The 271,053-nt window shown below is 44.3% G+C and overlaps 8 protein-coding genes across 10 annotated transcripts; 6 read left to right on the top strand and 2 right to left on the bottom strand.

The window, feature by feature from the left end:
• Window positions 1–2,503: 2,503 nt before the first annotated feature.
• ints2 (integrator complex subunit 2) lies at window positions 2,504–14,448 on the top strand. The gene is made up of 25 exons (XM_066695657.1): window positions 2,504–2,830; window positions 3,686–3,993; window positions 4,086–4,224; window positions 4,473–4,575; window positions 4,906–5,019; window positions 5,677–5,807; window positions 6,100–6,273; window positions 6,357–6,580; window positions 6,752–6,877; window positions 7,070–7,141; window positions 7,807–7,921; window positions 8,483–8,551; window positions 8,756–8,890; window positions 9,102–9,278; window positions 9,400–9,508; window positions 9,724–9,828; window positions 9,971–10,135; window positions 10,449–10,650; window positions 11,235–11,360; window positions 11,448–11,649; window positions 12,063–12,332; window positions 12,440–12,547; window positions 12,717–12,822; window positions 13,030–13,206; window positions 13,382–14,448. The coding sequence occupies exons 2-25, from the start codon at window positions 3,701–3,703 to the stop codon at window positions 13,549–13,551; spliced, it is 3,612 nt and encodes a 1,203-aa protein (XP_066551754.1). The 5' UTR covers window positions 2,504–2,830; window positions 3,686–3,700; the 3' UTR covers window positions 13,552–14,448.
• A 615-nt stretch (window positions 14,449–15,063) lies between these two features.
• akap10 (A kinase (PRKA) anchor protein 10) lies at window positions 15,064–27,969 on the top strand. The gene is made up of 15 exons (XM_066695695.1): window positions 15,064–15,284; window positions 18,498–18,545; window positions 19,801–19,983; window positions 21,104–21,673; window positions 22,197–22,295; window positions 22,821–22,905; window positions 23,156–23,279; window positions 23,422–23,558; window positions 23,791–23,935; window positions 24,149–24,319; window positions 24,844–24,953; window positions 25,576–25,658; window positions 26,145–26,197; window positions 26,361–26,444; window positions 26,678–27,969. Exons 1-15 carry the CDS (start codon window positions 15,263–15,265, stop codon window positions 26,681–26,683), a joined length of 1,920 nt encoding a protein of 639 aa, XP_066551792.1. The 5' UTR covers window positions 15,064–15,262; the 3' UTR covers window positions 26,684–27,969.
• A 1,306-nt stretch (window positions 27,970–29,275) lies between these two features.
• Window positions 29,276–32,658, top strand: LOC136717928 (zona pellucida sperm-binding protein 4). Its single transcript, XM_066695508.1, has 11 exons — window positions 29,276–29,509; window positions 29,620–29,741; window positions 29,916–30,027; window positions 30,178–30,374; window positions 30,789–30,886; window positions 31,100–31,233; window positions 31,373–31,562; window positions 31,693–31,840; window positions 32,011–32,077; window positions 32,160–32,262; window positions 32,499–32,658. Exons 1-10 carry the CDS (start codon window positions 29,293–29,295, stop codon window positions 32,246–32,248), a joined length of 1,374 nt encoding a protein of 457 aa, XP_066551605.1. The 5' UTR covers window positions 29,276–29,292; the 3' UTR covers window positions 32,249–32,262; window positions 32,499–32,658.
• A 2,092-nt stretch (window positions 32,659–34,750) lies between these two features.
• lhfpl7 (LHFPL tetraspan subfamily member 7) lies at window positions 34,751–113,742 on the top strand. Its single transcript, XM_066695758.1, has 3 exons — window positions 34,751–35,509; window positions 53,809–53,947; window positions 111,150–113,742. Exons 1-3 carry the CDS (start codon window positions 35,195–35,197, stop codon window positions 111,374–111,376), a joined length of 681 nt encoding a protein of 226 aa, XP_066551855.1. The 5' UTR covers window positions 34,751–35,194; the 3' UTR covers window positions 111,377–113,742.
• A 202-nt stretch (window positions 113,743–113,944) lies between these two features.
• Window positions 113,945–116,315, bottom strand: spata22 (spermatogenesis associated 22). The gene is made up of 5 exons (XM_066695757.1): window positions 116,212–116,315; window positions 115,474–115,783; window positions 115,061–115,187; window positions 114,708–114,805; window positions 113,945–114,545 (listed from the first exon to the last, which is right to left on the bottom strand). Exons 1-5 carry the CDS (start codon window positions 116,241–116,243, stop codon window positions 114,354–114,356), a joined length of 759 nt encoding a protein of 252 aa, XP_066551854.1. The 5' UTR covers window positions 116,244–116,315; the 3' UTR covers window positions 113,945–114,353.
• Window positions 116,316–119,522: 3,207 nt separating this feature from the next.
• aspa (aspartoacylase) lies at window positions 119,523–127,609 on the top strand. Its single transcript, XM_066695773.1, has 6 exons — window positions 119,523–119,961; window positions 122,179–122,374; window positions 123,261–123,354; window positions 123,832–123,939; window positions 125,149–125,258; window positions 125,440–127,609. The coding sequence occupies exons 1-6, from the start codon at window positions 119,720–119,722 to the stop codon at window positions 125,635–125,637; spliced, it is 948 nt and encodes a 315-aa protein (XP_066551870.1). The 5' UTR covers window positions 119,523–119,719; the 3' UTR covers window positions 125,638–127,609.
• A 2,447-nt stretch (window positions 127,610–130,056) lies between these two features.
• On the top strand, window positions 130,057–263,502 carry abr (ABR activator of RhoGEF and GTPase). 3 transcript variants are annotated; one of them, XM_066696195.1, is made up of 23 exons: window positions 130,057–131,205; window positions 177,521–177,699; window positions 186,923–187,027; window positions 192,387–192,572; window positions 196,135–196,242; window positions 197,370–197,430; window positions 204,102–204,154; window positions 205,135–205,275; window positions 206,377–206,498; window positions 211,201–211,369; window positions 214,056–214,178; window positions 214,893–214,968; window positions 215,083–215,187; window positions 218,894–218,968; window positions 223,269–223,366; window positions 223,745–223,876; window positions 257,705–257,764; window positions 258,055–258,164; window positions 258,659–258,798; window positions 259,274–259,408; window positions 259,549–259,654; window positions 261,820–261,967; window positions 262,194–263,502. In XM_066696195.1, the coding sequence occupies exons 1-23, from the start codon at window positions 130,335–130,337 to the stop codon at window positions 262,281–262,283; spliced, it is 3,393 nt and encodes a 1,130-aa protein (XP_066552292.1). In that variant the 5' UTR covers window positions 130,057–130,334; the 3' UTR covers window positions 262,284–263,502. The 3 variants fall into 3 exon arrangements, with proteins under 3 accessions (XP_066552292.1, XP_066552293.1, XP_066552294.1); XM_066696196.1 differs by lacking the exon at window positions 130,057–131,205 and adding an exon at window positions 153,005–153,301; XM_066696197.1 differs by lacking the exon at window positions 130,057–131,205 and adding an exon at window positions 171,589–171,716.
• A 260-nt stretch (window positions 263,503–263,762) lies between these two features.
• timm22 (translocase of inner mitochondrial membrane 22 homolog (yeast)) lies at window positions 263,763–266,152 on the bottom strand. The gene is made up of 4 exons (XM_066696198.1): window positions 265,770–266,152; window positions 265,051–265,247; window positions 264,677–264,749; window positions 263,763–264,398 (listed from the first exon to the last, which is right to left on the bottom strand). Exons 1-4 carry the CDS (start codon window positions 266,104–266,106, stop codon window positions 264,322–264,324), a joined length of 684 nt encoding a protein of 227 aa, XP_066552295.1. The 5' UTR covers window positions 266,107–266,152; the 3' UTR covers window positions 263,763–264,321.
• Between the last annotated feature and the right edge of the window lie 4,901 nt (window positions 266,153–271,053).

Raw genomic sequence — 271,053 nt, 5'->3', positions numbered from 1 at the left:
GTTTCTCCAGAGTGCGTTGGGGTCATTTGCGGTAGGGATTTACATTAATTAGTGCATACAGACCATGAAAACATGATTTGGCATAAAGCACAGATTGTTTTTACAGTTTCAATGCTATTGATTTTGGTGTTTTGTTTTTAATTGTTCTGAGGTTCCTTGACATTTAAAATTCCATTTTAACAGTTACATCAGTTGAGGCTTCAAAAAGGTGTTTCACAGTCAGATTTTGCAGTTGAGCAAGATTGTTTTAATGGTGAAAATGAGATGCTGTAATTTATCCAGCACAAGTTGTGCAAAAATATATATTTTAAATGTCATAAATTTTGCCAGTGGCCTTCTCTACAAATAACTTTGTAATGGCATTTACGGTCTAAGCCTTCAACTTTCATACACTCCTAACACTGCTAATGAATTCGCTTTTTGATATTCCCATTTCTTAAAGTGACTTTAACCCTGATGTCGTTTTCAGTAGTGAATCCACGAGAGCCGGACTGCATTGTTCATCATTTCAAGAGCCTACAAACTACATTGTCCAAATTAAACGTGTATTTCAAATGCTTTTGAATTCCGAGTGGGAAGATCACATGTACCTGCTAAACATTGGGATCATGGTGTGACTGAATTTTTTTTTTATTTTTTTTGTATTTATTTTTTAATTGGAGTGTGCAGGATGCAGGAGGGTTTCTCTTCAATACAAAACACTGAGGTGGTCAAGTAGCTTTGCAGTGCGGCTGATTGACAAATATTTGAAGTAGGACGAATAGGACTTTGCAGTTCGCAATACCATGTTTGCTTTGTGTTCATTTCATCATCTGTTCACTTCCTGTGTGAGTGGAATTGTCAATATTAAGTCAGATTCGAAAGATTTATTGACCATTGGTTCTAACCAGACCTGTGTGAATTCCTTCTGGTTTCAGAAAATGAGAATCTGAAAGCCTCTCTGACGTTGAGGCTGCAATTTCAGATTTAAAAACTTTCAGTATTTTAAATGATCAACATGATTTACTGAACTACATTTGTCTGTAAGCACCCCAAAAGTTCAATTTGAACGTGTGCATTTGTCTTAAAGGTTTGACAGAGGACAGAAAAAGGTCCAAGTAATTGATTGCTCATTTAAAATAAACAAAACTGGTGTTTTTGTTTTTTGTAACAAGTCCATTTTCTATATGGGTTTATTGTATTTTTATTTTTAAATTAACAATTAAGTATTACATTTGTAGCATTTGTTAAGATGTGAAATTATCAACTTTTGCTGTTACAAACTAATGGATATGAAGTTACAGTGCTATGGTATCAAGTAGCAACTATCAGAGATGGTGTGAAACTAATTATATATATATATATATAATTTTTTATTTTTTTTTCAAAGGTGCAGATTTCACCCTTATTCTGAATGAGGCAGCATCACATTTGAAATGCTTGGATCCTCTGTATTTTTTTTTTCTCTACATCTCATTGTACCATCTGTGTGATGTTGATGTCTTACCGTTTGCTTTGATGACAAGTGCTTTCTCAAAAATTTCTACTTTGGTAATTTTATTTCCAGACATTTTTATGCTTTTATGACCACAATCAAATTGTAGTCTGGGGAGGGGATTTGAAGAAACACTAAAGCTACAGAGACCTGGAAGCTGAGAATTGTACAAATTGTGGTTAGAAATTGAAAAGATGATAAAAAAAAAAAAAAATTCATACTTTTTAAACTTTCGGATGAAAAATAAAATAATTTATTCATAATGTTTCCATTGTTTCAGTTATTTTTAAAAGCAGATTTTTAAGTTTAAGGTTTACACTGATGCCTTCTGAAAGTGTTAGTCCAGTAAATAGTTTCAAATGCCTTTTTTAAACTAATCCATAATGTTCTCTAGAAAACATTGTTCCGGTTTTTAACAGCAAGAGGAAATGGGCAAAGGCACTTGGAGCAAATTCATCTTTAATATGTGGATGGAGAGTGAAAATCTATATGAAACCATACAGACTATTTTTAGAAATCTATTTCAATTTATGATAAGATGAGCTACAAGCACTATGTTGTAGTAGGAATAAACCATTTACACAGACACTCTCCAGTGTCTCACAGATGCTCCAAATACACTTCTTCCCATCAAAGGTATTCATTCAGGTTCCTAAATTATTAATTTCTCATAAAATATAGATGATCGACTCCAGTCATCTGTAGCTATGCAGGTGAGGTTGATGCTTCCCTGAGATTTTAGCATGGATCCACCATCATCCACAAACACTTGGTTTACATTGATTTTCATTTGATGATATCTATATATATACATATGTAATCTAAACATCGAATACATTTGTCTTTTTAAATATTAATAATGCTATTTTTCATATCCATTATATTGCTTGAATCTATCATAAAGGTGTTATGTTACTACACTTGACACTAAACAAAGATATGGGCAGGTCTTTACGCCTTTTACGTACATTGCGCTCCTGTCAAACGCACTTGCGTGTTTGGCGCAGCGGCGGCGCTATCACACTCGTCCTCCGCGCAGAAAGGCAGCATCGGAGCCGGATGAATGAAAAGCGTGGATTCCTGTCCACTGTGTTAAAAGAAGCCATTGGACCCAATATCAGTCCTATAGGCACTTAATCGAAAGATCACCAACAATAAGTCATCTTTTCCGTTTCTGTTGTTGTGAATCACAAAGTAAGAAGAATGGCGCCGGTGCAGTCCTTCGAGATCAGCCGGCCGTGAAGGCTCGGAACCTCGGCGCCGGGAGTCACTCCAGTCCGAGGATCGCATCGGAAGGGAAGGCCGCTATAGTTTGGCTGGAACAAAAACAGAACCAAAAAAGTACTTTCAACTGAGGTAAGCGGCAGCAAACCACAATGCATTGCGAGCAGCTGTGACTCGATGGTAGTTTGGAGCTGAAATGCAATCTTAGAGCATTTTATATACCGGGAGAATGAATAACAGTAAAAAAAGAGGAGATAACGAGACCCGTCTGTATGTTTATACTCCGACCCACTGAAGGTGGCGACCAGCGTCCCCAGACCCCTCAGATGTAGGGGTCTGTCCTGATCAAATGATCTCTAGAGAGACAGTTCGTATCTGTTTGAGGTCGATATTGAATAAAACGTGAGTCTGTATAATGGAGGACGCATTTTTGCTCAGTAGATAATGTGATTTGTAGCTTTTCATCCTTTCCTCACCAGCGCGTCAGGTGCGGGTTCATCCGTATGAAGTTTGCGCACTTCCTGACACGGACCCACATTTCGTGCAATTTCGTGCCTCCACTGTGGCCCCTGCGGCCCCTGCAGCCCCTGCAGCGCTCACTTCACTTTCTGTCCAGTTTTACAAAGCAATCAATAGCTGCACTATATTATTAGTAGAATACAACAATAGTATGTTCAAATGTGCTTTATCAAAGCTTTTACATTATGTGCACAGGAAATAATCCTAACTAATTATGATGACTATAATAATAACACTGAAAATAATACCTGTGCTGCTAAATAATGATACAAATTATAATACTGAACACAAGCAGTAGTTCCCCAAATCACCAGTGGAGCTTTTCAGTGGAGTCCCCGAGGTCGGTGTGCCTATGGCTGCAGGGCGCTCCTCCTCTCCCAGCAGGACAGGGAGTTTACAGGCATATTCTCAGCTCAGGAGCTATCAATGGCTGTTTCTGTACCGTGTTTTCTGTTTCCTGTTGGCCAGACTGCCCCGTGCAGGATGTCGGAGTCCGCGGGCCTGCAGTTTGTGAGCCCCTACGCCTTCGAAGCCATGCAGAAGGTGGACGTGGTGCGGCTGGCGGCGCTGAGCGACCCGGAGCTGCGGCTGCTGCTGCCCTGCCTGGTCCGGATGGCGCTGTGCGCTCCCGCCGACCAGAGCCACACCTGGGCCCAGGACAAGAAACTCATCCTCCGCCTCCTCTCCGGCGTGGAGGCCGTCAACTCCATCGTGGCCCTCCTGTCCGTGGACTTCCACGCCCTGGAGCAGGACGCCAGGAAGGAGCAGCAGCTCAGGTAGGGCGCCGCGTTCGCTCGGACCCAAGTGTGACCCGTGTGTGGTGAGCTGTGCCGGTGCTGACCCGTGCTGTGTATCCACTCTCTCGCAGACACAAGCCAGGCGGCTCCAATGGAGAGAGCATCTTGGTGTCCCAGCTCCAGCATGGCCTGACGCTGGAGTTTGAGCACAGCGATCCTCTCCGCAGACTGAGGCTGGCGCTCAGCGAACTGCTGGCCATCATGAATAAGGTACGGCATGGATGGCTGTGGAACCCGGATCGGAACCAACAGGCCTGACATTGACGTCCGCTCGTCTCGCCTGAATATCTACTCTTATTAAACCCTAATAGTTTGGTGCTGTATATGGTTTGTACATTTGTAAGAGGGACAAGACTAATCCACCCACATTTTTAGTATTAACTGTGTTTGATTCACAATGCATGCATGTCTGTGCACTTTAGAGACAAAGTTTTGTGGGGTCTGTTTTTTTTTTTTAGGTCTCGGACTCAAATGGAGAGTTTTTCTTAAAGTCTTCTGAGCTTTTCAAAAGCCCTGTGTATCTGGAGGAAGTGGCCGATGTTCTGTGCATCTTGCAAGCAGGTAAGTCAGTCAGAGTTCTTCTCTTCTTTATGAATATCAGTCACTGTGTTGCTTTGTTTTAGGCACTGTTTTTGTTTCGTGAATAAGAATGTTAGAGGAAGAGGCAAGGACTCTTGAGTTTGGGAGAAATATACAATAAAAATACAGAGTGCAAATCACGGTGCAGGTATTGCAATTAGTTTACTTGATTATTGAAAAGTGGTTGGAGGTGTGCAGTGATACTGTCGGTCATCGCTTTAATAAACTATTCCCGTGTGGCGTGTCTGGATGTTTTCTTCACTGACCTGTGATCTGCGTGGATCGGCCCTGTTTCTCCCCTTGCTCTCGCAGAACTGCCCTCGCTGTTGCCCATGATAGTGGTGGCGGAGGCGCTGCTGCACGTCCGCAATGGAGAGTGGTTCCTCTGTCTTCTGGTGGCCAACGTCCCGGACAGCTTTAATGAGGGTACGTGTGGAGTTACTGTTTTTATGTTGGTTAGTTTAAATTCAGACCTGGGGACCAGCATTCTAGTGCTCTGATGCAGAATTACGACTTACGTTTAAAAATAAATAAATGTGGGTCTTTTTTTTTTTTTTTTTTTTTTTTTTTACGGTTGTGCAAACCTGTCTCTTTGGAATTTATACATGAGATTGGCTGAATTTGCTTGCTCCTGTACTTGACCAGATGTTTGTCTATTGAAACTGTATGCCCTTGTTGAATACTGTTCTGCTGTGTGGTAGACATGGCTGTTGCTGCAGCTTGGCTATGGTCTAACTGGAAGTAAATAATAATAATAATATAAAAAATAGCTTTCATTTCACACAGGCTCTTTGATGGGAATTGTAAGTGAATCTACACAGTGATGTCATATCTGTGACATGTATCTCTAAGATGAAACCTTCAGATGGATCCAAACTGAATAACCACCCACTTTCACTGCGGGTCACTTACAAGTCAATGGCTTATTTGTCTGACTTTAACGCATGAGGAATGGGGAACATTTGACATGTTTTCAATATAGTCTTATTTCTCTCCCTGTCTCCGGGTTTTGCCCTGGCGTATTGATCTGCGGCCTGATATTTCTTGCCCCTCTGTTCATGAGGTACATGTGTGTGTGTTCAGTGTGCAGGGGGCTGATCAAGAATGGGGAGCGACAGGACGAGGAGAGTGTGGGGGGGCGGCGGCGGACAGAGGCCCTCAGACAGCTGTGCCAGATGAACCCCTCCCAGGCGCTCAATATCCGAGCCATGGTGGTAAGTCCTTCCAACTCCCTCGGCGAGCCGGAGACTAAATCTGTGCCTTCGGGAGGGAGAACCTCTGGAGAATCACAAGAGACCCAGTGAAAATGGATCGAGTCCTGGTGGAAGAATCTCTGCATCCAAATGCCCGTCTTTACCACAGCTTCAGTCTCTCTCTCTCTCTCTCACTCTGTCCATCTATCTCTCGGTCTATTTCTCTCTCTGTCTCTGTGTCCACTTAGACTTCACTGCTTGACCTTGTGTCGTTGTTCTCTGGTTCTGACGAGGCTGGTTTGTCGTGTTGCAGGTGGAGGAGTGCCACCTGCCCGGGCTGGGCGTGGCACTGACCCTCGACCACACCAAGACGGACACCACGGACGACGCCGTCAGCCCCCTGGTGTCCTTCGTCAGTGGCCTGCTGCTGGGCACCAACGCCAAAGTGCGCACCTGGTTTGGCATGTTCATCCGCAATGGCCAACAGGTGGGCGGCGATCTCCTGCGTTTGAACTATGATGACCGTAGCTCCACTCGGGCCGCACCCACATGTTTCCCTTTCCTTCTCAGAGGAAGAGAGAGAGCAGCTCGGTCCTGTGGCAGATGAGGCGGCAGCTGCTGCTGGAGCTGGTGGCCATCCTGCCGCGGTCGAGGAGCACCCACGTGCCCAACGACAGCGACGGCGACACCGAGCAGGCCATGTCCGGATACTCGGGCCTGCGGGAGGAGTACGTGGTGAAGGCCAGCGCCCTGCTGCGACTCTACTGCGCTCTGATGGGCATCGCCGGGCTAAGGTAGGGGGTCCTTCCTTCTGGTACAGAGAGCAAAGGCCCCGATTAAGAGAGACGTGACTGTTAACAGCATGTCTTTCCTCGGTGTGTGCGGCTGTGATTTAAGGCTGTGAGACACGTTCGTTGCCCGTCTGTGAGGACCGCACACTGAGCGTGCTCGGTTGTCGTTGGCAGGCCCACAGACGAGGAGGCAGAGCAGCTCCTGCAGCTGATGACCAGCCGGCCGCCAGCCACCCCCGCCGGCGTGCGCTTCGTCTCGCTGTCCTTCTGCAAACTCCTGGCCTTCCCCACCCTCGTCAGGTAACGCACGCAGTGAAAAATGGCGTCTCGTCTCAAAACCGCACTACAGTGGCTGTCTGAGAAACCGGTGATGCGTCTTTTAGGACCTCCGAAGACCAGTCAGTCCAGCCGTGTGGAAAAAACAGTAGATGTCGGTGTTACTGCGTACCTGAGTTTGTGTGCACGACTCACTGATTGTTTCCAAATCCCCAGCACCCCCGAGCAGGAGCAGCTGATGGTGATGTGGCTGAGCTGGATGATTAAAGAAGAGGAGTATTTTGAGAGGTGATTTTATTTTATTTCTCATCCCCTGATCTGAGCTGAGGTCGTCAGCGGTGCATGAGTACTGGTTCATGTTTTATCTGTTGGATGAATCAATGCTCTGATCTTTTTTAGTATATATTTGTATTAGTATTGATTACAACCACTTTATGATCTTAAAGAGCCCAGAACACTATTCCAAAAAACTTTGCTGCCATGTTTGAAAGGGATGGCATGTGACGTATAAGTTTGTCTGTAAACGAGGAAAGAAAAATGGCTGAGGCAACAACTCTCTCCTAACGGCGTTACCTCCTGAGATTTTCCAGGAATCTGTGTCTGTTTGTGCCATTTATTCCCAGATACAAAGGCAGGCTGTTTGTTTTTAACTCGTGTGGCAAGATGGAGCTTCAGTCGGTACAGTGTTTACTATTTCATATCAGTGACATTCTCTATATAGATTAGGATTTCCCCCCCACCCATAATGCATCGTTGCCAAGCCTTTAATTAATCTATTCGTGTGCAGAAGGAAACGTACATCAATGTAAAGTGAATTAGGCCCAGGAAAGATTTAGGAGGGGCTATACGTGCTCCGACATAATCAGTTTATTAAAGCATGCTGTCTTCCTCCGAGCTCAGAAGATGTATTATTAGGGCCTGATGAATCCCCAGTCTTGTGTCTTGCCTTGCAGTGCCGCGGGGGTATCCGCCTCTTTCGGAGAGATGCTGTTATTGGTTGCCATGTACTTCCATAGCAACCAGCTGAGCGCCATTATCGAGTTGGTGTGCTCCACTCTAGGGATGAAGGTAATGTGGAAATCGACCGCCTGGCTCAGAGTGTCCCTCTCGAGGCGTGCGCCACGCATGGCACTCGGTCGCCAGCGGCTCCGATCGTCTCGGACAGCCCGCGCCTTTCCGACTGGGAGTTCGCCCCACTTGTGTGGCTTTTTTTGCTTTTATTTCTTACTTCTGGAGTGCTTTGCTTGGGATTTTTGTTGTCCAACTGAAGATATAGCAGAATACCTGAATGCAGGCGATCCTTTAGAAGTTTTAAAACTGTCTGTGAGCTCCTCTTTCTTTAAGCTTTAGGCATTGTGATATTTTCAGATTATTATTTTTCCCACTCTTTAAAAATGAATATTAAGGTTTTTCTTTCTCTATATATATCTGGATGTTTAAAATGGAAACACTTTGTTGCTGAGCAATCATTGAATTTGTGTACTGTATTTTGGGACTTTTGATTTCATGTCAGTTATTGAATATGTTTTTCGGCCCATTCAGATATAAATTCATGCACTTTTATTGATGATTGTGACTGAAATACATAATATATAATATAATATATAATGTTTTCTTTGTTTCTTCCAGATTGCTATTAAACCGAGCTCCCTAAGTAAGATGAAGACTATTTTTACACAGGAGATTTTCACCGAACAGGTAGTGTATAATAATACTGTCCCTGAACTCTGTCAACTGTAATGCTTTACTTATTAGCGCCACCTTTAAATCAAGAGGAAAATGTGACATTTATTGGACAAGATTACAAATAAATCCCAGAGAAATGGTATCCTTTATCCGCACCTGACTCTTTGATGGTCACGTGCTCCTTGGCTCCTCTGATGATGTCTGTCTGTGTCCCAGGTTGTCACGGCTCATGCGGTCAGAGTTCCTGTCACCAGCAACCTCAGTGCCAACATAACAGGTTTCCTGCCAATCCACTGCATTTATCAGTTGCTGAGAAGCCGAGCCTTCACAAAGTACAAAGTCTCTATCAAGGTGTGTGTGTGTGTGTGTGTGTGTGTGTGTGTGTGTGAGAAAGAGTCTCTCTCTCTATAAATGTCCACCCAGTGTTGATGATTACTCTACAGCACAAGCTTAGCAGTGTGTGTTTGTCTGGGGGTTCCTTCTTTTCATGCAGATTTGCATAGAGGCCAAAATAGACCTTTCTTTATTCCCCCGATTTCTCCCTCCCCGCTTCCCGTCATAGGACTGGATTTTCAAGCAGCTGTGCGAGACGTCCACCCCCCTCCACACGCAGCTGCTGCCCCTGATCGACGTCTACATCAACTCCGTCCTGACGCCCGCCTCCAAAGCCAGCCCGGAGGCCACCAACCAGCCAATCACAGAGCAGGAGATCCTCAACGTGTTCCAGGGGCTCAGCGGAGTAAGTCAGGGGTGTATGGGATTATATACACATGTAATAAAATCAGTTACATCTCTAAAGCGATGCAGGACCATACATACCGTAATTACAAGTATCATGTTAAGCATTGTTGTGTTTTCAGGGAGACAGCAGTCGTGTTCGCTCTCGGTACAGCATCACCACGCAGCTGCTGGTGCTGTATTACATCCTGTCATACGAGGAAGCGCTTCTGGTCAACACGAAATCGCTGGGTATGTACACTCTCCCTGTCCTCAGCTTTATACAGGCTTGAGTCATAGTCTGTGTTTATAAGTTGCTGTGCTGTGAAGAAAAAAACTACAGCTGATCGCAGCACGAGTTTCCTCCTCTGCTGAGTTGTTCTTTATTAGCGATGGTGTTGAGGAACTGATGCCCCTACGGTCCTGCTCTGAGAGTGAAGGGTTTCCCTCTTGCCCTCTCATTGCAGCTCTCATGCAGAAGAAGCCCAAGTCATACTCGGCCGCCCTGATGGACCAAATCCCCATCAAGTACCTGATCCGCCAGGCGCAGGGGCTGCAGCAGGAACTGGGCGGTGAGTGTCCAGGATAGAAACGCACCCAGATGTGCAGAGAGTGTTCAGAGGAAAAAATAACCTACATTTGCAGAGTACCATACAAAACCCCAGTAGGTGTTTTCGGCCCGACTGAGTAAACCAAACCTTGCTGTCTCCCCAGGGCTGCACTCGGCTCTCCTGCGCCTTCTGGCCACCAACTACCCCCACCTGTGCATGGTGGAGGACTGGATCTGTGAGGAGGAGATCACCGGCACGCTGCCCCTGCTCAGGAGAATGCTGCTCACCAGCTCGGCCCGCAAGTACTCCCAGCAGCAGCTCCAGGAAGGTAAAAAATATATTCTTATGTTGTAAACCCTTAGGACAGGGGTGTCAGATTCTGGTGGGGCGCAGTGTCTCCTGGGTTTCCTTCCACCCCAGCTTGTCTCCTTAATTGGTCCAATTAAATGATTAACTGGATGAATTGAACACTTCTTTTCAGACTCTGGAATGTTCTGTGGGATCACTGTTTTGAGTCAACAACCAATTGTCAGGTATTGGCTGGAGTCTGACACCCCTGGACTAGGAGTTGCACGTGTGGAGATTCTACTTTGGAAGCCTCACTCTTGATCGGAATCCTAATGTATCGGTTCTGTGCCCAGCATTCCAGATGGTCCCGTCCAGCAGCGCTCAGCTGATGCGGATCCTGGAGCACCTGACCCTGCTGTCGGCCAGCGACCTCATCCCCTACGCCGAGGTGCTGGTGTCCAACATTAGTCTGCTGCTCAACGAGGGCGTCTCCCGCAGAATCCTGCAGACCGTCAACAAGCTCTGGATGGTCCTCAACACAGTGATGCCCAGGAGGTAACCCAAACCCAGCCGATTCACGGTGGTTCAGAATAGAGGGTTTTAAAATCATACGAGCTCTTCCGTGGCGATCTGACTGCGATCGATGCCAAATTCCACCGACATACGATGAGGGGTGGATTTGAATCTGAGGACAGAAATCGTGGGATCAATATTGCGCTGTTTAACAAGACAGCCAGGCACAGGTGGACATTATTTCTAGGATTTAATGTATTTTCCCCTCATGGTATTGAGTGCTGTGGCAGCCTGGGGGGGAGATGGGTAATAAATCTCCAAGCAGGGCTGGTCTGTCAGCCTTTGAAGTTCCCCATTGATCCGCATCACGGATCCACGGCACAGAGAACCTCTCACCTCGGTGATGTTACTCTGCAGACAAATACATAGAACTGTCCTTGAAGCTCTAGTGGACATAAGAGAGGAGGGGCTTGCTTCGGGACGCAGTGATCGCAGGTTCCTTGGTGGCTTAATGACACCATGAATCGAATTACACTAACTTTAACTGGCTCTCTCCTTTAACTTTGTGTGCTTGTTTGCATCTTCACTTTGTTTTGCTAAACTTCCCCCTGGTTTGTGTGATCCAGGCTGTGGGTGATGACCGTGAACGCGCTGCAGCCCTCGGTGGAGTTGGTGCGGCAGCAGAAATACACCCAGAACGACCTGATGATCGACCCCCTGATTGTGCTGCGCTGCGATCAAAGGATATACAGGTCCATCTCCTGCTCCGGCCTTCCTCCTTGGCTCAGTTTCTTATCTATATACATGTATATATGTAAAAACTATTATTTCTACCCTAGATGCCCGCCCCTGATGGACATCACTCTGCACATGCTCAATGGCTATCTCCTGGCCTCCAAAGCCTACCTGAATTCCCACTTGAAGGAGACGTCGGACTTCGACCGGCAGACCCAGACCATCTCCAACCTGGGGCTTTCAGGGCAGCCCGACACCCCCGAGGTGACCCGAGAGGAGCTGAAGAACGCCCTGCTGGCGGCCCAGGTACCCCTTGCTGTCCTGTCCCTCGCCCACGCGACTCTCGCAGGATCCAGCCGTTTGTTCGGTCAGGCTGAGGGTTAGTTCCAGAGACCAGCGTGTCTCATAGGCAGCTGAACGTGTGTGAACTTTCAAGTCTTTAAAGCATGTTAGAAAATGGCCATGTCCTTGTGGGCGCGTTTCCGGTGCCTTCCTGTGAAGGTGTCGTGTACAGCAGGGCTACCCGACATCCCTCCTCGGGCCAGACGGTGAAACGAGGGCCTCTGCTCAGATCGCCTGTGGTTCTTCCTAATCGATGACAAATGGCCCGTCTGGCGGTGACTCCCTCTCAGATGAGGTGATCTATCAGGCTCTGGGCTCGGGGCCAGCAGGGTGACGGCCTCTCCGCTCTCATGCGCCGTGTCGTTGCCTTGTTCCAGGACAGCGCCGCAGTACAGATCCTGCTGGAGATCTGCCTGCCCACCAGTGAGGAGAGGGGCCCGGCCAGCGGCGCGGGGGGCCTCCTGAAGAGCATCCAGCACCCGGCCGCAAAGCAGGAGGAGCCGGGCGGCGGCCTGCCAGAGGGGGGCTCGGCGGACAAGCAGGGAGGGCTGCTGAGCAACCTGCGTGAGGTGCAGTGCCTAATCTGCTGCCTGCTGCACCAGATGTTCATCGCCGACCCCAACATCGCCAAACTGGTGCACTTCCAGGTGCGTTTCCACAGGCCTGATTGGAGCAGAGCCCAGGTCTACAAGTGCTGTTGATTTATTATTACGGAAACCTTAACAATCCATGCCCCATGCTGTTCCCTCCACAGGGTTACCCACAAGACCTCCTTCCCCTGACCGTGGCTGGAATCCCCTCGATGCACATCTGTCTGGACTTCATCCCTGAACTCCTGGCACAGCCACAGCTGGAGAAACAGGTGATGCGGTCGCTGCCTTTTCACCTGTCCCATCTGGGAAACTGCCCTTCTCCCCCCTGAATGTGAATCCAGACACTTCCTCAATCTTCCCTACGTGTGCATGCTCTGTCTACCTCTCTATCCAGTGTAAACTATGACTTCACTGGGTTTTTGTCTTTACATGCTGCAGATATTCGCCATCCAGCTCCTGTCACACCTCTGCACTCAGTACGCGCTGCCCAAATCCCTGAGCGTGGCCCGGCTGGCCGTCAGTGTCATGGGCACCCTGCTCACAGGTACCCACTGTCCTGTTACAATTCCCATCTTTAGCTTGTTAATACTGCCTCCTTGTGGAAGATTTGTATTGTGCAGTCTAGGCCATTTCCACCTATTTTAAATTCTGAGGTCAGCATTACTCCGAAACTAACCCCACTGTTTCTTTGGAAAATAATGTTTATTGTCATATTCCTGTCTGTCTGTGCCTGTGTGCTGCTCTTCTCAAGTCCTGACACAGGCGAAGCGCTTCTCGTTCTTCATGCCCACGCTGGCCTGCCTGGTGTCGTTCTGCCAGGCCTTCCCCCCCCTCTACGATGACGTGGCTGCGCTGCTGGTCCAGGTGGGGCAGGTCTGTGCCTCCGACGTGGCCACCAAGGCCCGGGATATCGACCCCCTCATCGCCAGTAAGTCTCACCATGGGAAGAAGAAAAAAAATAATAATAATAATAATAATTTTAAACCCTCCTTTTTGCCTCCCAGTCTTTTTGCCGCCTCTTGGTGTGTAAAGTGGCGACGCCGTGGTTTAGGGGGCCGGCAGACCCCATTATGTGTCCCTTAAAGTCTTGTTATCCGTATCAGGGCTGCAGCACTTGAAGCGGAAGCCGGAGGAAGTGGCGGGGATTTCGAAGGTCGCTCTCCATCAGAGGTTAGCCGGAGAGCTGGCATGCGCCGACCCCGACGTGCAGCTGTGTTACCGCATCGAAGCCACCTTCATGGACATCATTAACACCACGGTCCGGGCAGTGTGAGGGACGCAACTCGACTGGGACGGAGTGCTTTCACCTCGGGGGACGGGGAGGGCATCGCCCTGCAGGGTCCCCGTAATGAACCGCAAGATTTTGGTATGCGTGTCCGCGGGCTCGACAAAGCGGTGTCCTCCCGGGTGCCCCGGATTAGAGTGACTTTTAATACTGGCCCTGTTTTGAAGCATATTTTAACTAGCTACAAATAGCACAATCACAGGTTTTATTTTTTATTTTTGTTTGGTAAGCGTGTGTATGTTTGTTGTTGTGAGAGAACATGGGCCGCTTGTCTCACTGAGGGAGGAATCCTTGTGATGTCAGACAAGAGCAAGTGATGTATCTGTTCTCACTCAAAAGTCGCTGTACTTCAGAAAACACAAACTGGTGCAGATTGTGTCGTTACCCCGACACACAAAGCCAAACCAGTTCCTACATGGACTGTTGCTATTTTCTTTCGGATGAAAACGTGTGGGTGAAATAGTACGGACTCGGTACTTCTATAAACCTGTTCAGTGTCACATTTAAAATGTATATATTTATGTCTCTGCCATGTCTCAAAACGAGGTAACACATTTCAGGCACACTCTTTGAATGACGTTGTTTCTGGGGAAGCATAACACGTTTTGTATATATTCTAGAAATCTTAATTGGCTATTCAGGTTCTTTCAGACACCTACAGTACTCCTAGGTCATGGAAGCAGTTGTTACTATCGGTCTGTTTTCTAGACCACTTTACATACAAACTTTTAAAGTGTAAAATCCAATCGGGAAAAGTCTTGTATTCGTTTTCAATGCAGGTGGTTTCAGATATCCAGGTGACTTGAAATTCTGCTGTTTTGAACGTTCTTGTATTTTGTAGATTTAGTTTTTTCCAACGTTTGTAATAAAAGCTCTTACATCCTCTTCTTGTGTTCAGCATTCTTGTTTTGTTGTGATGTTGGGAGCCGCGACCACATTGTGAGTTTGAAAACTGTGTCAGATTGAGGCGTAAGTTAAAATGTTTACCGTCATGCAGTCAAACAAGATAATGCAGTCTGGGGAAAAACTGGGATCTTTTACACTTCATATGTGGAAAAGTAACCCTTTGAATAAAATGTAGCCTAACCCTGTAGTGTTCAAATCTACATTCACAGAATCATGCATTACTTTACAATTCAAGGAGATGAGTCAGTCATGTTTATGATTGTCAAGAAAATGATGCAAAACATACTGCAGTGGCATTTAACTAAGGTGCATGTTTTTATTTTAATGCAAACACCCGCATTACATTCAAAACCCATTCATTCATAATCAAGAAAGTCAATATCCAGTACAGCAGCAGCATATGTATTTTCTGAGTGAACCTAGAAAATGCACAGTAAACCTATAGTAACCACAACTTGTCATTCAGAAACGGGGGGATTGCAAACATCCTGTTAGAGGGGGGAAGGAAAACCTGCAAGTTGGAAACGAAACTGTCCGCCCGGGCCGGGGCAGCGCAAGCCTGGCTACCCATGATGCCTCAGCCGCGGCGATCCGGAAGTGAGCGGTGTATTGACAATATGGCTGCTGGCTCTGCAGAGGGGGGAAGGAGGAAGTCTTGGTTTTGACAGTCAGCCGCATCTCGAATAAGCCCCTCCAGACCGACCCGCAGCTCGATCTCCATGAATGAGGGGAGCCGGGCCGGCGCGGGATGCACTCTCTGAGCTGAGGCCACACTGCGCAAGCGAGAACCACCATGTCTTTTTTTAGGAGGAAAGGTGAGGATAGCGGGAGAGCCCGGGGTGGAGAAATGCATGGGAGCCTACGGGGGTGTTTGACAGCTCGGTTCCGGTGAGATCGCAGGCCTTGGCGTCGCTGTGGGGTGGAAATAAACGCGCCGTGATGGTTTATTTTGATGCACCTCAATGACAGGCCTTGATGAACTGTTCGTGTAAATGGGCAGGTCGGAAAGTGTGGGCAGAAAAAGCTCACGGATGCAAAACGGGCACGTCTCTATATCCGACACCACGGCAGCGGAATGCAGTAGAAATGCCTTTGAATGCAGCGGCTCTCCTGGGACTTTGCGCGTTTTTATTGTGCGTGAAAATACACCGTGGGAGCAAAATCTGACACCCACCGTGACGTCAGCAGCACGGCGTGATAGATGAGCGCCTCGTTGCTTTAATACCGGAGTTTAATACCGTGATCCCGGACAGACAGCGTGATTTGTATTTCCCACGATCACAACACGAGAAAAGCTTTTCTTTCCCCTTTTACTTGGGGACAGCAGTCAGCGATACTGTGTGTCTGTGTGTCTGTCTGTCTGTGACATCATCACACGCATGTATTTACATCTGTGCATGTCTTTACATAGATATGTGACCCTGCCGTATGCAAATGCATGCATATCTATTCATTCATTTATTCATTCATTCATTCATTCATCTGAACCTGAATAGTCCTAGATAACCTTCAGTGGTGTGCAAGACATACTGATACATTTGAACCAAGCTGATTAGTTTCAGAGTCACAAGACAAGGTGTAGGTGATACAGTGTTAATGGTATCTTATTTTGATTCCCGAATCCCAGCAGTTGTAGCCTCGGCTAAATTTAGTGCTCTTAATCTAGGTGAGCTCAATACTGCCTTGTCTCTAGACTGTCCTTGCTGAATAAAGTGGAAGTGTTGTAGCATCAGTTGCTATCCAGTGACTTAAATGCAAACAGCATTTCAGTTTAATTATTCACTGCGTAGGTCCACTGTTATCAATCCACCTCACCTCATATCTCCTTAGTTGCAGTATCTGTGTCAAAAAGGTATAATCAATACCTGCTCCAGTCTCCTAAATTATCTGAGTATTATCATTTTTTCCAGTCTGTTTCCTTTCCTCAAGTTCAGAAATGAAAGCAGCATCTATTTGTGCTGGTCTTTCGAAGGACAACAGGTGGACTAAATGACCAGACCCTAGAACGAGGCGCCGCGGGTTGTGCACGCTTCGCTCATAATCAGGCGCTGAAGGGGATCTTCAGAGACGCCGTGTGTTTCTATAATTTATTGTTTAGCCAGGTGTCCCCCTCTTTGAGGCCTCGCTTTCAAGCTTCAACTAGAAAGTAACTTCTCGCAGGTGTTTACACAAAAAGCACCCAATATCACCTGCATTTCGTCTTTTGAATCTCCTTCCATTATTTATTTCTAGTGCTATCTTTATCCATGGCACTGTCTGATTGTGTACCAGTTGGATTTGTCGCCCATATGGCCAGACAGCACTGGGATTGAATGAAAAGCTTGTGTTTACAAGGGGCTTTAAATTGTAGGAAAACCACACACTCGTGCTTATTGCAATTTTATTAATTCGTTACTCAAACCCAAAGGTACTGATCTCTGTGTATCAGAAAACAAACATCATAGACATTTCTCTCGGCATTGAGTAAGAAGTGCAATTAATGGCTTATATGCAGTTTCGCCGGGATGGTACTCGAAATCTCTGGCTGATGTCAGTGTGGTTTTGACGTTATGCCAACCAGAAATACTAACTGACAATCCCTCGGGAGACAATTGTAGTTCGTTGGAAGGTTTAAAATGTCATTGAGTTTCTGGGGATGAGGTTGATTCAGATTAACAGAGTCTCGCTGGCTTTGAAGTGCTGTGGGAACCAGTCATGGTTTGACACTGCTCTCTGCCAAGAAGAAATGCATTATGTGACATTGTGGCCGCATCAGAAAGTAAATAACAGGATGTGAATGTGTTAGCGCACTAGGCCATCACTAGGAATATCCTGGGAAGAAACTGCTGTCAAAACAGTGACCAGATAAGAATGAAAGTGATCAAACTCTGACACGCTTTGGATCTTGGTGGTGTTCAGTACTTCAAAACATCTTATTTTAAGTCTTATTATATCATGACTTTATCCTAAACATATAGGCCTCTCTAAATCATGGCAGGGCAAAAGGTAGCCTACATGGTGTACAGTTGTTGTACAAACATATCGCAGTAAGTTAATAAAGATGCTTTACGGGGGGTAAAAAAACAAACATGTTATGAATAGCAGGGCTCTCCTGTATACAGCTGGATGGGATGCTTTATTATGTCTGTATCCCTGACCCCCCAGCGCTTGATTTTAAACCTGCTGGGCATTTATCAGGAGGCTCCATTACACAATGGCAGGATCTGTTGTCCCGTTTGTTTTTCTTTCCCTGCATCGAGATGGGATTAAGTTTCTTGGCTGCATTCCATCCACAAAATACAGAGAACCTCGAGTGTACAGAAAGCCATTCATTTAAAGCTCCTCATGTCCACCATCGTGAGAATCTCGGACTATCGCTGAATGAAAGTTAACAGATGAGATGCAGTACTGTATGATACTTTTATTTTCTGGTGCTCAGGTTCTGCTTGGTTTATACGTGTGCAAAACCACTGTGGTGCTTCAGGGCTTGATCTGGGTGCATGTCAGGTGATGTCACTGTCAGTTCTTCCCACACTCTTGACTCCGACACTAAATTGCTATGTCTGATACCAAGCTGAGGCTCATAGTGTGTTGAACGGCATCCTGTTTTGAATTCTCTAAGATCACTGATAAGTTCGTGTTTAAAGCAGCCAGAGCTTTCAGGCGCTTGGGCAAAATATCCTGGGCTCTCAGAGTGTCACCTGCAACCCAGTGCAGTGTGTGTACTGGTCAAGGACATTCCCTCCCAGCCTCCCAGGTCCTCAGCCATCCAGGTGCCAGTGCAATCTGAACGTTTACTCTGCAGTGAATGTGTGGTAACAAAAAATAGCAGTGCAGTTGTCTCTGTGGCTGATCTTATCTCCCCTCTTCACTCGACGAGACGCACGCACAGAAGCCGCTCTCTTTCGCCTCGGTGTCGGTTTTCACTGCGTGGCCCCGGTGTTGCAGCCCCCGGCTCTCTCTCCACTCGCACGTTTCAGACGTTATCGCCGACCCGGTTGAGATAAGCCGTCCCCTCCAACTCCTTCTTTTGTTTTTTGACTTTGCAGCAAAAGGAAAGGAACCAGAGAAAGCCGCGGATGTTCGAGTCAGCAAAGGTAAGGTGCCACGTTTTCTTTTTCCTTCTTTGCAGAGGGGTGCAAACACAGTCCTGCTGCGTGCATCATTTTTATTGTTGGGCCATTCGGCCGTCACACAACAGAAACCCCAACAATAAAAATGACGCATGGAGCAGGACTGTGTTGCAGGGTGAGGTGAGACATCTTCCTCAGATTTTCCTCTCCTGGGGTGGCATAGATGACTCTTGAGTCCCTTGGCATCGTTGTGTTTAACTGTGACCACAGATCTGTGTTTATAAACAACACAACGGAGGGGAATCCCGGTCTGGAAACACAACTCGTTGCTTTGTAGATCAGATCAGACACAGCTCTGTACTCCGGCTTTGATCTCCTCCGTTGTGCTGTCCTCTTTGTGTGCATTATTAGAAAGTGAACAGAAGTCGATTGACGTGGAAACTTACGAAACCTTCTCACAGCACAATTTAGTCAATGAAGCTACTTTTAAAAAGCCCCGTAGTAAAACATTTTACATGGCAGCTGTTGGGAACGCAAAGAAAAGGCAGGGGGCGGGAGTGCTAAGGTGTAGCAGGGAGTCAAATTGGTTTATAAGGATTTTGACTCCATGAGAGATGAGCCTCAAGTTGGTAGGAATGTTAACGGACAGGAACGGCTCCCAGCCTGTTGGAGTGACTTGACAGGTGGGGGATTTGCCTAAACACAACAACAAATTGAACCAAAAGTGTAGGTGGTAGATAACGTATAGGAATCAAAATCTGAAGGTAAAACCTGCAAGTTTGGGCTCAGGCCGGCCACAGTGCGATCCTGTGCGGCTTTTTTGTGTTTCTAAAAACACGCTGCACCTTTCCACCCAGAAACCTTCGCCGCCCACACCCACGCACAAGCATAGCCAAGACCGAAAAGAAGGAATAGACAGATAATACCACTGAACTGCGAGACACAAAATGAGTGTAAAGATACTGGGTGGGGTGCTGGCTTTTATCTGTTATTATGCGCTGGCCGTTGACAGCTGTCGGACTGGTTAACATCATCTGGGAAAAGGAGCTGTGTAGTCCTGTTTGTCTGACTCTCGGTCTGGGTGAGCCCAGTATTTTCCCTCTCACTTCTGCTAGTGGGAAAACCTGTTTGACGCAGCAGCTGCATTTGCGGTTCTGTTTCCTAGAGGTTTGAGGTTATTCCTGGCTTCTGAAGTATAGTTCGGGCGTCCCACTTTCGTTAAAAGCCCCTTTTATTACTGTGTAAATCTGGGAATGCCCTCTGCCCCGGTGTGCCACAGCTCCGGTGCCAGTCCACTCCCCGTCTCTGGCCGCCCGCAACCATGCCCTCCTGGAAGCGGCGGGGCCCAGCCACATCGCCATCAACGCCATCTCCGCCAACATGGACTCCTTCGCCAGGGGCAGGACGGCCATCCTCAAGAAGCAGCTCAGCCACATGGAGGCAGCACACTTCGGTGACCTAGGTATGGCGCTGTCTGTGTAAACTTATTGTGCGATCAGGAAACACCTGCTTAACTAATCACAATTAGAAATCTAAACTAGTACAGATTAATAAGATGTAGAATTCATTTAAGGCAGTTGCTTACTCTCTTCCCCGTTATTGAATTCGCTGTGTGCTGCATATCATGTATTCTGTGTGGCTCTGAGATCATAGCAATATTGTGAGGAAGTGTGACACAAAGTTGGGAGTTTGAAAGCACCCCCTCTGTACCCTCCAGGTATCTTGGTGCCTTAAAGGCCCTGTAATCCATTAACGCCATCAGTGTTTGGCTGTGAAAGGTGCTTTTTGTGAAATGGTATGTAATCACTGACAGGCCAAGCTTGTTACACTGGAGACAACAGCCTTTAAGAAATGATGGCCTAATCTAATCTATAGCCCAGATCAAGCCCTTTCCTGACAAACCTCATTACTGTGTAGGTCTTCTGGTTTTCTCTCTCTCTCTCTCTCTCACTCTCTTGTTCTAGTAAAGCCCACCCCCCCTGGCTGCAGGCCCTGTTCTCATTTGGTTGGGGAGACGAACAACCTGATAATGATAAATAGATTTCGCGTTGCTTTTTTTTTTTTTTTTTTTTTTTTTTTTTTTTTAAATAAATCAATTGCAAATAAGTGGGGAGACCAATATGAAAGTTGTAGGCTTGCTTGCCATCATTAGCTTGAGAATACTGCAGCTCTGCACTTTGTGAATGAGCCCCCTTGGAGGGATGCTGTTGGGCCATCCTATCAGAAGGCTCAGAAGGCCTGGAAGCGGGTGTTGAACACATTGGCTCGTGCAGAGTGGCACCGGTTACCCAGGTATCTACATGGGCATGCTGGGAATGGAGGTGGCAACTTGCCTGATAGTCTGGTAGTAGTGGGGCGTGCAACAGACCAAACCTTTTATTTCACTTTCACTGATGTAGCAGCTTGCGCCAGGAACCCTGCACTGCACACGTGAAACAACTGAATGAAACTCGTACATGTCAGGTTACAGGGGTGTATTTTGAATGGGTTCGTAGCATCTCCAAACGCTGAATTATTCAGACAGTATTCTGTGTCGAGGCAGTGGCTGCTCTCAATGGATGAACTGTTTGCTCTGTTCACAGGGCGCTCTTGTGTGAACTACCAGGCCCAGGAGACCCGGTCCCAGCTCTCCAAGACGGTGGAGCAGATCCTGCGGGACAGCACTGCCATGCCCTACTTCATGCAGTTCATGGAGGTCCAAGGGGCCGAACACCTGGTCAAGTTCTGGCTGGAGGCCGAGAGCTTCCGCTCCACCAGCTGGTCGCGGATCCGAGCGCACAGCCTGAACTCCGTCAAGCACAGCTCCCTGGCCGAGCCCACCTCCCCGTCGACAGTCAAGAAACCCGATGGCACCGAGACCCTCCCCCTCGACGCGGAGGTGGGACGGCAGCCCCCACTGTCTTACGCCTCCAGCCCGGCCAAGGCCAACTCACACAGCCCCTCCAGGCCCCTGACCGGTAACCACTCCTGGCACTCAGACGACCGGGAGGCCCATGCACTCCGCAGGGGGCAGGGGGCGGAGACGCCCACAGGACAAGCTTCTTCCACGTCGTCTTCTTCCTCCTCCTCCTCCTCCTCTTCCAAGACTGGGACCCCCTTTAAAACCCAATCCACCAATGCACTCAAGGACCTGTCGGACAAACTGATGAAAAGTAAGTGTGAATCAGCCTTAATACTGGTATCTACTTATGTAACTGTTCCTTTCGGTTTTATTATAGACACTTATGGAAATACAACATTTTTTAATCCTAATAATAACCTTAATTTTGCATCTTCAGCTTTCCCTAACTCTCTCCCCCTGGCACGCTCTCTATTTCTCCCTGACGAAGGCCAAACGTCTTCACGATTCCCACTCTCTGCGAAGTGATAAATGCCCCCATTTCCCTAATTAAAGCCACCGTGGAAACTCTCCTTATTAAAACACTTGTACTTTGCCTGCAAAAGCAATTTCGCGCAGGAAAAACCAAGTCATTTCTAATTAAGGCCACTTACTGAGTCATCAAGCTGAGGCCTGCTGATCGCGCACAGCGGGAGTTTGACCAACCATAAAAATCCGTCAAGCGCTTTATTTTTTATTTTTTCCATTATCTTGATTTAGCCATTTATCTTGACTTAATATCCGTCCGGAAAGCAGCCTGCTCCTTTTCACACATTCTCTTCCTCGTCCTCTCTTAGGTATAGAGCGAGACGCAGTGAACCTCTTTACCAAATACATCTCTCCGGACGCGGCCCGGCCTGTCCCCATCACCGAATCCATGAGGAATGATATCGTGGGTAAGAGACTCCTGGCTGCTCCTTCTGTAATGAAATCGGCCGCCATTCATCCTGTTCTCTGCCCTCTTTAATTCAAGATTTCCTGTGCAGTTCTGAAACGCTGGAACCAGACATGGGAAATGTCTGGCTTTTGCTTAGCTGTCATCGGTCATTAGTGACAGATTTGATATCTGCGCACTTAGAGCGAGGGTCATCTTTGTTCTGTATCTAGAGTGGAGCAATGTTGTGTGATCCTTCCCTGTGTGTCTCTCTACAACGGTATGATATAAAATAGCGATTGTTGCAAGGATTGTCTTCCATACAGAAAGATATATATTTTAGTTTTTATTTTACTTTCTCTGGCACATTCATGCTGATTTTACTATGGCCGCTGCTGGACTTGTTTCACTGCGAACGGGAAGATCCATGTTTGCGATTTCCAAAAGCTGTTGCCAATGCTCGAGCTACAGTGAGGTGTTGGGGCTCTGGGGTCTCCCGTGGGCACCACCATACTAACACCCCATCTCTGTGCGCTTGTGTTCACAGCAAAGATCTGTGGCGAGGACGGGCAAGTGGACCCCAACTGCTTTGTCGTTGCACAGTCGGCTGTCTTTAACTATCTGGAGCAACAGTGAGTCCTCTTTTTCTCTTGCTTTCCGTCCAAATTAAATAAGGGCCTCGTCACACATTCCCCCCCGGCCCAGTTCTGCGTCAGTCAGGGGTCCGGGTCCTTGCGTGTGACTGCTGCTGCTTGGGTAATGTCCCGAGGGATTGATGGAGGTGCCGAGGGAAGTTAACGACCGGGCCTGTCTGCTCTGCGGTTCCCGGGCCGTGAAATATCACTTTCCATCATTGCCATCTCTGTGTTTCTCGTCTCGCAGGCACTTTAGCGAATTCTTGCGGAGTCATCATTTCTGTAAGTACCAGATCGAAGTGTTGACCAGCGGCACCGTGTTCCTGGCTGACATCCTGTTCTGCGAGTCGGCACTCTTCTACTTCTCAGAGGTACGTTTCTCTTCTGCCGGACCCTCACTGTGTCGCACACCGACTTTTTCTCTGTACTTTTGAGTCATGCAGACGTACGTGTGTGTTTATAAACATCTATACGTGTCTATATTGACTAACCCCCCCTGTGGTCCCTCGGCAGTATATGGAGAAGGAGGAGGCCGTGAACGTACTCCAGTTCTGGTTGGCCGCCGACAACTTCCAGGACCAGCTGGCTGCCAAGAGAGGCCAGTACGACGGGCAGGAGGCGCAGAACGATGCCATGATCCTATATGATAAGTAAGGAGGCCATTTTCAATGCTGTGTGGATTTTTTTGTTGTTATTCTGTCTCTCACTGTTAAAATACACCTACCATTAAAATGATAGACTGATCATTTCTTTGTCAGTGGGCAAACATACAAAATCAGCAGGGGATCAAATACTTTTTCCCTCACTGTACTTATGGTCTTAACTTAAAAGCACGGCAGATGTTTCGGATTGTGATTGTCGCTGCTCCGTGTCATCCCACAGGTACTTCTCCCTCCAAGCCACCAACCCCCTGGGCTTCGACGACTCGGTGCGTTTAGAGATCGAGTCCAATATCTGCCGGGAGGGCGGGCCTCTGCCGGACTGTTTCACTACTCCCCTACGCCAGGCGTGGACCACCATGGAGACGGTAACCCCCTGACCGTGCGGTGCCAGAGTGAGGGCAGGGCAGAGCGGACTTAATGATCAGAGATGTAGAGATTGAGAAATAACGTAGACCTAAAAGCCAGCCTTTAAAATCTGAGCCGAGGTGATTGTGAGTGTAGAGGTCTCCTGTAGACACTTCTGACGTGAAACCTCGTGACACCCTACTTGTTTTCACTAATCCTTCCTCCTTTCTCAGGTGTTCATGCCGGGCTTCCTGTCCAGCAACCTTTACTACAAGTACCTGAATGACTTGATCAACTCTGTGCGGAGCGATGAGTTCCTCAGCAGGGCAGCCGGTGTGCCGGGACACAGCCCCCCACAGGACAGCGATAGTGGCGCAGGCGGCTCCGACAGCAGCTCGGCCCAGGTACAGTACCAGCCTGTCTGCCGGTGTCCGCCGGTGTCCGTGACTGGACGCTCACTGGGCTACTGAGAGACCCTCAAAGACTCAAGACTCGAGACTCAAGAGAGACCCCACCCTGAGAGAACCTGTGGGTCTCTCTTGAGTCTTGAGTCTTGAGTCTTCCCAATTTTCTGTTCCTTAAAAAGCCAGTAATTTAGTATCGTGCCTTAGTTCTGGCTTTGTTGTCTAGAGTTGCAGCCCCCCGGTCTCAGATATCAGCCCACAACCGGTCTGTACTCGGGGCTTGGTAATGCAAGTAGTGTGATAATTTTTAAATGAGAGCTTAACAGTGATAAGCTCAGAAGAGAGAGACTGTGACCTACTGTTGCCAGCTCCTCTGATTTGCATCCTCCTCCATTTGCTTTCTGTGGAACTCATTCACTTCAGACACAATCCAGAATCTCTGCTGAGAGATGTTTTGGCAACAGATAAAAAAACCTTGCTGGGGTCATCTGACGTTTCTCTCTCGTTTGTTTTGATTTTCGCAGCAAGGTACCAAAAAAGCGGCGATTAAAATCCTAAAAAACTTCGACGAAGCAATAACTGTAGACATCGCCAGCTTGGACCCGGAGTCTCTGTATCAGCGTCCGTACGCTGGGTAAGCACTGGTTCATTCATTCATGTATTTATGTAGTGCAGTTAGATTATAGGACTGGATATTCATGATCAACAATTCAGAAGCTAATTCATTGTGACTATTGTGGTCTATAAATATAGGTATTTTTGTTTTCCTCATGTAGAAAATGAGCAAAGCTATTTTTGTTTTGTTTGATTTTTTTCTACTATAATCGAGACCAATCCATGCAGAAAAGCCGTTCATCTGTCATAAATCTGCTTGAGTGATTGAATATAAATCGAAAAGAATAGATATGACATTTTATCAGGACTGTATCCCTCTGATATGCATGAAAAACAAGCCTACCATGAAAGGCCCAGAGTCAGTAAATTAAAGCAACGTTCATGGCCAGACCTTCAGTCGGGTCTGAGTGGGAGCAGAAACTCGAGTCACGGACCGGGACAATCAAAGAGTTTTAAGTTGTTCCCACCGTGGTCCCGCACAAAAGGAACAGAGCGTCTTGTGTTCAGTCTGCTTTGATTCGCAGGAACATGAACTGCTGTCCAGAAGCCAACGGCAATTTCATCCCCCGTTAGCGTCCTACAGATGAACACATGTTGTTTGATTTCATTCATGAATTGATCGATTTGTTTTTCCTGTGCAGAAGAATGACATTCGGGAAAGTGAATGAACTCGGACAGTTCATCAGGGAGGCGGAGCCGGAGCCGGATGTGAAGAAATCAAAAGGTGACATACTTGTTGCATGGCCGTGTGTTTAGAGATGCTTCCTGTTTACGTTGGAACAGCAGCTAAATTATGGATTTTTAAGTACACTGAACCCAACCCAGTGCCGTTAAATGTGTATTCCATCAATTTGCTAAACAGATTTAGGAGGAATATACAAAGCTTGCAGGCTACGTTGTGTAAAAGGTCATAACTGTGGTGGTTGATGCATAGTTTTCCATGTTCCCACTTCCACTCCAATCCAAGCTTAAGTGCTGAGGTTTCAGGGAAGTCCATTATACTTTCACACAGGCAGATAAAGATATTTACTTTCATTATTGAGGAAGTAGATACAGTCGATTTGAGCTCCGCTCCAGCTCCTGGTGACACATTAGCCAGTACTTGATAAGCCTGAGCTGTTTTCACTTGTCTTCGGATCTGTCTCACTGACTTTCGAACCTGTTACTCAACGACTCTCTCTCTCATTGTCCTCGTTTCCTTCTGTCCCAGGCTCCATGTTCTCCCAGGCCATGAAGAAGTGGGTGCAGGGAAACACAGATGAGGTGGGTCAGCAACATGGGCCAGGGAATGATTTCAGCTCATTTCTGTCTCGCTGTAGTTCACATGGCACTGCCTCAGACTAGTGTGTGTGTGTGTGTGTGTGTGTACAATATCCGTCTGTGCTCGGAGGAGGAACCCTGACCGGCCTTGTGATCATGTTTTCAGGCGCAGGAGGAGATGGCGTGGAAGATCGCGAAGATGATCGTGAACGATGTCATGCACCAAGCTCAGTACGACAAGGCCACTAAGGTAACGACAAAATCCGCCCTTTTATAGCGCCTTTCTGAGCCCTTGGAATAAACCCTCTGCCTGCTCAAATGCTGTCTTGTCCTCCAGAATTCTGTCCCCAGTGTGTGTGGTTTTCTTCTCTCCTTTTCTCAAGTGTTGCCTGATTATTAATTCTCTCAGAACTGATCTCTACAGGAGTGTCCGTTCCTCCCCGTGCTTGCGTCCTCAAAGACTGTCTTCTCTCCCGTCCACAGCTATGACCCTCATGAAGACCCGGAAGCTACGTCTTTCCTCACGGCTACGGAGGGGCCCAGATTCCTGTGGGGGGAGCCAGCAACGACGACGACAACGACGAACTGCATATTGTATTTATAGGACGTTACTCCTTCATTTGTATGAAGACCGACAAGGCATTCCACGACCTCTGGCATCACGCTGTGTGTGAACTTTTAACTCTACTCCAGTCTAACACTATGAAGGCTTTTAATTGTGTGAAGAACAAGACCGAAACAAACCCAGCGAGACACAAAATAATGTTGCACAAAAGACGCACGCTGGAATGAAATTTAAAATAAGTAAAAAGCCAATGACGCGACAAAGAGGCTGCTTAAGCAAGCGGGGAGGGATGGTGACATGAATGCCTCGCCCAGAAGGAGCGTAAAGCACTTGCCCCCTTGAACACGCGTGCCCACTGTGTCCATTGACCACGCGTGTCCACTGTGTCCTCTGTGTCCACTCAAATCAAAGGACTGGATGAAGTTAGCAAAGCGACAGAGGACCCAGTCGGGGGTTTTTTTGGTTTTTTTTTCCTTCTTTTTTAATCAATAAAGTTTATTTTAATGGGACCGGTGGACCTTAACCAGATTTCCAAGTTATGCCAGATTACGGTTTTATCGACACATGCTTTTCTTGTTTTTGGTTTGTTTTGTTTCTTTTAGTTTCTTGTTATTGTGTTGTTTTTTTCGTGTGAAGAACAGTCTTGAAAATGCAAGTTGAACTGCTCCTTTCCCCGTGTTCAGGAGAGACCGGAGGGGAATGTTACTGGACACGATGCCGTTGACTGCCTGTCAACCCCCCCACCCCGCCATGTCATCATAGTGCACAATTGCAAGTTATTATACTTTGAAGAGTTGTAGAAACCTCCCTCTGACTCCAGCGCTGGAGGGGAAATGTACTCTCTGGCTTCCCTGTTACACAGCTGTAGTTTTATGGTTACCCTTGTGAGATTTCTACCCATATATAAATGTAAGCTCCTTTTTCTGGTGACCACAGTCCTTTAAAGAAAAAAGAAAACCTTTTTGTATAATATGTTGCAAATAATCTCAATAATGACTGTTTCATGGGAAAGTGTACTCAGTGAATATCTTATTCTTTTGAGACGAATTGAGTTATTGTTAAGAATAATAAGCAGAAAAAAGACTGTGCATATGGTTTTTTGGTACTATGTACCATTACTATGTTTTCTGATGCCTAAGTATATGTGTACTTAATCTATAATATATTTAAATTGTGTTTGATTTCAAAATACATATATTATTGAAATGTATTCTTGTCTTTTGTGATTATTTTTGTTTCCCCACCCAGTTTCTTCCAATTAGATCAGTGGTTCCCAACCCTGCTCCTGGAGGAACCACTACCCTGCTTGTCCCAGCTGCTCTCAATTATGAATCCTTAATTGATCTAATAATTGCCTAAATCAGAGCCTTTTAATTATTTAAAGAGTAGGGGTTATAAGTGAAGCATAGAATTGTATAAAGAACATATTAAAGAACCAACTCTTTTATTACACAATTTAAAAAGTCAAATCTAAGCAGATTGTTAATTCAATTAAGGATCAATTAAGTAATTGAGAGCTTGGTTGGAACAAAATCCAGCAGGGTAGGGGCCCCTTCAGGACCAGGGTTGAGAACCACTGAACTATAAAAATTAAAACATCCCAAACATGCGATGTGTTGTGTAGGTCCAAGTCTTTAACTGTTCATTGTGATACAGGAAGCTGTTTGGGGCTGGGGCTGTGGCTGGGGCTGGGGCTGGGGCTGGGGCTGGGGGGGGTGCATCTTATCAGGTTGTGATGGGGAGGTAGGAGGGCCAGTGGTACCGTGTGTTTTTTGGGAGGTTAACATTGTGAGGAAGAATGTTTTATCGAAGGGGAAGATGGCCCAGAGCTGGACACAGCAACTGAAGGAGGTGTGCAAGTACCTCTAAATCATCACAGCTGGAAACATGAATTTTATTTGAAATGTGTCCACCTAAGCAAAGTCAAATCATATATTCTTAGGGTCCAATTTTCCATTGAAATGAAGGCTGTGCTGAAACAGTCCTCTGTTTGGAGGCCATGCCCTGGGATCTTCCAGAGCCTTTGGGTAAAGAACCGAATTTCACAACCTCACTTTTCACAGGGAAGAAGTAGTGACTTCTTTAACTTAAGTAACCCTGAATAACTGAAATTGTAGTAAAAGTTTCGCTGATCGCTCATTTGCCCTTAATGTTTTTAGTAGTATATGTTTATAATCAAGCTAAAACAAGCGTGTCCTTGGATACTAATCAACACTGGTAACACTCATCTCAATGGGGGTATAATCCTATAATATTCACCTTTTTGTCACACCTGACTTCTCTCTAGTAACAAAACAACAAAGTGAAGCATAACCTAAATCTCATAGCATATACATTTAACAACCCCTTAAAGAATGTTAAACCATTATAATATGAATAAGCTTGTATTTTTTTAATTAAAAAAAATCATCTTCTGTGGCAAAGCAATTACAGGGGAAATTGGGGGCAGCTGACAGTCTCCGGCGGGTCTGATTTAACGCGTGTTTGGGCGGGGGCTCCCTCCTGTGTATTTCAGAGAAGGTGTGCGACACCAATGGAGATTTTGCAGATTGAATTTCTAATCCTAATCCTGTGCAGCCTGCGCGTCGGCCCCCTTCACGCCCAGCACAGGGGCCACACGTACCCGGAGATCCTGCGGGCGGCCGCCTACCGGGACCTGGGCGACCCGGTGCGCTGCAACCCGCACAACATGACGGTGACCATCTTCAAAGAGCAGTTCATCGACATGCCCTTCAGGCTGTTTGTCCTGGGTAAGCTCCGAAAGTCGCTGCATGTTATTTGGGAGTCTTGTAGAAATCCTGACCGCTCTTAATGCAATTGCTTATCCTACATTTAATAAATCAAAAACACTTTATTGTAGACAAAGACAACCGGAGCTACGACGCAGAGAAGATCGCCTCCTCCTGCAACTATGACCTCAAGCAAACCGCGCAGTTAATCCTGTTCACGACCCCCTACACCGGCTGCCATGTGCGCACACAGGTGGGGTTTGGCGCGGGTCCGAGTCAATGGGGTCCCGATGGTTTGTTTTACTGCTCCCTCGTTACTCTGCGGTCCTGGGCGTGGCTCCTGCCAGTAGCCCCCATGGAAATAATGTGTTCAAAGCCTGTTTCGGTGAAATGTATTTAATGTCTGTTTGACATTTTACACTGTCAGGGGGGTGTGGCGAGTCTGACGGTCATGGTCAGGGGGACGCTGGACGGGGGCCGCATTGACGTCACGGAGAGGGTCCCGCTGTCCTGCAGCGTCCAGCCCGTCCCAATACAGCGTGTGTATAATAGTAGTGTCTACAATATGCTGTAATAAGTGTCGAGTATGTTGCGTGGGTGTATTTTTACTTTGACAGCTTGCCTTTTCTCCGACATCTGCTGCTGTGAGTGACAGTGGTATACAGTGCTTTTTATTGCATGTTTTAAAGCGCTTGTAAGCCCCGAGCAGTGCGGTAAGGACGGCGTCTTCACCATCGTGGTTTTCCGAAACGCCACCGTGCCGGGGCTCGTCCTGGAGTCGCTGCGGGTGTCCCGGGGGCAGGACCCGGCCTGCGCGCCCCTCCTGACGACCCCCGAGTCCGTGACCTTCAGGTTTCCCATGGTGGCCTGCGGCGCTCAGGCTCGGGTGAGACACGGAGAGGCGGGTTTACAGCTTTAGATCGGTCAGTCAAATACGTAGGTTAGTGTCGGAAACAAGTGATTGATAAACACCCCAAGACTGACAGCTGGCTCTTGAGAAATGACATGTTAATATGGACACTGTATACCAATGACTAGTAACTTGCATGGCTCTCTGAGTTTGGGAAACTAATGGTGCCCAGATTACATTTCATATCAACACACCTGTTATTGAATCTGACTTCATTTAAAATTCCTAATCTAAAACCTTATATTGACTCAAAAGCTCACCTGTGAAATGTGTATTTATGCAAACCGTCTGTTACTAGAAAATCAATTGGACTTGACATCTCTTGCTATTGACACCTAATCTGATCATGGCAAAATGAAAGTGAGTTTTTTTTTTTTTTTTCCTGTGCAGTTTATGGATGGGGCAGTGGTGTACTCTGTCAATATCGAGGCTGACAAGACTATCCTGAAAGGAAGAAAGGGTTCAATAACTCGAGACCGCACTTTCAAGTAAGGACTTTCGCTTATCTCGGTTGACCTGGCCAGGGGGGACTCTCTCGGTGTGCACTTTGCCTTCTTACAGTTGCTTTTTAAGTGTAGTCCTCTAGATGGGATTGTCAAAGTCCAATTGAAGAACAACCACAACAGTCTATAGCTGAAGAGACATCCTCACTCGCTGTAGTCTGGGCGATATTCTGCTATCATTTATTTTTTTCCTTGCAGACTGACCGTGCAATGTAACTTTACATTAATGGGTTCAACCGAATTACACGTGAAGACCCAGAAGCAGCAGCCAGGAGAGCAAGCGGTATTGAAGGGAGAGGGGCCACTTCAGCTGGACCTGAGGTTGGCAAAAGGTGAGAGGTCTCCTTAAGGGTGTCCCCTTGGGGTTTCATCCCACTCGGGCTCCGTGAATGATGCCCTTGCCTCCACCACCGAGCCTGTGGACACCACCCTTTCCTCCTCCTCCTCCTCCCCCTCTCCTCATTCCTACAGACGCCGCCTACACCTCCTACTACGCCCCCCTGGATCACCCGGTGGTGCGTGTTCTGCAGCAGCCAGTGTTTGTGGAGGTCCGTGTTCTGAACCGGGAGGACCCAGACCTCGTGCTCCTGTTGGACAACTGCTGGGCGTCTACCAGTGACGACCCAGACGACGGCCTCCGCTGGGACCTCCTAGAGAAAGGGTTAGTGGAGGGAGGGAGCGTGAGATGCCACTTTCGGATAGGTTTGAGTATCTCTACAGCTTGTGAAATGAAGGCAGCACAGATGAGCAGTTGAAATCCTTATTACAATTCCTTTTATTTTTAAATGCAGGTGTCCCTTTTCTGGGGATGATTATCAGACCATACTCCAGGCTGTCTTGGCAGCTCCAGGAGTTTCCTTTCCCAACCACTACAAGAGGTTTCAAATCACAATGTTCACTTTTGTGGACTCCCCATCACCCCAGACCTTCCACGGCCTGGTAGGCAGCTCTTGTATTTTAGGTTGTGATTTTATTTTTGTCCCCAGCCCATTTTTTCGGTCTGATTCCTCAGTGTTTGAGTGAAGCCCATCTAAGCAACACAACTGGATGGAGCTGGGTTGTAAAGTGTGCTAGAAGCTGAAACTGTTTTTATTCCTGGCCTTGTCTAGGTCTACTTTCATTGTGATGTGGAAGTGTGTAAAGGGGTGAAGGAGTGCACGGTGTCCTGTGACAAAAGTAAGTTCTTAAATGCTTGTTTGCGTATTTCATATTGATCAGACTGTGCGCCATGGACACAAAATCAATCTTTATTTCCCAGGACAAAGGAGAAGTATCCTCCAAGATTGGACAATCCACTCTCTCCACACCTTTGTCTCCAAAGGTCCCTTCATGTTCTTCAAAGATTGAAACCTTGCTTTCTGGTAAGCCTTCAGTTAATTAGGAAGGAACCAGTGATTTCAACTTTTAAAACTGCATAAAAAAAAAAACGAAGGCAGTTGATCCAGCACCCTGAATGAAACTCTGGAATTAATTTAGTTCCGTGGACTTCTCTGTGGGCTTGCACACAATTTTAGGGAAGACCTAATACTTTGGGACTCTGAATATGAAAGTACCATTATTGCAGCCTAGTTAATCTCCTCTGTCTTCTTCCTCACAGAAACCCAACTCCGGATGAGAGCAGCGGTCTACATAGGGCCTGTGTTTTTGTTTTTGTTTTTTAAATGTTTGAAGAGATTCTGTTTTAATGACCGTATGCAAAGGGTGTGTATGTGTAAAGAAATTGTTGGGTTTCCAAATGAAATTTATTTTTAAACTTGGTCTTGTGTGTGTGTGTGTGTGACTGAGGGAGGCAGTGATTTCAGACCTGCTTTCATATTTCGTTACCTGTGAAGACAGACCAAGAACTGCAGGACAATGCTTGTGTGCAGGAATTCAATGGATTGCTGTGTTCTGCTTGTGGCTGGATCTATTACAGACCACCGGGGGTTGCTGTGAGCTCAATGAACTGAGGAGATGAGCGTTCATGGATTCAACAGAGTGAGGGAATGGCTTTATATGAAGCATTAACATGCAATAGGATGACAGTGTATTTACATTAAGTATGCATGCTTATGCTTTGCATTGTTTATTCAAGCCTTTATGTATGAATAATTTGATTTTGTTTTCTTTAATACAGAAAAGTTTGTGAAATTGGGTTCTTCTCACAGCTGGGATAACTTCCCCTGTTTCTAATGCCACCAGCGATTCCAGTTACCCTTACCATGTTGTAATTAAATCCCTCTATTCTAATTGAATGTCTGGGGCCTAAAAAACCCTAAAATGAAATGAATGAAAAAGCCATGAATCCAAACAACATTAGAAATCTGTGGAGTCATCAGTGTTCAAATATAAATATTCTCAGTGTGGGCTGTTGTCATGGTATAATATATAGTTCAATACACCCAGAAGAATTTGTTGGGCTACAGAAAGGTCTACAGGTGGTTTTGAAGTTGGCAAAATCTGTGACTTTGCCAAAGGGATGTAGTGGGAATTATATGTGAGTATATCAACTTATTTAAATGCTCTTAGAGGGTGTACTTGCTTTATATAATTATATATGTTTGTATAACCCCCTCATATTCTGAAATTGGACCTAACTAGAGAAGGAGCGTGTGGGATAAAAGTGCCGCCTTTTCTTTGGTCCAGATACCCAGTATAGGTGCTGGTTATTTTACACCCACTCCGCTGTGTCGGGACAATTAATGTGTCGTAGTGCGGTTCACTGTTCTGTGGCTGACCTTTAGGCTGTGCTTTACTGTTGCGCGGCTGGGTGTCAGCCATTTCATATCTGAATAAAGGGAGTTTGCGTCTTTTTGTGAAAGGTCATCCCTACACGAAGCCCAGATAACGAGCTGAACACAACAGGATCCTTACTTGTTCAGTACGAGTCTCATTCTTCCCTTCAGAAGTAAATAGTTTACCTCACCAAGCCACAGACATGGCTACGTGTCCGTACGCTGCATTTTCTTTCATATAAAATGGCGAAGGGAAGTTGCAGCTCAGCTGAATTTTTAGAAACATTACAGTAAACACACTAACAAGCCTTTCACCACAACCATTGAATAGAAACCTGTCCACCACTGCCTGCCTTCAACATGTGTGGGGTGGCCAAGACCGTGGCCTTGAATCCAGTGCTCTCTTTCAAGGTGGACACGTTAGGGGGTTGGACTTATACAAGAATATCAGGGCTGTGAGACGTCCACTATTTTATAATAAGCGAGATCATGTCAAAGTATAGGAGCCTGGCTACAGCCGTCAGTATTATAAAACCTCTATCGAGTCTAATTTTAACTCCAAAAGATCTAGATGCATAATAAGGGATTATATAACTGGAGGAGTCACAGGAACTTTATACTGAGTTTGCTTTGTCGTGCTGATAAAAACGATTTGTGTGGGGGAAAGTCTGATGTACTGCTATGCACAACTTTGCCACAACTACCTATAGCTGTGTGATCTGCTCTGACCGCCTGTGTAGGCTTTCCTTTACATGGGGTGCGTTTCTGAAGCGGAAAAGATCAACCTTATTTCAGTGCTTGTGGAGTTCAATCGCATAGGAGCGCGGGTGCCTTTTCTTCTTCTTCTTGGGATCCACCTGAGCGCCATTAGTAACAGATGCTGTAAAACTATAATAACCGACCATGACGATCAGCTGGGGCGCGGCACAGTAACGCCCATGGGACACATTACGGCCTGGGCTGGTTCGTTATGAAATCGTCTCACACATACTGGGACTTTGGTCTCATTTCCTTAGTGTACCTTTAAAAAAACGAACGAATGGAGGAGAGCAGCACGGAGACGCCTACTTTGTGAGTGTTTCCCAGGCGCAACACTAGACACACCTGTCCGCAGGCCGGGCGCCGCGTATTTACGCACAGCGCCACCAGGAGCGCACAAGCCGAGACCGGGAGGAGCTGCGGCTATCCGTACGGCTCAGTCAGGGTCTGGAGCCCGTCAGTGCACCGGGATGCCAGCTGTGGGGCTCCCTAAGTGTTTGGCGTGCTTTCTATCCGGTGGGACCTGTCCTTGTTCTATATAGATGCGTTTGAAACTTGCACCTCCCTCCTGCGACCTGCACCTCAGATACCAAAGAAGGGACGGGGGAAGAATGACACTGTGTGGATTGGCCAGGGCAGGCTTTATTTTGCCTTAAGTTGATTGCCAACTGATGCGTTTTTTGTTTCTTTCCCCTCCCTCCCCTCCAGTCTCTCTCTCTCTCTCTCTCTCTCTCTCTCTCTCTCTCGTGTAAATTGGGGGAGTCTGATGTAACGCCTGGGAGGTGTTTGTCTCCCTGCTTCCCGGGCGACTTCACTCCAGATGCATTCGCTGCTGGATCGGAAGAAGAAGGCAGCCGGGGTGGGCATTGATCTTTCTCCGGGCTTTGTGCCCTCAGTTCCGAGGATGTTCAGCTGCGTGGGGTGCTTCTGGGTCCTCCTGTCCTCGGCTCTGGTTGCCATCTGCAGTTTCAGTTTCATCTCCCCGGCGTGGATTGTCAAGGAGCACCTGAGAAATAAGGACTCCGTGAGCTTTGGGTTACTGTGGCACTGCTCCGAGTCCCTGGACCACATGTACAGCTGTTACACGTTTGGAGGGCTGGGGAAATTTGCGGAGATCCCATCCAGCTCCTGGCAGGTATGCGACCCCCATTCCATCCCCATCATTGTCCGAATCAATGCGACATTCTCCAACAGGACATATATGTCAAGTTAATGTGGAGATTGTTAATTAAACCAAAGCATATAAGCAGGTCACTTGGCATAAACCCGACACTGTGCTGTGGGGTGATGTGGTTTACTGTGGGATGCTCCAAAGCTGAGGAAAGTTGCCTGTATTGTCACAACGTGTCCTGAGCTTCCACCGCTTTGTGGTCGATATTTCCCCCGAGGGAGGAGGTTTAATAATCATTCCTATGCACTGAGTAGTTTGAATGCACAGCTCTGCTTGCGTGCCATGCTTTTCACTGTAATTGCCACAACCTCACAATCTGGTGTTTTGTGTAAGTAATGCGACGGTCAGGTGCTTAAGTTTGGTTTATGGAAAGATTTACAATAACCTTCCCATGATGACGCGTCCGCAGCAATCGGCTATATAGTGTCATTGTCATATGGACGGTAGCCTATAACATCAATACTGTCATTTTCTCCAGATAGAACCATATTATTTATACCTTTAAAAGTCCTACTGATGCACAATATCTTGGTGGAAACCCTCGTTTTTTTGTATTTCACACAGCTAAGGCTCTTAAATCTGTTCACCTTTTACATTACGATATAGCACACAATATTGCAACTATTACTGTATGTAGTGGAACATGAATGCAATGCTACTTGAGTCATAACCAATTTTGTTGTTTGACACAGGGCTGGATTCTCATTTTATTGGTTTGGTCTGCGTGTTGCGCTTTCTCTCTCGGGATGACAGTCGCATGAGATTAAACAATCCTTATTCTTCAATGTGTTTTTATGGGAAAACGAGATCTAACAATATAATCATACACAATATATTGAAAAAGAACCCCCTTTAGCAATTTCTATACATTAGTCAAATACTGCCGTGTCCTACAGTGATGCAAGCAGTGGCAAAACGCGCCCAGAAATAGGTCTGACCAACATCTGTACTAACAGAAGACAAAACCCGGGTGTCCTTTATAACCGCAAGAGGGCAGGATTTTTCACTACCCTCCCCAGGTTAAAGAGATCTATATCTTGTTAACTTTTAAGAAGCAGGCTGGTTAAACTGCTCTGTACGGGGGTTGTGTTTGCACTATATATCTGGCTCCAGACCAGATTTTAAGTGATACTGGATTCAGCCCTGCAACCTAAGTGGTCTCCAGTGCCATGTATTTATAAACTATTAATTAGCAGTAAGAATGGTCTGTGAAAGAGGTGTTCAGCTCTAAATTGAATTAATTGATTAGTTAATTAATTGCAGTTTCAGTGAGTCTGTCAAATGTTTTAACTGTAAGTCCAGCTGATTCAATTTAAAGTTGTCGCAGGACCCTGAGTTCATGAGTCTGGCGTCTGTCTAAGGTCGTCTGTGGAAGTTTGAACCGAACTCCTTTCCAAACACTGGAGGACAGGAAGTGCTCCTGATTGGCTGTCTTCCTGCAGTGATGTCATGCGCACCCTGTTCTTGAGGACACACCCCCTGCACTCATACAAGCTGACAACTGCAATTTGTGCTGTGGGGGAGTTGCAAGTTTAAAAGCTCGTTAAGATGTGAACAATTAAATGCCACATTAGCGGTGCATTCATTTACAAGTCAGGACGAGGGTTGATGATGCCTGACTGCCATCTTTTTGTGAACCCGTCTTTTGTTTTTTGTTTTTCCAATCTCATTTCTAGCTTCCTTTATGCTGCATCAACTGAAGTGTAAACTTGCGTGGGGTATTTAAAAATCCTCTTATTGGCGAAAGCAAGTGTTCCAGGATAAATTTGTTCTACTTTGTGTGTGGGAAGGACAGTTATACCGTGGCACTGTACGGGGAATGGACACAGTGCCAGGGCTGCCACAGTGAGTCAATCGAGATCAGAGAACCTTTCTTGGTGCTTTGGGTAAAAAGAACAGACATTTAATTTAAAAACAAAAATTCTAACTCTCATGGGAGTCTACCTTCCACCTTCCACAGATCGCTTCATGCACAAAGATCTGATAAAACACAACATGCACAGGTTGGGGCGAAGTCCCGTGTGTCTTGAAGATGTTAATATATTTTGTAAACACTTTATAAATCTATAACTTCTCCTTGTGTAGGATAATACAGCTTTGATCAAGGAGGCGTTCTGACATAATGCAAACAGCACTAATGTGTTTGTGTAATGGGCTCACACTGTATGAACTCCTTATGGTGATGTAATCCCTCTCTCGGCATAGAAGAGTATACATCCCCCCTGCCTCAGGGGACCTGTGTTTTGGTTTTGAGGCAGTGTGGACCAGGGCATACAGAGGATTGCCAGAGGAACAGCGGTTCACAATCTGAGCAAGGGCCCATGCAGGCCACGTTCAGAACAAAAGAGGGTGTATTATTGATTTTTAAAGATATTTATATATCTGTGGTTGATTTGACTAACTGGCTGTTTGAGTTCTGTGTTCATTTAATATAAAAATGCAATTTTAAATCGCACACATTCCTAGTGATCCCCTTGAGCTGGAGTCCTTGTGCTTGTCTGGATTGTGGTAGGAATTTCTCAGTATTTTGCACTCTCTGAATGCAATCTATTCAGAGACGCATGACTGCTGCCCATTAACAAAGGTGTGTGTGTAGAAACCATTAAAGTTTCATAAGGCCGCATTAAAGTCATGCAGTGATAACAGCAGTAGACTCATTGATGTGTTAATTATTCTGCTTTGGCCCCTGCCTTCTGGTTTGGCCACTATCCATCACGCTGTGGGATATTTCAAGAAAAAAGAAAGCTGTCTTTGCCTTTGCCTTTGCATTTGCTTTTCTATCCACAAATGTCTGAGGACCAAAGTGTGGCCTAGTCTGTTCAGTTTATAAGCTGGCCCTCACAAGTCTAGTTTGTGGAGTTCAAGGTGGCAGTAAGACTTTCTGTCCGTGGCGTGGGAGGTGGAATAAGCGGTTGTCTGCCTAAACTTCCTAGTTTTCCTTCTCCAGGTACTTGCCTCCACATACAAAGACAAACCCGAGATTAAATTTGATGGGCAATCAGAAAGAAGTTTGCATTGCTGCCATTTATAAACAGTCCGTGCTCAAAGATGGCATATATAAAACCTCACTATGTTGGGAGATGAATTTGAGTTTTGCCAAGTATTAAATTGACTGTCATTTAAAAGGACAGTTGTTTGTTTTTTCCCTTCTTCATATACTTTCATAATAAAACTGTCCATAATGGACTCAGTGTCAGTTCTCCTGATTTTAAACGGCAGATTGAATGCTAGAATTACATTTTGTCCTATTCTTCTCATTCAGTCAATACAGAGGCTTGACTGTAGCTCTAATTAACCACAACAGCGTCGATACATTTTCTTCAGAGGTGGTCTGGAAAAAGGAAGTGCCCAGGCTCTTTAACAGCACTGCAGACGGTCCAGATTGTCCCCAAATGTGTCCAGTGTCCTGTTTGCGGAGGTGTGGACAGCCCTTCCAGGTTGATTGGACAGACGTTTTTAATTTGTTTTTGGTTCAGGAGAGAATTAGAGTAGGCTGCCACTGCGCAAACACTGCTGGTGAGACGTATCTCTTTATTGACCGAACAACAGTTGCAGCAGCCCAGACCATCTCTTCCTGATCTGACTCTCTCCCAGGGGGCTGGCGGTGTTGACAGATAGGAGTTGTTAGCTGATGGGCTCTTCAGGTGTGTGTGTGTGTGTGTGTTGGGGTTGGGGGGGGTTCGATGAAAGATCCATAGAAAATGTCACTCAACATTTTTGGACAGTTTTAATAAGTAGGAAAACAAGCCTGGAAATGTTGATAGGAAAAGAGCAATTTTTTTTTTTACATTGTTTTCACTCTATAATGAAGGTCGGCGACATAATCAAAAATGATAACCTCAAAATATATATTCAACCCCCAGCACATAGTCTCCCTTTATGTATCACGGCTGCATGCATTGACTGGAATAATCAAATATAATCAAATAATAATAAAAAGGATGATCTGAGTCAGTATATACTACAGAAGATGCCGTGCGAGTCTCTTTTCCATTATTGAGCGGCAGACCAGGGTGCTGGCGTGGGGGAACGTATTAGAGAGGGATTTGAATACCTCATTGTGTTCTGCCATATGGGTCTAGCCTTTGCATTAAGAATATATAAATTGAACGGCTTATATTGGCACTATCTGGAATGCGATTTGGGTGGGATTAACTGGTAGGCCAGAGATGCACTACCAACAGACAAGGCAGACCCTCAGCCCGTCGGGGCAGACAGGTGATCATTTGCTCCGTCTGACTGTCCCACTGCCCAAAAAACCCAGTTCATTATTGCAACCTGCCTCCTAGTGGAGTGATGGATGGACTAGTTTTATCTGCCATTTGAATAGCAATATGGAGATGCCAGAGACTGGATGAGATGCATTTTGAGTCCCACACAGAGGCCGTTTTTAGAAGTGGAGATGGTTTCTCTCTCTCTCTTGCAGCAACAGTGGTGCATCTTTAGTAGAAGCTATTACATGTTGTACGTGTAGTGATTCTCAAGACCACAATGTTCCGCCAGCATCGGTGGAAGTTTACACGTCAGTTCCATAGAACACCTCTGGGATGAATTGTAACAGGGCTTTGGGAAGAGATCACGGAGACCAGCTTCTCCTGCGATTCTAGAAACATAGAAAAGGCACAGTTTTATTCTGGTCATCAAGTTCACATCTGTCTTTAGGCTTGGGCTGGGTCTGCACTGTATTCTATTTGAGATTTTCTTTTCAATTGTCTCTCTACGTTTGGTTTGCCACTATATTCAATGGTCTTTCAAAGTCATTTACAGTATAGTGGATTGCTTCCTTCTGTCGCCTCCTATTTCCATATTGGTTTCGCACGGATCTGGCTTCAGCAGGAATAGTTGTAAAGTCTCGAGTCGCTCTGTTGTTATGGACAGACAACACTCCGAGGTGAATTCTCTCCGTCCAGCCGGGACCAGGCTTGTGTGCTCGGAAAACCCACAGTCTTGTAAAACGAAGATGATACTTGAACAGACCTCCCTTTTGACCTGCCTCATTAAGTCTGAGCCAGCCACGGTGCGTCCGGGGGGGTAGGACGTGACCTGGTGAAGAGTGACAGAGGGAAGTGATTGATAGGGGCTGTCACTGGCGCCGCTAATAAAGTAATTAGCGCCCGGGTTCTGTGGCAGTGAGATCGGGGGCAAAACGAAAAGGAGACCCCAGGGCTAATCGTGGCGGGGTTTGCAAAATGGATCTTCTTGACAGACAGACGTTTCGCTGGATGGATTAATTTGGCAGGAGACAGAGATGGATGATTTTGCCTGCTTTGCACTGGGCTGTTTAGAAATATTCTGATATGAGAATGAATTCTGGGTACAGAGCCTGATTTGTGGATACTCCATTGCCCTCTAAGGTTGTCGGCAAGCGTTGGAAATCTCGGCCCCCCCTGAACTCAGGTTTGGTTGGATAAGTAGCAGAAACAATAAATGGTATCCTTGACATTTCGAAAAGCCCAGGCTGGCTTTGATGTCTCTGTTAGGGAGCAGTGCGGCAGTGAGGCATTCACCAGCCCTCCTAATTAAACTATCAAGGCAAACGGCAGACACAGTTCTCCAGATTCAAAAGAAAAGTGAAAATGTAAATAAGTGAAAAGCCAAAAGTGAAATCCGGAAAACCACAGCTGGAGAGCCTGGGAGGTTAAATGGAAGAGCAGGACTGACTTTAGAGAGGACATCAGCTGTGGATACCTGGATTGATAGGATCTGGAATCATCCCCAAACAAAGACCCCATTCCAGAGGTGAGCGAGGAAACAATGGGGGTAGGTGGGTGGAACAGAAACCCTCCGGTTTGACAGCTCACCTTGTGGGAAATCAGGTCAGGATGTCTCGGCCTGCCTCCTGTCACATTAGCATATGCTTCCCAATGTTTTGTCTTCCCCGGGAAAATTGATGGCTTTAATTTAAATACGTAATTTGAGGGGGGTTCTGGAGATAGTGTGGCTCCCTGGGGCTTGGGTGTCGTACATTTCTGATCGTGTTGCTGGTATTTAATCCCGGCTGGCATTTTGATTATGCACACTCATTACCTGATGCATGACATCAGAGGCTACAGGAATGAGCTGCGACAAACACGCGGACCTGGTTATGTATTCTTCTGTGTTTGACGAAGGTATTGGATAATTAAAATGAGGAAGAAATGTGTTGGAAGGTAATCAAATTAATTCAGGGGAAAACTAAATGGTGTCACTGAAGGTTAGCAACAAGAGAAGACCACATATGCTGTATGGTTCATTTCAGTGCTTGAATTCCTGTGAGTTGGCTTTACCAGGTCAATGTAAGTGAAGATATGTATGTATTTATTTTACATGATCTAAATACAGTTGAACGTGCAGGTTTTACAGAAATTTAGTAACATCTGCCTCTAATCTAGGGGATCCTGTTTTTCCAAATGCTGTCAGTCTAAGACCAGTTTCACAAGCATTGTTGACAGAAGCCATAATAACCTGGTTCAGATCTGGTTTCTGTCCAGTACGACCTCGGACAGTTCTACACAATGGATAACTTTGAAGAATTGTGTACGTCCTCAGTAGTCACTTACAGGCCAGGGCTGCACTTGGTAAACAATGGCTGGCAGACACATCATCAGATGTGTGTGAGGGTTCACTCTTGACATTGAATGCTCAGGGAATTTGTGCAGAAGAACTTGAAGTAAATGACAGCTACAGCTGGATGGAGTTCAGGCCCATTGTGAACGAGGTCATTCAGCTGTCAGTTTGGAGAATCGCACAACTGTAAGATGAACCAAGAACTGAGTCTAGTACTTTATGGCAGTTTGTTGTTTGCCATCAATGTCTGTGCTTTGAAATTTTCTAGTGGGGGTGCACTAAAACTGTTGACCCGAATAAGACGGGTCATACTGCCTTATTCACCTGGGGAATTTGGGGGAGTGTGAGACCGCTGATAAATATATAACTTTCTGCCTTTGTGAGGTTAAGAATGATGTCGTTGGGTTGTGACTTGCAGCCACAGTCACAACGTGGACGTTTTATTGGAACCCAGGGTCGATTCTGAGCTTCATTCTGGAATTGGAATTTAAAAATACACTCTCAAGAATTGAAGTTGGAAATCACCAGATTGGAATCAAACACTGGAATCGAATTGACCCTGTTTACTGTCAAATAATACAATTGCTCTCTGCCAACCGTAGGCCCTCTTGTTGTCCATGTATCTAGAAAGATTAATTTCCCTTCCACTTCTATATATATTTTTTTCATTCTCTACTGTTTTGTCCACTTTGCAGTTACATTTGGAGCAGCCCTATACTTGTTCCAGATAAGTCTGTAATTTCCCTAAATGTGAATTAGATTTCACTCAGACGCAGGTATGAGCTCTTGCGTCTACAGGAAGATTAACTCTGCCACGTGAGCTTTAAAAGTGACTCTTCTTCACCGTCTTTTCCTCCCTTCATCCCTGAAGATACCAACATAAGCACTCGCACTGTTGTTGGCTCTTAGCATCAGCTTGGGAAAGTAAAAAGCAAAAGCCGTGAGAAAACAATAGGACTCGCATTCATTTATATTTGATGGCTGGAAAAGGCCAGTATGTGTGTGAAAGTATTTTTTCCCCCTGCAGCTCGATGCTACAGAACTGTTATTTACTGCATTAACGAACGTCTTTTTATTTCATATCCTGTTACGTGAAATAAATCGGGAGATGTTGTATGAGGATTGTCTGTGGTTTGTGGTCGGGGATGAAAGCCTAGCTCTAATGGAAACCTTAGAGGAGGCCAATAGGATGATGGAGAGAGGGCAGACACAAGTTCATTCTACTTTTTAAGGTCTTCAAGAGCAGAGTAGAAAGTTTTCTTTCTCTCCTATGACTTATAATTAGGAGGCAATTACTGTACCAGTAGGCCACAAAGATATCTCAAGCACTGAGTTCCTGTGGTTCTAGCTGTGCTGTTTTAAACACTTATACTAGTATGATCGCTCCCAAATTACTGCGCAGGTGTCTTTGGTGGGAATGATTTATTATTTGAAAGGCAGCCACACTTCTTTCTGCATAGCTGGATTGAATTTTTCCTCCTAGTGCTGTCGCTCTCGCCTCCATTGCCAATTTTCTTGCTTTTGATCCTGTTTCAGTGTATTTTAAGCTGCTCCATTTCTCCTGACTAAGAAAGTAAAAGCTCTGCTCGCAAACGTTCACAGCCTCGTAACGCAAAACCCACCATTTCCTGTTCCAGACCCTCTACTAAAAGGCATACCTGCATTAATGGAGCTCTACGTCTGCCTTTCGGTCCGTTTCGGCTCCCTGATTTAGCATCATAACGAGATTCTCGTCTTGCCAATCAGATATGCTTATTGTTGACTTGGCACAAAGCGACGGGTAATTTATTCATCTGTTTTACGCTTCGGGGCTTGAGAACAAACTGGCCCACGCTGATTAATTAAAGTCATACACTCTGCGACAAACAATTTGGTGAGAAGAGTTTAAAGCTCAGGAAACCGTGACTTTTTGTTTTTGTGTTTTGTATTTCTTTCTCATCCGTCATTTTTACTTAACTTCCATGACCTTGTTTCCCCCCCCCCCTCCCATGTGTGGGAGATTATCCACTCTTAGCAAATCCTGATTGAGGATTCAGCAGGCCTGTCTTTTTATTATTTCCCCCTTCTCACCATTTCCTGTTTCCATCTCCACTGATCACTGGCACAGGAGCGATGAAGAGGTCATACACAAGTCCTCTGTGACGTGCAGTGGCATGCATTCTTCTCCTTCTCGCATGCAAACAGCAGGGCTATGGCATCGATGGGAAGACTTGATAGTTACAATGATCACACTAGACATTTTGTGTTCTATATTTCAAACACACAACCACCATTTCAAACATATCCATCCACACCAATCGGAGAGCTGAGATGTGTTGGAAACCTTTCCTTTCTGTTTAAAATGAGGAAGCCTAAGAGATCAGGCACCAACTGCTCTTTCCTTCCCGGACATGCTGAGCTCGGCAGTATTGAGCAACACTAGCATTGTAGCATTTTCAGCTGCTGTACATGAATTATGAAATTTGCACGGGGGGATGCTTGTAAGTCCCATCATGCATAAATGTAGAGGCCGGGTCTGGAGGTTTGACTAGTGTTTTCCACTACCAAGGACTACTTTAACTCTCTCCCTCTTAACTCTTTACTGACTCAACTTCCACACGTTCTTATTATCTTGCGTTGTACATTAAGCCTCAAAAGCATCTTTTAATTCTTGTTTTGCCCGCGTGTTAAGAGTTCGTAAGACATGTATGTAATTGGAATGCAGTTGGTGTTGGAAAAGATGTGAAGGCAAGAAAAGGAGAATACAGTGAAAAGATTTCCTCTGTGGAATCAAAAACCCCGAGCTGACAAATGGTGCTGCTTACGAACGAATGCAGCCGCAATTGGTGACGAATTTGATTGTCATTAATTGTATAATCTCATAAATAAATAAACCCAGATTCTTTACTGGAATTGGCAGTAATTCACCACCCAAATTGAAGGAACCCTTTATAATGGATTTAACGGACTTAACGGCCGTGATTAGCACTAGTCTAGGACAACTTTACTGTTGTCCAAGGCTTTGTCAGTGTTGGAGAGAGTGTGTTTATGCGACCGCATCATGGAAGCCAGGGTGGTGCTCACACTATTCCAGAAGACGCCCTCCTTGGGTCTCGGCAAGTGTCACTTTACAGGGTTTTGATAAGACGGGCACGCCGCCATCTTTCCTGCCATCTTGTGGAGACTGGCATGATGGCTCAGTGCCAGAGACTCTGAAACCAAGGGTTCGTGAAACGGCAGCTCTTCTATTAAACATTTATCAATACACTGCCGGCGCTTCAGAAATACAGCCGTGTTTATGAATATGTGGGGTATCATAAATGTTTAATTGCAGTATCGACTATACCGTATTAATTTTTAAAGGTAGAAAGAGGCCGTGGTTCTTATTATAGGATAAAATATCAGGAATTGGTCATTTGTGGGGGGTTGTGGTTGTGCATGTAATGTAATGAAGTTTTAATGATAATTCCTGCTTTGGGAATTCAAAGTTTTTAAATCTCCCAGGGGAGGGATAAGAAATTTCCAGCGCAAACACTTTTGCTGAATACAAATGTGATTCTGTATTACTGATAGGCATCTCTTGAGGTGTTGTAATGATCCAAGGAATTTAGAACAAACCTTTAACTTTTTTTTCTAATATCAGATTGGATCATTTCAAATAATTGTGACTGAAATTAAAAATAAAAACAAACAAAGTCAACAAAAAAAATGAAAATATTGACATATTAATAAATGTATATATAAATGTTTTCATCATTTAATTTCCTTATGAAGGGAGTTGTGTCGGGGGGGGGGGGGGGGGGGTTTAGAGATGTGATGGGTAATTAAACCCCTGAAAAGCCTGATTATTTTTTCCAAAACGACAACAACAACAAAATCAGCTTTCGCAGGTGATCCATCTTGCGGCCCCAGTCTGTGACAAGGGCGTCGTTATTAATAGGCACCACACAGCCATCCGAACAGTTCAAATGATAATTTCATCTTTGATCTGCCATTTTGATGTATTATTTACTGGAGAGAACGGAGAGGATGATTCAGTTCTCTGTTCCCACTTCCTTCCATGCTGGAGACCCTCCCCTGAGACGATAACATCCATTTAAGATAAAGAGAGACAGACAGTGAGAGAGAGAGAGTTTCAATGGCTGAGTGTGCAGGCCAGACACTCATTGTCTGTGGTGCTACCAGCTGTGGCAGTGTATGAAATAACGATAAAAAACAATATGGGTTGTTTGGGGGGAAGGGAGGACGATCTGGGGGTGAGAGGAGTAATCTCTGTATTTTGGGCTCAGCCAGTGGCAGTGACTTCAGGGAGGCCGCACTCCTCAGATCATATCCTCCAGGACAGCGATCCAGCAGGTTTAAGTCAAACTTAAACCGCTTTAGAGCGGAGAGGAAGATGGGTTTGGTTAATTTAATAATTAGCACCATTAACTAATTAAGAGCTCAGTGGAATGAATAATTAAAAGACCCCATGGGGCTCTCGAGGGTCAGATTTTGGTAGGCTGGTCTAGCGTGTCTGTCCCCCCCCACGAGACCAGCATTGTGGAATCATCTGATTTTGATTTGATTACTTTTTTTTTTTTTAAGAAAAGTAAACATGGCTTCGTCTTGACAGATTTCCTTCTCATGTGGTTTTAACGGATATAAAGCTCGGCAGTGCTCACCCTCGCACTGTCAGGTAGAATATCTGCCAATTGAGTCTTTGAAAAGCTTTGGAAAACTACTAGTTACAGCTTATATCGCCAACAGCCACATATGGGCAGCAGTGTGTGATTTAATCTGGTATTTAATTCAAAGGACCTAGGAAAAGCCACAAAACAGGTGGCCAATTTGGCCCATCTTACTCTGGTGGCTTATCGATCCAAAGAATCTCATCAAACCTTTCACGAAGTGAAGTCACATCCTCAACACTTAGAGAGCCTAATCCAATGATAGGACTCTGACACGATTACGGTGCACTACAGTGTGGTTGGTGTCGTCTTTTTAGAGAGGAAAATCATATCTGAAAAAGGCAGAAATACTCCAGATGCCGCATGTGGCTGAGTGTAAAAACAACGCTTCATTAAAACGTCTCGGATGGCAATGGAAAGACTTTCAGAAACCTGTTGTGGCAAACGGCATGTTTCAGATGCTCTGCTTTTGAAAACCATTGCTCTGGAGAATTGTTTTATTTCTTTTTTGTCTCTACAAAAGCGTTTTGTGATGTTGGGAAATTCTTGGACACAGTAACAGAAGTTCATGACTTTTGAAGAATTTTGAAGTGTATTTATTTCCTGTGTGGAACATTCTGTACTCATTGCTCACTCCCCAGCGATTTCAGTCTCTGCTCCGTACTGGCACGCATCTTAAAAAACGAACACCTGTAAACCCTTAGGTAAAGTTAAGGATAAAAACAACTAGGAAATGTACGTTCGGGCGTCCAGTGTGCAATTTCTGTGACTGTCAACATTTTGTCGAGTCTGAAATCTGGCCAATTTTGTCGCCCACAACACAGTCACAGCCTGAGAGAGAGATACAGGTAGGCAATTCAGAGAGAGAGCTGTAAGGCTTTGGTATATTAAGCCAGAAAATGACACGGTAAACCAAAATAGTAATGAAAGTGAACGCGTCATTCCCTTTCTTGTTAATGTGGGATCTGTGTGGCAGTGAGGCTGGGGGGTGTCTGGGGGGAGTTCATAGAGAAGTCACACTGCCTGTGCATTCAGTCTCTCCCTCCCTCCCTCCCTCTTTCTCTGGCTGGAGGCTTCCCTGTGTCTGCGTCCAGATGGGCGTGATGGTTGTGTGTTGTTATTGACAATGACAACCAATGATTTCATTCTATTGGTCATGGGTTCAAATGTGGTTTCAAAGCCCTCTTTTTATTTATTTGTTCATTTACTTTACACAAAACATTGTATTACACCCACTGTATGTTGGTTTGCACACTATGGGGTGATTTGTTTTCTTCTGGCCTCTGGATACCATTTTCAAACATATCTGTACCTCCTTGAATTGCCTTTTCATCAGCTCCTGTTGCAAACATCTCCCCTTACCTTTTGTCCAATTCCTTCAGCTTGATCTCTGTTTGTGATCTCAGTTCTCGGTTATTTTCAGAAACTTTTCCTTCCTCTCACTCACTCTCATCACTCAGATGGACACCCAATGTTCTGTAGAAGTAATGGCAACTTCCGAACTGTCATTTCTAAATTATAAAAGACAATGAAATACAGGCCGCTTTGAGTGTATCACACGGGCTGCCCCTGACGATAACATAACATAATATATGTAATGATGTAAACATGCTGTTTTTAAGGCCTGTAAAACAGGAATGACTTCAGTATGCTACAGATTAAATCAATTTGGGCCGTCAGCCCTGCCTGTGCGAACACACCGAGGTTTGCTTTTTCACACTGTAACCAGAGACCCTCCTTGTTGTGAACATGCCTTGTTTTGACAGCTCCTCCTGTGACTACCTTTCCTTAACCGGCAGATAATTACCTTCACTCCAGCGCACAGCCCGAATTGAGAGCTCCTCTGTGCCGAGAATCATTTGTCAGAGTTGCCCCCCCCCCCCCATCCTAGCCAGGACGGCTTCCTTATGCTGGTGTTTTCAGGTGACAGTCGATCATCGTTAAGAGACAGGTGGTTTCATGCAGGTACGCTCTGACGTCCTGCTGAAACAATCCTCCCTGCACAGCCTGGCAGGTTACACGCAGCCCAGGTAATGAGGTATGAAACGGCCTTTTTGCAAGCAAGCGAAAATCGCATCAAAGAACAGAACCGAACAAAGCCCCGGGATGCCAGAGAGTTACAGTCCACGGCTGCTGCACTAATTCTTGGCTTTGTGTATACATTGCATTTTTCCATGCACATCCAAGTGAAGAGTGCTGCATGGATCTCACTTTGTAGCGCACGATTTAGGCTTTGATTGTTAGAAAATTGCACTGGAACCTGACTTTTTAAAATGATGCTCCATTAGTGGGAATGTGTCTCTTGGCTGAGTCAGAGACGGTATTTCTTGGTGACTGGTGGGAGAGGGGAGGCCAGTATCTCGGTGTGGAATGGGATGCCGTTAGCCCAGATGTTTTAAGTGAAGAGAGAGGCATCGACAACCTCCTGCATTCCTGTATTGAAGCCCAACTGAGAGATCTAGTCATGGCCGTTTCTCTGAGAGGGGTATTGCTCTCTCTGTGTTAATAACCAGGGATAATCTGATTCTTTCCTGTTTTGCAGCTCCATCCGTGGCTTTGGATTAGCCCGGCATCAGTCTGCGAAGGAGCCGGTACAGGAAGCAGAAGTCAAGAGGAGACTTTACTGTGATTGTTATTGCATTACCTACTTATTTACAGATAATGTGGGTCTCCAGCAGGAGGATGGGGGGCACTAATAGCACTGCTAACCACAGCCGATTGGTCACGCTTGTTTCTATAGGCTGTTGTGCGGGAGTTTTCTGGCATGGTACACTGTGTTCTTTGTAGCGGCTTTAAAAAAGGCTTAAAACCCCAAACAACAGATGTAGTTTGCTATAATGAACTCTCATTTCTTTCTGACACAGTCATTTCATCGACCCAAGCTCTTTAATGGATTTATTTTTTTGTTTTACATTTAAACTGAATGTAGAAAATAACAAATATTAACTAAACCGGTTCTCCGACAGAAATGGGGAAAACGTGACTAGTTTTGCAATAGGTTGCAGAAATTGTTTGTCTGTCGGGAGAATTGTTTTCGTCTGTGCGGCTTCCTCTGCCGGGACTGTTTGTTTGGCCAGAGTCCCCTCGCGCTGTTGATTTTACAGTGTGTTGAAACCCAGTTGTGTGTGCTTGCCAGGGTTTGGCTGATGGGGGACTGGTGCATTTCACCACAGCGCTGCTGCATGTTGTCTCAATGTCTGTAGGATATCATCTGGCAGTTAGAGCTAATAATTTTGCAATTTTCATCAATTTGAGAAGGGGAATAGATGCAGTCCCTGTACCCTAACTGCAAGAACTACTCATGTTGTAGATGTCTGTTGGGGGAAAAAACACAACGTCCTACTTAATTTTCTCTCTAGAGAGTCAAAGTAACTCCACATACACTTCAAGGCTTCTGATTATCAGCGCTTTCCTTTTTAAACTTAATTAAAGGGTTTTCATGTAGTTTAGACCTGGCAGCTATTTCCTGAAAAGGTAAGCATTTTTATTTTCCAGCACATCTCAGTTCTCACCTGCTCCTTGTGCTCTGCTCTGAGCTATGAAAGAGTTGTGGAGGTACATCTGTTTTTTGCGAGACGATGGTGCTGGAATGTGTTTATATTTCAGAGGGATAAATAGCTTGTTTGTGTTGGAGGAAGAGAGGTGTCTTTGACGCTTTTAATGTCAAGGCCCTTTCAAGTTCCCTGTGATGTGGCACTATTACTAATATGAGCAAATCTGTACGACCATGAAATTCTTTATTGCCATTCAAGAATACATGGCTTTGGGGGGAGAAAAAATAAGTAATCAGGATTTGAAGATTTACTGAGGTACCAATATGAAATGTGGCAAGAACATTATTGCTCAAATCCCATGTTCTACTTCTGTGCATTAGACCATTTATTGCTCTCCTTTTGTGCGGCAATATTAAACAGATCTCTGCCGAAACCCAATAAAATATTACTTTTATGGCGGGTCTCATCCCACCTCAGTATTTATAGAGTTTAAAGACTGTTTTTCATCACTCATAGCTAGTGTATGGTATCTCTAATATCCCTGGATCAGATGCCCTTCTGCAGGTTTTGGCGTAACGGTGACGGACTCACTTTACGGGAGCCGGTCACGAACCGCCGAAACTTTTCAGATTTACTGGGAAATCTTGTGCCTGGAGGGAAGGGAGCTGACTTTCATTTCCAATGTAAATCCCTTTTACAGAAACTAATGAAACTGTAAATTACCCCCCCACCCAGTAATAAACACTTCACAAACCATGAAAAGGCCAGAAACCTGGGTGGGTTCCTTTTTATAACATTATGCCTTTTACGGCCCTAATGCTTAATTCTATAATAGATGGAAAGGAATAATGAAGCTTCTGGATGTGCCCCCCCAACACACCCAATACATTTTTGTAATGAAATATAATATGCTCCAATAAATCTGGTTTCCTGCTGAAGTAATTATGTTGGCTGAAAACCTTTCTGCCTTGTCTGAGGTTTTATACTCCTGTTCGCAGTGGTTTTATTATTGCCGTTATTATTTATTTATTTATTGATTGTCATTAGCTCCTGTTTGGATCTGATTTAGCATATCTGATTCTAAAAGACCAGCAGAGACGATCACATACCGAATGGATTTATTAACCCATGTTTATTTTTATTTTAGATCAAAATAACTGATAGGTGTAAGAAATATCTCCTTTTCTAACGAGGCTGTGCTGTAATTTCCGGAAACGCAGGGCCTGTTGAAATTAAAGCAATGTTATTGGTTAAATGATGCTAAATAACCCAAATCCCACCTTTATCCCACTTAGCCATATGTAAGAACAGATTAGAGAGAGTAACATTTCAATGGCTGACAGCAACCTTTTTATATCCCCTACACAACAAAGTAAATTAAAGTCTGAGAAACGGGACTTTTGCAAACACAGTCATACATACTAAAGACGTGCTAAAGATTTCAGATCAGTAGACTAATAACCCCCGGCCTTTGGTTTTAATTCCTTCTGCGCAAAGTACGGCTTCTTAATTAAAAAGTTATTATGCTGTAATCTCTGTGTAACTGGAATTTAAGTGCCTGCTGTTGAAGGTTTTTGTTTCCGTACGCACGCTCAACCCTTGCGTTCATTCATCAAAACTTGTAAGGAACTAATTAAGAGCTGTTTAGAGACCCATTTTTTTAAGCTCTTGGCTGTTTGGTGCTGGTTTGGTACAAATTAAATTGCAGGCCCTGGGCGACAAAATGCTCTTGTGACAGGCCTCTTAGTTCTCCTCTCCCGCCTGTAGGAGTTTTTCTCCCTCTGTAATGAGGGTAGAATTGTCTCTGCCGATGTTTCAACAATGCTTCAGAACCTAGAAGCTGCTTAAACTACTGTGCATCTCCTGGCCTTGGCTTCTGGGGCTCCACGGGCATTGAACTGAAAACGAAACTTTGTATTCTGCCAAATCGTTCATTTATTTGTATCAGTGCATTTTGATTTCATTTGGTTGTCTGCTAAAACAATTTTGATGTGTAATTAAAAACCAATCAAGGAGCTCTTAACACACATTAGCAGGCAGTTGATTTTAGGGCAAGGAGAGCCGCCAAAATAATAAGTGCGGCGTGTGTGGATTTCCACCAGGTTTCCGATAGACCTAAACCTATCAAGTGCAGCTTGAAGGGAAATTTCAGCCCCAGCCAAGAAATTATGCAAACTGTGGTAAACAAGCTCTCGTACCCCGTTGTGTAATATTGCCATTATTGTGGTTTTTCATTCTGAATTCATAATGGGGGAGTTCAGACAGGGATTACTGAACTAGAAAGAACTAGAAAGAGACATTCCTGTGCATACATGAATACCGTTTGAAGCTTGAAACTTTATCGTTTCTTCACGTGCTTCCATTTCATTTATGTATATGTATGTATACGTGCATGTATTTATTATCTCCACGACCCTGCATGGCTTTCCAATATCCGAGGTGGATGGGGTGAACTCTCACCATCATTAGCCGGCACTCTGCGGCGAAATGGGACGTCACCAGTCGTTTTGCGTTTGTAATCCACAGCTCCTTTAATTTTAGATCCACTCACCACTGTAAATTATGTTTACGAGAGTGTAGCCTGTGTTCTTGTAATGTGACGGCATGGCGTCAATGTAAGGCCTAGGCGTAGGATACAGCGGCATCACTCGGGGTCTAAAATAATTTAATTTATTATTTAATTAAATGTATTTGTTATTTTTATAAAACCTGAGAAAAAATAATTCCAATTACTAGGGCTGTACTTCATTGCTAAGTACATTTTAATGAAATCCCCTGTCAGGCTTGATTTCTTTGTTCATCCCCGGCTCCTTCTTTCTCTTAATTTTTGTATCTGTCAGTCAGAGTGTTGAAACACATCGAAGACGCTTAATGACACTTGTATCAGTTGCATAATTCCCCTCATGCATGTAATACATTCACCATTATCGCCGCAGTTAGAATGCTAATTACTCCTGGGACGCACTCCCAACCGGCTGAATAATATTGTTCGATTGGCTGTCGAATGAGGAGGTGGCTGCTCATCAAACGCCAGACGAAAGCCCTAACGAAGAGCCTGCGAGATCAAACTCCTCAGCAGAGAGGGGCGAGGCAACGACTTCATAGCTGGGAATTTGCAAACCAGATGCTCCGCTTTGGAAAGGGATTCTGTTAATCAGTGGAGCAATCAGTACTGTGTAGAAGAGATGAAAGTTTTTGATCTTATTAGCTGCTTACTCTCAAGTCCATGAAAACAGGGGTGGGGTGAGGGGTGGGGTGGGTGGTGGGTGGTGGGTGGTGGGTGGGACACTCAAAAATGTCTGTAAGCTCTGTTTGTTTCGTGACTTTCTTTGCCGCCTTGGTCTGTTCACTCCCAGACAAACATTCCTGGTGTCTGCTTTATAAGCTTGTTCAACAGGAGCTGCTGGGGACAATTAGGCATGTTGCTCCTGGGATATTTCTCTTCATTCATTTCTCACTCAACCCCAAACCCAATTTTGTTTCTCAGAAGTTCTCTCTCCGCTCTGGGGTCCCGCACCCACGTGGGACCAGCTCAGAGCCTGCGTCTGACCCACGTCTTGTCTCTGTTTTCCAGACCAGTGCGGTGCTGTGTTCAGGCGGCTGTGCTCTCTTGGCGGTGAGCTCCCTGCTGGCCATCGTGACGGTGTTCCTGCCCGGCGGAGCGTGCGAGCGCAGGGTGTGCACGCTGGCGGGGTACATGCAGACTGCGGCAGGTGAGTGTGAGGGCAAACCAAGCCCAAAACTGTGAACCCCTCTCTCCCCTCGCTGTGCCAAGCAATTGCACTGACACACCTGACACACCTGTGACACCTGAATATATACATTACCACGATGAAGTACACTAGGATAGCGTTGGGTTAATTTAATTCATTTTAGAATAGCATAGAGGTTTTGACTTCCCTGTCAAACCTTTTTTATTTAGCTTGATGGTTTATTTTTTCCCAGCTGCCAGTATTAAAATATCGTTCTGCTCATATTTAGCAAGGGTATGCTGGATATCACCTTTTAGTTGGTTGAGTTTAGCCTTCCATTATTAAATGATACAGTTTCTAATCAGACGTGACTGAAAAGCCATGACTGACATCATCTGACCTGAAGATTTCATCCCAGTGTTTGAGTAGTCGCGTTTGCCAAATATGTGTCGTGTTGCAGCCTGCATATATTTGCACCAGATGCTGTAATTTAAGTGATGTCTTCCCCTTCTGAAATGAAATTGGCCGAGGATTTATTTGAAGTCGTGATTACGTCGGGCGGTTTGTAAAGATTAAAATGCGTTTGTCTGACCGAACAAGAAAAACGCCCCATAAACGGTTTGATATCAGCAAACCAAGAAAATCGGCAAACTATCCACTGGAAGGGTAGCAAGTTGTTTTCTTTTTAGTACCAAAATATCTTACCCTGGGTTAAGACATATCTAAGCTTTTAAGCTAATAGGATTTCAGTAGAATTTACAAGAAAGACCGGATACTGAATAGTGCACACTTTGTCATTTTTCATTAAAGAAAAATGACATGAAAAATAAATAAGCCTTTTTTCCCCCCTAGGAGCTGTACTGGTTTGCCCTTGACAAAATAAAACCACAGTGTTCTCTGAGTGTGCGTCTGTACATTGGTCACAGACCCAAACAGTCTTAAAAGAAGTGAGCTTTTTTGTGTGCTTGTGTTTTGATAGTTTGTAAAAAGATCCCAAAACAAAGACCAAACGCCTCAGCAGAGGTTGCTAGGAAACATCAAGGCGTTGGTGTTCGGTCGAACCTCGAGGAGTGATTTACTGCACATTGTACACAGAATATTATACCTCTTTAATACAGGTCAGCGGTTCAGGGAGTCCATGGCTTTCTTTAATAAGGCCCTGCTTTCATTTAATAGGAAAGTAACGCAGTAAACATTATCCGGCAACAATTTTCAAGTTTAATGTCCCTTGCATAACCCGAGTAATAGACTTATCGCCATTCTGCCCCCGATTTATGAATCTAATTACTGACGTCTCTTAAAATTAAATCTCACGCACGTCTGAGATCTCATTCTTATAATTAAGAAAAGAAAAGAAAAGGTCACAAGGTGAAATAAGTAAATGTAATTCTGTATACATATGAAAAAAGCTGTTTGTGTCCCCATACCATGCATGTTTAAATGCTCCAAGGGCAGATACAGAGAATTAACATCTCGCCAAAGGATATCCTCTGAGATTGGCGGGGGTTAAGAGTTGACCGTGAATCTCAACCACATTTGTGTTTACTTTTCCCCTATGCCCTCCTCTTCCCAAGCTCAACAATAGGTTTCTTTTCTCAGAAGCTATCTGTTTTCTCATCGCCTTGCAAGTCGAGCTCTTAAACTTCAACGGCTTGTTTTGCTGTATTGGATGTGATGCTCAGATACCAGCGACTGCAGGTGGTTAGATATAGAGAATCGGGAGATCGGGCCTGTTTCAGAGAGTTACTGTGTGTGACTTTCATTCATAAAATACGATTTTTGTCTTGGGCCGCAGTCTCCTGTAGCGTTTAAAGAGTCTTCACTCGGTGGGGGGTTAAAATAGCACTGGTTTACTTTTTGATATTCAGAGAACTGTAGAAAATTCCTTAAATAAAGAAACTTTGATTTTTTTTTTTTTACAAACCTCCGCAAAGCCGAGCACTGGCTAAATTGGATTTGCAGCAGAAAGAACAGCAGCTCGAGTTAACCGCAGATGCCCAGGGGTATTGAACAGTGTGTAAATAAATTTAAAGTAGGGGGAAAAAAAAAAAGAAAAGGCAACTTAAAGGCGTATTGACAAATTACAATTTATGAAGACACTTGACTTGCCTAATGGTCTGTTTAAACTTGGGCTTGCCTCAGTAAGCACTTTATACAGCTCCTCTAATATCAATTCACTCTGGATGAATTTTGATTTCAATTAGGACAACTCAAATCGGATGAATTCATTTGCAGCCCACAGCTATATTTGAACAAAATAAAAATGCGAGTGAGCGCGCTGTCTCCAAAGCCGGAGTGGCGGCAGAAACGAATGAGAAAACCGTTAACCGGTCGCCATGATATCAGATGGTTTAACTGGACTGCAAACCGAATGACGGCCAGGCTATCTTGTATATTGTTAGTACCCGGTGGTCTCCAGTATTAGTCTAACAGAATGAATACCGGACCGAACCTGCTGTTCAGAGGGCTTGTCCATATCATTATAAATCCAGATTACATTCCCTAGTATAACTGGATTATGCTAATATTCACAAAACCCTAAGAATCCAAAATAATACACAATCTCTGCGGAGATGTACGATCTAGGGTTACCAAGCCACAATAAAAAAATATTCTTTGAAGCGTGCCTCCATCTAATTGGAAATGAAAAGCCATTGGTAGCTGCTACTCCTCACAAGATGAGAATTGGTGACAAATGGACAGATACTCCACACAGAAAAAAAAATAGATCAAAGATAAATCTTTTTTTTTTGCTTTGTTTTTAGTGTGAGTTCTTTCCATGATTATAGGTGGCAGGTCATTACCATATGCCGTGTGAAGTGTGCGGCTAAATCAATTTTTTTTTGTTCATTTTTATTTGGCTTTATTTTTTTCATGCTGGCTGCTCCATAGTCACAGGCCAGTGGAAACTCTGTGTTTCTCCCTGAGAGGTGGGGGGGGCAGTGCGATGTTGAGTTCACCCAAGCAAATGAAACCATGGAGAACTGCCATGCCAATGCAACTGAAATAGCCCTCTTATGAAAGCAGTGTAACACCCTTCTATACATTCTTAATGTCTAGATGTTAACTCTTTCAGATGCTGTCTGGAGATCTCTGAAAGACTTACCTTAAATTGATTGAATGGGTCTGTTTTTTTCATGAACCTTTGCTTTTATAAGTTAGTTTTTAAGTGAATAAAATGGATTTAGCTGAATTAGATTGATTCCAACCTTGTTCTAGTCTGGTTTTCATGCCATGTGAGATTTTATAAAAAAATCCAGAATTAAGAAGGTTTGTGAGTCATTCTGAGTAAGTAAGTATGGCCCCAAAATGTGCTATATTGGTTAACTCGGATAAACAGAAAAAATAAAGATTGAAGGTACCAGTATGTGCAGGTGTTTGTTAACCTGAGTTAAAACAGAAGTCTTTTGCTTTGAGATGTTGCTTAGTTAAGTCAGAGAAGGCTGTGACTTGTGGATACCCTTCACTTACTGTATTACAACACATCACAACACTGAGAAATGTTATACCTGGTGGTGCGTGCCTTTAAACTATGTGAAGAACCCGCATAAGGAGTGATGTTTCTTTGTCCTTTGTAACATTTGTTTGTATGATGGTGCTGGTACCTGCCATTCCTCGGTAAAGGCATAAATCTGCCAAGTGTCACGTGACCCCACCTTGTTTTTGCCGCTCCGAATCCCATTCCTCCCTCAGCCGTAAATTACACACTAAGCAGAGTTGTTGCTCGCCGGCGATTCTGCTGCATGCGCTGGAACCCTGCCTGTTAGGTTTTTGATTTTGCTGAGAACGACATTGTAGCTTCCTTCTGCAGGAGACCAGTATGCAATTATTGATTTAATCTTATTCTTAGATATCAGTAGTTTGAAAAGATAGACTGAGGTACTGAGAAGCATGATACAGTCTGCTGGGATGGAAATCTTTTTTTAAACGGCATAGTGATTTAACAATGTACTTTTAAATAATCTTAAACGTCTATTCATTGGCATGCAGGGATACAAATCGATGAACCTCACGCCTATATTATACTCGGGATGTTTAGTCTGAATTGTGATGCTGCATTGTAGTGTCACCCCGGGAGGGATGTTGAACACCATCGACAAACCCTCTGCATCGTTTATAGCCCAAACCACAACCCTAGGCAATGCCATAATGTCAAGCTAAACACATACAAATCTGCCCCCAATTCAATGGAGCAAGCAGAAAAACAACCCTAACCTTAAGGAAACACTAATTTTACTGAGGACTAACCTCAGAGAAGCATTGCCATTGCCTGCTTTGGATTTCCCTTATCGGTGAGATGTAGTGTCACATTACCTCTGATTAAAACTGAGTATTGAGCGGTGGCTGGACTGCATCCACTCAGTGCCCCAGTCTGGCCCGGTTCCACAGATTAAGGGCTCTAGATATGCAGTGCAGTATCCCAGCCAGAATGAGGACATGTCAGTGTTGGCTCAGGTTTAGAATAGAATAAAGATGATTGACTGAGGTGCTAATTAATTGTCATTTTGTCTAGCAAACAAATCACAATAATGAAAATGGAAAAACAGAAAGATGAGTTTTGATTAGGGATAGAGATAACTAGGGTTGGAAATAGTTTTACAATTGCATTTTGGTTGTTTACAGAGCATTATTTTGCGTAATGTAGCTAAATTTAGAGATGAAATTAGGGTTACATTTTGGTCTGGGATTAGGGAGAGACGCCATCCGATCGAACTGACTGAAGGCAAAATGAAAAACAATGGCTAAATAACAGAATTACACAGTGTGTCGGGATACAGGAGACAGTAAGGAAGCTGGGAAACAGTCCTGTCTTGGAGAATCTATTCAGATGGACCATCGTCTCTGGATGCGGACGGGTTTGATGATCGATTCTGGGCATTGAAACGTCTCGTGTACAAACTCGTTTTGCACACGGGATGGATAGTGTTCCTGTTTGTAATGAACATACTGATATTGGGGGCCACTGTAGACCTCTCTCTCTTTTTACAGTTTGGACTGCATTTAATAAAGGAATAAAAACAACAAGGGGAAGAAGCACAAAAAAACTTTGAGATTAACAACAGCAAAATAAATGCTTGCTTTGTAGATTTTCTGCAGTGGGGGGTGTTTATTTTTCATGTTATTCTAAAAAAGGGGCTGGTAATCGTACCCTGAAATTGTGGTGGTCTAAATGCAGAGAATGTTAAATGAACCTGAGGAATCATGATAAGAACCTGGTCCACCCCACCCTGAATAAATCTCCAGCCCGTGTTGCCAGGTGTCAGAGAGGAAGTACATTTGTCACTATGCGATTTATTAGCTTTTTTTTTTTTTTTTTTTTTTAGAAGTGTGTGCCCGACGCTAATGCGTTTTGCTCCCGTCCGCTTATTGTGCCAGGAGCACACCGATTTTTCATCTCTCAATAATGTATTGTCTTAGATTTGCAGTTTGATAGACTTGCCCACTTTCTCAAACACATTTGTCAAGTGTGTGTACCAGACTTGTTAAATATTCTCGAATCGCAAACCGTTTGATCTCCGTTTCTTTTGATCTCGGCCTCGCTAATCAGGGGCCTTGCTGTCTCCAAGATCGACTATCTCCAACCTTCTGCTAATTGGCCATCCTGCTGTTTTAACACTACAGTAATGAACTCACCACACTTTCTCGGTCGTAGTGTGTTTTTTCCTTTCCTTTTTTTTTTAATTATTTGTTGTAAGTGTGTGTTTTTATTCAGGGGAAATCTCGTGTTTGTTTACTTCGAGCACATCGGTGGACGATCTACTTTGTTTGCAGTTCTTTACCACTCGCATGTTTTGGTAAGAACGTGCTTTACAAGGCGATCGTGTTGCAGATGGAGACTTGTTGAGAGGAAAAGCAAGCCGATATATGTAAAGGTCGACATTATGTGATGAAAACTGACAGGACGGTTGTGGGGCCAGTTTTAAAGCGATCGGAGTGATGTTTAGACATATAAAAGGGCCAGAGGGTTTAAGACCTTCAGCTTCAGCCTGTGTTGCCCATATCTGTTTAAAAGCACTGTTTTCCCGAGATGCATTTCCCATTAACCGGAATGGATGCCTGATAAACGCTGAGGGTTTTACAGCTGTAGAACCAGCCGCAAGGTTTCCAGTGAAAGTGCAGCTGAGAGGGTGGTTACACACATTCAATCAAGCAAACGATATTTTCTGCAAGTCACATGGCAACCCAGAAATCACACGCCTGCTTTAGTCACCCACAGTCCACATCCTGGTCCCGATTTGAGAAGCTGGCAAAGCACTGAACTGAGGTCCTCCCTGCCCCCCACCCACGAGGCCATCCTGCAGACCCCACTTTATGGTACCAAAGCACGTTGTATGAGTGCTGCACTGTTGCATTGAAAATCGTTTAATTAGTCCCCAATGCGGGGTCGTGGGGGAACTTTTTCTTTAGTGTGGGAGAGAGAGAGAGAGAGAGAGAGAGAGAGAGAGAGAGTGAAAAAACAAATGTAATCCCATTGCGATATAAGTAAAGGATTTACTTGAGAAACTGATTGATTTTTGCCAAAACAGCTGTTGTATAAGCTCGGGTCTAATGATATGGAAGCCATTTCTCCTCCATTCTGTGTTCTTTAGGGGAATCTGGAAACACTGTGATGTATAGGCTGCTACAGTTGTGTTCAATAACTAATTACTGTACCTTAAATTAAGCTATGTGGTGTTTGCATTGTTTAGTTTTGTTATTCCTTGGTGTTTATATGTTTTTACACAGACAGATCCCGTGGCTTACAGTAGTGGTTTTACTGTTTATCAGGCAATGGAATGTCTTTTGAAAGGAAAACATCCTAAATTAATTACGCTATAAATAATTAATACATCAAACTTTTAAACCATTTAATATAACCTACAGTTTAGTAGAATGGTAGTTGGGTGGGATGGGTTAAAACTTGACAGTCTCTGTGGTCTGTTTTTTTGGACTTCACATTAGAGAAGAAAAACATTATAAATTATGGAGCTTCTCTTTGCCTTTGCCAAATACTGTCATGTTAGTTCGGTCTCTGAAAGCTTCATTTACATAAACTGAATTTGTGTTCCATAAATAGATGAATCCAAAAATTGGGCCCACATGATAATAGAAAGAGGTCAACGGTTGTCATCAACACCTGGATGGAAAGCATTTCAATTTCCTATAATGAACAAATTGTGTGTTGGGGTAAATTGCTGTGGGGTGGGAATTTTACCCCGCCAATCTGAACAAACAGCACTGAGTAAAGCTGAGGTAACCGCCCCAACTTGTCTTTGAGGCTTGTTCAACACATCTGCTCTATCTGGCTGTATGTTTTTGCAGGCGAAACGGTGAATGGTTTGTGTGGTTTTCCATAATTTGAAGCTGAAACCGATCTGAATGTTTTTTTGTGCTCCGCTCCGAGCCCTCTGCGCTTCTTGGACTCTGCTGAAGGGCAGTACAAGAGCCGCAGGCAGATCTCTCCCTGTTATTTGACTCGAGTGGGGAAGGGGCCATAAACACCCTCCTGAATCCTGGTGCGGCTCAGTCTAGACTGCATTGTGCGGCGGCGTGTGAAAGAAGCACTTTGTTCTGGGCCCTGGCCGCCATGGGGGCCGCGGTGGGCTGTGTTTGGTGTCTCGGGTGATGATATTGAAGCCCCAACAGAGCGCTGGCAGGTAATATAAGCTACTGCGGTGATAAGACTGCTACATTAAAGTGGGCCGTAATTCAGAATTATTATGACAGGAGTGTGTGTGTGGTGGGGGGGATGTATGCGCTGCACAAGGCGGGACTCAACACAGGTGTGCAGAGTCGGCTCCTGTACATTCCTGCCAGAGATCAGCAGCTGTTGATGGAGGCTGTGAAGTTGGTCTCAAAACTGTGTTTGGATTCATTCGGAGAGCAAGTATCTGGGTTTCAAACGATAGTGTCATATGTAGCCACGTGTTTTGACTGCCGTCTCTTCAACATGCTTTTAAATGTTATTTTTATCGTTCACACAATGGCTGGTCCCTAGCCTTGGGGGCCGCCCGGGGGAGACACCACCTCACAGGGGCCCTGATTGCAGAGTCCTCTTGCGTGCGTTTAGCACCTTGAGGTGTCACGATAAATACTGAAGAGCTGATCGCTCGCTCTTTCACAACCAGTGAGTCACTGTCCCGTGTGTGTCTTAGATTACACCACACATTGTCAAGCAGGCAGATCAGTCTGTGTTCATCGAGGGCTGGAGTTTTAATTTAACATGCTATCTAATTCACCTCGATCATCGCACTAATTTCAGAAGCGATTTCTCCCTCCCCTCCCTTGCTCCATCTCTTGCTCGCTCCGTCCGCATATTCTGACTGATTTCAAAATTAGATCGATAGTTTGACTGATGAGGCCGATCAGATGCAATCTCCAGCCACCGGAGACTCCAGTGGTTCGGCCTGCACCCGTCTGGAGGAAATTATGAAGTATCTCTCGGTCTTGGCTTCTCATGCACAGACCGCACCTCCCCCTCCGACACCCTCCCCTTCCCCTCTTCCTATATCATGTCCATTCTGGTGAAAAAAACATCTCTTCACCAGAATGGCCATGAGATAGGAAGAGGGGAGAGATGGAAAAGCCTTAATGAGCTCAGCCCAGGCAGGCAGGAGATTAAAAGTCTTCACTTTGTATTCCTGGGCAGGCCTGCTTGTGTAGCCGTGTCATGGGCAGGTCAGGCTGCGGTCACACCATTCTGCGGCTCCGTTTCCAAGGGACGTCTGAAGCTTTGCTACCATAATGGCCGACTTCCCCCACACTCCATATTGGCCCCTAGGTTTGACCCCTCAGGTTCTGTGCTTATTATTTTCTCCTAGTTTTATCTACTTTTAAATGATCTCTGCCCTCTCTACTTCTAGCAAAACGATTCTGTGTTCTTGTCATTCAGTTTCAGGCGAGGGGTTTAACTCTGTAACATACCTTTTGATAAAACACCTGACTCACACAGCCCCATTCCTTCTTTCTCTTAATACTGAAACACTACTACTTCACAGAGGATTTTTTCAGGGCCACGTTCATCATATTTGGCTCCTCTGCCCTGTAAAGAGAAACATGTATACATAAAAAAAACTCTGCCTCAAACCTGACATTCTTATGTGTCTCATTGGGGCTGATTATGGAAGAAAACATTTACACATTTACACAGCGGCCTTTTTACTGATTCCAGGGAGTTTTAACTATCCAAATAAAAATCACAGCACTGAACTGCTACCAGCAATTGGTTGATTCTTCACAGACTCATTACCACTGACTGGACCTTGCTGCCAGGGTCCGTAGCCAAAGCCGACTCTTCACCGCAGCCGTGTGTTTCTGGTTTTACTGGAGGGAGAGAGAGGAGAGGGGTGGGGGAATGACCTGTCTGTGAGTTTTCCCTGTTGCTCTGGGAATCCCTGAGGGAACATAAGGGGTCATGTGGTACGGAAAGGCAGGTTTTACTTCCCCAGACCAGCAGTTTGGTTCAGCCCTAATGGCCGGTAGCGGAAGACATTGAAAATAATGTCTGGTAATGTCCAGATTGATCTGTTTGTGAGAGAGGGTGAACTGAAGGAGACTGATAACGACCCATTTAAAACAAATCATAGTAAAAAGAAGACAAACCCCAAAATAAAATCTAATACATTCCACATAAAGCACTCTAATGTACGGGAGCGCAGTAACATGGCCATATAGAATCTCAAAGTGGTCCTTTAATCATTAGCAACCGTGCAGAAGTCGGTACAGAAGTGCCTCGGGTGCTGAATTCCTGCGCTCCCGAGAGGTCGCTACCCCATTAGCAGGGCCTAATGAGTAGGCTGCGTGCTTGACTAAGGCCAGGCCGCGCGGTGGGGCGGTCCGATGAGCCCGTCGGTCTGCGGTCATTCCGCCCCAGTCCCTGCGCCCTGCCGCTCTCCATCACACGGCCTGACAGCCTTTTCCAATATCCGTGGGGCGCGTTGCCCGTCATCTGTGGCTGAGGGAAGGGGCTGTTAAATTGCTGAATGCTAATCCCCAGCCTCGGAGGGGCGGTCACGTTTACACGGGATTAATTGCATGTCAGGAGTCATGGAAGGTGGTATGTGTGCATGTCTGTGTATGTGTGTGTCTGTGTGTGGTGTGTGTGTGTGTGTGTCTGTGCATCTGCGTGTCTTTACTGTAGTCTGGATGGTTTTCCTACTGTGTAAAATAAGGACATATACGTTTTATTTCATTTTATATGCATGGTCCCTTTGTGTCAGCAAACCCAGTCCTTTTCAAGTGAAGTCCAATGTTAATTTAAAGTGCGTAGGAGCAAATACACTGTACACATCCACTGACTAGAAAATGAGTTTTGTCGCCAAGAAAAACAACAACACGATTGTGCACGTCTACTGATGACAACCTATCACACATTCTGAGGTAAATATATTCTGCTGATTTAAAAATAGGAGAAACAAATCCCCACTTTACTCTCAGATTGCTGTTGTAGCTCAATAGAATACATGTAAGAATAAAACCCATAAAAACAACTAGCAAATAAAAAGAAGCTACTAATTTGATATTCCTAATCCTCATCATATTCGAGGGCTTCTGGCAAAACCGTTTCTCCGCTCTTTTGATGATAAAGTCCAACTCCCACACAACTCGGAAAACAAGTATTGCGCTCCGAGAACCGAGCAGCTAATACGCTGGAGCAGCTTAAATCTGTCAACATGGCGAGACGCAGTGCGCTGCTTATCCCAGGATCCACACATCTGAGCGCTCCTGACAGGAAAATGACACTTTCCTCCTTTCTCTAGCAGTTTTCATACATCATTTACAATATAGATACATAATCATCTGGTGTTGCCGAGGAGACGAAGAGGGCAGCTTCCCTAATGAAAAATTCACATTTTAATGCTTTGCTCCATTGTTGAGCCTTTCTGTTTGAAAACCCTGCTTCGTGTGTAAAAACTAGGTTCCTGGCAAAGTTGATTTGTTTCAAAGACTGTCAGACGATGCACAGTGAAGAATTTGACTCTTTTGTCTCTTTGTGACATCTTTCATAGTGTTAATAACTTTCCTGTTAAAACTTACAATTTGTTTTGTTTTTTTGTCTGTCTTCATTTTCACCTCCTTATGTCCTTTCCTGAATAACCAGGAAGCTCGGCAGCTGTTCTCTTGGCAGGAATAAATGTGTCCTGATCCTTCTTTTTTGTTTGTTTATTAATCATTTCACAATGTTCTTTGCTGTGCTATTGTAGATTTAAATAAGGCGAACTATTTATACATTCTGATTTGAATCAGATATCAGAACCCCAAAAGCTTGGAGGGAATGTTTATGGAAAAAATCCTGGAAAGGAAATCCTGGTCAGTAAAACAGGAAGCTTTCAGATATTGCTGTTAACAATAGTCTTGCCAAAACAATTGGAGCATATCTGTGCAAAATACAAGCATGCTTTCCTTCTAGTAACTCCAAAAATATTAGTTTTTCCACAACATCTGTTTAAAAAGTGCATTGTTCTAATTGGTTATTAGCTTGTTTAATTTGAGAATTTTTGTAACGAGAGATTCCTAGCCAGTGGCAAATCTGAAATAGTTGTACATCCATTTCAAGGACAGCGAAGGGGGTGAATACATTTGCAATACGGTTTAAAAAGAAAAAAGAATGAAAGTATGTATATTTTCTTTAGGATCAAACATTAAAATGTCCGATTGAAAACTCACACTAAATCTGTGATGTCTCTGTTGGAGTAATGCTCTTGCACAGCTATTGTAAAATGAAAGCCTAGACAAAGACATTAGATTGTGCTTTTTTAAATTAAAAATAGGAACAACAACAACAACAACAAACAGTGCATTCAGTATTACAAAATCAATTTGTTTTATATGCAGTGGAACAATTATAATTAAATCCCATTGTGTGCATAAATTCTAACAAGGCCTTGCACATCAGTGTTTCTAGTGCTTAATATTGTGTGTCTGCCGCAGTGCGCTTTTTCAAATTATTTCAGCAGAAAAACATAAAAACAGAGTTTTCAACAGCCTATTGAATCACATTTCAGTCCTCCTTCAAAAGATGTTTACAAATATCTAGACTGACTATGTATAATTCCAGACAAGTTTTTAATTTTGTTTTAATATATCCAGATGATTGTATTTATTTTTGTATATGATCTGAGGAACAAGACAAAGGAGTCTGATTAAATTTTTGGGTACTTGTGAGTCTGAAAATTTAAAATATGCATCCGCCACTGATTACCCAAGGAAAGCTGAGAAATTAAAGTCAATCAGGCTGGTGTCTTGCTCTAGCGATGTCCCAGTGGAGGTTGAGACCGTGGCATTGCTTTAATTTATGGTGCTGTCACTGGGGGAAGACAAATTATTTGATGAATGGTGATGCAAGCCGTTTCAATTTGCCACCTCTGCTTTCTCTCTGGAGAAGAAAAGACGAAGGAAAAAAGGTGACTCGTGCTTTGTCTACACTTGGCCATTCTCTGCCAGCTGTGTCTCTGGTGCCGTGTTTTAAATGCCGCTTTTATACGATTATTTATTTGGCTGATGCCTTTATCAACGGGACCCTGTTACTTTGTATACGTACAAAGTACCAGGAGGGGCTGATTTACAAAAATGCAGGGCACGGCATTGTGTGATTAGCTGTGCAAATATACTGCAGGACACAATAAGAGCAACTGAGGTGAAGGAGATGTGATACTATTACACCACACATCTGGTTCATCCTCTGCTCTTATGGATGCATGACTAGATGAAGGTCCTTGATTTTGTTTGCTCTGGCAAGACTTCCTTATGACATTGTTTCATCCTCTTTGTTTCTGTTGGTCACTTGTTTAGGTTCATGGGATCTCGTCCTGATTATTCTTGCCAAATAGCTGGACCGTTTGAGGTTTGAATTATTTCTGTTATTTACTGCTGCTGTAGGATTGCTCGTCTGATTTAGTTGTTGTTTTTCTGTTTCCTGTCAACAATGCAACCGTTGGTATGATGGCTGTTGACGTGTGCTTTTTCTTCCATTTTCTTTTTTCGAAATGGGAAGAGGTTTTGTATTACGCTGCCGTGAACTTGCCATTATTCAGAACCGTATCCCGAGGGTACGGAGGTGATGTGCAGTGAGCGTTTCAGCAGCTTGCCTGCCATGTGAAATCTAAGAGTGCTGTGAAAGTCCATGGGAAAGACATGGGTTTTCGGGGTAGGGATGACTAATGCACGGCAGCAGTGTTTGCGAAGGGAGGGGTATGGAATAGGAACATGAATTAAAGGTAGATTTGTTGCCTTTGTGCGGCACAATACAACCAGGAAGGTCACACGTAAACTTCTGAGGTGTAGCCGTTTTTGCTTTACCTGTACGTCTTATAGTTTTCTTATTGTTGCCGTTGTATTTTGCCCCGCCAAACATCTCCACCCGAACCTGTTTTTCCTGAATTCAGAGCAAAGGGAGATCATAATAATGGTGTTCATATTCCTATAATAGGCTTATTCATGTTCATATGGTATTTTTTCAGGAAGCCAACGCGTTGCCACAGGAACAAGAACAAGAATGTGGCGGTATGGTTTGATCATTGGTCCCTGGGAGCGCACGGGCAGTTTAATTTCAAAATGAAACACCACGATCAGGGGCTGCGGTGAAGCCGCTTGGGTTGCGTGGCTACGTGCTCTGCCTTATGTGGTTCCCGCGTGTTTGACACCGACGCAGTCATAGCTGCAGGTGATTCAGTCAGACTCTGCTCACTTCTCCTACACAACGGTGTCTCAGCGGGCGCTTTTCTGTAGCGTTAGGTTCACCCATAGAAGTGCCGCCGAATGAGATGAGCGCACCGTGGCGTACCTTGTCAAAGCCCATTAAGCGAGCACAAGAAAAGCAGATCTAGAGGCAGACCTTGCCTGGCACACTTCTTGGGGAAAATAGCTGTGCGTCAATGCCTTCATTCTCCTCTCCTCATATTAGTGTCTCGTGGGCAAAACCTGGGAGAAAAAATGAAAAAAAAAACAGAAATTTTGACACAATTACACCATCACGTCTCCGCCAGCAGTGTGGGACTGATGCGAGGCGATAGGTGAGCCGATGAGAGCTTGAGCGTCGCTGGCAAGCCCATCAGCCTTTGTGTTTGGTTATTCTTTTTTTTGGACAGGGGGAGGGAATACACAAGCTGGCAAGTCGCTTAATTCTCTTAATGGAAAAGTCTAGTGCTGTCCACACACAGTACATTTTAGACTTTTCTTCTGCCAGACACCAGGAAGAGTGCTCAGAAGTCTTGTTGCCATGACAAGGCTGGTGGTACTGAGCCAGGAAAGAGAGAGAAAATAAATAAATGCATACATACATACATACAAACATACATATGAACATAAATACGTAGAGCAGGCAGGGCAATTGCTTCCAATGCAGGCTTTTGCAGGCAGATTAGAGGTGGTAATGATGGTGGAGAATAACTTTGACGCTGATAGGGAAACTGGACAGGTTGCGGTCCAATTAGAACTGCTGGAATTGCTGATGACTTTTCCCCAGGTGAGACACTTTAGCAGGGAAAGTGTGTGCGTGTGCATGTGCGTGTGCGTGCGCATGTGTGTGCACAAGCCCAGAAAGGGGTGGCAAGAGGGCATTCCCGTTTGAAGACCGTTCAAATAATAGTGATTCAATGCAAATGTATTGAATAATACGGTTTGTTTTTTTGTTTTCAGATGTTCTTGGAAAGGTGTTTGGGTGACATACACTGAGGGAATTGGCAGGCTCTGTCATGGAAAATCGAATTGAAACGCCAGTTTTATGAAGAGGGTTGCTGTATTTACCCCTGGGGCACTTATACATTCTTGGGGAATCATCAAATAAGCCAGTGTGATGTGGAATTACACCTGCATAGATCAAAAGCAGCACTTATTGAATTTCCTGCTTCCAGTTCAGAAATTGTTTCCAGACCTCCGCTCCGTCTCTTTCATGATGCATCGGGGTTATTCTGCCGTGACGAGCTTAACAATGCTTTTGACAAGACCGAGGTACCACCTTCGATGATGCGCCATTGTGTTTTACATGAAACGCAGCTTTCCAGCCCTGACAGTCACACTTAGTCTGGCTTTCACTGCATGTAAGATTGTATGGGATCTGTGTCAGGCTGAAAGGTGAAAAGCCAGCCACTGTTTCAACCATCTTGCTCTTTTACTTCCTGATAGCAGATCGATCCCAGAATCCTCTCCTGCTGCGTTTGAAGTCCCAGAGAATTGGCTCCAACAACGTGACGAGCCACTTTGTTTCTATCTCCCAGGGTTGCGTGTTTAGAGAAGCGCTTCCTGTTTTCGATCCTAAATGCTCCTCATTTGGTGATTTGTTATTATTCATTTGCTGGCTGAGACAAAAATATTTATTTGGGTTGACTTGTTACCGAAATCCCTTTCATAGCTTCCTCTGTTCAAGGCCTAAAGGTTGTCACTTCCCTTGACCTGTCCTTGTGTGGCTATCCAAGGACTGTTGTATAATGTTGGGAATATTTTCTTTGTCAGTTTAACATCTTTAGGTAATTGTTATTACCCTCTATGGGTAATAGCAATGATTTATGGATTTATTTTCATGCTCTAAACATTCCCAAAAAGGGAATTGTTGGTTTATTCAAGATTAACACTTTGATTTAATATAAACAAAATAAGAAAGCTTGTCTAGGGTTTGAATGTTTGTTGTCAATCACTCGAACATCAGAAACCATCTCGGCTTAGTGGATCGGCTGTGGAGAAGAGCTCAGTGTTTTTGCAAATCAGGGAAGAGAGAGATGGATGATGAAGGGATGTTTTTTATGCTTAACTGGTATCGGAGGAATTACTGTCATCCCTTGCCACAACCAATTAAGAGAGAAGTACGTCAGCAGTTTTTAAATACGCTATCTAGACGTGTACATTCTCTGAATATATCTAGAAGGCAGATGCTGCTGACTCGATTTATCATCATCTCCACGTGAGTTCCCACCTCATTGAATTATCCTTGTGAACGTCACGAACAGGGCATCGCTTGTATAGACTCTAACTACCTTCACAACCAAGTCTGTCGGAGCCGATAGATGTGTGCTCAAGAACAACCAGGAAGTGTGTCAGTCACGCTAAAAAACAAAACAAACGTACCGTCTTATGTTTACAGTAGACAGTTAAACCATTATCAGTTGATTAAGGCTTAAAGGAGAGACCTATGTCATTGAACTCTCATGACTCATTCTGTTGTGTGCTTGGAGTGGAAGAACAAAACGGCACTGACCGAAACCTTCGATCGGCAGCCATTTCCAAGCTTTTGGGTTTAGACCGAATCCAAGCCCTTCATTTCCCATCCTCTCCGTGCTGAACACCACGTGGTTTCTTCTGCAGTTGGGGGATGTTATTGGATTGTTCCGATGAAGCTGTCATGTCTTTTCTTTACCACTCCACACCTCCAAATATCCACTGTTAGGTGACATGCATGATTTTTCTCTGGCAGATTTAGAACCAAGACAAATACGGATTCTACCGTTACCACCACAAAATCCGAGCTAGGATACAGAAAACTGTGTTTAGATGACGGTTAGCTACTTGTCTCTGTGTCTCTCTGGATTTCTGTGGCTCCTGTTAAATTTACTGGATCATCCCTCTGTGAACAGAATCCAATTTAGCCCTGCTCTGGCGGCCTGCCTGCGGATTATTGTGTTAAATGGAACATGACCTTTTTAAGCATTTGAACTCACCTATCCATTTGACTAACTGCGATCACTTCTCACCCCCAGTCTCCCAGCCGGTGTAGAGACTCTGAGGCTGTTTCCCTTTCTTTGCGGTTTTCCCTTTGTCCTCTGATTTGGGAGTATCTGTGTGAACAGCCAGATGGCTTCAGCAGAACTAACGCTAATCATAATTGTAATAGATGTCTGATTAACTCATAAATTGACGTTCCCGAACATACAAATCAAGAATCGATAGATGTGACTGTCTAATAAATACTATCTGAAGGATGCAATATGAAAATGGATTGTGGGATGAGTCTGCTGGCACACTTTTTATTATTTTATTTTCATTATCATCTGCCTTTTGCAGAGCTGGGGAGTGGAGTAATCCAATTCTGTACTTATTGACTCTGTATAACTTCGATGCTACACACAGCCCATTTACATCAGTCACAACCACCTCAATGCCCTGTTTTGTGACTGCAAGCACACCAATGATCAGAGCTTTGTCTGCATCCATCATTTAACCCTGTTGTCACTTTGTATTCATTTGCTTTTAATTTTAATTATTCAGCCAGGAACTGTAGGGTAGGTTAGGTATCCATTTCTCTAGTACTGATGATGATCATATATATATTTGCATGGCTTTTAAGTAGCTGGCAATACAAAATCTAAACAGAAATGTTTATTTTGGGAAGCCAGTGTTGACAATTATTTGTTTGTTTGTTTGTTTTGGGGTTTTTGTTCTGTCAAAAATGTTAATGCAACCCAGCAGAGATTCGATGTCAGCGTCAACCTACCCCGAAGCTGTAGTCACTACACATTCATCAGCAGCGTCATCACGGCAATCTTTGCTGGAGCCTCATCTCTTCCTGAGGAATTTCCCAGGCAGCGTCTGTTGCAATCAACAGCGATGCAACCAGTTCACTCGCAGTTCACTCAAAGTATAACCTCTACACCCCAGCCTCTGAGTAAGGCTAACTCCCCGGACAAAACAAGAAGTCCTACTAGGAAAACTAGTGTATTACCCATCATGCTCTGTATTCCCGCGATTCTCCGTCACCTTTTAGAAAATGTATCTTCTCATTTTGTCAAGTCTTCTAAATATTAAAAAGATGCATAGTTTAAATCTTCCCTCAGAGTTGCACGTCTGCTGGTTATGTACACCAAAGTTCAAACTTGCGTCCCTTATCCAAGCGTAGGTTAATGTTTGGCATCTACAGTATAGAAAATTTGAATTGAAACACAAACGTTTGTCCTTCCTATCAAGAGCCGACGAATCTGTCCTCCATTGGATTTGAACATGCTTTGAGGATCATATAAGGCGTATAGAAATTGGCCCCGCCTCTTCAGAAAGAAAGTTCTTTGAGCTCATGGAAAGGTGCGATGACTAACAAAGCGAGAGAGCTGGGGACACTAATGGATGAAATATGAAAGCGAGACAACAAAAATAGATACAGCGCAAACGTTCCCCCCAGCAAAAATACTCGGCACAGACAGAAATCAAGAGAATTGCTGGAAATAAACATAAATTCAACTATTGGTCTATATTGCTTATGCATATATGTTTGTTTTTCTTGTTAAAGCTTATAAAGGGAATATATAGTATATGAATATGAATATGTTAGAAAGTACATTATTTTATGTCAGAAACCCTTATACATTTATTTGTATTATTATTTATTGATACTGATATTAAAAATACATTTCAAATGTTTCACAGCAATTATGGAAAAAGTTGCAGCACACATTTAGGGACCTCTAGTTCCTGGGTGCTATTGACTGCTTTTTAATGGACAGGCTTTTCTTCTGAAAGAGCTCACAATTAGCCTGGCAAACTGTTTTAAGGCTGTCATGTGCATTGTTGTTTGTACGACAATGGAAGCACACAGTGCCAAAGAGTGCATTCCAATAGTATTGTCTTGTTATCCAGGAAGGCATTTTATTGAGCCGCTTTCAAAAATATCCTCTCAGGATATTGTTGCTTTCTTAAGCAGTTTGTCGGGAGAAAAACTAAATTAAGTTACAGTCTGTGGCTCAAGTCTAGGCAGCAGTTGTGTTCCAATTACAGACTGCTGCTTTATTTTGAACGGGCAAAACCAAACCCTTATTTGCTAGATTGGCCTCGGTGAAGACTTTTGTTCAGAACTACAGTTCGGCATAAAGCAAATCCCTCAGACAGGAGCATTTAATAAGCAGATCAGCGAATAGTGTGGCCTGTGCGTGCAGCTACCTCTCAGATTGCTGCAGGTCTATCTTTATGAGCCAGCACATGCAAACAGTGACAGTGTGACAGGCAGTACATAGTAAAACACAGATCTCTATTGTGGGAAAATGCAATGCAATATGTATGATAATATTGTGTAAGACTGTGAACTTGTGATTGCTATACCATGTAAGTTGCTTTGGAAAAAAGCGTTTTCTTAATAACTTTATAATAATAAAATTGGGAGCAGTGTTTGCAGAAATGTGCATGTTTTGTGTCAAGACGCCAGGCCCACACTTCCTACACTTTCACGCCAGCTTCCGAGGGCCACCGCTTCACTCGGCTGAGCGTGTTTTCTGTGTGGCTTTCAAACGCCATGGTCCTGCACATCAATTAGGAGAGGAATTCATCAGTGTGGCTCTCATCCGCACAGCGGCGCGAGAAATAAATTAGGAGAAGCAGCAAAAAGCGAGTGAAAGGCCTTCCTTTCACAACACGCTGTGCAACATTAATATGTTTTTGAAGCGCTATTATCTAGTCAACTTTCAGGACTGATTGCCGGTAATAAATCAATTAAAACAGCGCGGTGGTCCTTAAAAGACATTTAGACTGTTGTAATAAAGGCCTTTTTTAGTTTCTGTGTAAACATTTTCCCCAACTGTGCACCCTCTGGCTGTTTTCCTTCTTCGTGAGAACTCTTGTAGGGGTGTTTTCCTTCAGCTTCAAAGACGTCTGATTGATCAGTTACAAAATCAAAGAATTGCAGTGATTAAAGATTGATCCTGTCTGCATCGCTTATATTTTTTTAAACAATTGAAAGCTCTCCACCCACAAAGGGTACTTTATGAATTAAAGGATTGATTGTCTCCTCTTAATATGAATACCCAAGTTGTTTTTTCTTTGCGGAATATGTTTTATAATCGGATACGTTTGCTTTAAGAATGTGTCCATCAGCTATTCTGTACGTTTATGACTGAAACACTTAAATAATTGATAGCTTGAAACAGAAACACAGGCTGTTGTGCTTGAGCAGGAAACGGTTTCAGGATGATGTTTGTGATGCAATTAAAAGTGAGATTGTATGCCGTGAATGCATTCTGCACTATTCAAATACTGTAGCCATTAGCATGACCACAAAGTGTTGTTTTTTCCCTACAATTTGCAGTCGTTAGCATAATAATGATAATCATATAGACCTTTTAAAATTAAAATAAAAAAACCCACTTGATGTGTTGGCAGATGATTTTACTTAACAGGTGTTATTACAGCTGTGCAGAAGGAATCGTGTGCTCTGGGGAAGAAAGGCTCCAGGCGGGAGGCTCTCAGACCTGCACTCCCCACCTGATTGTTCAGACAGCTCTGCATGAGCGCCTTTTATATTTGTATATAAGCAGCAAAAAAAAACATTGGATATTTTTTTCCTCCCTTCTAATTTTCTGCTTCAGTGCAAAGTTTGCAATGAGGGAAAAAATAACTAACGGCAATGCATGTAATGCTCAACGTCCTGACTTGTCATTTTCTAAATTACAACATTAAACATTTGCACTTTCGGATTTGGATTTCCAACTGGGGGGCAGAGCCCAGTTCTCTACGCTCACGTCCTTTCTTAACAACAACCTTCATTAAAGATCCTGGTTTAAACTAGTTGAATCAGTGAGCTGAGGTCTGGTTCTACAGGAAGAAGACTTCTAGGCCCTGTCTTTGCTCCTTGCTTTATATCTGTATGGGGGAGCAGGCAATAATTGGACTCCAGTGCCCCTTTTAAATAGTTGTTTGTCTTGTAGCCCCACCCTACAAGTTTCAGATTGGCTATTTGCCTGACCGATATCATCTAATTCCTTTGAAAGCTGGCACCTTTGCGAGCTTGATGTTGGTGATCTGACGAGAGGGTGTGTTTGTGTGTGTGTGTTTGCGTTTGCGTGTGCGTGTTTGTGTGTGTGTGGTGGGGGGGATTCTGGAATGTGTGCTGTAAGTTGTCATTCCGAATCTCTGTGGAGAGGAAGGCGCAGGACACAAGTTACTTTGGGACATCTGGATCGCGGTGATCGTCACGGTGGCATGCATTATCAACTCCACTAATCACAGGCAAGGGGTTTGCGAAGAAGCATTGAGAATCCCGACACGTATTCCCCTCGTATGGCGGAGTGTGGTATTAAAGGGGGGGGAATAAAATCAATGCCGCGTGTTAGCAGGAGTGATTGCGGTCAATACCCAGTTTGAAGTCTACATGGCTTTTTATGTCTTTAGGATTAACATGCCTTCTCCTTAGACACTGGCATGTGGAGTAACCGCATTGTTTTATCGAATGAATACGAAGCAAAGTTACATGGCCTTAACATTGACTAGTAAAAGGTTGGGTATACTTTGACTTCTGTCTTTAGCAGACCGGTTACATTTAACAGGTTCATAGTCAATGTGGAGGAAAGAAAGATCTTTGCCGTCTCGCTGAATAACAAACACGGTGTCGCACTTTTATTCCATCCCTACAGCACTAGAGCCACCAGCCAAACTCCTGATCCAATATGGTTTCCAATTTTAATCTAGTGAGAAACGCCTGCATTTGGTCTCCCGAACTACTCTGTGGAATTGACTCCAGTGTGGAAGGTTCCTCCATGGTTCCCGATGATATTAAGAAGCAGTATCCATGATTACTCATTCACCCCAGTGACTCATTGATCAATACGTATTATGCCCTGCCTGTGAAAGCCTGCATGATGTATGGCATTGAGTTCATGTCCTCCTCTGGAGTCTCACAGCACACTCTCCCACTCATAAACAGTCTCTCAGGCCAAAGGAGCTTCGCAGTGGAGGTTTTCATGTTTGTCTTGCTGTAAACAAAGGCAGCTCTTTTCACACAGACCTTGCCATACTGTAGAAGAAACTACACACTTTGTGCCCCTGTGGAGGAGGAATTGTGTGAGGCTATGTAAATACAGGACGTGATACAATAAAGGTTACGTGTGTCATTCTGGTGAAGATGGGAATAGGGGTTACTAATCAAAAAATATATTTATTTAGCATAAAGGAATACAAATTACATCTCAAAAAAAGCACTAGGTCTATCTGTGTATTTCAGCACAGGTCAAGTAGTACCTAGTGCATGTATTAGATATTGATTTCTGAATACGCCTGTGCAACTGCTATTGACTACTTAATGTATCATGTAAATGTAAGCACAACCCTTCCAGCTAATGAAGGTCAATGTGAAGGGCAATGTACCTGTCAATTAGCAAGAGTGTTGGTTCCCTGTGATAATGAACTCTGAGGATGGCTAATGAGCAGGGCGTGGGATTGTGCACCACCTGCAACGGGGCCTGAGTTGGGCAATGCTTTGCACTCCGATCACGAGTCATGGCAAAGGAGGCGATGTCATCCAAACATTGTGTTGCTCATAAATGGGAACAAGACCAAACTGGCTTTTACCATCAGTCCCCACCGCAATGTGATTAAACGGGTATTCCAAGATCTCACATGCGAGAGTATTACGGCTAATAATTCCCTACGCCAACTGTGAACACCACAACCCAGCTCGCTAATAGCACTTAAATCGTTTGGCCCGTCTCCATAATGATACGGCCAGACCGCGTTGTCTGTACTCATTAGAACCGTTCAATTACTAATCGACGTTGCCTGTCAGCGAATTTTAATTTTCCTGTACAGGTCAGCGGAATAATTTCACGTTACATTACGATCCGGTGCTTTCTCCCTGCTTTTTACTAAATGAAATTATGTATTGTGTGACTTGTAGCGTCAGTGTGATAGAGAGGGGGCCTTTCAAGAGTGATTAAACATGGCCTAATTAAAGCAACGCCCGTTAGAGGCTGCCCGCACGCAGGTATCGTTCACGGCCGCCATCGGGGTAGCACCGCCTCTCTGTCGTGCGGAGCTTTAGTTAATTGCGGGCTTGGAAAAGCTCGTCGATGCTAAGCCTTTAATTGAAAGTAATGGGTAACAAAGGGAAGATTCATTAATCTACAGAGGCTAAAAACAAAGAAATAAATGACTCTGTTTTGCTTTGTGATTAGGTCCCCATTTTTTTCTCCAGTTGTTTTTTTTCCCACTTTATTTCCCGAAGTGCAAAATTCATTAGGTGATATTGTACGAATCAATCACAATGACTGATTTTGTGTCCCTTAATTTAGTTTCTTTCAAAGTTAAGTCATCAGCAGAAAACAGGTGATGGGGGTGAGAGTCATGGGGGGAGGGGGGGATGTTCTCGCAAAGCCCTGAGTGATGACGGATGTTTTTTTTTTGCATAACAATTGGGGACTTCATGCGGCAAATGGGGCTTCTTTCGGTGTGGAAAAAAAATGATATAAATGAATAAATACAAATGTGTGATTAGAGAAATGAAGACTTCATTAACAATCAAATTAAGAGCTGCTTTTGCACAGCTGAAATAACATTTTCCCATCTAGTATCTTTCTGTTGATATAATTTTTTATATCAATACTGCTGTTTGTTTTCAGCATGTTTAGAAAGGAACCCACCAGGCAAGGGGTCTCTGTGAAATATATAATTTTGGGCCGAGACGAGCCAGGTTTAATTGAGCAGAGACTTTTTCACACAAAGCTAGATTGTATTTTCCGCTGTATAGTGCGCTGAGAGGCTACTGCTGTGATTACATGTCAGCGAGGAAGAGATTTATTCCATATTCACTAATTTATTTTCAAAGTTCACGATGGGTAGCGAGTACAGAGCCGTACAAACCCCCGCCTTTGTTCTAGGTATGCCGTGGATTATTATTCTTTTTACTGCAGTGTAGTTACGATCTGCTCCCAGCAAGGTTATTAGGGGCAATTAACTTCTATAAGCCAATTAGCTTGTGACTTTTTGACAGCCATCGAACATAAATTCCACTGTAGTAAGTAATGCCTTTATCGCCAAATCTTAAAAATCTCCCTTTCTTTTAAAACGTCCCAAGGGCAGAGCCTCTTATGATAAAGAATGCTCTCTGAATTAAATCGTCTGAGGAAGAGGACTCGTCTATTTAAAAATACTGAACAGCAGTCCTTTGTGATTATCTTATTTTACAATCCAATCCATAATCTATACTTAGAAGTGTCCTTCTTGACAAACAGCAGAGCTACAGCTTGAGAAGGAGGACTGATGCAGCTCCAACTGAAAACACGTCAGGGGCCCCGAGTTCAGGGGCCACCATTGTGCATGTTAGGAGCGTCTTACTTGCCATCTTTGCATCACAACAGATGTGGATCACAGTGTCGAGATGGGGGATTCGAAGAGAAATGTACTGGTCGCTCTTCTGTGGCGGTGGAAGGAGTAGGGATGGAGCCGTTGCTATCCTGGTGAGCACTCGCTTGTGGGACATGTTGGCGTCTTGTCCAGGTGCCCCCCATTCTGTGAAACAGCCAACCACCCCCCAAAAGCACCGACCTATCGCTCCGCATGACAGATGTTTGTTTTACGGCATGAGTGATGGTCCTGCCCAGCCGAACAAAGGATCAATAGTAGTTGCATCCACCAGGGTGCATTTGTCCTCCCTTATCTCTCTTCCGCCGCGGTCCTGCCAACAAAGAGTGTTGGCCCAGAGACCCAGGGACTGGAGCTCGGACGGCTGGCTGAAATTACACAGCCATATCTGATCCACAAGCGTCCCCTGCCAGCGAGACAAATTGCTCCGAGTCTAGGAGCGGGGCTGGTGCACGCGGTGGTAGTTTTTCCTCATCACAGTGTTATATATCCACGAAGATCACCATCTGTGTTGTAGGATCCCTGTGAAGATAAGAATGTGTTCTGCTCTGAGGGAAAATCAAACTATTCATTCAAGAAGTCTGTGCCGGTAAAGTGTCCCTTTGCAAGTGTGTTTAACCTTCATTAAACATGCTCTTTTGTCAAGGAGTGGTTTTGTGCAGAGGGGTGTACACTTACTGCAAATTTAATAAGCCCTTGAGGCATCCAAGAAGGAGGAATGGTGGCAAATTTCTTCCTAAAATTTGGTTTTGTTCTTCTGACATCTATTGGCGTTAACATAACACACATACTGTAGGGGAGTAGGAAGGCAGGCAGATGGTACACACAGAAGGAGCGCAATCTCTGTGATTCTGAACCACCAGATCTTTAGTGTCATGGTGGGTAGTATCGGCCCTGGAAGTCGACTCACGGGGAAATTGAAATCTGCAACTGTTTAACACCAGGAAAATGGTTCTAGTTAAGCAGACTTGAAATGAATTGGGGGTTAAGTTACTGATGGCTCAGCGTGAATGTAAAGCAGGTATATTACAGCTTCAGTGTAGTAAGTGGCCATGGCTGTTTTTATCTCCGCTTCTGCGGTTTAGTGAAAGCTTATTTGCAGGAGAATTGTGCTTGATCTTCGTTTTCAGCTCCCGTGATTAAGCCAACTTGGCACAGAAACAACCTATTGCAGTTCCTACTTTTTCCACTGACCCTGAATCCATTTGGCACGCTCTCTCTATCTCTCTCTCTCCTCCCTGTCCGAAGGCATTCCCTGCACTGTATAATTTAGTTTGACTTCAATGTGCCGGTGTTTTGTTAAGGCTTACAAGCGAACTGGGCGCCGTGACCTTTACATTACATCGGGTTAACCTTTCCACCGGAGTCCCTGTACGTGTTCTCACTTCGGCGGGCCTTGTCAGGTCGACGTTGTTACTATTAATTCTTGCACTTGCCTGTCCAAATACACCGCCACCTGGATGTACTGCGTCTGTCTCCCTGAGCACCTGTGAATGTTGACCATGCTGCTGTCACTGCTTAATTTTCCTCTCCCTAGAGGAATATGGCTGGCTGGAAACCGAGAAGCTGAGCCATGCTCACTCTCCAGTCTCCTACGTTCGCCACCACAATGTGCCTCGTGTTGGTGTTTGTTAGTTTGTACGCATTTGCACGTTCACTACAAGGTTCAGTAGTCACTTCCTGACTGCACAACACATTGTCTCTCAAGAATACAATTTGTAAATCTCATATTTCATGCTTCACTTATTTGCACTTTAGTTTTCCATCTATTTTGATTAATCAGTTTTGTTTCCTTTACTTGTGTAGATACAGGTCAGAGCCTGCAAAACAGACTACAAAGCTCAGACCACCTACCTGTTTTTAGTTTTCTTTTGACAAGGAGTAAATACAACTCACTCTCTCTTATATCTGATGTTCTGGGTCTAGCGTAGATAGTTCACAGTCTTGGTCGAGATCTAAAGCTTCCTGCGGATCTTGTTTTTGACTTTCTTATCTTGTCGTCAAAAAGCATTGCAGGATCTCAATGTAATTTCAGTATCTTGTAATGCTGTTCCCTCCTGGGTCACTCAAACACAGAGCTCCTGGGCCAGGTCTGTTCAGGTCAGAGGTTGCGTTGCAGAGAACATTTTGCTCACAGTCCATTGTACAGCAGGGTTTAACAGCGTCTCCCTCTCTCTCGTAATCTCTAAGACTCTGGGCGGTTTGGATGGGAGAACCTCCTGAAGGGAAGATTTCAGTAATCTCTCTCCGGTTAGCGGCCCCGGCTCAGTTTCCGCCTCTGAGTTTCATTGCTCTGACACTTCAGTCCTGCCGAACGTCAGCGGTTTTCTCTGAGCATGTTCGGGAGCAAGAGAGAAGCACTTCGTTTGAAGCCGGTCATCTTGATGGGCCGTGACGCAGAGCCAGACTGGATTGCTTTTGTGAGCGCGGCTCAAACCCAGTGGGGGGTGGGGGGGATGAAATATATATTATGGTGTGTCACATATACGCGATCATACATTTTTAATTCATTCATTTTCAGAGTCAGGGCTCAAAAGTGATGCATGGTGTTTGGCGACCATAGATTTTCCGTGTCGGAGACCAGAGAACGTATTTGAACATTAATTGCAGCCATTAATATTTATTAGAGAAATATTATAATTTGCCGATCGATCCTTAATGTCCTTTATGACATACGGAGTGTGTTGTTATTCTAACGGAACGGTTCCTACATCTTGAAACTAAACGTGTCCCTGCTCAGATGATCTGAAGGCCCCATGTTTTATTCACAACCCGTGTTAATGAATTTCCCTCTTTCGATCATCCGGAGTGACACTCTGACAGAAACAAAACAGACTCACACGGCTGATAACGGGGCCGAAGCGGGCGAGTTATCTCGAACGGTCTGCTTAGAGGGAGTTCAGTTCAGGGAGCCGAGTGACACGACTGCCAGCCTCTAGATGCAAGCAATGAACTTTTAATAGTCTGTATCAATAATGCATTCATTATCGCGCTCATCTTGGGTACATCAAACCATTGGTTCATAAAAGATTTATGTCTCCCCCATGTTGCTCATGGCCGAGGCCCCGTGCTGCTCTGATCGCTACAGACATCAAAAAGAGAGTGGAAGTAAAAGGGCTGCAGGTGAGACTATGCTGTTAACTACCGCTCAGGGTAGGAGAGGGGATGATTGTCACAAGCCATTTCTCACATTACTGTCAGATGACTGCAGACCGCTGCCTTGTGGGATTGAAGAGATTGTATATTTCACACCAAGAGGAAAGGAGAAAAACAAATAACAGCCCGCATGCGATAGGACTGGAATGAGATTTGTCTAAATCTGCCACGGCGGCCGTGCAGGCTGTGTGGACAGATAACAGAATTAGCACCGGCTGGAGTTTCTGGTTTCACTCGCGCTGTGCATTGTCAGCAAGAAGGATTTCGGCCTGGAGTTCAGATCATTCCCCACAGGTAGATACAGTAGCAATGCTGAGATCTGAGTAGTGGCTCAACTTCTCACTAGGATATAGGTTGGTGTTGGGTACAAGCACATTCAATGGGGTAATGATGTTGTGTACAATGTATTTATTTACATTAAAGAAGGATTCAATGGCAAAATGCAGCCTAACTTTACCATCTTGTGATACAGTTTATGCTCAGGCAGGCAGTAGCTGTATCTTCATCAATATAATAGATTAAATAGAAATGGAGTAAAATATTCATAAGCTCACATAACAGGGAGCCATTCCATATCTGACAAGTGGAGAAATACACGGTGCCGACACTGTGTCGTCTGGCTAAGGGCACGGTTATGTCAGCGTCCTGACTGTGTAAGCGATACCACACACATATCGACCCGGGCTGTTGAAGCAGTACCCTTCCCCAAAGAGATTGCTGCTTTGCTTTTCACAACCCGATGAGGCTGGAGTCTCCGAAGCTGTGCTTCTGTTCACATTAAACATCCACATTAATTTGCTTATGGTCACCGTGCATCCTTTCGTGCCCTGTTAACTGGAGGATCATGGATTCAGATCGCGCTCTGTTGTCATACCCTTGTGCACTTGACTCTTACTGCCCCAGTAAAAACGCTCAGCCGTGCAAAGGGGTGAAGAGGTTAGTGGCTTTGGGTTAAAGTGTCAGCCAAATAATACCTTACCCATAATCCATAGCTTTGTATGTGGCGACCCCCTTTGACTGACTACATGAAACATATTGAAATACATCAATAGGACTGTGTTTATCCTCTGCTGATCATAGCATAGTCTATCCAAGGGTGCTGTGGATGTACCACTAGCTGCCTGCTCCTGTCCTAGACCTTTAATTGTGTGTGTGTGTGTGTGTGTGTGTGTGTGTATGTGTATGGGGGAGGCGTAGGTTATCACGGTTAATGACTTGAATACGAGTGACACTTATCTTAAAAGCAATCCACTTACTGAGATTTCCCAGCGGCCCTACAGGCCAATTCAGTCAAACACCAGGAGCCCGGGTCTGGAGCTCTCAGACAAAAAGAAGTGGCTCGCAACATGTCAACACAACTTTTATTATTATTTATTTGTTTTCCCCTCTTGTTTCGATTTTTTTTTTTTTTTTTTTTTCAGACTGTTTTTGCCCTTGAGTGGCCCAGAAAAGGCTCACCTAGGTAGCCATGTTCACCTGGATGGATGTAAATCCAGTTTCCCAAGGTGGTTAGGGTGGTTTGACTAATGCCTGAAGGATGGCTGTTTGTGGTAGATACAACCTTCAGTAACACATGGCGGACAAGCTCAATGTGGATTTCGGTGGAACTGTGCCTCCCGACGACAACGCCATCAAATCCGTGAACGCATTTAGATTCCTCTCGTGTCGGCCACAGGACCACGACCCTCATTCTTCTGGCAATTTGTAATTGATCTGTGTTAAACACACGGGGTGAAGTGTGTTTATCTTCCTCCAGCGCTCCCTTAATCTTTCGGTCATGATTGGAGTCCTAAGAGCCTGGTGAATAATGCATGGCAGTGATTTGTTTGAAGTCCTGTGTTCACGTGTCTTACAAACGGGTTAAGCCTAAATTATGGATTAATGGGAGTGATTGCAGTTGGTATTGCCGTGTTAAAATGATCATAATTTGCATTTAAATGTATGCAACATGATTATTCCCCCCCCCCCATTGTTGTTTGTCTGTGTCAAAGAAAAAAAACGTGTCTTTTGCCACCATATGTTTTGTTTTATTACCAACAAATTGACATACATCTCCTCAGCATAATGCAAACAAAAACATAAAAATGTATAGTGCTGCCTTTGTTTCAGTTCAGTTTGTTTTTCCCTCCTTCTCCGGTTACATCCTCTTCCTCTAATGTCCTGATTTGGTGCTTCCTAGCTGCCAGTATCACTCTGGGCAAGGGTCCTGCTCTGTGGTAGAGATTAAACAGGGTAGGGGCGCTGCTTTTGCACTGAGAGGGTGTTTGAGTTAACCAGATTAATACGAGTCGGGGTGAGAAGGAGCTCTCTCCCTGGGGTCCCAAGAGGGCTTTCAATTTTTGTTACGAGGTGGTGTGTGGATGCCCGTGGAAGCAGCAGTCAATTTTAATCATATAAAACTGTCTTGCTGCACAGAAAATGAACAGCCCTCATACATCACCTATTCTTTAACAATCGATCTTGAGATGGAAAGTTGAAGAGGAGGGAAAAAAAAGGGTGATATTTCTTTTGGGGAATAAAGCATGAAGACAATCATATTTGAGCACAGGTCACCTGGAAAGAATATAATAGTTTAAATTGTGTGAAACTAAATGTGACAATGACCAGGTTTACTTTAGACCGCTACCGAAGACACCACCGATGTGTGATTTGTAGGAAGTCTGTGTAGTGTTCGTCTGCATTGTCCCTGATGCTGTGGAAAATACATTTAAAGTACAGATGATCAAAGATGCCACAGATCTGTCCTTGGCCCTGGAGACAGAGAAATCTGGCCTGCAGTGCTTGATGGTGGGCTGTCTAAGGTTACTGCAGTGGCAGTTTGTCGCAGGCCATAATTCATCCATTGTTGGTGTGCTTGAAATCCAATATCGTGCTCAACCTTATCCTACATGGCACAACATGACTACAGTGTCTCTCTGCAGCTCCGCAGGTCCCTAGATTTATGGAATACAAAGAAGACCCGGCCTTGGATGCCCAGGAGCAGCGATGGACGCATCAGGGTGGATCTCTTTGTTAGGAGCCTGCTGTGCACGGGTTGCTGGTTCCCATAGAGCACTGAGCAAACAAAGGGGGAGTTGAATGAATTCAGTTTCCTCCGCGGCTCTGTGGGAGTCTCTCCCGTCTCGCCCTACAGCTTCATTCACAAAAGCTGCGCTCACAGGGCTCCCATCACCTCCCTCGCCCCCCCATTCACTCTCACGGCCAAGAAAGGGGAGAAGAGACCTCCCTCCCCCTAGTGTCCACCGTGCCAGCGCTCCCTCCTGGCTCCCACAGTACGCTGTGAAGGAGAGTTGAGGCGACTCGGCCTTTGTCGGCAGCTAATGAGCCGTTTCACTTGAGCGTCGAGGTCTCGGCCCTACGTGACCTTTCTCACTTGTAAGGGACGTTCTCCTCTGCCACACACACCGTGGACACACCTCGGGACCCCCTTTGAACAAGGTCTTTCTGTAAACTGTAATTTATAGATGCATTAAGTCATTTTATTTGCTTCAGAGGAGCGCTAAATGACTGTAAACTGAAGAGCATGATTTTTACCCCTGTCGGCTTTCTGCTTCCTGTGGCCGTCTTCCAGGGCAGCTGCTCCCTCTCCACTGGTGTCACCCCCCGTTGTTTACTATCCCATGTGGTACACCAGCATATTTGCTCTCCCTTCCTGATGTTGGTCTAAGCAGCATCTCTTTTTTAAACCCCTGTGATTGAATCCCCCCCCCCCCACCATTTGCCGCCTTGGTCTCGGGAAAGTGCTCAAAGGAGTGTGTTTGTTTAAAAGTCTCCCATCCTTGCTTGGAAACATTGTGCACAGTATTCCCTCTGAACAAAGCAGCCCCTGGTGAAAAGGACCGGCAAGGATTGTGGCTGGATCCTGTTTTGCATAGCAATAGGCGATACAAGCTGCAAGTTGGATGAAGTCATGGTCTGGCCCTCCATCAAACGTTCAGTGAATATACAGAATCTGCTCTTAGCACCATGGCTAATTGTATTTTGAGGAAAATGCAGATGCTATGCAGTTCTCAGCTATTTAAGCTGAAGGCACTATTTTAGAGCTATTCAGCGGAGACAGAATAGTTTCTGAATCAACTTGCCCAACGGAGAATGCGAGGGATTCACACGGGGGCCCGGTCTTTCTCCAAGCAAGTGACAGGGATTAACCAGTGCTTTCAGAATGAATAGTGTTTATAGCCTTTATATTAGCCCTCTGTTGACCCTGAAAACTGAAAGATTTTCTCTCCTTCTGATAGTTTATGTAATATTTACCCTCCTTGAGAAGTGCAACAATCTCTATACCCTGCAGCACCATTTGTCTAGCGCGTTCGTGTGCCTTCAGGCGTGGGTCTGTTTAAAAGTCTCACGTGAAACATAAATAAGAATAAAATGTTAATTGGCTATAATAAGTTGAAATGAACAGAATTAAACAAGGATTAGTGTGCCACTGTTGAGTAGGAGTGCCTTATTGTAGTACATCATTATTTTTAAATGAGAATATGGTTTAATATCGGTCTTTTCCCCAGGTATCAAACCCCAATAGCCCCTATCGTAGGAAAAAGGCCCCAAATAACCAGGTTAGGATGACTGCAGCACTACATATCAGCTGTTGGGCTGCAGGACTCTACAAGATGGACTTGAAAGCTGATGGTTTTGCTGCCGGGCTTAGACTATTTGAAACCGAACTGGAGAGATTGAGGCAAATGTGAGTGGCAGTGCGTTCACAGTGTGGTGCGTGGCATTCACTTCAGTGTTGTGTGAAAGCAGGCACTACTATTTTAAAGGCAGCTGCGAATCCACAAATAGAAGCAGTTTCACATGCTTTGCCTCAGGTGTTCAGCTTTTGAAATCAAGTTGACCTGACAGATTCTGAGGGAACATCTTTATTTACAGACAGTTTGTGTCGAAATCCTGCCTGACAAATATGTCTTTTATCCATTTACACCCAATGTATAGGCATGTGTGTGTGTCTATTCCTCCTCCTCTGTTTTATTATTCATACACAGTGGACCTTTTTCATACGCAACAGAGACAACGTAGTGAATAATGGAAAATCTAAAATTAAACCGGTGTATATCGAGGCGTTGTATTCATTTACTTTTGGGAGCTGATAAAGAAGCCAAAGAAAAAGATTTTTCTTATCGCTAATCTGTTCAAATGGGGAAATGAGCAGCTCATAAATCAAGCCCTGTTTGTAAAAGGTTACATTTTGATGTCAGGAAAATGTGTTATAGGAAAGCGCTGAATAAAAAAAGTAATTATCCTTTATCATTAGGAGGGGAAGACTGACATAATTAGGTTTTGTTTGAAACTGATTTTGGCTCCCCGTCCACTGGGATTAAATCTGTCTCGGCATCGTTTAGACATAACAGAAAAATGTGTTAATTTCATTTATAAACACCTTGGCAAGTTGCAGGCATTCGGCATTGTTTTACACCGTGGTTATTGATAGGCGATCCCTGCGTTTTGCTGTGTCGTGTATATTGCGATCCATCACATCAGTCCAGATGTCAAATGAAGGTCTTTTCTTGTCTTCGAATAACTCAGCCCCTATTTATGAAGTCTGAGTGAAGGAGAGTTTGCTGCTAAAATATGGTCCGTGTATTTTAATATTGAGGTATGATGTTGAGCATCTGCTTCAAGTAGTTCTGTAACTATATGATTCTATAGCGATTTCTGTTCAACTGAGGCAGATGTATAGATTTAGATGTATAGATTTCTTAGATTTATATCTTACCACTGCCTGAACAATTTAATTAGTGTGCTCCAGTGACAAAACAGTGAACTGAGAGAGCTACAAACATCCAGGATAAAAACCAAGGAGGGAGGAGGGGAGAGGGGGATAGTTGGGTGGTGTGAGAGTGAAAGATTGGCTGAGGGGGGAAGATTAATCAAAACTTTATCTTAATGCTACTAGAGCGGGTAAGCGAGCGTGGGGAACGACATCCACTCTTGTGTGAGCTCCTGTGAATCCCCTCCAGTTTATTAAACAGGTGGCACTGGACGCAAATGAGCTGTTGGACCCGGCGAGGCTGTCTGCCGCTCTAACCCAAGACGCCACGCCAGGCTGAGCCAGGGGAATCCAGCGCGGGGGTTTTGATATATTGCCATTTCCAGACTGATGTCGTCTTGCGAGTGAAAATAGGACGGTTCCTATCACCGATCCAATTACCTGCCCCCTTTCCTTCTCCTAGTGGGAGAGAGAGCAGAAGACGCACTCGAAATCCATTTACATGATTTATATGAAGACGACTGCTCGCGGTTGGCAGAAGTTATCTTTTATTTATGAGGACACGGCAGTAAAGCACCCAGATGTTAAGCTGCGGTGGGGATCTCATCTTCCCCGAGTCGTTTGAAGGCTTTAAAACGACACAAAGGGAGAAGCAGGCGCACAAGGCACTCCTTTTGCTTTTGCTCTGGCTTTTGCACACGCTGTAACGCCCAACATGTTGTGTGTGTTGGCGGATCTCATATTTATTAATTTTCCAAGACTGAAATTGAAAAAACACAGTAGGTAGTAGCTATAGTAGTTACTCATGTTTTAATATGAACCATTTATCTGGCTGTTCTTTAATTTAATAGCCCTGATTTCAGATTCGCATTTGTCAGTCTTTAATGACACATGGAAATTATGAAAAAGGTGAAACGCCTGTGCTTGAGAATCAAGGCACGTTCGAAGCATTTGGATACTGTGGTCGGACTGTAATGCAATGTCCAATACAGCTCTGTGTGCCAGCAGACGAGGCGGGGGGTGGGAGGATGAAATTGCTACAGGCTTTCAATAAAAAAAAAATCTACTTCTTTAACTTATAAAGCAGGTCTGACCTTTCTCAGGAAAATGCCTTGATCCAGCAATTGCTTTGAAAGAGATCACCTCGCACCTCGGAGGAATATTGAATGGCAGCGGGGTAGTCACGAAATTCATGAAAATCTTTGAACGGGTTTTTATTCAGAGGATCGTAATTGTCCCAATAAAAACCACCTCGCCGAGGGCCGAGCCTCTAATGGAAATCTTTTCTTCCTGGGTTTTTATCGCAGAGACAAGAGGCTGGACGCATCTGAACTGAAGCACTGGGAAGGGGAGGTTTAATATCAGCCAACTTATTATACCCTGAAACCACTGAGAACCAGAATGCGTGTCATTTATCACTTGAAAGAGCGGCCCTGACTTTTTAAATAAATATAGTCTTTCGGTGGTGTCGGCAGAGCGGAATTTCAAGCACCGTCTAACCGGCGCAGGTTATTTTCTTATTCATTACACTGGGGCCTGTAATTACTTTCTGGCGATCGACATGAGACGGGCGCCCTCTCCATCGGCGGCGGTTGGCTCTTGGGTCCCAAAGTGACACGTTTTTTTATTTTTAATCCTGAGAAACCCGCTCAGATATATGTTGATGCTTTGGAATAGATCAGTGACAATGTTAGAGAGAGACTGGCGATAAAAAATAATAACAATAATACAAAATAAAGGAAAGAAGAGTGTGAACATAAATAGACTCAGCGTTCCAGGGATGGGGGATTGTGATGTTTTTTTATATTGTACTGCCTTGTAAAGCCGGCCTTTATCCCCAACAAAGTTCCAATAAAGCTGCGTCTGTAACGCCATTGCGGAGATCAACTAATTGCCAATTTTTTGGGGTTATTTGTATCCTGTAGTTACCATGTACTAGTGTTCTACTCATTACACATTAGGTTGTAACATGTCTATGTCCTGCCTTGATTAAAAGTGTCTGACAATTTAAACAAAAAAGGTAAGGTTTTTCATTTAATGTATCCGTAACTTCTTGGTAAGTCATTTATGGAATAGATCTTTAAAGCATTCCCTCCCAAAAATAGCTGCAATCCATAATTTGACATTTTGCCTTCAGATATACCTCCGTATGGTATGGATTGACACTGGCTGAAAAGTGTTTATATTTCTCAGTAATGGAGTTGGGTTTGTGGACTCCAAGGTTTGCAATTCATCTCTGTGTTAAGAGTTTGATCAACCTTTTCGCCTTTACAGAATTCAAGCAAATTGAGCCCGATTCTTATTAATGCAAACAAAGAGCTTATTGTTTAATACAGGAAAGACAGTGGGCTTGCCATCGCCTTAATTTCTCTGTCTCAGCGAATCTCCAAAGACCTTAATTTAATCACCCACTGTTTGCACTGAGATTAGAGAAGGTCATTTGCATTTCTGACTTTCTGGTATCCTTTTTTTCTTCTGCAACCAGTGATGTGCCCAGGAGGGGTAAGAAGCCTAAAAGAACCAAGCCAATAAAGGATAGTGTGTGTCTGTGTGTGTCTGTTCGTGTCTGTGCCTATAATGTTAACCGGCGATCTAAATGAATATACTAAGCAGTCAGAGGATTTCCGAGAGAGAGAGAGGGAGGTGATTTTAAGTATGGTACTTTTGGCATCTTGTCAAATCCCCAGCCTTTCTGTGTGATTGGTTTTGTATAAAATCAATTGGTCTTGAGCTCCAGCCAAGAAGTAAAATCTATAGGCCCAGAAATGAGACGCGATGCAACATACGGAGGAAACGGACTCTGCCGGACTCCTGGGAGCGGTTCTGAAACGTTCAGGGGATCCATTGATTGGTGAGGAGCTGGGCGGGTGGCGCTTTGGCTAAAGAGTGCGTGGGTGATGCAAGGGGCCAAAGTCACAAACCGATGGGCCAAAGAGTTTCGAACATGGACAGATATCTACTCATCAATACGTACAGCAACGTACAGCTATTTTACTCACAATTTGAAGTGTTTTTCATTTGAAAGAGGAACAGGTGTCATAATTTTTTTCACATTTTGGTTTAACAGTGAGTGTCATTTCTCTCTCTCCGTTCAGCAGATGGCATGATGTCTTGTCGGTGGCATGGGGAGCGATGGCAGTGCTACCTGCTGTGGTCCAGACTGGCCATTTTTTATTAATTGAATACGGATTAGCTTCAATTATTAATTTTACCCTGGACCAGATGAGTACGTCTTTAAAAGTGTCCCGTAGTCATCAGGAACGGTTTGATCGGCCCTGAAGAAAGCAGAGTCCTGCTGACACCCAGCCAGCACACAAGCTGCTGACCAGTTAGATATCGCCGGGACAGAGCAGGTTAAAAATGAAAGCACAGCGACAATGTGTGTTTTGTACATATTTGTCTTCATGCACCGAGCTGTCTGAGGCTTCCTTCTCCCCTGGTGTTGCACAATACGCAGTTAATCTCTTCAGTGCGTAATTAAATGAATTGCGGATCAAGATGCCTCTTTTTTGACAAAGGAATAGTTTAACGTCTCTCGGTGGCGCCCCACGTGGCACTTTGCAAGAGCATGGCCTACGCTGCCCGTCTCTGTATGAGGCTCTGGGCGACAGGAATGGAGAAACACCTTTCGGATTCAGCCCCCAGACCACCCCCAGACAGTGAGATCAATATAATCTCCCCGGGCTGGAATCGGACTGACTTTGTGAGGATTACAAGCTTTCTCTTTGTACTGTCCTTTTCCTGCCCCTTAGAGGTATTACCCTTTTTAACCTTTTGATCTGGCCCATGGTAATGTGGGCTAAACAAGGTCAGGGATAGAAATTCCTGCCCGTCTTTTCCCACAGGAGTTAGACCCTGATAACCACTTACACAGAGCAAAATCAAGTCACGGAAAAGGTGCACCTTTAGAAACGTATTTGAAAGGTTTGTGGGAGAAATGTGCCAAAGAGCTTCTGAAGGAAATTACTATTTAAAATCAATCTTGTCTGTTTGGTTTAAACCACATTATCAATTTGTATGCTAAACTGTTTCCCCGTCCTTGCCCGGAGAAAACTGTCTCGCTCTGAATTGCCTCATCTGTCAGCCTTGTTTTAACGGCACGCTAACATGTGTTGAGTAAAGTGCGTCGGTCCACATTGTAAACAGACAGACGGATATCTTAAATCAGAGTCCTAATTTCTTTATTCATTGCCCAACCTTTATCCACACTATCAAACTACTTCAATTAGGTATCTATTCATTGACAATTGATTAATAATAATATATGTTTCCCTGTATTATGTTAATTGGCCTTAATTGATAGAACATCTGAGATCAGATGTGTCATGCGGAGAGAATACAGGACAGAGAGTACAGTTTCCTAATTTGTGTACAGTTCAGTGACATGGCCCTGGGAGAAATTGTTAGGACCGGCTTAATGCAGTCATGCCAATCATGATTAGGTTTTAGGAGGGAATAGTCAGCTGACACATGGACGCTTTCATCCACAGAGCAATGTTACTTCTTCAGTGTGTTATTTAAATGGCTTTAACCTTTGCCTCCTAGCTTTTCGGGGTAGAAAAGTTTGTATTGATCACTTTGATTTATTGTGATGGATAAAAGGAAATGTTTAGATCTTGTTTTAGATGAGAAGAAACCTGACATCTCTGCCAACTAACCCCACTAACCCTAACCTTGTGTTCTGAGACACCGAGCTGGGGTTTCGCTTGACTCTTCTCCTGTCACTCCTTTTTCTAAGACAAAAATCTGACGGACAAGTGTAAAAAATAGAGAAAAACAGACTCATCTGTCCAGGAAACACCACAGAAATTGGGCTCGAGTTGGGGGCCACAAAAATATAATAAACATTTTGCGATTTAAACCCATTGAAAGGGATATCGTGGTTTGCACATGCTTGGCAGCTTCCCGAAAACAAAACCCCGTGCACCTCTCGGCAGCGAGGTTACAGATGGTTGTGTTCTCATCAAAGCGGCTGTTAAATTCTAATTAGAACCAAATTAGATTGAAAATGCAACGAGCTGTTCGTGTAGAACTAGGGAGCTCCACGTAAATGTTAATCAAGGTCATTTTCCGAACCTGTGCTCTGCGTGTAAAAGCGCGTGTGCGTGACGAGCCGCGAGGAGGGCGGCACTTGTCTTTCACGGATCTCTGGAACTGTGAGGGAAAGGGGGATTGTGGGAAAGAAATTAAATTTTTCTTTTTGGAGGAAATATTTTTTTGTCGGGATAACAAGATGACAGGAACCCTGCATTACCTGAATTTACACCTGCGGGGGATACTAATTGGATTATTCTTTCTTAATATTTTTAATGAGCGGTAAGGCGTTCTAAAAAAATGTAATCAATTAAGCACATTAATTAGGATAGGGATGAAGAAATCGTGAGACCACCCCTAGGCACTCGTGGGCCCCTATAAACCTGCTCTCTGCTTTGCGAACCTTCAAAACTGATAGCACCATCACTGCACAACCTCACACTGCCCACTACACAAGAAAATATGAATGAGAATCAACTTATTTAAATTACACTGTAAAGAATTAATATATAAATGAATGCCCAGGCTTTATAACTTGGGTACAATACCATGATGTACTACGAGAAAAGATACAAAGTATATTAAATGGGAGTGAAGTGGCTTCTGTCTTAAAGGAAGAGGTCCATTTAAGTGAAAGAAGAAAACGTCACTCAAGTCCCAAATTGCAGCATTTAAAACGTATGTTCCTGAAGAAGCCGTAAATTCCATCCACAACGCCGCTGTTGTGCAATGATAATCCATTGATAAATTGTTCCCCGAAGATGTTAACCAGTCATTGTGTTGTTCAGATAAAGGGGGCAATTATCATGGTAATTTGGAGTGAGAACCCTTTACAGCCCCCATGTCGGCTGACAGCTTGAGAGAGGACAGTCCCGTAATGACGGGAGTGGAATTTGGTACACGGGCAATCAATCAATATCACACACGGGGACTCGGGGACTCAGGAAAGCTCAAGGCATTTGTTAATTAGTCAACAGGGAGACATTCAAATCTTGTTTATTTTTTGTGTGAATCTCTTAATTTTCCCATATGGTAATTCAGTATTCTAGCAATCATAAATTTTTCTAACGTCCCCCCAAGTTCGCAATCGTTGTTGGAGGTTGGGTAAGCCACTCACTGTACCTTGATGCCTTGTGGCTTGTGGTTGAATCGACTAATACCCGAAAACATTTACTCAATGAGGTGACATGAAGGAGAAGTTAAAACTTCAAGAGCACTTCAGTTGCTGGCTCGTTTCTTCGTCTCTTCCAAGTGTTTTTCAAAGCCAGTGTCTGAGACTGCTCCGCTGTGTGGGCAGCTACAGAGAGTCTGGGTGAACGTCCGGTGCCCTGCAGACTGAAGCCTGAAGCAGACATGCTGACGACCTTAAAATGTACGTTTTTTAATCACAGGTTATTTCATTTTGATATGGTGACTCATCAGGACAAATTGGGCTTTTGAATTGGTGTTTTGAGTGCTGGCTGTTTTTTTTTGTTATGTTCTTGAGTTGGGAAGAGCAGAACTCAAGCAGTAGCAGATTGGCAGTTCCTTGAAGCTCTTGAAACCCCTATGTAAATTTCGGAAAGGCAAGCTTATTTCTTCCCCAAAATCCAGGCAGTCTTTGACTCTCCACTCTTCACAGTCGCTGCTCTCCGTGGCCGTCTCAGTCTGTTGCCTCTGCCCTCTCTGCCCTCTGTGAGGTGGATTTTCTTTTTACAGTCTTCACAAAGGCACCCGAGGAAGTGACACAACCAGTGATATCAATTTCGTGGTCCCCTAATCGCGGCTTTGTGTGTGAAAAAGTGTCATGCAAATAAACGCAGAGAAGGCACAGCCCCATTGACAAGGAGAGGTCGGACTAATTGACCCGACATGTTATCTGATATTTCCCCTATGGCTCTGCGCTTCCTGGGGGACCTAACCTGTGTCAAGGTATTGCTTTCCCTCCTTCACGGCCATCTAGAGGTGAGGCTAAATATAACAGAGAGCTGTTTATGGAAGAAGAAGGAAAAAAAACTCAGCCAATAGACTGCAGTTCTGTGCTATAAAAGGAATCAATCCATTTCCTGGGCGTTTTGTAATGGCGTGTCTGGGCAGAATCACGGTGCACCTCGATGTATGTGGCAGCGTGACGCTTTGATTTAGGAGTTGAATTACAGTTTTGGGGCAGCAACCTCATTGACATTGCTGAGACTAGATTGAAAAGTCTAACTTCAGGAGTTATAAGAGAAGTTAGATTGGCTCTGGTCATTGGAAGCACTGTAAGTCTTAGATAGTGGCTTTCCCTTCTTTTTTCTTTTGACTGACTGGTCTTTAATCTTGTTAACAATCGATACATGTTCATCACAGTTCGTCATGGGCTCATATGTGTATATTCTCCCCTGGATGAGCAACACAGAAACACTGCGCTTTTAGAAAAACACCTGTACTTTACATTGTTTAAATTAGGGTCCTGTTGGTCCTCTTCTCATTGGTCCCATCCTACCATAGGGGTGTGCAGGAAGTGATGCGATCACTTTCAAGATGTGTCCCTGCATCGGTGCAGTGGGCGTCTCCTTAGTGGCGGCTGTCCAGTAGGTGTCTCTGGCAGCTGTGAGAGGATTGCCTTAAATTGAAAACAGAATGAAGCCCCTGCAAGTGATGTATTTATCTGTGAGAGACACTGGACAGACAGCAGCCCTGAGGACAGGTTGAAGGGGTGTCTGTCAGAGCCGTCATTTTAAATGTTAACTTGTCCAGATGTGAGCAGGAACAAAATACAGTCTTTAAGCCATGTAAGTGTGTAAGGGTAAAATGGGTCCTGCATGGAGTTTGGTCAGTGGCAGGTCATCTTTAGGAGCAGTGTTGGAGGGCATAGCTATCTACTGGAGTTACCCCTGCATACAGAGGGGAAATCAATATTGTGGGGGTTGGGTCCCTATAGTGAAAAGACCCCTTTTCTCCTGACCTGAAAAGAATAGCAAACTGTCTGTAGTGTAGGGTTTTTTAAGTTTTATTAAAATATAAGATGGATGGACACACACAAACACACACACGAAGAATCGTTACTCTCAGTGAAAACCGCCTTAATGTTAACACAAGAACAAAGCATCTCCAAGGCCTCTTGTGTATCGCCAGTCAGATTCAATATGCGTTGCCATCTCTGCAGCTGAAGGCAGATGGATGAAGCTGCGCTCTTTAATGCAATAACCGGGCTCGGAAGAGGGTCATGTTTGACAACATCGCAGGTAAGGTAATCGGCTTTGCAGGCCAATAAACAGCGTCAGACGGGCACCCTGGGACTTTATTAGCTCCAGCCGTTGCAAGCCATCATTAGGCATGTCTGCCTGTCTCTCCCACTCTCTCACATCATAATACACAGGTCAGGAGGAGAGTTGAGGGGGGGAAGGTTATGGAGGCATAAGCTGAAATGTGTTTCTATAAATTCACTGAGGACGTGAACATGAGGGAAACCATTTCCAGTAGTATCGACCTTCTAGTATCTGATTGACCTTCAGTTTATTAATTGTATTCATCTGTATCAAGTAACAAGCCTTTAGGTTAGGGTTTCTCCAGTGGACTGGGCCATGGTGTCCTCATCTAAGTGACCTTGCTTTTTGGTTGATTAAAAAGTAGACTGGCATCTCACATAGTGTGTCCAAAGCATCTCCTTTTCTGTAGTTTCACCCACGCCTTTGTATGTTTTTGGTTTCTTTGTCTCAAATCTTCCACCATTGGATCCTGGAAAGCAAGATAAATGTAATCATACATTTCAAATGAAAAATTAATAACCAAAACAAAGAGGAAAATGTTCAAAGTACAGATCCGATGAAATATTTATTAATTTAAATGTTTCCCCTGCTTTCTGTGTTTGTTCGGTAATTGAACAAAACGGAACATGTTGTTTCTGTACGGATCAAAATATCTGAAGCCGATTCTGAGATTTTGTCAGTACTTTGCTTCATCGAATCTTTCTAAAGGTTTCAACAGATGCTTTGGGTGTCTGTAGCTATGGGGTAATCCATCTATAGACGTTAGGAAGGTAAAATGCTTCTCAACCTGAGCATGTATACAATGGTGTCTTTTGTTCTTTTTGTCGTATATTCGGTGAACATCAAAACACTTTTTTCTCCTTTCTTTCTCTCTAAACAATGAATCAGCCATCTTAGAAACAACACAAAAACCCTCGCTGGGGGTGTAGGGGTCTTGTTTGTTGTTTAATCTGTGGAGAATACAGGATGGCAACAAGAGAGGATGCTGCAGCTGGAACCGTTGGGAGGATAGATCCAAACAGCCAAGATTAAAAGCAAGTGAGCAAGCTGCCGCACACACTCATGGCATCTGCCAACGTATCCCAGAAGATAAAGCCTGGCTCGTATTTTTATTTATTTTCTTTCTGCGGAGGGTACTGTTGCTGGTAATCTCCTCCAACGGGGAGCGCGGCGATTGTGCTGACCCCGACCTACAGGACGGAAATGCAGGCGACACTCGTCTGCTGCGAACTTCATTTGCAGATAATTAAAAGGCGGCGGAGGCGGCGCTGCCAATTGTCACAATGTAGCTGCACTGACGTTGTGCCCCAGATGGAGGATCTGCATAATGTAGAGGAACCCAGTTCAACCAGTGATTGATTTGGCTCAACTTCTCCTGGCACACACTTCCCTGCCGGGCTCTCACATTGTGGCATTTGTCAAGGTATGCGCCGCAAACCGCCGCGTATAAAAAGCAGAGGTGTTCCTTCCAGATTTGACTTCTCACTCCCCTTTCAGTTTTTTCATAACCCTTGACCGTGTAGTCCCGTCTCAGAGAGTTATTTATTGTGGATGCCATTTTGTCCCTGCTGGGGTCCTTGGATGTGTTGTAAGCAGGAGGTAATGGTTTTCATTTAATTTGAATGCCAGCGGGTCAGGAGTCAGGGCGATGGCAGTGCCGGAGGATCGGGCCCCATTATGATATCACCATGGGGACTCCCGCGCCTGCGGAAATAATTAATTACTCTGCCATAGCAACTGTGGGGAAGAGCCGCCCTGTGATTAATGAGACATCATACTTACTCACTGATCGGAGGTGGCTGCCCCTGGACTCTGGGCTCGTCAATGTCTTGTATCTGCAGTCCCAAGAAGAGAGGGAGCGAGAGGGAGACAAAGCGCTGGGAGGTCTACAGTGGTCACCTCTTCTTAATGGCCGTCTTAATCCAACATATTCTTTTATGAATCTCTGAACACATCCCTAAGATAGATGGATAAATTAGCACGATTGAATTATAATTTAAAATATATATTGACTGAAAGTAGCCCATTATGTTCAGGGTCCAGGTTGTTCTCTGGTATGAGCCATTCAAGGAAATGTTCTCTCAATCTTTGTTTGTTTTCCACATCTGTCTGTCAGTGTTTTCACAACCCTTTCTCTCTCTTTCAGTTTCAATTTCAATTTGCTTTATTGGCATGACAGGAGTGCGCTGGTATTGCTGAAGACCCCCCACCCCCCCGACCTGAACAAGAACAAAACAGATCCTCTCTCCCTCTCTCTCTCTCTCTCTCTGTCTGTTTTAATGCCCTATTCTGCTTGGTGTCAAAATGTTTTCAGTCCTTTGTTTGCCCTTCCACCAGCTTTATTTCTATTACCTTAACAGTGTTAAATGCAATATCTATTCAAACATTAAGGTTCATTTGAATGATACAACTTAGGAAAAGATGGAAAGAAGGAAAATGTTGCTGGGTGTGCATGAGAAGAAATATGTCTCCAGTGACACAGCCAAGCCTAGAAATGTATCGGGGTGAAAGATTTATAGGTGACAATTAAGAGCTTTCTAGCAAAAATCCACATAGAGGCTCACCGTGGCTTTGGTATTGAGGCTGTTTGCTATTTGCGGATGTACCCAGGACTCTTCAATACCTTATTGTGAAATGAAACTGCAGGCTGACAAACTCTTTTGTACCGTCTCCTTACAAAGCTGCTCCCTTTCATAACGCAAACGCAGAAGACTGTGCAGCAGCTATTGAGGGGAGTCAGTTTCAGACTCATTGCTCATTTCTGAAGCTGCGCTGTAGTCAGATTTGATAGTGTCTAAAACGGCAACTGGAGAGCAGAAATGAAACTATTTTTGGAGCCTGAAATGTACGGCTGACTTCTTTATTGCCAAACGAAACCGGCCTTGCAGTCTGAATGTTTTGCTGGAAAAAAACAACAACCCAAAACATAAACGACAAATTTAATATGCTTCAGCTTCTGCCCTCGCCTCTGTTGTGGATGTTGATCAAAAAATAAATAAGCCAATTAAAATGATTCATGGCACAAATGGAGATAGATATATCCCAAACAGATAAAATAAAATAATGAATCTGAATGCATTATTACCAGGAGACAGTGAGTTACATGTTATTCTCCTGCAGCCAGATGTTGGTAAATTGCTTTTCGATTGGACCAAATATCTCATTGTTTGTCCTCATTAAGCAGTAGGCTTTTACATTTCTTTGTGGAACGGTGGCGTCGTGTAAAAATAAATAAACAAACAAACCGATATTGTTACTCTCAAGGGCGCCTGCTGTCTGTGTTTGCAGTGCCGGTGATTATTATATAAGAATTAAAAACAAGAAGGAATGGCTTCTCCGCACAGAGGCAAATTAACGCAGCTGACGGGTAAGACAACCTATAAACTGATTTTAATTAGTGGCAGAAGCATGCGCTGCCTTCACAGCTCCCCAGTGATGCTCGAACGTCTTTGTGTCGGGGAACGGCCTCGATCAGAGCCGGGAGGGCTGCACCACGGGCTTCACACACCGACTGCAAGATGAATATTCAACGGGCACAGGAATGTATAAGAGGAACCATCTTGCACCACTAATCCACATAATCTTTATCATTTTCCTCATGAGCAGAAGGAATTATATGTTTTAACCCCTGCTTTCATAAGTTGACATAGTCTTCCTTTCTTTCTTTCTTTTTGAACGGTTGACTCCCCTGTTCCTCTCCACTACTGCTGCCCCCCCACTTTGCCCTCCTGGCATTAAGATAACAGCAGCACTGACTCTGTAATTAACCTTGGGGCCACCAAGAATCTGTGTAACCCCGGATACTGGGATGCCGTGGCTTCTGAAGACCGTGGAGTATCAGATGGTTTGAAGTATATTGTCAAGAAAGAAGAAAAGCCTAGTTCCCTAGATTTAAAGGCACTGCGATTGGAAAGCAGAGAGGGAGGGGGCTGTTAGCGTTCATTCCCAACAAAGGCTTTTAGCTTGTCTCTCGGATGAAGTGCAGAAGCATGAATCCGCCCACCCGCCCGCCGTCTGTGTGGCGTTGTGTGAGAGCGAGCCGTGGCCACGTACAGGCGGCGTTTCTGCTCTGGCCCGGCTGAACGCAGAGACGACGGTACGTCTTTGAGTCCAAGAGATGAATTATGCTGCACTCTCAGGCTTTTAATTTCCTCGACTGGCCGTGCGCTCGTTGTCAGCTCTCAATGCCTTTCAATACATCTTTCTCCTTCCATCAAGGTCAACAGTCTTTTCACATTGAAGTAAACGATGGAGGAGCGCCAGGCAGACGGGCTTTGTTCTGTGAGCACGGAGCAGGGAGGGAAAATACGGCAAAGCACAAATTATTATACAGTGATTTTAAATGGATTTGATGTAAAATAGATGAATAAATACATTTTAAAATGATGATGATAGAATATACACTCACCAAAAGGATTATTAGGAACACCTATTCAATTTCTCATTAATGCAATTATCTAACCAACCAATCACATGGCAGTTGCTTCAATGCATTTAGGGGTGTGGTCCTGGTCAAGACAATCTCCTGAACTCCAAACTGAATGTCTGAATGGGAAAGAAAGGTGATTTAAGCAATTTTGAGCGTGGCATGGTTGTTGGTGCCAGACGGGCCGCTCTGAGTATTTCACAATCTGCTCAGTTACTGGGATTTTCACGCACAACCATTTCTAGGGTTTACAAAGAATGGTGTGAAAAGGGAAAAACATCCAGTATGCGGCAGTCCTGTGGGCGAAAATGCCTTGTTGATGCTAGAGGTCAGAGGAGAATGGGCCGACTGATTCAAGCTGATAGAAGAGCAACTTTGATTGAAATAACCACTCGTTACAACCGAGGTATGCAGCAAAGCATTTGTGAAGCCACAACACGTACAACCTTGAGGCGGATGGGCTACAACAGCAGAAGACCCCACCGGGTACCACTCATCTCCACTACAAATAGGAAAAAGAGGCTACAATTTGCACAAGTTCACCAAAATTGGACAGCTGAAGACTGGAAAAATGTTGCCTGGTCTGATGAGTTTCGATTTCTGTTGAGACATTCAGATGGTAGAGTCAGAATTTGGCGTAAACAGAATGAGAACATGGATCCATCATGCCTTGTTACCACTGTGCAGGCTGGTGGTGGTGGTGTAATGGTGTGGGGGATGTTTTCTTGGCACACTTTAGGCCCCTTAGTGCCAATTGGGCATCGTTTAAATGCCACGGCCTACCTGAGCATTGTTTCTGACCATGTCCATCCCTTTATGACCACCATGTACCCATCCTCTGATGGCTACTTCCAGCAGGATAAGGCACCATGTCACAAAGGTGGAATCATTTCAAATTGGTTTCTTGAACATGACAATGAGTTCACTGTACTAAACTGGCCCCCACAGTCACCAGATCTCAACCCAATAGAGCATCTTTGGGATGTGGTGGAACGGGAGCTTCATGCCCTGGATGTGCATCCCACAAATCTCCATCAACTGCAAGATGCTAGCCTATCAATATGGGCCAACATTTCTAAAGAATGGTTTCAGCACCTTGTTGAATCAATGCCATGTAGAATTAAGGCAGTTCTGAAGGCGAAAGGGGGTCAAACACAGTATTAGTATGGTGTTCCTAATAATCCTTTAGGTGAGTGTATTTAGAATACACTGATCAGCCATAACATGATGACCACCTGCCTAATATTGTGTAGGTCCCCCTTTTGCCGCCAAAACAGCCCTGACCCGTCAAGGCATGGACTCCACTAGACCTCTGAAGGTGTGCTGTGGTATCTGGAACCAAGATGTTAGCAGCAGATCCTTTAAGTCCTGTAAGTTGCGAGGTGGGGCCTCCATGGATCGGACTTTTTTGTCCAGCACATCCCACAGATGCTCGATTGGATTGAGATCTGGGGAATGTGGAGGCCAAGTCAACACCTTGAACTCGTTGTTGTGTTCCTCAAACCATTCCTGAACCATTTTTGCTTTGTGGCAGGGCGCATTATCTTGCTGAAAGAGGCCAGTGCCATCAGGGAATACCATGTCCATGAAAGGGTGTACATGGTCTGCAACAATGCATTGCCCAAAGCATGACTCATCAGACCAGGCCACCTTCTTCCATTGCTCCGTGGTCCAGTTCTGATGCTCATGTGCCCATTGTAGGTGCTTTCGGCAGTGGACAGGGGTCAGCATGGGCACCCTGACTGGTCTGCGGCTACGCAGCCCCATACGCAACAAACTGCGATGCACTGTGTGTTCTGACACCTTTCTATCAGAACCAGCATTCACTTTTTCAGCAATTTGAGCTACAGTAGCTTGTCTGTTGGATCGGACCACACGGGCCAGCCTTCGCTCCCCACGTGCATCAATGAGCCTTGGCCGCCCACGACCCTGTCGCCAGTTCACCGCTTTTCCTTCCTTGGACCACTTTTGATAGGTACTGACCACTGCAGACCGGGAACACCCCACAAGAGCTGCAGTTTTGGAGATGCTCTGACCCAGTCGTCTAGCCATCACAATTTGGCCCTTGTCAAAGTCGCTCAGATCCTTACGCTGCCCATTTTTCCTGCTTCTAACACATCAACTTTGAGGACAAAATGTTCACTTGCTGCCTAATATATCCCACCCACTGACAGGTGCCATGATAACGACATTATCAGTGTTATTCACTTCACCTGTCAGTGGTCATAATGTTATGGCTGATCGGTGTATATACTACACCTACCAGTATGGATTGGATGTGTCATCTTGTGTCAACATCAAAACATTTTGTCTGTGGAACCATTGCCTCAAATGCATTTTATTTATGCAATGCAGAACAAACTGTGTCTCTCACCTACCAGGTTCTATATCCATTGCTGTATCGCCTGTCCCAGTAAGACTGTGTGGTTGTGGTTGGGCACATACAGCATGAACAGGATGATAACGGGCTACTGTTCGTTTCCAGCCATGGTCTCTCTGCTGCGGATCAAAATGGCAGCTTGACATTCCAGTCATTATTACCTGCCGCTGTTAGCATGATGACATCGTCACGTACATGTACACAAAGCACTTTCTCATCGGTGACAAGGACACGTTGTATGCTGCTGAAGAGCTTATTAATAGTGGAAAATTTTATTGTGGCCTCCCCCTCTCTCTCTCACTCTCTCTCCCGTGTCAGGAATGTGTGCTGAACGGAGGCACTCCTGCTTAAAAACCTAATGCCTCCTCCTCAACTCCCCTCCCCTCCTTCAACCCTGGAAAGAGGGAGCACTCATCTCTTTTCAGGGAGCCATAAATTACCCATGAATGTGGCAGGGTTTGGAATAAAAGCTGCACGGGTATAAATTTATATAAATGCGTTTGTTTCCTCCCCCGGTGACATATAACAGATCGATGTGTTTTTTGAGGGGGAAGTTTTTTTGTTTCACTTTTGTCTACATCCAAATAAATCTCAGCCAAGACTGTTTCTATAGCAACAAGATCAAAACACTTACAACTTTCACGGCTACTTTTAGAAACTCACCTGTTAGCTTTGAGAGAGACACAGCCAAACAATAATTCATCTTCTGGGTTTTATAGCTGGGAAGAAAAGCTCCGACTGTACTCAGAACCACACAAGGCGCAGGTTTAATGGGAGGTTTGCAGTCGGGCCCCTGAATAGGTCAATCAGGATGAGTTTGGGCCCTGTATTTGTGAATGTGTGCTGTGCTACAGACAGCTGTCATGGAAGCTTCCCACAATTAAATACATCTCTTTAAACTGGTGTCTTAATTAGTCATGGTGGAAAGATTTGCCCGACTCAGTGTAGGAGATATTTCTCGTTCCAGTCACTTAGCTAAGCACTCCCAGATGGGGGGAAAGGTCAGGAATAAAACATTAAGGTTAAAATTTACTTTTTATTTTTTTGTTTAATTCATGTTATTAGAGCAACAACTAGGTGTACAGAAGTCAGCTTGGTTAACATGTTTCTTGCAAGCATTGCCTGTTATCATCTCCCCGGAGGGCATTTAAGGTCCTTGACCGAGGGAATGGTACATATTAACTAACCACCTGCTTTACATCCCTGGTGTGTAAAACAAGGACTAGATTCAGTGCATTCCCCTTGCTGGTTGGACGGCATCTTTGCTCTCATGCAATATTGAAGAGGCTGTTCCGAAGCCAAGAATCTGTACAGAAAGAATGTACCTTCCTATCGGAAAACAATATTTCTCTTTGTTTTAACCGGGCCAAAGCATCGATGCTGCTCTTTTGCTGTGCAATTTCTTTTTATTTCAAGGCCAAATTTAATTCTGCCAGAGTCTGTAATTGGTACCTGTATTATAACTGGCATACGCTGCCATCAACACCTCACTCCCCACTGGTGAACGAAAATGAATTCCTTTATCCTCCCTCGAACGCTGGCAGAATAATAGCAGTTACTCCGGCAGACGGGATCACGTCCGCTTCGTTGTACATGTCAATTAGCAGGAGGGCTGCGTGTGCTATTCACTTACCGGAATGTTAATGCTAATCACCGATACCACGTGGGCCGAGTCTTTACCCAAGTAATTGTATTATTTCAAAACATCATGCGGTGCAGCCCTCTGTGTTTGTACAGATGCTGCCCATCATATCCCATTTGTGCGGCCCGGGAATAGACCGGAAACCGATCATCCAGCGATAGACCCCACACCTGCTCGGTCGGACGGCTGAGTCTTCCACGTTTGTGTACACATTTGTGTATGTTTGTGGTGTTGAGACCTGCAGTCCTACAGCAGCTAATTGCAGCAACAAGAGCTGTCAGAAGAAGGCCAGGTAGCCCGTAAGTCAAGCACATCTGTTTAGTCTGTTTAGAAAATTACTGGTCCTTTCTCCCCCCACCCTCCAAGATACATAGCGTTTAAGAAATATTAACATGTACATTTCACGAGTCTGGGAACGACGGGAAGTGTTTTCATTAAAACAGTTTCAGATACACGGGAAGCAAGAGTGCGTCGGCTGAAATGTGTTGCGGAGCCGAGCTATTCAGCCTCCTTGGAGTATTCGCCGTTGCATAAACTCTGTGCTTGTGATCGCGAGGAGAGGACGGGAGCTTTCCACTCGGATTGTTTCTGGCCCGAGGGCGAGATATATATTAAGCTGGTTTTAAGATTCTTCTCTCTTCGCATCAGTATCTTGTTCTACTCAGGCGTTCGTTCGCAAGAACTGCATACGAACTTGCCTCCCACACAGTTTGTATTTATTTATTCATTTGTGTATTAATTTATTCACCATTTATTCTGTTTATGCCTTTTAATGAAAACGTCCTCCTAGTGTAAGCAAAATCTTTTATCCGCAGTGTGTGCAAATATTTCCCAAGTGGAGTGAGGGTGTTTTCAATGCGTTTTTTTTTCTCCCAGTGCTAGAATGATCATCTGTGAAATATTCTCCGCTCCTTTGACAGCCTCAGAATCAGGCTAGTGGAAAGCATATTGATTGTTGAACTTAATATACAACATCAGCAGTACCCCTCCCCATTTAGCTTTCAACAAAGCCTTTAACGGTAACTACAGAATGTATTAATTATAATAATTTGCTGGCTTAGCCTTTGCCACATTAGAAAACAGTTGTGACCGTATCAAACGTCGTTGTAGGTGGCAGTGTTTGTGTGTCCCGGCATTCAGGAGTATCAGACATTGATAGAGAGGCAATTTTGTTCTTCCCAGGCAGGTGTTGCTCTTGACTATCAGTAAATACTCTGCGGTGGTCTGGTTTTGCAGGCAGTCGGCAGTAAATATCGTTTCACCGGCGCTGTGGGCGAAACAGGCTGTGCTCATGCTCGGGCCCTGATGAACAATGTGCGTTCTGCTCTGAAGGTTTCTGCAATGAGAGTGCCATTTCGCTTGGCCCCAAACTGTGCACGGCAATGTTTTTTTCTGTCAGGGCTGTCGACAAACCACTGTCAAGCCTGGGCTCAGCTCCATCATCTGGAGGATGAATGTCAGAAACTCGGAGCAGATAGATTCCATGCTTACTGTACTACTGATTTTACCACGGTGGTGCAGGTATTTCCCAAGGATTCGTGGGATTAAGTCGATTAAAAGCAAGTGGTCTTTGTGTCTGGGTTCCTCATTTGTTTTACACGTGGGTGAGTAACAAAGGTGTCTGATTTGCCGGTATACCTGACACTGTATCAGAAGTTCTGTAAATCTGTAAATTGCACCTTCATGATTAAGAAAGGGGTGGTGGGGGTCATTAATCATTCCTTTAACTCACTCATAACCAGAGTTATCCCAAAGTCATTGCCGCCTAACGTTTGTGTCCACCGTTCTTTTCTCCGGCAGTGTATGGCATTGTGCCGGGGATCCCACCTCCGAGTTCTCCTCTCCCGGCGCAGAGCTGCCCTGATGCCTTAAGGCTCTCAAAGCTACAGTATGCCTTCACTAGGATTTGGATCACTTAACTCCTTAACAGGCTACCGAGACGGGGATTTCCAGCATGTAATTCAATTAAGAGATGACTGACAGCCACAGCTATCTGGCAGAAATAATACGATATAACACTAGACCTTTACAACTGCTGGTTTGCCACCAAGATATTTGTTTTAGCCTTTAGTATTGAAAATGATTGAAGTGGACGGTTTTTTGTTGCTGTTTCCTTCCCCTCACATAGGCAGCATTCTCTACCATTTCTGGAAGAGGAATCTGTATGTAAAAGTGTTAAATCTTCCTATCACTTAGAAAGGAAAATCTGTAGGTCAAAAAGGAGCACCATGTCTTTTTCCTTCCCTTTCTCTCTGCCTGTGGACAAAGATATCGTCGTTCTGCCTACTGGCTGACCCCAGAGGTTAAGGTTAAAGACACACCAGCCGCCCTAGACCCCCACACGACATAATGTACGATCCCCAGCCGAATCCCCTCTCCATTTGGGATGCTGTGATGGGGGCTGGAGATGTCTTTAGGTGTTCGGTGATGTGTTTGCTTGGTAGTGGCGGTTGGTGCGGGGGACGAGGGCCATGATCATCCCTCAGAGCTGACAATTACTTCCCAACAGATCGGAGACGTCCAGATTTATTGGCCACCGGGGTCGGCAGTGTGAAATGAGCCCTGTGGAGGGGCAGCTTTTTCTAATCAGCCGGGAAGGCAGGGATGCAGACGTCGGGAGTCGCTGTGTAATGCCGGCGGCCACCTCGGCTCTCACCCCTGTTGGAGGGTTTTATTATCTCTCCTGAAAGACATCACCTGTCCCGGCTACTGAGGAAACGGCTCTGTTTCATCCTCGCCCTCGGGTCATCGGCTCACTGTGTCTGCTGTTTGCGTGGAGTGCCCCAAATACTAACACAGAGAAAAATAAATTACAAATTCACAGATTTCTCAAAACTGCACCATCTGCTATTTTTTCTTCTCGCATTTGTACTTGCTTGTTCCTGGTCGTGCCACGTGCTGTGTTTATGGAGATGAAAGATAAGCCCCTGATGTAAACAGACACTTCGTTAATTCAAAATTATAACGCTTGTTGAGGATTGCTGTGGGGCTGATTGAGTTATTGTACCGATATATTTATATTTCATGTTTATTTTAATGGTTTTTTTAACGGAACAATGCTGGTATTTGCGTCAACCGAACCAGAAACAACGTGCAGCTCACTCGACACTATAAACCCACCACCAGCCCGTGCAGAAATAGGGTGCAAAGGCATCTGTTCACAGTGGTCCAGGGAAAACATGGACAAATCCTAGCTGGTCTGGAGAGGAAGGGGTTAAATCCGCTATACTGCACCTCGTCAGCTCCTCGCCTGTAGCCCAGTCTGAGGGGAGCATGTTTACGAGGCTGCTGCACCACAGGCCTGTCGAAAATGTCTTCACCCGGCAGCCAGGAGACTGATGGAGGGCGCGGTGAGAGGTCTTCTCTTCCACTTGGCAACACCGGGGTCATGGGGGTGAAATCCCAGAAGCGGCAGCAGCAGCCATGGCAGGCTTTCTCGGAGAGTCAGGCTGAGAGAGTTGATGGGGGGGGTTGTGTGTTGAGCTTGGTTGGTTGTGTGCGTTTGTGTTTGAAATCCTTGCCAGTCCAGTGAAGTCTGTGATCTCGGCCGCCTTATAAATCCGTGTTTCTCAATTTGAGTGTATGCAGCCACAGCTCTGGGTGGTGTATGATTTGTTTTGTGTTTTTACTTTCATAGTTTGCCCAAGGCTAGGCACGGTGGAAGTAGTCAGTTGTGTGTCGGTAGGAAGCTGAATGGGATTGTGGGACATTGGTACACTGACTGATTTCTCTGCCCCGCAGCTGTTCAGCAAACTGCAATTTAAACTCCCTGTAATTGCGTTTTAACGGCAATTCCGCATCACTAACTGTGTTTGTTAGTGTGTTAACCTGCCTCTAAAGTGCAGTTAAAGAGTTACCTTCATCTTCTCCCCGATGAATAGCCGCCACGAGAGTGTGCATCTGAAAGCCAGTCTAATTAATAGCATTGTTTAGCAGAGGCCTTTGTTCTTCGTTGTTGTTTGTTTTGTTGCTGGTGTTTGCATGTGTATCGTCTGTGTAGAGCATTGAAATCCTGCCAACGGTAAATACCCAGAAGAGAAAATATTTGTTTCACACATAGATGGGAAGTCTTTTATATTCAGTTTGTACTTCATTCGTAGTGGTTAATAACCCCTGGAGGCAGTCAGGTTGTATCTGTTGGCAGATCCTATTAAATCTTAATTGCACCTGCTGTGTAATTAAAGCCGAGGGCCTGGGTGAGGGTACAGGGAGGAAAACATCAGAGCCTCACTTACGAATGGCAATTATACCTTTGCACAGTTGTGGTGGTAGTGACTGGTGGTTCTTCTAACCATCGTGGCACTTTTGAGTTCTCAGTCCAAAGCCACTTAGGCTCGGTCTCTGGGAGCCGTTTCCCACAGTGCCGGTGGAGCGGTGTGTTGAATCGTAGTTTAATTGAATTTGGCAGATTGATTTGAAAGGCAGCTCTATTTGAAAAGACCACAGAAATGTATCCACCCCACCACCAGCACTAATACCAAAAGCCTGAGTTTCCTCCGCAATCTAGTTTCCGTGCCGCTCATTATGAAGGACAGATTTGATGGTAGCCACCGGAGGAGAAGAACTTAGCAGCGCATAATTAAATTAACATATTTATCATAAGCTTATTATGGCTGCGGTACGCGAGATGGCGAGTCTGCTGGTCAGATGCCGAGCTTTCATTGGAGGCGGTTTCTGCCGGCAGCTCGGGGCTTCTGTGCCAGCTGGGGGTCCACTAAATAGCTGCTGTCAGAGCCTCAAGGTGAACAAGATCAGGGTTTTCAATTACCTGCTAACAGCTACCCCCCGCCCCCAGATCAGCAGGCAGCATCCGGGAGAGTCTCTGCGTGCCTGGCAGGAACGGGCAGTCACAGTACCGCAATGGCTACCTCTGTGGCGTCTGTGGCTATCCCACTGAAAGATGTGCAGTATTAAACACCATTGCAGTAAGCTGGGGGGGGTATGGAAGCGCAAGGATCCTGAAATCAAAGCGCTATGGGCGTCTTATTTCCATCCCTGCTGTCTGCACTGTATAGCATACATATGTCATGAATTGATGGTTGGAGAGGTTCCGAGGGAACGTCTCATGGCAAAATATGTTTTAAATGCTTTTTTCGCCTCTCTTTTATGTCTTGGCGATTGTATTGAATAATGGCTGTATTGGCCAGGGTTACACTGTTGCATACGTTTGGCACTGGGCCATTTGTATCTTCTCTGCATGGGTGGAAGCTGATTTACAGATGCCAGGTGTTGAAAGGAGCAGAGTAGTGCACAGACCTGAATGGAGTAACTCACTGTAATGCATGCCAATACTTGGCAGAAAACAGGCCAATAAAGTTAGTTTTTTTTTTAATCAATAGACCATATGTTAGGAAAACAAGTTTGCCGTATGTCCAGATAATCAGGGTTTTGGAATTTAACGGGAATTCTTGTGCAGATGGTGATTAGACATCTTTATGTACCATGTAATGATCTAGGTGTGCCGTGACACTGCTTCTTAATGCCTCCATGTTGTTCATGTCATATACTATCTTTTTGTAGTGCTGTGTAGGGGATTCATTCCAACTAGCAAAACTATCCTTTATAACCCTCTGGTTACCAAGCCCTGACAATGGGACAATGCAGGCATGAGATACAAAGGTAATTCAGTGTATGGACTGTAATGTAGAAACAGGGCAAAACACAGGGACATGCAAACTTGCTTCCACAACTATAAATTAAATGTAATATATAAATGTATGTGTTTGTGTGTGTCTGTATACATCACACTCAGCCTCCTGTGAAATGTATCTGTCACTCTGAGACCTTTTTAAAGTGTCTTTCTCCCTGCTGGTCCACAAGTCTGTTTCCACGGCCCAAGATGTCAAAGATTCGCTGGGAACAGAAGTAATGACCTGCTTTGGTAAAAACTGAAAGGCAATTTTCCGCAAGATTTCACCTGCAAAACTTGTGATTTGAAAGCCCTTCATCTCTGTTAGATAGATATATACACACACACGCACATATACAGTGTTCGACACATTCCGCAGCTTTACAGATGTGCAGGTTTTTTGTAAGCGCTTGTGGAGCCATTCATAACATTCTCTCAAGCTCTGCAGCTGAAATGTACTTTATTCTGTTGTTCTGAGATCCAGTCGGTGGTTTATTAATCTGACAAGGGATAGATTCTCCCGTTTTAACCTTGCCTGTTGTAAAGCATCCGGCTCCGCACCAGCGATACATCATCACGTGCCCTTCATAGCATTTTGAGGATTCAACAGCTTAAGTGTAGGATCCAGTTAATAGATAAGCTGTGTAGGTTTATAAATCTTCCCAGGGTCATATCACAAAAACAATGAAAGCTTTGAACATGGGCATATCCATCGAGCCTGCTAGTTATGAAACACTGCAGGTCCGTTCCTTGCATCTGTCATGCATAATGTATGTGCTACATTTCTATTTTCTTTGTTTCGTGGGTGATTTATATATATTTTATTATTAGTATTGTTTAAACCCTCGGTTAAGCGCGCTTTATTAGGATAAAGTGGGCGACCAGAGCTCGACGGCTTCTTTGTGTACTCTATACAAAGTGAATGATGGTTTGATAGAGAATGCCATTAAACACTCATTAGCACCACGCTTGAAAAGCTTGGCTCATGCAGATAAATACGGGCCATTTTGCAGAGTGGCCTTCAGAGCAAGGGGGAGGGTATCGGTTCAAAGAGCTGAGTATAATGAGGTCACACTGGGAAACATTAACCTGCCTCCGCCAGTCACTGAGAACTGCCCCCCATGCAATATGAAAACATCCTTCTGACTTTCGCCTAGGAAGAAAAAAGAACTGGTTTTAAAACTATTCTCTAATGGATCCTCTCTGCAGTTTGTTTTCTTGTAAGATAATTTAAAACGGCGATGTTTGGGAATATGAAATCAGCTAATATGAAGTAATTTGATGGTGCTGTTAAATGGTACTTAATTTAATATTTTCTCTATTGCTGAATGCCTCTTCCTTTTAATGCCAGTTTAATTGTATGCCAGCAACTTTGCCTCATCGAGTGTGCAAAATTGATTATTCTGTACATTTGTTTAAGCGTTTTCCTTCCCATACAATAGCTGAAGACCCATTTCAGGCCGAGCTCGACTATAAGAGGGTTTTTAGGAAGAAGGTAGTTGTCTCGGTGAACGCCTGCTCAATTCTCAGGTTGGGCAAAAGCCTTGGCACTGAAGGGACCAGACTCCTCCTAATGGGATTCTGTAACCCCTTTCTCTTTGCGTCTTTCTCTACTTTTGTTCATCTTCATTGTCCATCAGACTCCTATTAATTTGAAACCCTTGGTTGTGATGTTTTATTGGAAGTGCCTCTCCGGAAAACATCCCTATTGACCATTATTTGTTATGAGTGCAGCTCGGGAGACATATTAGTAAATCTGATTATTGAATTTCATATCTCTGTGGCTGCCAAAGATCGGAGGGCACAGGCGTGTTGCTTGGCATTGCAAAGAGACACTGATTTATAATCCACCTTTGATTGCCACCTTGTGGTCACTTAGCGCAGGACAGGAGACGTGTGTATCTGAGCCACTGCTCTAGTTTAATATGAATACAGATGCCTAGATGAGATTCAGTCCTTTAAAGTTTTTTTTCCTTCTTTGTTTTTCTCTTTCAGTCTTCATCATGGCCGCCGGGCTGCTGGTGTACCCTTTCGGACTGAGCTCCACCTTGGTGAAGTCATTCTGTGGGAACTCGAGCATCTACTATGCCGGGGAGTGCCAGATCGGGTGGGGCTACATGCTGGCCATCGTGGGAGTGATGCTCACACTGTTCCTGCCCTTCTTTGCAAAATATGCACCTAAAGAGCATGCGTCTCCAACCCCCCTGCCCACCATTTTATAGTAAATCCGTCTCGACCCATTGAAGAAAACTAAAATCATTTAAGCAAAAGCACTTGTTTAGATAACAGAATGCAAGATGTCAACAGACCCAAAGTATACTTATAGTCTTCCTCCATGTGGTAAGCTTTTATTCCCCCATATTTAGTTATTAATATCAAACTTGGTTTTAATATGGTTTAACATGAGTTCATTTGTGCTACTTTTGTGTGGTTCAAGGAAGTATCATTAGGCATTTTAAGTAAGACCATACAGTTACTGTATAACAAACAGCCCCCACAGTACTCTAGAGCAAATAATGATCCTTACAAAATACTGAATAGTAAATCCATTTGTAAGTATTCAATTCAAGATCATTAAACAATTTTTACTTTATAAGTTTCTTATTTATGCAGACGTATGTTTAAGAAGTCCGAGCAGGTAGCCAATATGCCTATCAAAACCAGTGTACAGTGAAAACGCAAACACAAAGAAAAAACATTCCAGATTTTACCAACTAATTCTGCTATCAGGGAGAAATCACAGACCAGGTGACGAGGAGAGCGGAAATTGTGTTACAGAGGGGAAAAAACACACCTTCAGGGACTTTTAATAGTTAACATAATGGATATCTGTGAACTCTTGTAAGGAAACTGTCTTTAGGGGGAATTTAAAAGTGACATTTGAATATGAAACTGAGGATTTTGCCACTGATGAAGTCAAAGGAAAGACAAAAGAAATGACAAAGATGGATTCTGGAGATCGGTGTCATGGGACAGCTGTGGGCCAGAGAGAGAGGTCAAAGCGTGGGAGATGTCTACTGAAAAACTGGGAGTGTTCTGTAAATAGGAGGCATGATATGAAATATGAATTCTGCACAGCAAACACACGTGAAATCAAGACCGTTAGAAAACCGCTGGAAAGCGGTACAGCCGATGCCACGATGTTCAGGCAGTGGGTTTCATTCCTCCCTCCACATCATTACCTTTATAACTTTATGAAGGTGTTTGACTGAAACCTTGAAACACTGCCGCCTGCCGACCCAGTTCCCTGTTATTAACATCTCTGTGTACAAGATATTCCATGTTGTTTCTTCCGAAAGTATTGCACAGCATAGGAGAGTATTGACAGGAGAGGTCAATATCCAAATGCCATTTTGGAAAAGCATGTTGGTCAAAAGCATTTAATCCGGACCTGGAATCAATATCGTGAACCCACATCCCTACTTCCAGTGCGAAAATGTGAGTCTCTTTACTCATATCTACCCAAATGGATTCACTTTTTTTTTTACTGCATTGGTGTCAGACTGTAAAACAATAGCATACAGACAAGGAAACGCAAATCTGCATTGGATTTGGATGCATATAAAGTTGGGGTGAGTCACCACAAAACAATTGTTGCTTGTTTGAAAACTTCTTCTGACCTAACCAACTTGTGCCTTTGTAATTGTAACTGAAAACAAGTAACTTTGATGCTGTAATCAGGTTTTCATCAATAACCGCTGATATTCTGTGTACAATGTCCTGTAAAACCACTTTTTCCTATGATGTGTATGATGCATTTTGTAATGTTTCTTATCGTACAATGTGGACCTGCAAGACAAACTTACAAAGAAGCTGTTTTCAGCAGTTGGGGGGTGTGGCTACACTAAGTTCTACACACAAATGTCCACGCTGCTCCAACACAAAGTACAACAAACTATCCAAGAGCCCTTATATTCACCTACATTTTAATTGTTTACAGTAAGTGACACAGTTGTCTCCATATTCAGTCATTGCTTTAATATTTTGTCAAAGATGTAAATGGTGCAGTATTTGTCCGAATAGAACTGGGACGAATTTTTCTGAAGCACTGTCAGTGATATTGTAAGCATGGCAAGAAGACTGATGTACTGAAAGTAAGCTAATGGCTCAACTGTTACTCTACCTTTCTCTACATTACAGAAACGGTTTTTTTTTATTCTGTCCATTGTAATACAAACCCAGATATACATTTTCAATTATCGCATCAAACTCAAAAATATCAACTCTGTCTTTTCCAGTTAATAGTTATATTCATAGGGTTTCAGTCCTGGGGTTCATGTACTTTACCCATAACCAGAAATACGTGAATAATTACGTGACTTAATTTGATAATAATTCATGGCCTGGTCAATACAAACACAAAGCAATCTGACAAACATCTAAACAACTGACTATTAAAACCTCCAATGCTTTTCTTTACTACTTTAACTTCTGTGGTTACTGCACAGAATTGTGTTTTACTTGTATGTTGTACATTGTATGTAAAAGTCTAACACTGGTGAAACACTGTTTTGTACACTGTAGTAGTATTCAATCTCCATTGTATGTTTTTGTTGTAAATAAACTAATTGTCAGGCTTTTTTTATGATTATTATCCTAACTGTATTATTTTTACAATGTATATTTCAGAATACATGACATAATCTGTGTCTAAATGTATGTTTTTCGTTGAATATCCCCTACAATGTTTACTGTTTCTGTGCTTTTGCTTTACAAATAAAATATTCCCTAAAACCTAACATTTTGAAAAAGTTGAACACAAAAGAAGTGACGTCTTACTTTTGAGAATGGTAATTATTTTAATCCTGACATTGTTTTATTCACAGTTCATTCAGAGCACAGTTTTTTCTACAGTGCCCATACGTTTTTAAACACACTAAAAACGTAAACTAAACAGAGAGGTAAACACTGAATGTGCAAAGCTGTCAGCTGCAGAGCGATGCACGGATTCCTACATGACGGAAACGACAATTAAAACCATCTGTCAAGCTGGTGTAAGATCAACACATCCGATTTTACAATATTTTACAGTGCAGAACGGTAGTGCAGGTTTTCTCTGGTCTCTTTTTGAATGTAATCAGTGGGTTTCACACTTTGAATAGGCAAACAAAACACACAAAAACAATGTTGCCGTGTCGTCTCGGACAGATCTAGTCAAACCCCACTATCCCCCCCGCGATGGCCGAGCTCTGTCGGGTGCTAAACCTCGCGGCACGTCTTCACAAACTCTCTCATGACGGCGTCAGACGCTTTCACTGACCCAGCGGAGTTTCTCTGCTCGGACAGCGTGGCCGCCCTCACGGACACGCACTTCAGCAGGTTTCTGCCCCGGTCGTAGTTCCCCACACAGCGGTGGACCTGACCCCTGATGAGTCTCGGGAGCTCACGGTCCTGTTGAGAAGGTGGAAGGTAAGTCGTGTATATATATGTGAAGGTTGTCCTAGTTTTAGTGAACTATTCTGTAGGCGTCTGTCAGTTTCGGAATTGGAAAAGCAGATGGCGGCCTAAGCATTTCTTGAGAATGATCTAGAAACTGAAGCAGAAGTGACTCACGGTTTCGTAGAAGACGCACTGCACCGCATGCTTCCCGTCTCTCAAGAGGAAGTTCTTGGCCCCGTGGCTCCCGGTCGTGACGGCTGAGTCGAGTGTCGCTGTGAAAGGATTTCAGAAATAAGCCTTCAGTCAGTAAAAAAAACTTAGTGACATGGTGTTCATATGAAGGCTTCCATTAGACTGACCCAAAGACAGTAGTAGGAAACTAGGCCGAATAAAACCGAAACCTACATTGACCAGAGTTTTGCTTAATTAACGACACTGAGATTAAGCTGATGTGTTTGAACTTCATTAGCACTCCATCGAAAATCAGATAATCAACTAATACAACACATCTCTGGTACGACACATACCGAAAATCTCAAACAGGAAGGCGGCCCTGTCTCTGTACTGGCTCCAGTGCTTCATGCCTTCGACAACAGTTGTCAGGACGCGCAGGGAATTATCCTCTGCAGGTTTTATCTGCAAAACCGGTTGCTTCTGCAGAGGAAGCAGAAGAGAAACATCTTAATCTACCTAATTAAAGGAAAAAAAGTCTACCTTTAAAATTAATTGATACTTTGTAGTTGTGAACTTTCAGAAAGGGTTCAACATTCAAGCTAATCGAATTCCATTTGATCAATATAATATGCCTGCGTAATGCAATGATCTGTATTAAGTGTTTTAATTGTTTCTCTTACCTTGGATACATATATGGATTCTAAAAATAATTATTATATATTATCTCCATTCTCTATTCACAGCTGTTAATGAGCATCTCGAGTACCTGAGGCTTGTCAAAGTGATCAGCAGAAAACGCATCCAGGTCGTCCTCATTAAACTGACTGATGCTTGAATTCGGAGTGAATTTCCAGCCGGAGTGGTGGGGTCTCGATGCGGGGGTGTTTGGCTGGCCTGGCCTGGGCCTCTGTAGGTCTCGGTGCTGGAAAGACTCGGAGGGGTGTGGCTGACTGTAAAACGACTGCAGCTCGGCCCGTGGGTAGGCCTGGCTGGTATTCGTTTTGTTGGGAAACGCTCCACTACTGTTAGGAAAGATGCTTTGTTTGGTATTTGCACTTGGCTTTCCTGTTCTCGGTCTGAAATGACAAACTCACATTAGTGCCGAATCTTTAGACCTCACAGAATACTCAGTAACCTCAATTGAATGACACCAGACCTTCTGTCAGTATCTGATCCTACAACAGATGACAGACACCACAGGTAATTGTGTTTTTATCCTGCTGTGGCAAACAAACATGAACACACAAATGCACAAACACTCGTCAAAGCACTAAAAGTGTCTGCAGAGGAAGTGTTTGAGTGAATGCGACAGATTTGTGTAGTAACTTATTTCTTGAAGGAAAATATAGCTGGGTATGAATACACTACCGAGTCCTATGGAAATTAAACTGGTAAATAAAAACAGACCAATCCTGATGTTTAAAAGAAGTAAAACGATAAAGGCGAGTTATTCAGGAGTGGCTACTGTCCATAGGATAAAGAGGAGAGAGTCGAGTGGCCGTACCCCATGTTCCCAGTCTTGCCTGGGTGTGGCATTGGTGCATAGCTCCTTCCTGCAGGGTTTGAGTTAGGTCTTGTGTTCTGATATCCTGGCTTGTTCCACTGACTGTTCTGCACATGAGGCTTTGAGTTGGTTGGTCCTAGTACTTGGGAAATCCCTGCATTATCTGAAAATGCAGTTCCAGCAAACAATGAAAATCTCAATTTAAGTTTCCAGAAGTCTTCCAGTTTAAATGCCTAAACAGCATCAACCGAAGGTTAGGGCTACTGGTCTTCAGTTAGTCTCTAGGGATTTTTACGATATGGTTCACTGCTCTGCCATTCCTTGGAATAACAGAAAGGCAAAACAAAGTACATGACATCACATTGGTACCACATTCACTTTCTCCAAAACAGCAATAGAGAAGCACAAATACCTTTATTCAGAATGTATTTATATTATTTTAAGTGAGGCTAAAAACAGCCACTTCAGCTTTAGAGATAAGTGCCTCATAGTTTAATGAACATTATATTCATTTTGACAGTATTCAATCTTTTTGTGGTATAGTGGTAGTCTATTGAACTGGTCTGCTAAGAAAATAAATCATAATAATGACATGTAAAACCTCACCTGATGACAAAGTTGAAGATGCAGAACTCTGCCCAGATGAATAATCACTACTAGAGTAGAATTCATGCTCCGAGGGGTTGGATGTTAAAGGCAGTCTGCTTCGTTTCTTTTGATTAAACAGTGGCACTGACAGGCAGCCTTTATACAGCAAGGACAAAACAAAGAGCTAGTTTTTCTGATCAAGATCATACATGTATTACAATGACTTAGATTCCCAACCATAGTGTAACACTAGGAAAATACATGTATCTATCTCCCAAACATGTACTTGAGTGGGTTGTGTTTAAAGTGTGACACAGCCTTAGAGAGAACCAATCTGAGACTGTGATCCATACACCAATTCACTTACACCTAAATGACTTTTTCAGCAGCCCAATTACAAATGGATGAAACACGGCTTTTGACAGATTAGACTCATAAGCGTTATCTATGTCCTGTTAACAGGGTGTTACAATGCATCTTTGTTAACTATAAAATATGATTATTAATTGAAAATCATTATAAATATTATGGTGAATCAGTAGTGTTATTGTGCTTATCACAGCCCCAATCAAAGCCATGCATGAATCATAGTGTGTAGGTCTGTATTGTGCAGACGAATAACTGTGAAAAGATTATTTTTAAAGCGATTTAGCTTTCAATACCACAATACTGCCGACATTCAAATGGCTCCTACCTGCAGTAGGTCTGGGTGGATAATCATTAAAATTTCTCTTCATTGTATTCACTTGTCACTCTCCTGATTTGACCTCAATTCATACTGCATGCAAATAAAGAAGTGGAAGAAATCATAAGTCACGAATCTGCTCTCCATCACGTTTATATCTGAGATGTTTAGGCAAGCACACTTAAATGTATTTATAGATAACAAACTGCCATCCATAGGAGTTTTTGTTTTTCTCTCCTCCGTGCCGAATACATTATTTTAACGTATTCATTGTTTATGGTTTATTTATTTGTAAAGCCCTATACAAAACAAAATTGATATGCATTCATATTCCGTTCAGTCTTAAACCACATAACGCCTCGTAACAGTGTACACATCATGTCCATTACTTTCCATTGGATCGTGTTTGTATAACTCAACTGCGGTGCTCTGCCGGCCTCTAGAGGCCATCCCGCGGTACTGCGCCCCAACTGGCGTGGAAGTTACTTATCAAATGATAAGATGATTCAATTGTATTTAAAACGACCGCCGTCATTATGTTTTAGTTATGTAAAAAGTGTATTAAGCGCTGTGGATAGTTAAGAAAATACACTGAATTGTTTACACGGTTACTTCAATCGTCTATCATTAAGCTAAGGACACAACATATTACCGTTATCGGGCCTATCAGGCAGGGAAACGGTATTATTTCAGTGTCGTCATCCGCAGCGCCCAGGTGGGCTACGAGCGAGACGCAAACTTACCCTTCCCTTAATATATATATATATATATATATATATATATATATTACTATTACGAAAGCAGAGCCGTTTCAAATCGAGGAGGGTGTTGTTTGCTCGTCTGGTGGGTTTAACGCGTTAATTAACCGGCACGAGAATGACGCCCGTCGTGACGTCACCGTGCGCGGGTGCGGCTGCAGGCGCGCGCTCGGACCCCCCGCGATTCATGGATTGACTCCGTGTTGGATCGATATCTGGATCGATATCTGGATCGATATCTGGATTGAATTGATTCATTGCATGGTCCTGTGCTAGATTGTCAGAGGAGTAGTAGCAGTAGTAGCAGCGAGGTTGGGAGTAGTGTGCATCAGTCATAGTAGTATATTACAGTGAGTAAGGGTAGCTTATATATTCATATCAGGCGTTGTCTTTTGCTTAATGGTGTCACAGGTAGTATACGAACAAGATGGGATGTATATCAGGTATATCATACAATTGTTCTAACATATTTTAAATACAAGCAATTGCATGCTGTGTCGTTGCAGCTGAATGTCAATACAGTACAGCTATAACACAAATAATCCTCAATGATAATAAAGTAATACTAATAAAACGTACTTATACTCATTTACATACTATCATGCACTACAGCTACTACTTACTTCTACACTGTTCCTCCTAACCTAAATTACACTACTGCAATTACACATGATCACTGATACTAACCTACATACTACCATTAAAATAATACATATCCAATAATATGTCGTTTAAAAAGCACTGTCGCATGCAGACAAAGTATCCTCTCATACTTTCAATTCTAGTTATACTGTTACAATTGTTACAGTTAAACTCTGAATTGCAATTCCTCCAGATACGACTAGTAGAGATCAGTCCAGCCCTCCTCTCTGGGTAAATGTAGCTCTCCTTCACTGGATTTGCAAATATTACTATAAGGCTACAGTGCAATACAGTAGCTGTGGTCGTTCATTGCACATAACTGCTCGTCTGCAGACACCTGCTGGAGCCGGGCTGCACGGCCCTCCGTCCAGGTGATGGATATGGAAATGCCTGGCCTAAACCGAGTGCTGGACCCGCAGACAGACGGAGCGGGGTCGTTGGATGGATGGATGGATGGATGGATGGATGGGATGGATGGATGCATGCATTGCGTGAAGCAGCACTTCGTGGGAAAGGTTACACAGCCGCGGCGCCCGCACTCGGAGGGCTGTGCCTGCAGTCCAAGTGGGAAGAAAACGGGGCTATGCAAATACACGGTAGGAGGATCTGTTCGCCAAACCCAGCCCACTAAAGTAATGCACAACACAGGGGCAATGCACTTCAGGCAGCCTGCGAGCTGGACATTTCATCATTATGGAAGTTTAAAACATGTCAAGCAGTGACTGGGGGTTTTAGGCTGGGAAAGAAGGCGACTTGCAGGCAACTTCACTCCGACCAGGTTGACTACAGCTGCGGCTCTTGCTCTTGGGCGAGCGCTTGTCCGCGGCGCGGCGCGATGGCTGGCTGTCGCGGCGGTGTCGCTTTGCATCGGGCCGGGAGGGTTGCTATTTTCGGAGGCACACATGGGAATGAGATGTCAGGGGTGACGCTGGTTAATCTGTGGATTAGAAACGCAGCGGAGATCCAGAGGAGCCGGGTGGAGATCAGACCCTTCCTCACCAACCCCAGGTCTGTGGAGAAGTGCACCAGATATGTCGATACGGATCTGAACAGAGCCTTCACGCCAGAAAACCTCAGGTAAGCCGGCCTGGCAGTGGCGTTGTGTTGCCCTGGCCCCTCTCCGTGCAGTCTGTGTCCCGAGAAAAGTATCATTACTGTTACTATTATCACAACAAATATGTGTTGTATCGATTCGTGTGGCGCTTGTACACTTCAATTAGTATAGCAGGGCAGGCTAATATATGTTGGACTGAGTTGCAATTAAAGCTATCTTAATGAGAGTCCACCTTTACCCATCAGAAGACAGCTGGAAATATCTAAATATTCCAGTTTGATTGTCACAAATTCATGTTAACATACTTTAACTTGAGTTAGTTTGTGTTTAAAGGAAAAACTTTCATAAGTCAGTGGCAGACTTGTAGTTAATTTCACTTTCTCTTATATCTCATAATTATTATTATTATTATTATCCATTCTTTACTATAGTTCTACATCTCCCTTGCATGCATGTTCTGTAAATAACCTTCAGCTCCTTTCCTGTGGTGCTCAGCAGTGGACTTTTACAAGGCTAAAAAAATAAATAAAATAAGGCTGATTTCTGCTGGCTAAAGGGCTCCTTTGATAACATGAGAAAAACAAGCATATAAAAGTAGAGGAAAAACTACAAAAGAAGTAGCTCTTGCATTTTCTTCCCCAGTAGGCCTTTAATGCAGACCAATGTGACTGTTCTGTGCACAGATTGTAAAGAACTGGAAATTGGCCTACTTGGCAGAGTCCAGCTGGAAACTTAGGAGTCACAGGCTCAAAGCAGCGTATTGGTAGCTTGTTGAACCTTCCCGCTGTTGTTTGTGGGACATTATTTATCCGGGATATAAGAAGTGGGGCAGGTTGTGAGGATGTGGAGAATTTAATGATATAGCCTAGTTCTGTTTTTAAGGACAGCTTAGCAGCAATTTTTGAAAGTGAATACATATTGGAAAATGGGAAAAACTACTTTAAAGAATTTGGATCTAAATTAATGTAATGAGAGACTGTAAATGTGTGGCCACAGCGAAATGGCACAGCCTATGTATCTGGCTCAAGGTACTCCAGGAAATGGGAGGTTTCCATCTGCGGGGAAGTGTTGTGAAAGCTTCTCAACATTTCATTTTTTGGATGGGCCAAGCAACCTCTGAAGTGAGCGTGTTGTTGTCTTAATCAAGGCCAATTGTTTTGTAAGGACCCTACAGAAAACTCGAAAGTAAACTTTTAGACTGTCGAATAGCATTTTTGAGGAAAACAACAAACAATGTATATTATCAAACAGTCACAACAGCCACGCAGTCTAAAGCAAATGGGCTGTTGGCAAAATCTTCTGGAATTTGTCAGGTATGAGCGAAAAACAGGAGGCAAAATAACCCCAAACAATGACCTTCGTGGGTAACATTGGCTCTATTATACAGGAGAGTGGCTTTCAGAACATACTGGTTGAACGACTATGATGCCTTTTGTCTGCCATTGCAATAAAAGGAACAGCATACAATTGTGGTGCGAGAGAGAGCACACAACATTTTAAATGGCACCATGAATAATAAGAATGGTTTAAGGTGAATGGATTGGCAGCGGCTCATTGTCCAGAGAAGAACGCAACAACACGACAGAGAAACCCTTCCAAAAAACGACATGCAGTGCGGAAAAAAAAAAAAACAGCTTTGATGGATTTTCAAATTATGAGAAAAGCACTGTGATATTGCTGTGTACTGAATTTTGTCCTTTGAACGTGAACATGAATATGCATTCGAGCATCAATGTGCATTTAAATAGTTATTGTGGTGTTCTAAAATATTCTTTTTGTTGTGCTGTGTGTAGCTGGCTTTGTTGTTTTATTTCCTAATAGTGTGAGGGGAAAAAAAAACATTCTAGGTACATTGAAAAACATAAAAACTCTCTTTAGGATGATGATTTCGAAAGGAATATAAGTTGACAATGGCCAGTAAGAAAAACAAAACACTCTCATCACATGTACTGACCGAGGAGGCGTTTTCTGTTCCCCATACAGTACAGCTGTCCTGTTGTTTGTGAAATATGATTTAAGCTTTTCAGAATGGATTACTTAATTTATGACCAAGCTTCTCCATCTTAAAAATAAACTGATTAACACTGTCCTCCAGAGCTCCCCCACTCCGCTTTTCTCATTACAGACAGGGGTAGGGGCATTAATTGCATATGCTTGTTGGACCAGCATGTCCATCACTATCAGCTTTGCAGGAACTCTGCCGAGGATGGGAGTATTTGATAAATGCGATGTCTCCACAGTGCTCCCAATTGCGAAGACCTGCCTTATGAAGTAAGAAGAGCTCAGGAAATCAATCAGATATTTGGACCAAAGGGTAGTCAGCAGGCCTATGATGTCATTTTTGATCTGCATAATACTACCTCTAACATGGGAGGCACTCTGATTCTAGAGAGCTCAGAGGATGACTTTAATCTTCAAATGGTTCGTTATATTAAGGTAACAACAACTTTTAATTCCAAAGACAGGGGGTTGTGAGAGTCAATGATGTGTATGGGGGGAAAAAAGAGCGAATGCTATGGCATGCGTTGAAAACACCTTGAAACAGAAGCTTTAATCTCCACCTCGATGGCAAAGCAAGACATTCTGAGTCCCATCCTGAGATTTGGACATTGCGAATGCATACAAAAACAAACACGGAAACAAACAAAACTTAAAGTTGTGTGTACTTTTGTAAATTGGTGATACAGCTCAGAAAGCACCCCACAACATCGGATGAAATTCAGGAGTAAGCGTCTACACTACGTAGTCTTTAAAATATCCAGGTTTGAAACAACAATTTAAACAAGACTCTCTTAGTCCAAGCTAGACTATCAGGTGACTGGATTGAATGTAAAACTTAACAGTTGCAAAAAAGATCCAGGGCAGCATGTCTTGCTTTGCTCTTTGCCTCACTATAACTCTTCACCCCCTTTTGCTTCAGGATAGATGTCTGAGATTGGCCTTTTAGAGACGCTGTGGTTTAGTCAAGTGATTCTCCTCTCCAGGTCGTAGATTCTATAAATATACAGGTTTTAACCAGAATTTGTGTGTAGTTGATTTCCATGAAGAACCAAGAAATATGGAACTTAGACTTAAACTGACGTAGGATCTGTAATGTTAACATTTATTTATGCGAGAATACTCTTACATTTCCTTCTTAAATGCAACGCTTGGGTTGTTTATTGTCACCTGGGACCAGAGATCAGAATCACTGATTTAGAGCTAACGTAGAAGGTGCAAAGGTATCCCGTGAACTAACTCTGGAGACCTTTGATCACTCACTGCTGAGAGACATTGAACCCAGTAGATTTGTCATCAAAAAATCGTATCTTTTGTCACACAGGATGCCATTGCCCCGGTCCCTTTTTATGTGCTGCTGACTGAACACCCAGTTCTTCAGTATGCAACCACACGATCTGTAGCCAAGCACCCGATTGGTAAGTGTAAAGTCCGCCATTGCAACACCTCACACATAATATTTGCCTTACTTCCGAAACTCATTAACAGGCTTTACTTTGGCCTAGGTGTTTATTTTTTTAAAGAAACTGAAATTACCAAAGCCAAAAACAAACCCCCAAAAAACATGCTTTTTAAGGTTGATCGTTTTGTTTAATCCACCTCTGACACGAGTTAGTGCTCTTAGTCAAGGGTCTGTGCCTGAAACAATGGCTCTATCTTCACCAGGACATTGTCTACGTTATATGTCCATTGATTAGAGAACGCCCGGCCCAAGGAAATAGGCCAAAACACCGCTGAATCTACAAAAATGCATTATTGATTTTAGCTTGGGTGTCAGAGATGTTAAGATAGAAGATAGAATTCATTGTTGTTCAGAGTTGTGTATTCGTGTTCCTTCAGATTCAGTAAAATGATCCCTATAAAAGCCTTAAATTGTCACAAATTGTTCCATGCAGGTCTGGAAGTTGGTCCACAGCCTCAAGGTGTCATACGAGGCAACATTTTGGAGACCATGAGGTCGATACTGAAACATGCCTTGGATTTCATAGAGCTTTTCAACGGAGGTTAGTAATAAATCCTAGATTAACATTCCATATTTGGGTTTATGCCACCCTTAGCAAACTAATACAGAGGGATTCATGAAAAACACACCATACATCTATTGACATATATAAGAAAGTAAGTAAGTAAAGTAGCTGTTTTAATGTATTTAAGTAATTTATTTCTCTTCTGATGCTAGTGTTTTTTTTGTTAGCAATTCCATTTCCCTTTAAAAAAAAAGAAGAAGAGAAAATCCAGTAGCAATTGAATAAAAGCTTTTTTTAGTTCTAGTATGAAGGACTCATGTCCTGAAGCAACACAGAGTAGACTGCTGACCGTTGATGTCTCCTTTGTTTTCTACAGTTGACCTATATACTACATATCCATTCTGTGTAAGGAAAGACTATTTAAAATGTCACCGGTTTTACGAATCTGTGCAACATGATGCACTCTAGTGTGAAATGATCTGAATTTGGCTTCTGTACAACTCCTAGAGTGAGCTACACACAAAGGCAATTGTTGTGAACAAATTGTCTCTTCCCAGCATTATCTAAAGCCCTGTATTGAGGAAATGCGATGAGATAAACACACAATCTCTTATAGTTGCATTACAAATTGTTCCCGCCCTCCCCCTATTTTATTAAAATGTACAGCGCTTGCTTTGTCTGAAAGATATGTGACAATTGAAATAGAATTGATTTTATCTTCTTCCGAAACACGTTTTGTGAGCTTCGCCAGCTCCGACAGCCCACTAGATGTCAGCTTTTCGCTTGGATTTTGTAGGTCACAGCTGGGCTATCAACGGCATGCCTCCTAAAGGAGTCCAGTTATCACATCATTAAAACCTACAATTGTTGATAATGTGGAGTTCGGGGCCCATTTTGTTACAGCTGAATGCCTCGCATAGTGCAATATAATGCATTGGAGCAAAACATATTACGCTCAGAGCATTTCAACCTGAAGTACACTGAGGGGCGACTGGAACGGGGCTATTGTTCTCGGCACAGTATTAACAAAAAGGCGATTAACCGTGTGCCACACTCCTCGCAATTAATGACGGAATTTGGACGCCCGGACAGACCCCTCTGCTGTTACCGGAGCTTAACAATCGCCCAGGCCTTCGTGAATAGTGTTGTTTATTCCTTTGCAAATTTTAGATGCAGGATTTGAATCAGATTGTGTATTTTCTGCCCTCTATAATACCAGAGACGCTGCTTTTGTCTGTGTCGCAGGGACGGAGTTCCCCCCATGCACAGTGGATGTGTACACGGTCTCGGAGAGAGTGGATTACCCCAGAGATGAAGAGAGAAACATCACGGCTATGGTCCACCCTGATCTGCAGGTATGCCCCAATGCAGACTTTAGATTTGTACGTTTTTAAATCAGTCTCGGCACGTTCTAGAAGCCAGACTTTTTCTGTGCTCTAAGCTTCACCTGTACATGGTTTACAATGTGAACAACGATGACATTTGTATGAGATGTGTGGAGGTGCATTTAAAACTGTTTTGCCACTTTCCCTTCAGGACCACGACTGGGAGCCCCTAAATCCAGGTGACCCTATATTCCTGACCTTTGACGGGAGAACTCTCTACTATGAGGGCGACAGCACAGTGTTCCCAACGTTCATCAACGAGGCGGCCTATTACGAGAAACAGCAAGCTTTTGTCACGACTAGAAGAGATACACTAAAGGCTAATGGTATAAAGGCTCTAAACACATAGAGCCGTTCCCCCTGGAACGCCACACGGAATTTCAGGTCCCAATTTCTCATATCACACCCCCCCATAAACACCACTCATATTTTTAAAAGGTATAAAGAACAGATACGATACCTTGTACAACTGTAATTCTGTCACTTACGAAATTCTGTCATTTCTTGTGTTTGCCAACTCTTGTGTAACCATCTTTTGCACTAGTACTATCACCACATAAATGATAACTCTAGAAATACATGCTTTCGAGAAAACGATCACACAATGCAGTGGCCAGCATTGTAGACACTAACAACACATGACATGCCACTAACACTGACGTTTACTATCGGCATCATCTTAGAATCGGATCACTGTTTGTGTTTGTTTGTGTTTCTGCACAACACATAGAGTTCTTTGAATTCAGATTCCCCCAAATCAATCAAAACAGCTTCTATGAAGACTAAATATACCTGGAGCTGCAAAGCCATTTCAGACCAGATATTTAGCTGCATAGTAGGAAGTTGGGTAACATTTTATATTACGCTGTCATTAAATAGTTACCAAAAACTATTGTGTTTAAATTTTGGGGGGGATAAATGATATATTATAAAGGTTTATAGATTGTTTATGTATGGAATTATTAATGGATGTTCTACTAGTAATCGGTACCTCATGATTCATACTTGACCATGTGCCCTGTCCTATTCAGGGAGCTACAGTATCTTAATCACTTTGGGGACAATCATATCACATCGATACATCAAATTCTGGAATGCACTTAAGAATCATTACAGTAGTCGAACCAGTTAATTGCATAGCTTATGAAAATCATGTACTGTATCGTCACTCAGATGAACTCCTCATTTCTCATGCTCCTGTGCAAGTGCCTATCACGATTTAACACTATGCTGTGAGACAGGCTTGACAGTACTGTACAAACTTGCTCCACTTTTTATCCTAACTTATATAAAGACGAAATTTGAAATTTAGGTATTTCTTCTCTTATCGGTTTTGTACCACAAGGTGGTGCAAAGTGTAGGCAGTTTCTGTAAGCCTGTCCATTTCTGTCCTATAGCCTTAAATTAGTATGAATTTGAAATCAATAGAACATTTTATAACACTGTGAAACTTTAATTTTATAATGGAAGGGAGATTTTTAAGGAGTAGTATTTTAGTAAAGTTGATCATTCTCAGTACTAATGTAATTCTTTTGTCTCAGAAATGAAATACTGTAAAACCGAAGCTGGAAAGCTGGTCACTGTAATAGTTTTAACTGCGATGGTTCAATGTCTCAGGTAGTGCTATAATAGATTAGTAACAGTGCATTGTTTAAATCTGAAAACCTCTGAGAGTTAGACACCTTGTAGGTTTTGTTTAGAAACATATACTATTATTATCAGTACCTAGTGATTGCATAATTGTACTCTACACCTTTTTGAATACGTAGATTGTTTAAATAGAAATAAAAAAGATTATTTGAATACTTAATTCAATATAACTATATATTTATATCTCTCATGTTTCAACAGTACATCAATAATCCATACATGATGAATTCCAAACATGTTTGACATTTTAATGTATATTTTTGTTGAAATTGTTGGAAAAATGAACATCTCTCACATGTATTTAAGCAAAGATTAAAAACTTTTCAAACACTTTAAACTGAAATAAAGAATAAACGACTTTATTTTCATTGTAAATGTATAGTTATGACTGAGTTATTGCTGATGCATGTTGTATTTACCAATATAAATTCATGTGTGAAAATTAGCTGTGTTGTAATTAGGGTTGCATAATTTTTATATCCAAAGAGGAGAAACAATAATTTATATAATATGGTGTATTTTTAATATATGTGTCTAAATGTCACAATGTAAACAAATCTGTTTTGTTAACTGAAACAAACATTTTAGATATCCATCCTTTTGATTACATTGAAAACAAACTGAATAATCTAATATGGTAAAAGTATAATAAATGAATATATGAATTATTATTCTGTGTATAAGAGTCTTTTTAGCACGCGATCCGCGTCTCTTGTGTTTTGTTTTTTCATTTCCTTGTGTTGGTGTTAACTGTTAAACCTTACTTGTGTGTTGATACGAAAGGCTGGATCTCATAAAGATGTTTCATTTTTCGGGCATTTGTTCAAATTCGCCAGATGGCCACGAAAAGCATATAGCATATTGAGCTGTCAATGAATATGATCTCGTCTCCATTCTCACTTCTGAATGAAACGCCTTGATGTGTAAAAGTAAATGTTTGGTATAATTCAGAAAACAATGTGCATGTATAGCACAATGTTTATTTATTTATGTATTTGTTTTAACACATTTTAAACAATTAATTATACTAGTTGCACTGGGATATAGCACATAAAATGTAACTAAAACATAATAGGTTGTTTTGCACATAAAACATCACTGCAAATTTCAGCTTTCCTTCAATTAAGCTGACATAAAGTGATTAAAACTAAATATCTATAAAAGGGCTGGTCTTATTTATTCATTTTCAATACGGACCGATATTTTAATAGAACAATTTTAGTTTGTATTCTTACATTCCAATGCACATCTCTTCTTATTTCAGCGGTTTTCATAGATCTGCACTCTTTGATTTCTTGGAGTTTTAATCACCTCCCTTAACAGCAGCTCCTCGGCGCTTCTGTAATTAGGCTTATTTCTGAAAACCGCATCGGTCACTTAAAGGGGCGTTTTGACTGGTCAATTAAACGATCACCCCCCCCCAAGCTAAAAGCTTTTGCCAACGTGCTCCTCCGGCACTGGGAGAAGATCCAACCGAGCACTCAGAGCCCAGAGCCAGCCCCCATCTATCACCCACACCGACGAGTAAAACCTTTCTGTAGATTATTACAGCTAATAAAAATGGCAAGGAATTTACTGGAAGTGGTTTGTGTTTCTCCTGCTGCTTTTGAAGTTGGTGGCTGAATACAGGGGGGTGTATCAGATTCAAAATGACCTCATGCAGTTTTGCGTTTCTTTCTCTGTTTCCCCAAGTGTTGTTGTTTTTTTTCACTTTTCTTCTCTTTACAGAACTCAAATGTAATCATAAAGAACTATGTGCTAGCTTATTACAGACTATACTTGCCAATTTTACGATGCATTTGTTATTTTCCTTTAGCAGAATGCCATCAAGAAGCAATCATAAATATATATACATGTTTAATTGTACTGGTACCCAGATATTAGCAAATGCTAACTCAAATATTCACAATTTCTGATCAGAATAAATGCTTCTTTAGTCCAATTCAATAAATGTACTATCAAATCAAGCAACTGGGGTAGGGAACTTTCTGTTTTGGTTTTGTTGTTGTATTTGGTTATATGCTGTGTCGGCTCCCATCAGGCGACTCCCATCAGAGTGAGACAACTCTGAGAAACATCCCTGCAGGGTACTGCTAAACCTGTGATCTTATTTTCTGTTCTCCTACGGCACAGTATTGATCTCCACGTCTGTTGCCCGCAGATCAGCATTGTTCTCATCGTTCATTGATCCTCATTGTTCTTGGTGAGCTATCAGTGGATCCATCATCCATCTCAGTTTTCCTAAGACAGGGACTCCCTCCTTAGAAACATGTCTGGATGTTGAGCTACTCCTATCAAATTCATGTCCTGCCATTCTCTGTCTGCTAGTGGTATTGATGAGGCGGTGGACCAGGGAATCTGAAATTGAATAGAAATGTTTATTTATTTGTGGCTGTGGGGTTGGCTGGTAACTCAATTTCATGTACTTAGGGTGAATTGAATCAGGAAGGGAGGGGCCTGCACTAACCTGAACCCTGAGCTGCATCATAAATGAACTCTGGTTTCCTAGAGTTAAAATGCTTTGCTTGCAGTATGAGCTGCTGCCTAAGCACACGTCTTCTGTCTGCTTTCCCTCGTACACGTCAAGTTTATAAAAGCTCGTGGAGAACACTGGATTATTTAGGTTAGAGAACCCTTATTATAGGCAACAGGAGCAGTAGGTTCCATCTAATAATAAGTATTTAATATATCATACAAATAAAATCAAAGCATGTGCAGTTATTAAATGTGTGCCATAAATCTGTGTTTGTGTAATAAATGAATAAAGTGTACTGTTGTTGTGTTTGTTTATCTTTTAAAGCAGATCTTTATTTCTTGGCAGACGGCCTTATTGAGGATACAAGAGCAAAACAAAAGTACAGAACACAATAACAAGTCAGGCATAATAAAACATTACAGAAGTACATAGAAAAAAACATACAGTAAATATAGATAAACACCAAGGATTCAAATGTGCACTTGAAAGGGTTAAGAGGACAATGTGAGTTTGCACCAACAGGTGGTGCAGTGGCAGTGTTTTGTGCGGCTGGAGCACAACAGGCTCCTCACACCCCGCCAGTGCTGACTCGCAGGCAGGTACACAGCTCAGTGCGTCGTCCTGCCCCAGGCGCTGCGCCTCACAAGACACACTTACAACACACTCAACTGTGCGCCAGGATTTCTGCGGCTGACGTCACCCGCATTCACAAACCGGAAGCGCAAAGGTTTGTGCGTGTGTGTGCGCGCAACTGAGCGGCTGCACATTAAGCGCTTCTCATGCAAAGTGAGCGACATGGGCTGTGCACGGCAACTCTGCTGAACTGAAGCTACTGGCAGCTCTCTCGGCCCCTGGCGCTTGAATACGACTTTTTTGGGGCAACAGGTATCTGGAGTGAATTTCTTGAAGCAGACTTGGCAATGTGGGACCCCGAGGAGTTTGAGAAACACTGGAAGAATGAGTTCCCCGACGGGGAGGTGCCCAGGATGGAGCTGAGCTCCGTGCAGGATATCGAAAAGGAGCTGGAGAAATGCAAGAGCCACCTCAAGACGCTGCAGCAGGCGCTGTCGGAGGAGAAATTTAAAGTGATCTACCTCCAGGCCACCATTGCTCAGCAGAAGAAGAGTTACGACCATGAGAGGTGGGAGAGCAGCGGAAAGGGGGGGAAGTTGGAGCTGCCAGCTGCCCCGCTGGAAAGTCAGGGCAAGAAGGCAGCCGGACCCCAGGACAAGCCTCACCTGCTCAGGATGCCCTTCATGAGGAGAGCCCCGGCACATGACAGCGGCAGGGCGGCCGAGCACCTCTGGGAGAACCCGCCCATGGCCAAGGAGCGGGACCTTCCCAGGAGCCTCCGGGGCGCGGCGGACAGGCACGGCATGGTGGTGCCCGGGCTGCGACGCACCAAGGGGTCCGTGGAGAGAGGCTCCCCGCCGGCCGCCAGGACCTCGGAGCCGGATGGCAACTGCGTCAGCGCGCCGGCCGAGGAGAAGCATGACGCCGGCGGGGATGTCAGCGACCACGAGTACGAGGACGTGGATCTCAACGAGGGTTTTGTGCAGGTCAACCTGGTGACGCCCAAGATCAACCTGCTGGACGGCCAGCCGGGGGGTCCCCACCGGCCGGCGCTGAGGGGGTTCCGGCAGAGCAGGGACTTGGATTCCGGGGACGAGGGCCGGCTGTCCCCAGGGGCCCTGCAGGTGCCATACCGGTCCCCCCGGGGGTCTGGGTACAGCACGCCCGACAGGAGGAGCGACGGGTACCTGAGCTCGGACCACGACGACTCATCCGTAGGTAAGATCATCCCAACAGTGTGTCCGGGATCCAGCTGTCACAGTGGGGTCACAGCAAGTGAACAACTGTATTAGTCAGCTGAGTAACGGGGTAACGACATCAGAGTTTCTGTTTCCCAAATTGTGTATCATTTTACTAATTGTCAGCTCCCTATATGACATAGAGTTGGCAACATGCCTGGTTTTAAAACCTCCAGCCTGCAGTGCACTCTATACTTATAACGTTTTTTTGTTTTTGTTTTTTTGCATTACCGGTTTAATCATTCACACTTCTGTGGGACTTTCTCTCATGCACGATGCAAGGTTTCTGTGCACATCTTTGGTACAATGGTTTTGAACACTTTGTTGCAGACTTCACCACTGGTTTGTGGTTGACAGTGAGTTACACTGTAGGCCTTGCATACAGCACAATGTAGCAAGTAGCAGCAGAAGCTGGCAAGAGTGTATGTGCAGTATAAACCCACTTTGGGACCAAAACACAGTGCTTCTCTGGGTATGTGGCTCAGATGGCATTTTGCAATTGAATATTGTTCCAGGAGCCCTGAACTTTTCCCGGATTTTAAATAAATTGTGATATAAAGTATTAACCAGGTTCATATCTTTATCCAACAGAATGGAACTGTTCTCAGTTTAGTATCCCCATGTTTAAAATCGAACAAAAATTACAACAAAAAACTACTTTATCTTTGATTAATATAACTAAATGATGTTATATTTACATGTAAGAAAATATGTAGGATTTTGTAGAACAAGTACAGCACAGACCTCCTGAATTGACCCCGTCTGACTCAAAGCAGGAGGAAATTCTGAGCTATTTCCTGCATTTCTCAAAATAGTTAATCCTCTGTAGCACTCCCAGGTGAAATGGTGAGAGGAAAAAATTACTGCTGCATCGTGACACAGATCAGACGTTTCAGGTTATCAGAGCTGATGCAGATGTTGTACAATTAAAGAAATGTAACTTTACCGTAGTGTCTGTCAGTGCAGAGACAAGCGCTCTTTGAGAATATGACACATGCCAATACAATGCACTCTTGGAAGTTGCCATGCTAAAAACCGAATCACAAAATCATTGTGTTGTTGTTGTTCATCTACTCTGGGCAACGTGAAACTGATCTTATATAGATAACTCTTCTAAGACTAGATTTTTAGGCTATATACTAGGCAACTGTGACTGTTCAGAATTGTTATTACATGATTTAAACGAACAATAGCCCGTGATCTGAGTGCCTCACATAACCAATTCTTGTGGTTTCTCTGTTTGTGAATATGCTCATTGCTGTAACTGTGTTTATGCAGGCTGACATATCCCCTGAAACTATTAGAAATTTCTTAAAGGATTTGTAAAAACCCAGTGCAAAAGGTCACTTCCCATGATGCTTTTGGTACAAGTTTGGATAACCTCTGGAATGACAGGTGGATGTTTACCTTTATAAATTGTCTGGCCATCCGTAATGCATCCTGACAAGAGAGCAGATTATTTTAATATTATATGGATAGATTTATATGAAGCATTTACATTTCCAGTGAATGCTTTATTCCAAACAGGTTCTCGGTAGGACCACCTAATTCTATTGCAATGTACAGAAGTGAGGCTTTTTAATGTACTTCAGTGCTGAAAATTGTTAGTCTTATTCTAACTAGGCTGATGTTGATTAACCGCTTCAAGACATTTTCACTTTCTGCCAAGACCTGGAACGAAAATACGTCTTGAATAGGGAATATGTCTTCAATTTCATCGACACTTTAAGCTGCATTAAAAAAAACAATTAAATAAATCAACATTTAATTCTTACACCCACAGTTTGCATCATGTAACCTGGCACAGACAGCTGTATGATCATATCACTCCGATCATGCTGGGAGACTAACGGTGACTGTTTATGTGAAGGTGTATGAGTTCATGAGCTGTGTGCTTCTTATAAGAACAGTTAAGCATGAGAGAGAACTGGGGAATTCATATGTAGTTCTTATTCAGTAGTGTGGAATTGCTTCCAAGCATAATTTGATTTACTGGCATCCCGTCCTGGGTGTATTCCTACCTTGCGCCCTATGTCGACTGGGAACGGCTCTGACTTCCCTGCGACCCTCGCCAGGATAAGCGGTTTCAAAAATGGATGGATGGATGGATGGATGGATGTAATTTGATTTCCAGGAATGAAGGGAATGGCATTTCTGTACTGAAGTATATTTCTTCGCTGCAGTCAACAGTTACATTTTGTGATCTGAGAAAATAGATAATTTAGACTTGTAAAGAATAAGCAGGTCTAGGGGTTGTCTATCAGGCAGCTGAGTCTGTTCCTTGTCTCTGTGCTTTGACCAGTAAGATGGCCGTTTGTGTGTGAAGAAGAATAGGCTCTTGCCGTGTCCCAAGTGTTGCCTGTGTGTTCACATGGAGGACTGTGTGTGTTTCTTTATAATCATATCCCCAGGCCCAGTATTCACATGCAGTGTATTGTGCACTCTCGTCTATGATCTTCCAACTTGTAAAGCCAGACGTCATGTGTCATTTGATGTGCAGACTGACTAAAAATAAGACGCAAGGAAGGTCTAATGTAATCTATTGAAAGCTGTGGCCAGACCTTGTTGTAAGAAGGTGTGGTTTTGCATGAGTTCACAACTACTTCAATCACTTCTGCTAAGTTGTAATGTTTTGTCATCCCCCAATTAATGTATATTTTCCATAGACAGATAGCAGCTTCTACAGATCGGTGTAGGTCTGTTGAGTTTAGTCAGTGTCCTCTCCAAGGCCTGCCCTGTACCCCGACACTTTGAATCACAGTCTCTCTGTGCCGTTGCTAACGTTGCCAGTTTGTTTGGTTTCATTTGAAAAACAAGATCTTGAGCTAGCAGGCCACTTACCCTTACAGGTAGCAGGGAACTACACTGTCAGGATGCCATGGTATTGTACCTGACAGAAGGTGTGGTGAAGAAAATAATGTGATTAAAGCCCACCAGAGAGTATTGACATTGCTGATTTAATCTGCTAATGGTCCAGTGTGACCGTAGATAGTATAATGATCTAATTCAGAATGAAAACTGAAGTGCATCTGCAATAATTAAATGCAAGTAAAGGCTACCAAGATGTCTATGCCTAAAACACAAGGCACACAAGATTGTGTTTTGATGTAAGGAAGTGTTAGTAGACTGTGTTGGACTGTGTGTACACAGCTTGGGGATTGCTTAACAGGGTGGGTCATTTGTAATTCCTTGAAACAAGATGGTGATGAAATGCCGGGGTTAATAAAGGGGGTTTCTTCATCTCATCCCCATCTCAGATTCCACAGCAAGGATAACACTATGTACCAGTCTGTGTTGAACATCTGCTGTGACTTTCTCCTGGATGGACTTTGGGGATGGATTGCAGTGGAGGTCATGGTTTTTAATATGGGTTCAGTTCCTCAGCATATGGCGTGCTCGGCCTCTCGCCCTGTGTCGTATCACCACTAATCCCCTCTCTCCCTGCCTCGGTTCGCGCAGCCACACGCTTGTGCCATGTTCCCATTGTGCTGACATGTATAGACATTACTCTGTCTCTATGCACTGTGAGAGCATTTAAAGCAGCTTTTATTTTCCTTTCTCTCTTTCTGTTTAATGTTCTCTAATCTGTAACCTCTCTACCCCGGCATTCTGCAATTATTTCGGTTTAATACAGTGGTTGGAATCGGCAGCGGATCCGTGACCCTTTTACAAGAAATGCTTTAAGAGGGTAATTTGATCCGAAAGAGGCTGGATGGAATTCCTCATGAACTCCACCCACATCACATTTGACCTTCTGGAGAAAAACCTTGTGGTCTTAATTCTGATCCAGTTTACAGGACCATAGATGGCGTTTCAGAACAGAACTGATCCAAAGGATTGTAATCCCAGCACACATCTCTCTCAAACTGCTCATCTCTGCCTTGTGTGCTGCCTGGGGTTGTGGGGGGGGCGGATACCGTCATGCTCTCATAACTTCTGTTTATAAATACGCCAGAATTTTTGACAGTAATTTTTTAATGGCAGTTTGACGGCCTTCTGCTATTGAGCCAAACATATAAACCCTATTTTTACACATGGCTGAAAAAACATCTGTCGCACCGTGTAGGCGGGCATGTGTGAGCTGGTCAGTCTCTCTCTCTGCACATTTCGTTTTGGCTTCCTTTGCAGTTAATGATATTCACTCAAACCACTGCTCTTTTGGAATTGCACCATTAGTTTGATTGTTTCGTGATGTGGGATTCGATGAAACCACATCATGCACATGTCTCTGTAACAGTTATTTCAAATGTGAAGGTGCAATCACTTCATCCAGAAGTGTTTAAGCAAAAATAGTTCTCTAGGTTTCTCCGAGAGGTTTCTCCCCTGTCTCTTGGCTATATTCCCTCTGATTCAGGTCAAGATATCAAAGAAAACAGATGCATTCATTTGGACACATACTTCTGTCCAACAGGAGTGGTTTAAGAAAGAAGACAAGCTTAGCATGTTGTCTGTAATTGTGAATACGACTGGGAACATATAAGGGAACATTCTGTGGGAGAACGTACCGATGACGTGAAAGGTCAACTGATTGATTGTGTGGCTGTCCTAGTTTAATGTAACCCTTTTAGTTATGATATCCAGGTGCAGTCATTACCTGTTACTGAACCGAAGGACCAGCTGGGAGGCCTACATTGTAATAAAACCTTCTTCTTGAATTGTTTATAAAGGTCACCGCACTGTGGCCGTTCTTGCTTCTCCTTTGTGAGAAATGGAATGCAGAACTAGATAATTGCTTCTGTTGAACTGTAATCCTGGAACTGCGGTTCCACTGGACGTTATGTAGGCCTTGGTGGCTCTAGATGCTTAATTTCCTGCCAGATGTGTCATGTTTCCAAAACACCAGCTTTGCTATCGAAGCGGTGATTGCGAAATGAACATAAACCTTCATTCATTTGAAACTATTAATTAATGCAGATGTTAAGCATGCTACTGAATTGAAAATGACTAGAGGGCCACTTATATCTGACAGTTAATTTACTGTCTACAAAAATACTTAAACTGACTGCTGTAAACAGCGCTTCTGAAAATATGTCTTGTTAAGGAAAAAAGTTAGTTGAAGGTATTAACAGGATGGTTTCTCTGGTTTCCCTTTAATGTTGTTATAGAAGTAAATGGCCATCCTTGTAGGGCTAGAAGAAATCAGACGCCTTCATTTACAGCACATCCGTCTCATTATTTTGTAAGTCGCCGTGGATAAGGGTGTCTTCTAAGAAATAAATAATAATAATAATTAGAAGCTGTGCATGGAGGAGATGATTGTAATAATACTGTACTAGTGGAACTTCACTTACAAAATAATAACAATAATAATCCTGGACTGTAGAGATCCTGTCTTTAGCTGGAAATTGCAAACGATATGCTCCCCAGCGAACCTAGCAGGCATGTAGGCTTCTGCCCATGTTATGCTGGCTCCAGGGTGAGTGCTGTTGAATGGATTCTTGGTTGAGTGATCCTACAGACAGAATTGTAAATTAATTTGAAAATTGGCAATAGCCCAGTTAATCAGCTCGCAGTCCCAGGCACGGGCAGGACTGAAGACAACATTCAAACTTCCTCTGAAATAATGCAGAGATGTCTGTACCGTTTCACACTCTGAGACCACGGTGCAAAATAGCGGAGCAGGGGATAGTTGCACAGAGGACTTGATCTAGCAGTCGCTGACAGATACAAATTGATGGATTATGTTTCTGAACTACCTGCTGATTCTACAGCCCCATTACCAATAACCATTTACCTGTTGTCTGAGTGCTTACTCTGAGCTGGCCAAGAAAACATGTTTGCGCGTCTGAGTAGATAAAGATCTTGCGCATCGTCTAACTGCAACACCTCTTCAAGGCGGGCAGAACTGGTCCGACCTGTTTGTGGTGATCGTCTGGGCAATGCAGCCGCTGGCAGCAATCCTCTGTGTAGCGTTCACTTGCTGTTGTTGTTACTGTAAGAATCTGTTATAAAGAGTGCCGTTGGATTCAACAGTTATGGCATCGCTGCAGAGGCACTGATTATTGAAGTACCTGTAGTTCCCTGTCAGTGTTTATTTTTAGACGGGTTCACCAGAGTCTCGCAAGTGATGGGATGGTCGATTCACTGTTGGCTGCCATGTCAGCCAGACCCAGTAACTTTCACGGGCCGCTGAATTCCGATGGCTATCTGGCACACTACGGCACGCTATTCCTCTGTGAAGCATGAAAGATCGATGGTGCCTTGGGCCGTGTTCTGGAACATCCTGGCTTTGCCGGCGTTCGTAGAAGATGTGACCCACAGCTGACTTGGTAACAACTTCCGAGATGTTACTCACACGCATACCCTGCCCCCCCCACCATCAGCACCACCATCGGGAACATGGTTACTATTCCTCACTGAAGGTCCATCAGCTCTTTCGCTCGGGGCATTGTGACTGGGACCCAGTGTCTTCAGGTTGCTGCCGAACATCAGAAACTTCAAGCCTCGCTGCACCTCGGTGCACGTTTCCATCCCGCCGCTTATGCGTTGTCGTATGTGCGTGTGAACAGGCCTGTGAATACATCTGCTCTCATGGGTGCACCTGCAGTTGATGTCCTGGTGTAGAGGGTGAAGTCACGCTTGGTCTAGGCTGCTGACGGTCCCTGGAGCGGGGATCTGTGAGGCAAGGGTTTCACAATGACATCCTGTCAAGACCTCTGTCTCTCCTGACACCTTTGCATGGTTTGTACATCTAAGAGCCGTGCATTAGAGCACACGTTATTTTCTTACACGGGGGGGACAATTCAACTGATGCCATGATGATATCCACAGATGCATGTGAATAACTTTATAATTATAGTATGCACTTTCAATATCATTAGGTAGGCCTACATACTCTTTTAAAACTATTAAAAAAATAAAATAAATCATCAGTCTAGTGATTGGGTTGTTGATGTTTGTTTTCCTGCGAGACAGAAGACGTTTTTACGTTTCGCCACACTGTGTGCTGTTGTTTTATCAGAATTCATCCACCCCAGCGTTCCCTGTGAGAAGTTTAATTATGATAATTTAGCCGGATGTGTACTGTGATCGGCAGAGGGAACAGTGTTTGTGATCTCTAATTACACCGTGCCATGATTAAGAATATATTATTTTATTTAGACTCTGCCTTCCCGTGGATCAGCCTTGACTTCCATTACTTTACACTCATTTCCCTTTCTTTCTTTTTCTTTACAGAATACTTTCTGTCTTCCCAGATCTTGGGTAATAAAACCAGTTTCTAGTGTTTCATGCTGTGTCATTCTCTGCTGAGGTATGTGTTTGTTGCAGCCCAAAGATACTTTTTCCACGTGTATCTGCAGCAACCAGGTGTCTTCTCTTTAAAGCTTTTCAGTTTTAGAAAACTTTGGAGATGTAGTAGGTAACCACATTGGTAAACGAAGTTCAGGGCGCTGGACTCCCCTCCCTCCCACAAACATGAAATCGGAGACGCTGCAGCCGCTATCATTGGCTAAGAGTCTCGGGCTGCCATGGAAACCGCAGGCAGGAGGATCTGCTGGCCGCTGTGGTTACGACAGAGCTGTGTAAATGAGGTCAAGTGCATAAAACGCACTTCCAGGTTTGCAACAACTTTTCATTTCCACAGGAGCCTGCTTTTCACCCACTCTGCCTCGCTTTTGCCAGATATGATGAACTTGAACTTGTCCTTTTGTGTACACAGTTAATATTGGTCTTAAAAATAGCATTTCTTTTCAGTTATTTTTCTTGATTTCAAATTCTTTTGTATCTTTTTAGGTAAGATTACAAGTCCTCTTCTATACCCCCACACTGTATTAGTTTCTGTATATACCTATATAACTTACTCATAAGACTTTGTTTATGGTGATTTGCCTACACATACAGTACTGTTCAAAAGTTTTAGGCAGGTGTGAAAAAATGCTGTAAAGTAACTGTTTTCAAAAATAGACATGTTAATAGATTATATTTATCAATTAACTAAATGCAAAGTGAGTGAACAGAAGAAAAATCTAAATCAAATCCATATTTGGTGTGACCACCCTTTGCCTTCATAAAGCATAAATTCTTCTAGGCACACTTGCACAAAGTCAGGGATTCTGTAGGCATATAGTCAGGTGTCTGATTAAACAATTATACCAAACAGGTGCTAATGAATATCAATTCAATATGTAGGTTGAAACAATCATTAACTGAAACTGGGTGAGGAACAGCCAAACTCGGCTAACAAGGTGAGGTTGCTGAAGACAGTTTCCTGTCAAAAGTCAAACACCATGGCAAGACTGAGCACAGCAACAAGATACAAGGTAGTTACACTGCATCAGCAAGGTCTCTCCAAGGCAGACAGGGGTTTCCAGATGTGCTGTCCAAGCTCTTTTGAAGAAACAAACGGGCAATGCTGAAGACTGTAGACACAACGGTCGGCCAAGGGAACTTTCTGCAGCAGATGAAAGACACATCATGCTTACTTCCTTTCGCAATCGGAAGATGTCCAGCAGTGCCATCAGCTCAGAATTGGCAGAAATAAGTGGGACCCTGGTACACCCATCTACTGTCCGGAGAAGTCTGGTCAGAAGTGGCCTTCATGGAAGACTTGCGGCCAAAAAGCCATACCTCCGACGTGGCAACAAGGCCAAGTGACTCAACTATGCACGAAAACACAGGAACAGGGGTGCAGAAAAATGGCAGCAGGTGCTCTGGACTGATGAGTTACAATTTGAAATATTTGCAGCCGAAGGGCTGGAGAGCAGTACATGAATGAGTGTCTGCAGGCAACAGTGAAGCATGGTGGAGGTTCCTTGCAAGTTTGGAACTGCATTTCTGCAAATGAATTTGGGGATTTGGTCAGAATGAATGGTCTCCTCAATGCTGAGAAGTACAGGCAGATGCTTATCCATCATGTAATACCATCAGGGAGGCATCTGATGGCCCCAAATTTATTCTGCAGCATGACAATGACCCCAAACATACAGCAACCGTAATTAAGAACTATCTTCAGCGTAAAGAAGAACAAGGAGTCCTGGAAGTGATGTTATGGCCCCCACAGAGCCCTGATCTCAACATCATCGAGTCTCTCTGGGATTACATGAAGAGAGAGAAGTAACTGAGGCTGCCTAAATCCACAGAAGAGCTGTGGTTAGTTCTCCAAGATGTTTGGGCCAACTTACCTGCCCAGTTCCTTCAAAAACTGTGTGCAAGTGTACCTAGAAGAACTGATGCTGTTTTGAAGGCAAAAGGTGGTATAATACATTAACATGACTATTTTTGTCAGGATTTTTTTGCTTTACAACATTTTTTCACACCTGCCTAAAACATTTGCACAGTTCTGTACATATAAGATGGCAAACAGCTGCAGAAATAATTAAAAACCAGCTCTGATTTTTTTTGTTTCTACTGGAAGTGACAGTCGCGGTCTTCGGGGCTCAAAACAGCAAACAGCGGCTCTATTAGTCTGTCATGCAACGCTGACAAGACCTGACAACCATGCTGGGTATTCAAAACGGTTTTCACACTAAAAACCGGAGAGTAATTTTTTCGTGTTCAAGCAGGCACACTTGTGCAAGAATTCACAGTGTACTTAAAGTTTGTGTTTTATCTATGAAAAAAGACAGCAGGATGTTTTTTTGTTTATGGGCAACATCTCTGACCATTTGCCTTGTGTTAGTGTGCACCTTGCTTTACTCTGACTATGGCTACAGATATCTTATCGTTCATCTGACAGCTGTTCAGGCAAATAGCACCAGGTAAGAGCTGTGATATTGAGCTGCTATTTAAAATCACACAAAAACCCAGACCCCATTATAAAGCAATTGCTGTGTACATAGTCGATGGTTATTGGTTAACGTGCTGCTGCAATCTCTATTTGCTCTGTGACAGCTGGAGGAAATGTCTCATTAAACTAGCCTAGACTTCATAAACTGAAGTCAAAGGCTCTGTCAGTTGCCATCATCCAAAGTACTGCTGCTTGCAGATGTTCAAACCTAAACAGACAAACAAATAAGTTGTTACTGTACTGGGCAAATAACACAGTGTTTTGCATGAATGATGAGAGTCTTGCAGGGGTGATGAGGTTAGCCTGGTGTTGTGGTGTGAGGTTGTGAAGCTGGTCTCTACAGTGCCAGATGCTTGGTCTTTGCCAGTAAACAGGAAACCTATCTCTGGCAGGGTTTCAAATGAAGGACGTGTCGTGTTGGAAGGTGGGTTTACTAAACCAGACCATCTACAGTTTGTGTAGCTGACTATTTGACTTGTGGCTTTACCAGTAAATTGGTTTTGAGCTGCTGAAACAGTTGCTTCCTGAAGGCTCACCACTGCCTGCTGCCCTGCATTTCAGTTTGACTTTCTCATGCTTCCTAGTGATGCATCTCCCTCAGTCTCTGCTCCCGGGTGGTCACAGGTTTGGGTCAGATGCAGCAGTCGAAGATGAGTGTGCTGCAGTTTTGGGTGTGACTGCATGTGTTCACCAGCAAACGACAGAAATGTGGTTGCTGGAAGCATTGCTAATGTTGGAGATCTTTACTTCAGCTTTAGATTTAGCTTCAGCGTGACGCTTTTCTGTACAGCTTTAGTCGTGTGCCCACTAAACTCTCCGCGTTTTTCACTTCCCTCTGTACGGTCACCGTCCATTGTGACAGCAGAGAAACCGCCAGACGAGAAACCCCGAGATGTGGCTTCGTGCAACTGCACAGGCAGCAGTGAGAGACTGTGTCTGACCTTTAAAAAGCAGACGAGTGTGCATTTGTTGACAGAGCGGAGGATGATGGGACGTTTTCAAACACCCAGCTGTATGGTGTTGAGCTGCACTAGTCAGTAGTTACCAGGATTGTTTTACTCTATCACTCAATACATAAATAAAAAGCGTGTAAATTGTACACAAATACAAACATGAAAACAGAAGAAATTAGTTTAAGCTTTTTCTACCGATTTAATATTTAATTTGCAATAGATTTATCTATCTATATATATTTTTTTTACGTAACAGATTACACTAAAATGATGCCATTCACTCTGATTTTTCGCTAAGGATAAACAGATACAAAAAATGCCTGTTAATATTCCTATACAGCTATACATTGATGTTTTCATAATGACTGAATCCCTGTCTGTTTGTCTTGGCATTGACTCATGTTCAGCCCCCTTCAGTCCCCCAATGGAAGATGCTGTGGTTCAGACGTCAGCCCTCACAGCCAAGCACCTGACGCTGTGCCGTTTCACACAATTTTCTTTCCATTTTCAAAGTCTAGTTACGCACAACTGCGACCCACACTGTGTCTCATCCCTGCTGGGGTATTCCACACCCGAGGGGGATTTACTGGGGTCTACGGTCCCCACCACCAAAAGTCCTCGAGCAGTTATGGTGTGTATGTGTACAGATTCACGGTTGTTTAGTCTCATCTAGAGGTTTTGAGATTAGTTTAGGGGGATTTAGGTTGTGGTCTTTAGGTACACTGTGAGGTAGAGGGAAGGAAAGACCGGGAACTAACCAATAAGCACTCAGCAGCCTCACTTTCACACACGGAACGTTTGTACAGCCTGGTCTTTTCTCAGGAACCTTCTAGAAGGAAACGTGTGACTGTATTCCCTCAGTGGACATGGGAATTTCGCTTTTGGAAAAGCCTGTTGCTGTGTGGTCACATGCCTCTTTTTCATGAAGCCGTAAAAGTGGTTTTGTTAAAGAATGAGGAAATTGTGCGTCGATGTCTGCTCTGTCTAGTCAGCCCTCCAGATTGTGTTACACAATGCAGCTTGAAACTCTCAGGGGTCATGTTAATGATGTCTGCACAGTCTAGGCACAGCTCTGGCATCATACATGAGCATTTCGTCAGGAAATATTATGTATTTGCTTGTTTTAACAAAGAGATACTTAATGGGGGAATTTTCCTGTTTTATTTAGTGTAAGGTTTAGTTCTGTAAACTCTTTGAAGTACAGATAACAGCAGTGAATGGTATTTGTTTAAACAGCACACCCTTGTGGGCAGATCCAGCAAGAGCCTGGAGTATTTCATTATTAAAGTATTTCTTTTACTAAGGCTATTACTCATAGTTCAGTGGGATTAGTGTATATAGGCGGTAGTATATATAAAGGTTGAAAGTGATAGCCGCGTATCTCTCTCCATCGTTTCTACACAGTGTCTAAGTGAGGGTTAATCTATTTACACGCCAGTTAGAGGGGTTTAAGTCGAGTGTTTGATTTGACCGACACCTTCCGTTGCGTGTCAACTCTCCGGTGTGGCCTGTCCGGGGGGAAGGGGACCACAGCCCCAGCACTCTTCTTGGGACTGTGATTGTGGGTAGGAAGAGGCAGGCTCCCTGCCAAAGGAAACCCCGCAGTTCCAGGAAACAGGACTGCGTTTTGTCCACTGCTCCCCTCCAGACAGGGGCAGGGCAAGGAAGCGGCCATACGGGCCGGTCCATCCCGTCCTCAGTGCCCGGTAAACAAGCTGTGTGTTCATTTCTGCGCAGAGCGTGGGTGTTGGCACAAGGGAAAAGAGGAATTCATTATCTCATGACTCTGACGTGGGGGACTCGAAGCTCAGTGGGTGACCTTGACACGCACTGACCAGACTGACGGTCCCAGTGTTTCACAGTTCAGCACCCACTTGCTAAAAAAGTTAAATGCTTTTAATTTCAGTGCCATAATTGGATCTGAGTCTGTGATCAACAGATCTGTTTGTGGTCGAGTCTAGGAGTCTCTCACGTGATTTCTACTAAACACCCAAAGTTTTATCTGTGTATGTCTGTTTGAGTCCATGTTTTTGGTGCCTTTTAATTCATTTGCAGCTTTGACGAATGAGAAATCTTGCAGATGAACGAATTGTCTGTGTAGAGCTCTCGCATGCCATTTGGTTTAAATACAGACTAAAAGGAAGTAAATGGTTGCAGCTACAAAACTCTGCAATCCCCCCAGCTACTCATTGCAAAACCACTGCTGCTGGCAATTAATTGGCCTGACTCCTAATTAATAATAGATTATATGAACTGTAATACCAGGACAGCAAATGGACAGTGACAGGAGAGGCCTTAAAACTACTGAAATAAAATGTATGCCAGACAATATTAAACAAATAAACACTACAAGACTACACAACTATGAACATCAAGATTGACATGTTATGTTTTTGTTTTGTACAGTTTATAATGACAGGGGTTGGTGTGTCGCAGACTCAAATTTGGGCAGCACTGGTCTCAGTAAATTAAGACACGTACGATGACAGCAGCTGTCCACTGAGGGGCAGTGTGGCTGTACTGAGCGCAGTTGTGCTCAATCCTGGAGCCGGGAATCTCTCTGCTAATTCATAATTGGAATGACATCTATAGGAAAAGATTGACTGGAATAATTTTTGTCTGCATGCGGGATGACAAGTGGTTGTGCAGATATGAAGAAGTACAAAAGAAAACATTACCCCAAGGCTTTGAATATGATTATCTTTTTGTTAATTTGTCCTATAGCTCCGACAGAGAAAGCAATTTGTCTTGCGGCGCAGTCAATGCATTCTTCAGCCGGGAATGGAGATTTGTGTGCTGTGCAGGAGCATGTCAAGCCATCGTGATTCTTGTGATCTCCTACTAAAAAAATAAGTCAATAACTCAGATTGACACATTTCCTTGTGTAATCTAAATAAAATTGCATAGTCATTTAAGAAACCGAAAAAGAATAATCTTTGCCACAAGGAGACAACACTGACGGTTAGATTCATTAGACTAGACAAAATAATTCTCTACCTTTCTCACACATTAGCCTGAATCATTATGATGTAATGACTTGAGGACGGTACTGTACACTACATTTGTGCGATAAGTGCCGGTGTGTTTGTGTTGCTACGCTCAAGGCCGTTGTGATCGAGGCGCCGAACCCAGTGTCTGAGGGATCCCAGTGCAGTTCACGCATGCATGTCTGACCTCAATAGATCACAGCGATTTCTAAACGGTGTGTAATGCACACATACTGGGACACAGACAGTGCACTTACACACAGGCTGCGTGCTCACTGGCACACACTCACATACTCGCACACTCGCTTACAGACATGCACACACACACTCAGCTGGTCCAGAGAGAAAGCTATTTCTATCAGACATTTGAAAAAAGACACCAGACTCCCTGCTTGGAGCCCAGATTCCAGGCTTTCAAATTGTTACAATGTGTAGTAATAATAAGAATAAGAATTAATAATTCAAATTAAACCACAATTCATGTGATGTAAAAATAAAAATAATGTTGAGCACAGAGAGTGAGGGACAGAGACTGAGGGCTAAGTCACTGAGACCTCGCTTCACTGGAGACGCCACATAATCGGGTTGATATGAGCTGCTGATTGCCGGGTAGCAGGCTTTAGATTCCACTTACTAGCGATGAGGGGAAATGAGCAAATTATGATCGTTGCAAAAATTAAGACTTGTTCCCGATAAGCAAGAGCACATGCAGCGGGCGGCTGCATTAAAAAAAAAAAAAAAAAATCTATTTAATTGAAACGTTTGTACTTCTGTTCTTGCGCTGCTTGTCTTTTGCTGTGCTGTGCACGCTCTACAGGCGAGAGCGGAAGAGCTCATGTGTTCAAAGAGGTGGGGAGGTGTGTTAGTTAGAGGAGAAATTCGCAGAACGTCAGTCTGAAGCCGGGGAGCAGATCTGTAGGCTGAGCCTTTGTTGATCCACCCAATTGAAAACCGTCCAGCCTGTCTGTCTGCCAACACCCAGTGTGTTTGAAGGGTCAGATTAGGAATATGGTTGTGATTAGGCTTTGGTAGATGATGGGGCTACAGTTTGAGTTAGGTGCAAGCTTAAGTTAAAGTTGTGTACTCCAGGAGTCACTGGTACTGCTAGAGTTTATAAAAGCAGGGATTTAAAATGTAGGACTTCCACTCGCCTGCATCAGTCACCAGGGAGCTGCTGAACATTTCGTCTTTCTACTTCTTGATGCCACGGGGTCGGGAGAGGTGAGGTGACCGTGCAGTTCAGGAAGTACTGAAGCAGACAAGGCTGTCTAATTGTAGCTGCAGCATTACACAGAAATGTCTCCGTTCTACAACAGCTGTATGTGTCATACAGCAAAGTGTGCCTTCCCTCTTATAAAGATGAGGTACTATATTTAGGCCTCAACTGTGATCTCATTTGATTAATATTTCTATCGTTTTATTGTTCTTGTTTTTTTTGCATTATGAGTTGGATGTGTGGCGAGCAGCCAGTGTGTGGCTGGGAAAGCGGGGTCGTTTATCCAGTGTTTATAGAAGACCTGACAGGCCTCGGTAAGAAATGGCCTTGGTACAGCATTGCAATGAACATAAAAGCTTAACTGGTTTGCCTACGAGTCCAAATCGATCTCTTTATATTGTGTATATAGTGAAAAGTCTGCAAATAGAGACATTCAGATAAAAAGATCCCAGAAATTAGTACATTAGAAATGGCTATAATCAGGTTTGTTCGAGCACTAACTGCGCATCCATTTATACACAGAGAGAAACGGACTAATTTTTAAGTGTGTTCCGTGGAATTTATAAATCAATTTCGGGAGCGAGACAACTCCGATGTCTTCACTCACTTCCGGCCAAAGAGTTTAAATACCACTTCATCTACACCCCCCCCAGCGTTCTTCTCATTGCATCCCACCACCTCCCATCACTGCCTCTGCAGCAGCTCCGTGGCTCAGTCCCTGTAAGAGGGGGGTTTGACGGTTTGGACCCGTAGCCAAGAGAACAAGCCAAACCAATGAAATCACTACCCTAGCCCCCAAGCTAATCGGTGTTGTCTAGCTACTGAAATTTGTATTAGGAATAAAAAGCCTGTGGACTGTAAAGTATATGGGCCTACTGAAAATAGTTTAGTCCAAAGAAATACTTTTACTACAAGTCAGGGTAATTTATTTATAGTCCTGGCTTTCCTCAGTCTGTAGCTTCTTATCTGGACTGCATAATGGTCTAGTCGGTTATTAAAGACGATTTATGCCCGGCAGTAAAACGGATCGGCCATTTATTGTTTATCCATTAACAATGATGTATTTTTTTTAGGCCCAATTAGAGTGTGTTCCTGCGTGTGTTTAATACAAATAAAGGGGATAAAGGAGTGATGTGTAGCATCATCATGTATGTCCTGTTAACAACATGAAGTAGTGCAAAGCTCTTACGGTTTCACACACAGAAAGTAGAGCAGTCATCTCTCTCTCCTCCACCATCATTTTATCTCCTGCTGGGAAACTAAAAAGTGGACAAAGATGAAGAAGAAGGCGGCGTGCTGTTGGATGCCATCAGTGCCAAGGCGTGGGCTGTAGACCGCACCGCTCCGGTGCACCGAGCAGAGCGCCGACACCAGCAGATGGATAGCAGATGATGGGCGGCCAGTGAAAGGCCACGGGAGGGAGGCTGTCATTGAGAGACGCTTGGGGGGAGGAAGCAAGAGTTCACTGGAAAAGCACTGGTGGTGAAGAGACAGGCACACCTCAAGGGGGAGAGAGAGAGAGCGAGAGATAGCGAGGGAGGGAGGGAGGGAGGGACAGAGGGGTCCACAGGCTGATCTAAGGACAGGGTGGAGAAAGTGCAATCTGGCGTTTTATTTCACTATGTGCAGCCGCTCGTCATTTTGATCATTGGTACAGATACAGGTCAGTCCTCTGCGTAGGTATGTTCTCCCCTCCGTTTGCGCCCCTGAGGTCTGGCAGCTCCAGCATTACATTTGTTGTATTTAATTGTGAAGTTTAATTATGGCCCTCGAGTGGCGATACCTACACAGCACACTTGTGGTTCAGTGCCTGAATACTTGGGCTGTAGACGATATATCTGTCTCCCCGTCTTTCTGTCCATCCAGTCAATCTGTGTACGGACATGTATCCAATCCTGACTACTGTCTGCCTGTGCTCATTCTAGGTTTATGCGAATGAGTCCTGAATATCTGCGTTGCAATTCTCCTGCTCACCAGGTTGTTAGCAGAGTGACTGTGGCGCCTAATGATGTCAAAAGCATTGTTTGCCCTGGTATAGTGGGCCGTGGTGGTGTTTTCCCAGCTGATCCACTCCTGATGAGGTGGAACACACTGCTCCTGAGTCCCTGTGTCTGCAAGAGAGAGGGAGAGGAGGCCATGGCAAACTTCAGAAATGAAAACTCAAATCCCGAGGAAGCGGGGGAGCTGAAGCCACAGCCTGAGTAATTGCACCCAGAGGGCTTGTTTCCGAATCGGTGTGTAACAAAGATGCAACCCCTTGTGGATTAAGTGGGAAAGAAAGCGGCCAATTTAGGTATTTTACTGCTTCGCGACTGCGTATGCAGATTTCGTAGGGTGACAGCAGTGCGGGTGCCGAGACGGGGCCGGATCAGATGGGGAGGGTTTAACAGGCTGGCCGTTTCTCCCTCTTGGTTTAAAAGAGTCGCGCTGAGTCCGTCTCCCATTACAGACGGACCCCCGCTCTGAAAGGGTGGAACCCAATCCCTCCTCCTGGGATTTCCCACCGTGCCTCCCTCCCAACCCCTGAGACCTCGGCTCTTGGTCACGTTAATGAATACTGGTTTACTCAAAATGTGATCGACACTCAGTTAGTAAGATGCACACAATCACACTGAGGGGATTTAGTTTCCTTTTCTTGACTTTCACACTTGGGTTGGTGATCTCTGCAGTTTTTTTTTATTTTAATTGCTTATTCTGTGTGATGCTTTTGTTTGAGAATGAGAACCAAATCTGTTCAGCACAGTAAATGAAATTAAAGTGCTGGCCAAACTCTCTAAAAAAGAAAATAATGAAACTGTCCTAAAGTGAGTAAAAATACAGCTTAATTGGCCAGATCAGCATTAAAGTATAAATAGCGCCGCCTGGGAGCTGTGAGTTTGGCCCACCTAATCCCACTCATTTTGAAGCCCATGTCTTTGAAGATGACAAGCTCGTGATGTGATCTAATAAGCCGATGTGCCTCTCTCCAGTGCAGCCGCGCAGTTGCTTACTTGCAGAAATGCCACGGCAGGCTGCCTCTCTCACAGAACGCCAGTTTCGACTGCAAAAATAACTGCGATTTTCTCTTCCTCAGACAACAGGCGGTGTGACGGGTGAGCTTGATCAAACACAGCCAGGCAGGAGAGCGCCAAAGCCTGCGATGCAGCGCAGAATATAAATGCTCTCCTCTGTGGCTATAAATAATAGTGGCCCCTGGGGACGTTGATCAAGGTGTGAGAATCCTCTTCATGTTTTTGTGTTTTAATGTGCTAGGCGCTGTAATTCTCCCCGCAATCAAACTGCATTTATTATATATAATAATATTTTTATTCCGTTTTTGTATGATGCATCCAATTAAAGCACAGTGCGTGTGGCTTAATGACAGTCTAGGCACTTGACAGTCTACACCTCCTTTGAAGAGAGGTGTGCAGATTGAATAATTGCAGCTATTCAGCCAGTACAGCTGCCTTGTAATGCCTAACGGTCCTTAATGATTGCTGTCTGTTAGACAACTGTGATAAGGTAATTGCTTTTTATTACCCCGGCACAATAATAAATTATTTTTATACGATGATCATCTCCGATATATTCCACACAGCCTGTGGCGTGGCGGTGTTTTGAATTGTAAACTGGGGGGGGATTTTGACAGCTCATCTTAGACTGAGACAATGCTTGAGTGAGGAATTGATGCACAGTGTTTATTTAATTTATTTTTCTAAATGAGCCCACCCTGAAAGTGGTCTGCAGCTGGAGGCATCCACAGGCAGTTGAGGTTCCCTCAGCTCGCCCATGTCTTTGGGCAGCCCGGGTGACCGGTCAATGTTTTTTCCGGTCCTGCCGAATTTCAAGAGGAGACGGATGACTTTCAAATGACTATGAATCAATTTCATGGCAGTCGACGCACATTGTGGTCTATATCTGAAAGAGGTTTAAATATAATTGGGTCCTCTTGTATGTTTACTTGGGTTTCTTCTTCCCATGTTGGTTTATTTCTTGCATGCTTATTTCTGATTAGCTTAGATTCTTGCAGTGGTGTAGAAATTGTACCACTTAAACACGTCATTTTCTGTTAAATGTTACTCTTTAAAACCATATTCTGTTGCTAGTTTGTGGATCTCAAACAAAGAGCCCCAGCCTTGCTCAGTGGGGGCTTATGAATATCTGGTTATCTGTATCTGCGATCAGACGCCGGCTTTACACCATTTCAATTCTGCGCTGCGAGCTGCTGTCTTTTCGTATTATTTTCCCTCTGTTTTGGTCGAGATACCATCTTCCAGTTTGCTGCTTCCATCTGGCATTGAGCTCAGTGCTGCTCTGCTGGGGCGTTATAACAGGGCCACTCCCATTTAAAGACATTCATTAAGCTCCCGGTTAAACCCTTATCACAAACCACGGGGACCACATACCGCCGAGCCAGTGCTATTCATAATTCATAAAGTCACAATTCCAAATTAGGTGATAAAGGTTTAAAAATCAATCTCCCGACAGGACCTTTAAGAAGATTAGTGCCTTTTTATTTGTTTTGTTTTTCTTTATGAAGGGTGAATGACGGCCTATTCCAGCTGGCATATTAAATGGGCTCTTTGTTGCCAGACAATAGCGGGATCTTTACACCCAACGGTGATGATTCGGTGGAGATCCTCCTGTGAGCTTTTGTGCCTTAATTGATGTCGCTCTGCTTCAGTTAACGGATGTGTTTTTCTCATCTTAAACACAAAGACCAGAGCAGAGAAAAAAAAAAAAAAACGTGTTTATATTTGGACTGTCTGTCATCATTGCCTTTATTGAGAGTGATGGAGGAGGGGTCTGGGCATTTTTTTAATTAATCTATTCACGCCTGGTTCTCCGCCTGGGTATTTATACACCAGAGACAGGAACACTGATCGGAGCTGGATTTAAAAGATCCCAAAGAGTTGTGTGACAAGTGCCCTGGACAGAGGGACTGTGTTACTGTCTGACTTCCATGTCTGCTGTATACACTCACATACACACAGAAGTCACGGTGTTTTCTTTTTTTTTTTTTTTTTAAACCACTGCATGTTTTTTTGTTGGTCTTTTAACTACTCGTTTATTTACTGCTGCTCCTTCTCAGACTGGTGATGTGCTTTTCGTGAGCCCCCGGGGAGCTGCACATTGTTCATTTTGGGGGGTCTGGACACTGTTCATACCAGTTAAACTGAAAATCTGTCGTTTCTTCTGGCTTCCAGCTCTTGTTGTCCCAGTGATGGAGCCTCGTGGGCCCTCGGGAATCGACTGCTTTCTGTATTCTGTGGTGCTCAGTATTTTTACATTCCAGCCTGATGTTTATTGTGTTGGAAGGACATCTGGTATATTGGGCGGCCGAGGTTCCTTCAAGTGTGCTTTCTACCACGATCGTAGTTCTTAAATGTAATTAATGAATAGGCTTCTATCCACTCACACGTCCACTTACACACTCGGTGGCTTTTGACATGTCTGCTGTGGCTTCACGGCTCTCAGATTAACCGTGTCCTGTCACTGTAGGACTGTAATAAATTGCAGGGTGTGGTGAGGATTGCTTGTGACTGGTATTTCCCTGGTGGATTTAGAGAAGTACATGTTGCCTGTGGTGAATCCCAAAGCAAAACCTATGCCTTTACCAGGCGCCTGGAACAACACACCAACTCCCAATAAAGCCTCAATCACAGTGGTTTACAGTGTCCTGCCTAGATCAAACGTGTTTAAACCATGACCCTTCACAGTCAGAGCGTCCAGATGGAATAAATGACTGCAACGGACACAAAATACAGATTAAAGGCATCACACATAGTAGACTGTATGTATTCTATGTTCGCTCAAAGATCCTCTCAGTCATTATAAAATTTTGTACATTTTAGGTATTATTTTATACTTTTTTGCATTACCGTACTTGATGTGTTTACGAGTGTGTGTTTTCGTAGGGGTGGCAGGGTCTGTCTCTCTCTCTATTCTTTTTCTGTTTTTGTTTTGGTTGTATTTTTTTCTTCCTTGTCTAGCCAAATGGAAACTCCAGGGAGGAGGCAGGGGGAGGGGGGGTCTCCTAGCAGGTGTTTTGCAGGAGTGTGACGACAGAGTGCCAGCGAAGTGGACCCTGCTAATTACCATGTGAATCCCAGGGAAGCCGCCTGGCCCATCTGTCTCTGCCTCACCCCGGCGGCGGCTTCCTCTCGCTGTAGCCGGTGCGCCAGCCCGGCCCCTGGTGGCACACACACCCCAACGGCAACTAATGCCTTTTGTTTGGGAGCAAAACCATACCTACTGCAGCTCCCGCGTCCCGTTATTGTCTTTGTGTCTTTGTGTGTGTGTGTGTGTGTGTGTGTTTGATTCTTTGCGAGTTTTGTCTTTTATCCAAGTTAGGTTTTGATTTTGTTATATGCTATTAGTAGTAGTATTAGAGATAAAAGTAGGATTTAAAGGGTTTTAAAAGGGATAATAATTACTTTTTTTTTAACAGCAACAGCAATAACAATAATAATAATAACATAATAATACTAATAAAACATGAGTTTTTGAAGAATTTAGTTAAGCGCATTAACTGTGAGTCTGCTGCCTATTAGGGCCCTGAGAAAGCCCCTCTGGAGAGGAGTGAGTGCTAATGCAACATCAGTTGTGAGAGAGAGAGAGTGAGAGTGAGCAAAACCGAGATCAACAGCCGTCTCTTAAAGGCATCCAGTGTGTTCCCCCCCTTCGTCCTCCTGTTGTTTTTGATATATCTTTGGGACAAGACTGAAAGAAAGCCTTCAGGGTCTGTTTTTTTTTATAGCAGGACTGAGAACAGAGAAAGGCAGTGAGGGAGAGAGAGGAATAACGAGAGAGAGAGAGAGAGAGAGAGAAACGGAGAGCGAGCAAGTGAGAGAGAGAGAGAGAGAGAGATTGAGGGAGGGAATGAGCGAGCGAGCGAGGGAGAGCTTTCCCTGCCTTAGCAACGGTTGGCGGAGTGTCATTGCAGCCCCGCGTCGTTTCCCTGCTCGCTGTGGCTCCCTGCGTTTGGATTGTGTGGAAATTCGAGGGGCTCCTGGGTTCTGCCGGCTATCGAACACATTGCCCTGTCCTCGCCTGGCCGAGTTGCTGGCTGCTGAACTGATTCCATTGTCTTTGTGTGGAATGAGAGCTGCTGTTCCCGTCTGAGAGGAGAACAGACTCGCAGGATCCTAGCATGGAGCATCTGAGCCACCGTGGCCTCCCCCGACTCTCCTGGATAGACACTCTCTACAGCAGTATGTATATCCTTTTTATTTCTTCAAGCAAGCCTCCTTGAATGTAGATTGTGTCTGTAGGATGCTTCTGAATCAGGGAGACGAGGAAGAGTATTCCTCTGGATCACACTTGGTATCAGAGCTTCCCTTTCCTGCAGTTTGCAACAGCCTCACACAGATGTGATTCATCACACAGGCTAAGGTGTAGTTCTTATTCATCTGGATGTAGTCCTGTTTTACACAGATGGGGCTCCGGCTTTGGATAAATATAAATTGCAATATCGCCGTTTATTCCCCTGTACTGATCTGTTCTGTATGTAATTTGGAAAATGATAAAAATGGGAGTTGTTGTGACGGAGAGCACACACACACTTTATCTTGCAGTGCGAGGGGGTTACTGAAATTCATTACTGCGACTGGGGCAAAGTTAGCCTTTGATGAGAAAGCGTACAAGGGAGGGATGTGAGTCAATGCAGAGTTTAAAGATTCTGCCTTTTCTCAGTTTGTGTGATATTGTTCCTGTTATAATGCACATGTACTGCATGGGATTGAACATAACACATTGACTTGCTTAGTCTGGGACGAGCGAACAAATGACTCCACATTCACTGTTCATATTACACTGAATGGATATAGTGGGCAGTTTTTTGTTTCCTGGGTGTATGATGAGTAGATTTTCTAGGTTAGTTATGTAAACAGTTTTACAGAACTGCAGAGAGAGAGAGGGAGAGAGAGAGGGAGAGAGAGAGGGAGAGAGAGAGGGAGAGGGAGAGGGGAGAAAATCCATAGTGGATGATTTGTGCACTGAACGCTTAAGCTGCCCCATTGGAGACGGGGACCAGCTACAGAGGGCCCGTCTCTGTGGGGTTGGAATCAGGAGCCGGGGTGAATGAGGTGGCAGCCTTCGAATACAAGCTCTAGCTCCTGCTGGAAATTGGCGGTGAATGTGTCCATGCCACGGCTGGGCTGCAGCCAGTGCCCGTGTGCAGCTTCCGTCCCTGCGACCCAGGATTAAATTTACATAACAGCCTGCTTGTATTACATGTGTCAGAGCGGTTATGTTTTAATCTCAGGGGGCGCCATAACACGATGACTGACTGAGGGGGACTGGGAACAGTCATATGCACGGAGGGCCACTCTTTCGATATGGTGTATACACCCCCGCATGAGAACACGCTCCCGCGCCACGGCATTGCTTCTGAACTTTCCTCCCCAGCGCGGCTCTTTTGCCGGTGGAAGGAGGGAGGTGTAGAGGGGTGCATTCGGTCTCCCTGTGCTTGAGAGTGTCCCGTGCACAGGATGAACTCTGCCCCTGTGTGGTCCATTTTGTGTTTCGTGTACAGGAAGTTAGCCTACTGTGTCCGTACACCTGTGCTGCCCATGTTGCAGTGGACCGATCATATGGAATACAGTTTCACTTTATGTTGCTGGTCTGTAAACATACGCCATGCCTTTTGACTTTTACCCATGAAGACACCATGTTCCTCAGCGATGACATTGTGGGATTTATGTAGTATACCGTACTTACTCCCTTGCCGTGGCCTGTGTGCAGGTGTGGTACAGGTGTGCCAGTGGTGCGACCAGCTATGCCTGAGCAAAGCCATTCCCATCATTTTCAGCTTAGTTTGTGATGCCTCACTTTCTTAGCGTGGAGGTGACAGAGTGTCGAGGGAGCGCCAAACCAAAGCATAACCGAATGCTTCCTGACAACAGGAAATCACGAGTGACGGATCCCAAAGCAGGTCACACATTCCCCTTCGGTTCTGTCACATTCACAGACTCCGCCTCCTGCTTTTGAATCCCCCATCTGTCTTTTTCTCCCTTTCATTTATTTAATTCGCGATTGCAATATCGAGCACGTGTCTCGAGGTTATTCGGCAGCCCTGTCCTCGGTGTCGGAGCGTGGCCATGCCCCGGGGGCTCCTGGGTAGTGAGAGACAGACCCCCTGAGGGGCAGCTGCTTTGCTCTCTCTGTTCGGACGCAGCCCCGATCTCGCTCTCTACTTCAAAGAGTCTTGCTAGTGTCCGTGGGCAACTTCAGAGTCAATACCTGAGAGAGAGCGATCCCCAGAACTGTTCAAAGGCCTTTAAAACCCCATGGGTGGAGAAAGCCGGATATGATTCTGTAAGCGCCTGTCGTAATTAGGCATTTTATTACATTGGTGGGAATTATGTGCTGGTATGGTTTTGCTAATTGTCATAGTAGTGACGGTCTGGGCCTTGTGTTATTTGTGTTGATTAGTTTCTTCATTAACCAACTTAGCATAAATGGCCTCCAGCTCGGTTGTACCGACTTCTCCTCGAATTACATGCCGTCTTGATTAGAAATGGGACATTTTGCTGCTTTTTTTTCCCCCGTCCTATATTTCTTCAATGCCTTTTGAGAGGATCCCCTCCAGCTCATCACAGTTCTTTGAAGATAAGCTGATTAGGGGAAACGTATGCACCGATTAATCACTTCACAATGGTACTCTTTTATCCTCGTCCTGTTAATATTAGTGTCAGATATCATCATTTCAGGGCCACCATTTTGGTGTGACATCCAGGGCGTTGCATTATTTCTTTTTTGCAGCAGGATTCTTTTTTCTTTTTTGCCCGTATCTCTATTTGAAGTCGTATAGTAGTTTATTGTCCATGGGAAAGTTACATGTCTTTATCACACCTTAGATGAAATCTCATGCCTTTGGATTCTGAGACTGGCACTGTATGTTGTACTACTGCTGTGTGTTGTATTACAAATGACCAATCTGCGGTAATTACAGAAACTTTTCTTGTTTGGAAATAAAATGTCCCCGATCAAATAAAGAAAAAGAAAGAATGGTTAACAGTCCGATAAGCCTTAAGAGATTTCAGAAAGGGTCGTTGCCAAAGAGAAATGTTCTGAAAAGGGGATTCTGGGAAATGTAGCGCCTCCTACACTCCAATCTGTCACGTGCATACCATACATACATAAATAAAAAAATACACAATTATGCAAGAGCAGGATGGCAGCACACATTCACATCCTGATGCAACTGGAAGCAGGTGAAAGGGGAACCGCTAATCTCCCTCACTGCTGGGCTGCTGAGTGGGATTGTGTGGATTTCATGGCCAAGGGGATTAGCTTCAGAGGTCGCACTCTGTAGTGGAAGCGTGTCGGTGCCGGGGCTGTGGTGCGAGGCCTTCCGGTGCTGGCGCAGCAGAGAGCGCGGTTGGTGGTGGTGATGGGGCTCCCAAGAGTTTTATAGCCCTGTGTTCAGGACCCAAGGGGTTAATCATTAACCAGCACCTACGTGTTTATGGGTTTCAAATTGATTCGCCACTTAACGCAGCCTTCCTCTCCTGGCCTCTCATGTCACGTCATGCTGCTTGCATCGTATCCTCTGCTGGGGCATAATTCTTCCTAGTTCAGCGCGGTTGTCAGATTTAGAGGAGGTTTATGTAAGAAAAGACGTGTGTGTGGGGGGGGGAGGGGGTAGAATACATTAAAAAATAAAACGCACACACACAAGCTCACAACACGTAAAATTATTGGACAAGGACTCTTTGGAGGAGCAAGGTCACCCATTAGCCATCTCTCTCTCAGTTGGCTGCTGTCGTTTGGCCACAGAGTGATGTTGCTTTAATTACCGGTAATAGGGAAGAAACGTCCTGAAGATCCTGCAGAACTTACTGGAAAACCGCAGCACTCTTACACCGGTTTTAAAACACTCCCGGAGAATTGCGCAGGTCAGCACTCTTGCTAATGATTGCCCGGTGGCTGGAGTTGTGTTCGAGTGTGAGAGAGTGGTTTCTGCTCGTATATAACATGCCCCGACTGCCCCTCCCCACCCCAGGCCACAGTATAATGGTTATTTTAGAGGACTGGGGTTTATCTTCCTGCTGCTGCCAGGCTCACAAAGAGGCATAACTGGCCAAGCAAGAGTCTGTCATTTCTTCAGTAATAGTCAACTAGGTACATTACATCATCTACTTTTTCCGCTAATTAAATTTGCTCTCATTAGTCCTGTGTTGTGTTTTGCTTTTCTGCTGTCCCTGCATAGGTTGTGTTCTCACTCCACACTCCAGCAAAGTAACAGTTCTTGTATGGGCACCAGTGGGGTTCAGAGCATTTCCCCAGGCTTATTCACACCCACTTTACCTCCTTTCAATGGGATTTAGGGAGTCTGCACAGAAGTTGTTGTTTTTATTATTATTTTACTTCAAGACATTTGGCAGACTATGGGATAGTAAAAGCAAGGAGCCACACAGAGCATGCATGTCCAGTCCAAGAACCGGTGAATAGAAACTCCTGCATGTCCATTTTGGATGTGCAGACCTGTAATGCTCTATAGCGTGTGTCACGGGCACTTTCTCCTCCATTCATCAGCAGCTCGATAGGAGCAGCACATGTCGGGGAGTCGGGGAGGTTCTGTAAGTGCAGCGCAGGCTCGTTGATTGGGATCTGCAGAAAGTGGACCAGTGTGTCATCTGGCAGGAGGCAGCGATCAATGAATCTGTTACGAGCTACAACCTGATTGTGTTACCAAACACACCAATTGCACCCGACCGCAGATCCCCCCCGCCTCTGCTGAGCCGTGCCGCACCGAGCTGCCGAAGCCAGAAAACATGTTATCGAGTGTTGTCTAAGACATTGGATGTTTAGCAACCCATTTAGAAGTCGGTGTGATTTAACCCTTTTCGTTCTGTATTCTCAATAGTATTATTTTAATTATTATGAACAAATATATTTACATATCATCACTAGCCATAATACCTTCATTACTCTCAGGATATACAGGCGAATGCATGAGAATTCTGGATTATAGGGAACTATTGTCCTGACATTAAATTAGGTGATCTGTGGGATCCCTTCTGTGGGAGTGAAAAAAGATTCAGCCTGGAGGAGTTGTCAAAATCCCCCCTCGGAAGTGTCACAACCTCACAGAACTCCACAGGAGGCATCTTGTCAGTGTAATCCTGTCAGAGGAGGATTTACAAAGGACTAACTACAAAGGTGTGAGTAAAAGTGACCCTCCTGTAGGTATATATAAATATATAGTCTTTAGTCTTTTAAAAATTCATTACTGGAGGATATTGTTCTCACTGAACTCAGAACTCAGCTGGTGGTTTTGAGCTCCAGGGATCTGAAGTTCTGAGAGCAAGAGTTTAGCGTAATAATGTGAGATTACATAACGCGTTCCATTTGAATAAGTGCAAACCAACTAATTTACACTATAATTTAACTTAATGATGATAATAAGGAAAACAGGTTCAAGGGGAACCACAAGGAAGCAAGCAGTTGAATTTTCAGGAGTTTGAGTCTGAGACACTTCCTTCTGCACTGTCTGTCTCGGAAAATGCATTCTGTGACCAGCTGTCTTCAGATTATGTTTCCTCTGAGTGTCTTGTGTGTAACTACTGGAAGTGTGGAAGCAAGGATTTCCTCTGCCTTCGCTGCTGTGCCCAAAAGAAATGCCGGGCAGCTTTATAAACTGGCATCAGCACTATTACATCACAGCTCATCTTGTTCCTAGAAACAAGTGATGCAACGTGTTATATAAAGCACAGATCAACCGTCGGAAAGCAATCATAATGCTCTGTAGTTATGAACTTGGACATTTATATATATATATATATATATATATATATATATATATAAATTTGAACAGAGGATTTGTTTTTTAAGTCACTCTGTTATGTAAGGCTGTTCCACTTGTTGGTGATTTATGTGTCAAATCCAAGCGGGAGCCCGTGATCTCATCGAGGAGGTGCAATCCATTGCCACAGAGAAAGAGCACCTTTTAAATGGGCTCTAAAGTAATAGTCTGCTGGGTAATTTATTTGCTTTTACTTTGGGCACACCTGCCAAGTTTCTTTCATTAATATTCTGCTGCTTTCTCAGACCTGCTTTTGTTCTGCAGCTTTTGGGTAGAAAACTGCTGAACTCACCGCAAAAGCAAAATGACACCCAGGAGACGGGGGAAGCTTCCATCAGCCACAGATTAAATTTAGAAAATACAAAAATCCATATTTATGAGGCACTCTTGCCATACATTTTGGGAGGAAACGGACAGATGTCGTCAGGGTCTTGATTTAAACGGGCATTGCGGTCAAGTGTTTTCTCTCCAGCTGGGTACAATTGAACCACCGTATTGTACACTGTATCTAAAAGTCGTGCTAGACTAGAATAAGCATCCACATTCAGGCGTCTGGGGAAAGTGTAACCCTGAAAGCTGTTTGAGGATCCGGATTATGTTCAAGCCAGGTGCTGTTAACTAAAACCAGGTGCAGAGTGGTTGTTTGACATCCCCATACTTGCTTAGTTCATGGTCAAACGCCCTCCGGCAGCTTTGCTTTTAATTTCCTCTACAGATATCAGGAGAGTAATTAAATGGCCAGGGTGGGGCATCCTGTTTTGCCGATGTGGGCAGACCGAATACCGAGGGAGGGTTTTGTGATGGGGAGTCAGCTGACCTGATGCTGCCCGCCCAGCCGAGAGCCTGTTGCCGGCCTGCCGTGTGAGCAGCAAGGGACCTTGACAGGCAGCGGTAGGGACTCTGTTGCAACATTACTCGAGCATCAGACTCCTAGGAGGAAGTGTAGGCCCTGTGTGGAGAGGAGGCTCTCACTAACGTCACCGGCACCGACATGAAATGTCCAAGACTAAGGTCCCCGGCTAAGCATTCAGCGTCTGTATCCCCTCAACAGAAAGAAGATGCCTTTAAAGTTAATTCTGTGACTGTTTTCCTTGAAGGGGATTTCTTTCTTTGTTATGAATAATTGAACATTGTGCCAAACGGGGAAATTTACTGAATTCTCATAGAGACGTGGAGGCTGTAGGAAGTAGAATTTTAAAAAGAGGGAAGAAACGCAAACGGTTCAGTAAGGCAAAGTCACGCACTGCCAGCTTGCTAGGTGTCAGGTTTCTGGACTTATTTGAGTTTGATAATCAGTGCCATAGTAAATTAAATCAGTTGGTTTGGGGAGACTGAAAGAAGTGATCTATGTATTTGTTTTGTGATACATTTTTATTTTATTGTGAGACAAAAACAAGCCAACATATACAAATCTTTCACTATAAGTGTTGTTTGGGGGATTCTGGTGTTCAGGACACCCTTTAGGCCTCAGTTTAATTGTTTACACTCAAATTAAATCTTAAAATGTTATGCACTTCACCCTGGTGCCAAAGCAGGTCTCTCCTTTTCACTGGGACACGATTTGTGCAGGTAAAGCCCCCGCAGGCAGCAGCAATCATGTGCCCTTCAGTAATATGTCACTGCCAGCTTCAGGAGCTCTAGCAGGCATTGTGGACCATAAATCTACCACTGCAACCTTATTCTTCAGCCTAGCTTTGCTGCACATCAAACACAAGTCCCGCCTCCATTCTATTAAATGTCATCTATTCTACAGTTACGGAGCATTAAAGTAACAGCATCAGACGCTGCTATTCAAAAGGTCAAACCCTGCTCAAGTGGTCCAAACTGACGCACCTTGTTTAAAAAGGTAAACAATTGTGGAGAACTTTGATGCTATGTCTTGTTTCTTGTGGTGGTTTTTGTTAACGTGTTTATTAATTTATCTCCCCCACTTATGCACGGATGTCTTGCTGTGCTGTGACAGTTATTGAGGAAGTGTGTGTTTTGACCTTTTAGGAGGTAAACAAAATCAATAGTGTATTGCAGGTCTTAAGTGCATATGCCAAACAACGTACTTGTATAACAGGATGTCCATGTTTGTGCAGAATTACATACATACATACCTACATACAAACTCCCAACACACCCGTCTGTCTCTCTTTCCACTTGTCCGTTTCCATTAACACATGCGTAGTTGGCAGGGTTTATCTGTGAGTCTCGTACTCCATGTTAAAGGAGGCTGTGATGCCATCATGCGACTGTGGAGATGGGGGTTGGGGGTTAGCTAGTGGGGCTGGGGAGCAGCATAGCTGACACTTTCCCCTTGTTGATTGGGAGTCACTCTTGGGGATGGAGATGGCAGGATGCTGCAATCAAAGTGACTTTACTTCCCCCTCCCCCCTTATTAAAGAGCTTAACACATTTCAAGGGATGAATGCATAAACCCCCCCTTTGTTGCAGTTTGATTGGCAATATGACAGGCAGGCTCATAGCTGCTGCTGTCGAATCGTTCTCCGCTGCAGTTGACTATGAACGGCTGTATTTTGCTCTCCTGGCCCATTAAAGGGCGACAGCCATCTTTAAATAATGAGAAGACTCAATAATGCTAATAAGATGGCATTTTAGTGTATTTGACAGGAGAAATAAGAGCACGCCTCCATTAAGATTAATTTTAGATGCTTGAAAATGAAAAAAAAAGAATAAAACCAGACCAAGAAGAGAGAATTTTCCATACAAACCAAATAGACTTGAACTGACCATTCGTCTAGTCCACCTGACATTAAAACAAAAGAAACAATTGTGTTCTAGGTAGTATTTTTTTTTTTTCACAAATAACCATAACCAAGAGTTTTGTGTAACACAGCCATCAAATTCATAACAACAATGATTGAATACCCTCCCCCCACCTCATCACCACCAAAAAGAAAGTTGTTTTCTTTCATGAAGCCATTAGGAGAAGCCATGGACCTAGTTGTGTTTACTTCCCAGCTCTGTTATGAGAGGATTGCCTCCATTAAAGCCCAGGGGAAGGATCTGCCAGCTGTCATGGCTGTGGCTCCGCAGCAGGCTGTCTGCAGGAGAGAGCCATCACTCCTTCCATGAGTAATGTGGCTCTAAGTGTTTTTTGTGAGCGGCATTAATCTAGAGAGAGAGGGAGCTTGCAGATGCCTCCAAAACCTCTTGCACAGAGGCTTGCTGTTAGTGGATTTCAATTCATTTCTCGTGGTAGTTGTCAGAGATATCCAGCAGGCTCGTTGCTGGAGTTTTCATTTGGACACTAATGACAACAGCAACCGAAAATAAGTAAACGAATGCAGCCAAACTCGCTCACGATGTTTACGGTGTGACGGATGGTTCGACACGGTGGAGTGATGCCCATGCTTCCCCCAGCACTGCCTCCAGGCACGACCGCACACGGTTTTGTGTAATGCTGAAATGCACGTGTCTTCACTGGTACTGTCCAGTTTGACTGAGTTGGAGTGATGACAGTGTCTCCTTGGACATTGCCGTTGAGCCTGAGCTTGCCCTTTTCATTAGTGTATCATAATTTCCTTCGGCAAAGTTATGCTTCGACTTCTCAAGGATTTGTTTTTTGTTTGTTAGGTTTTTTTCACTGGTCGCAATTGAAGCTCAACTGTCCGTGTTATTTTTCAGACATGCGTGTTCATTTGAAACCATGAATCAAAATCATGTATTGATGACCTCTGGGGGAATTCATTGATTGGGAACACAATGAAAAATCAGTCTTGGAGGAATGCTGTGGATCTGTTGCCCACCGAAGCCAAGGAAGATCTTCTTGGGCCTTGACATATTCCGGAGTTGAAAGCCACACTAAAAACCCTGCCATACCTGTGTATTGTGCTAGTTTACCAGTGCGTGTGTGTGTGTCTAACATGTGACTGAATACAGTTGTTATTTTGTTGCCTGGTGAGACGGCACCAAGTGACACACAGATTGGTGGTGTTTGTCAGCGTGTTAAAGGTCTCAAATGTGTGGAGATAAGGGAAGGCGGGGATGTGTGCGTCATCTGGCAGAAGGTAATCTTTTTGACCCTAATGTGTGCTGTACGCTCTGGACAGTTGTATTTCCAGGGCAGGCACCCTAATTAGGACATATGGAGCGGCTGCCATGGAAACTGGACAGTATGGTATGTGTACGTGGCATTTCAGAGCGGAGTGTTTATCTCCCCGCGCTGCCAGAAGCCTTTTATCCAGCGCAAGGTGCTCTGTAATTTCCTCTCTTTTGTTCCGTCTCCCTCGCCTCATCGATTTGTTTTCGGCCGTTAATATCCCACTTTTTCCAGCGTGAGATTGTGCCTCAGAGGGCATCGGCTTCTGTTTTGGGGATTCAAAGGATTGCACCAAAATAACACATAAGTAAAACAAAACATTTGAGCAGATCAATGAATGTTCAGCGATTGGATTAATAAAAATAATAATCGAATTTGCCCTGTCGTCCGTTATTCAACTGTAGTGTAATTGAACTGACTTCCCAACGATGTCCGGTTGTCAGGTTGTTCTTTGTTGGAGTTGTGGGTGGCCCTGTGTGTCTGTATTTTAAAGATGGTGTGAGGCTGTCAAAAGAAAAAAAAGAAACCAGCTTCACACTTCAGATGTCACATTGAATGTCTCAGGTTCTGCCTGTTACACAGTTGCACCATAATGTCTGTTATCTAGCAACACTGCGTTAGAGTTCAAGTTTGGGTTGGATGCACCAAGCCGGAAACTCACGCGATCCCTCATGACCTAACTTCACCCCCATCCCCTTTCCTGGGTGTTTCCCCCTCTCCCAACAACACGAGAGAACGTCATCCTGTTACGAAGCTTCTTGCCCGTCCGGCACATAAAAACTCTGTGATCTTGGCCGCAGATATTTAAGCACTTCATTTAATGTTTTCCTTTTTTTTACAAATTTGATCTGAACCTCGTATTGTGTAGCAATTCTGTCAGAAAGCAGATGTGTGCATTTGCATCCCTGTCATCGTCGAGTCTGCTTGGAAGGGAGCTATGTTTATCCGTCTTCCAGCTCGTGTTCAACTGTTTGCTGCTTTGTTTGTTCGCTCTCTTTTGTTTCCCTATATGTTAACAAGCAGAAACCGCAGCATGGATGTTTCAGGGCCTACGGAGCCATCATGCGGAGGAGAGCAGAGAGAGAAGTGTGTGTGTGTGTGTGTGTGTGTGTGTGTGTGTGTGCGTGTGTGTGTGTGTATGTCACTTAGAATCCAAGCGATCTCAGCCCTAATCTATCTATCCATGTATATAGCCAAATCGTGCACTACCTAATGTTTTCCTGTGTCATTTGCATGCTGGGGTTTTGTGTTCATGTATATTATAATACAATCTTTCATAAAATCAACCAATACATGAATCCAGTTCAATATAGAAGAAAATTATATTAACGTTTAGGTTAAAGCAACAACTTTGCATACAATGTCGTATTAAAATAAATTCAAGAGCGAATGAGAACAGGAATGCAGTGTTTGTGTCTGTGTTAACTGTGTGCCACAGCAGAGCCCCCTACACCGCCAAGCCACAACGAAACAAGCCCCCGACACAATTCAAATGTTTATCATCAATAAACGACGCATGGTGGCTTTTCCCTGTTGATGAAATAAATGCCCGTCTGATGCACCGTGGTGTTCACAGATGCCCTGACATCCTCCCTCACACGGATCGCAGACCGTGAGATTAGAAACGCTTGGAAAAAGCCATTTTTAAATCTTTGAATGTGGCGCATCGCATTTGTCAGAGAGGCAAACTAAGTTGAATAGATACAGGTGACCTGTGTAGTGCTGTTGAATAAAAATTCCAATTTAATGCTCAGGCAGGAAAGCAAATTGGAATTTATCCCCTCAGTTTCTCCGGCACTTTTTCCAGGGCCTGGGTTGAATATTGATTTGTGGAGTTGGGCACTGATTCCTGTAGTCTTTCTGGCAAACTTGGGTTCGCCTGCAGTGTTTGTATTCCATGATCTGACACGAGAGTTAAGCGCACTCACTATCTGACACGGCAAGGCAAGCTGTCCAAACGAGACTTTCAGAGGCTTAAGGGACTGAGCCACAAGCAATCCGAAACTATCTAATCGGGGCCTCGGAAACTCTTTATATCATTATTTCTGATTATGAATGAGTAAATAGATAAATAATATGGCTCTCTGCTATAAACATACTACTTGCTAAACCTAACTCTGAGATCATTCCTGCCTCTATATCCCTGCCAAGGTGTGAGTTAACAATCAGACGTTGATTTGGTCTTTGATGCAGGCCTAGTGTGGGCTGAGAGCATCACAAGAGAGTGGGGATCCTCTCTGAAACTGAGCTCTGCTAAGACGATGCTCGACACGTGCAGCTGCTTTCAAGTTGTAGATGTTAGTAGATTTTCCTCTCATCAGTTCTCGTGTCCGCCGTTCCCACATCACAATTGATCTGCTCTGTAATCATGTGCCGGATCTGCCTCCTCTTCCCCAGTTTCATGTGAAGCTTTCCTTTAATCTTGTAGTGCCACACAGATGGCAGAGTGGGCCAGGCTGTTATCTCTCGTTTGGCAACAGACCCTGCTTTCCTAATTCCATCCTCATCTTCCCACGACTAATTATATCCCCACAGCACTGGGGAAAACGCTTCACGATTCGCAACAACCCACTCCTGCTCTCCATCCCACGATAAAAGCAACAGACGAGGTAGAATTATTTCTATGTACGGCGAAAAGCGCAACATAAGCCTGCCGGAGTATTATTTTTAACCCGAAAGGATGCTCGGCATTAGTTGGCGATCAGTCGGTGGTTGTGTTGTGTTGGGAGCATTTGAAGGGGAAAGCAATGATGGGCGTGCCAAAGCATTTGCTCTCCTTCGCAGGACCTGAACATTTTCTGTATTGAGAGAGAAGCGTGGGATCGCATGGTTCTTCCGCAGTGACGCCTCTCTATGGAGCTTTTCCATGGGTAGAGAAAGAGAAAGAGAGCAACAGCTGAGGTGCTCTAGAAGTGGCTTTAGCTGGAATATTTCACCAGCATGACTTAACAAATTGACATACAAGAATGTCACATGACGATAATGCAGGAAGCTGAGAGAGAGGGAGAGAGATTCACTGCACACCACCCCCATGCCTGCTGGCTGGTGGTGTAGCCTGACCAAGACCCCTGACTGCACAGGGGTGGGTGGTGGTAAAGCAGCCCCATGTTGAGTCCCAGATCAGGGCTGTGAACCTGTCTGGGAGGAGAGGAACTCAGACCATATACTGCAGACTTCCTTCAGAAATCCACAGAAAAGACAAACTGCTGTCATTTAAACACACACTTTTACTTTGTTCAACATATTCCTGTGCCTCTGGCCGTGTGCTGTAGTCGGTGTAGTGCTTGCTTTTGTGAAGTGACTGAGTGTTTTATACGAAGGTGTGATGATTCACTGTGCTGGACCTCCTGCCTCCCGCTCATAATTTACTGTAAGTGGCATTCGCACTTTTTGTTTGCTGTACTGGACAGGGAACTAATAATCAGTGGGAAAGCATTAAATCATCATGTCACTGCAGTGAGGTTATTCTGCAGAGCCATAAATCGAGCTCCGCGCAAGAGGAGTCCTGCTCTCTGACACCCACACGGCACAGGAGAGAGACGTTCCCCGACTCGGTGACAGAGGGGCATTCTTGTTTCAACATAAGGGCCGGGCACAGCTTAATGGCAATCCAAAGAAAATTAAACGCGCTCCGCAATGGGATTTTCAAACATTACACTCTCCCATTGCTGAATGCCTCAGAGTTAATTGTAAGTTGCTTATTAATAGAAGGATTTGTGTTCGACTGGGGGATGCCAGATTAAATTGAAATGAATTTGGTAGCAGGAACTGCACTTTACAATCTGGGCATCCTTAAGAAAAAGGAGGGAAAAGGGATGATGGCTAATTGTGGCTGGCAAGTCTGAGAGAGATGGCGGTTTAGCGATGTTGCGAAAGTTTTTCGCCTCCAATGAAAAACCGCAGTGGTGTTGTGAATCTTAAGACAACTCCCTGCTGTAGCCACTAAATAGCTTTTCGACAATGGAGGCAGATACAGAACAGGTTCTTCACATTTTAATCGAGTGCTTTTTATAGTGCCCTTGTGCTGTATCATTTCATTACAGGGTGCTGAGGATCCCTACTATTATTGTACATGACTAGAATCCATTTCTTAGTGGTTTTCTTTTCTGTTCCAGTGCATCAACAGAAAGCAGATGCTGAGGGCAAGCAGGTCCATAGCTGAACTGTAGGGGCAGTTAATCTACCCGTTTAATAGACTTCTGGTGAACATCACACCCCCCCTTCCCTGTCATGTGCATAATGTATCAATCTGGCAAAGTGCAGCAAGGGTTTAAAAGCTATCCTGCCCGGGATAATTAATTCAGAAACTTTCTGGCCCATTTCCTCATGATACCATTACAGAGCACTGATGCATTAAAGGACAGGGGGCTCGGGCTTCGGGTGATTTAGGATGTTTTCAACAGTCCAGTTCAATGACCGTTCATGTTTGGCTCCGTTGCGTGAGGCCTGTCAGGCCCAATAAAAAAAAATCCTCCCCGAGCCTGCGTCGCTGGATTGCAGAGGCCTGATTCACGCTCGGCCGGACAGAATCTGGCAGCCGATTCACAGAGAGCCTCGTCTGTGAAGGACAGCCAGAAGCCACGTCACCGCGCTTCACTTAAAATAGACCTGTTGTTTTACTTGTGTGTGTTCGGCTCTTGTAGTCTCGGCTCCTCCACTTGGGCCCTCCTCGTGTCTGTGAAGCAGGGGTGCATATGCCCTCACAGGAATCGTGCAGATTGTTGTTGACTTGATACCTCCAGCGCTGCGGTTACTTCTGTTCTACTGCACGCTCACAGGATGATAAATAATCGCTGCCTGAACTAAATACTCAGTCTATAACAATCTGTTAATTTTATTGTAGCATGGACCTCCTTGAACTGTGACAGGTGCGTCTTGAGAGACACTGGTTACTAGTGTGATTTAGGTGATGGTGTACCAAACTCCCACCTGGTTATACTGAAAAAGTATCCGCTCCTACAAACTGGGCACGTAGGAATAAAGTGGTATTCCATTACTTATTCATGATTTTTAACAGCGCACACTGGTCAAGGATAGACCTCCTTGGCCCTTCCAATATCCCTTTCCATCACAAGTCGACAGTCCAACGGACTGAATTATTAAAGTGATCTTCAGCTGCTGGATCAATGCCCGTCCTTGTGAGCCATTTAAGCTCTTGATGGACTGGTTGCATTGGAATCCTTGAAAGGGATGGGATGGGACGGAAAGGCACGGCGACAGTGGTCTTCCCCTGGTGCCTCAGTGACCATGAGAAACGTGAAGCCCTTGAATAAAATCCCTCACTGGAAGCTGAGGCCGAGCTGCCCAGTCATTTCAAAGAAGTGACAGTGGGTACGAGGCAGTAGGAAGCTCAAGTACATGCTCTGGCACATGATTTACCTGGAGAAGGTCTGTGATTAAATCTGCCTTGATGGTGTCTCTAAGCTTCAGGGCTTTTGAAAGTTAGGTTTAGGGACCCTGTGGGGATGAAGGGTAGGTGTGTTCACATGTTTTGAGGTCTACCGGTTCCCCTTACCCCTTTCGTAACAGCAAATTCATTAACCCAAATCCCGTTAGCAAAATGTTTTGTGATTTTAATGGTACTGTAATTTTCTCCCACTGATGTGGAGAGCCGGACGGGCTTGCGGGACCAGCGCCAGGTCTGAATTCAAAGCTCATTCAGGCAGACAATTGAAGTAGGCAGATGACATCATAAAAAAAATATTGATAAGCCTGATCTGGCAGAGAGTCGCAGTGAGGAAGCGTACATTGAAATACCAGTCATTTGATGCAGTGTGTGTCCTTGGGGTACTTAATATTTGGCACACAATTTTATTACCAACTTGTAATTTATTCATTGCTTTAGTCTTGTTACACTTTACAGCTCCTCAAACTAAAATAAAGTATCTTTATGCAGGCGTTTACGTTTTTCTGTTCTGTGTACTGCATTGTGATACAGTCGTGTGGGGTTGCAGGGGCTAGCCTTTTTTTAAATCTGTTTAAAATTACATTATTAAAACCGAATGCACTGCACTTTTTTCTTTGTGCATATTATTATTTTCAACACAAAAGGTTTGTGTGTGAGAGTTATGCTCATTGTCCTTAGCCATCTGTTCTAACCTGATAAAGACATTCTCCCCAGCTGGAATAGTGAAGTGATTTCTTGTGAGTGTCATAGTGGTTTCGTTGGATGCTGTTTTCCAGGGACACACCACAAAATTAAAAGTAAAAAAGGGCTGTTGGATAAGCAGGGCAATTATAGTTGTTCTGTATGAAAGAGTGACAAATTGTGCTAATGTTTCTGGCCAAATTAACCTTGATTTTTCAGCTATCAATCAAAGCTGATCGGAGGGATTAGGAACATCAACTCAGTTAATGTACCCTTCTGGACAGTAGCTTAGTGCAATAGACTCTTTCTATCCAGACCCCTTGAGTACACAGATACCTATATTCTTCTATTGAAGCCACTGGTTCCCTGATCCCACACTTGAGGAGCAAAAAGAGCATTTACACTTATAAAAGAAACTGCTAAAAAGTCTGCATGAGATTCACAGGATACCGCATAATCGGTACAAGGTTAGCCTCGTATTTAATGGCTACCAGAGGGCTCACAGTGGATTGAACTGGGCTCTGATTTATTCACACTTAATTGAATTCCCAGTACGAGGTTCGCCTTTGATTACAAGCGACCAGTACGAGATGTAGACGATCGATTTAAACGACCATGTCGGAGGCTCAGGATGAATGGGGGAACCAGTACCAGATTATAAATGTATCAATCATGTGCTGCTGGGCAGAACAGCTGTCAGACACAATACACTACAGCATCACTTCTCCAGCGCAATTATTCACGGACCACTTGAATCTGGGGGGAGGTCTTCACTGGTCGACTGGCAATAAACACATACAAAAATGCCATTCATAATCTATGCTGTATACGTGCATTTCTAATAAGAGACTTTCAGGTTTGCCAACTGGTAGGAAGATTTATCCCAATGACATTTCCCCCCTAGTCGTATGAAACTCTAATCCAAATTTGATGAGGTTTCATGTCAGATGAATTTATTGAGACTCCAGGACAGCGCTAGTAAGCACACTTATGAAGTGCATATAATAAAATGTATGATTTTGTTGCTGCCCATCCTCTTCGAGGTCAGCGCTGTTTTACTGCTCAGTGCTGACAAGTGAAGATTAAGCTGCTCAAAGGAGGCCTGATGTCTAGATATGATGGAGACACTCAGCTTGTCAGAAGGACTTGCATAAGAAATGGGTCTGCTAAGCGACTGTAGTGCTTCATTGATTCAGTGTCAGAGCAATAGTGCCGTAACACAATAGAAAAATACGCATTTCCACAGCAACATGAACAGTTACATAATAGCAGTCATATTCATATACATGCCTTCACATTTTGCTGTGTCAGTGCCTCAGAGTGTCATGCCTTTAAACCTGGACATTAACCACTCCAGTGTAGCTTTGGCTGTGTGCTTTGGGTCATTGTCCTGCTGAAAGGTGAACTTCTCGCCCAGTTTCAGCTTTCTTGCAGAGGACAGCAGGTTTTCCTCAAATACTTTTCTGTACTTTGCTCCATTCAAGTGGTCCCTGCCAATGAGAAACATCCCCATATAATGATGCTGCCATCGATGGCTTACAGCTTCTCTCTGTGTCTGAACTGGAGCCCAGTCCAGGGGAAGACCGCTCACCTGAACGATGCACCTGAGGGAAGTTCCTATTTCCTTCCCCTGTTCTTGAAGCCCTTTCCCTGTAGCTCTGGCAGTTGCGTTGCACGACACTGTGCTTGAGCTTTATATAGACGTACACTGCTCTATATATGTGTTGCTCGGCCTTGCTGCTGAAATAAGCACATCCTGGTTAACACCGCAGCCTGTCGATAAGGGAATCTGCTGCTTTCTAGTGTTGACCGTTATGGGAGATGTTAAGTAGCTCCCGCACTGCTTAAGGATCTCGTACATCCCTCCTGGGATTTGCTCCTCGGGCCCCGAGTGCTGACACTTGGCCACATTGATGTGCATTACTGCTAAATTACTCGGATTCGAGGTTATCTATGGAAGGGAAACGGAACAGCACAGAAGATTGATCCAGTTTAGTTTTTATGAGCGTTTTGTACAGATGGTATGGAATAACAAAACCACACGCTTTGAGCCAATAAACAAGGGGCTGGCAGGAAGGGATTGGATAGCTGTGCGCTTTCCTGCTCTCTGTAACGTATTTCTGTACAGGTGCAAGAGATGGCTGGGCTCACTTGGGAGTTTCTGTTGAAGAATTCATTTCAGAAACTGGTGCAGCTACTGACAGTGCTGCACTTAAGACGCACAGCAGGTTTTGTCTTATTCCTGCATCCTTGCAACAGGTTTGTGTTTTGTGAACAAGGCTGATTTTAAAATAGTAAAACAACATTGGAAAGCCAGAATGCCTCATTCCAGCAGACTGTACAGCTCACATGCTGAATATTTCAATACACGAGGAAGCTTATAGGGAAATGTTTGTTTGGTGCAGGCATCATATTACTGTGCGTGTGACGGTCGGTTTGCCTAATATTTGAATTTGCTGGTTCATGTCTGTAGCCATTAAGTGCTGGACTGTGCAACAGGGAGCTTTGTATCTTTTGAAATGGGACTTCTTTGGTTTTGTTTGTTCTGTTCCAGTAGATGACGCTTCAAAAAGCCTATCATTGTTCTGCAGAAATTATAGTTGAAATTGCCATTTTCCGTCAGACACATGAACTTCTTTTTTGAAGCGATGTGTGTCATGCGTTCACTCGTAGCATCTAAAGGTGAGGCTGAATTTTTATTTGTTTGGTTGTTGATGACGACAGGTTCTATTTACCCACAAGTTAGAGCAAGTCTTGAGACTTGTTAGGCACAGATGTTCAGTTAAATCAGGTTGTACTAATTATGCATTTAATGAATTAATCTTTCACTGGTTCACATGTTTTTAAGTCCGAGGTTTCTTTTTACAGTTCTTTTTAGTATTCAAAGAGTATGACGTATAAAAGCTTGCTGAGTTTGTACTGATGATATCTTTCACCCCTTTGCGACTCGGGTAGGAAACTGCACCTCTGTTTTTCGTGATTGAATCCCAGTCACAACAGTTTGATTGAAGAGGCTGTCTTCAGTGCAATTACCAAGTTAGCTGAGTTTGTGTGGTCTCTGTCTGTCTTTTTTTATATCCACCAACCTAAATTGCAACCAAGACCGCAGCTACTTTTTACAACTTTCACAGACTCTTCTGCACACACTGTGCTTGTTCTGTAAGAATCCCACAGTCATGAGGTGTCAATCCTTTTAGTGCACTACTTTACTTTGTATTGTTTTTAAATCACTTTGTCAAGGTCAGTCATGCTTATATTCAGGAGCAGAAAGAGAGAGGGAAATCTACACTCCTATAGACTTCAAAGACCATTGTAACCGTTTGCAAGTGCTTCCTTACACCTCACTACAACAACATCTTACTACCTCGCTCAAAGTAAGCTCGGTCCAAGAGCTGACGGACTGCAGGTATAATTACAGGAGACGTTCCTGTGAGATGAATGTGTTTGTGAAGTGTGTGAGTTACAGCAGTGCATTGCTCTTGCTTTCAATTAAGATTGCTTCAGTTGTGTGCTCTGACAGACCAATATTGACAGAGAGAAAAATAATTTCCCTTCAGAGCAAGAGAAAAATGGCATCGGCAGTGTAGCCCCACAAATCAAATATTGCTGAACAGTCTCTAAATTATTATTTTTATTAGGATTTGTGATATACTCCCACAACGTTATATATATATATATATATCCTCTCGGCCCTGTGTAGCAGCTCCCAGGCCTTGATTTAATAGTGTCGTTTTTACCTCCAAGCACTGCGTCATGTGGACTAATACAGATCTGAATGCCAAACGAACGTTCAAAGCCGCCTTGTCAAGTAGCTCAATTAATTTTCCTGCATGCACGATTCAGTCAGCTTGTGTACTTTGAGATCCATCTTAAGCTGTGTGTTTTGCTCCACAGAAAGAATCGGAAAAATGGGAAATTAGCTTTTCGAGGCTACCCTGCCTCGACATCTCGTATGATTTTGGTTTCGGCTCAGAGAGGACAACCCTGAGTGTGTTTGACCCAGTGCAAGAGCCTCCCGGCGGGGGTGGGGGTGGACAGGTTGTGAAAACTGCAGAATCACTCGATAAATAAATATATTAAAAAGCCATTTTCAGTTCTTCTGTGGAAGCTGCCTCTCTGCAGCGGCTGTATTTATGGTGTGTTTCACAGCAGTGCTGGCTGGGTTGAGCTGGGTGGCTGTTTTCCAGTTCAGTGGGAAGCAGGTCATACAACATACAAACCCACACTCTGAATACGGGCAACATGTAGTGCAGCGGGTACACGGCTGTTACGGCTGTGCGATATGACGATATATATCGTATGACGATAGAAAAACGTCTATCTTTTCATATTATGCTATATCGTTTATATCGTGGTGTCGCAAATTGCAATCTTTACGGCAGTATTCTTCGTCATTAGGACGCTTTGCGTTCTTCCCGGTTCTTCCTCACGTGTTGGATGAGTCAAGAAATGAGCATCAGAAACACAGAGACATGAGGAGAGAGACCCGACACACAATAACCAGCACAAGCAAGAGACACTTTAATGCGCAGGCGCACACGGTCCGCCCGTTCTCGTCGCCGGGCTGAACTCGATCTGCAGGCACCCCCACCCCCGCTAATATAGACTGATATCATTTGTATAAAATTAATAAACGTTTGTTTGCATTTTAATGAATTGGAAAGCAATGCAAACACATGCAGAAAATATAATTTTCTTTTTATTAAGATGGTGAAGTAGTTCAATAGTTGTATTATTAATATTTTGTATTAACATCGTGCTGTATTTGTAAGTAAAATCGAGACGCGACAGTCAGAAAGAAACGTCTGTCCAGCAGATGTTAATGCGCCGCTATAGACCCGGCTGTGCTCAATCTGCCTGAATCTGGACCTTTACTGCGCATGTGCTGCGTGATCACTATTAATGTGTGATTGTGGTTGTGTGACAGTAAATCATACTGTGTGTATTTATATTTGTGCTCTGAGGAAGATGAGTCGAAACGCGTAAGCATTATGATGTTCACTTTTTCTATAATAAATCATTGGAGACATCGGTGAATATGGACTGTTTTTAGACGGGAGCTGCTGTCCGTCCTTCCTTGACCTGATAACTGTTCTATATAAAATCATAAGGCACCCCGCATTTAAGATTTATTAAAACTGTTGTAACGCCAGCTATTTTTAAACTTATGTGTGTGTGTGTGTGTGTGTGTGTGTGTGTGTGTATCCCATAACAACATAACACACGTAATAGTAATCACACAACACTTGCCCTGTAACGTGTTGCATTCTGCATATATTTACCATGACAGCCTGCATGTAGTATTTGTTAGTTTTGCTTACTGGAGGATTAATGAAATACTTGTAGTTTGAATGTCTTTGGTCTTATTTTGTGGCTTGATTGGATAAAAACATGAAATACCGAGATATATATTGTGTATCGCCCAAACTTCTAAAAATATCGAGATATTATTTTTAAGTCATATCGCCCAGCCCTAGGCTGTGTGTTCAGCTGCATCACTCACGGTGCTCAACACACAATAGTGTTAACTTCTTCTTCCCGCTCATCCTCACGAATGGTTGTGCAGCAACTTCCTCAAAACTGCAGCTATCAATAGAAAGGGTTGCCTATATGCTTAGTGCTCAATTTCCCAGAAAACATTGACAGACAAAACACGTAAAATTTCAGTTTGTCCTTATTTTATTGTTTTTAAACACTCTATTGCCTTCACACACTTAACGTGGCGCAATGCGTGATTTGCTGCACCGCCTGCTCCTCGCCAAGCAGGACAAGACTGCGAGAGGGGCATTGAAATTGGGTTGTGCCTTGCTTGGTTGGGACCATATGGGGAAGCATAAATGGATGCTATTAACTGGCATTCACAGAAATGCCCCAGGCACCGAGAGAGAGAAACCACCGTGGCCTACATTTGGACTGTTGTTTCACGAGGGCTGTAGATTCACAGCTTCCTGGTGAGACTTCAGGCGCGAATGCGGACGGTTGTCTCCCTGCTTAGTGCTTACCCATATTGTGCCAAGGGGCCACAATCGATCTTGGTGTCGGAGACTAGATGTAGATCATCTGGGATTTTGGGTGCAGCACTGGTGTCTTTATTGAAATCCAGCCTTTGAAAAAAAAAACAATCAAAATTTGGTATGGTAGCTGTGTTTCTATAAAGGCTGGAAATAAATAGTATTTCCCTGATGAGTGTTTATGCTATTATGATTATTTTTATTAGGACACGCATTTTGCTGATGTGGACTCTCTTCTGTCATGCAGTGACCTCACATCCGAGGGATTTGGGGGAATATTTCATTAAGGGCAGTCCCACGTTGGGTTAGGAAGATTTATTGTGGTCCTCCAAAAACAGGCCTCCCAGGGGCGTCTGGCACCTCCGCAGCTTGGCTCCTTCTCTACTTCTATGGCGTGTGAAAATACGCTCGCTTCTTGTAACCCCCACTGTCTGCCAGCATCCTCAGGATAGGAGGACTGTAATCGAATGTCTGTAGCTGGGAGCCCGGGCTCCTGTCTTTTGTGTGGTGACGGACAGACAAACTCGTCTGGGGTGTGTAGTGTTGGCACTGAAATCTGCAGGAGGGGCAGCTTGTGATGCTGCATTTTTGTTTTGTCTTAGTCTTTGCTTTAATTAGTCTTCCTGCTCAACGCCGGCTGGGTTGCATTGCAGGCCTCAAGAGTCTGGCTTCTGTGGGCATGATATAGACATGTCTTGTGTGTACAGGTGGCCAAGGCCTACTTTGCATCCCAAACCGCATATTCAAATGAAATCTCCATTTATCTTTATCTATTCATCTAAGTCAACATGAGGACGAGGACGAGGACTGCCTCTCGGTCGTAAACAGATCAATGAAACCCGACTACAGCAAATAATTCCACCTGCCAGTTCACTGTATGCCGGCGCTAGATCATCACGAGGGGCTCAATAACCGTACAGACTGGATACTTGATCTGGATGTCGTACAGCAAGGGGTTGCAAGTCATGTAACACACCGCTGGCACTTCTGACACAGACGCCGGCCAGCGCAATATGTGTGTCTTCCCCCCTCCTTATTTCAAATTTTGCATTTGAAATAGCCTAAATCAAAGCTGTAGACTTTGGCTAAGCGGCTCAATTCCGAAAGGTCATTAAATAATAATAATATGGAGAATAACCTGTATAATAATACTCGTAGAGAAGTGAAGTTTTTTAAGAATATTGACACCTCTTTCACAGGACTTCATTAGCGCTCGTGAAAGCTGAGACACGGAGCCGGCGGGGGGCTGTTTTACTGCCTAGTCACAGTGGCGGCGGGCAGGAGCATGAAATATTAAGCAGACATTACATTTGGCGAAATTAATATTGTAATGAGTGATTTGCTGAGGATGTAAGGCTGTTCCCTGTGAATATGAATGAGCAGCCTGTTGATAAACTCCTTAAATAAGTAAAACGAGAGGCAGCGCACTAGACATGGAAATGTGTACACAGTGCCTACATCTGTTTTCGTTACTGCTCGTGTGTGTTGGCTGACAGCTACACTACCTATGACCTAGATAATATTTACCCAGAAGCACTGCAAATGGCTTCTCTTTCACAGCTTAGTGACAGCACCGTTTGGAGCCGTAAAATTATATGCTACCATTATATTTCCCCTTCATAAGCTTTCTAATCTCCTCTCAAGACAACAGGGTGGCAACAAGGCAATAACACGCCAGCCCCCGTACATCTATAGCTTGTCTTGCCTGATCTATATCTCGGGTATTAAATTCCAGGCTGGTTTCTCACAATCCTCATTTCCTTCGTGGTGGGGGGGCTTGATTTCCAAGCTTCCATCACAGAGAGACAGAGATACTACTTGAAGTCAGAAGCAGAGGACACTCAAAACCATTTTAGCCTTTGGAATAGCTTGTCAGAGTGTGAAACTGTACCTGTTTGACACAATGGGCTTTGTGTTTTGGTTAGACGTGAGTGAGTTCGTCACAGAACAACGCCTTTATGCTCAGCTCTCTATTTCCCCAATACGGCACACTAATAGTGACGTCACTCATTCAGTACTGGCTTGGGGGGCTCTCTTGGCCTATACCGTATAGCTCTGCACATGTGACACGATAGTCTTTCCTCCACGGTTGAGCTCTGCCTTTAAAACACACCCCTGTTGCCTCACAGTAGATGCTGTCCTGCCGTCACACAGCAGTCAAAGTGCAGTAGGGATTTCCAGGGTTTTCCAGGCGCCGTATGCCAATCACACTGACGCAACTAGCGTGGCCTAACTCAGTCATCTCCCCCACGGGTGGTTAGTCACCGTCCGCATGTCTCGCAGCAGTCAGGAGCCCCAGCGAGTTTCACAACCCACTGCTCTCCCTGAAGTAGGAAATGAAAGGGCTGAGGATGGGAGAGTGGCGGGTTGATGATCAGTCCTCGCCTGGGAACCTGATGGCCCACAAGCCGTTTCCCTCCCCTCTGAGGAGCCTGATCCTTGAGACTCAGCCCGCCCTCCTCTTCCTCTTCACAGACTTCAACTACAACACGGACGGCTACGATGGCGATGCCACCGACGACCACAAGTCCCAGGACGGCTCGGAGACCATGCCCTACATCGACGAGTCGCCCACCATGTCCCCCCAGCTGGGCACCCGCAGTCAGGACAGCGAGGCGGTGTCCCCCTCACCACACGACGCCCTCGGCCCCGGGGTGAGTGACAGACATTGGCTCTCTTTTTAGGAAATGTTTGAACGTGTTTTGGCTTAGCGCTTAATGAGGGATCTGCACCTAGCGGCACCTAGACTGGTCTCCAGTCTTCGAGGGAAATGCGTTCTGGGTACTTTCCAAGTTGAATGTTTGTATTTCAGTGGTTGCTACTTCCTCTGGGAGTTGGTTTTAAGGTTCAGTGCAGAACAGCAGCGCTCAGTTATAACGCTTTGCCCCGGGTGTAGCTGGGGACGCAGCAGAGGTAACGGTTTCATACAGGCCCGGCTAGTGAGAAGACGAGCGGGAATGTAGCTCCAGTGGAAGGCTGGCATCCCAGCAGGAAGGGCAGCAGAGAATAACACAGATCAGATGAGTGGAAAGCACATCATGTAGACACTGACATGAAATAAAGCACACCTGTTTTTATTTTATTCCTATGCTTTGTTTCCCACAACAGAAGTTAATGTAGAGTCATTTTTGAATGATGTAAATAGCAGGGACAGATGGCGTCTGTTTTCTTTACTGAGCTTCACGGGGAGTTACTGCAACACCTCTGTTCTGTAGTCTCCGTGTGCGTCCTCGGTACAAGTACATTAATATCACTTGTTTTCTGTAAAGTTATGTGTTTAAAAAGGTTTTTATATCATTTGTGCTTGAGGGAGAAATACACAATTTGTTTATTATATTTCTTAGCACACACCCTTATCCAGGGTGACTTACAATTGTTACAATATATCAATCATTTAACATACAATTAGCCATCACAGCTGTGTTTGTAGTGGAGCATTCTGGGTACAGTGCCTTGCTCAAGGGTACACCAGCAGTGTCCCCCACCTGGGATTGAACCCACGACCCTCCGCTCCAGAGTCCAGAGCTTGAGCTTGGGTGGGTTTAAGTGTCTATCACATTCCCCCGCATCTCCACTTGATGTTCAGTGGGCGGTTCAAGCCTGTATGTTCTGGAGCAACTTGGAATAGCAGTTGATCAATTGCTTTTCAGAAACAATGCTCCCATCGCCCATTTTAGAGTTTTAAAACTCACTCTCCTAGTCTTCTCCACACGGGGTGTTTGTGGAGCGCAGTTCCTGTCTAACATGGTGAGTTAGAGTATCTTCTGACCATTGCCCCCCCACACAAGAAGGGTACCTTGAGGAATACTGGGTGAGCAATTGAAGTCACAGGACTTGGTCTTGTCACCATTACTTTCTTGGCTTACTGACCTCACAGCCCCTGCAGTCGTGTTGATGTTTAGGCTGCACGGAGAGCAGGTGATGTTGAATGTGTGTGTAATCCCTCTGACCAGCTGATCAGTTTGGCTTTATTTTCTGTATGAACTGAAGATCAAGATCAGTCAGGGAGATCTTTTTCAGGTTTGTGAATCACCTGGTTTCACTGTAATTACTTTTAAATGTTTCTTATCGCCTTCCCACAGAATCTGTCCTTTTGTATTGCGCAGAATCTGTTATTTTAAACATTGCATTTATTTAAATAACGGAGATAAAATGCAGTGTTGAAAATGTCATACTCAACCCCAGCCTCCCTCATTTTTGTGGTGTTATAGTTTGTCAGTCTGTTTCAGATTTAACCAAACATTTACAAATGATGCTGCTGCCATCTAGTGGGTCAGAGACGACACTGCTGTATATATTTTTGTCACTGTATACATTTGAATATGATATCTGTGCAGAACAGGGGTGTCAGACTCCAGTCCGGGGGGCTGCAGTGTCTACTGGAGATCCCAATTACTTAATCAATGTAATTATTTACTCAGGTGGGCTTGTCTAAAACGTTCATGTTTGACCCTGGAGAGTCTGGAGAGAAGTGGTCAAGTCATCCAGTTAATTGTTTAATTAGATCAATTAAGGAGCCAAGAGCTGGGCTGGAACAAAACCCAGCAGACACTATGGCCCCCCAGGACTGGAGATTGGAGGATTGTAAAGCAGTGCAGCGTAATTTGTATTGCAGAAGCGGGGTGTGACCTCATGTATTGGTGCAGCACCTTCATTTGCTCATTAGGACATTCATTCATTAATAGAGCACTTGCTATATTCAGCTCATTGTTTTGTTTTGTTTTATTACTATTTGATTAACTATTATATTCACTACTGGATTTCAAAATCAAGAAAAAGACAAACCTGTGTCTTTTCTGTTCCACAAAGGTCCTTTTGCAGGAGTGTTTTTGTGAGATTTAAAAACTCTTGAGGAGAAAAAAAAAAAGAGCTTTGAGATTTTTAAAGGCGCTATAGAAAATAGTTTTATTATTATTATTATTATTATTATTATTATTATTATTATTATTATTATTATTATTATTATACAGCTCTGGGAAAAAAATAAGAGACCACTTAACATTGATTTCTGAACTTGGAGTGGTCTCTTATTTTTTTCCAGAGCTGTGTCATTATATATAAATACACACATGACTGACTCCTAAACAGACTGAGACGCTGCTTCCTGTGAGAGGATTGCTTTTGTGGCTGTCTGTTTCTATTCCAAACATTCCCAGGACAGGCAGCTCCACGCATGCTTGTTGTTGTTGTGGTTGGGCATTTCATATCCTGAATTGGACACAGGATGGAGCAGATAAAGGCCCTAGTGGGATTTACTTTATTTCCAATACAGTTTAATGGTTCTCTCCAGCACAAACCAAGGGGGCATCATCACAAGCAGGAGAAAGTAAGGAGACCTTTTACAGATTCGTGCATTTTGTTTCAGTCTGGTCTGTAGAAAAGCTTTTACTAACCCCTTTACTGGAACATATTTAGATAAAATGGCTGTACTTAGGCTGTACAACAAGCCCACCGCCAGAAGAAGGAAGGTTTAGATGTTTTAAAAGTGTCACACCAGGATCTGTCCAAGACCAAAAAGTACTTAAACTACACCTGCCAATTTACACAGGCACAGTATTCAAATTACACTTGTAGCATGAACACGATTACCTGAGAATTCAATGCTTTGTTGTGTAACAAGAAAATAACAATATCCTGCCAGAAGCTCCAGCCTTTGCCCCCTGTCACAGTCACGAGTGTGAGATTTGCATAAATCTTAGGGTCAAGATTGGGAATGTGAGCAGACAAGTCTTTCTTAATCTTAGTCCTATGATTTTTAGATCATTTTGAGGGGGTTGTGGGTGGATAGAGAAACTGACAGAAAACATGATTTATTTAACTTCCAAATTGAACACAAAGTGAAGTTATGACAACTGCTCGCCTAGTTGAGCCACAATATTCACACTAGTGCCCAGAGATGACTCTTTTCTATTGTGTATTTTTCATGTTGTTTGTTTCATCAGAAGATGTGTTGTCCAACGGGCATTTTCACTTCCTAAAATAAATGTGGAGGGAATTTTCTTGTCTCAGTTCTTGATTTGTCTGTAAAGTTAAGGCTGCAAATCTCAAGTGTTTTAGCTGCAGCTCTCATGGCCTCGCCCACAGTGATTAAACAATGGAAAGTTTCCAAACAGATGTATTTACGATACAAGGCACACTGGCTGCCCGGGACCTTAGCTTAAAGAGGCAGACCTGCAGTAGCTGGTCTCTAATTTGTGTTCTGCATGGCGCAGACCCATGTTTAAATTAGCTCCTTTGAGAATGAGCAATGCGACGTAAAAAAAGACTTGACAGTAGTACTTCCACAAATGAGGAAAAGGGCTTTGAGGAAGTGGACCCCTCTGAGGGCAGAATCGTTCTGAAGGCGACTGCTGCTGCTCTGAACAACAATGACAAATCGGGAAGAAAGCAAAAACAAACTGTCGTGAGGTAGTGCGAGTCAGAGAGAAGGCGAGGCTCTTTTCATGTGTGTGTGTTTGTGTGTGAGAGAGAGAGAGAGAGAGAGAGAGAGAGAGAGGGGGGGGGGGGGCTGTGTGTGTGTCTGTGTGCTCCACCGTCCAAAAGGAGGAGTTTAAACATTTGCTAAGTGCCTTTGAATGACACAATATCAGAGAGAAAATTCATAATAGTTTCTTTCATCGGGTGTGTGGCTGGCTTCCAGTGCGAACAGGGGGAGGGCGAATGTGTCGGCGTGGGCCCGTGTGAGGAACAGAGGGCAGATCTGACGAGACCACACTGCAGCCGGGCCGGGCCATGGGGGAGGAAGACGAGGTTTTAGGGCTTCTGGATAAAGTTCTGGAAGATGAGGATGTGTTTTTCTCGGGGGAGCTGGACTTGGAAAGTCCCCTGACTCCAGATGGAAGTTCACTGGGCCCGTTTAAGGTGAGAGGAGTCAGGAAATGATTCAGGAGGAGAGACAAAAAGACTGGGAATGAAAGAAAAGTTAGCAGACCGACTTGGGGAGGTTTGGGCAGAGCTAAAAATAGCAGCATGAAAACCGAAGCCTGCTTCTTAAACTCTTAGGTTAAAGAGCTGCTGATTGAAGTTGGTATAAAGTGAGAGCAGGACGCAGTGTTTTTATTTGTTTTAATTCGTAAAAAAGAGAGTATTTCACAGTCTGGTTAAGGATGCGTTTTAAAATGTGCAGATCTGTTTTCTATTGGCTGGCCTGACCCTCACCCTCCCCGTTCACCTCTTCACCTTGCAAGAATTGAGAATGGGGTTTCTGTTTTGCATCATGTTCACACTAATGATATGCGTGTCTCTGTTTCCAACACATATATGAAACTGCACATTTTCGATTTGTGAAGCAGTTTGTTTTTTAACTGTCATAGGAAATACAGTACATTTAGAAAGGTGTCCTGCAGATGATGAGATGAGCTATTCTTAGTCTTGCATCTACAAGATTAAAATCTTTTCTGTTTATTTTAGTCTCTCACTTAGTCAAGTGAAAGCTATTCCATTGCATCTGTAGTGTTTTGGAAAGTAAAACTGAGATATGACTTGCTATAATTGTGTGTAGGACGTGTTCAACTGCAGTGTCTGACAAGCACTTACATGTGCCCCTGCCCTAGCTAGCAGCATCAGATGAGGATTAAAGCGTATTAAACCATAGTGTGTCCCTAGTCCAACAACTGTACAGTGTTTTCAGGACCCCCCCTTTTCGCAGGTAACGATGATGAATGATTCAGTAGGCTGCCGTTTGCAATTAATGGATTGTTTTTTTGTAGGAGGGTAGGTAGCTCAGCATCCTACAAATATAAGCTCAAGGATTGTTCAAGTTCAGTTTACTAAACACACCCAAACCATTTCCTGCAGTGTAATTGAGTCCTGAGAATGTGCTGTGTTTGTGTGTGTGAGAGAGAGAGAGAGAGAGAGAGAGAGAGAGAATAGCCACAGGGCACTTACTTTAGGTGTGCAAAGAGAAAGTTATTATCCTTCCCTGATGTACTCAGCTTATTGTTAACTCCTGGGTGGTATACATATAGCTATATATTTAGTTTGTTTAAAATTGAGAGTGTAATTATATAATAACACACACAAAAACAAACACTTTCTTTCCTCATCTAAAACTTCCGTTTGTCGGTTCTTCTGGTTCTTTTTGAGCAGGCCGGTTAGTTTTTTTTGGCCTGCTCCTTTGTTTGTAAATGTTTTTGGTTATTTGTTTATTTAGTTAGCTGTGTGTTTGTTTACTATTGAAGATAATTGTATATTATTATATTTTATTTAATATGATATTTTCAAGTGTACCGTTTATAATATTATTTGTCTTTCCTTTGCGAATCGAGTCATTTTCTTCCTCGTAAGAACATGACGAGACCAGAGAGGCCACAGACTGGGGGAGGAGGTGGTGGCTTTTGGGCCCTTTTTGCTGGTTGGCTTGGCAGTTACTAGTTTATCAATTCAAGGGCTTTGTCCACAGCAGCTTTCCGTCACATTGGTAGGTAGTTCCACAACCCACTCCTAAAACAAGATTATGATATCTTGGTTTTGCGTCTCAGTAAACCTAAGGGTACACTATCTCAGAGAGATTTCAGAAAGGGGAACTGTGGGCTCTACACACAACACAGTTAACAACCATGCTAATTCCACCCAGGGGAAAAGGAAACTTGTGAGGTTGTACAATCAACAAGGACGTTTAACCTACCGACAGGGCATAAGGATATATTGATAGGCTCCAATGTGTTGTGGTGTTGTTGGGTCAGTTTAGCTATTTGTCCTTACGTGTCTTAGTGCAATACTGGTCAGTCTGGCAGGCAGACTGTTCTGTGGACATCATGTTCTGAACCTTATCAATAAATGAGGAATTCGTTAAATAAATCAATGGTTACATATAGAAGATTGTTTACTATAATGTAATGCATTACACACAAGTGATCTGCAATCAGAAATGCATGCAGGCTGTGTTTAAAGCTGCAGGCCTCGCATCCACAGCTCCCTGCATCCATTGCACCATGTTTATAGCCTTGGTATTTAGTCATAACAGCCTTTTCACTCTCACAGGAAGTGGAACCAGACTGGAGTGTGTTGTGTTGCTGGATTAGCAGATCATAGGTTTCACCAAACTTTATTTGTAGACCAAAACTGGACAGAAGAGTGGCATACAGGGGCACAGCTGTCTTTATGCTTACATTTGACATGATCCCAGTGTCAATTCATTTCACAAGCACGTCTGCCAATTCTCAAAACATCTTGCTTTGAAAACATCATTAGTACGGGGTTCAATACTTTGCTTTGTGAGAACATGAATTAAAGTTGACTGAATATAATCATACTGTGCTCTTTGAGAATACACCAGCTCACTGTTATTAATGGCGCCTCCCTGGTTAAAATGAATCATAACTGCGGCATGGCAACGCTTTTAAAACATGTTGCCATTTTGAGAAATGCTTAGTTGGCCAAACCAGTCCACACAGAAAATTAAAGCCCTGTATAGCTTTTCAGCTTCTCCACTGTCTGTCTTTTAATCTTTTAACTGAGTCTCTGAAACCATTTTATGTTATTTAGATACTATTTTATCATCTGATGGCTTTATTATAATTATAATAAGGTTTTTCTTTTCAAAGTCTGACCATTATTTAACTTTGTTGCTTTCGTTTACAGAGGATCTCCATGTGTCCTGTTAACTTGCCTGGCTCCTGTCTGTATTTGAGCTCTTCCACCACAACATTTTAATGTTGTTAAAGCAAACAAATGGCCAGAATATACTGATTCTCCGAGTTCCTGGCTGGCAGTCAATTTGATTTTGAAACAGTTGGGCGATCTGAGAGTCCCCCCTCCACAGACCGGGGGTTATCTGATCGAGGCCAGGTTCTCTGTAATGAAGTCTCAATGAAAGACGAGTGCATTATGTGTGTATTTAGGGGGAAATCAGAAATTAGGGGGAATTCGTCACTCTTTTATTCAAAAGCCGTGTGGGATATGCTCGTTTCTGTGTTATTTTGAGGGAACGATGCTTCTTGTTATTTTGCTCAGAGCAGAGGGATTTCTGTTATGAAGAAAGTGGAGCCATTAAGTAGAGGCATGTTTACTAGCGTTACAATTGATTTCCAAACTGCAAGCTGTACACAAAAATAAACAACAGCGGAATATTTCGAAGATGCCTGGGGAAATTATACTTTGCCTGATATGTGGTGTTTTACCCTTTTAACACTACCAAAGCATTATTATTGTTCTCATCACCAACTGAATCTGCAGGCTATGTCTTATTGATTATGTGTGAAAGGGCAAAAAGGTATACACTATTGATTTATGCTTTTTTAAGTTATGAAATTAGTCAGCAGCAGTATTTGCACAGCCGTCTGTAGCTAAGTTTAACCGCCAGCGCAGGGCATCTAGTACAGAAAACAGCAGCCCAGTGAGGTGTAGGCCTGTGGTTTGAACAGAGATAAATTTTGACATTAAAAATAATGACAGGAGAAGAGCATTGTCTTTTACTCGTGAGAATTGGGGAAATAGGTTGTGTTTGAGAGAGAGAAAAGAGAGAGAGTTTGTTGTGCTTTAATTTCAGTTTCAGTAGTAGATTTTGCCTCAACAGCAGCACTTTCATATTACAATTAGTTGTATTTTACTCACATGTATATTATTTTAGTAAGAAACCCATGCAGCTCATTTATTTCACGTTTAAGTGTACGTTTATCATTTGGAATAGTTTTTTTTCATTTTGTTTGAGTCTCCTTGGATTATTATTAATATTATGATGATGACGCATTAAAAACAAACCCCCCACTCCAGATGTTTGCTGCATGGTTGTCAGGGCTTGTGTGTCTCCTCAGTCCTCAAAGTGGGGGATGGGATGGGGGACAACAGCTGTAGGTAAATGCACAAATTCCTAAAATCCCCTGCTGGTAAATTCACTTCCTCCTCGTCAAAAAAGTGGGTAAGAGCGGAGAAGGTGGTGAAGACGAGAAACCGCATTCTTCCTGTCGTCTTCTCCGTTGCTGCCGTGCTTTACCCAGAAGGCCCTGAGGCTCACAGCACAGCACAGCACCGTGCATCGCTGACACAGCATTCGCTCCTCTCACATTATTACTATTTTAATTTATTTATCAGCCCCAAAGCCACCACTGCAGGTTAATGGTTAGTCCTGCATATCAAACCAAACTCCTTATTTGGTTTTTGGCAGGTATACAGTGAAACATTTAACAATAACCTTGTGCATAAGAGTCACAAGAAAAGGGAGCTCTGAGGGCTGTTCCAGTTTGCATCTTCGATATCGTTTGAGGATGGCATCGACTATTGCTCAGCACAGTACGTGCATAATCAGGTCTGGAGCCCTGTGTGTCAATCCCCTGATGGCGTCTGATTTTTAAGGCTGCTGCAGAACTGGGCTCTGAAATGCAGGCAGCTTGTTTATTTGCCGAGCTCCCAAGGGAGGATATAATCTAGCCCACAGGTGGCGCTCTGCTGCTAGGATTTTTCTGTGAATCCCTCTAGTTTTGTGGCTCCATGTCTTATTCCAGGCTTTATCGGACAAGGACCTGGGGGGGGGACGGTGATGCCATGCATCTCCCGCACCGGGCAGAACCTATGACACTCGGCAGAGATGAAATAGTGGAGGTGTCAGTTCAAATTTTAATATTTGAATGGCAGCAATTGTTTAACCACTGTTACCTCAGCAAAGGAAGCCAGTGATGGTGTACCAGAGCCCCTCTCGGCCTGTCTGTCCATCTCTGTCGAGCTCCAGACATATGAGATCGTAGTCTATACCACAGAGCTCGATGCCCACGGGGGGAGAACCTGGCTGAATTAAACGTTGTCATGCAAACTGAAGCTGAGGATCTATTTTCTTTACTCCTGTTGCATCAGTAAGTCAAACTTTGTAATCGGGTACTCCTTGAGAATGTTTCTTAAGCTGCTTTGTTATGCATTTTTAAACAAACCAACTCTGTGTTTCAGGGGCACACGGACATAGAGAAGGGGCTGGAGATGAGGAAACTGGTCCTCTCGGGGTTCCTGGCCAGCGAGGAGATTTACATCAACCAGTTGGAAGCCCTGCTCTTGGTAAGTCTCGGATTCATGCACTGTTCTCTCGCAGCAAAGTAGGGCATCGTACCTCTGCAGGGGGCTTCAGTACCCTGCCCTGCTAGGAAAGGCGGAACTTCTTGTTGAGCATCAGACAGCAGACTGTACCAAAATAAAACCACGATCAGAGAGAGAGGGAGAGATGATATCATGACCGATCACGGTTTTCTTTGATAAGAAGGAAGGATACGGGCCCTGCACAGGCAGCAGTCGTGTAGATTTTGCAGAGCTGAAAATCACCTTGTCAGAGCTGCCTGTTCTGGACAGATGCTCTCTGACTGTACTGACTCTCTGTAGCTTCTTTATGACTAGGAGGCACGAAGGCACGTTTCCTGATTGAAACAAAGTTATTGTAACAGTACACATCTTAAGAAGCCAACAGAGGGGTTATAGTTCCTTCCTGTAGTTCCCCTATGTCATTTCCTGCTTGTTATTTTTTGTTTTGTTCATTTGCTTGTTTGTTTCATGCATTGCATTTTTGTTTCAGTCTTGAGCAAAAAAGTATTTAATGGAGCCTTGTTGTCTTGCACTCCTTAATCAATACTTGTTGGTGTGTCCCGAGATTGCCCGACCCCGCGCTGAGTAATTACGTAATAAACAGATATAAATGGTTTTAAATTTGAAGCAGTCCAGTCAATTGTTAAATCATTACCGTTCTTAAGACTCAGACATAGCAAAGGGTAAGATGACGTTCCCTTCTGAAGAAGGAGAGTATCTGACCATGCTGTACTGCTAGCAGTTCGGAGTATCATACATTGCATGAGGAGGAGAATATGTTCTTTGCAGGGAAAGACTACGTCTGGCCGAGGATGTTATGATCATTTGTGTAAACTTATAATGCGTGTGGAGGAGTGTGCGCTGTGTTAGAAACCCATCCCTCTGAGCTGTTGCAGGAAGTGCATGACTTGCGTCGGTCCTGTGTGGTCAGTTTGCTCAGAATCAACTTCGTCTTGCTATCTACGTTAATCTCCCAGCAAACTGCACAATGGGTTGGTTCTTTACATTAAACAAGTCTGGTCTTTTTCAATCAGGCAATTCACATAACCTGAATTGGATCGAAACGATGAGCTCTCTTCGCTTGTCCCGGGAACCTGGTGATTCATTTGGATTTCTAGGTCTTTTTCAGCTGCAATGTGACTCTAAAAGGCAAGGCAGGCCTAGAAACCCGGGGAAAGGTCAGGGGGTGGAAAGCATTTGCTTATCTCCAGTATAAAATGTAGCTGCTGATACCGTTGCCAGGGCTGTCGTAGCTGATCTAATCTCCCACAACAGCGGGTGCAGGCCTCCTCAGAGCTGCAACAGCGGGGCATTGTGATGGCTCGGTCAAATTTGAAATTACTCAAATGTAAGCAAAACACCGGGGCATTTCACTGAGCCGGGGATCGACTTTCATGGAAGTTTGCTGGTCGATTCCTCAATTGAACAAGCCTGTGTATTGTTCGAAACCCAGAGCATCCCTGTGCAGTGCAGTCTAGGGTCGAATCGAGTCACCCTCTGAATGTTTTGTCATGTTTAAATGTGGAAATAGAGCAATAGCTGCATAGAGTGTTCACACATGTTTACATGTTTTTTGGTGTCACGCCTGAACATTTTCAAAATCTTTTTGAATCCTTGTGTAATTCCTTACGACTGAGGAAGATGCCTCCATGCATGTCCCCAACTTCTGGCATAGAGATGAAACACACGAGGAGTTTTCAAAATCTCCCCATCGTTGATGTTGCAGTACATTGACCTCTGTAGCTGCAGATTATACTGATGTGGAATCAGATCTGGTCAGCTCTCTAAAGTCTCTAATATAGTGGAGTGGAAAATGTACTGGTTCAGTGACCATATACTATATATTTTATATACAAGACAAGATCTCTGTCTGATTTGAGGTCATAATAGCCATTTTTCAAAAATATGCATCTCGTCTTTTTATTTTTTGTATCAATTAACCACACATAGCTATGCCACAGTGCTACTGTCAGTCTGTTGCACCCCTGCAAGAAAGCGCTTTAAAAATAGAGTACAAAAGGAAGTGTAATTTTAATCCTTCTGTTACTCTGTGGATCATATATCTGCCCGTGCACAATGGGCTTAATTACCCATGTTGGCGGGATCCAATTCATCAGTGAAATGACTCAATTAAGTTGTTGTAGGATAATATTGTGCTTGTAAGGAGTTCTCTCTGTCCCACAGCGTTCTGAAGCGCTTTGCAGGTACAGCTGGGGAGGTCAAGTACGTCTGGGGATGTGCTGTTGTTACAGTCCTGAGGGAAGAGTTTCTCCGGCTGGTTTGAAATGGCGGAATTAGTGTCGTTATTACGGTGTTGCGTGGCCATCAGGTGATTCTCAGGAGGCTTCTAAAGCAGACCAGCTGTGTACTGTGTTGTCGTCTTGGTGTGCGGAGAAAAACTTCAGCTGTGTCTCGCTGGCTTCAGCAGAGTTGCAAAACTGGGCATCAGCAGAGATGCCTTCATAGTGAGACTTTATGCTGTGTCTCCCGGCAGAACACTAAATAGAACATAGAACCCAACACAAAACCCACACTTCACTTCTTGTCACCATGAAGGGTGTAGGCATTGCCGTGTGGTCAGTACAGTGTCTGCAGTTATGATGCATCTTATTGATGCTCTATGATGCTTGGTTAATCGTGCAATCTGTCGTTAAAGCCTTCACTGGTCTTGTCACAACTTCTACAGCATTTACAGCTAATGATCTAAATGTACAAAACTGATCAGATTTGCGAGTCGGAGGGGGATGTGGCGCGCACTGGGCTCTGAGGTTGTGTTGCATTAGATACAGCCATGGTTGTCACAGTCCACTGAGGAGGAACATTCAGAGTAAACAGTGGAGAATGAAGTGGAAAATCAGTTTATTCAGTAGCAGCTCATTCTCACAAAGAGATGTATTGGAGGCTTCCTGTTGCCACAGTGTGTGCAGCTCCAGATAAATATTTTGGAGTTATACAATGGCATGGAGGTGTTTCCTTAGCGAGAACTTGTTAGTGATGGATGGGGGTCCTTATCAGCCTGCTTCACGGACAAACCTCTCAGTTGATGGTTATTTTGTTAAATAAATCCGTCCAGATCTGATTTGCGTTACAAAATGAGCACTATCAGTCTGGAAATAGTGTAAAAACACAGTTCTGGCCCAAATCGGTAGCTAACAAGTTTGAAGCTTGCCCGTTTTTTTTTAAGAATTAATGATTATTTACACAATACAAGTTATCTCAAGATCTCGTGGTGCTTTCACAAAATAAATGTTATTGTACTGCCAAACCGGTAAAAAAGCACACTTACTAAAAGCACTTCATGATCTCATACACTGTGTCTGTGTTTTACTCGTACACTGAGAGTAAGTGGTTCAGAAGCTGGGTTGATAATCAAAGTGCGAGTGAGTCATTGACACTAATTCACAAGGCTCTCCCACTAAGCCCCAGCAGCACAGCCAGCGCTGAAACACACTGTAATTGAAAGTGAAAGCAATGTCATCATTTTTGGAGAACACTTCACTTATTATCAGGTATTCTCACACACACTGACTCTGCTAATCATTTCTGTCCCGGGAGAAAACAGCACAAAAAGTCACAATTCGGCTGCCTCTGTTTTGCTGCTATGATTATGTGCAGTAATGGTTTCTCCATCCTATCTGATTTATAACAGGAGTATTTTTTCCTCAAACAGTGTAAAACACATATATCAGAGCCATCTTGATGATAATGATAGTATGTACTAACACAAGGGTTAGAAGGTGAAGTAGGAGATGAACAAATCCCAAAAAAGGAGTGTCTCGACTCATGTTCACTGCAGCCCCTGGCCTTGGGAAGCTTTTCAGACGTGCAACACAACGGATCTACTGAACCACAGCCCTGGCCTTCAGCTAGCCCATCCTTTACCTCCACCATGAATTATGAAAAGGAGCCCGACGTGTGACACATTTCCAGGAGCTGTGTCACTCGTCGGTCTGAGAGGGGGCGAGGGAAAGCTCAACGCCGAGATGCCCATGTGTTTTGTGCACCAAAACCCATTTGTCATCAAATCGGGACGGGCATTGTCTCCATTGTGTGAGACTGGTCCCACGCCAGTTTGGCAATATAATGAGTCGGCCTCGGGTTGCACCTCTTTGTGAAGGCAGGCTGTTGAAACTGTGATGGGAGTGGATGGGGATGGAGCTAAGGGTTGATCTGAGAAGAGTGGATCTTTTATTTCCTCTTCATTCTCCAGAAAAAATAATATAAAGAAAAGTTAGTCTCTACAGGATACCAGATATGAGTGTGTGTGTGTGTGTGTGTGTGTGTGTGTGTGTGTGTGTGTGTGTGTGTGTGTGTGTGGTGGGGTTGGGGGGGGAGGTCTTTAACACATTTTTCTAAGAATGAAGACCCAGCAACCGCAAGGAATAGAAACCTCTCTCTCTTTTTCTCTTTCTCTTTTTTCTTTCTCTTGTTCTTTCTTTCTTTACCTCCCTCTCTGTCTCTCTCAGCATGTGCAGTGGTACATGTACTCTGAGTAGCTGTGAGTGTGTAAAAATGTTTCCTCGTTCGTCTGTCATTAGAAGCGATGAAGCTGTGGAGAAGATGAAACTGTGTGTCATGCAGATGAAATGTAAATACATGTTGTGACAAAATATACAAATTCAGCCTAAGGACTCCTATCCTGAATGAATCCTCTTGTTTCCATGCAAACCGAACAGCGAATAGCGTGCTGCTCTCTGAGTCACGCACGATGTTCACAGCCCCTATACAGCACACACTTTGAACAGGGTGACCTTGAAGGGTGCTGATCTCCCCAGAGGGCCGCAGTTTGAGCCTCTGCAGCTGATTAAGCTGGGCATGTCTGCATAATTGGCCCCACAGCCTTTGATGTGAGGAGATGGGAGATGGAAGTGGGCTTGGATTCCCCCGTTCGCAAGATTGGCCGGCTCTGAACGTGCTGTGAATCTGTAATTCAGATGCACTGGGAGCCAATGTGAATGGCTTTCTGTGTCACTCCTGATATGACAGGGATCAGTGCAGGCGGGAGGATGATTTGGAAGTGATTTTTGGTCGGAAGCTTTTCAATGTGAGGAGACGAGTCTAAACACAGATGATATGCTCAGGTGCATTGCTGTTCCCAATCCTGTGGGAAATATTTAAAGTGAATCAGGGGGGTACCGATCTACCTTTAAAATCAAAATCTTTACTTCATACAGGGATAACCTAAAGAATAATCATAATTATTTTATTTGATTGTGATTTTTTTTTTTTTGTCCATACCTTAAATTCAAACAGACCTGGTACTTAATTAGCCTAGCACCGCTGCTGGCATTGTGCCGTGGGTAGCTGCAGGTTCTCACCCAGGCTTTCTGTTTGTTTTCAGCCCATGAAGCCCCTGAAGGCCACGGCAACCACATCCCAGCCCGTCCTGACCATCCAGCAGATTGAGACCATCTTCTACAAAATCCAGGACATTTTCGAGATACACAAGGAGTTCTACGACAACCTGTACCCCAACATCCAGCACTGGGACAACAAGCTCACTGTGGGTCACCTCTTCCAGAAACTGGTAAGCCTTCCACCGGCAGTCTCGAGCCCCGACTCGGATATTGATTGTCAGGATCCGCCAGAGTTTACGTGCAGGTGGCAGTTTGTTTCTTGGAGTTTGCAAAAGTCGTCGTCTTTGGTCTACAATTCACACGAGTCCATGTGTGACGCGATCAAGCTACCTCCTGTGGAACTCAGTTGTACCGTTAAAGACACGCCAATGACATGCTGCTTCCCACATCTTGTAAGGAGGGATCATTTCTGCCAGAGCTGTTAATCAGAGCATCCTGACCTCATCCTTCCACAGATGCTCCTTTCGGCTGTGGGAAGTGTGCACCACGTGACAGGATTTCACACTACCTTAAGACCTGTGTTTATCATCTTCTCCATTAGCATCTAATTATGATATTTTTTTGTATCCGCCATGATTACTTTTATCTGAAGTGAGGGGGGATAGTGAGGTTGTACGTAAAGGAAATTTACAGTCTGTTCATTAGAATAATGTGCTCCATAAAATAAAATTAAAATCTGAACAAATGTACTGCAGACGTGCCAAAGCGTACAATTACGCAATTGTGTGCCGTACATTGTAAACTTAAACCATTTTCGTTGCCTTGGATAAAGGTGTCTATTAAATGACTCCAAATTAAAATATTTATCTGTAGCAGCTTTCTAAAATACATGGAAAATTAGATCCATACGGTATAATTTTCCTTCCTTCGCCTCACATTGACTGAAACCAGATAACATCTCCGGTCATTTAAAGGTGACGTAGCACCACAACATCCGGAGCAAGAACCGGAGCTTTATGACTGTTGCTTGTTTTTCCAGAAGTCGAGATTCAAAGTAATTTTCTCCTCGTCTTGTTCAGCGTGTTGTGGGGGAAACCATCCGGCTAATGAATAAATCAGGACACTGATTTTTCTTTATTTTTTTCATACCAGGCAGACCCAGATTTTGTGCAAACATCTAGAGAATGTGCTCCCCATACTCCCCCTCATTTCAAACAAAATCAAACAGCTGCTGTAATTGTCTATGCACCTGTTAATTATTAAAGCTTTCTGTGGATTAAGCCCTATTTAGTTTTTAAATCCTGTTGAACCTCTTTAGGATTAATCAGTGGAAAAATAACACTTATGTTATCAATTGTGCTGACAGTCTTGCATCAGATCCACTTCCCCCCCCCCACCTCCAGCTTATGCACGGCAGAATTGCAACGCAGTTGAGTGTTTTATTTCTAAGACATTCCTCACGGAGAACACCTAAAGCTTGCTTAGGATCTGGGGTCTGTTTATCTGTATGGATTTTGTGTCGGGATGTTTCAAGTTATTGATGAGCTATCCATCCCTATGCAGCCCTGCGCTGTCCTGTGTTCCCTTCCCAAAACCTCAAAAGCAGCATTATTTCAAAAATGCATCTGTTTGGCAGATTACCGGAGACCGAAAACCGTAACCAAACCAGCTGAGACTCAATTTTCACATGCGTTTAACCCCCCCCCTCCTGCAAACATGACATATCATGCCATATCTCTTTCCCTGAGCAACATTAGGCAGGTACATATTTCACAAGCACAGGTGGTGCTTTTCTAACCCGGTGCCCCGAGAATCGCTGCAAAAGAGATGGCGGAGGGGGGGGTGCGAGTCACGGCTGGCGCGGCCAACTGAACGGACGTTTAGTATTCCTGACGCGGTGCATGCTGTCGGAGTACGATCCATTCTCATTCCCCTCGCGGGAGGAACGGTGGCGGCCGTCACAACAGACTCCCGTCCAGCTAACACCGTGCGTGCCAAGATCTTCTCCAGCCGCACTGGAGACGCGAGGGCTCAGGGGGATGGGGGGGAGGTGGTGTAGCAGAGGGATAATACAACTTCTGTTTACCAAGCAGATGCGCTTCTCCCACAGCGCTGAACTAGTGAGAGCAATTGCAGGCACAAGCACCAGAACCCCACAAATAGATTATGACCTCATTATTTAGGGTCGCTTTGTTTGAACCAGCTGTGAAGATTATAATTGCATTGTTCTCATTATATTTATATTTAGGTCATCCTAATTCAAATATATAAATAAATGCACTAAATAGGTTGCATTTGTCTTTATTGAGTGATAGTCGGGAATGGAGGCATTTTGGAAGCAGGAAGTAGGAAGACAGATGGAAAAAGACCCACAGAAACTCAGAGAGAAGATTCCTTTAACGGCAAACATGTCCTTCGAGTGCCGCCTTCTGTGGGATGATGTCATTGAGAACTCCACTCGACTCTCGAACGCTCATGCCAGTGTCAAACCCAGGTGCTGCTCTGCTCCTCACACACGCCCAAGTTTAGACGACCACGGAGACGTTGCTAGGAAACCACGCTCGCATCACAAATACTAATCAATTCTGCAGCTTTAACACTGGCTCCTCCGGAGACCCATCAAAGAGAGGAGGTGCTGATAAACATAATTAGTGTGTGATAGAACCAGGCTGTTTGTGTGCAGCCATGATAGTGTTCACTCCTGCTTTGCTTATTTATGTATTTAGATTTATGATGTTTGTAATCATAAAGGTAATAATAATGATAATACAAATAAATTAGACCTAAAAGATGCCTTTGCTTCTTAGCCAGTCAGATTTTCGTAGAATCCACCGAAAGAAAATGTTTATCCAATTTCAAATGGTATTGAACAACTTTCCAGAGAGCTGGCACTTAAATCATGCCATATCCACTTGCACTGCTATGCACTGGAGTTGTGTGTAAGGGTAATTAAAATCACAGGACCATCCCCCTCGGTGGCCTGCCGGCAGGGTGTCTTTTTGCGGTTCAGGCCCCTTCACTCTGTGACCCCTGGAACTGTCCGAAGCTGACGGTCTGCTTATGTCAGTTCGGCACAGTGTTTGATTCATAACCTGTTTGTTTACTTTTGTGTAATGTTGTACTTTATCAAACCACGAACGCACCCAACCTCTCCTCGCATGCATATTAGTTTTTCAAAGGGGCGGGGATTGTGTCTAATATAGTCGACCATCTGACAGAGATTCATACGGAACTTAAGATGATGATATGGCAGACGCCTAGTGGGGAGAAAAGATTACACTTTGAGAATATCATTTTAGACAAAAAGTGTTTTCACACTGATGGGTGGTATGCTTTAAAATGTAGTTTATTGACCTGCTATTCGTAATATGTGTCGATGTGTTAAGAGGAAATCCCTCCCCACACAATGACCTGAACTTTTTTGTGTTGTGTGTGGTATTGTATGTGTGTGACGCACGCCTGTCGACCTTTGTCCTATCTATTGACGCAAACCCACGCACTGAGGTGCTGATATTGGTGTTGGATATTATGATGTCAGGCCGTGTCTTATAATCGCATTGCAAAGCAGTGTGAGCACGATTGTTCAGTCTGTATTCCCCGATATGGCAAGAAACCCATACTTTGCAATACTATGTGTAACTAGTGAAACAACTATCCCAGTAACACAGAAATCATGTTAATAGTACCCCTGTGGTCCTTTAAAGAAACTGGAAAATTATATATATCACCCCTATCTGTGACCTGTCCGATCTCCTTTTGTGATCTGTTTTATTGTTTGTTTTATTTGATCAGGCGAGCCAGCTCGGTGTTTACAAAGCGTTCGTGGATAACTACAAGGTGGCCGTGGAGACGGCTGAGAAATGCAGCCTGGCCAACAACCAGTTTCAGAAGATCTCAGAGGTAAGAGGACTCTGACACGCATGCACACACGCACACACAAGGGTGACAGAGCACAGCAGTATGATTTTCTCAATGGCACATGATAATCAGAGGTGTGATTTTACTCGATTAGTTTCAGTCTGATCGCCTGCTTTAAAAACACTAAAAGATTTAAAGACCTTCATAACTGGTCTGTTGAATGATGCACACTTGCAAGTCCCAACTGATCCCAAAACAATATACTTATTTTAATATATATATATTCCTAAACAGAGTGGAGTTTTGCATCTGAGTACCAATTGAGTTTGGATTACTCAATTTACTCAGTTGATGTACCAATTGAACTGGGCTTCTCCCACTTTAAAAAAAAAATACATAGAAATAAAAGAATACATTCTTTACATTGAACAAGAATTGTACACCATTCTTGTTCAATGTAAAGAATGTATTCTATTATTTTTGTAGACCATGCTTGTGCACAATTCCATAAAGGCAGCATGCTTCACTAGTATTCCCATGAACTGCTGTTTAAGCTCAGCATCTTCCTGTATTTGCATCTGATATCGCGGGGAGGAGAGGGTTAACCGAGCTGCCGTTTGAAGCGCCGTGGCACTGCACCGCACTCTGTGACAAATGAACTCTCCTGTTTCACTGTTTTCTGTATGACTAGAATAAGGCTGTCACTGATTCTCCTCTTACTTAGGCATAATCCATGGAGGTAATAGAAAGATCAATACATCTGTGGAGTAAAGTGGCAAAAAAAAAGAGAGAAGTCTGCTTGTTGATACTCGTTTTTGTTTTTTTCCTGCTATTGTGTTCCTGTCCTTGAGCTTGATCTCAGAGCATGGTCAGAGCTGTGGTTGTTTTTAAAACTTTGGGATTTTCACTGTTATTAACAATTTCCTTACAAAAGACATGCATGATTAAAACACTGTCGTAAGAAAGATGATTAAAGAAATGATTGTGGGTCCAGCCGACTACCCTGTCATCTATTGTCAGCTAACGCTTCTTAATTCACTATTATGGAACAGTAAATATTGAATTGACAAAAGTCCTGTATATCAAAGCATCCCGTTCGTGCGGCTCGGCGCTGGCGTTTGCCCTTGTGTTTCTGTGGCTGTGACACACACTTGATTTGTTTCTCGCAGAACCTCAAAGTGAAGGGCCCGAAGGACTCCAAGGACTGCACCACCACCGTCTCGATGGAAGGTGAGTCTGGCGTGTGCCCGGCAAGCTCGGTTAGCCGGCTTTGGGTCTAAAAACGCCTCCCTGGATTGTGAGGGAGCGCCGGAGCAGCAAATCGGCTAAGAGGAAGCTCCGTGCCTCTGCAACCGAATTGGGGGGGTTCTCCTTTAAGATGCCGGCTCTGCCCATCCCCTCTGCTTGTGTATGCAGCGGCTGGCTGGGGGGCTGCGCTCCGGCTCTGTGCGCGCTGGCTGGCTATGGCTGGTAGTAGGTGAGGAGAGATGGCTGTAGAGGCGGAGGGGAGATTGACATGGAAATCCTACTGATCCTCAGGCTGTGTTGTAACTGCACCTACGGTAACAGGAGAAGCTTTTTTATGTCTGTATATATTTATATTATATTAGACCTCTGCAGGAAAAAAGCCTTGATTTGTTTTGATTGTATTTTAGTTTTTTGGGGGTAGCATTGAGAGATTGTATTTTGTTTATGCTGTCCTGCTGTTGCATGTGATTTGTTGATCATTCCCAGGTGTTTGTTATTTTAATTGCGTTTAGATTTCTCCAGAAAATAGTATTATAGGTTATTTGCTGTTCCTTCAATCCTTCTAATTTTCCTTAGTTTCAGTGGGTGACAGGCAGATACATCTCCTTATCCTTATGAGTCTTTGTGCCCTGGGCTGCTTTACCAAATCCTCCTTGGGAAGTTCGAGATGCGCATTTGTGTGACTTTTTCCGTTTGACTTCCTTTAGGGTTTATCCTATGATATGTTAAGGCTGCGATGCTGTCTGGCTCTATCGCATGTCTTTTTCGTTGCTGTGTTGTATAAAAGCCCTTGGTGGGGGAAAGTAACTCACGCATCCTGCCGTGGCATTTGAAATTGATCACATTCTCTAGTCATGTATTTGTAGACCTGTTAACCCTTAGCAGCCAAGGACAATACAGACGAGTAGTGCTTGTGGATTCCTGGAATGCATGCCAGGGGCGTCTGGATTTGCAGAGGCAATCTCATGCCTGTTGACTTAATAATCGTCCTGAGGTGCGGGACAGGTCACGCGAGTTGGCGTCGGTCTGTGAGGATGAGTGGAGCGAGTCTCACCGAGGCTTCATCACACGCTTTCTTTCAAAGGGGTTTAAGAAGGGATAGGATTCTGCATTCACTGCGAAGGAAGTTGGTGTTTATAGATGTGTGTGTTGTGTGCATGTTGTTTGTGCCCCAAATCAAACTGGGAATAAAGCTGGGTTTCTGTGGATGTATTCTGTTCTTGTGGCTGCGCTGAATGAATAATTAATCATAAATCCGTCTATTTTGATGCAGGACACCTTCCTTTGCGCTGGCCGTAGTGTCATTGGAAACGGGTTACATAGCAGCTACACAGATTGTTTTTATCCATCCGTCCTGTAGTATTGATCTGCCCAGTGCGATGTGGCAGAAATTCAGGTGTGACCCCGCTAACAATTAGAAAATTAGCCCATTCAAATTTGTGAGACACCGCTACAGTACGGCGTCGTTTCTCATTGGCTGAGATTTTTCCGTGAATGGATTTCTCTAAATGTAGATTAGACAATTGATTTCCTGCACGGTCCACTTGGCAGAATTTTGTTTGGATTATGATGTTTGGCTTACGGTAACCTGGCGCAGAAACAATGATTTTGAAAGCAGGGTGGAGACTATTCACAGGAAAGTGCCACTTTAGATCTCTTTTGTTCGGTTGGAAAGCACACATCTTCCAAGGCCAAACAAAGGAAGGCGTGAGTTGCATCCACCGCCCTGGTTCGGTGGCTATGGGGCTGCTTTTCCATGCCTGCTAGATCTGTAATTTCGTGGGGTGGGGATTTGAAATAAACATACTGTTTGGGCCAGGAGCATTCATCTTACAGGCATTAACTACAAGGTTATAATCAGTGCCCTTGTTTCATTGCTCCCAAGTAGTACGCTTCTCACAAATAGGCAATTTTCTTCAACTGAAATAATACTTCTGCCCGCCTCTCCATTTGGGGAAATAAATTGCAGGCTTTTTATTTTTTCCATCTCGATATGTGACAGCACTTTATCCATGAGTAATGCGCCGCCAAAGGTCACATCTTTCTCGTGCTGGGGGCAGTTCATACACACCCAAGCATTAGATGTTTATTCTTTTAGAGGGGCAGTTGAGAGCTATTCAAAGAAATACATGTGAGGAGGTCTGTTTATTAAACCCTGTTGAGAGACTGTGTTTAAAATGCAGGGCAGCTTCCTACTAAGACGACCAAGAATCACTGACAAATTTCATATCAGAGCTCCAGTTGAGTCCATAATTCCCTATAGAGTTGAGGGTCTTGATGGTAATGCAGTGTTGTGTGGATGCTTTCCAAGGGGTTCCTCAGAGAATGGTCTCTTAGGGTTTATCAAGCTGTGCCCAAGGCCAGGCGTTTGGAGTTGCTACTTACCCATTTACCTGTCCTGTGTCCCGTCCCCCCAAGTGTGAGCTCGCCCTAGCCAGATGAGGAATCTCACAGGCCTTGCTCTTGGCACAACCTTCTGCTATCATCACTGCCACCTCGTACGGTCGTGTGAGTGTCGAGGATAGTAGATTTCAGTGTCTGGCAGACCTTTTTAAACGGCAACGCTTGCCTTCTGTTGTTTCTTAGTAATTTCATAAGACCATAAGCCCTTGACTACCTACGTCATCCTAACCACTGTCTAGACCATGTGTTGTATTAACCAAGTTGGCGGAGGGGGTGCAGTTTATTTTCAGTCATTACATAAAAGGGAATGTTTTATATTTTCTGATCTGGTATCTTTGCCTTCGCCTAGCTCTTTAATTTATTCTGTTTTTAATTAGTTGAAAAGCAGAACAGCTCCAGGGCTGCAGTGTGGTCTTGCCTTCCCGAGTCTCGCATCGTTTAAAGTACCGTGTTCTTCCGCAGATGGAGCGCCCTGCAGGGGGGGAGAGGATGTGCTTTGATTTATGAACAGAAAATGGGCCATAGGATGTGCATAAAGAATAGAAGACCATGATTTGCCCAACTTTGGTCGGTGCCCGTATCAACCATAAAACAATCCGAAATGTTTGAATTTGTCCATTTATAAATTTGAGGAATATGATCTCAGTGAAGTCACACAGGACAGACTGTTTCATAATGGGCAGCATCAGGTAAATCAATAATCATCCAAAACAAAGCAAAGGTTTAACTGGGTAATTGTTTTCCTATCTTCCATGTTAACACATGCAGCTAAGCCATGGCTTGGCATAGAGGAATACCATTTGTAATTAAATTCACCAGAGTTTCCTGTCTTCGTTTAACTCCTTCAGTGATGTTTGATAACTTAGCTGGATTGACTCTCGCGGTCCGTTATGTAGTGGCAATTGCTGGGCTGAGTGCGGTGTCGGACACCCCGCTGGCTCCACGGACTCTTGTGCGTGCGCCGTTCGATTAGAAGCAGGAGCCAAGTCGATTCAAGTTTGATCCTGAAGTCTGCACGGTGACTGGTGTGTGGAGATCGCTGGCTGTGGAGAGCCACGCTGTGAGGCATCAGGAGACCGGAGGCCATCAGATGTGGAGGCAGTGGGCGGCGCTGAGGGGAATCGATGCCGGTAATGAGGGGCTGCTTTTAACGTAACACGAAATGACCTTGGGAGGACCTTGAGCGGCGCTCTTGCGCTCCCATAATAAAAGGCATCGCTCAGCGGATCGCTGCGCTCGCGTCTCAACCGTGTGGTAAAGGTACGTGTTGTCTGAACCCCGCCTTCTCTAGGGCTTTCTGTTCTGCTCAGTTTGGGGATTTTCTTCTCCCTCTAGTTTCTCTCACTGCAGCTGAAAGCTCGGTCCTCTCTTGACAGGCGTGTGACGGAAAGACTCACAGTGGGTTTCACACAGCCCTCAGTGACAGCTAACGAGCAAGACAGCTCGATAAGAGAGGCAGAGACACACTGGTCCACAGGGAAACGCTGTAGTTTTGCTTTCTAAACAAACTCCCCACCTCCTTAAAACGAGACCTTGTTTCAGAACACATTTTCAGTATTACCACAGCAACCTCTGGGGGAATGAATTAGTGACAGGGATCCCCCGGGTTTTTGTCAAAGTAGGCTGGTGCGGTCCGCTCTTGTCAACACCTGGGCTGGCAGGGATCGTGTCCATGCTGGGGGGAGGAAAGCTGTAGAGCGAAGAGGAGAACATCAGGTGCGGTGCTTAGGGAACACAGTGCACTTTGAGAATGATTCTTAGTCACCACACATTACCTGTGTTTAGTGATGCCCCCCCAGTGCCAGTCCCCCAGGGTCCGTGTTCCTGGACTGCAGTCAAAACCCTCAGACACGGACCGCCCGCCTCGCACTCCTTTGAAGTCACTGATCTCCCACCAGAAGGGATGTGATGGGAAGATGTGAGCACAAGGACAAATTAAGCAGAGCAATTAAGAGGAGGGCATTTATTGGGGGTGGTTGAGCTGTGTGTCATCCTGTCACTGCCTCATGAAACACACGTGGTTTCAGACCTGGACAGTCCATAGATCTGCACCAAGATACGATCGATTGGTCATAAAGCCGGCTCAATAGTGACTATTACTAAGGCTCCGTTGTTTTATTTGAATGTATTTATTTATTATACGTATTCTCAGTTATCGATCAATATGTTGAGGTTTATCTCTCGCAAGACTGTTCATTTAACTCGGGTCATCAAACGGCCCTCTGTTTTATTGGAGATTTTCGTGTCTGTCTGCATAGTCAATTATGAAAGCGATCAATTTGGATATATGGGACACCCTTGGCATTCAGATAAATATTCTCAGTCTCAGCTTGGCACGACAGCTCAGCACGTCAACATTTGGCCTCTTGGTCCAGGTGGCGGATGAGCCGAAATCACGGCCGTGTCAGGAGTGTATTGACGATTTCTGCTCGTAACTAGGTTGGCAGTTTCAAACCGCCCGTCAGGTTTATATTGGTTGTGTTGACACCCCATACTTTATCACTCACAGGAAAAAAGGTTAAGTGGAAAATTATTCTTGCCACCAGCGCTCTCTCTCGCTCTCGCTCTCAGAGCTTGGTTATTGCTCTGTGATCCAGCTCTTTACAGTACAGTCTCTGAGGTGAGAGAGCTGATTTCATTTTCAGTAACATGTCCTGCTGGGAAATAAGCTGTCCTGTCATAATGCCAGTCAGATTGGTACCCGAGTCTGCAGGGTTAAGGGCACGAGAGGCGAGACCATTGAAGCGCGTTCCTCTGAGAACGAGGGAGGGCATGGGGTTTCTGGGCAGTTACAGGGGAAAGGTCCGGTGAACTGGTGCAATAACGTATCGATGAACACTAGACGTGTCAGACTAGGATGCCCAGGGGCAAACACTGATTTATTTTAATCACTTTCTTGCTTGTACTGCTTTCTGAGTGAGAACCAAATATTTGAAATATTGAAAAGTGGATTCATGGAGATGAAATTGTCAGAAGGAAACGTTTGTGAACACGTGTATTTTATGACAGCTGCTCAGTTGGACTGGGCTGGTGTATTTAGGACAGCTTCTGCGGGTTTGCTGCTTCTTGATTGTCTCGGGCACCAGGTGTGTTAAATATTTGATATGAGGGAGTGTTTTACAGCTTTCCTGGGCTGGAAACGGACTAGAATCCGGAACAACCTCCTCATTTCCATTTAATTATTACATTCATATTATTTTGGAATCTTATTGCTTTTGAAGCTTTTTGAGGTCCAGCACAATGTCCTTGGTGATGCAGTCGCTGCCCTTTGGAGATGTGCTGGGGCTGCCAGATTGGCAGGTGTAAACAATCTATAAAGATAATGTGTTTCTGAAACTGTTGGTATTCCTTTTAAATTATTCAACAACTGAAGGATTGGGGAATTTATTTTTGAGCTGTAACATCATATATGCAGCGCCTCCAGTAAGGATCTGAGCCCCAGCTGTACTTCACAGGCGGTGCCACGTTTACACACCATGAAAAGACGATCTAGAAATCTCCATTTGTCTGCCTCTTCCATTTATTAATGTCAGCTTTGAGGTTTTACAGTCGGCGATTCAATTCCCAAAGTCCGCAGCGCCTGACTGTTCGATCCATCACCTGCTAAAGACCTGCGTAGGATGTGACATAATCGATCAAGCAATGAAGAAAATTAGGCAGTTCGTTGACAGATCGGATTGAAACGCTAATCCGAGCCGTGGCCCTGGAGCTGCGCACACAGGGCCCAGCGCGTGTCTCCACTGGGCTCCTGTTAGTAGGTGGGAGATTAAATATTACAATCTCTTTTTGCGGAGTATGTATTATATAATTCTCCCGTGTTCTCAACTCCTTGGTTTTCTTTGGCCGATAGGTACAGCAGTGCAGTGACAGCAGTGTTGAAGGGGAAGGGAAACCTGGTCTTTTCAACAACGCGTTCCCTATTGAGGTGTAGAGAGGGAGATCCAGTTGGCTTGGAATCGTGAGTTTAGCTGGGTTCCTCGGGTGAGCCAGTTGGCTGCGGTTTCCGTATTCTTGGTGGGTGTCTGTATCTGTGGTGTATACTGGGCAGTCTCTGGTAACGCAGTGCAGTTCTGCCCGTGTCGAGTAGATATCGCAATGCAGAGGTGGCACAGCTGTGTGTTTGAACCTGAGGACTTGATGGTGGGTCCAGAGATCGGGAGAGATGGATCGTGCTCGAGCCGTGTTCCTCTGGTTGATCTGTTGACAAGGTCAGCAGCCTTTATAATTGATGTTTTCTTGTCCTTTTGCAGCTTTACTGTACAAACCCATCGACCGGGTCACACGGAGTACGCTGGTTCTGCATGTGAGTACAAACATTGATCTTCTAATATTAAGGTGACTCTACCTGCATGAATACCAGCATCATTTCACACACATCATTTTCCTTCTTGGTTAGGCCACGTCATGTGATCAGAAACTGTGTCCATGAAAAAAATTGCCTTTTTCATTTTCTCATTATAGGATACCTTTCACTTTTATTTCAGTTATGCATCAGTTGATTTTTGAACAGCGTGCATCCTCTCCGAAGCGTCTGTTCATCTTTTTTTGTCCAGGGCATGCATTTATTTATTTCCCTTGGTTTGTTTTAATGTTTGTGATTGTTCCTTCCACAGAGAGCTGTTGTCTGATTATAAGCTATGTTAACACAGGCTTTGATCACAAAAAGATCAGGTGGATTTAAATGTAATTGAAATGCTAGTATAGAAGAACGTAAGAGTAACCGCTTTAGAAATATTACCAACCTCCGAAGGATCAACTCTCTAGACTACCTTGTGTTTTAGTTTTCTCCACCCCCAAGTCTTTGGGTTATTTGAGGGATTGTTCTGTTATTTTAAGCACTTGCATTCTAGCTCTTCTGCTTTCCTGATGCTATACATGAAACCCACAATATTAATTCGCTCCTGCTCAGCCTCTCGCAGGTTTGCATAAAATTGTCGAGGTAACAGCACAACAAAAGGCCGTTCTCTTCCCGTAAAGGTCATCTCTATGCAAAACCAGAACACACAGTGTAAGTTAATCAGTCAGTTTACCGCTGCCCTCTGTGACAGCTCTCGGAGGCAGTCAAATGACAGGGGACACAAGTCAATACAGTTAATTAAACTATATTTGTCAATGGTGTCTTTCCGGAGTTTGTTGAACACTGATTTATGAGAAGTTACTGAAGTGAGTGAAGATGAGTGTGTCAATCAGCCACCTACCATTGAGTGACAAAACTCCCCCCCCCCGTCTTGACTCGACCACGAGAAGAGTGATGGATAGTTGTGTGCTTTGTTCCCGTTGCAGGACCTCCTGAAACACACTCCCAAAGACCACCCCGACTTCCCGCTGCTGCAGGATGCCCTCCGGATATCCCAGAACTTCCTGTCCAGCATCAATGAGGAGATCGACCCGCGGAGGACGGCAGTCACCACGCCGAAGGGAGAGGTGCGTAACATAAAGTTAACTAGATGGTGGGACTTGTAGTCAAGCCACTGATTGATGTGTGCATTTGCTGCAGCGTCAAACGTACAGAGAGCGGCTTGACCTTTCAGTCTGGGAGTGGAAGCACTAAGAGACCAGGCCCGGGAAAGGAAGCTGAGGTCAGCACTTCGAAGATAAGGCCGGTTCTCAGCGCGACCACTGCAAACTGCCTTTCTCTTTGCAAACTTCAGTCAGCAGGGCAGCTGCTCTCCTCTTCTCCTTTTTATAAATGCTTTGATCAAGCACATTTCTGTTCAAAGTTCCTTTTGATGTGCGAGTCACAGCGAATCCCAGCACTCGACAAGGAAATGTGCTATTTTAAGTTTTTTTTTTTTTTTTGTATCATCATTTTTCACTTCATCTTTCATTTGCAGGGAAAATGTCTCCGTCTGTCGCACTTCCAGTTTCATGGACTCATCCACTTCTTGCCTGGTCAAGATTAGTTTCTGAAGCGCAGTCTGTTCTTCCCAGAGAATGGTTGATAAACAGCGTAATGCACGGCTCATTCTGTGTTGGGTATCCGTGCATGTCAAGCAGAGCTGGTGGGAAGTTGCTCAGATATCCTAATGCCTGTCTTGCAGTCGCCTCTTCCTCATCCCAGAGGGATGCTGTGAGAGGGTAATTAAGATTCTGTGCGAGTCCCTTCTCTTTTAATGAGCTGTTAATAGCACTGTTTGTTGGAATTAAATACGGCCAAGCACAATGAGAAGAAGAACAGAAACTTGAGCTTCCTTCTCTGAGCTCAGCGTATTGGTTCTGAAAGCACGGGGCGGGGAGGGGCGCCAGTTCTGCTTGGCGCCTGTGTTAAACACACGGCTATCGAACACACCGGACCTGGGCCTGGGTCTGAAACTGGAACAGGAGGGGAGAGCTGCACAACTGCAGTCTTGAAGGGCTACGATGTCTCCTAGTTCGGGCTCTTGGTTATATAATTGCACCCCTGTCAGTAAGCTATCGAGGATTTAAAGAGATCCGTGGTGCATCCCGGGACAGGGGTTGGGTGGGCGCGAGCGAATTATATAAGCTGGCGGTGCCTGTGTTGACTGTCTCTCCTCCTTCCTTCAGGCTCGGCAGTTGGTGAAGGATGGCTTCCTGGTGGAGCTGTCTGAGGGCTCCAGGAAGCTACGCCACGTCTTCCTCTTCACCGACCTTCTGCTCTGTGCCAAGATGAAGAAGACCGCTGTGGGGTAGGTACCTGTGGCCGGGCAGTCGCTGTCACCTTTGGCATTTCATTAAACCCGACCTGTAACCTCTCCCTCAACCTCCTAGGTCTCCCACTTTCCATTCTTGCGGAAGAGAAATCACATCTGTCTTTTTACTACATGGTTGTTTCTCCGTTTATTCGGTCCCAGATGCTGATAAAGATGATTGAATTTAAGCCCCGGGTTATGTAGAAATTAGACACTGGGGACAGGGGACAAGGTGCTTCAGTCAGTGTGGTTAAAACAGCGCTGTGTGCTGCACATTTGATAGTGTGTGTGGATCTGAAGTATGCAAAGTATTTTGGGAATGCTGATGTGTTTTTCCATCAGCCTGATTGTGAGCTTTGCATTCTCCTCACAGCATTGACTCTCATGAATCTCATTTCATGTTGTGTGTATAGGCAGGAGCAGATCATATATCAATTGCACAGCGCCACCTTCCTGTAGGGAAACATTCAACCCAGTCCTCACGCCACGGGGGGCTGACACAAACACAGCCACACATTTACATGGTAAACAAACATAGTTAAATTCCAGGACTTTATAGATGCTTGTATGGCAACAACGAGAAAAATAAACCTTTAACCTGTTTGTTGTCTGTGTAAGGAAACGCAGATCTTGTCTAACATCTGCTGATCCTGCAGTCTTTAATTTTGTCCCATCTGACATTGCACTTCAAAAATACTGATCTAATCGTATCAACACATCTCGACTGTGCTAGTCCTCGGCCCGGCTCCGATTTAAAAATGAGGCTCAGTCGGCAAGATTCCTCACCTCCCCATAAAGAGATGATGACAACGTGCTGGCAGTCAGGTGAGCTAAATTCAGTGAAGTGTGAAAACACGTCCACTGCAGGTTGCGTGGAAACAGAGAGGATTCGTCTTGCAATGCAGCTTGATTAATTTCACCTCTCACAAGCTGCTGGCTCTCTAAACAATTACACTGGCGATGAAGCAGAGAGGAAGTGTGTGCTGTGCTCTTATTCTAACTGCACCTGTTTGTGTGAATTTGTTTCTCCAAGATAAGGAAATACCCAGCACCCTGTACGACTGAACACCCAGTACCAGAGTCCACAGGATGTCAAAGAGGGAGTGGATCAATCTGGAGTCGTTTTTGATTCCTGGGCAGTTACTCTGAAATGAAAATTGCAATAAAATGAGTTTGCATTTTGATAACGGATGGAAATTATGTCTCGGTCGGTCTGTCTTGTATCTCAGCTGTGCAGAAACGGCATGCTTCCCAATCTCTTTGAAACACACTGATTGTGTTCAGTAGATGTCTGAACGTGGTGCTTGATAACAGTAAGTCATGCTGGCAGGCTTAACATAAACCCCTGAGGAAGCACCCTGTGGATGCCCTGTCTTAAACGCCACCAATTAAGAAGCAGAAGAAGAAGCTATTACCATGGCCAGTCCTGCTCTGAGTAAAATATGACATATAGATGTATATCCTTTATGTGCACAGTTTCAAAAAAGAGAGAGGGCCGGGGGTGTTCGCTTTGTTTTGTGAAGGATAACATTTAAAAATCATAACAAAAGGCGCTTTTATTTCCCATGGAGATGAACGGTGCTTCTCATCCCAGGCAGTTCTTCCAACCAGCTGCTTACAAATGTGTTCCTAGACTTGATTTACTTTCTTTTAATGTTTATTTTACTTTTTGGGGGTTTGGGGACTCTGGGATCTCCTCTCATGTTGTTCACTTACATGTAGTTTGCATGGAGTCAGATCTAATATGTTGAGGAGCCATCAGAGTGACTCCTACAAAATCAATGGCCTGGATGCTGGCAGGCTTTCTCATTGATCCACACACCTCTGATCCCCCTCTGCAGTCATCGACACCCGCAATTGAGTAATTTCAGCAACAACGATCGTCACACTGGTGGCCTGAGATCCATCAAATCAATCTGTGTTGTTGCCACGAGCGCTCTGGTCGACACTAGAATCAGGGATGTGTAATCAATTTAGAAGCACAGCTGCACAAGTTCTGCTTCATGCAGACAAGCTGCTGATTGACTGCGTGTCCGTTTAAAATAATGTGGGTGTAGCTGTCTGTGCACATGGTCCTAAAGCAGAAATAACAGGACTGGTGTGGTAGGAAGTGCTTGGCTACAGTCTGGGCTCCTGTGAGCATCTGCCCTGGTGCCACAAGTTACAGAGGACATCTGGAAATGTTATTCATAGTCCTGTCTCTTGGCGTTTGTCTCTCTCCATCAACACTGACGATGAGATTGGATGAACTGCCTTTGATTCAGAGTGCACAGTACAAAGCTTTTGGTATCATCCTTTGTGTCTCATTTTAATAAAAAAATATATAAAGCCTCGTTTACATTGCGTTGTTAGACAACCCAACGAGGAAGTCCAATTATTTTCTCATTTTAAACATTGGAATAACTCTCTTCTGTATGCTATTATTTCTTCTCGGCAAATTAAAATCTTTCTTAATTAAAACCACACATCCAGCTGACTCTGAAATGCCACGGATCTGTTATCTGATTTAGCCTTCATTTTTGAATGAGGTATTTGGGATTGTTTGTTTTTATTCTTTTTTCCTCTGGTGCAGTTAATTACTTTGTTACTTAATTAATTTGTTAATTACCTTCAGTTCCTTCTGTTAATTTGGTTGTCCTATGCTTATTAACGCAAAATACATCAAATATTGAATGAGTCTGGTTTAGAAAATAATATAAATAAGCATGGCACATCATTTAACGGTCTGAAGGTCTGGTTCTGTTCTGAAGTCTGAATGCTTCGGCTTGGCTGACATTATTGTGCCAGAATCGGTTATTAACAGAAGAACGCTTTGGTAAACAAGTCTTGTGGTAAATTCTAATTATGCCAGATAATAGGAATTCTTAAATATGAAAAGAAGACAATATTCACATTAACAGCAACACACCCCAGTGCTGACAGAAATCTGTGGGAGTCGTGACCAGAGAGAGGAGAGAAGGCGCTCATTAATGCGGCGCAGAAGGGAGAGACGCCTCGAGGCGGAGAGAGTTAAAAGACAACCCGTCTGCAGGCAACGTGTTACAGAAGGAGAGCAGCAGAGGTCTCTCTCTCTCTTTCCCTCTCTCTCTCTCTCTGTCTCTCTCTCTCTCTCTCTCTCTCTCTCTCTCTCTCCTGACAGAATTAAACTCAAATGATTTAAAAATGAGCTGATGCTGTCTGACAGCCTGTTTATAATGGCAGAGTTCACCTTGCAGTGGAGGGCATTGTGTTTGGCTGTATTGTGGCACCACGCTGAGCTATAATATCTCTCTGCTATCAGTCTAGTGTCTAGTATGTCTGTATATATATGAAATATATATTTTTAAAACAATATAGTAAAAATACAAGTATAATAAAGTTGTAAGCCTTCACTTAATAGATGTACCCCTCCAATATTTATATTTAGACTGCTGTAACACTTACACATATGTTTCACGAGTAATTTGTGTATTAAATGCGGTAGTTTGTGCACCGTGTGTCAGAATGCTTTTGTAACATGATAAGATGTAGGAGCAATCAGCGATTTGAAAGCTGTGCAGGATGCAGCCTAACAGGAGATATTTCACTTGAAGAGGATTCATTCTTTGATGGCAACCAAGCATGAAATACAGCATCTGCTAAACTACTATTTAGATTTAAAGAAAAAATAAAATGTTATTGATCTAATGGTGTTCTAAACCTTTCTGAGGAAGAAATATTGTAAGTGAAATAACTGCATCTTTAGAGATCTACGCCATTGTGTCATTAATGCAGCCTGTTGTTTAACAAAAGAAAAAGATACGTGTGAGTGGCGGCACAGTGTGCAGATGAAACGACAGGCTTGAAAACACAAACAATGGCCGCCCCCTGTCGCTCTGAAGGAATGGCAGAGAGATGGTTTGTTTTCACCGTGCATCGTCTTCCAGCGGCAGATAGTTAATGAGCAGCACTTTCTAATCCCCCTCCAGCTCCACGAGGAAGAGAACATTATCTGCAATCTCTACAAAATATCAATCTTCATTTATTTTCAAAATGGGACACTGATGTGTATGTATTGGGTTTTTCTTTTTCCACTCTGGCTTAATTGTTACAGGGGATTAAAACGCTTTAGGACAGAGCCATGAAAGCTAATTCATAAACGCTTTGGGGAAATCTCGTTCAAATTGTAATAAGCAAGAGACTTTATAATTGTATTGCTGCTGAGCAGGTCTCTCCTCTTGCTGGGCTGTGCGGCTGTGTGTGACCCTGACAGAAATGCTGAACGCCTCTTTGGTTTAGTCCTAAGTGATAGCTGATAGACAATAATGTCAAATTCCCACCCCCCCAAAAAAAAAAGTTTCCCCTCTGTCACATGCCATCAATGTAACTGGGAATAGTAAAAAACCAGCAACCACCCCTTCACCATTAAAAATGTAAGAGTCTTAATATCCCTGGCACCTGCCACCTGGAGTGGGAAGGCTGGAGCAGACCAGCTGGGGTTTTGCTGCTTGTTTAGAGAACAGAGTTAGAAGAGGGGTGACCATGGGTGGCATTGGGAAGGTCCTTGTGTTGGCCAGCTGGCTTTGTTTTGGTGTACCGAGAGTCCCGGTGGATCAGCCGCTTTGTTTTCCTGTGGTTTGTGTATGACTTAGCAGCACAGGTAGCCTCCGGGCCTTCTGGGGAAAGGCTGTTGATTGGCTGTGCACTCACTGTCCCCTCCCTCCCTCTCGTTGTCCTCCAGGAAGCACCAGCAATACGACTGTAAGTGGTACATCCCCCTGGCCGACCTGGCCTTCATGACCGTGGACGACTCCGAATCCTGCCCGCACGTTCAGACCCTGTCGGAGGAGGAGATCGAGGAGATGAAGATGAAGATCTCTGTCATCAAGAGCGACATCCAGAAGGAGAAGGTATGGATAATCTTCTGTCGTTTTGTTCTCTGTTGCCTATTGCTCTGTGGTTCATCATCCTCGGTTGGGCCTTGCTCCCATGTCACATTTAACCTTAGGTGTCCCGTTGTCTACCTGGGACCTGTCACCTGTCTGGAAGCTGTTCTTCTCCTGAGTCCACCTCAGTGTGTGTGTCCACTCAGTCACTATAGGTCACTTTTCCAATGAACTTGAATCAAGGAGTTGTCCTTCTGAGCCTCACGCGATTAAAACGTGCAGCGTGCCTTCGATTCACCCGTCCCCGGGGACCCTCGCTGCTCTTCTTATTTATTTTCTGTTCTGCTTGCTTCCTGTTGTATAAATGATTATTTTCAGGCGACATTCATACCACGTCTGCTTTATTATTGTGATTATTGTTATGATTATCGTTGTTATTATTGGACCGAGAGAGTTCCTGTTAAAGCGATCATGCTGGAATTAGAGATTTTGTCTTCTACTTCAGCATGAGTCACGCATTGAAAAACATGGGCCGTGTCCACAGCGATTAATACTGGGGCAATCTGAAATAAAAATATCCGATAGCGATCTTTATATAAAAAGGTACCTGTGATTTAATTAAAACACAGACCTTGGGTTTGGGTTGCTGTGGATCTTCAGTAAGCCTGTGGAAATGGCCGCACTGGTGTAAAAGAGAAATACCTTTGAAGCACGTCATTTAATCTTCTGACTTTGGACGCTTTCCAGATAAAGCCCAATCCCGCTCCTGGCCGCGACTACAGACAGATCCGTGCTTTCTGTGCCGGGGAAGCATGAATTCCAATGAAGGGCTTTGTGTCAGTTCAGCTTTACGGGCAGAGAGGGATTAGGGCTGTGGCATCTCTCATGCGGAGCACGCAGGACGTGTGTGCAGGAGAAATGATTCCTCTTCACTCCCTTCTCTTAAAGCCTGTGTCTGGAGAGGCTGGGGGAATAATTTGGCAGAGGTGTATCAGTCCTACAGGGACACGTTTAAATGGGTGCTGATATGTTAGGAGGAGGTGCGAAGGAAACCCCCTACAGCACAGGAATTGAGCTGAATCAAACGTAGACTCGAATTAATAAAGTCGTCCACATCTGGAAACTGTCCGTCTGCGGTGTTCAGTCCGTAAACTATGAGTGGAAACATTACAATAACTGATCACTCTTAAAATAAATACCTCCATAAACACACTATGAAAAGATATTGCCCCGTTATGTGCATTCCAGGCGCAAGTGTAACCAGCGTTGTATGTTTACGAGGTTCTGTGTTTGTGCCGTATGATCGCTGCTTAAACCACCTTCCCAACGAAACAACACAACTCTCAATTTCCAGTTCAAGAGGCTGCAATCAAACTGGCATTTGCATTTATTTAATAGCACTTTCTTTATTAATGGTACTTAACAAAATCCGAAGGGCGAGCGTGTGATTTTTTTTTTTTTTAGTTTGTTTTTGCTACAATGTGGAGACACACGCTGTAGGCACATTATCTGCTGTGATTTATACCACGGATTCAGGACATTAGCATTAAGCAGCATGTTCATTGGGAGGAGTGGCGCGGCACACTGGGAAGCTGCACAGCACTCTGTGTGTCCTGCGATTTGGGGAAGTTGTTAATCTGTCAGGGTGTTTGTTTCAGGATCAGAGACGATCCGGAACACGATCTGGGGGCCTGCGTGTTGGTTCTCTCGTTAAACTCGTCACACTGCTGATTGTCCCAGCGGACAGTTATGATCTCCACAAGGCTGAGCTCTGTGTTTTCCCTCAGCCTGTCATCCCTAACATCGCCAGCCCGTGGTGGAGAGTTTGTAGTTTGTGTCCTGAACAGGCAGCTGACAGACATATTGCACATCGTGGAGACCGTGCAATTGTCATCAATTATTTCTCCACCCTCCAACCCCCTTCCCATTCTATTATTTATATCTGATTATAAAACAAATCCAGAGAAAAGACCGATCAAAAGAAACAAATTGCTGGAGCTTTTAAAGGATTTCTTTTTCAACTGTGCTAGAATGTCGTAGGATATGATTTACAGATAAGGCTAGATTTACCATTGACAAAGGAAGACCGTTTGGCCTCCAAGACCACTAGACTCCCGCGAAGAGCCGTGTCTTATCTCTTCTGTTCCTAAGAGGACAGAGGATTCTCGCTACGTGTGGAATTCCCCATTTGAATAAAATTAATTTGTATGCTTGAAATCCTCAGTAGTATTTAGAGCCAGTCTCTCACATTAAGAGCCCCCCGCATATCAAATCATTAGCATTTTATATCAGCTGCATCCGTTCAGCATGGTTACATTGTCAGAGGCGCATGAATAACTAATGGGTTTGAGGGAAGGACAACAAAGGAAATATCAAGTCAACATTAAATCAGCCTGAGTGTAATTTGAGCTACATAAATGAATCGCATAATTTGGGTTTTCCCGGTTTGAGGTACTAATGTAGACTAATCATCACTCATCACATAAACATTACATCTGCTCTGTGGATTAACTTGGCAAACACAAACAGATGAACATCAGCACTTGGGGATGACCCCTCTTTAGCTGAATTCAGTCTTTTGGGGCAGTTACCGCCCCATGTCTTGTGGTTTGGACGGGACCGTCTCTCTCTCTGCTGTCTGCCGGTGGGTCCACTAGAGCATCCGGCTGGGGGTTTAAGTGTTAAACGCTCAGTACTCTTGCCTCCACAGAAAGCGATGAAGTGTCAGAGCCGGGCGCTGGACCGACTGAGGAAGAAGATGAACGAGCAGGAGTCCTGCCTGCTGCTCCACTCGCCCACCATCCCCTTCAGGATCCACAACAAGCACGGAAAGGTACCGCCAGCGTCGGCACACGAGACGCTCTCCCCCGGGTCTCTCTCGCACCTTGTGCAGCGGTTATTCTTTGTGGTCGAGGCCTACAGGGAGTATTGGCGTAATGAGGCGATACACAGGCTTTCTCTCTGACCGGACAGGGGGGGTGCACTTCCTGTTGTGCCACAGAGAGAACCTAAACATCCCAGAGGGAAATAAAACCCAGCTACTCTACAGAGGCTTTTAGTTCCCATCATTGAAGAAAATGTCCTGGTTGTGCCACGTAGTCTCCCGTAGACCGAAATATGTATTTTTTACTGAATATTGTGTTATGTTAGTGTGTTAAGTGAGGAAGATGTATGTAGACCTTGGGAGGTTAAAATCCAGCCTTATCAATGCAAAACTTGACAGTTTCCTATCACATTAGTTAAAATGAATTGAAAGTAATGAGTTTAATTATATTCACTACATTCTCTATGGTACTCATAGCTGGCAAACCCGAGACACCCGTGAACGGCAACACAGAAGCAGTTTTATAAAATTGATTAAATGCTGCCCTCTACTGTGGGAATGTTGAAAGTTTGAGGAATGCGATCACCAGGATGCAAGAAGTAAATTGGTATTGGACAATTAATAGCTTCTCTGATAATTCCACAGAAGGGTTATGTGTCTGTGGCGGTGTAATTCATTCTGTGGCACATAAAAATGATGGCTAAACAGCCCTGTCCTTTTCAGACGTACCTGTTCCTGCTGTCCTCCGACTACGAGAGGTCAGAGTGGAGAGAGGCCATTCAAAAGCTGCAGAGGAAAGGTGAGACTGAAACCAGCAAACGTCATCTTAATTACTGAAGTGAAGTGAAAACAATAAAACTGTGAAGTGACTGAAGCTAGAGAGATTAACGTGGGTTCCTGCCTGTGTTTCCAGATCTACAGGCTTGTGTGCTGAGCTCGGTGGAGCTGCAGGTTCTCACCGGGTCCTGCTTCAAACTCAGGACCGTACACAACATCCCAGTCACCAGTAATAAAGACGGTGAGTGTTTATCTCCGTTTGCAAACAAACCGTCTGCAGATGCACCTCAGTATTTCAAGAAGAGAGCCACTAGGGGGAGGTAGAGTCAAATGGATACAGACAGTGATTTTACTTTCTTCGGAGGTAGTGATGTAGCTAGTAATAAACTACACAAGCCCCAGGTGACTTAGTGGGCGGGTCTTATTTCAAACATCCAGGCGTGCAGATATTCGTTATTAGATTTTTCTTCTCCTTTAGTGAAAGCATTTCACAGTCTCTAGCCCATTAACTGCGTCAGAGCAACGTTGTGGTTTTAAATATGAAGCCCGGACTCGTGTAATGTGCCGAGCAGACCTCCGTTCTGAGTCTCGCTGCTACCAGAGGTTATTTTCTCATTATATTTGGATGGAAACATTAAGCAGCTGTGAAAGCCATCTTGAAACACTTAAAACGCATGCTTGGATATTGTACGTCTTGCAATGAGATCTTTTTTTTAATCTGTTTTTAATGTAGCTACTGGAGTCTAATCTCTCCTGAGTTGTGAAGGTAGCTTTACTCTAATGCGGTTTCCCGTTTTTCATACCTGACGTTGAACTGTTTTATGGCATTAAGCACTGAAATGTCTTTTAAACCCAGTCAACAAACAGCAACACCAGGAAAAGTCCATTGTGTTGAAAACTGTTATCTGTATAGCCTCCTATATAATCCTTACATGTACTGTATAAAACAAGCACAGTGGAGCTGCAGGGAAGACGACACTTTCTGTTCAGTCAGAAGACTTCAGACCTGAGTTCTGCTCATACTTAAAATTTTGGAGAACTGACGCTGCGCCAACTCTATTCACAACATCAGGAGGAGGGCAGCCGTCTCCCTCTCTTACACGCCCAGGGGAGGAGTGTTCATCTGTCTTCTGCTCTCATAAAGCACTTCACTATATACCTGTCATTGCCCCTCGAATACATATTTCAAAAGCACCCCCCCCCCCGGTGTATAAGATCAGGAGAGAAATTAAAAGCAGCTGTTTTAGGAATGCCAGCCCTCAATGGCAGCCACTGCTGAAGGTTCCCATACATGTCTTTTCTGATTTTTTTTCCTCTTTCGCTTGACAGAACAGATTCTTTAAGGTTTCGTTGTGAGTGAAGCTGATGATAAAAAATGTGGCGCAGCCGCTGGGATTGAAACCAGAGGATGGACGATTTAAATAATTAAATGTGTTTGAAAAATCTGTCACAAAAAAATGAAAGGGAATGTAGGCTTGCCTTTGTAGTTTGTTAATGTATAAATATATGTTATTGTAAATCTGTTTAGTTCCTATGATTAATGTACATTACTGGCGGGAAAAAAAAGCCGAGTACAGCGTTGTGTGAGTTGGACTGAAACATAACCTTTGTGATTTAACGTCTCTAGGAGGTGGGGACTTATTTGATCCGTATCTGCAGGAAATCTGTGTTGAAAGGCCTTTTTCTAAATGAATTCTCACGGGGTGAAAATTATTATCACGTATCACTCTGGAATGAACTGAACTCTGTGCCGTTTGAAGACTGGGCGAAAAACACAGACAGTATTGATGGCCGATCTGACTTCTGAACTCCCGTGGGGATCCTGGTTCTGGCCAGTAATGGTCTCCCCTGAGGGCAAGGCATCCTTCACTGCCTTTCATTCCCTACCTGGGGTGTTGGCATGAAAGATCATAGAGCCCGTATCGATTCTTGTTGCCGTAATCCTTGTTTATGGATCAGAATCACCCCCCTATCACCGCTGCATTGTTCAGCTCAGGAATTACACAGCAACCTCTTGACTTTCTTGTCTGGATTCATCTTCATCCCAAGGTATAATCCTTTCAGAGAGTCTTCTCTCATTCTCCAGTCCAGAGTTCCTGGTTCCCCTTTCCATCACACGTTCCCCTCACGCACGGCACAGTGTAGGAAGACAAACCGCTGTCCACAGCTCTCCGCCTGGGTCCACCTGCGCTTTTGTGTGAGATTGTTTCCTCGATTCTGGCACTCGATTAAAAGATCAGGGGAAGTATCAGTTTCTGAACTGCAGTTTGGTTTATTTAAACTGAAAGGTGATATTTGCTCTGGTTCCTCACAAACAGACGAATACAACAGAAACCTGTTGGGCCCGCAGGTTTTTGACAGGGGTCTTTCAAGGCCACCCAGATACCGGTCTCTGGACAGCGCTGAGCCGGATAACTCCAGGAAGTGTTTATAATTGGGGCAGACACTCTTGGCAAAGGTCTCGCTGCTATATTCTGAATTCAGATGAAAAATGCAGTTTAGATGTGTTTCACTAAACAGATGACGCAGCTGCTCCTTAGTGGGGGGGTGTCAGTGCAGTGCAGGACTGGCCAGAATCAGGTTAGTCTCTGTAAGAGTAAATACGTTTAAGAAAGCTGCAGCTTTGTTAAGATAACCTCGTGGGGTTCGTATCATGCGCTATGAATCAGACAGTCTGACGTCTGGATGGATCTGTGGTGATCTGATGTTCTCCACATTTGAGAGACCGGCGTTGCATCCTGTTTCTCCTGCTCAGCGTAGGGACAGGAGCCCGCCAGGGGAGGACAGCGCCAGGATAAATAAAGAGAGAATAAGTGTAAACAAGGCAACCAGAACTACATTTTTAAAATGAACAGATATTTATTATACAGGCGGTCTACACTGCTTCCCCACTCCCATGTCAAAGAGCCAGAGTGGACGGAGGCCACCCAGGAACGCAGGGGGGATTCATCAGTTTAGTGTTGTCTCAAAAGACACACATGTGCAGCACCGGCCGCTTCCTGTACATCTATCAAGATCTGATGTTGGGGGGAAGGGAGCCCAGCTTACAGAAACGTGTGTGTGTGCGTGTGTGTGCGTGTGTGTGTGTGTATGTATGTGTATGTGTGGGTGAGTGTGTTGCCAAACAAGCTCATTGCTGTAGCTATTCCTATGTATTGCGGTGGAGGTTTAGAGGAATAGATCATTTATCTTTTTCAGTTTCTAATTCCTACTCACTTCCTGTGTTACTCCTCAAGACGCATTTAATACTCTAAGTAGTTTTAGAATACCTTATTTTCTCACAGGAATGGCATTATTCTGTGCATCACGATCACTTCACAAGGTCCGTCTGTCCACACATGAACGTTACAGTCCCGGACACACGCCCTCATCTTCTGCTCTCGCTCAGCTAAGTGGCAGGGCAGGAAACTGCTATTGTCAGTTAAATATTACTTGGGGAATCATTGTCGCCTTAAGAAGACACATACCCAGCCCTTGATTGGTCAAAGCAGTGAGATGCAAGCGCACACCCCCTCCTGACCAGCCCTGTAGGTGGAGTAATGGTGACAGTGGATCTGAATGAGTACGAAGCCGAATTTGGTGCTTCGCGGGTCTCGCAGAATCCGATCTCCTTCATCTGAGTGACTCTCCCTCGGTCTTTGGTCTGTGCTGTATGGTGTTTGATTACTGCACTGAAATGAAAAGAAAGAACAGAAAAAAATGTACTTCCAGTCCCCCCAATCATCATCCATATGGTTTGTGTTTAGTTGGAATTTCAGACCAAACGAGATGGTAGTGGGGTGTGTGTGTGTCTGCATGGGTGTGTGTGTGGATGTTTTAGGTTACAGAACTGCTCTTTTTATTAGTGACTTTTTCTTCTTGAGATGTTTGTTTTCGCTCTGCGTAAATATGTATGTGTGTATATAAATATTTTGTTTATGGGTGTCGTTCTCTTGCTTGTGTTTCAGATGAAGAATCTCCCGGGCTCTACGGCTTCCTCCATGTTATTGTCCACTCCGCCACGGGGTTCAAGGAATCGGCCAGTAAGTGAAGCATCGCATTCCTCAGTTAAAAGGATTTCCTTCTGCAGTGCAGGGGAACGACAGAGCTGAGCCCCTTTCACTCTGAATTTGTTTAATATACGTGTATCAGGCCCCAAACCAGGCATGCTTGTGTCTGAGGTAGTGATCGGCCACTGATGGCCTGTTTGTGATGAGCAGGAACTGATGAAGAGCACAGGATTGGTGCCACAGTAATGCCCACAGTGGCAGTGGACCTCCTGTAAGCATCCTGAAGCTGAATTTGTCAATGGGTCTATAAAACTGGTACCAAGAAAGGGCACAACCTCTGGTCGAAATGGCAAATAAGTTAAATGGTGATAAATTACCAAATTGATCCTGTAAAGCTACCCTTTGAGATAATTTGCAGCAGACTGTGCATTTTGCATATTTGTGTCATCAGAATGCAATACTCCCATGATGCAATTGGAGCTAGATACTGTACCGAGAGGATGAGGAGTCACATGTACTGTTAGCTCTTCTGGAGGCCAAGCTCTCATTGTTACCGGTAGCATGAGGTGTCTCCTTCTCAGTCCACCAATCAAATATATTTTATATAGTGCCTTTCATGCCAGAGCATCCCAAAGTGCTTCACATCAACAATAAATTAACAATACAAGAAAGTAAACATTCATAATTAACAGTCAATATGAGCTACCTAACAATACGGCATATCTTAAGCATGACAAATTACACATCGGACATCTCTTTGGGTCTGAACGTATTCATTGCAGCGCTGCCTTCCCTCCGGTGATCCAGTGCGCACCAGCAGCTGCCTGTAGGAACATGTCCCGGTTTCTGCCTCCCTCGTGCCTGTCTTCAGTCGTCAGCCGCACTGGCACAGAGACCCGGCCTTCGCCACGGACACATGCTAACAGTTACACATCGTCACCTTTTACAGCTGAAATCGGAGAAATTTTACAAAACGCTACAGCATGTTTGCGTCGCCTCCATTTCCTTAGGAAAACCCCAGCCTTGTTAAAGTGCGCCGATTATTTCTGAGATGGAAATTGAGTTTAATGTACACTTGGAGTGTTTTTTTTCTGGTTGCAGTTCTGCATATGGTTTGTATTAATTATTAATTAGGTATGAGCTTTGAGGCATGGCAGCCGTTACACCTCATCTGTCACCAATTTGAATAATTATTTCATTTCATGAGCTTTGCAGACTTTAAAGAAAACTTTCAAAAAAAAAATAATCGGAGTATTTTCCCTTCAGATCCAGGTAGTGTCTATTTTAAGAGCGCGACACGAAACAATCACTGTAAACAGCTTCCGAGACCAGACGGAGACGGGAGTCACACAGGAGCTGCGAATTCCCATTTCTTCATTGCGAGTTTAAAACAAACGTGTAATAAAATGAACAATGTTCCTGAGTCAGTAAGAGATACTTGGAGGCGTTACAAGTGTCTGGGGCTGTTCAAGCTGGCAACTTCCTGTCAATGTTCCGCCCGTATAAAAGTGTAGGAAGACGGAAGTGCGCGAGTGGGCTGCGCAGGGAGGTGAAAGGGAGAAAGCAAAGTAACAATGCATTGGTTTATCGGACATTGTGAATGTGGAATATGATCCCAGGATGTCATATCTGGTTTTGAAGTTCCCTGGCAGCTCAACTGATGAAAGCTGAGAACCGCTCTGAATTTTTTTCAACAGGGGGGAAAAAACACACCAAAACTTGACTTGACTTGACTGTTTATTAGCAGCACAGCATCGTCCCCCATGTCTCTAACCATATTTTCATTTCCTAACTCTTCAGGGTCACATTTGCTCTCGTTTTACATCGGAATTTAATCAGCAGTGATTGTTGTTGGTGGAAGCTGAAACCATAGCACCCTGACCTGGTCTGTGAGCGTCTTACTGGTATCTTCTGAGCTGCTGGGAATTTTTTGGTGGTAGAGGAAGTGATTAATCACGGCCTACGTTCTGGTCAAGCTTCTATTTTTTATTGTTATTATCATTCCTACTGATAATATATGCAGAGAAAGTCTTCTGCTGAATGGCTGTCCATATGACCACATGAGATGCCTCAGCTCTGTAGTGAGGGCCTATAAATGATCTCGTGGAATTGACTGAGCTGAAGGGAAACATCCTTCTGGATTTACAGCTGTGCCGGGTGACTTTGATCGTCCTTTTACTGGTGTCGGTGGCCCCGTATTCATTATTAACGTCTGGGAGGCCTTGTTTTATTTTTTTAATGCAAAGGTATCTCCCTTAACAGAACACACACACACATATAAAACATGGACTAGCTGAGCCGGGCATGTTGGCTTTTTATGGCTTAAATTATGGAGAGGAATGAGAAATGGAGTCCTAAGTGTTCCAGGCCGCCCATTCAATCATCTTTCACTCCATTGGTCACATGGTTCTGGTCTGGCTGAGTGCTGGCAGGTGATCATTCATTTCTTCTTCACGTTTTTTGTTATTTTCTGTCCTCTGCAGTTCATTCCCTTTCTATCAGCCCTCATGCGGCTACAACAGCACCCCCACAATGTCCCTCCCTACGTTTCCCAAGTGGCTGTTACAGAGATTAGATTCAGCCCGAGCCATTTCCTGCCACCTCCAGCTTCCTCTCCTCAAAGCTGCCCAACGAGAAGCTGCCAAGCTGCCACACTGCATCGCCCCACCTCAGACCCAAGGGCCTGTTGCTACCCCTGACCGACAGCCAAGTCCCTCGCTCAGATACCTCATTTACATCAATTATAAGATCACCTCGTGAATTAGGGCAGTTAAAAGACTTGTCCTACTTTGCTCCGTGCCAGCTTTGCCGTCTTGTTTGCCCCACTTCTGTGTGAATCTCGCTGTAGATCACTGTAGAAGTCGTCAGTGAATGAAAGCTGTGGGGTGGATTTTGAGATAATATTGACACAGGTGTGAGCAACTTCCATTAGTTGTAAAACAATTACAATAGTAACTTGACAAAGTCCCTCTGTGCTCAGAACGAATGTGATAAATTTGACTGGTTTTAAAAATACAGCGATGGAACTTACAGGGGAAGTTCAACTTCCTAAGTAGAGCGTCCTTGAAGCCGAGACCCTGCTGTTCATCGTGAGCAATGATGTGTTGCTCTGGTATTAGCCTACGTAAACTATGAAGACAGATTGAATGTGCCGAAATATGAACTACCTCTGGGGAAACTTTTTCATAGCTAATCTAGCTTTTCAAACAACACTTCTGTGTGCCGTGACATGTCCTGCACTGGTATGCACTCAGTCGGCTCTGGCTTGGGGCCGCAGGACGCTGACGGCACACAGAGCTCCTCTATCAGCAGAGTTATGTTGTCAATAGCATTTTAATCTGTGTGACGGTGGTACCTCGTTTCGACACGATTTTAAATCCAAGTTAATATTACACTTGTGGTCTCTTCGGTCGTTTTGAGTCACTTTGAAAGGTTCTGGCGTATTCTTGGATATGAGGAAGTGTTGCTCATTTGAAAAGAGTTAAATTAGGAGAGGCTTTAAAAGAATAAAAGCCAACCAGTTTAGTCATACTGGGATTTCACTGGCAGTCGTGGATGACCGTCTAACATTGCCTCATGGTGTTTCAACAGATCTCTCAGTGCTGTTGACTCATCAGATATCTTACTGGCTTTAGACTTTCACAGCCATGAATAATATATTTACTGTTACTGTTCTATCCCTGCTATGAACCCAGTCCAACCTGAACATGCTTCACATTTTAAATAATCGCCTGCAGCCTCACACAGTAATAACCATAATTACTTATATAGTTAGCAGTGGGAATTGAGTTATTACAAGAGCAAAAAATATTATCTGAGTGGTAACTTTCCACATTACTTTCCCTTTATCACTCCAAGTGTGATCTACAGCCCTGGTAACCATTTGTACGTGCCTGTAGGAGTTTACTCCATGTATAGCCGGTCCTGTAATGAGACATCTACTGAAGGTCAAAGGAGTGTATCGCAAAGTTATCCATCATCCTGCCATATGTCTGCCAAGAAACAGGTTTTCACTCTCAATGCCTGAGAGTTGCTTTTAGGCATGTGGGAAACAGTGTGAGGTATACATGAATACATGCATAAATAAATAAACAGTACAAAAAGCTGCCTTGGTTAGGTTATTTACTGGGGTATGGACTACAGAGAAAGGGTCCTTTGCGCACCGGGCCGTGCTTCTGGACAGGAGACAGGGCTCCCAATCATTTCTTGAGTGCAGACTGGGCCTTGCCATGCTCAGATTGCAGTCCAGTCATTGAGCTATTGGTAATTGCCAATTTGGGGTGGTGTTGGGGTTAGGCACCTTCTAATGGCACCTCCGATTGTATCTCCGCAGACCTGTACTGCACTCTGGAGGTCGACTCCTTCGGGTACTTCGTCAGCAAAGCCAAGACCAGGGTGTTCCGCGACACGATGGAACCGCAGTGGAACGAGGTGAGTGGACACGGCTGACCCGTCCATCCCGGCGCTCAGGACATGGTGTCCCCGCAGCTCAGCTCAGTGTGAGGGGCTGTACTTGCCTTTAACACCAGACACGATGGCGCTCACATTCAAAAATGCCTGTACTGTAGCCAGGAGAGTTTGGTGTTGCTACACTTTTAGTTTTTGATTTCTCTACATTTCTTTAACAGTACAGATGCCAGTTAGCATGTACATGTGTACGTTCAATTACACCAATTACCGCAACCTGCTCGCGTACATGATAGATCTGGTTCAGTAGCGTCTACGTGCAGACAAGGATCAAGGGCCTGTTGGAGTCAATCTTAATGTGTCCTTCCTTCCTTCCCTAACGCTTTGCCTCCCGTCTGCCAGGAGTTTGAGATCGAGCTGGAGGGCTCCCAGTGTTTACGGATCCTGTGTTATGAGAAGTGCTACGACAAGACCAAACTCAACAAGGACGACAACGAGATCGTGGACAAGATCATGGGCAAGGGGCAGGTGCAGGTAAGGCGATGGCATTACTGGAGATTGCATACGTGCTGACTGCTTATTTTATGGTTTCCCTAACCAGGCTGCACTCCTCTATTTTCCATCAATCCATTTATATAGAGAGATGTAAGAAAAGTGTAAAGAGGTGACTCTCAGATGGTAGAAGACGAGAGAAGCACTGACAATGTAATGTGGTTCCATTAATAATTTCGTACAAGTCGATAAAAGACTAAGTTGATTTTTATTTATCTGCGCTATGCTCTTAGTCGGTCGTGACCTGAAATCGTGCCAAGATTCTGTGTTTTAAGAGACTTCTTTATATGCCCAAAAGTAAACCTACTTTATAATACAGGAAAGATCTTTTATAGACAGGTGGGGCTTTCATTTCGCTGCCTGCTCTGCAGCTCCTGTTCACGGAAAGGGCTTTCTGGCAGATTAAGATGAAGTCATCTTCCTGAGAGTTTGCAGCCGAATCTCTCCTTTATGAATTAATTAATCTTTACTGCAGCATCTTCCCTGCCTGTGATTCATGCGCAGGCCGGTGGATTAGGGATGATGATAGTCATTCTTCTCTGAGTTGCCTTGTCCCAATTCTACTGCACTACACAATGTGAGAACCAGTGTCTCTGGCAGTCACCTGTATTATTAATGCGCTGCTTTGTTAAACAGGGCGTCTTCTGCTGCAGAACGATCTCGATCCCTCGCTTCCAGTCGGATGTGCATCCGGTGCAGTGGCTCTGGTCGTTTGCATTGCCATTGCCGTGGGAGTCATGTTTGCATATTTGTTCCCATTCAGTTGTTTGTGCGAGTTTGATTGCAGTCCACACGCCCACACAGGCGGACGGATGAAACTCGACACGCGGGCCACGCCGTGTCCCTCGGAACAGCGCAGAGGGATTGGGTGTTAGTATCTGGACTGGAATATTTGTTTTCGCTGTGTTTGTTTCGTTTTGAAGCCTCCTGCCTTCCTTCATTAGGCGCTCACATGAACGACGGAGGAAGGATGAGTGTTGGCCGGGTGTCTTCCCCAGTGCCCACTGAGCCCGTTGTGGACTGTGGAAGTGGGGCTTAATGGTCATGGGATTGTGGCCAGGGTAGCTGGGCTGGAGTGGGGCAGGTTGTACGTGAATCATGTATTTTCTTTTCTTTATACCGCACCTGCATTCGAATCCTCAGAGCTCTACGGTCACTCAAGAGAAAATGAACATAAATACTTCCCTTCCTATAAGAGAGTTGTTTCAGTCAGGCCTGGCTGCAGATTTCACTGGGAGCATTGTGGGGGGGGGCAGTGTTTCAGTCACTAAATGACTTCTTTCCATTTGGCACTGCCATGAAGGAATGTGTGTCCTTAATAGGCTGCTAAAATGGAGGGAACGCGGTGGGTTTTCCAGTGATACAGGCAGAATCCCCCCCCCAGACCCTGATGGAGGTGGGGCTCGGCCCTGGGAACCAGACCCTGACCCTGTCCTGGCGGTGTGGACTTTGTGGAAGAGCTGAAAGACAAGGACAGACTGAGGAGGAGCATCAGACAAGTCTTTCTGAAAAGTCGGTGGAAATAATAGTGTCAATAACAAATCTGGACAGAGAAAGATGGTTTCTGAGATCATAGATGTATGTGTTCGAGTCATTTGTTTACTCGTGTAAGTTGAGTTAAAGAAGTTAGCCATTTCATAATCTAAAAGGAAGCAGTTTGTCTCCAGGCGTTTCACCTGTTGGGCAGTTTACTCGCCATTACATTTTAATCCCCATCGGCTTTGAAGCAATCAGTTTTGTGTCCAGATGAAGTGCGTTCCGCTCCTTTTCTTCTCACTGAGAGCTGAAGAGCAGATTACATAACCAGGCCGCGCTGTTCGCCGAGAACATCGAGTGCTGTACTGCGGTGTGGGACATTGTGTGGGCAGCCGGCATTGTGTTGCCTTGCGCTCTGCTGTTTATGTTGACATCTATGATCAACTGCCTGCAGGCAGTAATGGATTTTATAAACACTTAAACTTCTGGAAAATATTATCTCTGAAAAAATTTGTTTCATTATTACATAATGGCCTCGATGTTGCTCGCTGGCACGTTTTAAAAAGGAAAAAGGGAAGTGAAGTGACATCCATGTTCAACAGCACAGGCACCGCATTGCTGTGGGGCTGAGCATCTGTTTTTTTTTTTTTTTTCTCTCTTTCTTTGAAGACTTGATTTAATGAGTCATGCACCCCAGGGCAAAGTGAAGAGTTGGGGGAGAGAAGAGGAACACGCTTTGAGAAACGTGCTCCCTCTCCCTCCCTCTGCCACAACTTTTCCTGCACTTTAAAGTGGGTCAGTCATGCCAAAAAAAGGGACGCCGTAGCTTTAAGGAGCCCACAGTTGCCAAATGCATACCTCCGCCTTTAGACTTGTTCTTGGAGTGAATTTGTTTTCTTTAGTCGTCGAGCCCCCTGGAACCAGCTCAGTGTTTTGCCTTTCATCCCCTGGGAGAGTTTATTTAAGTGGACTTTAAAATATAAAAAAGTCCTTAAATGGAAAAAATATATAAATATAAGTCACATTTTTTTCCATTGTTATTATTTGCAACGTCAGTAAAGCCGAAATGAACGCACCACATTTAATGACGGTTCGGTGTGTTCTGGTCCTAATGAGACAATTGGGAATTTCCTACCAGGCACAGAGGCAATGTAAAGCCAGGAATTTACAGAAGAGCAGAAATTGCAGCCAACAGGCCCTCCATGAGACATTTTAAATTGCTACAAAAACACGAGAGCGCAAAAGACTGCAGCATAAACCATTGCCAGCTCTATGGAGATGTCCATAAATACCCCCCTACACATTTACAACCAAACAATACCCCTGATTAGTAGCCAACTTTAGAACTCTTAAATTCTATACAAAATCATTGCGTGGCCCCTTGTTTTTGACGTGAATGGGACTGCGCTGCTACGCAAAATAAAATGCTTCATTCCAGACAGAGCCGCCCCCGCCGGGGGTCTAGAATGGCTTAAGCCTTTTTAATGATCGTGATAAATTGCAGATAATTTTTTGGGTTGTCTTCCTGTAGGTCCCACTGAAGGCAGTTCATGTTCACTTGCGAGTTTATAGTGAATTAAGGAACATTAAAAGATCTTTGTCTATATGTATGGGAAGGGAGGGGTTAAAAAAAAATATCCCCTTTGTGACTTTGGCACAAAACACAAACATCTACATGTACAGCTTTGCCAAAGTGTTACATTAAGTATTTCAATTCATTTTCTGCAATATTGCATCTAGTTTTTTTCAGTTCTGCCCCCTAGGCTATTAATTTTGCACTTACACACAGGTCTGACCTTGAGACTCAACCCGTGACCCCCCAGGTCAGACCGGTAAGCCTCAATTAAGACTAATGCTGGCGATGCTTTTTTTTATGATTGGTCAAAGAGACTAAGATGAACGTTCCGAGCCAGCCGAGACGTATGTTCAACAGGAGTCCACCTCTGATGGCTGCCTTCAAAGCAAACTGTCCTCACTCAGGATATGTTCAACAGATAAAAGCGCGCCATTCCCTTTAATGTAGGACTCCACTGGGATCTTTCCCTTTTTGGATGTTTCTGTGGCTCTAGATATTTCTTTTATTGATGTTCTTGTCCTCAGAGAACCCATGTTTTCTTATCCTGCTTTGGTAGCTCAGCTCGCCTGTGATGGCGGTTGAACGTGTGCGATCAGAGAGGAAATGGCGACTGAAGGGGATTTTGATGGTTTGATACCTTTGACTCTGCTAAAGACTGTCCCCTCAACTTTGGCCCTGCAGGTTCGCATGAGAGGTAGTCACGTGTGCAGAACACATCCAGGCCAGGAGAGATTGTTGTGTTTGCTCCAGGCACTTGTAGTCCTGATTCAGACCCGTACATCACTTGTTGATAGTTGACATTTTTAGGCGGCAGATTAGAGAAGAAAACAAAATATCTTTGATACGTGTGGAAATGTCTGATCCAGCGCTCACAGTATGCCCAGGAGAGCTGTGGGTTTCAGCGCAGCCCATGAGAAAGTCTGTTCAGCCCATTTTCCTTGGTGATCCGCTGTGTGTGGGGCCGTACCTCGCGGGCAGTGGATTGGTTCGTATCCCTGAACTGACCCAGACTGTCGGCCCAAATGCTGATAGGGGGCTTTGTAACGCTGGCTGAGCGTAGAACTTGGACACAGACAGATTTGTGCAGCCATCACCAAATAAAACAATTCAGATCAGCGCTGTTTGTTGGTTTACAGACACAGGATCCTGTCCAAACAGTGTCGGCGTCCTGATGATGTACCCTCCGCAGTGTCTCCTATCTGGGACTGTTTCAGAGGCTCAGCTAAGATGCTCAGTATAAAATATTTAAGGTTTTAAGGTATTTAAGGACTCGTCGATACCGCAGAGTGTCCTTATCATTGATTCCTTGTCGCAGGTCCCCCCAGGCTTTGAGATGGGTGTTTGCAGGCCGTGTTGTAAGGAGGCCAGTTCTGTGTCAGTGGGTGGGTTGGCACTTGGGGTGCTATGGGGGTGTGCAGACTGGGCAGTAGTACTCGGTTTTCTGAGTAACATCACATTTCTTAGAATTAAATTTTCCTACAATTTCACAGATTTTAATAAAGCATAAAACAACATTGGGTGAACAGCGTGCCTCCTTGAATTCTGCAGTTTTCTAGGTAAGACTGTAGACTGCCCAACGAAAACAGAAGAAGCCACAGCAGAAAATCACGCACACGCACTGAAAAAACACAACACGCACTCACACGTTATGTTCCTGGCACAGTTAGAGCACATCACAGCATTAGAATAAAGGTACCATAAAATCAGAGAGCACGTTTTCGGTTTTCCTGATCAGCTGCAGGCAGTGAAAGCACATCCCAGACAAGGCCTTGAACCAAAAGAAAAACAGCATGTAGGCCTACATACACCTGAAGAAGAATATGTAGAATGTACTGCCAGACTGGTTGGAGGTCCTTCCACGTCATTGGCTCATTGCTTTGACTGCAGCAGATTCCTTTGTTCGGGATGCAGTGAGTGTTGTTAGACGCATTTAAACAATTACGCGGCGAGGCGGTGTGTGAGTGCGTGTGTGTGGAGGGGAAAAAATGTAATGGGGTTAATATGGGGGCTCATCTATCAGAGGCTGCTTCCAATCAGACTGCATTGTGATCTGTCATGTCACTTTCTAACGGTCCCCGGGGGCGTCTCTTAATGATGCTCTCGGTTCAGAAACAAAACGCGGCTTGTCAGCGGTGACAGATGGGGAGAAGGGGTGGACGTGGAGCACCGGGGGTTAACACAGCCCCCCACACGCACACACGGGCCTGGACACAGACAGCTTAATGGGGCACGCCGAGGCCGTGTAAATGATTCTAATTATTTCGGCTCTCGCAGTCTCGAGTCCTCGTCGTTTGGGCTCTATTAATCTCCATTTACCCTCCACCTCCGAGTGTCCCGTCTGAAAGCATTCGGCATTGAGCTTCCTCCCCTCTTTAACGAGCATTAGTAAAGTGCACTCCCACCCAAACACCCACAGACACACACGCAAACTACAGTGGATATGTGTGTGTGTGCATATATTTTACATATGCTCATGTAGGTGTAACTGGGTCGATAATATAATCAACCCAAAACCAATAAAACAATATTCTAGTTTTTAATTCACTGAATTAACTCTGGCATTGTTAGGCTTAGCAATATGTATGTGCTCTAATAATAAGATAATGTACCAGTTTTTACGAGTTTTCATAATATGATGCAGACAGTTCGTTGTACGACAGACACGGAGCACCAGGTAAGATGAGAATTAATATGTTCTCATAAAGCCAGCAAACATATGTAAACGGTATGGTTAGGCTGTAATAAAACATGTCCTACAGCTACTAAAAGCCGATAACCCATTATACAGCCGGGCCTTATGAAGCTATCTGGTGTCGCATTGCACATAAAGCTCTCTCTGTTCTTAGAATAAATAATCCCTTTTTAATCGCATATTCATATTTGAAAGGTAATATTGTTAGGTGTACTATTTATTTGACCAGGAATGACGCATATATCAAACTAAATTTACATTTAACCAAGTGAGGCCGCGTGGAAGACGTAAATATCCCTTAACCGCAACCAAAAATATGTACACATTTGGACTGGCTGCCCTTCTATATCATTATCTGCTCTCACATTATTGGAGATGCAGCTGGAGGCTCACTCTGTGGTATATTCATGAGCGAAGGGGATTATTTGAGTCGCTGAGGGTGCTGGGAATCACCAGTCCAGTTTGGGAAGGTGATGCACCCAGACCAAGCAGTTCAAATCACCGTGGAGTGGGATGGCAACAGTAGAGTCATGTGTCATGGATACATGGCATGATATGGGGCAGATATCGTTTGAACTCCCTGCCAGCAGAGAACTGTAGGGAAGGGAGTGAAAGGACAGACATGTTATCTGACTTGAACAATATTGTCTGTTTGTTTGTGTTTCAGCAAAGTTACAGAAATGCGACACTGGGGTTTAGTTCATGTCTGTATGCGTGTGTTACTGTGTAAAGATACCTCGAAGCTCTGCTATCGTCTGGCCCTGCCTTGATTCTGTGCTCCACTGAGTATGTCTGGGTCCTCCTCACAGCTCAGCTGATCACATCCATACATTGTGTTCTCTCAAAAGGTGGCAACTGGTGATACCGCTGACTTTGAGATTGTACTAGTTCTGTGTGCCGTTCCTCGGTGGACAGCTGTGACGTTTGAAAATGTGCCGATCGCTGCATAAATCCTTATATATACAATATGTCTATAGATACAGATAGAGAGGGACAGAGAGAGAGAAAGATCAGCAAATCTTCAAAGGGAATGGAATATATTTTAGTAAACCATGCTTATATAAAAGACTCAAAATAGATGTGGTACAAGTATGTCAGACAGCCCAAGGGACCCTGTTCTTGAAGAAATAAATAAAGATGCATTGCGGAAGGAGATATGAAAGTTATGAATATTATGAATAATTAGATCGTATCCAGGGTTATATAAACCGGATGGGAAAATGTTAGGCTTTTACAGAAGAGGAATAATCGCCATCAGTTAAAGCCCCGGCAGTTAACAGTTCAGAGCATATGGCCGCCAATTATGCGCAATGATTTTAGTAAAAAAAAACACTTCCAAGTGGATTTACTGAGTGAGGAATTCATGCGGCCCCAGGAGCAGTCATTAAACGCACTACTCTCAGAGAAAATTGATTTCTCAAATTTGAAAATCCAATAAAAATTGGGGGGGGGAGGAAAAAATGATGAGCATCCAAGGTGGAGGAGAAAAGCCTTACAGAATACTGGGCTCCCGAACAGGGAATAAAACTCAGGCGTGATTGATCATATTCCAGTCAGTCCTGTGTTAATGGGATACGTTTTGTTTTTGTTTGGTATTTTTTCTAAGAGCGAGCCAATGTCATGACAAACACGCAGTTAACCAAGACGTCATGCGGGGCGGCGATCGCAGCATACGCAGGGCTTCCAAAATATCCCTAGCGGTGCTTTCCTTTATTATCCTACAATGAAAAATCCTGCATCAATCAGTGTTTGCAAATGAGAGTCATCTTTCAGACACAAACGCAGACAGACACAGTGTCGGTAGAAGCCCTGTTCATCTTGCTGCTGTGATCTGAAGGGGCCACATCCTAGAGGGAGGGAGGGAGGGAGGGAGAGAGAGAGAAAGAGAGAAAAACTGAACAAAGGACGAAGCAAGAAGAAGCAGTGTGTCAGAAAGTGTCATAAATATGCATTCCCCCATGGAGAGACCGACCGAGACACCCATGGCTTGTTCACCCAGCAGAAAGGCCGTGTGCCGCGCTCTGCCGTCCCGCGTCTCTCTCGGGTTCTGCTTTGCAAAGTCACTAATGGAATCCAGACCTGTGAGGAACGCTGGAGGTGGACGTGAGAGAGAAGGTCACCGGGGAGATGGGCAGGCGGTTTATAAATGGGTTTGTTGGTGTTTAATGTTGGATAAAAACGTGCTCACCACTTCAGGTTGGAGGCGTACGATTTCCCTGCTTCAAACATCCAGGTTGTGTAATCCTTAGAGCCCTCTTAACACTGAGTGAGAGACGGGAGGTGGTTTAATATCGCTTCTATTAAATGGGGTCTAGCTTTGTTCAGCGGCCCAGTTGGCGTTCCTTTGCTCTAGGCCGTTGTCTGTCTCCTGCACTCAGAGAGATGGTGCAGACGTTTAGAAGATGTGGGAGAACATCGATCGGAAACGATGACAAACGTTGGGGCGAGCAGGGGGACGCTTTCGCAGCATCTGGTGGCTAAATTAATTTCACGCCTCACCTTGCTCCTAGAAGAATCACGATATAGTATTTCGAGATCGATCGATCAGTTGCTTTCCTGTTTTCAGTCTGCGGTCCCTAGCCGCCTCTCATCAACCTCCCCGGCAGCGAGTCGAATTACAGGGCACCTCCCAGCTGTTTTTCGCATTTTAACAGAGAGAATAGGGAGCGTGCTTTACAAAATACAATACAAATATTTGCCTCTCGAACTGAATAACAAGAGGAGATGGTAGCCTAGTAAGTAAGCAACAGCCCGAGCAGAAGGCTCGGGTACAGTACAGGGGGCAGTGGGTTGTGTCGGGCTACCCAACATAGGTGATGCATAAACGCAGTTGACAGGCCAAAGTGCCGCCCCCCGAAACACGAGGACCAGCACACACGGCCCCCCCAGGCAGACCTATATTCGCTCTCGCCTGCAAATCAGATTTCGAGATGGAAAAGGAGTTCCAGGTTTCTGTCCCCGAGGGCACTGTAGCTGAACACATTCCCTCTGTGCTGTTGTTGGCAGCAATCGCATCCATATTTTTGTAATTTAGGAACAATACACGCTGTCCTCGCTCACACAGTCGCTTTGATGTCGTTGGCGGTGCAGTGCTGGCAGCTTAGGGGGGTGGGGGGTTCGTGTTCATCGGTGCACATGGATAAATATTCACTTGGAGCCATCGCCCCGAAAAGCAAGACGATTTACCCTTTGTGCTCATGACCTGGAGACTACGTTGCACAGGATTGTATTGTCTTTGTAATCTGATTTGTGTGACTTATGTGCTTGTTTATCGCTGCACATGTGTCTGTGTGTGTTTCCTTACTTCAGGCAACAACTATTCGCATTCAGAATGCTTCCACTCTCTGGAGTCGAGCAGCATAGAGGGGATTTGATTTCATGTGTGTAGGCGAAGACTTGTTTTTCAGAGCACTTCTGGGGGGGGATTGTACTGGGACATTTATAACTGTCCAGTTAAAGACGGGAATTCAATATACTGCAGTACAAGTTACAGAGTCAATAAATGCTGTCTCTAAAAGTGATGCTGTTCTTCTCATTGTGAGCAGTTTATTATAACCCCCCTCTTTCCCTTCACTGTGGAATGGAAAGTCTCTCTGCATCTTGGTGCAATGATAACATAAGCCTGGCCTTCCTCACTTCAAAAGAGGGCTCTAAAGATGAAATGGCCCTGATATGTTTTAATTCCCTTGCTTGAGAAAATAGTGTGCAAATTGCCATGCTTGTTTTTTTTTTTTTTTCTCGTGCTATGATTTGTCTAGCTTACAGGTGGTCTCGCTGGGCTCTGGGATCGGGTTCCTTAAATACACACACACACTTCTCCTTCCCTGCTTCTGCAGCGTTTGTGTCGACTCCCCCTTTGTGTCTGTCCTTTTCTTCTCGGAGTCCCTCCTCATGGTCTGGGGCCTCTCACAGCCTCAGTGGGGACTAACGGGAATTTTGGCAGCATGTTTTGTTCCCTCTCAAGGGCACAGCAATGCTCGCATACTGAGAATCCAGCGCTGTGACATTCTTCACCTGTCTGTCACACGACACACCTGCGTCTCTGGGTCCGACGAGACGAGACCGAGAGTGTGTCCAGACTTGTTTGAGACTCATCAGCACTGGCCCGTTTCCTTGTGCTTAGTAAGCAGTCTTACTCACCCTGCTGTTTCACATGCAGTGTAAATGCTTTTCTATCAGTCATGTGTTCGGCCTAATTTGACTAATGCACAGCCTCTGAAAACGATGCGGGGTTGATCTGAAACGGCACCCTTGTTTATGAATTCTGTTTCTCTAAGAGGATTAACTCATCACCGGTGGTTATGCGTGGAATATTTTCTCTGAGAGCCTCTTCAGTCAGATCACGTATTGTGAAGGACTGATGCTTTAGAGAGATCTTTAAAACCCTCATGATTAAGGAACAGCGTGTTTGTCAGCACATCACCTTATGTAAGTTTCTGTCAGAAGGCAGTGCTTTGACCTGACATCATCCCTCAGAGCTACTTAAAAAAAGAGATTTGTTTATAAACTGTGCTGACGATAGGATCACCTTTATATTGTGTGATGCAGATAACTGTGTTTGACCTGCGTGGGGGGGGGGGTGACCTGCAGAGGAAGTAGTTTCAAAGGGATAATTGTGGAAGGTCTCATCATGAGAGCCGAGGGAGCAACTGAACCTCCATGACAGGAAGTGTCCTCCTCTCAGAGTTGGTTAAAACGACAGGATGACCTTTATGCTGACATGTCTATGACAGCGTGAAAAGGTAGGGAGTGTAAATGGAGTTGAACTTCTTAGTCACAGGGAACTGGGACCTGACAGCAGCTGTGTTATCTCTCGGAGGCGTCGGGAGAGCTCTCAGATGTTTGTGACAGGCGTGCGCGGGCAGAATGCTAATGTATCACACCAGTCATTCGTTTGTCTTCATTTTTATCAGCCAACCTGCCTTTGAAGACTAATGGACCCTATCACAAACTAACGATGAACTCGTTTGATAGCTGCAGTTGATACTTTGCTGGCCAGGTTGACTTGGGTGGCCTTGTTTGCTATCCTGTCTATGATTGCAGCAGCACCGGCGGTCCATGATCCTTTTTAACTCCTCTGAGTCGTGTATAAACTCTGACTAAGACGTAAATGTAGTGTAAGTGCCTCAGACACAGATGTAATAAACCCACTCTGCACGCTGAGCCACTAATGAATTCAGTCAGTCATTCAAGGCCATGAAAACAGCAGAAAATGTATCGAGTCCAGCAAGATGTTTCTGAGAACCATTTCCTGTCTTGCTGGTAATTGTCATCTGACCTTGCCTGGTGTGCCGTATTCTTGCTAGTGCACAACCAGAAACACTATGAAGGATTTTACTTTTTCTGGAAGAAACAGATGCAAATAACTTCTAGAAGACAGTGGCACATTGCAGGGGTAGTCTATCACATGTTCTCTGGCAGATGATTCATACATTTGAATATGAATTATGCTTTTATCATATTCTTCAGACAAAGTTTAAAATTATACTCGCTAAGAATCTCCAACACAGCAGCAGAGATCACCAGTAAAACCTAGATCTTAAACACAGTATTCTGTAGTGATTGAAGGTATTTGTTTGAATATAGTTATCTGTATTATTCCACTAAATTCAATTATTCTAATATAATTAAATTATATTTAATTCCTAAAAGTTGTTTTGAGCCCCCGAGAACATCCCCCCTTAGAAATCATGAGACTCCACGTCGCTGGGAGACATTTCAGCTCGTTATCTTTATGAACGTTGTGTTTCCTTCATCATGAGATGTTTGTTTGAGTTGTCCCCAAGCCTGGAAGATTATTTAGCACAATGTGGTCGATGTTCTAGCTGGATGTTACGATACAAAGGCCAGAGCTGTAACGCAGCCGAGCACATTCAGATAAGTGATGCGCTGTCGTTTGTTTGGCAGGATCACCGTTCAGACCAATAACAAACATCCCGACTCGCGGAGCCTCTCTCCCCATAATAAAGGGCTCTTGGGGAGATTTTGTCTGCCGCTAGTTATGCAGTGATTGCAAGGGCCATGGCCAGAGACCCTTCTATCTAAATATGGGCTTCTAGCTGAAACTGGTCTGGTAACAGCGATTGCATCCCCTTTCTTATCCCAACCTCAGAGCCGTGGGTTCCAACCAAATATGAGTCACATCCCTAGTGGTGTTTCCATAATGGCGTGTTGGGTGAGCAAGATAAAAACAAAACACAGATAGAGACGGAAAACAACAAGTACAGACTGATCGCTGGGGATGACCAGCCTGATGATGCTGGAAGGAGAAAGTCAGCAGTTTCATTCCTGAACCACTTCCTTTCTCCCCCCAACATCTGTGAACAGGCCTTAATCGCCTCTCTCCAGAGCGCAGGGAAGACGACGGGCCCCCCCATCACCTCAATTAAACGGCCTAATAGGAAAATGTGCCTTGACACGGGGATCAGCCTCATTTGCTTTGCTTAATAGCGAGCCGTGGATGTGCAGTAAATTAATTTAAATTATGGAGCAGCGGGGATTTCCAAGGGCAGCTCTCCAGTTCCATTTTTGAGCTCAGAGGTCGAGTATACGCCACAGACCTGCTTCCTGTTTCACTGGTGGTGTAAAAGTTTTTGGATGAGTTTGGCACTAAATGAAGAACCTCGGCCTGCAAATTAACCACCTCACATCCAGGGGGCTGCATAGTAACCTCTGACCTGTGTTGAAAACATTTGGTCTCAGTAGAACTTGCCCGTTGGAAGTGGCAGTAAACTTGATCTATATGCTAACAGAGCCTTAATGGATGTCTGTGTATACGGTGGTAAAAAAGAGAAAAAATAAAAAGCTTTTCCTCTTAATGTACTACATTCTGCATTTCCATGAGGCCAAGTATTTAACCTGCCTGCAGACCGCAAATAAAAGGATTAGAAGCAACTTTCAGATTGAGAGTGAGAATCTTATTAAGTTGATCTAATTATTTAATTGGCAAGAGCGGAAGTACCGTCTTGGAAACATTCTAATGTAATTGTTGGAAATCCTGGGGGATTCCGAGTTTTTGGCTTTTAATAAGAGAACTGTTCTTTCATTTTCTATTGTGCGATACAGCCACACAAACCAGCGAGCTGAGAGAGTTGGTGTAGATGTTGCTTTTCATAGGTCTTGGGTGGATCTTGGCTAACAAATACATACACTTTGTGTACAAAGAGACAGTCCTTTCAATACATATTTATATAAAAGTAAACTAAAATTAAAATGACAAAATACAGATACACAAGTGTCTCCTTCAGTCATCAGATTAGATTTTACTATGCAGAAGTAGTTCAGCGCTTTATCTCACACAGACACAGCTGGCTAATTAAAGTCTTTAAAAGGTTTCCAATGGGGTCATACCAGGTAAAGTTAGTAGTTGCTTATCAGCTCTGTTTAAATTTCCGTCCCCCTGCTCGTTTTAAACAAAGGCATTTTTCGTGGCTTTCTCCCTCATTGCGGGCTCTGTAAAACGAATGCAGTGTTTCTAATTGGTTGGTACGTGGGTGGCTGCCACTCCAACTGCGCAGCAGACATATACACAGCCCCAGTCTCTGCGACCTCTGACCTCCCGTAACGCTGCACATTTGTAAACGGAGTACACTGCAGTCGAGCAGTGATTCAGGAGGACTGGGCGAGCAAACTGACCCTGCGCTTTTGTTTTTTCTACGTCTGTGTTTTTGCTAAACGAGCACCAGCTTCCGCTCCAGAGCAGACAGTGACTAATTCCTCATTCTTGATTCCTATCTGCAGAAAAGTTTGTTTTATTATTATTTTAAGACTGCCCGACTTTAGGGGTTATCTGGTGACACATTCAGCATCTGATTCAAGATGTTTTACAAGCCTTCTACACAACAGGTCTGTCGTTCCTTTTCCTTTTGTAGTGACTCACAAAAACCTCCCCAGTAGTTACTTATGAGAAAAGGCTCTGTGGTAGTTTTTACGTTTTTTCCCTGCAGAGGATGGTATGGACATAAACAGAGTCTTTTCTGGATGTGCTGTGTAGCTACTGGAATAGTTGCACAACCCCGTTTAGTAATATTCAGTCCAGGCCCGTGAAGTTGGGAAGTTTCTACCTTCCCTGTGCCGTGGAAAACAGGAAGCTCCTCCTGAGCTTCAAACAATTGATCAGAGTTTGAGATTGTGATTTATTTTTTAATGGTGTGGAAAAATTCGGGTAGATCAAATACGTCTGAACACTCTTTTTGAATTTATAAAACAAATGTTACCACGGCACTATGCTTCCACTGGATGGTTATCTTAAATAAATACAAACTCGGTCTGTTAAATGAAACAAGTTGGGATCAAATACCCCTGATTATTTATTTTATTTTGTCTTTGCTGAACGAATACCATTATTTAAGTTGTTTAAGTGCCAGAAATATCAAGGAATTCAAATTTCTGGATTGCAGGGAAATCCAGAGAATCAAAGACTGATGTTTGAATGTGACGTGTGTATGTATTAAAACATCATGCCCTGAAAACATGAATGCAGGTAGAGATTTCATGCTTTTCTTTTAAACTCCCTGTAGTAACATCCTATGTCAATTATAGCACAGCTTTCATATTTCATTTCCTGTATGTGATTTGGAGGAGTGGGGGGCGGGGGGGTGTCAGTACAATTTCGGACATGCTGTCCAGAGCCCATGGTGCTACAACAAAAGCAAGCCAAACTGTTTCTGAGCTGCTTGTAATTAATTTAATGAAATAATTGTTTTCAGATGAGCAACCCCAAGTCTACCTCAGCTCCTGACCTCAAGGGCAAGACCATTTCCACTCCTGTCCCCTAGTCCTCCCAGCTGCAGCCACGGCGCTGACCCAGGTAGCCCGGCACACTCGCTCTGCGGCACAGGGGTCTCCCCCGGGTCACACTGCGTCAACAGAGCACCGCAGAGTGGGAAATCGGTCACAGGATGTTTCACACCTGACTCCGTGCATGTGGGGCCTGCGGTGTGGATCAGGTTTTCTTTGATTTCAGTGGGGGATGGGATTGGTCCTCTGTTTGTCAGAGATGGAAAATCTCTGGTCAGTGTGTTGCTTTTGATTGTCCCAATACGAGGACACGTGTGACTAGGCATGCCTTCACATGGGTTAGGTGAAGGTGAGAACAAGGTGCATGCTAGTCCTCTGAGGTTTAATGTGCTGTCGACGCAATGACAGACGAGTTGAAAGTGCATTTTAGTGTTCAAAGGAAGCTGTTTGTTTCTCAAATGTCCATCATCGCAACATCAGTGTAAATATTCCCCATTGGTGACTTGTTTTTGGCCTTCAGAGCCTTTATTCTTTCTTACTTCACCCAGGACTTCTGTTTAAAGCACACACTTACATAACAACACAGCGAGGTTGCTCTGAGTGAGTATATCAGAGCACTGAAAAGCAGAACAGGAGCGGATGTTATCCTTTTAGCTGGCAGCGATGGAGCTCTGCTTTGTTTAACACCTTTTGAAAAACGTGGGAAGCAGTGGGTACATGTCTTTCATACACTCGGCACATCAGATTATGTAAAAATTATCACAAACGGTTTCTGGTGGAGCACCTTGAATGATCTAGGTTGTGCAATATATTTCGGCATGCAAAACAAAATATTTAATAATAATAATAAAGCAGTCGTAAAAAAAAAACAAGCGTGTAGATTGGAAGTGGTGCAGTGATGTCATGCAGGTATGGGCAGGTTTGGAGACAGTCTCTCCCCTGACGAACCGAGCAGCGAATAGACTTAATTAGTAGAGCAGAGGCTGTGGAAATTAGCAAACGGAGCCGAAAAAGTTGCTTTAATGGAAGTCGGGAGAATAGGAGTGGAGTCGGGCTGTCTGGGGTAGGCAATCTGGGGAGGCAGTGGAATTGCTGCTCTGCGGAGCCCAGGGAGTCGCAAAGTGCCGTAGGATGTGCCGAGACAGATCCCTAATCGGGCCTCCAACCTGGTTTTGCACGCTACGAGTGATTTTCCAGGGCCTTGGGGAGCCAGCCCTCGGTTTCAGCACTCGGCAATCTCCATCTGTGCCAGGCTGGGGCATCGCTCTGACTGCGACTCTATTCGAAGCCCCTCGTATCACAGAGAACAGCAGCAGTGCACTCAAATTCAACAAAGGCTGGGAGATCATCACAAAAAGAAGCCATCATAGCAAATAAGAACGGGTTCACGTCGGGCAGCCGAGAATTGAAACTTGTTAACCTTTTTTTGAACGCGTTAATGACTGCAAATGTATTCAGCCCCTCGGACATGAAACAAACACGCTGTTTAAAGGTTAACGACCACAAACAAACGAAGGGAAAAAATCCAGATCTGCAAGGTTACTTTGAGCAGCCTTGACATTCTCCGGGCCTTATTGTTGCCATATGATAATTCATGCAAATGAGGGGAAGTCAGAGTGACACCAGGCCCAGATCCCCAGCGAGGGAGATGGGTCCCAGATTTGGCAGCGTTTCAGCCTTCATCCTTCATTAGGGACATTCAGACACACACAGCAATGGAGAATCATACAGAGGAGCTGCTATATCGAGGTGTTCCCAGGGCTGTCCCGAGGGGAAGCTTCCTCACAATTAACACAATTTGTTTAAACTCAGCTAAGCCACAGGGCTTCATAGATCTTTGGCTGGATTTGACAGAAGTCCTACTTTTAAAGTCCAGAGACTTGATTGCATCCTGCGGCCATCTGTCTCCTGCAGGAGATAGCAGCGCAGTTCTCAGTGGGTGTTCTCAGTGTGTGGCTGGGTGCCAACACATACTTATTGGAAATTTTGCTTTTTTACTAAAATTTCTTAAACAAAAATGACATTAATGGATTTCTTTTCTCCAGTTGTACTCTTTAAATTGTGCAGTTCCATGTTTCTACTAGTACATAAAAAAGCTTTCAGCTCAAGCATCAGACCTTAATGTTATGCGATGGTTCCCAAGACTGATTGATGTCTGCCCCAGAACACCTGTGTGCTGAGTGTCGAGAGTGGTGGACTGAGTGCGTTTCCTGTGCGTGATCTTCTGTCATATCAAACCCCTCTCGTTCCGGCTCAAGTGGAAACTATTTTCAGCATGAATTCAAAAAGCAAACCCTGAGCTCCAGTCCTGACTATGTGAGTTTAATAGACAGTGTATTTTGTCTGGGAGATTCTGCTGACTAACTGGGGCATCACTGGCTGGTGGGTCTCAGAGCAGTATCATATTTTGTGCTGTCAGGGTACTGTGTAGGATTGGGCTTCAGTGGAAAATGATAAGATGTAAAAGACCTCTGAGGATGCAGCAGTAAATTCTGAAATGTAACGGAGCTTTGATGAATTTCCTCACACTGTAAGATTGTCATTATCTTCAGGCTGCAAAAGGCCCCCTTCTTGGACGGACCTCACTGAGTCTCTGTATAGGAAGCCCAAGTGATTTTACTCTGTATGGGGGGTAGAACAAAGAGGAGCTTTGTGAATAAAAGGCAGGTTAAAGCCTGGTCCCAGAGCCCCCTCCCCTCGCCGGTGAACTGACCTTGGGAGAGGTAAATTCCTCCAGACGGAAATGCCGAATGGAAAGCAGATGGTTGCTTTTCAAAAGGCGGAAGGTGGGGAGGGGGGGGTATCGTCGGCAAGGTGGGGGGGTTGAGTCCATCAAACGGCATCCCTGGTCGTGTCTGGTATGACTTAGAGTTCACTCCTCAGTTCAGAGGAGCAGGGAGGCTGAAAGATGGGGGTGCTGTTGTGTCTGATGGTGTTGTGACTCACTGAAGGTACAAGAAGGGCAACAAGCACTGACTGCAGTGGAGTCCAGATGTGGTGTCCGGGCCGGGCCACCCCCCCGCTTTAATGGCGATTAATCTGTCCCCTTGTCGGTGCATTTTCCTTGGTCTGGGTTAGATTGTTAAGTGGCACTCCGGTGTGGGGTAATTTATTTTAGGCTGCTCCCCATGATTTATAGGTCAAAACATGTGGGTTGCCTATTTATAATCTTCTGGGGTTAAAACTCCATTTAGTTTCGCACCACAGATGAAGTCATGTGGGTAAGGTTTTCCTCGCCCTGGGTTGCCTTTAAGTCGGCTCGCGCTGCAGGGATACCAGACTTCAGAGCTGTTAGAGAAACACGTTGTTCTTGCACCTTCATAGGGACACTGGCGTCTGTGCCGCTGCAGTGTACGTGTTACCATTGCGCTGCCTCCCTGGCGATGATTTATGAGGAATTGGCAGAAGAAAGACAAAGATCTAGCAGCCTGGGTGATGCAAGTTGCTGAAACTGTGGGATGATGATTGTCTCAGATGCCAACGTTTACTTTTGGAAGAACCTAAGCAAGCGCTGTATTTATACTGGAATGCTTCCTTGTTCTGAAAGCCACAATTACTTCACCTCATGTGGGACTTATTATACTCTGCACTCTAATCCGGCCTATGAAATGTGCAGAGTATTGATTGGAGACACTGAGTGGAGCTTGTTTTTGTCTTGATTGATCTTGCAAACTTTGTGTAATATTATATTTCACTTCACTTATTTGTTAGTGCCTGGGGGTTTTGTGCCACTAATAACATTAACAAGGTCGTAGGTGTCCAGAGATGCCACGGTAAGGGAATATATGATGTACGAGTCAAGCGATTTTGCAGATCCTGTTATCGGTAGAAGTAAGACCTCGTGGCCTTTGTCTCCCTGGCGCTCGGCAGAGGGACGTTCCACCCCGTGGCACCGTCAAGCTCCCCCCCAGGGCAGAATCTGTGGGCCATGTGGTGGAGACACATGAGGCAGTAATTTATTTATTTTATTAATTAAATTATTTACACTGACAAAGCCTGCTGATTCCCGAATCCTTACTTCATGCCGGGAAGTAGGTCACCGTGAATAGTGTCAGTTACATACTTTAGATACATTTTTTTAAATGTTATTGTGCCTCAGCTGTGACGAAGCACAACTTGTGCTCTCTCGACTGATCTGAGATGCCTTTACAGTCACAGAGAATTGACTGGGACACATATTGGAGTGCGAGTATGGTGTGCGGTTGTCAAAAACACTCAGACAGCAAGAATAAAGGGTATAAATTAATCCGTTTGCTATGGATAGATCTTCGAGGAAACGGGGTCTTCCTGGGACTCGTGAAAGATGGTGTATGTGCAGCACAAAGCAACAAAGAAATTAAAAATCAAAGGATGTGTTTTCTCTGTCAGAGTGATTGACAGGCTTGTTGTAGCAGGTGTGGGTGATTGACGGGAATCAGTGTTGGAAGATGTGTACTGCAGCGTGCTTTAAAATTACCATATCTGTGTTCACAAAGCTCACGACATGATCAATATTCTGTATGAACTGGGATGTGTTTGTGCATTAAATGTATGTAGCAAATTAAAAGGGCATATCTGATGTTTATTTTATCATGCTGGGAACGAATGGAAAATCATGTAGTCAAAGACCAAAAATGGCAGCCATGCAACCTGGTTCCTGGTGTCCTCACCCCCTGTGGTCCTTACCAGGATGTTCACCCACGGTGCTGCTCTTGGTATTGAAAGCAATAGCCATGACCCAGACTGCAGCACATGTACCCCCATTCACAGGAGCTTACCATCCACAGATCCCAAAATCATTGCATTCCTTCTTTAAATTCTGCTTCCTCACACTCAGATTTTGTAAAAGGGTTTTGTAAGGTTGTGTGTGTGTCTCACAAAGGTTTCTCTTGGGTTTGCAGCGTGTGTGTGTGTGTGTGTGTGTGTGTGTGATCACTGAAGCCTGCTGTGCGAAACACACCAGTATCTGTGCCCGACAGTAACTCCAGAGGTCAGAGGTCGCCTCCAGGAGACACAGAAGCTTGCAGGAGAATTGCACGAGGACTGTTTGTTTGTCCCCGCTTGGTGAGAGAGAAGGATAAACTTGAAACAAATTAATTTTGCCATTCGAGGAGTCCACCGGGAACTCGCACCGCACTTCAGGGAAAAGGAGGAAAAGAAAAAGCTTCCGAAACAGTCAAGCTAACATCTGTGATCTGCTTGGAACTAATCGAGAATGCTTAATTGGAAGCATTTGTTATGCCTCAACAATTATTATTATTATGATGCATTTTCTTTCCCAGTCTTCCTTCATCGGCAGGTTTGGTATAAATATCCAGCAGCGGTGGAAGAAGTCCTTTGTTTCCCTTGATGCGCTCGAGCCTCTGTTAATAATCGCCAGCATTCTACATAAACATTTTTTCATTCTAATTTTATATCTCGCCACTAAATCTGAACTTCCAGCACAGGATCGGCCATGCAAATATCATTTCCATGGCAACATAATATATCCTCAGCCCCGAGCACAAAGCACCTCCGTTAGGTTGGTAACTGACAGAAGATATGCCCTAAAACCCTGCCAATAAGAGGTTAGTCCTGATTGAACTTGAAAGCCAGGGTGTTATGCTGATGATGTATCGTGCCACATTGCTCTTTTGTTCTCTGCCTAAATTGAAGAACGTTTAATTAAACCCCCCCACAGAAGAAATATAGGGGAGGAAAGCCCTCAAGCAGTAGAGATTATACCCCGGTATCAAAAATTAAAGGCCAGTGCCCCCCTTCAGAGGTTTATGTGGTCGACAGATACCCAGCATTTTTGGGGTCTCTCCTGAGGCACCGATCTTGCCATTTCCACAGAGCAGCTATAAGGTAGGGAAATGTACACAAAGCCAAGGTTCTTGTATGAAATTTGATTGAATTACATGGTCAGTACATGGCTTTTGGCAGTCCGTATCAGGCAGCTGTCACATGCTCTGTCATGGTCACAGCCGTTTCGATAAATCGGTCAAACAATGCCTCGTTCATAACCGCACGGTTTAACATCTTTCATCGGAACCGCTAAGGTTTGTGTCGATGCGATTTCTAGCGTCTTCTGTTTCTAATTATTTATATTATTTTATTTGTTCCATGCCTGGCCTGTAAGGAAAGCTGGGCTCTTTCTCATGAGAGTGCATTTTTGGAAGCGACGACAATAAATACCACATGTGCTCTTGTGAGTCGGGCTGGTGTCTAGTAATGTTTAGAATGAAAAACATCCAATGCAGCGCGATACAGTGTGCAGGACTTCAAAGCCCTCTGCTGTGCACAAAGGAAACAGTGATCCGTCTCCTCCAGAAACCTGCAGAGTCCCAGCATCGTGTCTGTGTATGTATTGAGCTGGTCCCAAAGAGCTCCCAGTACAGATACTAATCTCTTTAGAGGGCTGTTCACTGTATAAAAAAAATCAGTCCGGATTGTTGACATACCCCATGCAAAGATTTTTTTTTTTTTTTTAAAGCAAAACCAAAACTATCATTGTGCATATTTTGTTTAAAAAAGAAACATGCATACACATACATACATAAAAGTTAAATTGACCCAGACCAGCTGCCCAATTCATTTCAGTTCAATTCCAATAAAATACCCTCTGAAAGATTTATATTTAAAACAGAAGATATTAATTGTTTTTGGCCAACCGTGCCAGACCATGCACTCCCTTACAAGCCAAAATCCGTGGCTAGAGGACTGGAGGGAAACCGAGCCAAACAAGTAGAACTGGAGTAATTTTCCTGCCAGGAAAAACAAACAAGTTTTGCACCATAATTATGAACTTAAAGCTATCAAAATAATGACGGCCTGATAAAAATAAAGGCATAATGTAAACGCATGGTAGATGGTCACATGACATCATAACACAGAGCGAACAGAACACAGAGCCCAATAGAACGAGTCGACAATATTGTTGTTTTGATTGTAGACTGCCGACATACAAATGGGTGTTGCTTTCTTCTGGTTAGACTTTGCGTTCTGACATTGGCAGACATTTGAATTGGTTCTGCAAAAGCTCCACGAGAAAACCCTTCACCTTGTGGTGAGATTCTGAGCAGCCGTGCGAATCGTACGCAAATTCCTCGAGACGTTTCCCGTCTGACTGGCCCATTGAGAGCACCGTTCTCTGCCAACTTTAATGAGGCGTCTTCCCCCAGCCGTACACCCGGGACACGGAGGGGTGCACACCTGTCAGAGGGTGGGAGGTGGGGGGGTGGAAAACTGTCAGAGAAACAACACATAACCGTGACAGACCTTGAAGGGCTCCCTCTGCAGAATGCTTTTTTCTTCCTCCACGAATCTTTTGAAATGTTACGGTGACGGGAGCATCTTGGGTTAAGCGTGCATGGCATATCCGCTCAGCTTTAATCATGACATGGAATAAATGAATTTCATTGTCTCTCTCTCTCTCTGTGAGGTCAAAGGCTCACAGGAGGAGAGGAAAAGAAAGTGGGAGAGAAGGAAGAAGTAACAAGACATCAACGTTCCAACATTACTTTTCAGCGCGGTGTTTGTAGACTGCGTCGCAAGCTGAGATGCCCAACTTGAAAGAACCTCAGAACGCTCGCATCTGCACTTTTGCTAATGAGGGCTGATACTGTGATCCTGCTTTCCTTTTATTTATTATATAAAGGATTTACAAGTTGCCACAGACAGACACAGGAGAGTACAGGTGAGAGGCAGCCATCTTGTTGTGTTCATAGTTTCAGACAGTCTTAGCATTCCTGATTTTGCCTTAATTTAATCTTGTCTGTAGTTTGCCTTAATTTAAGTCAACTTAGTACAGCTGCTGAGTTGGTGAAAGTAAATAGGTTGAAGGAAAGGTGATTAAGTCTAGGACTAGCAGGATTTCAGTTAAGTGAGTTGTGCCAGGTGGATCCAGTTGGAGCCAGTTAGGTGTGAATTGGGGGCAGGTAGACAAAAGGGTACTTAGAGCTGCGCTTTTCCTCGGTGACCAAAAAAAAAAAAAAGTCAAGCAGTTGACCAGGGGACAGAAACCAAGAGCCAAAAAAATAAATAAACTTGCAAAATGTAGAAGCATGTGGCCACTACAGTGTCATGTTTGCAGAATTATTGTCTTCCTGGATTAACTCATCCAAGAAAATTTAATTTGTGACCGTAGAAACGCATGTTGAAATCGTAGAGATCAAGGTCCATGATCTTGAGGCTCAGCTTGTTGTTCTGCGCTGCATTTGAAGGGAATGTCCTACTCGGAGAGACTGAGGGAACTGAACCTTTTCACCCTGGAACAGAGGAGACTATGTGGGGACTTGATCCAAGTCTTCAAAATCATGAAAGGCATTGACCATATCAAACCAGAGGAGCTTTTCCAGATCAACAGGGACACTCACACCCAGGGACACAAATGGAAATTGGGTTTCAATGCATTCAAAATGGAAAACAGGAGACACTTCTTCACACAGAGAGTAGTCACAATCTGAACAAACTCCCCAGCGATGTGGTTGAAGCTGGAAACATTCAAAAATAGACTGAATAGTATTCTTGGATATCCTTGGACACTTAGTTACTAATGGACACCAAACAAGCATGATGGGTCGAATGACCTCCTCTGGCTTCTACACTTTCTTATATTCTTATATTGTTCTTACACTGAAAACAAAGGCACATTCACAGGAGGGGTTGGGGGAGGTAAATATACTGGAGCATCTTCACAATTGTCCCCCCCCCACTTTTTTAAACTGGGTGCCGTCTCCAGATCAGTGTGACACCATGTCGAATCTCAGGCGTACGCCACAAAATTGGCAGAAGGCAGGCACTGTAAAATATGATTCAATGCTTCCAGTAACCCTGCTTTTCTAGCTGTGGAGGGAGGAGAGAGAGAATGTGAATAAATACACAAATTTAAAATCCAGGATAATTAGGTTTATCCCCGAGACGGGGATGTTTTGTTATGGCTTACGATGGGCCACTCACTTGATATTAGCCAGGTGGCCCGAGCGACATTGTGACTGTGTATCATATGTGTTCATGTGAAGGAGGACGTGAGAAATATTAACACACATATTGGTGTTATTGAGCTGGTTTCTGTGCATTCTGTCCATGCACGCTATAAGATAAAGATCCCTGGCCTGTTGTATTGTAAAACATGCATTTGTATCTATATATATCGACAGACGTAATCTTAACTCAAAAGTCTTTTACATCAGCACAAACCGACTGGATTTTTTTTTCCTTCACATGGACGTATTTAACGTTCCCCTCTGGGACAGGATTCTTCTCCAGAAATTACATGCTGCACCACGTGTATATTTAAGTTCAAGTAACCCTGTAGTTGAGACTGTCATCCATGTCTGAAGAAAAATACTCCCCGAAATGCCACTGACGGACGATCTCTCCTCTCCGCAGTGAAAATGTTACGCCCCTTGTCGTCGTGCATAACTGAATCCTGGAGAACAGATCCCCCCCATTCATCGAGGGCTTAAATAAAAGCTTTCCTCTGGCATTCATTTATCATTGTGGTCATATTGATCTCAGCCTTAAGCATTAAATTAGAAAATGGATAGATATTAAACCACAATCCCAAATGATCACGTTTAAAGTAAATACGCTAATGTTCCCTTTCTCATCCTCATTGGAAACAGATGATTTCAGATTCAGGCTTTTGCAGCTCTGGTGGGGTTTGGTGTTTTAGTTTTTCTTGGTTTTTTTTAATACCTCACACCACCAACGCTGCTTTTAAAACCAAAGAGAGAACAAAGACAAAAAACGGGAACAGACTAGAATCCTGTAAATAATGTGATGACTTGTATAGCCATTTATAAATGCATATATAAATAGACAGACACAGATAGATAAATAAATTCCAACAAATGCCCTCTATTGACCTCTCAAGCTAAACCGTATTCGTAGTGTAACGGGCAGGAGTGGGTTAACCGTGGTGCAGGCGTACGGTAGCTCGCGTCTCGGGGGATCTCCAGGCTTTGCAGATGGGGCTGCAACACGCTAGGAACCCACTCACACTTACATAATGGGAAGAAAATAGGTGAACTGTACTTTAATGCTCTGGAAAGCCGGAGACACAGACGCATGGTGGGGGAGGGGTGGTGGTTAGGCATCTGGAGGAAAGCTGGCACAGGGTGGAGATCTGATCGGAGCAAAGTGTCGCAAGCAGCCCCTTTCACTCGGGCACAGAGTGGATTGCAGGGGACTTTGGTCTCCCTGTCTTATAATGGCCATCTACGAATAATCCAGCACCTGATGACCTGTGCAGGGGGATTCTGAGGAACTGAGGAGGAAGGGTTAACCTGAGGAAGAGCGTTGTTTTTTTAATTCTTTAAACACCCCCACTTTTTATTTACTTTTCTATCAGCGCTTCTCTCTATCTCAGCTTTGATGCTGGGAGCCGACCATTCCTGCTGCCTAGTTACACAGCCGGGCATTTGTCATCAGTCGCGAACCCGTCTGAGAGCAAGGCGTGAGTGTCCTGCCACAGACGCACACCCGGCTGGAGGTGTGTTCACATCTGGAAACTCATCTGTGCTCTGGCTGGTCGCTGACGACAACAGCTTACTGCTCGCTCTCTCTCTCTCTCTCTCTCTCTCTCGCTCTCTCACTCACTGGTTTTCTCTCTCTCTCTCTGCCTCTCTGTTTCTGTTTATGTTAGATTGGACTGGGAGAAGGAGATGTTGGCAGCTCACTGTGGAATTAGCTTAAGATACTGAAAGGATCTAGCGTGGGACTCCAGGCTGAGAGACGGGAAAATATTGACAATACTTTATCATTTTGTTCACTGCTGGTGGAATACATTACCGGACGCTTTTCTTTTTATTATTGTTATTTTCCCCCTCTCTGTGACTGCTCCGATGTGCACTTAAGGGGCATCAAAGTTTATTTCCTTTTTATTCACCTTTTAATTCATCTCCACGTCTTCAGCGCCGAGGCCAGAAGGAACAGGGCTGGTTCTGGATTTGTTTCTTATTCAGAACACCGGTTTGGGGATTCATCCCCTTTTGATTAGTTTTTTTTTTTTCTTCTCCTGGCTCAACTGCTTTCTCGGGTACGGAGGCTGTCAGCTTTAAGTGAGGATGACGGATGTCCTGGTGGCCGACTGCAATTTAAACTCGGTGTCTGAACGTTTAGAGCATTGCTGTCTGGAGAACAGCATCGAGGAGCCTCCTTCCAAGAGACACTCCAACACCGGGGCCAAGCTGTGGGGTCGTGTCCGAAGCAAGCTGCTCAGACAAAAGGTCTAAGTCTTTTACAGGCAAATTACCAATATTCACAGCTTTCACGCTCGCTTGACAGGGTCCTCTCTGTGTCAGGCAGCATGTGTGGGCTGCTGTCAGCACCGTGTTGTGCCGTCGACAAGGTGGAAGCCCTGCATTACTGTGGGTAGGGGAAGTACAGAAATAGCTGGTCTGTTTTTATTTATCTGTTAATCCTAACGTACCTCCTGATCCACTCTTGTCCAGGTTTCTTTACCGAGAGACTTGCTGTTGTGGTTTCTGTCTGTTGTTGTTGTTTTTAATTGAGATGCAGATGAGCACTGCAGCGTGTCTCTGTCGGGGGGGGGGGTTGTGGCATGAAGCCCACACCGAGTGGCGGTGTCAGAGCAGCGATGTTCAGGGAACCGAGAGCAACAACTAACACGTTACGCAGGGCATGGCATTGTGTCTCACGGAGAGAAGGGGAAATAAAAGGCTATTTTTTTTTTGTTTTTTTTGTTTATTGTGACTCTTGCTGCCCTATTGGTTTCAATTAGAGTAATTATTAATCGCATGATCTGTGACATTCTCCGCTTTGCAACAGTGATTGTTAGGGTAGGCATAATTTAATGAAACATTCCTTGCTAATGACTGTAATTAATGTCACTCACCGTCTGGTTGACATTAAGCTTGACTGAAATGCCTTCCCTGGTCCTGAACTTTCTCTGACTCCCTGGCACAGTGTGGGCACGGAGTAAAGTGCATATCCAGTTTCTAATGGCATTTTAAAGTGAGCTATGAAAGGAAGGGGTTAATTGTCTCTTTACCTTGTAAAATATATATATATACATGGAAATGGGCTGTTTGTGAAAAGGGGGAAAGAAGAATGTTTTGAATTAGCAGGGGGTTCAAATTCACATTTACATTGTCTTTGCTGGAGGGGGCTGGAGTGTGTTACTAACTCGTTCCTGACTCAAACCATAACTCTTACTAACTCAGTCACTGCTGTTTGGGGAGCTACTTTCTGTTACGTCATTATTCTTAGCACTTTTAGTGAGTTTATAGTGTGTGTGTATATTTATATAGCAAGAGAGAAATTAATGTTTACATATATGTCTATTCATAACATATAGGCCTACTGCATTTAAGTAGGGACAGGAAATGATATACACACACACAATTATAAGAATAATTCATAATACAATTATTAAGATACTATAAACAAAGGAACATGATCTTTGGCTTCTACCACGTAAACAGTGACGTCAATGGACCCCCCTCTCCTGGTGCCATGCAAGAGTTAATCAGATTACCCGGGCCTTTCTCAAAACAGGAAAAGTTCATGTCTGTTCACCAAGGACACAATTGCTGCATCATTCCTTGGGGAGATTAAATATGCTTAGAGAACGATCGATACTGTAAGAGCGGTTATTGCAAACTTTTATCCGGCTGTTAGCATTTTAGTAAAGGCTGGATGTGCAGGGAGATGGGCATATCTAATGAGGCTGGGCAGCAATTTTATTGACCCGTCTTTAGTGCTTTGAATTAAATAGTGATCTCATCCTTGCTTTTAATATGCTTCTTTTTTTTTTACTTTCTCATTTAATCCACATTAAATGATGGTGTTCTAATAAATTATGACATGTTCTAAGTGCTAACAGTGCACTTTTAAGTGGGAGCATTTCATGCAGAGACACACGCGCACACACACTCTGCATGAACACACACGCACACACTCTCACGCTCACACTCATTCATTCATTTGAAAAGGTCTTTGTGTTGCAGATTGTGTGGGTCCCCAGGATATGAATGATTGCTCAGTCGCTGCGATCCGTTCTGAGAGACGATTATGCTTAAATTGTGGAGGCAGTTATTTACTATAGGAAAGCAATTTGTCTTTAATCATAGTAGATGGCGTTATCGTTATGGTTTAAATCTTGGCAATCAAACACTCTATTGTGAGGCATAAGGAGACGAAGGGGATCTGATTGCAGTGCTAAAGAAGCTGGTTTTCATTAACATTCACTCTAAATCAGGGCCCGTGTCAGTGCCCTGCATATTGTCACTGTTTTGTAAGCTGTTCAGTAGGCTGCATGAACTGAGCAGCGTACCTTTTCTTTATTTAAAATAGGAAAGAAAGAAAGAAATAGTGTGGTGAAGTTAGGCTAACTAGCAGGCAACAGAGAGTTACTGACCCTCTCTGCAGATTACAACACCCCCTTCTCCCTGCATGTTGCACAAGAAGGTTTAGGGTTTCAGAGACCCCTGATTGCACAGGCATTGGGTTACCATTATTAGCATACCAGAGCGCTCTAAACCCCACAGTGCCATCCATTTGGCTAATTATCAAATTTAACCCGACTCCTCTCATGGCAGTAAATTGCTCAATCCCACCAATATCTCTTTGTGCGTTGAATACCTAATCATGTAACTTAATTAGAACCAGTCAAGCCAGACTCCAAAGACCTCCGAATTGTGGATTTATGTCTGAACGAAGTATGGTTGACTTGGTTGGCAATAACAGTTTTTTCACTGGCTTGTAAGCACATCCTGTTTCTTATTATTTTATTTGTATTGCAGTTATAGGTTATGGCAGAAATAGGGGTTGTCTTCAGAGCTGCATTTGGTGCATAGTTGGCACCAGAATTAGAAGCTCCAATGTGCTGAGAGAGGTCCACTTTGGTTGATTGTCTATAAGTCATTTTCTAATGTGTAAAAAGTCATTTTAATTACTTTTTTGGCAGTTGTGAGTATCACCGTTTGTTTACGAAAAATGTTTCGGAGGATATTGGGGTCCCATGATCTTCACTGGAGAGAAAATTCAGAGAAACAGACCTACAAATGGTGCAAAGTTGAATTGCTAGCACTGGGGGGCTTAAGAAACAACAGGTACGGGGGCTGCATGCTTGCTTCTAGTATTACTGATTTTACAGTTCAGTGTCTGAGGTTTGATGTTCAGCCCCGAAATTCATATTCACATCCCTCACATCCCTTTGAGCGGTTGCTCAAAGTTTGCATCCCCAGCTGTCCCTGCCTGCGTTCTGTAGCCCACTTGGCAGGAACCCCAGCAGCTTTGCTCGCATGTCCTGGAAGTGCATCTCCAGCATGCGCACAGGCCCAGCTTAATGAGTTAACGGTCTGGTAATGGAGGTTCTCAGCACAGATAAATATTCCTCTTTCCACACTGGCCAGGAGGTGGCTGGGGGATTGGAGATAGCTACAAGATAAAGAGGTGGGGAGGTTGTTCTAGGAAAATTGCTGCTGTTTCCCAGCGGAGGCCACATGCAGCCGGCCTGAAATTTCATTAGTGACCCATCTCTTGTCTGAAGAGCTCCTGTGCACAATAGTTGCCCCACACGGCTGCCGTGATGCTGAGGTAAAGCATCTCTGAGGCAGATGGGCTCAGCGGTCGGCGGTGGTGTTCGGGGAACGCGCTGGAGGTCATGGGGAAATCGGAAACAGGCAGGAGAATCAGCTCTGAGGCGACGGATCAAAGGAGGAGGTGATGCCGAACGCTGTAATTAAATTCTATCCTCGTTTGAGGGTTGGTTTTTTTCCTCCGTATTTAAATATGCAAGAGCCTGGCTTTTATGTAAAATACTGCAGATGTACAAAATGTTCAGGAAGGAAGGGGGGAAAAAAGAAAAGAAATTGCACTCAACCAGTCAAGCATGCTAATGTTAATAAAGATTTACATTTGGCTGCTTTTCAGATCCCTCATGCAGAACACGAACATGCGTTCAGTATGAGACCGATTGCACTTATCTGAAAACAATGCTATATATGGAAATATATCACTTTCACATACAACTTTTAATTGTAAAAAGGGATATAAATATATGGAGCTTATGTTTCAGAACAGTTGCATTATATAACACTGGAACTATTTTTACTCTGAGCTGGAAAATGATCCAATTTGGAGCCTATGAGCTGCAATGAACTTTACCCTCTTAAAAAACAAAAAAGGAATAGATAAGGAAGATCTTTTTGAATCCCTTATAAAGTGTGAACCTTGAGTGTGGTGGAAATTAATTACGGAAATGTGTTGACTTCTGAGCCTTTTCCCACAATGCATTTGAACTCCCATCTAATTCTGAAACGGAAATCGGCCTACAGCAGGGTCTGGTTAATCCCTAATCTTTCCTCATCTTTCTTCTTAATAAACTTTTTTTAATCAAATAAATCTGTCATCAAAAATACCTTCCATATGTTCGCTCTGGGTCTCCTTTGCATTGAGGACCTAGGACTCGCGTACGGGTTCCGTCTGCTCTGTCACGGCTCCTTTATTGTTTTTAACTTCCTTTCTTCCTCATTTTCTTAAATGGCACCTTGGCTGCAGGTATTATGGTTTACAATAATTAATCCCCTTCCATGCTGTTGCTATAAATAGCCCCAGGTAACGTGATGGAGAGGAGTTGTCGAGGGGCCTTGTGATTAATGTGAGGAGAGCTCTCTTCTGCTCTTTTGTAATTCTATATAGGAGATTGATCCACTTGTGGGCACAAGTGGCAGCCGCATGCTCTGTGTGCGCTCTGTGTGGAGTGTTTAAGTGCTCGAGTCTGTGTGACAATACAGCGCTCTCAGGAACACACTGAGGGCTTAATAGGCTTGTGTGTCTTTGTGGCAAAATCTGCTTTCACACTCCGTCGAGTTTCTTTTTCTTTACGCGTTATCGTCTACTTAGCAGATGCGCCCGGATGACTGTGCCTGTCCTCGTGTAGACCTGCGCTCCTGGAACAGCTCCTGGCCTCCTGGGTGGCTCTCCTGCCCCGAGAGCCGGGGGGGGGGGTGTGGCTAGGGGTTGTGAGAGAGGGAGAGTAGACCCCCTTTTGCAACAGGTTGCTTCTCTTGGCTGGAAACCTCATCGAGCGCTGCATGGGCTTCCGATCTGCGGTGGAGGGGAGGGGAGGCGTGGGGTCAGAGGTCATCTGGCTTCCCTTCCTCTCAGAAACATAGTCAGACCTGAGGGACTTAGCTTTGTCCTCCTGCACCAACAGCAGTTAACCATGTCTACTCTTAGACTGGACTGACATGGCTTTTACTGCTGGGCTCGCTGTGGCTGGTGTCTGACGTTTGCAGGAGTTTCAGGTTAATGGAGTTTAGTGCTGTGCCAAAGCTGGTCGTGCTCTCTGTTCTTAACGAGGCAAGGCCCAACCAACAATGAAATCCTGCTCATTCCCGGGACTTTTCCAAACCCTTTTCTTAGCTTTTTCTTGTTGTTGTTTTAATTGATCATTCTGAAGCCTCTTCATCCGAAACGCCGAAGTGTTCAAAGAGTATAAATAGGAACTGGGGGCCATTAGAGAACGTAGAGTCAGTGGTGCTGACCGGTCAGTGCCAAAGTGAAACGCTCATTATAGAAGACCCGGATGGCTCATCGACTGTTTAATACAGAGAGATGCTGTCGATAGGTTGCAGGGACAGTTGATGTCCTACAAATCAGGTGCAGATTTGGAAACAGTGGGTATTAATTAGTTTCCCACAGTGAAATATACCTTTGTTTGGCTTTTAATTGGCTTTAATCTTTAAGTTACAGATGATGTTGCACGCATGGCTTAGCAGCTTTATAGGACTTCTGCGCATCCACTCGGATAACGAGCACTGTTGTTAACCCGGTATTATTTAACCAGCCATCCATGGTCGGAGTAATCTTACATTCGACATCTTTTCACAATCATCTCCTGCTTTCAGTTCAAAGAGATCTCTTTTCCCGTCGCCTGTTATATCCTGTTACCCAGAGATATTGGGGTTATCTGGAATATTACTGTAAATCACTGCTCTACTTATAATGTTTGTGGTCTTTGAACTAGTTTGTTTTACCAGCGAGTTAAAAAGAGGATTTTTAGAGGATTTTAATTATTTTTTATTTTGGGACAACGCCGGGCCCGTGTCCAGGAGTTGGCGCTGGTTTGTGGGAGATGGTCTTTAAACTCACCGCCTGCTGAGGAAGGGGGTGGGAACATAAAGCACATCCACTCTTCTAGAATGGCCCGGTTATTGAAGGTTTATTAGCTTCTTTTACAGTCAAGCTGATGATGTAAATGATGGAAGCTAGATCTCAAATTGCAATAATTAAAATTAGAAAATAGACAACATAGCCATTGCCCAAATTGGAACGTTTATAGCCTTCCTGCCTTGACCCCAGTGATCTGTCTCCCTGCCCGATCTTCCACTCATCTGCCCCCACCGCTGCTCAGACCTGATTCCTGAGTGTGGATCCTCTCCGTGACAGTCTGGATGTACAGGCGTGTCATCTGTGTGCACTTGCTTGTACTTTGTCACTTCAGACGTGTGTCGGCCGAGGGAAGGCTATGGTGCTTCTTTAATGCTCACTGGCCTCCGAGCAGCAGCGGAGGACCTGGGATAGAAGCCCAGGGAGATTAGTGCTAAAGAATGTGTCTTCAGCTGAACAGCTTCATGGGATTGTTTTTTTTATTTTTTATTTATTCTGTGGCCCTTAAACAATTTGAAAGAACTGCCAGGAAATTAACAAGTTTAACACCACTGGAATCGCTGAACCGGTATCTGGTGTGGTTACAGAGTGAAACGAAACAGCTGGGTGTAAATCACAGATGTGGCGTTCCAGTGGTGTGACTATTCCTCACGGCGTCTTTAAGCTTTTAACCAAAGCACAGTGCGTTTGTCCGTGGTTCTCGCTATCTGACACAGTGATCTGACTTCACTGTGGCCTTTGCAAACCGTTACAGGGAATGGCCTACTGTCAGCCTCCCAGTCCAAATGCATTTGTTTCTGTTACGCAAACATTTTTTGAAGTAATGGTCCAATAAATAAATGAATAAACGTGTTATTTTGGTGCATCGTCAGTCCCTTGGCCCTGGCAGCTTCACAGCATCAGAATTCCCAGGCCAATGCTGAGCACCAATCCCAGGGCCGGATTGAGATTAATGAATCTGCTACACCTCAAGCAGGATAGTATTGTAGTCTTTGCTGAGTTGGCTACCAGAAAAAGGATACGGGCAAATTGTGTGCAGTGTGGAGACATGCCAAGTCTCGGGGTGAGGGGGGTTAATAAGTTCCCATTCCTGTGTCATTTTAAACCAGTGCGCTTTCACAGCACCTTGTAGTCTAAAGATGACCCCCTGCCGAGTGCAGGGACCCCGGCTGTGTGCAGTTAATGTTATCAGATGTCAGAATCCCGGAAATCTAATAAGGAAGAGAAAGTCAGAAGTGTCGTTCCCAGGGAATTTATATATAGCATGGACTGTCTGGGAATTTCAACTCCGATGGAAAATAAGGTCACTTTTGCGCAGTGCTGGAAAAAAAAAAGAAAGGGAAGAACACCCCCCCCCCCATTAAACAGATTCACTGAAACTGAATGTGAAAACTCAAGACTCCTGGCTTTCTTGGCACCGGCTGAAAGGCTGCTGTAACGGGGGCTGAGAAGATGTTTGGACACGAGACATCTGGGCAGGTGCTCATAGAGGAACACATGGCCGCTCACTAGGGCTTCTGCCAAGAACCAAAATGACGTTCGTATCCCAATAAACAAGTCTAATTTCCTTAAGGGGTCAGTGATCGTGGAAACGCAAGAATCTGGGCTAATTCCCTGGCGTCTGAGCTTCAGGGAGAACAGAAGCAAGTGGGTTATCGTGTATATAAATATAAATTTATGTATATGTGTGTATATATATAATGTGTATATATAATCTGACACAGTATTTATCAGTACTCAGTTCATTTATGAGTGAAATTTTCTTAAAGCCTTGATTAAATTAACCCCATCACACAGTGACACAAGCACTCTGGGATTTATAAACTTATTAAATTAGAATTGTTGACACTGGATGTCTTCAAATCCAGGTTCAAATCCCCCCTGCACATCGCGTATCTCACTGGAGTGTTTGCTCAAGCTTGCATAAGGGAGGGAACGGGAGTTTGTTGATCTGTTACCTTGTCCTACATAGTGTTTACAATACTGGGTTATTTTTAACTTTTCTGTAGGGAAAGTTGGTTTGTGAATTGTGGGATACATGAGTCAGTTAGCCGAGATTTTCCGCTCTGAAGAAATGTTGCAGCCTGTGAAATAGTAAGAATGATGTTCGGAACGTAACTCGGGGAAAACCCAAATTGGAAATAACTAATGAATTGAAGCAAAGCAAAGCCAAAGCAGGAGAAGTATCCTTGAACTAATGGTTTCCTCTTTCCCTCTCTCACAGCTGGACCCCCAGACGGTGCAGTCCAAGAACTGGCACATGGATGTAATAGAGATGAACGGGGTAGGAAAACTTCACCAGTACCATTTTACTGTTGTCCGAATCATCACTCTTGACTTCTGCCAATGAGATTTTAGATACAGGAGGATTTAGTTTGCAGTTTAGCAAGAAGGGCTCGAGTCAGTTGACTGTGCCTGTTCTAGAGACGTTTAATCTGACAATTTGGCAAGACCCTGTTCAGAATTACACATTAATGGATACAAGACCGTGTTTGTATGAAGATGGTTTTGTGTTGTGTGTGTGCTGCGTTAGAAATCCCGCAATAAAGGGGCTCTGTTCTCTCTCTGTTACAGATCAAAGTGGAGTTCTCCATGAAGTTCACGACTCGGGATTTGAGTTTGAAGAGAACGCCGTCTAAGAAGCAGAGCGGGGTGTTCGGGGTCAAGATCAGCGTGGTCACGAAGTAAGACATCTCAGTTTCCTCGCCTGGTAGAAAAATAAATATATATATATATATTCTATTCTACTCTGAATCGGCAGAGTTTTGTTCAGAGATTGACTGGGGGGCACTTGGTTGAGTAAGACATGCAGGTCTCCCCTCTCCGGGAGCAGCGGGCGATGACGCCCCTGCATTGGCCCGCTTCTCCACATCCCTGTTTGGTGATAACAGGTCCCCTCCTGACCACAGCTCCGTCCCGCTCCACTGCTGCTGAGACAAGACAGCTCTGCAGGGGGTCGCCATCTTAGAATCTGTAGTAACTATGTGAGACCAAGCGTAGTTCCTCTTCTAGCCTGATGGACTGGTTCTGTTGCTCTTCATTTCATTTCTTGCGGGTCTTTCTTTCTGATCTCAATCTTCTCTTTTACCTTCCTTCCGCCGCGCTCCTGTCTGCTGATTGTAAATGTTACTGCTTGACTCGTTGAATCTCTAAAGACTGTTCTCCGCTCATCCGGCAGGCGGGAGCGCTCCAAGGTGCCTTACATCGTCCGCCAGTGCATTGAGGAGGTAGAGAAGAGGGGGATCGAGGAGGTGGGGATATATCGCATCTCCGGTGTGGCGACGGACATCCAGGCCCTGAAGGCGGCGTTTGACACGAGTGAGTGAACTATGCGGTGCAGGGGTGGGAATTCAGAGGTCCTCTTCTACAGCACCTGATTTCCTTCTCACATTTCGAGGCGGTGTTGACTTTGCGTCTCCTGATGCCAGGACTCACTGCAGCAGCCTCCTCTGGGAGAGTCGTCCGGGCTTATTATAGACAGAGTTGTGTGGGAACGGGTTCAGGCTACTGTAGAAGGTGACACAGCCGACCTCTTCTTCATGCACAGATACCCAGAACTGCCCCTGCCAAGACTGATGGGTGACTACAGCACAGCCCAGGAGATAAAGATGTATTTTTTATTATTCGTGTGTGAGTCTATAGCTTCAGTAAAATGCCACACACTGGGTAGTCTCCCGTCAGTGCTGTTGAGTTACAGGTCCTCCAGTTACATATCTACCCAGCGATAAGGACCAATATGGGTCCACGTGCTCCTGTCCTCGGCTGTGTGTCAATGCGGCTGCTCTTCCCTCAGATACCAAAGACATCCTGGTGATGCTGAGCGACATGGACATCAACGCCATAGCGGGGACCCTGAAGCTGTACTTCCGAGAGCTGCCGGAGCCCCTCCTCACCGACCGGCTGTACCTTGCCTTCATGGAAGGAATAGGTATGTCGATTTGCAAAACTGAGTTTGTGGGACACCTGAGCCCGAGGAGACAGGCATCAGGTCTCCTCTGCAGTGCTGGTGTGTGTCCTGGGACGGCCCGTGCATTGTCAGTTATCCCTGTCCCCTCTTTGTCCGCACAGCTCTCTCAGACCCGGCTGCCAAGGAGAACTGCATGATGCACCTCCTGCGGTCGCTCCCTGACCCCAACCTCATCACGTTCCTCTCCCTGCTTGAGCACCTGAAGAGGTAAGAGATCTGTGAGACGAGATACTCACACAGAGAACCAAAGCAGACATTAATATCAACAGTTTACGGTCTTGGTTTTGGTCTTCTCCTTCTTCCCTGTTACCTAATGGTTCACCATCAGCAAAACATGGCTTGTGAATCTCAAATTAACTAAGAAGAATCTGCGGTTCATGCTTTAAACTGTGCTTTAACTGAACTCAATTAAGCTGGCCGAGTGAAATGACCGGAGATTTAAATCATCTGTGGACTTCAGTGCAGGGATTAACTTGATGACGAATAGCTGTGTGTTCAGATGTTCCTGCACAGGGTTTGAGGAGCATTTCCTTCTGCTCTGGTCTGCATGTTCCCTGTTAAAGGCACCTCTCTGGAAAAACTGAGTGACTGCAGAGGGAAAACCCATTATGTTGGGAATCTGGGATCGCGTTCCCACATCTGCTTCGGTGGAGAAACACCAAACAGTCATAATGGGTGTAAATCAATGACACCCTGCCCGAATAATGCAGAATTATTTCTCTAGGTGACTTTGTCTTTCTCTTACAGTTCTATCTGTGTGTTTTGCAGCATTTAACAGGAAGAATCAAACGCTAGAACGTGTTGCAAAAGTAAACCATTCCTGGGGAGCAAGTTTATGGTCTGTACGAAGCATATGGTTGGCAGCCGTTTAAACCCCTTATAAAATGTCAAGAGCTGGTGGAAAAAAAGGGTAACAAAGGACTCTTCAAAGGACTGGCCAGGATTCAAAAGCCCCTACTGTATAGTGGAAACATTATCACCCTCTTCCACAACATCTTTTTATTTTATCACCAGCAATTGGGCCGAAACATCCTGAACACATCCTTTATAGCGTCTTAAATACATGAGATTCAAACAGATTCTTGCGATTTTCAAGATAAAACGCTGATGCCAAACAAAAAGGCTGGACAGGGACATCTAGCGTTGAAGCTGGGAACAGCAAGTCTGACTGAAAGTTACGGAGAAAATTAAATGTGTTTTGTTTTGCTGTGTTTTTATATATATATATATGTATGAAAGCGAAATGTGAAAACCTGTTTAATTGGCTGGTAGTCGGGCGCCATCTTGCTGGCATTTTCAGAAGAGCTTTACCCCTTTTCTTTGACAGTCCAGGATGACTTTTCTCATGCATCTCATGTAAATCTCGGCGCACGCCATCTCGGGTGGACTTCGGGTCCTGCCAACTGTACATGAGTAGCTCCAGTGTGCGGGTAGAACTAGGGCAGCTTCCACAGGGCGTGATGTCGTGTCTGGAGGGGGGGGCGCGCTCTCGGATGCTCGTGTTTGGAAGCCGCGGAGGGAGGGAGATCAGAGGGGTGTCACGGGTGGAGAGACCAATAAAAAAAGACCAAAAAAAAAAAAACACTTGTCGGAGCTGCTGGACCCAGTTCTCTGCTGCTGCTTTTAACATCTGTTGTCACTTAGTTGAGTTGGGGAACATGGCTTTTGTGCCAGTAGGTTGTTACGCCTGGTTATGAATTGCAAACGCAGCATATCCGCACACACACAAGTGTGTGGCTGTGTCATGATGTCAACTCACATGGACAGGAGACTGCTTTCTGTACACACCAGCAGGACACGGACAGCCACGGCCATCTGTGTTAAGGGTGCAGCAGATGCTTTTTGCTCTTGGCTGCATGGAACTTGGCTGTGGTCCGCTATTTACCTCTGTGCTGAACAAATGGTATTCAGTGGCTCGTCTGACACGGATCACACATGTGCATGCTCCCTCCCCCCCAGCACACATGCACACGCCAATGCACAGAGCCCTGCAAGCCAAAGGACCCTGGAGCTGAGAGAGAGCAGCCCGGTTCTCTGAAGTCAGTAGGGATTGGATAAAGATAACCAGCCACGTCTCCGATTTCGTTCCAGGTTTTTCCTGGAAGGTCGGGGTTGTCCGATGTTTTGTTTGAGGCCTGTAAAAAGTTTAAGCCCTTTGTGTATATAATCCCCTGCTTTATAGAGAGAGGATTTGTGACTCATAGTTTGGACAGTTAAACTTACTTCTGGAGAACTGACGAAAAACCAGATCAGCACCGCCGTCCAGCTGTTTCAGTGATGAGACGAAGCAGACCCTCTCTGAGCTCATGCCGTGCCATCAGACTGCAGGTTGTGTTTGAAACCACGCGTGACCAATCTATTTCCGTCCACAGAGTAGCAGAGAAGGAGCCCATCAACAAGATGTCCCTCCACAACCTCGCCACGGTCTTCGGCCCCACACTGCTCCGGCCCTCAGAGGTAGAGAGCAAAGCACACATCAGCCTGGCATCGGACATCTGGTCACATGACGTCATGGCGCAGGTGAGGTGGAGTTCGATAAGGAGAGAGGGGAGGGCGGGGGGGCACTGAGCTTTACACCCTGCAGCTGTCTGTGGTGTCTGCGGCTCATCAACAGAGGGTCAAAGGTCAGCTGGATCTCCACACATAAACAAGAAACCCCCCTCCCCCCACTGCCACATGCTTTCTCTTGTCTCCAGGGCTGCAGGCAGGGTTTTCTCAGTCTCTCCTGCTTGTGTTTCTGCCACAGGTCCAAGTCCTGCTCTACTACCTGCAGCACCCCCCCATCTCCATCACCGAGCTGAAGCGCAACACCCTGTACTTCTCCACCGACGTGTAGAGAGACGGGGAGCAAGAGAGAGAGAGGGAGAGAGCGCCCCCCGGCTCTCCAGCTCACACGGATTGCAGCGCCTCCCCTTTGACACTTACCTTTTGTTTGTACAGAGACTGACAGCAAGAGAGGAAGAATAATGATAATAATAATGATGATGATGATGATCATAAAAAAAGGAACCAACACTGTGTTCCCATGGCATCTGTCCCGTCTCGTGCGTTTTGTGTTGAAAGCTCCATTTCGGATATGCGGATGCTGAGGAGTGCCCCAGGCAGCAGGCTGTCCACCATCCCTCCCCACCACCCTTTCACTCTCTCCCGTTTCCTGAGGCCCCGAAGAGCCGCCCACCGGCTCCTGTGCCCGACTGACCAACGAGCACTTCCGTCCATCCCCGAGACTCTGTGAAGACCCTGCTCGTTTGTTTTTAGTCTCATGAGAAGGGGAGGGTTCCTCGAGTCCCCGTCGCTTTCGATCATCGACCCAGCAGACTCTGCGGCCCTTCGGGGGCCAGTGGAACTGAACAGAAGGACTGTTTGTTTTCTGTTGCAATGTCAATGTGTAGAACTGAGAGGAGTGTGCAGCAGGCGTAGCTCGCGCTGGGTGAGGCGAGAGCGAGCGAGTGTGATGTTAGTGGTTGTGAGTAGCCTGGTCTCGCACCAGTTAGTGATCGCAGAACTCAGTTTGCTCAGTTTCCTTCAGAGACATTCCAGAAATGGCATTTACATATTTTATAAATATTATTTGTTTCAATGGTTTAGTTTTTGCTTCGTGCATGTGATTGAGGAGGGGCTGTGCGCGTATGACTGCATTCTGCAAGACGCCCGGGACCAGCGTGGGGATCAGGGCGTGATTTTACACTGCCGCCGCGTCTCTCTATTGGGATAAAAATAATAAAAAGTGTCTGTTCAGCACAGCCCCCGTGTGAGTAAAAGCTGAATTTGCCCTATTTATTAAAAAAAATATTAAGTGTGCCTGTACAATCCAGTAAATTTATAGAATTACTTTACAAACTCTTTTTTTCCTTTTATTAAGTCTATTCATCGTTTTTTGAAATTTCTTATGATTCGTGACGTTTTCTTTTTTTAAGTTAATTTTCTCAATTATAGTCAACGTTGGCTAATAATGTACTGTAATGATATCATGAACAAACAAAAAGTGTGACATTCCCTTAAAAAAATGTCAATGCGAAATGGGGATTGTCATCAGAATAAATTATGAAACAATACTGTACAAAGAATGAAACCATTTGCTTAATTTAAGTGACTCCATCGTACGCCAGTTCAATATATTACAGCATTCTAGTGTAACTGAGAGAATCCGTGTTTCTTGCATGTTCAGCTTGTTTCAGGCGGGCTGGGTACCACAAAGGTTGATTTTACTGCCGTTTCGCCGCATTGGCGTCAACGAACGTCACCGAACCACGAAAATCCATCCTTTCTGCTATCAAGCCGGCAACATATCTTAAAATAAGCACTGTTAGATGAGTACTATTTGATATTTTTAATATAAGATAAGAGAAAATTAAAACCATGTATTTTACTTCCAGGAGGAAGAAATTGAGTACATATTTACAATGAGGGTAAATGTTGATGTGAACTTTTTTTTTTTTTTTTTAGGAAAATAAATACAAGTGTACCAAACTGTGCCGTTGTGTCCCATTCTTGAGGGTGTGAGTCCATACAGTATTTGCTTTGCTTTACACATTTTTGACTTAATTTGGATCAATACAAAGCCTTTTCTATTTTTTAATCATTTATTCCTCACAATAAATATTGCACATACTTTCTCAGATGACAAACAGTGGAGGCCGTTGTGCCTCGGTCAGTCGTTACAGCACAGCACCAGCGTACTTCGCACTGCAACAACTTGGAATATTTTCATTTCGAGCTTCACTTAACGCAGAGCGCTCGATGGTCCCCTCGAGTGACGGGTCCTGACACTCCAAGCAAGCATCCAGTGAACTCCTGCATCTCTCCCGAGACCTGGCTAGTTCCACCAGATCAACAGGTAAAAAGGAGTCTCTTGTTTCTCAGGTGTAGGACTTTTATCGCAGGTAATATTCAATGGCGGCAGAAAACGCAGCGAAGCCCCCGCAGCCCAGAACCCCAGCTTTCAGGCCCGCTGCTCGGAAAGAAACAAACAAAAAATTAGGAGGCATTGCAAGAACACTTACTACGTAGATTTCAATTCGATAGTCTCACTAGCAATGATCCCTTCAAGAAACCGTTATAAAAGCGATCGCCATAAGGCTGCTGTGATCGCTGGCTTTGTGATCTTACCTAAATGGTTTTATTCTCGGGTCTAAGACTCTTAAATCTATTCTGTTTCATAAGCACGTCTTGTTCCACTACTCAATAGAATTAAAATGCCAGTAACTGTACGATACACATTGAGCTGACCTCTGAACCCGATGGCTCCCCCTGTCACACAGCCGCTGAGAACCGCATTCTTCCAGTCTGACTTGCCCCTGTGCTGAAAAACAAACCACCCAAGACATGAGTTAGAGACTGGAAAATTGTGGTTTAAACTCATTCATAATTATAATACACCTGATTGAGCACAAGATGGAGCTGTGGGATTGCTCTTGGATGATTAAAAAAGAAAAAAAAGGCTGCAGTGTATTGAAATGACAACCCCCCTCCCTGCCTTTGTAAGAATTCTCTAAAAACCATCTCTGCAATTATTCATACATTTGACCCTGGGTTTTCAATGCAGACATGGCTCTACGAGTCTTGTTGGAGGTCCACCCTGAAACGGCAGGGCAGCAACATACCGATTCAATCAGGCACTCGGTGCAGGAGAACATGGCGCCCACGATGGCGAAGTTCTTGGCGTAGGACATCCCCCGCTGCCCCATGTCCCTCAGCACCTCCCTGGCCGTGGGCGTCCGCAGGGGGTCCTTGGGGTCAAACCCAACATTGGTGTCGATGCCTGCTGTGAAGACGCCAAACGCTCCTCCCAGCACGAAGCCTAAAGCCAGAGACACAACAATGAAAAAGACTGCAGAACGTAACAGTGTTTTGAGCATTAAAGACGTGTAAATTATAATCAAATAAGGTAATGCAATATCCCTGAATTCTTTAATTAGGTCCTTCCAGCTTTCAGTTTCAAAATAACACGAATATGGTAAGAGTGGACTTGAAAGCAATGCATGGATGGCCGAGATTGACACTGTACAGTAGTTTGAACCATTTTAAGAAGTGGGGGGCTCTTTTAATGCATCATTTAATGCCCCAGGCAGCGTCAGGTGATGCTGCTTATCTTGACTAAACCTGCACTGGGAAATGGGTGAGATCCACATCATATTCAAACAGCTGCTGTGCTCCACCAGTGCAGTGTGTACAAAAGTGCAGCTGTCAATCACCATATAGATCAAACTGTCCACACTTATCTCCATTGCATGCAATAGACTGCTTCCAACATATTTCAGCTCTTGACAGTCATATGCTCATTATTATCGTTTTATGTTAGTAAATGAAAGCAGATCTCTACCTCCGACACACGCCAGGGCCGCTTTGAAGGCGCAGCTCTCCATGCCTCTCTCGATCATCTTCTGCTCCTTGGACTTGGGGGGGCTCGGAAAGCCCCCCATCACGGTCGGGTTTAACTCCCTGGTCGCCCGCCTCTCCCCGACCAGGTGCTCCAGGATGAGGCTGTACTGCAGCGGGGCGTCTTCAGAGCCCGGCCCCGACATTGCGGCCGACTCGGGAGAGCCGACACTGCTGCTAGCGGACGCCGCCATGACGGATTCCAGAGAGTAAACGTAGCGAAGGGTTTTGAACGATACATTCGTCAGAAATAAAATGGGAAGCTCGGAGACCATTGACATATCAATGCAGAAATATTACAGTTTGACACGTTTGCGGTCGCAGAGTGTATTTATTCATGACGGGACATTTTATTTCATTGCGTCATGTTTTACGTGCGTGAATAAAAGCATCAGTAAAAGCACGAAGCTGTCTGTAGTCGCAGATTCGACACTAAAATACTGCAGGGAAGGAGGTGTGTGTAACCTTCACACCCGCAGCCGCTACGTGCCACATTGGCCCACTATTGCCACTCTGAACACGTCCACTGAATTATCCTTCATTTTAAATCGAGTGGGAGCATATGCTGCTTCATGCCATATCTAAACGGATGGATAGTTATAAAACCACATGCATCACGCCATGTGCAAAAAGACACCGGTTTGGAATGACAATCTATGATCTGATAGTCTTGATTTTGAACGTAAAACAGAATGCAATGCAATGCAACACAAATATATATATATATATATATATATATATATATATATATATATATATATATATATATATATATATATATATGTTTTCAACGCAACTCTCCAGCGTTGGTTTTACGTTTAATTAATGCGTAAAGTTGAGCACATAATTCTCACGCTCATTAAAAAGCCTGAGAATCATATATCGAGAGAAAAAAGTACATATGATATGATAGGCATCCAAGCCCAGTCGGATAGTTTTAAGCCTTTACTACAAAATTGATTGCGAATAAATAACGGTTTGTTGCAGTTTGCATGGTTGTTCTATAAGAACTGCTTTTTAGGCTAATATTTATATTACTTTATAATATAGCATTTAAAACAACGAGTTTCTCATCAGCTAAAAAACCGACCTCCCCATGACCGTTACGCAATCAATAAAATGCTACGCAAACCATTTATCTGATTATTTAAAATAATTTCACACACACAACCCGCTCCAGAATAAGGAGCTACCAATCGCATTGCGAAATTGTGCGCCACTGCCTCCCTCGAGTGGGATTTCGGGAACGGTAGTTTGAACATGCGGACGCCGCCATCGAAGTGTACGACGAAGGCGTGGAGGAGAAACTACAACTCCCAGGGGGCTTTGCGGGCGCTGCAGACGTGCCGTGGGCGCCCCCTGGCGGAACATCGGAGACTGTCGGCAGCAACGCATCGCTTTATCGGCAGCCGGAGACACAGGTGAGAGCAGACAGGTTCAAGTCTAAATATTAATGATTGTTGTTTCATTTTAGCCGTATTTTCAGGATAATTATGCCCACAGTTTGTATCTCTTTAAGTGTCTGTATAATATTGTTTGGGGGGTGATTTGGGCGTGTTTTTCGGTTTAGAAATGAAATTAACTTATCTGGCGTTGCTCGTCTCATTTCGGGCGTTTAACCCGTTGACCTAATAATAGCCGCGCACCTGTAATTGAAGTGACCGGCTGGGCCTCAGGTCGGGGACACAGGCTGTGCAGACAGTCCTGCCAACAGTGCGGACACACTGCCGCAGGGGCGCCTGTTTCTGCACAGCCGGCACGCCGTGTTACCTTGTTGCGGATCTGTGGTCGCGCATATGTCCGCAGTTGTGCGTGGGTCTGCGCTGCTCCGCCAATGGGAGCTCTGGGATTCCGCAGATCTGCGCAGATCTGCGGACATCGGCGCTGCTGCACTAGCGCGGCTTGTGTGTAACGCGGTGCCTGGATGCGCCACGGATGTGCATTAGCTCTCAGAATCTGCGTCGAAATGCAGAACCGGGTTTGTCCTTGTTGTGTCGCATTGTGTGTCGGGGAAATTGCAGGACTTGTTGTGTGTGTGTGTGTGTGTGTGTGTGTGTGTGTGTGTGTGTACCTGTGCTGTTTAATGTGACATGTTGTACAGGTAGGCTGAAACACAACCCACACAGACACGCACTTTCCAGCATACATACAGTGGGCAGGCTAAGGTGCAATGAGAAACACATTGGTGCCACTGAAACCCAGCCATAGCATCTATTTAATTGTGTTACCATAACTTTAGATACCGATTATAGCCCGCCTTCAACAAATACAGTAACATAAAAATCTAGAATTATCTGTGCAATTGCAATATCATCAGTTTACATAGTCCCCCCACCCCCACACACACATTTTCTGTACAAAATGTCTTTCCCTGTTAATGCAGTGCATATCCTAACCTGGTCCTGTCGTTAACACAGTTTTTCTAATGTATTCAGCATGTTTTTAATTGTGCTAATTAATAATGTGTGATATTTTATGATTCTGGGAGCTGTAGAAGCAGTGAGTGATACAAGCACTGACTCATACACTAATGCACAATACAATTATTAAATTGGGGGCTTTGTACAAGTTATGATTTTGCTTTTTTGTGTAGTAGTTGCAATGTGGTTACCACAAATATGCTAAAAACTTAGCAAAAGTAGTAAGGTGTTATGTTTTTGCTACACGATACATGTAGTGTGCTGTAACATGGTAAAATCGCAGGAAAGTGTAGTGTGCTGTGCCGTGGTAAAAATGCAATAAAGAATTGTAGTTCTATTTTAAAATCAAGATATTTGAGATTGTTTTTATCACAGTACCCTACACTACGCTTTACAGTTTTTACCATCCAATACGACACTACACTTTCCTGTGTTGTACCACAGTACGTCACACTACACGTTACCATATTTTTACCACAGTACACCATGCACTTCACTATGTTCTTTTCACCAGGGTACACACAAGCCTATCCCAGTGTCAGATCATACACAACTTTTCAGTTTCAGTTCTTTGTGATCAGTAGTCGTCAGTCCAGTTGATTTGCATTAACAAAACAGTTTTTACTGAAGCAATGTTTTCCACAAGTGCTGTGTTATAGTGCTGTACAACAGGTGAACAGTGGTTGAATGACAGGGTGGCAATTGCTGGATAGGGTGGGAGATTACAGTCCTGCTTTCCCCTTTTTCGATATTTACACAGTGTTGGCACTATCATGTGAGCAAAGTCTGCATAAAACAAAATCACACTTGGATATCTGAGAATAAAACAGGTTTGTTTCTTGTTCAGCCACCCATCTCATGTCTTTGGGAGTCAACTAAAAGTCCTTATTTGGCTACACAAATATAAAGATGCTGTGGCTTAGAGGGAACAGAGAAGATACCGATGAACTCTACACGAAACTGAATTGACTGTCATTATGTAATTAGCGCTTTTGTTTTACAGGGTACTTTGAGAAGATAATGAAAACATGACTAACACTGGATAACGGCATGGATCAAATGTTTGCACAGAGGTGAGCTAAACTGGAGCCCAGAGCAGCAGGTGTCCCGTTTCTGGCTAATCTGATGATTCAGTATCCGAAACATGAATGCACTGTGAGGTCGGCCAAGTGTGCTTATGCATTTCACTGAGTACCGCGGCTGAGTCTGAACCCTATGAGTATCAGAGGATGTGGCAACTTATAAATAACTTTGCTTCCTTTCTTTCATGAAATAATTGTAGGTTTAATTCATAAAAAGCTCAGAAAAAAAGTTTATATCATTGAATATTCATCACTGAAGGATTGTTTCATGGTTTATGGACTGTAAATTTAAATTAATTTCAAAGTCCACTACATGGAATTGTTTTTTTTTTAAAGTGATTAAAAAGCTTTTTCATGTTTGAAATGCCCAGCCTGGTCCCTGTGCAGCTCAGTTTTCTCATGGAGCACGTGGTAAATGACTGAGACCATTTCAGGTGCCATGTCACATAACGATGTTGTCATTTGTTCTTCATCCGCGCTGTGTTCTTGCCGTTGTCAAGGTTTTCCTGTATTCAGTCAAGTAGCCTGATAAAGCCCTTTGTTCGTTTCATTATAGATGTCTAAGTGCTTCAATATGACAGAAACGCACTTAGAACGGCAATAAATCACAGGCACATAATGGCACTCTGCTTCACTGCACACATTCTCCCACAAATTAATTTAGGGAGCACTTAAGACATTTACACAAAAATGAATGGTTTTCTTATTAGTCCATTCAACCACGAGAGAGTGGTAAAAACTGATTTTATTTGGCCGGCACCTGTATGCCAAAATTGAGGTAGTTACAATTTAATGGAGATCATACGTTGATAATTTAACAACATGCCGTTGACTGACTTCGAAGCTTTTCTCAGAACTGTAATATCACAGTCTAACAGCTTAGTTCTGTACATATCCATTATACAAGATTAAAACCCACTGGCTGATTGGATCGGGTTATGAAGTGAAATACAAACCCCAAGACCCTGTGACTCCCCAAGACCAAGATCCCCAACTTCCATAAACATGTTATGTCAAATAAAATGATTAATGATTGATGCATTCTATGGGGTGTGTTATAACTCATGAAATAAACCTTAAGTGTTCAAGATGAAAGGTTTAAAAATGCACAGTTGAAGCTGCTGTGTAATTCAGCACACGCACACTCGTGTTTTCAGCCGGGGAGAGACTATAGTGCTGACTGAGCATTTGATTTGCAGTTAGAGGAAAACTGAAATGCATCTTAATCTGTGAAAGATGTGGGGAACAATCACAAAAACGCTGGGCTATCTGCAGTGAGTGTGTGGCTTGTGTAGTGCAGTGCTCTGACCCTCAGTGTTTGTGATCGGTTCACCTGGTTTCTGCGTGTGACCTTTCTCGATCCACAAAACTGCAGGCGCTTGATCTGAGCAGAGCTGGCTCTCTCAATCTGCTTTCCAGTCACACAGCCCCTTCGCTGCGCGGCTAACGAGTGTAGGGCTATAAATAGGCCGTGCTCACAGGGAGGCACGAGTCCGGCGGTGGCGGGGGGGGGTGCAGCGTGGGAGGGTGTCGCTCACACACACCCACCTGTTCTTTTCATCAGTCGGGAATTCACACAGACACATTCATCACATGGCTTTAAAACGCGGACGGCTGGGATTCTCCTGAAGCACATTCAGCAAAATCCCGGAAGTGTCTGTGACCAGTTAACTAACATGCATATTGAATGGTATTTAAATTGAAATGCTGTCCCCCACCTTCCCTT

Source organism: Amia ocellicauda, chromosome 22 (genome assembly GCF_036373705.1).
Source record: "Amia ocellicauda isolate fAmiCal2 chromosome 22, fAmiCal2.hap1, whole genome shotgun sequence".
NCBI classification, from domain to species: Eukaryota; Metazoa; Chordata; class Actinopteri; order Amiiformes; family Amiidae; genus Amia; species Amia ocellicauda.
Note: the sequence above shows the minus strand (reverse complement) of the source record. Positions and strands in the feature narration are given on the sequence as shown.

Coding starts and splice junctions, on each gene's coding strand:
- timm22 (XM_066696198.1), bottom strand. CDS start 266,106: ATGTCAATGGTCTCCGAGCTTCCCATTTTATTTCTGACGAATGTATCG. Junction 265,248..265,769: donor GGCCCTGGCGTGTGTCGGAG/GTAGAGATCTGC, acceptor CTCTGGCTTTAG/GCTTCGTGCTGGGAGGAGCG. Junction 264,399..264,676: donor GGGAGCCATCGGGTTCAGAG/GTCAGCTCAATG, acceptor CTTTCCGAGCAG/CGGGCCTGAAAGCTGGGGTT.
- abr (XM_066696195.1), top strand. CDS start 130,335: ATGTGGGACCCCGAGGAGTTTGAGAAACACTGGAAGAATGAGTTCCCC. Junction 211,370..214,055: donor GCGACATCCAGAAGGAGAAG/GTATGGATAATC, acceptor TTGCCTCCACAG/AAAGCGATGAAGTGTCAGAG. Junction 261,968..262,193: donor CACATGACGTCATGGCGCAG/GTGAGGTGGAGT, acceptor TTTCTGCCACAG/GTCCAAGTCCTGCTCTACTA.
- spata22 (XM_066695757.1), bottom strand. CDS start 116,243: ATGCCACACCCAGGCAAGACTGGGAACATGGG. Junction 115,188..115,473: donor ATCACTTTGACAAGCCTCAG/GTACTCGAGATG, acceptor CTTCCTCTGCAG/AAGCAACCGGTTTTGCAGAT. Junction 114,806..115,060: donor CTTCCTGTTTGAGATTTTCG/GTATGTGTCGTA, acceptor ATCCTTTCACAG/CGACACTCGACTCAGCCGTC.
- lhfpl7 (XM_066695758.1), top strand. CDS start 35,195: ATGCATTCGCTGCTGGATCGGAAGAAGAAGGCAGCCGGGGTGGGCATT. Junction 35,510..53,808: donor TCCCATCCAGCTCCTGGCAG/GTATGCGACCCC, acceptor TCTGTTTTCCAG/ACCAGTGCGGTGCTGTGTTC. Junction 53,948..111,149: donor GTACATGCAGACTGCGGCAG/GTGAGTGTGAGG, acceptor TTTCTCTTTCAG/TCTTCATCATGGCCGCCGGG.
- LOC136717928 (XM_066695508.1), top strand. CDS start 29,293: ATGGAGATTTTGCAGATTGAATTTCTAATCCTAATCCTGTGCAGCCTG. Junction 31,234..31,372: donor GGACCTGAGGTTGGCAAAAG/GTGAGAGGTCTC, acceptor TCATTCCTACAG/ACGCCGCCTACACCTCCTAC. Junction 31,563..31,692: donor TGGGACCTCCTAGAGAAAGG/GTTAGTGGAGGG, acceptor TTTTAAATGCAG/GTGTCCCTTTTCTGGGGATG.
- akap10 (XM_066695695.1), top strand. CDS start 15,263: ATGTCTTTTTTTAGGAGGAAAG. Junction 22,296..22,820: donor CATGAGGAATGATATCGTGG/GTAAGAGACTCC, acceptor TTGTGTTCACAG/CAAAGATCTGTGGCGAGGAC. Junction 24,320..24,843: donor CCGACAGCAGCTCGGCCCAG/GTACAGTACCAG, acceptor TGATTTTCGCAG/CAAGGTACCAAAAAAGCGGC.
- ints2 (XM_066695657.1), top strand. CDS start 3,701: ATGTCGGAGTCCGCGGGCCTGCAGTTTGTGAGCCCCTACGCCTTCGAA. Junction 9,829..9,970: donor GCTGCAGCAGGAACTGGGCG/GTGAGTGTCCAG, acceptor CTGTCTCCCCAG/GGCTGCACTCGGCTCTCCTG. Junction 10,651..11,234: donor AACACAGTGATGCCCAGGAG/GTAACCCAAACC, acceptor TGTGTGATCCAG/GCTGTGGGTGATGACCGTGA.
- aspa (XM_066695773.1), top strand. CDS start 119,720: ATGGCTGGCTGTCGCGGCGGTGTCGCTTTGCATCGGGCCGGGAGGGTT. Junction 119,962..122,178: donor TTCACGCCAGAAAACCTCAG/GTAAGCCGGCCT, acceptor ATGTCTCCACAG/TGCTCCCAATTGCGAAGACC. Junction 125,259..125,439: donor TGGTCCACCCTGATCTGCAG/GTATGCCCCAAT, acceptor CTTTCCCTTCAG/GACCACGACTGGGAGCCCCT.